Below are 245,761 nucleotides of genomic sequence, written 5' to 3'. Positions count from 1 at the left end.
CTGCGCAAGATGGCGGCTATACACAGGCTGTTATGTGGATAATTCCTAAAACGTGGGTCAGAGCAAGATCGCGGTTATACATAGGCTCCTATGGAGAAACCTGGCACAGGGGTGACATAGGAATTAAGGTGACAGCCTAAGGCTAATTGCGCGAGATGGCGGCCGTGTACAACTTCCTAGTGCTAGGGACCACGAAGAAAGATCGTCGCTATACATTGCTTATATGAGACTAAATTTAAGATGGACCTGGAGCTAAAGGCGATACATTTTTCTTATAGGCCTAACTCTACATAGCTGCCTCAGAGGCTCACAACTCATAACTTATGTCCTACTATGCAAGATAACTGCTATACTGTATTCGCATAGGCCTTAACTAGATGGCTGCCTCAGGGGCTCACAACTTGTAACTTTTGACCAATTAGTTTGATCAGTTTATCATTCGAGAGATGAGACAAGGGCTACTATGCAAGATGACTGGTATACTGTATTCGTATAGGGTCGCCTCAGGGGCTCACAACTTGTAATTTATAACCTATTAGTTTGATCAGCCAGACATTCGAGAAATGAGGCAAGGGTTATTATGCAAGATAACTGCTATACTCTATTCGTGTAGACCAGATGGCGACTGCTCTTATGAAGAAAGCTAGCTCAGGAGGCCTACTGCACAAGTTGGCGGTTATACACAGGCTCTTATGAAGAAAGGTAGCTTAGAGGCTACTCCACAAAATGGCGGTTATACATAGGCTGTTATGACTTCCTCCTCCTTTTTCCTCTTCTATCAAGGCGTATCTCTATCGGACAAGTTTAAACATGCATTACTATAACGACGCGATCTTATGCTTAGGGCTAGAAAGAGCACGTGCTATTATTCTGTTTTTAACCCGCAGAGATGACGTCATCATCTCTATATATAAAATAAGTGTTTTGTCTGTACATTGCTCAGAATTTGAAAATAATGGTATTTCTGTATCGGTCATGTCCATAGTAACAAGAAAATGCACTTTTTGCTTTTCCGTAATTTCTGTCTGTCTGTCTGTATGTATGTACACGCATCACGAGAAAACGGTTGAAGAGAATTTAATGAAAATCGGTATGTGAAGTCGGGGGATGGGCCTCTACAATCTAGGCTATACATCATTTTACTCACGCCGAGTCAAATGGTAGTTTAGGGGAAGACCTAAAATTGAATTATCAACTATTTATGTTATTAGTGGTCTAATGAAAATCGGTATGTGAAGTCGGGGGATGAGCCTCTACAATCTAGGCTATAAATCATTTTACTCACGCTGAGTGAAATGGTAGTTTAGGGGAAGGCCTAAAATTGAATTCTCAACTATTTATGTTATTAGTGGTCATATTTTAAAGAAAAAGGGTATGCAAAGTTGGGGAATAAGTTGCTACAATCTAGGCTATCAATAATTGTATTCACGCTGAGAAAAATGGTAGTTTAGGGGAAGGCCTAAAATTTAATTCTCAAGTATTGTTATTAGTAGTCCTATCTTGATGAAAATCGGTATGTAAAGTCAGGAAATAAGTTGCTATAGTCTAGGCTGTAAATTATTTTATTCACGCTGAGTGAAATGGTAGTTTAGTGGAAGGCCTAAAATGTAATTCTCAAATATTTCTTATTAGAGGTGTAGTCGATGAATGCTACATAACTGTTATATAGTATTAAATTTCCTATTATTCATGTCTTATACATTGTTACCGTACTGGCTATGATCACAAAGATATTCATGAATTAGGAATTTTGTTACTAAGTCCATATCAGCACCGATTGTAACGAGAAAACGGGTAAACAGTATTTAATGAAAATCGGTGTGTAAATTTGGAGAATAAGAAACTACAGTTTACGGTATAAAATATTTTACAAATCACAGAGTTGAAAGAAAACTAAACGTGAAGGCCTACAATATAGAAAGCTCATAAGATTGATCAACAATACCATTACTGTACATTGACCATTGTTTGTCGTGATGTGCTTTGTGTCTTCTGTTGCCGCTCATCACCGGTAGATAGGATTACTGCTGCGTACAGAGTATTTTTTATTTGATTTACGTCGCACCGACATAGATAGGTTTTATGGCGACAATGGGATAGGAAAAGGCTAGGAGTGCCTTAGGCCTTAATTAAGGTACAGGCCCAGCATTTGACTGGTGTGAAAGTGGGAAACCACAGAATACCATCTTCAGCACTGCCGGCAATGGGGTTCGAATCCACTATCTCTCGGATGCAAGCTCACAGCTGCGCACCGCTAACCCCACAGTCAACTCGCCCAGTCGTACAGAGTGTAACAGCCTGCCTGAATATTGATGGGAAGTAGCTGGGGAGTTAGATAACTTTCGTCTTTAGCATGCCATTCCCCTGGTTTATAAATTTTCTGACACTACTGGTACGTAACGCACTGGATCATCATAGCATTCGGGCTATTCAATCCCTACTCTGAGGCACTGATTGGAATGAACAGTGTGCATATTTAACGGAATAATGGCAGATGAGTGTTCATGGCAATCTGCAACCTGGTCATCCTAGCTCTGGAACTCTGGACTATTAGACTGGCACCGCAATCTAACCGCTGCATTGTTCGTTAAAAGTGATAAAACGTGCGGCTTTCCATTTGATCGAGTATTTAATATGATAGCATTGCTTTTAATCGCTACATTCATACTTACGTTTTTGTAATGACCTTTGTTGATTTCAGTTAGGAAAACCACAAAGTCAGTCTTTGTGAGAATCCCGTAGCGAAGCACGGGTAAATCAGCTAGTAGTTATATATGTTTAGCCTTGTTCGTTTTCTCAAGGCTTAATAGGTGTAAGGTGTAAGGAGGCAAAGGAATGCAATAAGTACAAGATTTTGAATGCAATAAAGTTTTTTTTTTTGCTAGTTGCTTTACGTCGCACCGACACAGATAGGTCTTACGGCGACGATGGGACAGGAAAGGGCTAGGAGTGGGAAGGAAGCGGCCGTGGCCTTAATTAAGGTACAGCCCCAGCATTTGCCTGGTGTGAAAATGGGAAACCACGGAAAACCATTTTCAGGGCTGCCGACAGTGGGGTTCGAACCTACTATCTCCCGAATACTGGATACTGGCCGCACTTAAGCGGCAGCAGCTATCGAGCTCGGTAAGTATTTATTTGCAATGTACTACAACAGTTTTCGTTTTACTGCTGACAAGGTTGCTATGCTTTTTAACAACTTTCTGCGAAGAGGTAGCATGCTTCCGAAATTGTAATACCTCCTGAAACATTGAAATTAAACAAAACACTTAGAAATATATTATACGGGATTGAGCTAACCTCAATAACTTCAAGGAGGAGGACGAGGAGGAGGAACGTAGCTGACCTGTGAGGTGGAGGAGAAGGAACACTGCAATGTCCGGTCGGAGGAGGAGGAGCGGGAGGAAGCTGTTTCACCAAGACAATTTACAATTAGCACACACTAGAAGTGATTGTAGAACTTGATGAAACTTGTTGGCTATCAGTGTTGAGAACAGAAAAACTTATAACGAAAACATTATAAAATTAATCTCTCTGTTGATAGAGTCGCACTCTTATGCAATCCGCACGCACACATATAATTGCAAATGTCGTATATATCCATCCGATATACTTCTTCTTACTTCTTCTTAATCACTGCATATAAAATTATTTTACTACTTTGCAGGGGATACACTTGTCCTGAGGATATAAATTTTGTGGGATTCGAACACATGCAACAGAAAAAACCTGTATAGATTTCGAACTCTGATTTAGCTACAATAGCTTCAAACCCTGTTCTCTTATCGCAAACACGAAAAGTGAAATGAAAGAGAACGCTAGTGCTATAAGAAATAAACTGCTTACATTTAAGCCCCTAGCAGTCGAACAAGTTATCGCATAAACATGTAACATGAAATATTGGTTCGGAAACATATTATTTCAATCTGTTGGCATGCAGCTCATGCGGAAAAATGAAATTAAACAGAACGCCTGGTGCTATAAGAAAAACACTGCTTACATTTAAGCCCCTAGCAGTCGAACAAGTTATCGCATAAACATGTAACATGAAATATCGGTTCGGAAACATATTGTTTTAATCTAATGGCATGGGTTATAAGCATGTAGCTCATGCGGAAAGTGAAATTAAACAGAACGCTAGTGATGTAAGAAAATACGCTGCTTACATTTAAGTCCCTAGCAGTCGAAGAAATAATCGGATAAACATGTAACTTCGAATTTCAGTTCGGAAACACATTATTTCAATCTGCTCGCCCTTTTTGACAGCTGTCATCTTGACGGACGCTAACCATAATTTTTAAGGGCAATAGAGCATCGCGAACCTCACTGCTGCCATTTTCACGGTGCTAAACCACATTGCTGCCTTCTTATGCACGTCGTGGTCCTGAATTTTAAACAACAGAACATCGCTAACCTCACTGCTGCTACATTGATGGTGTTAAACCTCACTGTTACCACCTTTAGCACGTAGTAGCGGGCATTTTGAAAAATTCCACATAATCTTAACTCGGTACAATATTCCTCTGTAAGCCACGACATGCAGTCGACGCACATTGCTGTGTCATTAGTAATTTAACGCTTATTTCTGGTCGCGAGCCAGCTAGCTCGCTGCATGCATATATTTACTTTGAATGTTCTGTGTGTGTTAAATGCAGATCTGTTTTCTTTTCCCTTCAATATTTTGTGTAGCATGAATTTTTTTTTGGCTCTGAACACAAAGTTTTAATCTCTACGTGAAGTCAACATTACAGAAGGTAACTGAAAGTCTCTAGAGTTCAAATCTATAAGCATGAAATGTTAAAATCAGAATTTCGGTGTTCCAGACACTAAAAACTATCAAACAGATTCTGATTTCTGTTAAGAAAATGCAACTAATTGCACCACTAATAGGTCAGGGATTTTATTCTTTATTAGGTAATTCTGATAAGACGTGACCCCTGAGATCCAATCCCTATTATTTGTAGCATACATTTCTTCGGCTCTGAACACAAAACCATTTACCAATAGAGATTATTTTGCTACACCTAACATAGTAGAAGCGTTCTTGATGACAACAGTCGATGAGGGTGTTGCTGCTGTTAAAAATGTACCAACTTAAGCTAACTCCTTCTAGGACGAGGGCGTGGTGATGTCATGGAGGAGGAGGAGACGTTTTGCCCTTTAGCCCTAGGAGGAGTAGGAGGAGGCGGAGGAAGAGTCCTCTCATCCCTTTGCCCTTCTGATAGGACGTAACCCCTGTGACCCATTCCCAATCATGTGTGTAGCACGATTATTTTTTTGGTTCAGCATTTTTGCAATCATCTTGCATAGTAGCTGTCTCCTGCACAAGCTACTTGCTTGTAACCCATGCCAACATTTTGAAATAATGTGTTTCCGAACTGAAATTTCAAGTTATATGTTTAGCCGATAATTTGTCTTACTGCTAGGAACTTAAATGTAAGCAGTGTATTTTCTTACATCACTAGCGTTCTGTTTAATTTCACTTTCCGCATGAGCTACATGCTTATAACCCATGCCAATAGATTAAAACAATATGTCTCCTACCCGATATTTCATGTTACATGTTTATGCGATAACTTGTTCGACTGCAAGGGGCTTAAATGTAAGCAGTTTATTTCTTATAGCACTAGGCGTTCTATTTAATTTCACTGTCCGCATGAGCTACATGCCAACAGATTGAAATAATATGTTTCCGAACAGATATTTCATGTTACAAGTTTATGCGATAACGTGTTCGACTGCAAAGGGCTTAAATGTAAGCAGTTTATTTCTTATAGCACTAGCGTTCTGTTTAATTTCACTTTCCGTGTTTGCGATAAGAGAACATGGTTTGAAGCTATTGTAGCTAAATCAGAGTTCGAAATCTATACAGAATTGTTTTTGTTGCATGTGTTCGAATCCCACAAAATTTACCTCCTTAGGACAAATGTATCCCCTGCAAAGTAGTAAAATCATTTTATCTGCAGTTATTAAGAAGTATGTCGGATGGATGAATACAACATTTGCAAATCTATGTGTGCGCGCGGATTTTATAAAAGTGCGATTGTATCAACAGAGAGATTAATCTTATAATATTTTCGTTATAAGTTTTTCTGTTCTAAACAATGACAGCCAACAAGTTTCATCTTGTTCTACAACCAATTCTAGTGTGTGCTACTTGTAACTTGTCTTGACGAAACAGCTCCTGCTCCTCCTCCTCCTCCGACCGGACATTGCTGCGTTCCTTCTCCTCCGCCTCACAGGTCAGCTACATTCCTCATATTCGTCCTCCTCCATGTAGTTACTGAGGTTAGCTCAATCCCGTATAATATATTTCTAAATGTTTTGTTTAATTTCAATGTTTCAGGAGGTATTACAATTTCGGAAGCATGCTACCTCTTCGCAGAAAGCTGTTAAGAAGCATAGCAACCTTGTCAGCAGTAAAACGAAAACTGTTGTAGTACATTGCAAATAAATACTTTATTGCATTCAAAATCTTGTACTTATTGCATTGCTTTGCCTCCTTACACCTACTCATTCTACCTATTAAGCCTTGAGAAAACGAGCAAGGCTAAGCATACCGGTATATAACTATGATGACGTCATCTCTGCGGATTAAAAACTGAATAATAGCACGTGCTCTTTCTAGGCCTAAGCGTAAGATCCGGTCGTTATAGTTATGCATGTTTAAACTTGTTCGATAGAGATATGCCTTGATAGAGGAGGAAGACATAACAGCCTATGTATAACCGCCATGTTGTGCAGTAGGCCTCCTGAGCTAGCTTTCTTCATAAGAGCAGTCGCCATCTGGTCTACACGAATAGAGTATAGCAGTTATCTTGCATAATAACCCTTGCCTCATTTCTCGAATTTCAGGCTGATCAAACTAATAGGTTATAAGTTACATGTTGTGAGCCCCTGAAGCAGCTCTGTAGACTTAGGCCTATAAGAACCATGTACCGCCATTAGCTCCTAGTCCATCTTTTTAAATTTAGTCTCATATAAGCAATGTATAGCGAAGATCTTGCTTCGGGGTCCCTAGCACTGGGAAGTTGCACGCGGGCGCCATCTTGCGCAATCAGCCTTAGGCCGTCACCTTAATTCCTATGTCACCCCTGTGCCAGGTTTCTCCATAGGAGCCTATGTATAACCGCGATCTTGCTCTGACCCACGTTCTAGGAGTTCGCCTCATAACAGCCTGCGCATCGCCGCCATATTGCGCAGTAGCCTCTAAGCTAGCTTTCTCCGTATAAGCCTGTTTATAGCCACCATCTTGTGCTATCGCCCATAGCCGTCTTATAAGAGCCTGTGTATAGCCGCCATCTTGCGCAAGCACCCCTAGTGCATCCCATAAGAACTTATGTATAGCAGCCACCTTGTGCAAGCCCCCCTAGGCCGTCTCATAAGAAGCTATGTATAGTCGCCATCTTGTAGAATTAGACAGCCGCCGCCATCTTGCGCAAGCGTCCCTAGGGAGTCTTGTAAGAGCCTATGTATAGCAGCCATCATCTAGCACAAGCACCCTTATGCCGTCTCATAAGGAGCTGTGTATAGCCCCATCTTGTAGAATTAGCTAGCCACCATCTTGCGAAAGCGTCCGTAGGGCGTGCCATAAGAGCCTCTGTATAGCAGCCATCTTGCGGCCACCATCTTGCGCAAGCACCCTAAAGCCGTCCCATAAGGAGCTGTGTATAGCCGCCATCTTGTGCATTTGGCGTCCGGATGGGCATCGGGCCGTAAAACTAAGGTTAGAATCCTCCATGTTGTTAGGCGTGTTCTCTTATGCTAATCTCCATTGCCCTACTACTCAAATAACGTTTCGAGAATACCCATGGTCCTACTACTCAATATAGCGTCAGGAAGGGCATCCGGCCGTAAAACTAAAGTTAGAGCCCTCCGTAAGGTTAGGCTTGTTGTCTTGTGTGTGTAGAAAGTAAGGTTAAGCCCATCTAAGCGGCTGTAATGTTAAGCTCACTCTCTTATGCGTCAGGAAGGGCATCCGGCTGTAAAACTGAGGTTAGGCCTTTCCATAATGTTATGCTTGCTGTCTTGCGCGTAAAAGTTAGGTTAAGCCTCTCCAAGATGGCGGATGTGAGGTTAAGCTCGCTCTCTTAGGCGTCAGGAAGGGCATCCGGTTGCAAAAATGAGGTTAGGCCCCTCCATGAGGTTAGGCTAGCTCTCTTACGCGTCAGAAGTTACGTTAAGGCCCTCCAAGATGGCAGATGTGAGGTTAAGCATGCAGTCTTAGCCAGAATAGCATTGACCTTGCCAGGTCAATGCGGGTGAGGCCTCTGCGGTGGGCCTGCGGTAGTGGTGGCTCTAGAAACATCCACTTATACTACTGACAAAATATGTTGACTATTAAACAGAAAACTTTTATCACTACTATGCTATATGTTTGTATTCGTCAAGACAAGTTACAATTAGTACACATAGAATTGATTGTAGAACAAGACAAAACATGTTGGCAATTAGTGTTTAGAACAGAAAAACTTATAACACAAAACATTATGAGATGAATCTCTCTGTTGATACAAGCGCACTTCTATGCATTCAGCGCGCACCCATAGAATTGCAAATGTATACCTCCATCCAACATACTTCTTCTTAATTATGTCAACTCACCGAAAACGCATAAATAACACCAAAAACTTCACATACAAATACACGTGCTCTTATGACAGAATCAGTAGTTCTCAGGTCAATCCGCTAGAGAGCTCTAATAGCTGTCCCTCGATATCTCGCTGAGTGTCGCATATTGCCTCCACTGTATTTGGCAATACCCATCGACTGCTGTTCTCTAAAGAAAATTCGAAATGAAAGAGGATAACACGTTTTCCGTAATAAATGCGTAAATAACGTGGCCGACAGCAGTTGTTAACTCGCTAAAAGTAAAGACTGAAGTAAACGATATGTTAATTTTAATGTTATATACGGAAATTAAGTAAGAATGTGATACACCTCAAGATATGGCAGAGTACATCACTGATTTCAGAGGATATCTCATATCTTCTCGCGTCTAGTTACGGCTATTTACATGTAAAATTTTCGCGAGGAGGTTATTTCTCTACATGCGTTTCAAATATGTTTTCATGATAGGCTACATATACATTTAGGTTAGGTGACGCTGTTTGAAGAAGATAGCTGAGGTGTTTACCACAGAAATCTCTAGAGTGATACCGTATTTCTCCGAATCCTTTTTTTTTTTTTTTTTTTTTTTTTTTTGCTTCTCAGGATCTCATGCGAAAACTCAAGGGTTGTTGCATTCGCGGCCTAACAGTAAGTTAATGGATACCACTGGCAACTACCGCGGTAACCACGCTGCTTCTTTTCACACGCGCACAGAACTCGTTGACAATGAACGACCGCCTCTTTACTACACATCAATAGCCGGGACAACCGGTTGTACAGTGCCTGTGTGTTTCTCAAATCTGCGGAATGGCATCATGCGACCCTTCGAATTCTTAGAAAAGCCATGGCTACTCAGTGGCAGTCATAACACGTCTATTGTAGGTTGACGCTTAGTAAAATTAAGGTTTATAGGCAGCAGTAATATTTTCGTGATGGATAGTCGTATTGTAAAGATACGTGGAAAAGGTATTCCCGGCAAATATTCAACGGGTTCTAGTCGATATTATGTTGCCAATTTTAAGTTAATGTTTATTAAACATCCGGAAATGTAGAATAATTGTGCAGCCGCAAGAAAATACGGCATAGGCCTAACTAAAGCTAATATTTGGCGTTAGCGTGAAGACAAAGAACTAAAAAAAATGCGTACTGCACAAAAAATGCATTCAGTGGTCCGCAACAAGGACGCTTTAAAGAAGTCGAAGATGAAATTGTGAGGTATGTGCACGAAAAATGCAAGGGCGGAATGGCCATACCGTGGCGCAATAAACTCGTTCGTTGACTTTCAACGTTCGCGATTAGGCCTATACATAGCTAGCCGCTGAATTTGGCCGATCCCGACAAGCGAGACGTGCGTGTAGCAGTAGCCGGTTATATCTGACGCTGCGTAAAAGTAACAGTTTTATAGACAACAAGAATAATTTCCTGATGGATCGTTGTATTGTAGAGACACATGGAATAGGTATTGCTGGAAAATTTTCAACGAGTTCTTTTCGGTATTATGATGCCAATGTTAAGTTAACGGTCCTTAAACCTGCGGAAATAAAGAATAATTGTGCAGCCGCGAAAAAAAAAAGAAATACGGCGTGACGAAAGTCAATTTTCGGCGTCTAAAAATATTCTGAAAAGCGTAGGCATACTATACAAAAAAGGCATTCAAATGATTTTACAGACTTCGTTTTGAACCTGATATAAATTTTTTGAAGGAAAAAGTGGGGTTCATCTTGGATTCGGAGAAATACGGTACTATTTTTTTTTCAGAATGAAATTAAACATATACTTTCGCGTAGTATCGGATTACAAAAAATAACAAACAAGTAAGCCGTAGTGGGGATATCATCCGCGGAAACGCAAGTTTTGAACAAACTGATTGCCATTTCATACCGATTTTAATGTGCATGAAGGGTTTTCCGACTTTTATACAAAATCGGATATAGCGACAACCCGCTATAGCGAGTAATTTATCGATATTATGAATTCTCGCTATAACGGACTTCTACTGTATATTAGGATATTTGTAAAGCTGATAAGTGTTTGAATTTCATACAAAGTATAATAATACAAAAGTAACCCACACGAACTCAAGCACAGCTCATGCTGGACGATTCAACAAACAACGCAAGATGACAGATTCATTCAAGAACATGTTTTATCCGTTATCTTGGACTGTAACAAGACTTAGTGTTGTGAGCATTTTAATGTGTTACATAAGGTGTTCAACACGAGTTTTAGGTCAACAGACATACTCAAGACTAGGAGCATATAACCAGCTACTTTGTAATATGTCAACGTCTGTCACACATTATCACTTAACAAGGCATAACACCAAATTGTAACTAATGTAAGGGTATAGTACAGCTGAGGATGACTTCGTAAAGAGTCGAAACCGGTACTGTAATTCTAAGAGTTACAATAAAATTTGTATTGATTAGGTGGATCTTTTCTTTCCTTTTCTATGATATATGGCTGTTCTTCGGCCAATGGTTGAAGCGTTAGGGAGCCCGGTGTACATTGATCACCCGTTGCTTTCTTCTGGCCTGCCACGGCTATCGTGTCCTTCAGGATTTAGAGCTTTCAAGACTGGAAACCAGGCTTTGTTTACCCATTCAGATTCCTCCTTAAGGTTGAAGCTGTTGGTGTGCTTTAGGATTTCAATGGCTTCCCTATGTAGCCGGGCGTGATAAGACACAGTAGTTGACAGTACTTTGATGTTGCTATACTGGCCTGCTAGCAGCTAGTGTTCAGCGACTGATGATCTATCTGTCTGTCCCAGCCAGCTATGTCTGTAATGTTCCTTCAGTCATGTGGTGATGCTGCGTTTGGTAGTGCCTATGTATACCTGGCCGCAGCTGCACGGGATCTTGTAAACACCTGCTGTGGAGAGAGGATGGCGCTTGTTATTGGCAGACCTAAGCAGTTCCTGGATTTTCTTCATCGGCCTGTATATGGTTTTAACCCCATGGGGCTCCAGTAGCCTCCCTATTCTGTCAGTTACTTTCTTGATATAAGGCAGAAAGGCTTTAGCTGCCGGCCGCTCCTTTTCTTTTTCTTCATTGTTGGACGTCTGGAATGGAGTGCTCGCTGAATATCTTTAGGGCTGTACCCATTAGTGAGTAGGGCCCTGTTGAGGTGGCCGAGTTCTTCGTTTAAGTGCTGAGGTTGACAAATTCTCCTAGCACGGTCGACTAGCGTCTTGATCACTCCATATTTTTGTCGTGGGTGGTGGTTGGACGTCTTCTGAAGATAGCGGTCTGTGTGGGTTGGCTTGTGGTATACTGTGTGTCCCAAGTTTAAATCGGCAGTCTTCATTACCAGAACATCGAGGAAAGGGAGCTTGCCCTTGTTTTCTGTCTCCATAGTGAACTGAATACTGGTGTTAATACTATTCAGATGCTGTAGAAACAGCTGTAATTGTTCCTTTCCGTGGCTCCAGATCACAAGGGTGTCATCTATGAAGCGCAGCCACACCTTAGGTTTCAGGGGTGCGGTCTCAAGTGCTGTTTCTTCGAACTTTTCCATAGAGAAATTTGCTATCACCAGACTCAGAGGACTGCCCATGGCAGCACCGTCCACTTGTTCATAGAAATTGCCATTTCACAGAAAATAGCTTGTCGTGAGGCAGTGGTTGAACAAGTTGGTAATGTCCTCGGGAAAAATCTGAGAAATGTGGTCCATGGCCACATTCACAGGTACCTTAGTGGTGAGACCACGTCAAAGCTGACAAGCAGGTCTTCGGCTTCTAGCTGGATGTTATTCAGTTTTTCTATGAAGTGGCCTGAGTCTCTGACGAACGACTGTGTGCCACCGATGTAAGGTTGTAGCAAGGTGGCCAGATGTTTAGCAATATCGTAGTTCGGTGATCCAATAGCACTCACGATGGGCCGTAGAGGTACGTTGTCCTTGTGTATCTTGGGTAAGCCGTATAGCCTCGGAGGTGGAGCTTCACTTCTGGAGGTTTCCCTCTTCACACTGTCTGGCAATGAACAGGCTTTAATAAGGCTGTTGGTGTTACGAAGAATCCGATTGGTTGGATCTTTCGGTAGTCTGTGGTAGGTTTCTGGGTCCAAAATCTCCAACATCTTCGCAGTGTAATCATTAGTAGCCATGATGACAGTGGCGTTCCCTTTTTCCGCAGGAAGAATGAGTACACTCTCGTCCATGTTCAGAGTTTTGATGGTCTTCCTCTCTTGAGCCGTGAGGTTGCCCTTCGGTCTTGGTGCCTTTCTCAGTATCTGTGAGGCTTCATTGTGGATTTCTTTTGCCTGGTCAGATGGTAAATTGCGAATAACAGCTTCGATATTCGCGACGATCTCCTCCACGGGAATCGAAGGAGGAGTAACCGCAAAGTTTCTTCCTTTAGCCAGTAGAGAGGTTTCTGCCTCTGACAGGCAATGGCTAGTCAGGTTGACGATTGTCCGGATCATGAACGTTATTCAGGTCCATGCACCAACTGCCGATAAAGATGATGAAGTAGAAGTATTCTATGACACCTTGGAGGAAGCTATGAAAATAACTAAGAATGGAGAAATAACATTGGTCTTGGGTGATTTTAACTCAAAAGTAGGGGCTGGCATTGAAGGCAGACATGGTCTTGGTGAACGTAACATAAGAGGAGAGAGACTTAATCAGTTCTGTATGGAGCACAATCTGTTTGTCTCTAACACATTCTTCAAACTTCCTCATCGGCGGCTTTACACATGGACATCACCCACCAATAACGACGAAAAGATCACAAGAAATCAAATTGATTTCATTTTGGTAAAGCAACAACTAAAGAAATATGTGACATCCGTTAAGATGTATCCCGGTGCTGATGTAAATAGTGACCACAATCCAGTTGTAATGGACCTTAAAATGATACATTTTAGAAAAATTAAAACAATTGTTAAACCATCCAAGCATATAGATATTAGGAAACTATTGGATCCCAAAGTAAGAACTGTTGGAACTGCACTGGAAAAGAAGATGGAATTAATAAGATACACTGAATCATCAGAGCTAGAATCCACATGGAATGCCATTAAAGATAGTTTGATTGAAATCCAGGAAACTGAAATTGGACACTGCAACAACATCAAAAGACAGAGCTGGATGACAGATGAAATTCTAGAACTTATGGATGAAAGGAGTAAACACAAAAATACAGATCACATTCAGTACAAAACTCTAAACAAAGCTGTACGCAGAAAGTGCAGAGAAGTCCGAGAATTATGGATGACAGACAGGTGTAAAGAAATTGAGATCCTTCAAGAGAAGCACAACTATTTTAACTTGCATAAGAAAGTGAAAGAACCTGGTGGTTTGCAACGGAGATGATATGGTCAAATTTTGAGAGATGCCAATTATGAAATCATCTTGGGTGTGGAAGGGAAACTCAAACGATGGAAGGATATATAGAAAATTTCTTCAAAGATGACAGAAATGATCCTCCACCTGACGAGAAAATAAATGAAAATAGCCCTGAAATAACAAAAATGAAGCTCTACATGCCGTAAAACCACAGTGTGTACGCTGAAGTTCTCAAAGTAATAACAGAACAGGAATCTACCAGCCTCAATATCTTAACATCATTATTCAATCAAATATATGTATCAGGAGAAATACCATCAGACTGGCTGAAATCAACCTTCATACCACTACCGAAGAAGCCTCACTCATCTCAGTGCGATGATTACTGTATGATAAGTTTGATGTCTTATGTGCTCAAAATATTCTTGTGAATCATTCACACTAGAATATACAAAAAATGTGAATCGCACATGGATCAGAATCAGTTCTGTTTCCAAAATGGCGTTGGTACACGTGAGGCACGCTTCTTGTTAAATGTGTTGTTACAGAGGTGTAGAGATATGAATGTTGATGTCAATGCATGTTTTATAGACTATAAGAAAGCTTTTGATTGTGTCAGGCACAATAAGCTGGTAGAGATTCTGAGATCAACAGGTATTGACTCCGGTGACTTGCGTATAATCAGTAACCTGTACTGGAATCAGTTTGCAAATGTCAAAACTGATCAAGGAACTTCAGAAACTGCTTTGATCAGCAAGGGCGCCCGCCAGGGTTGTGTACTGTCAGCTCTGTTGTTTTAACATTTACTCAGAGGCAATATTTAAAGAAACATTGCCAGACTATGGTGGGATCAAAATTAACAGGAAAATCAACATCAGATATGCAGATGATACTGTTGTCATAGCTGATGACATGCCTGCCCTCCAGTGCATGATAAACTCCTTAGTTCAGCACAGTGAAGAGTTTGGATTATATGTTAACCCCTCAAAGACGAAACTGATGGTGTTCACTAAGACAATTCGGACAAATCTCACAATAAAAGATAAAATAGTTGAGCAAGTGTTTTCTTTCAAATACCTGGGTACCATCTTGGATGACCAATGTAACTCCAAACAGGAGATAATATCTAGAATTGAGCAGGCCAGGAAACAATTCACTACCATGAAGAAATTCTTTGTGAGGTCAGATATCAGTCTCCAACTACGAATTTGTATGATCCGCTGCTATATATTTTCTATTCTCCTATATGGGTGTGAAAGCTGGACTCTGGATCCAATCACAGAAAGACGTATTGATGCCTTTGAAATGTTCCTGTATCGCCGTCTCTTGCGGATATCATGGGTAATGAAAATCTCAAATGCTGAGGTCTTTGGTCGGATGAAAAAGCAAAAAGAACTACTGCTCACCATAAAACAGAGGAAAACACAATACCTAGGACATATCATGAGAGGTGAGAGGTATCAATTACTACAGCTTATTATCGAAGGAAAGATACAGGGAAAGAGATCTGTTGGGAGAAGAAGAAATTCATGGATGAAAGACCTTCGAAGAAGGCACTGCTGTACTTCAGAAGTGGCATTTCATTCTGCGCTATCAAGATCAGAGCTAGTTACGTGGATCGCCAACCTCCGCTCGGAGACGGCGCCTTAAGAAGAAGAAGATGGAATGTACGTGAATGGTACGGGCTCGGTAACTCACTCTTTCCTGGGTTGCTGAGAAAAAGAATCAATCACCCTGATGACAGCCGACATCCAATGAGGATATGGTACAAGAAGAAGAAATAACATGGCAGACTCCCTTTGTTAAGCCATATGGTGATAATCAGCAGATGTAATCACAGGAAAATAAGACAATCAGAATGAGCTTCATACATCTGACGACAGATAGTACCTCAGTCAAAAAAGAAAAATCGCTGAAAATATGTCTAGCCCAGTCCCGTATATCAGTATCTAGCTCCAGGTAGCTACCTAGCGCTCACGTAGAGGTGGTAGTGTTCAAGTCAAAGTACCAGTGATTTTAGGCCCCCCCCCCAGGTAGTTTACCTCTAGTTTACCAGCAGATGGATGAACTGGCCCTAAATGGAGCAAAATGTTAGAAGTTAAATTATGATTACAATAAAAGAATGTAGAAATATAGTTTACTGTTACTAAATATACTTTATTTCTTTTCCTTTTGCAATAAATATTACATTTATGACAGCAACTATAATTTTACAAATTTCAAATTTGATACATATTCACACACACAAACACATGCACACACACACTCTCTCTCTCACTCACTCATGCACTCACTCTCATACTCACTTTTAAAACACATCTCACACAATGAAGTTACTATTAAATTCAGCATTCATTTCTGATTAATTTTATTCAATATCCTTTGAATTAAGTCATTCTGAGGCAACATACTAATATATCCTAGAAAATAGTTGATATCAGCAAGTACAAAAAGATATCAAACATGTCAGCCTTTGAAAATAAATCATCTTTATCATCATCATCATCATCATCATCATCATCATCATCATCATCATCAAGGATGCTATATCAGAGGATTAAAATAGTCACTGGATAGTGTTCTTTATAATATAATATTTTGTTAGTAAACACAAAGGGGTGCATTAAATATTTTAACTGCACCAAAGCAATGTTCCTGACTTCAGCAATTTATCAAACTAGATATCACATTTTCATCATCATATTTAATAATGGATAGACAATATCCCAAACAAGCTTCATGTTATAAATAAATTGGTTGAAATCTGAATATTCTGTTGAACAAAGAAGAAGGTAAAAATATGCTACATTATCTCCCTGGAATTTTAATAATGGTTTCAGAATTCTATCAAATCATCAAGGGATGAAGTATTAGCTTGCTTACTGGAAAGACCAAGGATTGATCCCCAGATGGAGTAGAAAATTAAGATTTACTGACAGGCCTAGCTGTTGGATGAACCTAATTCAAGACAATGGTGATGCTGTGAACTGTAGAATGATGCATTTTAGGAGAGATTAACATATCCGGGCATCGTACACAGGTTACAAGAGGACTTGATGGTTTATGTATTTTAAAACTTCTCATAGAAAGAACAACACTGCAGTAACTATCGGTGGATTAAATAGACATTGTTATATCTTCCATCAGCATTTTACTGGTATTACAGGAACAACACAAGCAAATACAGTAATAATTACCACGCCAAACACAGAATCTATGCCAAGCAGAAGTGACCGTGGAAGTGTAATGGGTAAAAATGGATACTTTGCATCCCTTTTACACATTATAAAATACATTACTGAGAGTCGTATAAAGTGCCAAGAGGTAAGGTAAGGGTTATTCTGCCCGAAGGCAGGTCCGAACCTCCGCAGAGGTGTTCCTGAGCCGGAGTTTACGTGCGGTAGGGTGGCCAGTTCCTTTCCACTCTTCCATTCCCTTACCCCCCGCCAACAGCGCGTGGCAACCCATCCAACTCCTGACCACGCCCAATGTTGCTTAACTTCGGAGATCTCACGGGATCTGGTGTTTCAACACGGCTACGGCCGTTGGCAAAGTGCCAAGAAAACAAACAAAAAAAATAATGCAACTCTTTGAACACATCTTTCAATAGGTGGATTATGGTAAATGATTTCATATACATTCACAGGTTATGAAGTATAGTACAGTATATACTACCAGTGCTTAAGATAACATATCAATATACTACATACTTTCCTTGGGCATCAACACTTGCCTGCACTCATGAATTAAAATGATCACAGAGGTGGTAAAAGTCATCTAGTGATAGGTGGTTTTATACCTCTTACACTTATGGCACCTGGCACTTGATGGGGTAGAGTAGTTAGCTCTATGGCTGGCTGCATTTGCCCCTGCACAGGAATTAACATGGTACTTGTTTTACCAGGAGAGTTGGCTGTGCGGTTAGGACAGAGCAGCTGTGAGCTTGCATCCGGGAGATAGTGGGTTCGAATCCCACTGTCGGCAGCCCATAAAATGGTTTTTTGTGGTTTCCCATTTTCACACCAGGCAAATGCTAGGGCTGTACCTTAATTAACGCCAGGACCGCTTCCTTCCCACTCCTAGCCCTTTCCTATCCCATCGTCACAATAAGACCTATCTATGTTGGTGCAACATAAAGCCAATTGTAAAAAAAATACTCATTTTTGTTGTAGGCTGAGTGAACCTCAGTTCCATGTGCACCTCCAAAAGTTGGAAATCTTGTTTCTTAAATTTTTTGACTTCCTGACAAGAAATAGAACCCAGGTCGTTCCAAGTGAACTGAGCATGTCTTTACTGCCTTGGTCAGGCAACTCCTAGAGAGAATAGTGCTGATTAGGAAAAGTAGGAAATAGGAAAAGTCCTTCCACTTTTAATTACTGCATTGATGGAGTTAAACTTCCTTATGGGGATCACTGTAAATACCTAGGTGTTAAAATAAGGAAAGATTTTTTTTTTTTGCTATTGGCTTTATGTCGCACCGACACAGATATGTCTTATGGCGATGATGGGACAGGAAAGGGCTGGGAGTGGGAAGGAAGCGGCCGTGGCCTTAATTAAGGTACAGCCCAGTGTGAAAATGGGAAACCAAGGAAAACCATCTTCAGGGCTGCCGACAGTGGGGTTCGAACCCACGATCTCCCGAATACTGGATACTGGCCGCACTTAAGCGATTGCAGCTATCAAACTCAGTGGAAAGATCTTCATTGGGGTAATCACATGAATGGGATTGTACATATAGGGTACAGATCTCTGCACATGGTTATCAGGATATTTAGGGGTTGTAGTAAGGATGAAAAGGGAGAGCCTCCATGGCTCAGGTGGCAGCGTGCCAGCCTCTCACCGCTGGATACCGTGGTTCAAATTCCGGTCACTCCATGTGAGATTTGTGCTGGACAAAGCGGAGGTGGGACAGGTTTTCCTCCGGATACTCCGGTTTTCATTCCAGCGAAACTCTACACTATCATTTCAATTAATCTGTCAGTCAGTAATCACTGGCCCAGAGGAGTGCGGCAGGCCTCGGCAGCCGGCACGATTCTTATCCTCACCACAAGTTGGGGGCTTTATTCATCCCATCCCTGACCTGGTCATTGACTGGAAAAGAGGTTGTAGGTTTTCATTCAGTAAGGGTGAATAGTAGAGGGCATATAAGTCTCTGGCAAGACCCCAACTAAAGTATGGTTCCAGTGTATGGGACCCTCACCAGGATTACTTGATTCCAGAACTGGAAAAAAATCCAAAGAAAGGCAGCTCAATTTGTTCTGGGCAATTTCCAACAGAAGAGTAGCATTATAAAAATGTTGCAAAGTTTGGGCTGAGAAGACGTAGAAGAAAGGAGACAAGCTGTTCGACTAAGTAGTATGTTCCGTGCTGTCAGTGGAGAGATGGCATGGAATAACATTAGTAGACGAATAAGTTGGAGTGGTGAGTTTTAAATTAGGAAAGGTCACAATATGAAGATAAAACTGGAATTCAAGAGGACAAATTGGGGAAAATATTTGATTATAGGAAGGGGAGTGAGGGTTTGGAATAATTTACCAAGGGAGATGTTTAATAAATTTCCAAATTCTTTGCAATCATTTAAAAAAAGACTAGGAAAACAACAGATAGAGAATCTGCATCCTGGGCGACTGCCGTAAATACAGATCAGTGGTGACTGATTGATTGATTGATTGATTGATTGATTGATTGATTGATTGATTGATTGATTAACTGTCACTGAAATGTTTAATAGTGGGTAGGTCTAGCAATCATGCCAGTCAAGTAAGTTGACAAAAATTCTGCGAAGTACATTAAATAGCATGAGCAACAATATAGCAGATTTTGTCTGTAGGAACAGTACAAATGTCTAAATGACTTCTTGTTGCAAGAAAAAAAAAAAAAAAAAAAACAACCTACAACCTGTTTTCCAGTCATTGACCGGGTCAGGGATGTAATGAATGAAACATATATAGGCTGTTATAGGCTTGTTGCAAGAATGGCAGCATAATTAATTGAACACTGTTCTGTATGTACTATCAGTTGCTGCGTTCTGCAGCTGTGCTAGGGAAATCATACCATCTCCCGTTGGAAGAGAGGGGCAGTTCATCTGCTTGCGTCAACACAACTATGCTCAGTTTGAAGGCACCGAGCATACAGTGTGCTGCTGGTTGTGAACACTCAGGCTATGCTTTCCATTTGGGCAATACCACACTGATACCATAGCATGAGTACAGTACAGTGTGCTCATCACCAGCTGTTTACCTTTCCACATCGCTAAAGATCCCAGCAACTAACAGTAGCTGATAATGGTCAATATTCCCTTCACGAGTACAAGTTTCAACCCACGAACTCGCACCGTGATTCCAGGGACTGGGTCTGTGTGCCATTGGTGAACACACTTTGGGCAATGCTGCTCTCAAGGTCTTAGTCACACTTGAGGACTATTTTCAATTGCACAAAGGTGACCCGATTTCATCGCTAAAAAGTATAGAGCAGGATTTGGAAGTAAGTTGGCCGCGGTCATTCAAAGGTACCGTCCCGGCATTCGCCTGGAATTGAGAATGGAAAACTGTGGACTCTTCTGAGTTCCTTGACACATCTGGATGCATTCCCGGATGCTCCGACGTAGATGTGGACGTAAATGACTGGTTGAAAAATGACTGTAATTCAGGGTAATGCATAATGACAGATGAATAAATTATTGCCTCTTGTTCCTCAGCAGGTAATGCCGAGAGTGATGGTGAATTTGAAAATGAAACCGACGCCCCATCAGAAGAAACAATGACTCATGGAGATGCAACAGCGGAGCTGGACAAACTGATGGGCTATTTAGAATCCCAGACCAAAACCACACCGGCAGAAATGTTGTTAGTAAAACGTCTTTGTGATCGTGCTGCGCGCAAACGCTATACAAATATAAAACATAAAATGCTCACACATTATTTTAGTGCATAAAACAGTCGTAAATGTAAGAAAAGTTCTTATATTTTTTGTACAATTGAAAAAAAGGTATTACTGTACAAGTTGCGTTAATCTATATATATAAAATAGCTTGTCCTGACTGAATGACTGACTGACTGACTGACTGATTCATCATCGCCGAGCCAAAACTACTGGACATAAAGAAATGAAATATTGGGGATATATTCATATTATGATGTAGGTGCTCGCTAAGAGAGGATTTTTGGATATTCCTTCGGTAAGGGGGTAAAAATGGGGGTGAAATTTTAAAATGAGTGTATCTATATCTCAAAACTCTAAAAGTTTACAGATGTAAAAATTGGTATTTAGAATCTTCTTTAAAAATAAGGAAACAAGTATTTTTTTTTTCAAAAAATACCAATATGAGGGATGAAAAAGGGTGAAAATGGGGGAAAATGGATTGCATGCCTGTAATCAGGATACCAGTACTTATATCTCAGAAACGGAAGATATTACAGACCTGAAAATTGGTACTTTTGATCTCTTTTAAAAATAAAGAAGCACATATTTTTTGTTTTTGTAAAATCCAATTAATGGGAGGGTGAAAAGGGGGTGAATTTTTAAAATGAGTGAATCTATATCTCCAAACTTTTAAAGTTTGCAGATGTAAAAATTGGTATTTAGAATCTTCATTAAAAATAAAGAAACACGTATTTCTTTGTTTTCGGAAAATCGCAATAGGAGGAGTGAAAAGGGGTGAAAAATGGGTTGAATGCCTTTCATGAGACTACTTATATTTCAGAACCTGAAGATATTACAGACCTGAAAATTGGTATTTTGGATCTACTTTAAAAGTAAAGAAACACGTATTTTTTCGTTTTTGGAAAATCCAAATATTGGGGGGTGAAAAGGGGGGCTGAATTTCTTAAAATGAGTGTGTCTACATCTTAAAACTTTAAAATTTACAGATGTAAAAATTGGTAGTTAGAATCTCCTCTAAAAATAAAGGAACACGTATTTTTTTGTTTCCTGTAAATCCTAATAGGAGGGGTGTAAAAGGGTGAAAAATGGGTTGAATGCCTTAATTGAGGATACACATATCTCAGAAACGAAAGATACTACAGAACTGATAATTTGCATATGGGATCTCCTTTAAAAATAAACATTTTTTTTTTTAGTGTTTGGAAAAGCCAATTAATGGTGGTTAAACAGGAGTGACAAATTGGGGTGAATTTTTTGAAAGACTATATCTACAGAATATCTTGGAAACTTAAAATGTTTCAGACGTAAAGAGTGGGTGTAAATCTCCTGTAAATGTAAAGAAATATAGGTGATTTGTTTTTGGAAACTCCACTTAAGGGGAACTCAAAAGGGGTGAAATTTTAAAATGAGAATGTTTACAGTATATCTAAAAAAACTTAACATGTTACAGAAGTGAAAAATGGTATTTTTTATCTCTATTAAACATAAAGAAACGTGTACTTTTAGTTTTCGGAAATACCACTTGGGTGGAGGGGGGGGGGGGTAAAAGTGACTGAAAATGGTGATGAATTCTTTTAATTAGGCTACTGATATCTCAAAAATGAAGATGTTACAGACGTGAAATTTGATATTTGCAATCTGCTTTAAAAGTAAAGAAACACGTATTCTCGGAAAATCCAATGAAGTGGGGGGGGGGGGGGTGGTGAAAAATTGAAAAATTAATTGACTGAATTGTATGAGAATACATACATCTAATAAAAACTCAAGTTGTTACAGACGTGAAAATTCTTATTTTGACCTCCTTTAAAAACAAAGAAGAACGCATTTTGGTGGGGAAACCATCTTGGAGGGTGGGAGTGTAAAGGAGTTGAATTCCTTTCATGAGGACACATAAATCGAAAACTGAAGAAGTTAGAGTCGTGATAATTGGTATTTAGAAGATCCTTTACTATTAAAGAAACAAGTATTATTTGCGGGAAAATTCACTTAAGGGGGGGGGGGGGGGGGATTATTGTGAAATGAAGTGGAAAAAAGTGAATTATTTTTATGGGGATACTTATATCTCAAAACTGAAGGTAATAGACGTGAACATTGGTGTTTGGAATCTCCCTTAAACATAAAGAAACAAGCATTCTTTTAATTTTTTGGTGGGGGCGGGTGGCGGTAAATAAACTTAACGGCGGCGGGGTGTAGAAGGAGGTGAGACCTATTGATTTTACTGTTATTAATGTACTTATAAGGATCCTCCGTTGCTCAGGCGGCAGCGCGCCGGCCTCTCACAGCTGGGTTCCGTGGTTCAAATCCTGGTCACTCCATGTGGCATTCGTGCTGGACAAAACGGAGGCGGGACAGGTTTTTCTCCGGATACTCCGGTTTTCCCTGTCATCAGCCATTCCAGCAACACATAATAATAATAATAATAATAATAATAATAATAATAATAATAATAATAATAATAATATTCCGGACCGTCGTCAAATGTGCGGACCGCGCTGGAAACGGCTCTTGGACGGGTAATGACTAAGAATGCAGTCCGGCCGCGGGTTCAGTGCCGCCAAGGCACCCAATATGACACCACGCCGGATCTCCTGAAGGATTTTATCCATATTAAAAATATTATAGGAAAAGATGGCAAAGATTTATGGACCCAACTGACCGGGAGGAATACCTGAGCCTAGCCCGGGAAGTACGAAATCGATTGCTGGAAAGGAAGATTTAAAAGTGGGAGGAAACGTGCCGTAAAATCATAGAAAACCAGTCAGATCGGGAATTTTGGTCGATTCTCGCAGAAAACGAGTCAGATCGCGAATTTTGGCGGATTACATATCTAATACAATAAGCATTCAATTATAAATTTCAGTATAATACCGTAGCGAAGCACGGGTATCTTGCTAGTATATTATATAACAGGTACTGTACTTGTTTTTTAGGTTTTCCGGATTATCCGGATTTTCAATAATCCGGTTCGGTTCCGGTCGCACTTAATCCAGATAAACAAGCTTCTTGTGTACTGTAATTTGGTGGATAGGCCCTATATTTTAATATTGTTGGTATGACTGACCATTTCATTATCCAATCAAGAGTTCAGTCCCGAGAAGGCCAGATATTTAAGCGTAATTTTACAATGTGGATTAAAAATACTTCTGTCTTTCCTTCTTATACCACTGAAGATATTCAAGATTGTATTGAGGCATTAGTTAACACATTGATGATGGGCCCCAAACAGATGCTGCTACCCCATATAGTGTCCAAGAAAGAAATGACACTGCTGCACTCGAAACTATTGTAACTAAAAAAATATTCAAGATATCAAGCTCAAACTTGAAATGTGTATTCACTAGGCTGCTTAGTAGTCCGTACGGTGTGATACCATTCAAGGCAGTACCGTTTGTGACTCCATTTAATAGTATTCAAAAACACAGTGTAGTAGGAATGTCCTGTTTGTACTTTTCATGTACTTATTGTATTCAAGTATGCAAGGATTTCTCTTTATGGTTACTCCCCATTTAGTGTTAGCCATTAATCATTAGAAATATCCAATTCACTGTCACTTGATACCTATGATAACCGGTCTGCACTTAATCGCAAATATCGGTATCCATCAGCAACTGAATGCACCGTGCCTTGTTGACATCTGTACTGGATTCCAAGCTCTACGTAGTTCTACATATCTGATATTATTTTGTTAAATACATTGAAGTTTAAAGAAGGACAGATGCAAAGATTGGGATAGTTTATTTTCCATGACTACACTGCTTGGAACTCATAATCTCACCCACAATAGGATGAAGGAAATACGAGGTGCATAAAAGCGAGAATTTTCGTAGCCCGTTTCCTACTCTCGGCTGAGAAACTATGAGAATTCTCAGGGCTTGTCATCCATGTGGCACATCAGATAATGAATCTGCATATACATGTTGAAATACTTGACAATTGTCTCTAGGTGCATGAGTAAGATCATCCACTCTATATGGGTCGTTTGTGCCACATAGGCTATGAAATATGCCGTGCACTCTGTCCCCGGTCACTATTACCTTTAGACTGTTTCAATTTTGTTGGATATCTATACAAGATGGGAGTTTAGAATCTGGTCAACCAGTATGGAAATATACAATTGCCCATGGTTTTGAAAATCAAAGCACTGCCACTGACATGCACTGCCTCCAATAAGAGCATCATACTCCTGAAGGCTTGCCAAGCAAATCCTCTGTAACAGCTTTAACTGTTAAAAGAAAATGGAAGCATCTTTTCCTTTCCATGGCATGGTTTTTCCTTGCACTAAACAGTTAATGGATTTTACTGAAACAAACATCCCCACTGGAGCTTAAGCACTGATAAGATACCATTAGGAGAGGCAAGAAGTCACATGAGTAATGGTTTAGGTAACTGAATCAAGCATGGATATGGTACAGGTATTACATGTAATAAATATCATTTTTGGTCCGTATTGATGATGTAGATTGAAATAATAACATTAAGTTATTTATTAGACCACCTAATCAATACAAAATCGTCTTGGATGATTTACATAAATTTGTTAGCTAATAGTGGGACATGTTTCGCCTTCTCTGAAGGCATCATCAGCCATAGTCTTAACCTTAAATTAAAAATAAGCGTCTAAATAACATGTAGTGATGAAATGAATTTTAAAATCTTGAAGAGATTTGAAGTAAAATAACATTAAAAATAACAATGATGGTTTGAAAATACAATGTGATGAGATACAATAGTGGAAGTATTAACAAAATTAACCTTAGAAGGCTGCTAAAATAAGTACAATGGAATAAAACAACAGATTGTTATACAACAAGTAGTAAGATTGCATAAAAGTAAAGTTGATAGTAATGGCGGTTATAATTAGACGATGGCGAAAAATCTTATGTAATCAAAGTAAAGAGGAGAGAGTAAAAGTCAAAGTTAGTCGAGAGATCCGAAGTTCATTATGATCTTGAAGATAAAGGATGAAAGTCAGATGCATATGGTGAAGTTGTAGAACACGTTGAGGATATGAAGTTGGTGAATAGAAGTTGAAGAACAGTTTCAAATAGGATCACTATGGACCATCTCAAAATTTGAAGTGATGTTCAAATGTTGTAAATTGTGAGTTTGTAGATATTCTAGTTGAAAAAGCATATACAAGTGGAATCTGTAAATGGAAGCAAGAAACGTAGAGTTAATTGTGTGAAAAGATATTTGAAAAATCTTGAAGTAGAATCGTATGCACTTACCACTTGACGGTGACAAAGATAGCTTGTAATATTATGAGTAAGAAGTATTTGCAACAGTAGACTTCTTGCTACGTGTGTTATAACTGAAGTTTTGTGTTGGAGGGGGATCTGTTTGCGTTGACGTAACTATTAGAGGGGGGCTGCTATTGGTGGGAGGGAAGGAAGAGAGTGTATTACTGCGCGTGTTGTAACGGTGTAAGGCTATTGGAGGGAGCGATGTTCCGGTGGGTGTGGCTATGGGTTTATTGGTTGTATTTGAATTAGAGGTACTAGCGGTGGGGGGAAGGGAGGGGGGTATATTAGCTGTAGGGGAGGTGGGAACTCTAATTGATGTGAGGTTGAAGATTTTTAAGAATTTGTTGGTGAGGGAAGTTGATTCTCGTAATAAAATAAGAATCTGTTCATACAAGGGGCTTTTTTTATCAATAGTGTCATTTAGATTTTTATCTTTATTAAAATGTTGGTCGAGGAAAATAAATAAGTTTTCATATTCTGTCATGAGTTTGCTTTTATCAACTCTTTTTAGGATATGGAGGTCTTGTTCTATTGTGGTGAATTTATGCCCGGTGTCCCTCATATGGTTGGCCATTGCGGAGAATTTGTTGTGTTTTTGGGCATTGTAATGCTCGGCGTATCTGGTAGAGAAGCTGCGGCCAGTTTGGCCAACATAAGAAAAATTACATGTAGAGCATTTCAATCTGTATATTCCTGATCCAGAGTAACTATTGTCTGTGATGTTGATAGAGTTGTGATTGAAGAATAAATTGCGATTAGTGTTTTTTGTTGTGTAGGCTATTTTTATTTCGTGCTTCATTAATGAACTGGTTATCGGGTAAATGCTATGGTTAGTGAACGTGAATTTAGCGTATTTTGGTTTGACGGGTTTTAATGGAGTTAAGTTGGTAGCTAGTTTTAGTTTGGTTTTATTGATGATTTTATCAATCATATTCGTGTTAAATCCATTGAATTTAGCTATTTCCTTGATGAATAGTAATTCTTTCTTTAAATTAGTAGAGGACATAGGGATCTTTAATGCTCTATATATTAAACTGTGATAAGTGGCTTTTTTATGTGAGTTGGGATGTAAAGAATCATTTTTTATGGTTGTTGGAGAAAAGGTGGGTTTTCTGTATATTTGGAAGTCGAATTTGTTCAATGCTCGTGTGATTTTGATATCTAAGAAGTTCAGAGAGTTATTGAACTCATCTTCTTTAGTGAATTTAATATTATTATCTAAGTTGTTGAGGAATGATAGTATGTTATTGCTGTTGTTGATTTGTTTATCAATGATAGCTATGGTATCATCAACATAGCGATGCCAAAGACAGAGTCCGTTGATGTTATTAATAATCTTACTATGTTCGAGATTATCTAAGTATATGTCGGCTAGTATTCCAGATAACGGGTCTCCCATCGCTAGACCTTCTTGTTTGTAAATTTTCTTATTGAAGGTAAAATAGTTGTTGTCTAAAACGAAATTAAGTAATTTTAACCATTCATCAATTTCGATTTTACTCAATGTGCTATGTTTCAACAGATTGTTTTTTATGATGTTAATAGTATTGTTGATAGGGATATTAGTATACATGTTGGTGATGTCAAAAGAACATAAAACGTGGTTTGGTTGTAGACTGAACTTATTTAGGGAATTACAGAGTTCGATCGAGTTCTTTATGGGGTTGGAGTTGTGAAATTTGAAGTGTTTTTTTAGGAATTTGTGTAGGAATTGAGAGGTTTTATAGGTAGGACTATTGATACTATTAATTATAGGTCGAATGGGGACATCTTTTTTATGAATTTTGGGCAGTGATCTGACTGTAGGTAATTTTGGGTTCATTACAGTTAATTTCTGATAATCTTGATCATTTAAAATGAAGTTAGAATTTTTCAGAAGGTTCTTTAAGTTACGCTGTATTTTGTTTGTAGGATCTTTGTTAATTAAGGTATAGGTATTGTCTGAAAAAAAGGTTTCAGTTTTATTGATGTAATCTTGTTTGTTCATTATTACTATGGTGTTGCCCTTATCTGCTTTTGTAATTACTACGTTGTTGCTATGGATTTTGGATTTCAGGTTTAGAATTTGTTTCGAGACATTGTGGTTATTATTAGATGTTATCTCATTAATCAAAGTTGGGAGTTTCTTTTTTACTTCATATCGTACGTCATTCTGTTTATCAATTGGGATTTGTTTATCGATATTAGTTTCGGTTTCAGCGATGGTAGTGATGATGTCTTCTGCCTTTTTGTGATTAGGCCAATTATGTTTGATGCCTTTATCTAATAGATTTAATTCTTGGTTAGAGAAGGTTGCATTAGATAGGTTGATTGTAGTGGGAATGTTAGTCAAATGGGAAGGGGACACTTTGTTGTTTGTATTTTGGTCAGGAGTTTTACATTTGTTTTCTTGAAGACTAAGTAATTTATGGTTTAGGGTTTTCTGTTTCTTGTCTAATACGTAAGATAGTTTGAGGTCAGTGTACCTTAAAAATGAGCTCCATTCAAGTGGGGGTAATTTCTGAGAGATGGTCAAATGAGTCCTATATAATTGTAAATTTAGTAAAGATTTCTTCTTGTATAATAGTTTAATTTCATTTTTCAACCATATGTTGTTTACTTTCTTTTGAGTGGCATTAGATTTTGAATAGGGATGACTTTTTCTTTGTAAAGATTTGAGAAATTTAGGTACCAACTCTAATTTCAAGCAATCTTTAAGAAACTTGATATCTCTAGAAATCTTGCCTATTTTAATTTTTAGGTTTAAGTACTTGTTAGGTTTTACTAATGCCTGGTTGGCATTGATATTACATGTAATAAATATCATTTTTGGTCCGTATTGATGATGTAGATTGAAATAATAACATTAAGTTATTTATTAGACCACCTAATCAATACAAAATCGTCTTGGATGATTTACATAAATTTGTTAGCTAATAGTGGGACATGTTTCGCCTTCTCTGAAGGCATCATCAGCCATAGTCTTAACCTTAAATTAAAAATAAGCGTCTAAATAACATGTAGTGATGAAATGAATTTTAAAATCTTGAAGAGATTTGAAGTAAAATAACATTAAAAATAACAATGATGGTTTGAAAATACAATGTGATGAGATACAATAGTGGAAGTATTAACAAAATTAACCTTAGAAGGCTGCTAAAATAAGTACAATGGTTAAAATTACTTAATTTCGTTTTAGACAACAACTATTTTACCTTCAATAAGAAAATTTACAAACAAGAAGGTCTAGCGATGGGAGACCCGTTATCTGGAATACTAGCCGACATATACTTAGATAATCTCGAACATAGTAAGATTATTAATAACATCAACGGACTCTGTCTTTGGCATCGCTATGTTGATGATACCATAGCTATCATTGATAAACAAATCAACAACAGCAATAACATACTATCATTCCTCAACAACTTAGATAATAATATTAAATTCACTAAAGAAGATGAGTTCAATAACTCTCTGAACTTCTTAGATATCAAAATCACACGAGCATTGAACAAATTCGACTTCCAAATATACAGAAAACCCACCTTTTCTCCAACAACCATAAAAAATGATTCTTTACATCCCAACTCACATAAAAAAGCCACTTATCACAGTTTAATATATAGAGCATTAAAGATCCCTATGTCCTCTACTAATTTAAAGAAAGAATTACTATTCATCAAGGAAATAGCTAAATTCAATGGATTTAACACGAATATGATTGATAAAATCATCAATAAAACCAAACTAAAACTAGCTACCAACTTAACTCCATTAAAACCCGTCAAACCAAAATACGCTAAATTCACGTTCACTAACCATAGCATTTACCCGATAACCAGTTCATTAATGAAGCACGAAATAAAAATAGCCTACACAACAAAAAACACTAATCGCAATTTATTCTTCAATCACAACTCTATCAACATCACAGACAATAGTTACTCTGGATCAGGAATATACAGATTGAAATGCTCTACATGTAATTTTTCTTATGTTGGCCAAACTGGCCGCAGCTTCTCTACCAGATACGCCGAGCATTACAATGCCCAAAAACACAACAAATTCTCCGCAATGGCCAACCATATGAGGGACACCGGGCATAAATTCACCACAATAGAACAAGACCTCCATATCCTAAAAAGAGTTGATAAAAGCAAACTCATGACAGAATATGAAAACTTATTTATTTTCCTCGACCAACATTTTAATAAAGATAAAAATCTAAATGACACTATTGATAAAAAAAGCCCCTTGTATGAACAGATTCTTATTTTATTACGAGAATCAACTTCCCTCACCAACAAATTCTTAAAAATCTTCAACCTCACATCAATTAGAGTTCCCACCTCCCCTACAGCTAATATACCCCCCTCCCTTCCCCCCACCGCTAGTACCTCTAATTCAAATACAACCAATAAACCCATAGCCACACCCACCGGAACATCGCTCCCTCCAATAGCCTTACACCGTTACAACACGCGCAGTAATACACTCTCTTCCTTCCCTCCCACCAATAGCAGCCCCCCTCTAATAGTTACGTCAACGCAAACAGATCCCCCTCCAACACAAAACTTCAGTTATAACACACGTAGCAAGAAGTCTACTGTTGCAAATACTTCTTACTCATAATATTACAAGCTATCTTTGTCACCGTCAAGTGGTAAGTGCATACGATTCTACTTCAAGATTTTTCAAATATCTTTTCACACAATTAACTCTACGTTTCTTGCTTCCATTTACAGATTCCACTTGTATATGCTTTTTCAACTAGAATATCTACAAACTCACAATTTACAACATTTGAACATCACTTCAAATTTTGAGATGGTCCATAGTGATCCTATTTGAAACTGTTCTTCAACTTCTATTCACCAACTTCATATCCTCAACGTGTTCTACAACTTCACCATATGCATCTGACTTTCATCCTTTATCTTCAAGATCATAATGAACTTCGGATCTCTCGACTAACTTTGACTTTTACTCTCTCCTCTTTACTTTGATTACATAAGATTTTTCGCCATCGTCTAATTATAACCGCCATTACTATCAACTTTACTTTTATGCAATCTTACTACTTGTTGTATAACAATCTGTTGTTTTATTCCATTGTACTTATTTTAGCAGCCTTCTAAGGTTAATTTTGTTAATACTTCCACTATTGTATCTCATCACATTGTATTTTCAAACCATCATTGTTATTTTTAATGTTATTTTACTTCAAATCTCTTCAAGATTTTAAAATTCATTTCATCACTACATGTTATTTAGACGCTTATTTTTAATTTAAGGTTAAGACTATGGCTGATGATGCCTTCAGAGAAGGCGAAACATGTCCCACTATTAGCTAACAAATTTATGTAAATCATCCAAGACGATTTTGTATTGATTAGGTGGTCTAATAAATAACTTAATGTTATTATTTCAATTATGGTACAGGTGGTCAAAATTGAAGACAGGCTGTGTATTAGCTTTTACAATTGAAATTATAGGTAGTAGTTAATGAGAAAACAGAAAGGAAGATCGACTAAAAAAAATAAAAATAAAATGAACAGGAGAAGCAATAGAAAGAGCTTCAAGCAATTTCAACAAGGTTATCAGTGAAGAAATTAAGGACCGTAAAAAGTGGGAAAATGAAAGATTTTCTACATTATACATCAGATAACCTGCAACTCTATGTTTACTACAATATCAGCCACATAAAAATATCAACAACCATATGCACATGTGTGCACCCACAAGGATGGTATAACATATCTATAGGACTATCAGAAATGTTTAGGATCAAATGTTTAGTATTTTTATTTCCATTTGCAAACACATTAAAAATTTCACAGCTCTGGGTATTGTTTCAGACTATTAATAAAAATTAGCTTAAAGCATTAATAGTATTGATGATCTACAAATTGAGGAGAGAAGCAAGTCTTTCTGTAGGTATACTTCATTTACAGTCAACCAATTAACAACGGAATGGATGGAATATGTACAAAATCTCTTCTTGGATCGCAGAAATGTGGATCATGGTGCTTGGGCAGACGATGGTGTGGATATCACACGTGTAGAAGTAGAATATGCCATAAGAACAGCAAAGAATGGGAAGGCTCCAGGCCCTGATGAGATGTATGCTGAGATACTGAAACTGCTTGAGAAAGAAAAATCCCTTTCATTATTAGTTGACCTATTCAATAGTATTCACCGTAGTGGAACCATTCCCCAAGACTGGCTCAAATCGACTTTCGTAATATTGCCTAAGAGAACCAATGCAAAATTCTGCAATGAATACAGAACAATTAGTTTGATGAACCATGTTCTGAAAGTATTCCTACAAGTCTTGCATGCAAGAATTTATTATAAATGTGAGGAGAATATCGGAACCTTGCAGTTTGGCTTCAGACATGGTTTTGGTACTAGAGAGGCATTCAGTCTGTAGGTATTAGTCCAACGGTGCCGAGATGTCAATGTTGATGTTTTTGCTTGTTTCATCGATTACGAAAAGGCCTTCGATACAGTCCGCCATGATGAACTTATGAACATTCTTTGAGAATTAGGACTTGATGGATGGGGCATTCATATTATTGGTAATCTCTACTGGAACCAGCCGGCCCCGTGGTGTAGGGGTAGCGTGCCTGCCTCTTACCCGGAGGCCCCGGGTTCGATTCCCGGCCAGGTCAGGGGTTTTTACCTGGACCTGAGGGTTGGTTCGAGGTCCACTCAACCTACATGATTAGAATTGAGGAGCTATCTGATGGTGAGATAGTGGCCCCGGTCTCGAAAGCCAAGAATAATGGCCGAGAGGATTCGTCGTGCTAACCACACGACACCTCGCAATCTGCAGGCCTTCGGGCTGAGCAGCGGTCGCTTGGTAGGCCAAGGCCCTTCAAGGGCTGTAGTGCCATGGGGTTTGGTTCTACTGGAACCAGTGTGCTGGCATAAGAGTTGATGGTTGTGTCTCGGAAGAAGTCTCAATTATGAAAGGAGTTCGCCAAGGCTGTATTCTTCCCCCCATGCTTTTCAACATCTATTCAGAAAAGATTTTTCGAGATGCCCTTTACAGAAAGACTCAAGGAATTGTGGTTAATGGTTTCATCATAAATAACATCAGGTACACCAATGACACTGTGCTACTTGCAACCAATCTCCAGGATCTACAGGAACTAAATGCTGTCACTGAAGCCAGCAGCGCAATGGGCTTGAAGCTTAATGTAAAGAAGACCAAGTGGATGGTTATAAGTAGGAAAGAAGATGGCATTCGAGGTAATCTCACAACAGCAAAGGAACAGATCGCGAGAGTGGCAACATTTGAATACCTGGGATGTCATATCAATGATGACTGGGACCTTACTCATGAGATCCGATGCAGAATTGAGCAGACCAGAACTTCTTTTCAGAGACTTAGAAAGCTTTTGACAAGTGGTGACCCTTCATTTCACTACGGACACGACTACTCTGGTGCTATGTTTTCAGCATTCTGTTATACGGCGTTGAGGCATGGACACTAACTGAGACCATGTGCAAGAAGTTGCAAGCATTTGAAATGTGGACGTACCGAAGGATGCTGAAGATACCTTGGAGAGCTAAAATGACCAATATAGACGTTTTGCACCATATGAACAAAGAACCAGAAATTCTCATTACCATCCAGAGAAGGAAGCTAGAATACTTTGGCCATATGATGCGGAACTATAAATACCACCTTCTGCAAGTAATACTCCAAGGGAAAATTAATGGAAAACGTGGTCCGGGGAGAAGTAGGACATCATGGCTCGGCAACCTGAGCCAGTAGTTTGGGGTGACAAAGCTTACTCCATTCAGAACAACTATGAACAAACAACAGATCATGCTACTGACTGCCAACGTTCTGCGAGGACATGGCACATGAAGAAGAATTAACAATGAAATATACAGCATACAGTATGTTCCTGAAGGATTAGGAACTCACTAACTACATATGATAAAATATAGGCAACATACTGTCTCTCACAACAAACTAGATTTTCATTTCTATTGTAAAACTGTTGCACTTGAAAAATAAATATTTTTTTCAACACACTGTATCCTTTGAAAAGAAATTGGACTAGTCTGTAATATGCTTGTAACTATGCTTCCTGAAATTTTCAAAGCTTTCTTTGCATGACAAAAATGCCCTCAGTCTCCTTATTAACTTTATGTACCTGCAGTCAGAATATGGATCACTAAACTTTTTAGTAAAAATCTTTTTCACTCCAGTGGTCCTTAATATATGAAAGATCTGGCTGATCCACATTTACTTTACATGGCACTTAAACATAAAATTATTTAATTATGCTACATAACTGCATTCTTACAACTTACAGGTAACACAAAAAGAACTGATAATGCTCCCTAAATACATATTAACAAAAAATATAGTACAGAACACTATAAAACGCAACACTAAAAGTCCAGCTCTATGGCTAAATGGTTAACGTGCTGGCCATTGGTCACAGGGGTCCTGGGTTCGATTCCTGGCAGGGCCGGGAATATTAACCATCATTCACACTACGGTGTGAACGTACATTTGATCTTAGCTGATCCTCCTTTATCGAACAGACTATGAAATAATGCAGGATATTGTCAAATCCTTCTCACCTTGGAGTATTCCATAATAACTTTTAAAAAATCACATCATTCTCTACTAATCTCTTCTCACAAAAAGTATATATTTCTTTTTAATCTTATAAAATATTGCAGAAAGTATTGAAGTCTTGATGTAAGAAAATTTTCTTACAACAAGACTTCTAGAATGAGTGCTTGTATATGATGTTCTATATGGTGTATTTTTTTGGTTGTGTGTTTTAATGATACGACACGATAAAGTATTTCGAGATTGATCTTTCATAAGACTTTTAGTGTTGTGAAATGAAATGAAATGGCATATGGCATTTAGTGTCGGGAGTGTCCAAGGACATGTTCGGCTCGCCAGGTGCAGATCTTTTGATTTGACGCCCGTAGGCGACCTGCACGTCATTATGAGGATGAAATTATGATGAAGACGACAAATACACCCAGCCCCGAGCCAGCAAAATTAAACAATGATGGTTAAAATTCCCGACCCTGCCAGGAATCGAACCCAGGACCCCTGTGACCAAAGGCCAGCATGCTAACCATTTAGCCATAGAGCCAGACTTTTAGTTTTGTGTTTTATAGTGTTCTGTACATTATTTTTTGTTTTCAAGGCTGAAGAAGGCCCAATGGGGCCAAACATCTAGCTGTTATGTAACTTTACTATGTTTACTTAAAGATATAATTGTATTGACCAAGGTGGAATACTTATATATTTTTCTTTAAATAGTCAGACATGGTGGTTAGTTGGTTCAAGTCACACTGGTCGAAAAAATTCTCCATTACAATGTTGGCGCAGGGTAGGAGCCAAAAGCCTGGATTCAATTCCAAACATATCTGCAGTGTTCATACGGAATGTGGGCAAATGATGCTGTTGATGGCAATCCATCCATTGGATGAGGACGTAATGCCTTGAGCACACCCTGTCCCCTTCAAAAGTGGAAATAATTTATTAAGGGAGAATGATTTATTTCATCAGTGAGTTGAAACATTATTTCGATCGCCAGGAGGGTGAGATTTTACACTCCCGTGCTAGCGTGAACAAGCCGCCTGCAAACCGGTTTTCCCAACGTACCAAGAGAACGAGGAAGCAGGGTTAAATTCCTGTTAGGTGTCCTTCAGACACATGTGTGTGGGTGCCACGTGATCGGGCGGGCAGCGTGATTATAATCGATCAATAATTGCAAGGTCGTGTGACGTGAAACTAGGGCAGCCAATAAAAATGACAACCTTCACAGGAATGCAACAGATCCACCAATCAGATATAATCAAGAGGCAAACCTCCGTCTTAAGACAGTGAATTTATGGTAATTCCAAAGGAAATTTTATAGAGGGTTTTTACTTCTAAACACTTGATTTGAGCGTTACTCTGAAGGCAGCTACAGTCGAGACTGGACGTCGTTTGCTTTACTGGGAGACTTTGCATTAGAGAAGGCACTGAGGACTGAATAAACTTCAATTCAGGCATTTGAAAAACTCTACGATTTAGGCTGTAGGATTGTATTTTGCGACGTTAATCTTCTCTGAAGGCTGTGACTTCAATCCACTTGTGACTGATGAATTGGATTCTGGTACGTGGCCATCGAACTTAGTCCTCCCATGTCTGAATTGCCGTTTATTTCAAAGGAAAATGAGTACTGTAACGATGGAGGATTTACACAGACTCCTAGACAGAGTAGTGTCAGACTTACAAAATAATTTAAAACGGGAAATGAATGAGAACCAAACTAAATTAGAGCAAAAACTTAGTGAAAATAGTAAGTTATGTCGTTAGAGCAAAAACTTAGTGAAAATAGTGAGTTATTAAAACAGGAACTTAAGGATGAACTTACCGAAAATCAGAATAAGTTAAAACAGGAACTTAAGGATGAACTTACCGAAAATCAGAACAAGTTAAAACGGGAACTCAAAGACACTATTGAGGACATTCAAATCAAGACAGAAGAAAATATTGAAAAGTTGCACATGGACGTTAAATTATTTAACGGGAAGTTAGCTTCAGTTCAAAGTGAATTGGTATCCGTGAAGCAAAATTTTTCGAATTTAAAGGGAGAAATCCAGGCCGGAATCGATAACTCCATGTCAGCTATGTCCAACGAATTTAGTGAAAGGCTAGCTAAAGTACAAACTGGAATATTGCACGGATTAGGCAAGTATAAGGACGAGGTGCAAGATAAATTTCAAGCAATTGAGGAGAAAATCGATAATAATGCCCAGGACTTAACAGCAACCAAAGCCGTGTGGGCTAGAAAATTCACACAAATTTTTGAAACCGTGAAAAAAGTAGAAAAGGGCGTTATTGCTGAAATAAAGGTAGCCCAAGTCACCAACTCAGAGCGACTTGAATATTTTTACGAAACGATTGAGGAGACACAACAGAGTTTAAAAACTATGAAAACCTCAATAGATAAAGAAATAGGAGAGGTCAAAGCTAGTTCGGAATCATATAAACAAGAACTACATAATGGAATCCAGGAACTCACTAAAGAGTTACAGTTGCTTAAGTTGCAGGGCGAAAGCCATAATATTGTGACCAACACTTTGTTAGAGAGGCAAGGTAAATGAGAGAAGAAGGTGTCCGGAGAAATCCTATCTTCAACTCCGAAGCATGACGACCGAATGACTACCAATAACCATGTAAATGTCACCAATCCAGCTCCAGGATATAATAGCGGAGGAGCAAGTCAGCTTAATACGTCAGGTCAAACGCAGATAGTAAACATAATTCGAATGCAGGAAGACCATCCAAAAAAATTTAATAACGTGAAAAGGGTAACTCCCAGGAGCTTCATTAATGAACTACAGGAATATTTTCGTGACAATAAGATCCCTGAAGAGCGCCAACTGCGAGTGACGGAAAGATATCTGGAGAATTCTGTATTGACGTGGTTTACAGCGTTCCGATATTCGTTCGACGATTTTGAAGGATTCAAGAGGGCTTTCTTAGAAAAATATTGGAACACAGACATTCAACATAACCTCAAGACAGAGTTGTATGCTAAGAGGTATGCCCTATCCACACCAACACGATTTTCTGAATTTTTCTCCATCCAGCTACGTAAATTACGGGAGCTAGACACGCCTCCAACGGAAGCTGAGTTAATAAAAGTTATTACCAGGCAACTTCCAGCAGAGACGCAACGAATTATGATCGCTTCAAATGTACAAACAGCAATTCAAGCTGAGGCCATATTACAACAACTTGACATGACATCTAGAGAACCACAGAGGCGAAATCCCAGTCAAGAACAACAAGTGTTCCAAGCCAATGTCACCAGACCTGAAGAAAGGAACATTGTTAACCAAGGGAGAAATTGGGGTAGAAATGTTGAAGGAAGACCACCTAGAGACCGATCTCCGAGACCAGGATGCCGAGATGACGAAGAATGGAATTATTCCAGACGTAATGTCCGAAGAAGACCATACGAGAACAACCGGGACAGATGGAGAAGAGAGCCAGAGAATAGAAGACCTGAGAGACGGAAGAGAAACTGGAGGGAGGAAGAGAGAGAGAAGTATCTGCGTGAACTCCAGCAGTCCAGCCAAGAGCGTAAGAAATGGCATCGGGCTATACATGATCAGGACATTAACCCTGATATTGTTGGAGCGGAGAGCTTGGAGTACCAGAGAACAAAGCAAAGGGAAGATAAAGGACATCCTGAAGATGATGGGTACAATCAAGGTGCCATAAAAAAAAACCCTGAATTAGTAGGAGATAGTCTCGACACTAACCCTTATATTAATGGTGAAACGCAGGAATGGATTGTTGTTCAGATAGATTCCTGGATGACAAGATCAAATGACCTACTGGAAGAAAATCTGGAGTCGAACACAAACTACCTATAATTTTGGCCAGGGTATGTGGCTTAAGAGTGAAATGTTTAATTGATACTGGATCTACAATTAGTGTCATCTCAATTTCTTTCCTAAATGATTTAAAGGACAGACATGATATCCCGATTATACCAGTATCTCACATTAAAATAAAAGGAATTATCCCGGATAAGACTGTGGCATGCAAACTACAGACACTGTTGGACGTTGAAATCAGAAATACTAAATTTCAGAACGTATTCTTGGCTATGTCAAATATAAAATTTAACATCATTCTAGGAGTTGACTTTTTGACATCTTACAATGCCAATATTGATCTAAATTCCAACCAGATTCTTTTTCGATTGGATGAAACATTTGAAACGGCCATGGTTAATCCAGCAGATATAGCTGATCAGAGCGTGTTTCACATTAATAACGCCTCGACATCGTGGGAATCCGAAGACCAGGAGGCCACAGAAGAGGTAAACCAGGCCCTGGATAATATCATAGAAGAGGGCGATGATGCAACACACTCATATGTCCTCATAAACTCTAAGGTTAATCAAGCTTTAGGAACGGAAGAAGAGAGAGGCCGACTCCAAGAGTTATTGTTAAAGTATAAATCACTGTTTGATGATAAACCAGGCCAGATCCCCGACTTTAAATATTCTCTATTAGCCACAGATTGGACTCCATTTAAAAGGAAGCCTTATCCGATCCCTGAGAAATTTCACTCTCGTGTAGGAAAAATTATTGCAGAAATGGAGAGAGACGGGATTATCATGAAGTCCAGTACACCATTCATAAGTGCTCTAGTGGTGGTACATAAACCAGATGGATCTCTCAGAATATGTTTGGATGCACGTGATGTTAACCGCAAACTGATACCAGAAAGAGACCAGGCGCCAGCAATTAAAGATGTCCTTAGAAAATTCCGTGGCATGAACTTGTTCACATCAGTGGATTTTACCTCATCGTATTACCACATTCTTCTGGAAGAAAAGTCAAGATTATTGACTGGATTTATGTTTGACCAGCAAACATACGTTTTTAGAAAGTTGCCCTTCGGCATTTGTAACGCCGCAGCCGCTCTCATACGTGCCTTAGACAGATGCCTTACAGATGAAGTCAAGAGTTTTACTACTAAATATATTGACGATCTGCTTCTGGCGAGTGAAACATTCGAAGAACATCTTGTTAAACTAGAAAAGCTATTGAGCAATCTTTCAAAATCTGGGTTCCACATAAATCTGAAGTAATTGCGCTTCTGCCAGTCTGAAATATTATTTTTAGGCCATATTATTGATGGAAAAGGGATAAGGCCTAACCCTGTAAAAATCGAAGCTATTAGCAACTTCCCAAGGCCGATCCGTGTCAAACAAGTACGGCAGTTCCTAGGCATGGCCAACTTCTTTGCGAGCCATTGTCCAAACTATACCCCAACAGTAGCTCCACTTCAAGATCTGTTGAAAAAAGGTAACAGATGGAAATGGAATGAAGAGTGTGACCTGGCATTTACCAAGACCAAAGAGATGCTGTTGAATTACGTTAAGCTAGGATATCCTGATTTCGAAAAACCCTTTATACTACAAACGGATGCATCTGGAGTCGGAATTGGGGCTGTGTTGTTCCAGGAGGACGGAGAGAAGCCAGAAAATAGAACTTACCTAGCCTTCGTTAGTCGGAAATTATGAAATCATGAAAAGCATTATTCCGTAACTGAGATAGAAATGTTATCCATTGTGTTTGCATTAAAATACTGGCAGAAAATCATCTACGGATTTCCGATCATTATTAGAACAGATCATAAAGCTCTAACCTTCATGCTAAAGGCTACTATGGCATCAGAACGGGTATTTCGATGGACAATGTTTGTGCAACAATTCAACATCCAATTGGAGTATTGTTCTGGAAAAAGTAATTTACTGGCCGACTGTCTGAGCCGTAATCCTAATGAGGAAGTACTGGAAGTTAACCAACTTGAACTAGTTCCCGAGGATCATGAATTTTTAAGAAAACTCATGTACATACGGCAAGCTCAAAAACGAGACAGTGACTTAAGACCTATGAGGCTAAAATTAAACCTAGAGATCCTGGATACAGTAGAATAAGAAGAAGAGCATCCCGATACCAGTATTTAGATAACATTCTATTTAAATTTGTGGATCCGGCAAAATCGAAATTGAGAATTGTCGTACCTTCAAAATTATGTGAACCTTTAAATTGGCATGCTCATCGAATTACCGGACATGGCGGTATCGAAAAAACACTGGCTACCATACAAGAGAAATTTACATGGGACAAACAAAGATCAATAGTGAGGAACATGGTTCGAACCTGTGACACATGCCAGAGAGTAAAGCCAAGCTCCCATTTATTGCAACATAATCCTATTCCAATCATACCTTCCAAGCCTAAACAGCTGTACGCAATGGATTTGTTCGGTCCGGTCCCTACATCAAAGAGAGGTAACCGACATGTTGTCGTCACCATTGATGTATTCTCAAAATACGTGACTTTATACCCAATTCAAAAGGCCAACTCAAAATCTGTTATTCGGCGAATCACCCGTAATTTAATTCCGCATATGGGCAAGCCTAAAGCACTTCTCACTGACCACGGATCGCAGTTCACATCTGCAGAATTTCGTGAAGCCATGGAACAGCTTGGGATTAAACACATATTGAACTCGATCCGACATCCATCTAGCAACCCGGCAGAGAGAGTGATGCAGGAACTATCTAAATTCTGCAGAATATTTTGTGGAGATGCGCACTGGCTATGGATCGATGTTCTACCCATTATGATGGAATGTTTAAACAATACAGTACACGAGGCTACGTCACAGATTCCTGTTACTCTTCACTTCGACCGACAACCGCACCGACCTTGGGACGATATTGATCAATGCCCTGGTAATCTGAAGCCTACGCTGGAAGAAAACATTCAGAAAGCCGCCACTTCATTGCGCGAGCAAGCTGAACGGAGGCAACGCAGAGTGAAGGATAAGAAGTTTCGCCAACTTCTCAGACTCAATGAATATGTTCTTTTGAAAAAGCCAGCTACTTCTGAAACAACTAGGAAATTTTATGCCAAATTTGCACCTCTTTTTATCGGTCCTTACAAAATTATAAAGGTTTATGGGAATAATGCTTACAGAATCCAGAGTCTAGATAAAAATTATGAAGGTATTCATAACGCCCAGAATTTAAAAAGTTATTACTCTTCTAAACCTGTAGATGATGGTCATATCAATGTCATAATGGAAGAGGAAACACCGCGGGATATAAGTGAGGATCCAACCTACCGCCATGCCTCAACCCAAGTAAATTTACAAGATGAGATCTGTGAAGAATGCTGTGAGATGCAAGGAAAGGTAATGGATCAACTTCGACTGCTTGGTGCTGCACTTGAAGCAGATAACGCGAGGCTTCGTGCCGGAACGGAACCCTACATCAAGGTTAAAACTGAGTGACACATGATTACCACTTAAATTTTCAGGGAACATGTTAATTGGAGATTTCCTGTAATAATGATTCCATCTGCTGATCAAATCATTATTTAACCAAGGGAGAATATGTCCCCTTCAAAAGTGGAAATAATTTATTAAGGGAGAATGATTTATTTCATCAGTGAGTTGAAACATTATTTCGATCGCCAGGAGGGTGAGATTTTACACTCCCGTGCTAGCGTGAACAAGCCGCCTGCGAACCGGTTTTCCCAACCTACCAAGAGAACGAGGAAGCAGGGTTAAATTCCTGTTAGGTGTCCTTCAGACACATGTGTGTGGGTGCCACGTGATCGGGCGGGCAGCGTGATTATAATCGATCAATAATTGCAAGGTCGTGTGACGTGAAACTAGGGCAGCCAATAAAAAAGACAACCTTCACAGGAATGCAACAGATCCACCAATCAGATATAATCAAGAGGCAAACCTCCGTCTTAAGACAGTGAATTTATGGTAATTCCAAAGGAAATTTTATAGAGGGTTTTTACTTCTAAACACTTGATTTGAGCGTTACTCTGAAGGCAGCAACGGTCGAGACTGGACGTTGTTTGCTTTACTGGGAGACTTTGCATTAGAGAAGGCACTGAGGACTGAATAAACTGCAATTCAGGCATTTGAAAAACTTCTCTACGATTTATTTATGACTGTCATAAGATAAGTGTCCATCTCCAAATTATTAAACATCGCGTGTGTATCCTGGACTATTGCTAAGACTTTTATTAGTTTCAGCTTTTCTACGAGAACTCAGAAGAAGGAAGGTCGTTGGTTTGAGCTCGCTTCAAGATGGCTATCCCTTTCTGAGATGAATCCTACTGTTTCCTGTGCACCTTCATCTCCTCCATGAGTCACTAATTATGTAAGGCGTCGGACATGGGCAAGACTTTGTTCGATGGAAGGTGATGTGACCACGTACTAGGTCATCAGCCAGAATCCAGTTAACACCAGCCACATGAGTATTCTTTAAGAATTCATCTTTCTATCTTTCTGTAAAATGTCTGTAAAACGTAGCCTTACCTTATTCATTTAGATTTTCTATTAGTTTAGCAGTAGTTTGACTTTTCATTCTTCTTTCCTCGGTGGGAGGTAGTTTGTGCTCTGGAATGAATGTGTATTCGGTTCTATTAGTTAGAGATAAGAGTGAATGTCATCGAGAGAGACCTCAACTGTCCTAAAAATTTAAGACGGCAGGAGAAATAAAAGTAAATGACCTCCGCGTTAATCTTGAATGATTTTGAAATAGTTTGAAAATTAATTGAGACAGATTAGGACTAGTGTTTTTCTAAGTGTCAAATTTCATTCTACGATTATACGACATTTCTGTGGACTTTAGTTCGTTTAGAGTCATCTGAATAATTTCGTATGATAGCTTTGCAAGTGTGATTAGGCACGGTCAATAAATATAATAATAATAATAATGAGTAAAAATAATTAAACCTAATTACGGGCTAAAATTTGAATAAGGTCATGGGTTTAATGTTGGTTTGTTCTTGGAAAGAATTATCGTGTGCTCACTTTATGTAAAGTAGGCCTGGAACATGGCATCCTCCGGACGGAGTAATGATGAATTATACGTATATTTTACTGTGCTATTAATTTGATTATGACTTGCAGATGGACATTATATTTTGTGTGATAATTTATGCATCCATTAGAGTCATTTTTGGAAGAAATGTGTCACTGGACATGATTTCTTCGAGCTAGAGTGCAGATTAATCGAGAGCCACGATATAGTAGGAGAATAAGAATAAATGCTGCAACTCATGTACCGTAAGTGCGTATTCTAATATTTTGACCTGTGCCGTAGGTATTTTACTTGCTTATTTTGAATGATTTCTGTTTAAGGGATTCCCTTGAACATCGTTGTATAATTAATTTCTGCATAAAAGTGATAACCTCAACTCTATCACGTCCTAGATCAATACCTGGAATATACATGATATTGTCATCTAGAGAATGATTTCCCTAATTTGGAATAAATCCAAAATTTAATAATAATGGGTTAGTGTTCGTGTAAATAATATTGTAATATTGTCGTGTACCTATGTGTGAATGTGTGATGTGTGATTTGATTATATTCTGTGTTTTGTGAATTTTCTTGAATGGTTTTATGATGATGTTCTCCACTGAACAAGGGGAGTGTGTATGCGAAGATCTTCAAAAGGCAGAAGTATTCAGTCAACAGTATGTAAAGATTGTTGGTTAGAAGGATAATGTCTAGACAGAGGAGGTGACTAATACTAAAGAAGTATTAAAATTTACCTATGACAACAATGACATTTTCAGTAAGATACAATAGTTGAAAACTAGAAAAGCAGCTGGAACTGATAAGGTTTCGGGGGATATACTAAAGACAATGGGTTGGAATATAGTACCATATCTGAAGTACTTATTTCATTATTGTTTGCATGAAGAAGTTATACCAAACGAATCGAGAGTTGCTATAGTAGCCCCTGTGTATAAAGGAAAGGGTGATAGACATAAAGCAGAAAATTACAGGCCAGTCAGTTTGACATGCACTGCATGTAAACTTTGGGGAAGCATTCTTTCTGATTATATTAGACATGTTTGCAAAATTAATAACTGGTTTGATAGAAGGAAGTTTGGGTTTAGGAAAGGTTACGAGGATGGTTTGAAATGTTCTTGGAATCACCACTAGATGTCGGTGCTAGAGCAACGAGATTCCCGCGCAATAATCGCACATCCTTTGTGAGTGAACACGTGGCGCGTCAGTGCTCTAGCTGCAGCAGTGTGGTAGTGACGACTCTTTGTTGTTGTTCCTGCGTAAGTGATTTGTGACAATGGAGAAAACAGAGATTCGAGCAGTGATTAAATACTTTGTAAAGAAAGGTATGAAAGAAAAGGAAATTCATGCCGACTTTCAGAACACACTGGGGGACTCTGCTCCTTCATTTTCAACTGTTGCCAAGTGGACCAGCGAGTTTATATTTGGTCGGGAGAGCTTGGATGATGATCTGCGTAGTGGACGGCCAAAAAGTGTTACGACCCCAGAATGTATCGCAAAAGTGCATAAAATGGTCATGGAGGATCGTCGACTGAAAGTGCGGGAGATTGCTGAAGCTGTAGGGATGTCTTCTGAAAGGGTATATTATATTTTAACTGAAGAATTGGGTATGAAAAAATTATCCGCAAGATGGGTGCCGCAGCTCTTGACATTGGACAATAAACGCACCAGATTGGAAATGTCCCAACAATGTCTGGCCTGTTTTCAGTGCAACCAACAACATTTTTTGTGCCAGTTTGTGACTACAGATGAAACTTGGATCCACTACTATACCCCAGAGACAAAACAGCAGTCAAAGCAGTGGAAACATGCTGATTCACCACCACCAAAGAAAGCAAAGGCAGTGCGTTCGGCCAGAAAGATCATGGCCTCAGTTTTCTGGGATGCAAAAGGCATTCTGCTGATAGAATTATCTTCCTACTGGCCAAACAATTGCGGGGCAATACTATGCAAACCTCCTAGACCAACTACAGGAAAAGATACGTAAAACAAGGCCTGGTTTGGCAAGGTAAAAGGTCATCTTTCATCAGGACAACGCTCTACCACACACAAGTGTTATTGCCATGGCAAAACTTCATGAACTGGGGTATGAATTGTTGCCACATCCACCTTATTCACCTGATTTGGCACCATCAGACTTTCATCTATTCCCCAAGCTGAAAATTTTCCTCGATGGACGGAGATTTTTTACAAGGGAAGAACTGACAGCCGAATTGGAGAGGTATTTTGCAGACCTGGAGGAATCTCATTTTCGAGATGGGATCAAGGCATTGGAACATCGCTGGACCAAATGCATTAGTCTACAGGGAGACTATGTTGAAAAATAAAAGCAGTTGCACCGAGGTAAGATACTTAATTCTAGTATATTCCGAGAACTTTTCAAACCACCTACGTATTCCACTGAAGGTCAACTTGTAGGATTTCAGCAAGATACAGCAGATATCCTGGATTCAGGAGGTCAAATGGACAAAACTGAATACAAAACTTATATGACGTAGTGTATCTGAGATATGTGTGTAGCACGTTTATGTGCTTGAGGGTGCGAAGAATCTTGCTACTTATAACAGCCTAATTTTCCGTGCCTTCGACATCCCTATGTCTAAAAAAGATTTAAATAATGAATTAAACACCATCCGTAACATCGCTAAATTCAATGGCTATAACAACTCCTTCATAAACCGTATCATCAACAAATTCAAACACCGTCCTAAAACTACTTTATCTAAAGACAAAACCAAACCCACTGCATTTTCCACTTTCACTTTCACTCAAGAAGCTTATAAAATAACTAATGTTCTTAAAAAACATAACATAACAAATTTCTTTTAGAACCAATAACAGAAATTTTGATATATTACACAACTTTAAATAACTAAATAAATCTAATGCTTTTTCAAAATCTGGAGTATACAGATTTAAATGTAACAACTGCAGCTCCTCGTACATCGGTCAAACTGGCCGCAACTTCAACATCAGATACTCCGAACATATCAACGCCATTAAATACAACAGATTCTCCGCCATAGGACAACACATACATGACTCCAAGCACAATTTCACCAATATTGAAAAAGACATGAAAATACTTAAAATCAGTAACAAAGGCCCCCTCTTAAACACTACTGAAAATTGTTTTATTCACCTTGACCAATACTTCAATCCCAATTTCAACTTAAACGACATTTCTGAAAAACCGAACATCCTATTTGACTTCCTAATTCTTCTCAAAAATTCTAAATTTCAAAACCTGAATTCAATTTTCCATGCCTTACAAAGTTCCTACCCACATTTTATACCTCCAGTAACCCACCCTAAACTACCCCTCCTTCATCCCTATCTTATCCTCTCTCACCACCTTTCAACTTTAAACCCTTTTAATCTTTTCTTATCCACTAACCTTCTTTCTTTATTAATTTATCCTATTTTTCTTTTCACCCCCAAAAAAAAAAGCACTACATTGCCACCTTCATTTTGGGCCCTCACTTTCAAATTTAAATTCATGCCTTGCATCCGCCAACTTTGACTACTTAAATCACGACCTGAATTTTTTTTTATATTCAAGAAATAGCGCACTGTGCATACACGTTTTCATTTGTTTCCGGTATTGCGCTTTTTACCATTTTTTTTCTATTCACTACTGTTTTTTCACGTCAACTGTTCTAAAAATATTCAAGATCATAATTACGTATTCAATTATATTGAATCGTATTATAAGAATATATATAGGTACATTTTCGTGAATTAAGCAAATACCTGATCATTAATCTATCCTTCAATCTCCATCAGCGTATGAAACTACAGCACTTGACGTTGTAAACACCGCGCCGATCTTCTGGAGCTTGCAAGTTACTTTGGTTGAGCTGCTCGTCTTCGGCTTCTTCATGTCTTTAGATCTTCATATTTGGATTGTGTTGTGACTTTGTGCCTGACGGTGTATGCAGTCTGGCTCATTTAACTGTTCTCTGCTTTTCGTGAACATTGTGAGACAGTGCCAAACATTGCGTGTGCAGTGCTGATGCTCAGAAGATTACGCATTACTTCTTTAAAGTGACTTACATTCCACTTCGTCTAAATTTTACAGTGCCTACCCCCGTCATTTTTATATCGCCTCTTCAACTAATATTGTGTGGACTTGACCTTTAACTTCTTTCTTACTTATGCATTGTTTTTTGAGTTATAATCGGCTGATGATGACCCAGACTGGGGTCGAAACCGGTACCATTTCCACTTTTAATTAAATAAAAATGTAATCTCTACATCTCTTATTTACTTGTATTGAATAGGTTGAACTACCATATTTATTATTTCAATTTAACTGTGATACTTTTCAATACGGAACAATGAAATTTTTATCTTTAAATGCATCGGCATGTGTCGTCCACTGTTGCAGTGTGATTGGTCCCTCCTCGTCCACGTCATCTTCTTTCTCACTGTCGGCTGTAGATGCGCATGCCGCTACAATGTCTTCTTCCGACATAGTGCCATAGCCGCCATCATTGTTGTCTTTCAGCCACTCACTGATGTCTTCCTTATCAACATCTGAGCACCCACTTATTGTTCCTATCATTTGCAGAAGTTCGTCTGCAGTCACTTGCACCAAATCATTGCTTGCCATTTCATTTGTAACACAACTAGCAGGCCACATTTTTTCCATGACTTTTGCAATGCAATCCCAAGCGTCAGCAACCATGTAAATAACGTCTCCGATGCTGGTTGATTTCAACAAATCAATTATTTTACCAATGAGTTCTTTTCGGTGAAGTCTTTTGATGTTTTCAAGGACTCCCTGGTCCATAGGCTGCAACAGTGGGGTTACGTTTGGTGGAAGAAATTTCACTTTAATTCCTCCACTCACGAGTTCTTCTCCTGGATGAGACAGAGCATTGTCGATCAATTAAATTTCTTTTTCTGGTAAACTATTTTGTTTCAGGAATTTTCGAACTTGAGGAACAAAGTTATAAAAAAAAAAAAACCAGTTCTTAAACAAAAGTCTGTCCACCCATGCACTTTTTTGTGATCGATCAACCACTGGCATTGAATTGTGGCTCACATATTTTAGCGTTCGGGGATTCTTTGATTTCCCTACAACGACAAGGGGAAGCTTACGATTCCCTGATGCATTGCTGCAAGCCATAGCAGTTATCCTAACTTTGCTTTTCTTATACCCCTTAGCCGAATCTTCAAGCTTTGATGCTAATGTTTTGCTCGGAAGCATCCGGTAAAAAAGCCCAATTTCGTTGTCGTACGTACAACATTGTAACTGGTGTAAAACCTTCAATTATTGTGTTTAATATAATTTAATTATAGTTTATTTAATGCTAAATTATCTTTTATTAAATGTTAAATATGATTAATATATGATTTCCCTGTAAATATGTAGTTTAGAATTGTATAACCTCAAATAGGTATTGTGAACCTCAAAATCTATAGAGTCGAAAGCGGTAGAAAAATCCATAATGTTCGTATGTTTGAATTATTGTACTATAATTTGGTATATATGAAGGGTTCTGGAAACTTACTGTAAGGTTTTAGTATCCAGATACATGTAGAGACATTACGAATGTTGTAGATATTTCCATGTACATTTGTAAATAGTAGAGGAAAGTTCGAGTACCCATTCGACTAGCTGGTCGATCAATGTTTCGAGTGTGTTCCATTAGAGTGCTGTAAGAACTCTTCCAGAAGTCGATCATTCTAGATGGTTGATCGAATCGTATAAATATCGAGCTGTCAGTCAGTGAGACAGTCAGAGTATTGGACTTGAGTGAGTGAGGCGGGGAATTCAAGAGAGTGCACGAGTCGGTGTTGTTGATATCTGTACTAGTCAGAATCGACTTCAGGGTACTCCGCTATTGAGTGTTGTATATAGTGTTGTTTGCGACTGTGTATAATTGTGTGTTGTGACGTACAGTGTAAATAAAGTAATTTATATAAGGAAGTGGATGTGTTCTCGTGTGATATTTATTTATGCAAAATAAAATCGCATAGCAGAATGACATCGCCAGCATTATAAATTTGATTGGGTGTCAATTCCTCAGACGAAACAAATTGTTTGAAGTGCGTTTTAAATTTTTCAGCACCAGCAACATCACTAGACAAGCTCTCTCCAGTCACAGTAAGTTGACGAATACTGTGTCGGTTTTTCCAACGCTCTATCCACCCCTGGCTAGCAGTGAAATTTAGGTCAGGATTCGGTAACATTTTGTTTAAGCTCAAAGGTTTCTGGGCCAAGACTGGCCCAGATATAGGCAAACCACGTTCTTGCTGAACACTGCACCACGTGAATCACCACGTGTCATTGAACGTTTCATTCTTTGCTATTTTTTGCTGTTCCTCTGCCTTCCAAGCTGTCTTTACATATCATTTTACAACAAAAATCTTCAATATCTTTTCTTTGCTTCTTCCAGTCGGACACTGTTGAAGTCCCAACTCCCAATTCACCGGCTATTTTCTTCAATGTTTCTCCTTTATCAATTTGATTAATAGCATCCAACATTTTATCCATTGAAACCACAACCTTCTTTCGCTTTGATGTCATTTTAAACTTGTACAATACACTGAATTACACTCCCAAACACTTTGATAAGAAACAAAAACAATCAGGTTGAAACACACACGATAAACTTAATGACCCGTGCCATTTGAAAATTGTAGGAAAAGTTAAGAGATAGAGGGAGGTGTAGTGACGTGTAGGGATCAAGGTCAACGCTCTCGCCCGGCGCTATTTATAACTGGTGAGGCATAACGCGTCAGCACCGTGTGGCACACTACTATATCTTTCTTAACCTCAACAGGTAGCATTTTACACTAGGCCTACATATTACAGTACCATAATTCATTGTACAATTTACGCAGGAACTGTACATTGAATCCAACTAAAAAGCGAATATTTGGCGTGCTTATAGTTATGTTCTTGCTATCATAGTTAAATTTATTATCTAATGTGAACATTAAATTTTTTTTAAATATCTTAAATCTGACCTGGATAATCCGGAGATCCAGATAAACAAGAGCTGGATAAACAAGGTTTTACTGTATGTGATAATGAAAATTATCATATGCTAAGCAAAGAGATGAACAGCCATACACATCATCACAGATTTCAGGGAGCACCTGATTAGTGATACTGTTTTATGAAGAGGCATGGACTTCCCATGCACACTTTAATAAAGAATGCACATAAAACACCAGCTAAATACGAAATGTAAACAGTGGACTTCAACAGGCTTGTGATCAATGCACGAGAAAGAAATCAGTTTGAACTCAATCATATTGGAAATATAGATGAAGATCCTCTCACTTTCAATATACTATCGAACAGAACTGAATATAATAAAGGCAAAAAGTCAATCACAATTTATTAACATTTATCGGTTGACTGACAGATCAACACTGACATTGTACTTTGCTCCAACTGGTGATATGTTGGGTTGAGCTTGACAGCTGATTCAGGTTGTCATTACGATAAAATTACACACTGTTGTGCTCCAACTATGTTCAATTTCTCCAAGGAAAAAACAAACTCTTGTTTAATTTCAAAGGGAAATAATGTACAATGTAACTGTTTTCTTCATGTATGTCTGTGTACAGTAAACAACATAGTGCCCACCTCAGCCCGACATCTCATTTAGGTTATCTTGATGACAAAATTGCACACTACTGCGTTCTAAGAATGCTCGAGTTAACTTCCGGAAAGATTAAAGGAACTTCCACGGATATATAGTATTAGGTTGAATTTCAAAAAGAAATAACATTGTGAGCACTCTTTAAAGTATGCTTGTGTACGGAAACAACATGGTGTAAACATCCTCCTCTTTTCCCCTTATCTATTTCCTGCCAGGTTGGGGCATTTATGGCAGTTCTCCACCTTCCTCTCTCCTTCCACCATTCCTCCGCCATCCTTTTGACCCAGTCTAGGGTTCTTCTTCCTCTTCATGCGCTCCTCTTTAACAAATCAATCCACCTTGTTCTAGGTCTCCCTCTCGCTCTCTTACCCTCGAACATCTCAATCATCTGTTTTGGTATTCTTTCCTCCTACATCCTCTTTACATGTCCAAACTGAAACATGAATTACAGGGATATTTCTATGTTTGGACTCTACTCATTAACAGTATCAAAATTTGTGTCAGTTATACTGTAAACTTTTTTTTTCCTAGTTGCTTTACGTCGCACCGACACAGATAGGTCTTATGGTGACGATGGGACAGGAAAGGGCTAGGAGTGGGAAGGAAGCGGCCATGGCCTTAATTAAGGTACAGCCCCAGCATTCGCCTGGTGTGAAAATGGGAAACCACGGAAAACCATCTTCAGGGCTGCCGATAGTGGGGTTCGAACCTATTATCTCCTGAATACTGGATACTGCCCGCACTTAAGCGACTGCAGCTATCGAGCTCGGTCTTTTCATATTCCATGGCCTACTCTAAAGCTATGTTCCAATATTCATACCTTATCAGTTGAACTGTATACACATGTCCCATTATTGAGAAACTTGAAAATGACGCACTAGAGAGCAAATTTAATGGCTCCCTGTCATCTGTGCATGCGCTCTGTGTGTGAACGGAGAGGAAGTACTGATTCTTCGCTCGCTGCTAGAGTCAGACATAACAGTTCTTGTCTAAAGGAACGTGTCCACCAGGATGAAGATGCCAATTCCCATCTCGGGAAACAATATTATGGATTGTTGGTGAACATCTCTGATAGTACATATATCACACCCTCACACTATATTATGATCATTATTATTTCAGTTGTATATTTTGGTCTTAATATTTTAAGCTGGAAGGTCCCCGTATAAGATATGAGTAATTTGTTTCGTACAAACGGATGGGAAAACAGTGCTAATTACAACTCGGAAAGTTTGCGCGAGTCATGTGGACATCCCAGAGTCCGATGAGGTGACCTTGTTATTGTCTTGTGTCACAGAAGTGGTTCGGGGCGTGGTCTTGGAATGACAAGGCGATCTTCTATCCGTTATTGGAGTTATTGGATAGCCAACATCAATCTAGATGTATCATGTGAGAGGAAGGGGGAAACTGAGGTTTATTTAAGCATGTGATAACATTGCGGAGAGGACTTGACTTCAAACTTTGGTGGAGCAGACTGGACTTCAAACTTTGGTAGCAAAAGGAGATGAAACTTTGGTGGAACGTGGTCCGATAATGTTTGTGGAGTGTGGTAATAGCCTACAACTGTGGAGTGCTTAGGCACTTGGCATTGTATCACTTGTGGTGGCTTGGTATTATATGTTGGTGAAAGCTATGGGGTACTGTATCTCAGACTTTCCATAATTTATGTTCTAGAACAGCAAGTACGTGTTGCTCGAGTGAATGCATCTTTCTTTTTAACAATTGGCTTTACGTCGCACGAACACAGATAGGTCTTATGGCGACGGTGGGATAGGACAGGGCTAGGAGTGGAATGAAGCGGCCATGGTCTTAATTAAGGTACAGTCCCAGCATTTGCCTGGTGTGAAAATGGGGAAACCAAGGAAAACCATCTTCAGGACTGCCGACAGTGGGATTCAAACCCACTACCTTCCGAATACTGAATACTGGCCGCACTTAAGTGACTGCAGCTATCGAGCTTGGTGAATGTATCTTTAAACCAAGTGTTAGAGTCAGTGAACACAGTATTATAAGGTACAGCATCTGTGTCCAGATACACAGACACAGTGAAGTGTATTCATCCATATACGTATGCTTTGTAATTAACTTTCAATGAACTAATTCCAAATGGTAGCTTGGTCCTTGTTCTGTTTTCCCCGCTGTTTTTGTTGTTGTTGTTGTTGTTGTAAACATGGAGTCTTCCAGCAGTATTTTGGAGTGTATTTAATGTATATTTTGGTGTGCTGATGAGGTGCCCATGCACAGAAGTTATTTAGAATATAGTTAGTTGTTTTAGAATCGGTGAAATTATTGATGAGCCTTGGTGCAGTTCCTACCTATTTAGTTGTTTTCAGATAGTTAGGTAAGGCCTGAAACGGACGTACCAGTATGTAGCTTTATGTACACGCCCTGGGAGAGAGAATTATCATGCTCTATCAAAATTCGAGGGATCCATTCAGGTGAACTCTGGAGCTCATACTATGGACATTTTGATTAATTATTTTAATTAATTTAATTTATTTTAGTAATTTATTCAGTTATTTATTGATATATTTTGAATTAGATTACAAATAACACGTGAGGCGATTATTTTATTTTATTTATGTTTGATTATTTTAATCATATTGCAATGGATGTGAACTTTACAGGACTAGCCCACACGAACAGTGTATTTATTTTTTGTGCTGCACATAACTAATACATCTAGAACCTGCTTCACCAATGTACGTACAGTAAGTGATAATTTTACCATGACTGGACTCGAACTGTAAGTAAAATTCTATTAGACTTCTACCTCATCAGACATCATACTTTGAAGTTCTCTGTATTATTACAAATTATTATGACAAATCTTCATGGGACCTGAAAAACTGTGTATTCTGTGGCATCAATAAATTTATATTTACTGGACAGCTTTCTACATTCAGCTTCTATTTCTCGATCACATGACTAAGTGTTATTGTGTGTGATTTAAAATTTCTAATAAAATAACTACACTACTGAAATATTCTTTTAATAAACATTAATAATTATTGCCATTGTCCCGCTGTTGGGTGCGAATTGAAATAGATTAAAAATAATAAAGATATGAATAAAATAAAATACTTAATCACCTCATGCTTGTGCATCATTAGTTATCAAATGATCATATATGAATAAATAAAATAAATTAATAAAAAGTAATTTAACAAAATGTCTGTAATATGGGTGCCAGTGTTCACCTAAATGGAGCCCTCGAATTTTAATAGAGCATGTTAATTCTCTCTCCCAGAGCGTGTACATTCACTGTAACCGCGCTAAGCGATTCCCACGTAAAACTATAGGTCAGACAACAATCGGGACTCATGGTGACCCGAAGCGATATGAATGTAAGATGAAAAAGACTTCCTTCGGGTCACCGGTGGGCTGATCAAAATTAGCAGTATGCCTCGATCCTTTACTTCAATTGGAACACTATGTTGCCATTAGTGAACGGAAATTCATAACTAGGGCGTAGTTACTTACTTCGCAATTTTGGGAAGTTCGCACCGACGGATAAGAGTAACATGTTTCGGAGCACATGGTGACCCAAATCGCACGGAACATGTTAACTAGTAAGATTGTAGAGTAGTTATTCTAACAATTTGTTTCCTGATTGCATTATCGTCGTGAAATCTTTGTGAGTAAACATTATTTCCTTTGTCTAAAATATGTACCTACTTTTATTCATATAATACCCTATTTTACTTCTGTTGATATTTCTATATTACTTCAAATTTCTTGTAAGGACTGTCAGTGTGAGTGTGAACTAAGGAAGGTGAAGGAAGAGAGAGCGAGTTTGAGGGAGATAATTAGACTTGTAGTGGAGGAGAGGAATGAAGATGGGTCTGTCTCAATGAATGTATAGGGTAGGGTAGGTAGGGAAGAGGGAAGAGATGGAAGGGGAGATGTTGTGGAAGACAGGTGGACTAATGTCTTGAGGTCAAGGACAATGAGGTTTAAGTGTTTTCCCTCAGGAAGTAGGCCCAGGAGAGGTATCAGTGAGGAATCAGTATAAGTCACTGTACGTAAATCAGCAGAGAGAAGATGGAGATCAGGGAGGTGTTACACAGAAGGGGCAATCTAGAGTAGAGGACAGGAAGAGGGAGTTGGAAAAGAGTAGTGAGAGGGAGAAAAGGGAGGAGGAAGTGAGTTCCATAGGCCTTAAGGGAAGTAAAGAGAGACCAGGAGTGGAGGGGATCTAATGAGGGTGGAGTTGAGGCTCTGGTCATGGGTGACTAAATTGTCAGGCATGTGGGGAAAGTATGTGGAGGAAAGGGAACCAGGGTAGTGTTATCCAGGAATTAGGTTAAGGCAGATGTTGAGGAAAACAGAAGGGAGGAAGGAGGGTAAGGAAAAGGTCGTAATTTTCCATGGTATCAATAACATAAAGCAAGCAGGAATTGGTACTAACATAGTTGGAAATGTTTGGGATCTGGTTATGGCAGCAAAGAATAAGTTTAAGGAAGCAGAGATTGTTATCAGTGGGATACTGAATGGAGGGTAATTGGGGATATAAATGAGATTATGAAATGGGTATGTGGGAAAGAGGGAGTGCGATTTGTAGATCCTAATGGGTGGGTAGAAGACAGGGATCTACACTCAGATGGCTTTCGCTTGAACCACAATTGTACATGTAAGTTAGGCGGTTTGTTTGGAATAGTTATGGGGAGGTACAATCAGGCAAACAGGGTGGACCAGGAAGCGGTGATGACAGTATAGGAAGCATGAAGTCAAGGATGACAAAACTGTTAGTGTTAAACTCTAGAAGTATTGTAAAGAAAGGAAAAGAATTAAGTAATCCGATAGATATATATTTACCAGATATTGTAATAGGAATTGAATCATGGCTGGGAAGTGATATTATGGATGCAGGATTTTTCTCAAGGAACTGGAGTGTTTTTTGTAGATACAGGTTAGGAACGACAGAAGTGGGAGTATTTATAATGGTGAAAGAAGAATTCGTAAGCTACGAAAAAGTTAAGGATGAGAAATATGAAATTCTAGGTATAAGACTCATCTCTAAACACAACAATCAACTTGATATTTTTGGGGTGTACAGACCTGGCAAGGCTGATGCTGAGGCAGAATTATCTGATAAGATAATCATCTATGAGGGGAAAAACAGAAAGGAACGTTTTGTAGAACTTGCCAAATGTTAATTACAAAGGGAATGCAAATGACAGAAAGCATGACAAACAAATGGTGAATAGGTTATTGTGGAAAAGACAGTTGAATCAAAAAGTGATAGAACCAACTTTTTTTTTGCTAGGGGCTTTACGTCGCACCGACACAGATAGGTCTTGTGGTGACGATGGGATAGGAAAGGCCTAGGAGTTGGAAGGAAGCGGCCGTGGCCTTACTTAAGGTACAGCCCCAGCATTTGCCTGGTGTGAAAATGGGAAACCACGGAAACCATCTTCAGGGCTGCCGATAGTGGGATTCGAACCTACTATCTCCCGGATGCAAGCTCACAGCCGCGCGCCTCTACGCGCACGGCCAACTCGCCCGATAGAACCAACTAGAGGGGAAAATATTATTGATATGGTGCTGATAAAATCAAATGTGCTCTATAGGGAAACTGAAGTGATAGATGGTATAAGTGATCATGAAAGTGTCTTTGTCAGAGTTAAAAGAGTTAGAAAGGAATGTTGTAAACATACATCACCATTATAGACCATTATGCCTGTCAGCATTCAGTCTGCAAGCGTCTGTGAATTTACTGAACGTCGCCACAATCTTCCAACTGCAACCAGTGCTGTGGCCACATTCAGTTATCTTATTTTTAAATCATTAGAAACTGAGTCTAACCATCGTCGTCTTGGTCTCCCTTTACTTCTCTTACCCTCCATAACAGAGTCCATCATTCTCCTAGGTAACCTATCCTCCTCCATTCGCCTCACATGACCCCACCATCGAAGTTGGTTTATCCGTACAGCTTCATCCATTGAGTTCATTCCTAACTTAGCCTCTATCTCCTCATTCTGAGTACTCTCCTGTCATTGTTCCCACCTGTTTGTACCAGCAATCACGCTCGCTACTTTCATGTCTGTTACTTCTAACTTATGAATAAGATATCCTGAGTCCTCCCAGCTTTCATTCCCAAAAAGCAAAGTTGGTCTGAAAACAGACCGATGTAAAGATAGTTTTGTTTGGGAACTGACTTTCTTCTTACAGTTGATTGCAATTGTGTGCTCACTGCATTACCTTTACTGCACCTTGATTCAATCTCACTTACTATATTACCATCCTGGGAGAATACACATCCTAAATACTTTAAATTATCTACCTGTTCCAGCTTTGTATCACCAATCTGTCATTCAATTCTCTTGGATTTCTTACCTACTGACATAAACTTAGTCTTCAAAAAGCTAATTTTCATACCATACTCATTCAAGTTCCAAGATATTAGACTGCAGGCATTTGGCACAATCTGCCATTAAGATTAAGTTGTCAGCATAGGCCAGACTGCTTACTACATTTCCACCTAACTGAATCCCTCCCTGCCACATTATACCTTTCAGCAGATGATCCATGTAAACGACGAACAAAGGGGAAAGATTACAGCCTTGTCTAACCCCTGTAAGTACTTTGAACCAAGAACTTATTCTACCACTGATTCTCACTGCAGCCCAATTGTCAACACAATTGCCTTTGATTGATATTAATAATCTACCCATAATCCCATAGTCCCCCAGTACAGCGAACATATTTTCCCTCGCACTCTGTCATTTGCCTTCTCTAGATCTATGAAACAAACATCACAGTCTATTCCTCTCATAGCATTTTTCAATTACTTGACGCATACAGAAAATCTGATTCTGACAGCCCCTCTGTGGTCTGAAACCACACTGGTTTTCATCCAATTTCGTCTCAACAACTGATCGCACCCTCCCTTCCAAGATGTAAGTGAATACATTGCCAGGTATACTTATCAATGAGATACCTCGATAATTGTTGCAAACCTTCCTGTTCCCTTGCTTATAGATAGGTACAATTACTGCTCTTGTCCAATCTGAAGGTACCTTACCAACACTCCATGGTAATCCTATCACTCTATGAAGCCATTTCATCCCTGCCTTCCCACTATACTTCATTTCAGGTCTAATTTCATCTATTCCTGCTGCTTTATGACAATGGAGTTTATTTACCATCCTTTCCACTTCCTCAAGCGTAATTTCACCAAGATCATTTTCCTCCTCCCCGGGAACTCAGTTGTTTGTTACACCACCAGGAAGATTTCCTTTTAACGTTGAGAAGATTTTCAAAATATTCCTTTCACCTGTCCAGTGATTTCCTGGAATCTATTATGAGTTCACCTGAATTACCTAAAACACTGTTCATTTCCTTTTTACCTTCCTTCCTAAGATTCTTTATTACTGTCCAGAAAGGTTTCCCTGCTGCTTGACCTAGCCTTTCCAGGTTATTACCAAAATCTTCCCACGACTTCTTTTTGGATTCAACAACTATTTGTTTCTCTCTGTTTCTTTCATCTACGTACAATTCCCTGTCTGTGTCAGCCTTTGTTTGGAGCCATTTCTGATAAGCCTTCTTTTTACGTTTACAAGCTGCTCTCATGTAATCATTCCATCACAATGTTCACTTTTTCCCATCTTTACACACAGTTGATCCTAGGCATTCCCTTGCTGTTTCTACTACAGCATCCCTGTATGCCACCCATTCTCTTTTTGTATCCTGAACTTGCTTACTGTCCACTACTCGGAACTTCTCACTAGTCATATCCATGTACTTCTGTCTAATTTCCTTGTCCTGGAGATTTTCTACCCTTATTCGTTTGCAGACAGATTTCACTTTCTCTATCCTAGGCCTAGAGATACTTAGTTCATTACAGATCAGATAGTGGTCTGTATCATTGAAAAATCCCCAGAAAACCTGTACATTCCTAACGGATTTCCTGAATTTGAAGTCAGTTAAGATATAGTATATTATGGACCTGGTACCCCTACCCCCCTACGTGTAGCAGTAAATAGCCTTATGCTTGAAGAATGTATTCATAACTGCTAAACCCATACTAGCACAGAAGTCCAGCAAAAGCTTGCCATTCTTACTAGCTTCCATATCTTCCCCACATTTACCAATCACCCTTTTGTATCCTTCAGTTCTATTTCCAACTCTCGCATTGAAATCGCCCATTAGCACTATCCTATCCTTGGTGTTCACCCTGACTACGATGTCACTCAATACTTCATAAAACTTGTCAACTTCATCGTCATCTGCACCCTCACATGGTGAATACACTGAAACAATTCTCCCCCTAATTCCTGCAACTGTCAAATCTACCCACATCATTCGGTCATTTACATGCCTAACAGAAACTTTGTTGCAGAAACTATGTTGCGTGCAATGAAATGGAAATGGCGTATGGCTTTTAGTGCCGGGAGTGTCCGAGGACAAGTTCGGTTCGCCAAATGCAGGTCTTTTGATTTAACGCCCGTAGGTGACCTGCTCATTGTGATAAAGATGAAATGATGATGAAGACGACACATACACCCAGCCCCGGTGTCAGCAGAATTAATCAATCACCGTTTAAATTCCCGATCCCGCCCGGAATCGAACCCAGGACCCCTCTGACCAAAGGCCAGCATGCTAACCATTTAGCCATGGATTGTGGCAATAGTATTCCCACACTCTGGCCTTCCCTTTTAACACCTGTAGAGTACACTTTATAATCTCTGACAAAATCAATGTCAAAGCTAGTGAATAGCATGAAGTTCTCACTGATGATCCTGGACTCACACAACATTCATTTACAGAGATAATACTGGTCTCCTAACCACATTTCATTTACCTCCATAAGAACAGCAGCACCATGGACTGTGCTGTGTTCCGACTAGAAAATCAAAGGTGCCTGCTATGAAACTGTATATTTTTGGCTACTTGTTGACGCAAGTGCGATAACAGGTATAACTTGAAAACAAAATTCTCTCACCCATGGGTAACTAATGCACATATTGAGCTTGAATAATAATTATTATTTTATGATTATTATTATTATTATTATTTTACAATTATTATTATTATTGTATGTATAGCTGTGAGGTGTTACATCCATTTGGTATTAGTAGTATTATTATTATTATTATTAATAATACATCATGTGTACATGCGACATGATCGCGTTGTTTTTAAGGTTATGTCATGAAACAGGCACTGTATATAAACATTTATATCAGTTCAGTTAATATAAATACCTGTAAATTAATATTATAATTTATTCCTACCTGTATATATAAATTGTAATCCATAATTGTGAACCACAGCTGTTAGTCCAGTGGGATAACATGTCAACTGGTTTGAAGTGGCGTAATCTGTGAATTGAAACAAGTGAATATGTCGTGTAATCCAAGAGAACCTGAAGTTTAGAGTATATCATAATATAAAAAAATATAATTGATAGTTTTAATTGATTTTGTGTGTTTGACCTACCAGTGCGCGTAGACTGTGAATATGACCACTAAGGAATTATATACCAAGGGTGCTAGAATATGCATCCAGCATCCGGAGGTGTGGGAGGGAGCAGAGGTGCTGGAGGACTATCGGAGTGGCAGTTTAAAGGTTATATCAGAAGAAGGCGAGGTACTGTTCTGGTGGCCATTAACCCATACAATGAGCTGCCCATATACAGCAGTAACACTGTGTGGGTGTACCGTGGTCAGGAATGGGAGACTTGGAACCCATATTTTTGCTGTGGCAGAGGAAGCCTATACAATTGTGAAAAGAAACTAGGATTACTGTACATCCAGGTGTTTGTTTCGAACAGTACCACACAAAGGTTAACTACGAAGCCAATGACTTAAAGCAATAGGTATTTTTAATTTCGTGTGGCTATTTCTAGCCGGGTGCAGCCCTTGTAAGGCAGACCCCCCGATGAGGGTGGGCGGTATCTGCCATGTGTAGGTAACTGCATGTTATTGTGGTGGAGGAGAGTGTTATGTGTGGTGTGTGAGTTGCGGGGATGTTGGAGACAGTACAAACAGCCAGCCCCCAAGCCACTGGAATTAACCAACGAAGGTTAAAATCCCCGACCCGGCCGGGAATGGAACCCGGGACCCTCTGAACCGAAGACCAGTACGCTGACCATTCAGCCAACGAGTCAGACAAGCAATAGGTATGAGAGATATCCAAAAGAAATATCACAAATAAAAGTTAATAATTCATTCTGGAAGTGAATAAAACAACTGTGTAAACATTTCTAAATTGTGCACCTTCTAACTACAACCAACTGAAAAAAAAATTCATATCACTGTTATTTTTTCATGCTATAGATGGTACAAAACACGTTTCTACGGTAATTTTTAAGAGGAACCCTGTACCTAAAGATAAAATTCAACAAAAAAATTGTTCTTCACGTTCAAGAAAAGGGTGGGTGGGCGAGTGGATGAAAATAGAATGAAGGTGTGAATGGAGAAAGTGTGGACTGTATGTCCTAGTGGCCTCCTAAAAAAGTCAGGCCTTCTTGTGTGACCAGTTCAAAACACAAGGAACAGAAACAACCAAGAGGATATGAATTCTCAATTGACAATCATACTAGGGGGACTCAAAAGTCAGTTGCAGCCACAGGATATAAGAATTACCAAGCTATTTAAACACTTCATGCATGGGGAATGGACAAAATGGATGGATACACTAAATCACGATCAAACACCAATAGGAAGGATGAAGAGACCAACTATCATGCAAGTGGGTGAGAAATCATTTAAGAAATGTGTTATTAGCAATGATCTTAACAGTACTGAAGGCAATGCACTTTCTAGACTCAGAAAGTGATAGTGGATGTAAACATTCGGACAACAACAATTATGACTGATAATGAAAATTACTATATTGAGGACTGTGATATTTTGTACATTCAAAGACAAAGGTAAGGTTATCCACCTGTTCAATATACTTACAATGTGTTACCATTAAAATATCACATTCTTATTATTCCATTTAGTGGGTACCGGTTTCGGCATTATTTAATGCCATCATCAGACCATGATTTAAGCAAGCAAGGACACTTAATAAAATACATATATATGTACATAGATAACTAGCACTAATAGTCGCGTTACATCATAAAACATTTGACCACACAATATCTCTAAAAAAATTAAAATTCTGGAATTCTGGATTTAAGATTTTAAAAAAGGTTTTTTAAATGTACAATTCAGTGTGTTCTTATCACCCAATAATGTTAACTAATGATTTCTATATATAGAAATAGCTGCCAAGTTATGTATGATCTTTTTTGATTGTCTATACAGTTAAATGACGATTATTCCATTGCTCTTGAACACCATATAGAGTCCTTGTAAACGTTCTATCATGTAAGATTGAAGCCTATATGCATAATTATCACATTTTAGAGTATTACTGTACAGTATAAAATAGAGAGAAGACCATTATATATTCAATGTAAATAAAAAGTAGTTCCTCTTGGTAAAACTCAGATACCCATTGTAAGCTGGTCAGATGTTTAGAGCAGGTGGACAGCTTATTCTTAGGGTGGCGTGTACCATCTTGGAGTAAATTACTACGGAAGTAGCGTTTACTAAAGAAGTCCATACTATAGAAGTAAATTACTATGGGAGTTATTTACTCCGGAAGTAACGCCGGAGAGTTGCAGTACAATTTACTCTTTTAGTTACTACTATCGAAGTAGTGTTCGTTACTCGAGGAGTAGGGTTGTGTTTGTGTATCTTCTTTAAAGAAATCTAAATGGATAGGGTTATGAGCGATAGGAAACAGGGAAAAACGTAAGCGAAAAAGATAAATGCTTGTTAATAGAGATAATGACGATCTATGTAAAGGATATAGGGTGTAAGAAACACAACATAAAGATGCTGAATAAGAAATTCATGGAAAGTCGTGACAGAAGAATTCAATGCTTCGAGTGACGGAAAACGCAGTGAAGAACAAGTTAAGATTCTGTAGGACTTAAAAGCGAAGGTGGAAGCAAAGCAGAAAGTCATGGACACGCGGGAAAAATTAAAACTGATGGTGGTTTCTTCATACAGATCGCCTACATCCACAGCGAAATTTTCCCATTTTCACACCAGGCAAATGCTGGGTTTGTAGGCCCTAGCTTAAGGCCACGGCCGCTTCCCAATCCCTAGGTCTTTCCTGCCCTATCATTGCCATAAGACCTATCTGTGCCGGTGCGACGTTAAGCAAATTGAAAAAAAAAAAAAAGAGAAGATAAATACCTCTTCCGAATTCTGAAAAGTTCACCGTTGTCACCGAGAGGGCAAAAAATGGGAATATGCGCGCAGTCACAGTCAATTGCACCCACGATGTGTGGAAACCTGCCAAGGTGAAGAATATCCTTTTATTTTCCGAACAATCATCATCATTTGCAGGCGTACCTCCCTCTTAGCCTCAACTAGTGCTTTAACCACGCGATGAATGATACGGCCAGCAGTTGGGCGGTAAACGTTAATTAGATCACCGGCAACTGTACTGAAATGCTCCGGTACGAAACACTCGTAGGGCACACAGCAACTGTAATTTGAGATATACAACAAAATTAAGACAAGAATTCAGCTGTAAGTGATCTCCAAGTAGATTTAGAAGGAAAGTAAAGGATTCCTTCCTAAGACCAAAAACGATCCTGAAACTCTCCGTGTGCACATTATACGGCTCTCGCCTTTCACGCACTGTAGGCCTACGCACTATTACATTTCCCATCGTTTTCTGCGTCGAGATCGTCAATATAATCTAAGTAATTCATAAACACGTTTGACACGTCTTTCCTCTCATATACAGCACGATATTATCATTAGTCAACAAGTCTAAACCTAGGTTACTCCATGCATGACGTGAGAGTAAATTCTAACCTATGTTCGTACGTTATTTACTTCTTTAGTAATATACTACAAGATGGTGCTCTTCAACATTTTACTCTTGTAGTAATTTAGTCCAGGAGTATCTGAAAGGACTAAAATACTACGGAAGTAACTTACTCTCGTATGGAAGTCGCCGAATGCTGACTTCAAGAGTACTTTACTACGGAAGTAGAACTTACTCTTGGTTGGTGCACGCCACCCTTAGTGTAATTCTTGTTGGAATCTTACTGATATGTCTTAACTTAATAGGTCATATAATAATAGAGGCTAATATTTCAGTAATGTGTTCAAATGTAGGTGGGTTGAGGCCGAAGATTGACTTTTCATGAAACACGATGTTTTCCGATGGTCAAACGTAACCTTAGGGGATCTTAATTCAATCGGACCTAAAAGAAAATAATACCTGTATAAGGATGACATACACGGATCAAGAAGGGTGTTAGGCGATTTTTTTAAAAGAACAGAAACTCACCTCCAGCACCACACTATCGACGGAAAGTTAAAAAGGACTGGCGAGCACTACTGCCGAGCGATGTGTCAGACAACAAGCTGCATGCATCAACGGGGAAACGGGGCGTGCCTTGTAGAGGGAAGGGGAGGTGAGGAGACCTGAACAGGAGAGTAGGGGTCGGGAGGGCGTGGATTTCGGTATGGATAATATGCCAGCGTGTTGCGAACTGTTTTGTATATTGGTTGATCTTTTGGAATTTTAAGCTTGCCAATTACTGAAATGAGTAAATCAAATAAAATAATAGGTTTTTCAGAAAGTTCATTACGATTAAAGTTTGGGTTGTAGTACTTGTCCAAAAGAATGAAGCATTGCTCTGTTAGATCTAACAGAGGCCCCTTTTTCAATATTTCAACGATGTCCAAATCGTTGTTGATGCCGTAAAAGTTATGTTTGTATTCGTGCGTATGCTGTCCTATTGCTGAGAATCTTATGTATTTAATGGCATTTATATGTTCGTTGTATCTGACTTTGAAAGATCTACCAGTTTGCCCAATATAAACACTGGGACAATCATTACAGTGGAATCTGTACACTCCTGATTTATCGAAAGGATTAGGGCAGTTGACCCGGCTAGAATTATGGAATGTATCAAGGTTTCTATTGTTAGTTTTGAAGGCAATTTTTGTGTTTTTCTTTTTGAATATGTTAGTAACACGGTAAATATCAGGGTTAAATGTGAAGGTTGCAAATGCAACTGGTTTCATTTTTTCTTTCTGTAAATTGGTCTTGGGTCGATGTTTAAACTTACGTATTATACGTTCTATGAAACCATGATTAAAACCATTGTGGATTGCAATGTTACGTATAATATTAAGTTCTTTGTTCAGTTCTGCTTTTGACATTGGAACATTATAGGCACGATGTACTAGACTATTACAGGTAGCCCGCTTATGGCAAGGGGGGTGTAGGGAGTCTTGCTATATGGTTAAAGCTGTATGCGTTGGTTTTCTGTAGATTTTATATTTAAAAGCAAGCGGGAGTCTGGTGATAGTTAGGTCTAAGAAATTGAGGGCCTTATTAATTTCGGACTCTATTGTGAACTTAATATCGCCGTCAATGTCATTGAGATGTGCTAGGATGGTAGCTGCATCGGTGTCACGTTGATCCATGATAATGAACGTATCATCTACAAACCTAGACCATAAGACTATGTTGTTAAACTTCTTGTCTTTTTCTATTTTAGAGTACTCTAAGTAATCAAGGTATATATTGGCCAGAATGCCTGATGCCGGCGAACCCATGGCCAATCCGTCCTGTTTGTATATTATCTTATTGAATATGAAATAATTGTTACTAGTTAATAGTTTCATTATGGGCATGAAATCTGCTATTTCAAGTTGGCTGAGCTGACTATGAGAACGTAAGTGTATTTTAATTTAGTATTTTAATTTAGTGACAGTAGTAAGTGATATTTTGTGTCTCTGCTCAAAGTGTAACGTTTCTTGATAAAATTTTGGTTGAGAAATAAATAATATATTTCTTAAATTTCCATCCAAAAATCAAGGTGTGTCTTATGGTCTGAAAAATAAGGTAGCTGCAAGGAAATACTGACTTATCAGTAGTAAAACTAGGAGAATATATGAACTCCTGTTTTGGAAATATGAGTTGATTTCTCCAAAATTATAATTATGAGCTAACTGAATGCACAATTACATCCAGAATTTTCTGCTATCTTCTTGTATTTTAATTTAGTGACAGTAGAACATGCAAATATATTGATGCTTTTTACATTTTTGCAGGTGTTCCAACTAATTCCAGTGTAATAATTGAGTACTGGCTGAACACGTCATTGTGTCCAAGTTTTTGGGTTTTGTGTGTCTCTCTTCTTTTACAAGTACTGTTAATTCAGGTGAAACAGAATTATATCTTCTCAGTCCACCAAAGTATTCATGGCTACTTTGTAATGTGTCCTCTTGCATTCACCAGGTTCCCCTACTATCTTGTTTCAGGATTTACCTTCAGGATTGGCTGCCTCCATGATCAATGAACAGTGGTTCAGCATTAAAATGCATTTTGGTTGCCTTTGGTACTAGAACACTGGATTTGGTGTGAATCCTTTGTATGCTCTACAAGAGTCATCAACTGCCGAGTTCCAGTATTAACATTTAATACTGGTCAACTATATTGCCTGTATACTTGACCGCTCCATGTTGAGTCTTCTTGTGTTTCAAGAGGTCCCCCTTCTGACGGTAACGCTTTTCACACAAGTCGCAGGAATGAGGTTTTTCTCCTGTATGTATACGTTTATGTTCTGTTAGGACATGTGATCGTCTGAAGGCCATACCACAAACATCACATTTGAAGGGCCGTTCCCCAGTATGTATCTTGCGGTGCTGACTGAACACATGCTGGGTCATGAAGCATTTCTCGCAGAAGTCACACTTATATGGTCGTCCTCCGCTATGTTTGCGCACGTGACTGTCACGGTCACCCTTAATTTTAAAACCACGACCACACAGGTGGCAGGAAAAGGGCCGTTCGTCTGAATGTACTCTCTTGTGCGTGTTGAGTCCCGAGCTCTGACTAAAACCCTTACCGCATGTATTACAGAGGTATGGCTTCTCACCTGTGTGCATGCGTACATGTTTGATCAACACACTTTCTACAGGAAAACATTTCTGACAATATTCACATTGATACGGTCTTGGTTTCTCACTCTTCTCTTTCTCCTTGGGAGGATAGTGGATTTTCCTATGATCTGAAATTTTGGAGTATGTATCAAATTTTTCATCGCAATAGATACACTCAAATGGTTTCCCATACGTGTGTAAGCGATGGCGATGCAGTGCCATTGCAGGATAGGTGATGAACACTTTGGGGCAATAATTACATAGATACATTTTAGCAATCCTGAAATCATCTGAGCTATCTTCCTCACTTCTATGGCCAGCCTTATGTGAAGATAGCTGTCTATATGATTCAAAGCACAATGCACAAAACCTACATTCATATGGAGTGTCAGTATTATGCTGTTCCCTGTGTGAAGTAAGTGAAGACGGAGAAATGAAATATTTCTCACAAAACTCACATGTAAACAATTTTGAAATAATAACCTGTTCATATGTCTTCTCAGTTTGATCCACATGACTTCTCAGGTGCTCCTCAGCCACCTGAGGACTAATAAATACCTCCATACAAACTACACACTTATATGCTGTCTCTGGGGCACAAGATGACTTGTGTACAAGCAGATGTTTCTTGAGTGCTGTTTTCTTTACAAAACATTTCCCACAATGATCACACTGGAATGGCTTGGAGTCGACATGAGACATACTGTGCGATCTTAGAGATGGTTTATCATGAAACCTCTTGTGGCAAACATTGCATTCAAAAGGACGTTCTCCCGTGTGCAAACGTTGATGTGCTTCCAGTAGGCTTTTCTTAACAAATGTTTTGTTGCATTCACTGCAAGAAAAGGGCTTCTCACAGTTGTGGACAAATTTCCAGTGGCTATAGTGTCTCTTTTCATCTGGAAAGGTTTTGGCACAAGGCTGGCAATAGAGGGGTGTGACCCCTTGATGAAACTGTTCATGAAAGAGTAATCGCTCTTGAGTCCGGAAACTTTTCTTGCAAACACTACATCTGAATGCACGAGGCAGATTGACGAAACATGAGTGGGTCTTAAACTGAGTCTCACTATGTAGCTCACATCCACACAATGAACATACATAAAGGCTACCCTCCAACTGTTCATCTTGTGCCAGATGTTCTTGGATATGATATTCAAACTGTACCCTGTCTGGAAAACATGTCCGGCACACACTACAAGGGAACATGTTGGACTCTGCATGCAGAGAGGAATGTTCCAAACACTCTGCCAGAGTTGGAAAAACTTGTTCGCAGAGAACGCAGCTGTACATCACCTTACACTTCCCGGCCACTCCTTCTTCTTCACTGCTATCTTCGATGTCCGTAGCATTCAGGTCCTGACAATCCACCACAGCCACAGCATCCCACCAGTGTTCGCTGGGAGATAGTTCCTGCTTGCACCCATTCAGCAAACCAGTTATCATTCTGTTGTCCTCTAACAATGTATCGTCAAATGTATCATCAGCTTGTATCACCATGCTACCTTCATAGCAGAGAGGACAGCAGTATTTATCTTTATCCTGATTGTCACCACAGCTAGATTTATCAGGGTTGTTCAAGTATGGTGTCCATGACCTGCAAACAGAAATTACCCATATGCAGAAGATAAACTGATAAGAAGTCATAGTTTATCATGAAGGTCAGAACAATATATATTGTTTGGATTAAAATGCTACTGACCATTAAATTATGAAATGTATTGACTTTACAAACATAACATTTATAAGCTTAATGATGGAGTCTGTTTCACACCTTTTCCTTCCTAAACAAATGAAACGTCCTTTACTTATTGTTCACAAGAATGACCTGTTAAATTATTCCATAGCAAAGAAAAGCATTTTCTGAAAAAATAAAAAGTTTACAGTTCTAAAATGGAGCCAGCTAAGGATCAAAGAGCAATCGTGAAAATACAGTAATATTTTGGATCAACAACTGAAAATGAAACGATCACAACTTGAAAGAAGTAATCAATACAATATTATATGTTCTGTTTAAAGGAGAATCAACATTATCAGTAGCTGCCTCTGTGGATCAGTGGTAGAGTGTCAGCCTCCGGATCCCAAGGTAGCGGGTTCAAACCCGGCAGAGGTAGACGGATTTTTGAAGGGCGGAAAAAAGTCCATTCGACACTCCATGTCTTGCGATGTCGGCATGTAAAAGATCTCTGGTGACACATTTGGTGTTTAATCAACAAAATTAATTAAATCTCAGCCACAGACACCCAAGAAAGTTTCCATTTACTCAGTCTGCCAACTAGTGGGCCTAGAGTAAAACAGAACATCAAAATTTACGAGCAGACAGCCAGATGATGTCAAATTGAAATGTCTGCACATGGTAGCTGAGGCCATACGATTATTATTATTATTATTATTATTATTATTATTATTATTATTATTATTATTATTATTATTATTATTATTATTATTATTATTATTATTATAAGTTTTCTGGGACTATACTAATTTCAACCCAATAGAACAATTAAAAATCAAGCGTCAAATTCAGTGATGTGTTTATTTTTAAAATCTGACAAGTACTTTTGAAGATACTAGGTGCATCAAATATAAACCAGAATTTAAAATGAATGGCTCTGGTAGCAAACTGAAATGGGTGGGGCTTTGAGAGGATGTTGGTGGGGATGCCCACAGTAGGGTCTTGATGTGTTACAAACCACACAGCGACCGCTCACTTCAGTACGCCATGAGTGAGCAAGAGGTACACAAGTCCGTTGTGCAGCGCATCATCAAGTTTCTGGCGAAAAAAGGCACCAAAACTTCAGATATTTTGAGAAGGATCCGTGCACAATTTGGGGACGCAACCCTTGCAAAGACCCAGGAGTACGAATGGCACAAACGATTTTTGACAGGACTGGAAGAAGTGGAAAATGAGCCCAACCAAAGACAAACGCAGACAAGCATCACTGCAGACAACATTCATGCTGTACATGACCTTATTGAAGAAGATCGGTGCATAAAAATTTATGAAATTGCTTTTCTTGTAGCAATAAGCTTTGGAAGTGTTCAAGCCATCATCAATGATGAATTCAACCTTCGGAAATTGTCTGCCTTGTGGGTCTCTCGTCTTCTCACCGAGGAAAAAAACAAAAGAAACCCGCCAGGATGTTTGTCGAGGCATTTGAATCGCTACGAGGAGGAAGGCTATGATATTTTGTGTCTCACTGTGACTTCTGATGAAACTTGGGTTCATCATTACACCCCAGAGTCAAAACAAGCAACAATGGAGTGGCGGAAATGAGGTACTGCTGGCCCACTTAAGGCCAAAACACGCCTCTCTGCTGCAAAGGTCTTTGCAACTGTTTTTTGGGACTATGTGGGCATTTTTCTTATGGATTTCTATCGTGAACGAAGGACAGTTAATGCAGCCTTTTACTGCCCTCTTTTGGTCGAGACAAAAGCTGGATATCGCAACAAACGTTGCCAGGAACCGATCTTATGCACGACGATGCGCGCGCGCACACAAACACACACTCTCTCTCTCTCTCTCTCTCTCTGCTGTTGTAAGACAGGAAAAACTGGAGGAAATGCACTGGACACCTCTAGAACACTCTTCTTGTTGTCTCTTTGTGACTACCACTTGTTTAGACCACTGAAAGAAGAACTGAGAGGAAAGCAATTTCAAGACAATGCAGCAATAGAGAAGTATGTGCGCAACTGGCTGCTTATACGTGTTTTTTTTTTTTTTGAGGACGGCATAAAAGTTGCCAATTTGGTGGCAAAAAGGTGTGTCAAATTTCGAAGGCTATGTAGAGAAATGAGGTGTTTGTTGTGTATTTGTTGGTGGATTCAATAAAACTGTAAAAAATAATTCCAGTTTATATTTGATTCACCTATTATTAAAGGGTTCAACACTAAATTTACCCAACAGAACAATTAAGAATTGAGCAAAAAAATTCAGTGATTTGCTTGGTTTTCAAATCAGAAGAGTACTTTTGAAGATATTTAAGTGTTTCATATGTGTAGGCATTAGACAAAAAGAGATGTGCCACTCGCCTTGATGTCGGGCACGTAGTTCTCGTACTGACTCGTGCCTTGTTGATAAACACACATATCTCGCCATTATATCGAGAAGACCAGATAACAGAGAGAAATTGTAATAATTTAAATGCTTTATTGTCCTTCTCATGAGTACATAATACTTGAAAGGAAATAAACAACTTCAAAATCAAATGAATGACATGGTCATTAGAAAAAATTGATGCAAATTTAATGGACAACATTACTGTTGAGCTCTTTGGTCCTCCTTAAAGCCAACATGTAAGATCGATGTACATTAGCAATATGGAATGGTCGGGTTGGGAATAAACTACTGTTTGTATGATATCATTCACCTCTGTTCAGACAAAAAGTTCAGGTATTTTTATTTTTAGGACCAGTTTCATTCTGCCTCATTTCAACCACTTGCATCATGCAGGGAAATGTGCAGTTGCTCAAAAAGTTGTTGAGTGTATGGTATTATTTAAGTCTCTTCAGGCATATCCACACTTGTGTTAAACTACCTTACTTGGTTTTTTTTTTTTTTAAATATATATTTGTTCCTGGCATCGACCTCTAAAGATCTTTTGCCACTACTTGCACCATATGATATGAACCTGCGTGTAAGTGGAATTGCGGAAGTGTAGAGAGTTTAATGTGAGGAAAGGAACATTAAGGACGACACAAACACCCAGTCCCCAGGCCAGGGATATTAATCACTTACAATTAAAAAACCCTGACGCGGCCAGGAATCGAACCCGGGGCCGCCGAGCGACAGGCGGATGCGCTGCCCCTACACCGCGGGGCTGGACACATTGCTTGGTATACATGTTCCTGAAAAATCTAAAAATAAAAAATAAAATAAAAACATATTCAAATAAACTGAGTGAGATGGTTTAACACAAGCATAGATGTTCTGAGAGAGATAAAATACCATGCTCTCAATAATTTTTCTGAGGAAGTGTAGAAATTCCTTCTGGTGGTTGTGCTTGTGGTTGTTAATTTAAGGGTGAAACATGAAGGTTACCGGTTGTTCGTAACAATAATGTATGTTGAAGGTGGAAAAAAGGTCGGGCCCCTTGAAAACTAAAGATATTGATAAGAAAGGGAAGAGCCATGCACAGCAGAAAAACGGATGACGATCTATACAACCCACGTTTTACACTTTGTGAGCTATAGAGGGTGAAGTAAGGAATACAGTTTCTGTGAAAGGATTTATTTTAAATGATTATTGTAGATACGCTTTTTGACGTCCTAATTTGCCATATGTATTTTATACCTGTATGCCATACCGGCCCAATTCGACTACTGCCAAAGGTGAAATCTGAACACGTACATTTAACATATAGGAAAGGCTCCTGAAATGTGTGTGTGTAGTACTGTACTGTTGCTCCTGGAAATGGAAATGGAAAGGTGATGCTTGTACATATGTCAAGTGGAACATCTTCGAGGAGAACAGGTAATACGAAAGTTACTGTACCTTCCGTAAAGTATGGACTGATCACGAAGTCCCCCAGTATCCCACACCACACATGTACCACTGCTTCTGGTGTTCCACCAGCCTCAGCCAGTGCGGGTTCTCCATAGCCCAGTAGTGCCTCGGGTTCACGTTGCCATGACTGCTGAACATGGCTTCGTTGGTGAAAAGAACCCGGAGGAATTGTCTATTGTCTTGCACTTGCAGAAGAAAAGACTGACAAAATACCACCCTCATTTCATAATCACGATCATGCAGTTGCTGGTGAAGTGACATGGGTAAGGATAGTACTTGTGCTGCTGCAAAATACGAACGACACTTGGCTGGCTTATTCCTGTACCCCTCAAAATGTCCCTTGTGCTCATCTGTGGATTGTGCACAACTGCTGTAAGAACATCTATTGTCATTGATTCACCTGTTGCTTGTTTGTTTCTGTTTCTCTTACGAGGTATTCAGTTCCCATCAGGTAACAATTTCCTACACAATCTCCGAAGGGAAGATTGTGATGGACACTGTTGCAACGGATACCTCTCTGAGTATCACGTTACCACTGACATCGCATTTCTTTTAGATTCGCCATAAATAAGAAGCAAGTTGTATTTTTCCTCACTGCTGTAGTACATTTCCCTCCACTTCAGCCGTAGTCTGTTTAGAACATAATTGTACAATGGTGGCATGTGTGGAATTCCATCTCTTATGTCTATAAGCATCCCCCCCACACTCCACCTGATCCTGTATCCTAGTGGAAATATCTGAAACCACCTTACTGCACAGGATAAATAATAAGTACTGTACTCTTTCAATACTGGCAAACCTGAGAAAATTGAATTAATTTACACATTCAAATTTAAAATGGAACACAACTCGCCCATTTAGTTTCTTGTGGACGCCTCTTCTAATTTTATTCTTACGAGTGTCACTGACCATCAAACATTTTGACAATGCTCAGTACTATCACAATATGCTATGTACGGAATACGTTCGGTATATGTGCGTATCAACAAAGCATAAGTCGTGCAGGAGGACAATACACTGGACATCACAGCGAGTGGTACATCGCTTTCTAATACCCACACATAAGAAACCCTTTAATATCTCCACAACTATTCGTCTGATTTGAAAAGTAAGCAAATCACTGAATGTGTTGCTTGATTCTTAATTGTTCCATTGGTGAATTTAGTTTAGTCCAATTTAAAAAAGAAAGTTGCTCGGTTTCTCAGTAATTACGGATGTGATTGAGAGGAATAGGACAGTATTTTATGAGCCCCTTAAACTTGAAAACAGATTGTCTATAACTTTAGCGGATCAGAAGATATTTGAGGTGGACAACTTAGCTGAATCATCCTGTATATTGTGCAAAAAATCTTTGAAATTTGTAGAAATGTTTCATCCCTTAGTAACTGACAAATAATGTGATCGCAATGGAAATCCTTACATGCATATGAATACAAAGAAAACGAACAAATACAGTCCGATGGTGCTAAAATTTAGTCTGCCACTGACAATTTGTAATTTATATTCCACCTAGTCAATACTTATTACAATATTTTTATTGTTGGCTAAGTACTATAGGTACATGTTTTGAGAACCTATTGTTCTCTTCTTTAGCGGCTCTACAATCTACCAAGTATTTCTAGGACTTGTTGATCTCATTACTTTATCTTTCCTTACAATTAACTCACAAACTGTTTATCATTCTAAATAAAATGTTACTAAGGCTAAGAAACAAACTATTGTTAATTCCTACGGCATGGGGTCTGGGTGTATGTGTTATATTCATCATCATTTCATCCTCATCACGACGCGCAGGTCACCTACGGGTGTCGAATAGAAAGACCTGCACCTGGTGAGCCGAACCCGTCCTGGGATATCCCGGCACTAAAAGCCATACGACATTTCATTTCATATGTCAATCTAAATTTAAAATTATTGAAAATTATTTTATGGTCTTTCTGTTCCAATTTTTAGGCTAAATGTAATAACAGATTTGTCAATTATCTATTATAAATTGTTTAGCCTGAAAACCAACAGTCTTGTAAAATGTTGTATCAACTCCAATTGAAGTGTCTATGAATGTTTTTGCAACACCTGTTGAACATTCCTCTAATCCCAGGAGGGTATCGGTAGACATTGGTCTAGCCGTATGTTACATCATCGCAGGGACAAGCTACACAGTACAACAACACTGTTAAACATCAGCATTCAAACCAGTCTATCACAGCTAAGGTGGGTTAACAATTAAATAACAATTCATTCTAAAACCTGACATGACAAAATATCTATGAAAGAATTTTTTTGTTGGCTGCAAGACACAAAATATAATATTAATTTCCCTTATGTTTAAACTGGAACATAATGTAATAAAAATTGCACATGAAGTGATGTAGTACAGTATACAGTAGAATCTCGTTAATCCAAACTAATTGGAACCGGAGTCTGTTCGGATTATGAAATTTTCGGATTAACCGGAAAATATTTTCTAATAATAATGTTATTGTTTTTACGTCCCGCTAACTACTTTTACGGTTTCCGGTGCTGGGATTTTCACCCGCAGGAGTTCTTTCACGTGCCAGTAAATCTACTTACACGAGGCTGACGTATTTGAGCACCTTCAAATACCACCGGACTGAGCCAGGATCGAACCTGCCAGTTGGGGTCTAAGGCCAGCGCCTCAACCGTCTGAGGAAAATAGTTTCTACAATACAGTACAGCACATACTGTAATTTGAAATGTCCATAGAAATAGCAGTACGCTACGTCGAGCAACACTCCACTGCTACGCCCACTGATGTGATGTTTATGAGACGCTGGTTTAACACTGCATCTTCGAGTAGGTTCCAATCACTACGGCAAATAAATTAACAGACGTTGTAATGACAAACGACCGGTGATTAATGGCATATGATGTGTAATTATGTTTACAGTCAGTTATTCTAGTAAAATATGACTAACAAAATGCAAGTAAGTCTTAATTCTATAATATGTTCTATCATTTCAATAGGGAGAACTTTTAAAAAATTTGAATAGTTCAGTTTGGATTAACCGGACTTTCGGGTTAAAGGGGTTCGGATTAACGGGACTCTCTATTGTATACAGTAAAATCATTGATGAGAGTAGCCAACTAGAAGTTTTAAATCACAGTCCAGTTGTAAGAACGAATACCAGCACTTTATATATACTTTCTGATAGGCTTTTCTCTGGTACTAAGGTTCTTCTACAATGACAATTTGTTTTCAACTAAACCATATGAATAAATTCTGCTTCATAACATATTTGATGCTATTATTGGAAACTTGCCCATATAATGTATGTATCCAGAGAGAACTTCAAGTCGTACTAGTTTTAGCTGATGAAGGTGCAACCCACAGTCGTCCTTTCTTATTAGCAGCATACATTTTCATTGTCTCTAGTTTTCACTTTTGATTTCAGTATCTGTTGTGAATAAAATTCCTAGTTTGTGCATACAAGGTGGACTACGTTTTTATGAATTTCTGGAACCTTATAGGAAATTAGAGAAGCCGTTGTATTAATTACGCCTTTATTACATTTTGATAAATTCTTAGCTGCTTTCTTCAATGGTGCAACATATATTGGATGTTCTCCACATCTTCCGTTCATGACTGGCCTTCTTGAAAAGATTTATTATTATTATTATTATTATTATTATTATTATTATTATTATTATGTCAAAGGTTGAAGCTTAGAAATCCAGAAGGAAGTGGTCGCGATCTGTGAGATACTTACCATCCTGGTATTTGCGGAGTTAAGTACAGCAAAGGGTGGAATGCAAACCCACCTGTTCCCGGATATAAAATATACTGAAAGATTTTTGTAGGTTGTACGATAAATCAATGACAATATATAAATAAACTAGCAAGATACCCATGCTTCGCAACGGTATTATACTGAAATTTATAATTGAATGCTTAACATTTTGTATATAATCCGCCAATATTCTCAATATGACGGCAAAGTTCCTCCCATTTTTCAATCTTTCTTCCAGCAATCGATTTCGTACTTTCCGAGCTAACTCCAGGTATAGATAAGAAATGTGTTTTTCCACCATTCAATACACAATTTATTTTAATAGATTAAGCTAGTACCGGTTTCGGCTCTTTAACGGCCATCATCAGCTAGTACATGTTTTGTTTTAGCCATTAGACAATACACAAGTTGTTATTGTATTAGGCATCCGGATGTCTAATGGGGGATGGAAATGTATATAATAGCATATAATTAAAATATCAGTCAGTGGTCAGGTTAAAAAGTTACAAATAGAGCATGAGTATGTAAAACATATTAAAAACACACAGGTCACAATATATAACATTTAAAAAGTTTCAACACATTAAAATGGTACGTATAGGTAGACACTTGTTAAAATTTTCAATTTATGTTATATGGATTCCATTCTTCTGTCCTCTGTGCAGATCCTTCTAAGTAATGTTGATTTTAGTTGCGTAGGGTAATCTTCGAGGACATTTTGAAACTAGTGTACTTCTTATTGATGTGGGCCTTTGTCATGACGAAATTTTGTTATGTTATATATCCCAACTTGTGATATACTATGGCAAGTTTCAATACAGCAAACAGCAGGTCTCGAGCATGTATTTAGAAGTAGTCGGTGGTAACACTTCTCTCGTCTATGTTTGTTCTTGTAGTCTGTAAAGATAAAGTGATATAAGTATGCCGGTAGTGTGTGCATGAAGGAATGCCTAGTGTGTGTATGGAAAGAGTACTTACTATAGTTGTTGTGGAAGTCTTGTGCTGATGTGTTTGAAGGCTTGTTGTGTTCTACTGCGAGTGAGTCTGGGGCTCATATTAGCTGTGGAGGGGAATGTAGGTGGAGGGGAAGAAGGAGTGGCCGTTGGAGAAGTAGGGGCGGGGTCAGGCTTGTGATTCGTTGGTTTGTTAGAGCGTGTGTTTACAATTTTGAGATAATCATTCTTTAATATCGGAATGGCTTTGTCAAAAATAATGCTGGTTTTTTCATTAATATCATTAATGTTATGATTGGGGTTGGCGTATTGGTCTAAAGAAATGTAGAAATCTTCGGTTCTGTTGAGCAGGGGGCCCTTGGAGTTTATATTTAGTATCGTCATGTCGTTATTGATGTTTGTGAAACTATGCTTGGATTCTTCTACATGTTGGCCTATTGATGAGAAATGGTTATGTTTTACTGCATTTATATGTTCATTATAGCGGATGGTGAAGTTTCTGCCTGTACGTCCTATGTAACTTATGTCACAGTTGTTACATTTGATACGGTAGACACCTGATTGGTTGTATTTATTGTTATTATTGACTGTTTTAGTGTTATGTATAATGTTGGTACTATTGTGTGTGGTTTTGAATACTGTTTTTATGTTGTGCTTCTTGAAAATATTAGTTATAGTATATATGTGGGTGTTGTTGAAGGTAAATAGAGCATAGTCTTTTTTGGGTTTGGCTGTTTTTGCAAATTTAGTTTTAGGTTGTGATTTTATTTTGTGAATGATTTTGTTGACCATTTCTTTGCTGTATCCATTGTGTTTAGCTATGTCGTGGATTAACTTCAATTCATTATTTTGGTCTTCTGTTGTCATTGGGATGTTAAAGGCTCTATAAATCATACTATAATAGGCTGCTCTTTTATGTGTATTGGGATGAATGGAGTCATTTTTTATGGTATTTGAGGTGTGTGTGGGTTTCCTGTAGATCTTGTAAGATAAGTGGTTGTCGTGTCTGGTTATTGTTAAGTCTAGGTAATTTAGTGCACGGTTATTTTCGGTTTCTTTGGTGAATTTAATTTGGGGATCTAGAGTGTTAAGCTTATCTAGTATAGTTTGTGTGTCAGTGGATCTATTATCTAAAACTACGAAGACATCGTCAACAAATCTGCACCAAAAATGTATATTCTCTATTTCTTTGATTGACGTGTATTCTAGGTTATCTATGTATATTTCTGCTAATATTCCGGAGGCAGGAGACCCCATAGGTAGGCCTTGTTGTTGATAAATGGTATCGTGAAATCTGAAATAGTTATTGTTTATGGCGAATTCAAGTAAGTTTATGAATTCGTTTATTTCTAAGGTGCTCAAGTTGCTATTGTTATTTAGGTTAGATTCTATTATTTTGATTGTTTGTTTAACAGGAATGTTAGGGTACATATTTATTATGTCAAATGAAGCAAGGGTATGGTGTTGCTCGATCTTTAGCTCTTTGGTTCTGTTACAAAAATCTATTGAGTTTAGTATTGTTTTGTTTGCTAAAAATGTATAGTGCTTTTTTAAGAATTTTTGGATGAATTGCGATAATTTGTAGGTTGGACTGGCTCTATAGTTTATAATAGGTCTCATAGGTACGTCTTCTTTATGTATTTTTGGGTAGGCTTTCGCGGTCGGTAATTGGGGGTTCATTGTTATGAGTTTAGCAGATTCAGTTTCGGTGAGAAGAAAATGTGTGTTTTTAAGTAAAATTTTTAAATTCCTTTGTATGTTGTTGGTTGGATCTCGGCGTTTAATAGAAAAAGTATTGTCTTGGAAACATTTTTTAGTCTTTGTTATGTATTCATTTTTATCCATAATGACCGTAGTGTTGCCTTTGTCGGCCTTCGTTACTAGTAGATTGTTCTGTTTTATTTTATTTTTAAGTTTGTTTAAGTTCGATCTATTTGTGGTATTCATGTTTGGGTTATTATTGTGGACGCTATTGATGTATTGCGGGATCTTTCTACTGATTTCGTGTCTTACTTCGTCTCGTATGTCGTATGGGATCTTTTGTAAAGCAAGTTCTGTTTCGGTAATGGTAGTTATAATATTCTGGTAGGATGATGCATTACCCCAGTTGTGTTTGGGTCCCCTGTTCAATATATCCGTTTCTACGTCGTCAAATACGGTTTGCGTAAGATTTTTTATAGGCGGATGGAATTTATGTTGGGAATTCTTGTTAGGAAGAGAGGGATCTTTGTTTTGGATTATGGTTAGTGGCTTTGGTTTACTTTGTTGTTGTTTCAGTGTTTCCAGTTTTTTGTTTAGTGTGTTTTGTTTCTTTATGGCTAAGTCTTCTATTTTTTCTCTGGAAATTCGTTGAAAGTAATTCCAATAGCTGTGTGGGAGTTCATGGGATGCTTTCAGGTGTGTTGAGTAAAGTTCATTATTAAGGTGTTGTTTCTTCCGATATAGGAATTTTATTTCTTCTTTTAACCAAATTTCATTAGTCTTGTTTTGTGTTTTGCGTGTCTGAGCGGTTCGTCTGTGTTTATTATTGTATTTCTGGAGAAATTTCGGTGTTAAGTTGTTTGAAAGGCATTCCTTCAAAAAGGCAATGCTTTTGGTTGTGTTCATTAGTTTAATTTTCAAGTTCTGATATTTAAATGCCTTACGTTTTGCCTGGTTGGCTTCCGTATTATTATTTATAAATTTCATTTTCCGTATTGACAGACTCAAAGTATAGATAAGAAATGTGTTTTTCCACCATTCAATACACAATTTATTTTAATAGATTAAGCTAGTACCGGTTTCGGCTCTTTAACGGCCATCATCAGCTAGTACATGTTTTGTTTTAGCCATTAGACAATACACAAGTTGTTATTGTATTAGGCATCCGGATGTCTAATGGGGGATGGAAATGTATATAATAGCATATAATTAAAATATAAGTGGTCAGGTTAAAAAGTTACAAATAGAGCATGAGTATGTAAAACATATTAAAAACACACAGGTCACAATATATAACATTTAAAAAGTTTCAACACATTAAAATGGTACGTATAGGTAGACACTTATTACAAGTTGTCCATTTCATGACCGTATCGATGTTTAATCAAGAAGTAAGTGGTTATTTATACTTACTTCTTTCTTAGGTAGACACTTGTTAAAATTTTCAATTTATGTTATATGGATTCCATTCTTCTGTCCTCTGTGCAGATCCTTCTAAGTAATGTTGATTTTAGTTGCGTAGGGTAATCTTCGAGGACATTTTGAAACTAGTGTACGTTTTATTGATGTGGGCCTTTGTCATGATGAAATTTTGTTATGTTATATATCCCAACTTGTGATACACTATGGCAAGTTTCAATACAGCAAACAGCAGGTCTCGAGCATGTATTTAGAAGTAGTCGGTGGTAACACTTCTCTCGTCTATGTTTGTTCTTGTAGTCTGTAAAGATAAAGTGATATAAGTATGCCGGTAGTGTGTGCATTCCCCTCCACAGCTAATATGAGCCCCAGACTCACTCGCAGTAGAACACAACAAGCCTTCAAACACATCAGCACAAGACTTCCACAACAACTATAGTAAGTACTCTTTCCATACACACACTAGGCATTCCTTCATGCACACACTACTGGCATACTTATATCACTTTATCTTTACAGACTACAAGAACAAACATAGACGAGAGAAGTGTTACCACCGACTACTTCTAAATACATGCTCGAGACCTGCTGTTTGCTGTATTGAAACTTGCCATAGTATATCACAAGTTGGGATATATAACATAACAAAATTTCATCATGACAAAGGCCCACATCAATAAGAAGTACACTAGTTTCAAAATGTCCTCGAAGATTACCCTACGCAACTAAAATCAACATTACTTAGAAGGATCTGCACAGAGGACAGAAGAATGGAATCCATATAACATAAATTGAAAATTTTAACAAGTGTCTACCTATACGTACCATTTTAATGTGTTGAAACTTTTTAAATGTTATATATTGTGACCTGTGTGTTTTTAATATGTTTTACATACTCATGCTCTATTTGTAACTTTTTAACCTGACCACTGATATTTTAATTATATGCTATTATATACATTTCCATCCCCCATTAGACATCCGGATACCTAATACAATAACAACTTGTGTATTGTCTAATGGCTAAAACAAAACATGTACTAGCTGATGATGGCCGTTAAAGAGCCGAAACCGGTACTAGCTTAATCTATTAAAATAAACTGTGTATTGAATGGTGGAAAAACACATTTCTTATCTATACTTTGAGTCTGTCAATACGGAAAATGAAATTTATAAATAATAATACTAACTCCAGGTATTCCGCCCAATCAGTTGGGTCCCTAAATCTTTGCCATCTATACCTATAAGCATTTTTATTACGGATCAAACCCTTGGAGATCCAGCGTGGTGTCGTGTTGGGTGCGTTGGCAGTTCTGAACCCGGGGCCGGACTGCACCGTAGTCATTACCCGGCCAGGATCCGTTTCCAGCACGGTCCGCACATTTTAACGATGGTCCAGAACATTATTATTATTATTATTATTATTATTATTATTATTATTAGGGTGGGTGATATTAGTTGAGTTTAAGTTGTTGTTGTTATTAATATTATTATTATTATTATTATTATTATTATTATTATTATTATTATTATTATTATTGATGTTCTGGACCCCGCAGCAAGATGCAAGACAGCTACTTGGCAGTAAAATACATCTGCTGCCACTGTCATTGCTGACAATGTGACCAGCACCATTGTTGCGCGTAGGCATGTGTGCGGGAATTCTGGCGATACGAATGATATACTTCTGTGCATTATTGACCTTATTATAGAGGTGAACAATTGCATGGTCAATATCATTCTTATTGTTTATTTCAAATGTGTTTAAATTTTTATTTATATGCCAGGAGAATCTATTGTATTCTAACTTTAAGTTCCCCAAAGGAAAAGATGGCTCTTGAAAACGAACCCAGGAAAGATTAAAAATGATCGGTTTATGATCAGAATCAAGTACATTATGAACAGTAATAAAATCAATTGGTCTAGACTCTTTTTTCACCCCACTGCCCCCCCACAAAAAAAGGTGTTTAAAGGAGATTCCAAAATACCAATGTTCACGTTTGTTACCTTCAGTTTTGAGATATAAGTATCCCCATAAAAAGAATTCACTTTTTTCACTTCCTTTCACACTCCGCCCCCCTCTTAAGAAAATTTTCCAGAAAAAATACTTGTTTCTTTATTAGTAAAGGATCTTCTAAATACCAATTATCATGACTGTAACATCTTCAGTTTTTGAGATATGTGTCCTCATAAAAGGAATTCAACTCCTTTTCAACCCCTCCCCACCCCAAGATGATTTTCCCCCCCAAAATGTGTTTTTCTTTGTTTTCAAAGGAGATCCAAATACCAATTTTCATGTCTGTAATAAATTTTAGTTTTTATTACATGTAAGTATCCTCATAATACAATTAAATCCCCCCCCCCCCGCCCCTTCATTGGATATTCCAAAATCTTTTGCTATTTGTTTTACGTCGCACCGACACAGAAAGGTCTTAAGGCGACGATGGAATAGAAAAGACCTAGGGATGGGAAGGAAGCGGCCGTGGCCTTAATTAAGGTACAGCCCCAGCATTTGCCTGATGTGAAAATGGGAAACCACGGAAAACCATCTTCAGGGTTGCCGACAGTGGGGTTCGAACCCACTATCTCCCGATTACTGGATACTGACCGTACTTAAGCGACTGCAGCTATCGAGCTCGGTATATTCCGAAATCAAAGGAATACATGTTTCTTTACTTTTAAAGCAGATTCAAAATACCAATTTTCACGTCTGCAACAACTTTCATTTTTGAGATAATACTATCTTCATACAAATAATTCAACTAATTTTTCAATCCCGCCCAAGTGGATTTCCGAAAACAAAAAATACCTATTTCTTTATTTTTAAAGGAGAGTCCAAATACCAAATTTCATGTCTGTAACATCTTCAGTTTATGAGATATCAGTATCCTAATAAAAATAATTCAACCCCATTTTCAGTCTTTTCAAGTGGTTTTTCCTAAAATAAAAAATACATATTTCTTTACTTTTAATAGAAATAAAAAATACCATTATTCACTTCTGTAACATGTTAAGTTTCTGAGATATACTGTAGACATGCTCATTTTAAAATTTCACCCCCTGTTTAAGTGGAGTTTCCAAAAACAAATCACCTATGCTTTTTTACTCTTACAGGAGATTCCAAATACCAATTTTTACGTGTGTAACAGTTTACGTTTCTGAGATATATTGTATGTAGGTGGATCAAAAGGTTAGTTGCACTAACGTGCCGCAGCAGCGCGCTGTGTGTCGCAAATGTGGGCACAGCAGAGAAAGGGACAGACACAGCCCACACGTCTGTTAGGCAGGTCGCTGTTGTGTCTCGTCTAGTATTGTGTGAATAGCGGCCAAATGCAATAGCGCGTCAACTGGACGTTCACTCCAAATACGAGATGCGTGCGACAATCTGATTCCTATGGGCCAAAAGGAAGAATTGCATGGACATTCATTGTGAAATTAGTGCTGTGTATGGGGAGCGGGCCATTTCCCGGCAAGGTACCGTAAAGTGGTGTCAGCAATTCGAAGCCGGACGCACGGATATCACGGACAACCATCGCGAAGGCAGGCCCGCAACGTCCAGGACCCGTGCAAAAGCCAACAGTGTGAATGCGATCATTAGACAGAACTGGCACATTAAACTGAGAGAAATCGCGATGCAGCTGAACATAGATTCACAATTAAGTATTTATTTATTTTCCAACATCTTATGTTAATTTTAAGGACACTTCCTCTAAAGCATTACTTTGTCAATTTTATATATTTTTCATCTAAACAGTGTTATGTGGCTGAAGATGTTGATAATATACGAAACATGTACCACTTTTGACCATTAAAAATTGCCTTAAGCAATCATTGTATCGACTAGGTGGAAAATAAATAAATACTTAATTGTGAATCTATTGAAGTGCGATACGGACCATGAAGCTGATTTTATGCAGCTGAACATGTCGTATGGCAGTGTGTTCGCCACTGTTCACGAGGACCTTGGATATCGTAAGCTGTGTCAAAGATTGGTCCCACGTCTTCTCACCGATGAGCACAAGGGACAACGTTTCCAATCCTCCCTGGCATTTTTGCAACGCTATGCCGCAGACGGCAACGGGTTTCTGTGGCGAATCGTCACAGGCGACGAAACGTGGGTCCACCACTTCACCCCCGAAACGAAGCGAACATCAATGGAATGGGTGCACCCCTCATCACCACAACGAAAGAAGGCCAAGGTTCAACCTTCAGCCGGTAAGGTTATGTCAACAGTGTTCTTTGACATGGAGGATTTGTTGCACGTGGAATTCATGCCGAAAGGAACGACGATCAATGCGGCGTCGTATTGTCAAACATTGCACCGGTCGCGTAAAGCGATTAAAGAGAAGCGCCAGGGAAAATGGAGCACCGGTGTGATTTTGTTGCACGATAATGCAACACCTTACAAGGCCCGCCAAACGAGAGAACTGCTGCAGCGTTTCAAGTGGGAGGTCTGGCAACATCCACCCTACAGTCCCGACCTGGCGCCATGTGACTTTCATCTGTTCGGTAAGCTCAAAACTGAGCTCGTTGGTCGATGTTTCCAGACCGATGAGGAGCTGAAGGCCGCTGTCTCCGAGTTGTTGCAGAACGCTGGAGGAAATTTCTAAACCGGCATCGACAAGTTGGTTGTGCGTTCGCAGAAATGTTTGGAGTCTCTTGGAAACTATGTGGAAAAGTGACGTTACAGTGTATGTCGTTATAGCCGTGTTGCTGTTGTATAGGTGGTGTAATAAATGGCCATAACTGGGAAGTGCAACTTCTGATCTGCCCTCGTAGATATAGTCTTTCTAAAAATTCACTCCATTTGTCACTCCTGTTTATTCCCCATTAATTGGATTTTCCAAACACAAAAAACAAAATACGTGTTTCTTTATTTTTAAAGGAGATTCCAAATACCAATTTTCAGGTCTGTAATATGTTCAGTTTCTGAGATATAAGTATCCTCATTAAAGGCATTCAAGCCCTTTTTCACCCTTTCTCACCCCTCCCAGTGGAATTTTTCAAAAACAAAAAAATATGTTTTTATTTTTAAAGGAAAACCTTTTAAAGTTTTGTTATATAGATACACTCCTTTTTAAAATTCACCCTCCTTTTCACCCCCTTAGCGATGGAATATCCAAAAACCCTCCCTTAGCGAACACCTACATTGTAATATAAATGTTTCCTCAAAATTTCATTTCTTTATGTCCAGTAGTTTTGACTCGGCGATGATGAATGAGTCAGTCAGTCAGTCAGTCAGTCAGTCAGTCAGTCAGTCAGTCAGTCAGTCAGTCAGTCGGGACATGTTCTTTTACGATTATATATATATATATGTCGCATTAGGCGGGGATGAAAAATACTATAGCAAATATAAATGACAAAAAGAAAATAAATAAATATACAGCAAGAAATTGAACAAAAGAACAAAGCCTTGAAAGTAAATAATTTACTATCAGTTATTGCAACATATCGTAGGAGGCCTATTTATAATTTAGTGTACATTTCCCGATTGATAAGAGCTTCAATGTATAAAAAATGAGGGCCAATAACACCTAACCGTGTCAACGATATTAAAGCATTATAAGTGTTCTGTACAGTGCACGGTGTCTCCTACATAATGCATTTACATAACACGTCACGGCTTACTCATGCTTCGACAACATATGAATAAATGTGCTTCTCTCTATTCGTGACAGATACATTTCCCAATATAAAAGAACAGTTGGTCTGTTCTCCAGTAACACTATTATCCCCATGCCAATTAGGTGTGTTCTGCGAAGGAACTGCACCAACCCGCAATTTCTTCTTCAGAGGCAAATCCAACATTTCATTCCGCTCCTTTCCGTTCCGTTCCGTTCGTAGTCCTCTGTACAAGATGTGCAGAGCAAACTCGACCAGTACTAGCATTGATGTTATCTTTTCGTTTGCATCATAATAATAATAATAATAATAATAATAATAATAATAATAATAATAATAATAATAATAATAATAATGTTATTTGCTTTACGTCCCACTAACTACTTTTTAAGGTCTTCGGAGACACCGAGGTGCCGGAATTTAGTCCCGCAGGAGTTCTTTTACGTGCCAGTAAATCTACCGACACGGGGCTGTTGTATTTGAGCACCTTCAAATACCACCGGACTGAGCCAGGATCGAACCTGCCAAGTTGGGGTTAGAAGGCCAGCGCCTTAACCATCTGAGCCACTCAGCCCGGCATCATCATAAAATCCACTGCCTTTGAACATCCCCATTCTTAGGAAAACTGTGGTAAATAACTTCAGAATTTCTACAGATTTGCAGTCAGAAACGGCACAGTTACTGTGGTTACCCATTTTTAAAACCTCATTAGTTTACTTTAAAATTAATCAATCCGCTGCATCACAAAGCACACTCTCTTAGCAGGCGACAATGGCTTGCCCACGCAATGACGTCAGAGTCAAGGGAGCCTCCTGGTGACTGCAGCGAGTACTGCGATATCAGCCTACCTGATAGTATTCTAGTTAACTTCCTCTAATCCATTGTTTTAAGGACGTTTTACAATCTTTCTTGAATCTATAAGTCAAAGAAAAGAAAAAACACTCTTATCGCTTGACTCTAGATTGAGAAAACTTGATATGAGGTACATAAATGAGTTAAGAGTATGCTGCTTGGCTCTTACGTATAACTACATTGACCTTGAGCTTTGATAGTTGTTCATGGAGTCATGCGAGCCAGTTGAACATAAACTTTGTGTTTCAAACTTAAAATAGAACCAAATTTAGAAATCGCCACACTTGATAACATGAAAGGAAAATGCTGTTCTATTATAACAAACAAACTTACTTTGTGGCTCTCACAGATGCTGTTTGATATGCATTGTGTCTTTATCCGCTTGCCTTTCAATTCAAAACTTGTATGACCTTGTTGCAGAGTGACGGCTGAGACGGGGAAGACGAGCGGGCGGAGGGGAAGCGCGCTCCTGTTCGTTGTTCAGGGCAGGGCGGGAAGAATGAAGTGGGGAATGGAGGGGAAGGCTTGAATCTAGTTATTCTATGTTGCTAATTTTCTTTTTTCTTCTCCATGCATTTTCTTACTAATTTAAATAATATGTTATCAACATTCAGTGGTTCATTCAAATTTAATTCGCTATTCCTTTTTTTGTGCCAAGTAAATGCATATTCTGTCTTAAATGTCCATCAATTTTCCTTTCTTGATTATATGTAAAATCTTCATATCTTTTCCTACGTCTGTAAATCTGTGATTGTATTCCTGTATTCTTAAAAATCTTAAATTATCACCTTCTAGAACCTCCACTACTTTAACTAATATGACTCCCTTCATGTCCGTCCCCACAAATCTCCCACAACCCAACATGACTCCCTCCCTATCCAACCACGCAAATCTCTTCCTACCAACAACACATAAACTTAACGCCCCGCCTACCCCCTCCCCTCCACCATATGCTCCTCCGCCAATCTCACATCGATACAATACTAGAAGTACAAGTGTCAGTCATTCAACGCTACCATAGCAACTGATTAACACCATAACAGTCAAAGAAATAAATGAACATACACATAACGTTGTTTTTCTTCAACTAACCTTTTCATAACTGATTTACATCTTTAGAGATGAAAGGGTAAGTGTTTATACATTCTCCATGTTTTCTTTTTCAACACCCACATTCCCTTCAAAAATACTTTTCCTAAGCATTCACTCTCCTCTTGTTACAGACTTCACACCAAAAAGCTCTATCAACGTCAATATACCTTCGACTTTCGCTCCTTCAAGTAAGATAAATACCACTATAGACAGCCGAATACCTTTCCTTGCTCCCACAACTACTTAAAGAAGACTGTTATCTTGTCGTGACACATTCGACTTTCACTCCTTCAAGCCAGTTAAATAAGACTATAGACAGCTGAACAGCTACCTACTTAAGAAGACTGTTGTCTTATCTTAAATTACGAAATGAACATCTTTAACAGTCTATCAGCTTTATTTTTTCTTATCATCCAATAGGAGTATTCAAGAAAACACATTTCTATTTCATTATAAAGATTGAGCTGTTTATTGCTCTACCCTCAACAGGTTTTGGGCGCATTGACTCAGCGCTCGGGAAAGTGTAATCTTGTGAACTTGTGACATACAGCTTAATACTACGATTTTAACCAAGGACATATGTTAGACAAACACCTACATTGATATCCTCTTTTTATGATTTGTAAGAACAATCAGGATCCTGATTATTTACCATACAGGTTTGAGTTTGAGGCTGATGATGCCCTTAATATGGGCGAAACATGTCCCTGGTAACATTTTATAATAAGATTTAATCCCTAATTTACTAGATCTCTTTGTATTGAATATGTGGATATTAAAAATAACACTTGTTACATACTTAGTATTTACGTACATTTCAATATGGACCTAACATGAGAATTAAAACGTGTTATTGTGGGTTCATCCGATTCATTTCAGGAGGGATATCTATGGTGCTTTCTCTCATTTGTTTCCTGACTTGGTGAATGATCCGTTCAAATTTTATAATTTTTTCTGAATGAGATATGAAAGTTTTGTGAAGCTTAATGACCTGGTTGGGAAGGAAGTTGAAAAGCAAAACACTAATTACCGAAAGGCCATACAACCAGAGCTTCGGCTAGCAATATTTTTAAGGGAAGTTGAGACAAATACTACTTTTAATGCAAATTAGTATTTATTACACCACACAAATTAATTTCAATAAAAATGGTTTTATTTTAACATACATATTATAATTACAATGATATTAACATAATTACAATGAACAGACATTTAAGAAAATGGTATAAAAGAAAAAGAAAATAACTACTAACTGCTGAGTTTAAAAAGAAGTGTTTAGTTACTCAGGAGGTTGTTGCTGTTGTTCATAATAGCGTTGGGGAAAGAAGGACAATTGCTTTATGTGTTGATCTTGCAAATTGCCGGTTTCTGTGTAAGTACTAGAGGTCGAAGATTGGAATGATTCGCAGGAAGGTGAAAGATGCACAATTGGCTGGAGTTTGCGCAGAAGAAGTTGAGCGACCTCGACTTCAAAACTCAAGTTCTCATTTAAGTTCAACTGTTCAATTTGTGGCAGCAAACTTTTGAAAAATAATTGATCTGGGTCGATATTGTCCCCAGCAGCCAGCGATAATTTTTCTAATTGTTCTAAATATCGCCTGTCTATCTCATCTTTAGAAGTAGTTTGCTTCCGCTTCTTCCCCCTTGACGTGGTAGTTTCAGCAGTGGACCTTGAATTTCCTGGTCTGAATTGTAGCTGTAGGTCACCTGAGGTATCACAACTGGCATGGATTTCTGTAGCAGTCGCACAGTTATTGCTTGCTATTTGCGAATTTCTAATTCCATGGGCAGTTCCAATCGCCACTGTCTCTTCGCTTTCGGTTTCATCTGGAACGTTTACTTTGTTTTTCCTCATTCGAAAGCTTTCATCCAAAAATGACATCACAGAGAAGAATGGCCAACTGACTTGTGCCCCGTCTGCCTCAGACCCTGAAATTGCCGTCTTTAGCTTACATCGCTCCCTCATGAAATTGCTTCTTAGATTTTGCCATTTTTTTTCGCCTCCACATCTGGAACAATGATATCAATAATCAATAAAGATAAACATAAAGCAATATCTAAAAATAAATAATTTTTTTAATTTGGTTATTATTTTATTATATTATGTATTGTATTAATTTCAGTTAACATTTTAGTTGTTTTTTAATATTTTAATGGCTACTACTAGCTTTATTACTTTATATTTGTTATATTTGGCAACTGGCAACTGCTACACCTTTCGTGTGGTGGTGAGTACTGTTCATGGCATTGTTCCGGATCTCAATGAAGCAATATGGAACATTTTACAACCGATAAGTATGGCTGTACCAACGTCTCAGGACTGTTTCAGGGTTGCAGAATCATTTAGTGAAATGTGTCAAAATTCCTAAAACTGCATTGGCAGCATAGATGGGAAACATTGTGCCATTCAATGTCCTCCATAAGAAGGTTCTCGGTACTTCAATTACAAACATTTTCACTCACGTGTTTTAATGGACATCGCTGAAGCAAAGAGTAACTTTATAATGATCGATGTTGGAGGTTATGGCTGAAATAATGACAGCAGCATTTTCAATGAGCTGTCTATGGGAAAGGCATTTGTACACAACAAACTACATATCCCTAGACTTCAAGAAATACTTGGAACAAATGTGACAATCCCATCTTATTTAGTTCGTGACGAGGTCTTTCCGCTTCGTTTCAATTTAATGAGACCTTACGCAAGAAGACAACTGGATTTTTCGAAACGCATATTTAACCACAGGCTTTCCGTTGCACGTCGTACTGTTGAATGTGCTTTCGGTATACTAGCAGAAATGTTTGGTATTTTCCAGAAACCAATTGCAACTGATGTAGGATCGACAGAGGCGTCGATTCAAAGTGCTTGTGTTTTACATAACTATATTTGACAATATGAAGGGGATAATGTGTTCGAAACTCGATTTCTTGAAGATATGAGAGAAGTGAACAAGCTTCCTGCTATCCCTCCAACTTCCAATCAAAGATGTACTTGTGAAGCCATGAAAATCAGGGAATCATTGACAAATTATTTCATCTCGCCAGCAGGATCTGTGCCTTGGCAAAATGACCGCATTGGTTGCTAAATTGTGTCAGAATGTTTAATCTACATTTTATTTTTCCAGTTTAAAAACACTAAAAACACTGACGTGAATTATGAAAGGTATTGTTCAAAATAATATTTGAAATAAAGGGTATTATTAAAAATTATTTTTTTTACCAGAAGTTTTCAGCTGATCTCCTATTTCCTTCCAAATGGCAGCTATCATATCCCTGTTGTGATGATTTGGGTGCGTCACATTGTAAAGCTCCTTTCGTTCTCTCACTAGTTCAATTAGTTTCTTGCAATCCATTTTTCCAGATTCATGCGCAAAACAAAAGAAGGAAAAAACGCTAAATAACTACACTGCTCAGAATGTGACTCGTGTTGTTAAAGCAATGAGACTGGACTGGACTGACGCATCAAAATCAAGACTGGTTTGGTTCCCCTTCCACTTGACGGGATTGGTTTAACCTTGACATGACTGAGACAGGGTCTGTGTGAATGAAATATAGCTGTGGTAGCCTAAAACAAAGGGAGATTTCCATGTTGGATTTTCCTGTTGACGGACTAAATGTGACTGGACAGGCTTGACGTGGCTGGACGTGTTTGGTGCGAAACCAGCCTTAGAGGCTGGACTACAGTAACCTTTTGGAGCTCAGTCTTCTGGGATGTAAATGAACAGAGCAAACATGCTCTTGTACAAGTGTACTTATTTAAAGTTATATTGCTCATCCCTTCTAAATTATCACATAGATAATTTTCTCTAATTTTGTACCTGATTTTTTTACTTTAAGTCATTGTTGTTGTGGGAGCTGACGAGCTCATCATTACACTGTTGTTGTTCATTCGGATTATCTATCAAATTTTAAAATCAAAAAAAGAAGGAAAGAAATAAAATTTCAAAATTTAGTACTTTAACTTATGCTCTGGTCATTTCCTTGTCCGCCCATTCACCCTAGCACCTTCTTACCCATCTCTGTTCCACAAAATTTCCGTAACAATTATTATTATCTCTTCTGTATTCAATTTCAGTACCTTGTTTTTAAAATATTTTCTTTAATTCTTGCGAGAACCCGTTATGAAATGTGAGCACAGCTATGTGTTTCTCTCCTTTATGTTCCTTACGTAAGGTTGAATTAGATTTATTGATTTTTAATTCTATTTTTATTATTAGCGTCGCATCAACACAGAGAGGTCTTATGGTGATGTTTTATTCTATTGACGTAATGTCCAGCTCCATGGCTAAATGGTTAGCATGCTGGCCTTTGGTCACAGGGGTCCCAGGTTCGATTCCCGGCAGGGTCGGGAATTTAAACCATGATTGGTTAATTCCCCTGGCATGGGGGCTAGGTGTATGTATCGTCTTCATCATCATTTCATCCTCATCACAATGCGCAGGTCGCCTACGGGAGTCAATTCTAAAGACCTGCACCAGGCGAGACGAAGTCCTCGGACACATCCTGGCATTAAAGGCCATACGCCATTTCATTTCAATTCTTAGAATACCCGTTATTTTCTGCAATTTCATAGATTATCTTCATTATTTACTTTTTTCTTTCCAAAATCCTGCTTTTCTTAAGGGGACCCTAATTGTCTTGCTATCAAACTGTAAAAGGTCGCCTCTTTATGCTAACCAGGGTAGTTCGAATCACTTCTGATAATTGTGTTGGTTTGTGTTTCCTTTCTAAAGATCTTGTACTAAGAATTATTGTTGCTTCTTTTAATCTCAATATAAATTATAAGTTACCAGTGATAGACTAGTCTGAAGTCAATACAGACCAAATAAATTAAACCATTATGGTTTAAGTAATAAACTCTGGTACTAAAATTTGTCGTATTTCCTTTCACTTTTACAACATTATGTAGTTTTTTTGGCACTGAATCAGCCAATTTTTTCAGGAATTTTCTTCCTGTTAGTGTTTCAATGTTACACTAACTCAGACTTTAGCAGCAAAGGAATACCAAAAAGAGCTAGAATAGAGATAGAAGCAACAGTGACAATAAGGTACAGCATCATTTGCCTGGTGTCGTATCGCTGCCACAGGTGGGGCACCAAGCCGTATAGTACTAAAAACAAGAGGGTTTGAAGATGGTAATTTATGGGAGTTAGGTAAGGTGGCTGTTAAGAGTTGAAACTCGTATGATTTCCTATATATGTGTATATTAAACAGACGATGTACAAACAATATGCAATAATAATTTAGTCACTTAGTGTGCATACGAGAGCTAGCCTTCTTTGAAACGGCTACTCTAAGAAGTGCACAGTGGATTCTAAGCAGAGAGACCACCGAATGCTAAGTGATGGTAAACAGAGTATCGTGGAGTCTCACAGAGCCCCTCGGGCTTCAAGTTGCCAACTACAACAAACCCAGAAGAACAAGGGCTGAAATCGAGAATTGAAGTATGGACGATGAATACCGAATGCTACCAACACCTTCCAACTCCATCTACTATGACTTGTCTAAGTAGTGACACTACTTCTAGAAACCGATAGGCCTCCCCTGACGTGGACTGAAGGCAAGACCGACGAAGGCAAAGACCAAAGCAAAAAGACGTTGTTCCCTAGTTTAACATTAGTATTTTAAGGAACTAGCTATTGATATGAATAATACCCCTACTCTGAGAACCCAGCCGTAGCTTGCTTCCTACTGGCTTTCATCTCCCTGCTGGTGGACACCCCCACCCATGCTAAGTGAGCACCAGGGGCTCTGAACTTTGGAGCGTGGGTTGGCGACCACAGGGCCCTTAGCTGAGTCTTGGCACTGCTTCCACTTACTTGTGCCAGGCTCCTAGCTTTCATCTATCCTGTCCGACCTCCCTTGGTCAACTCTTTTTCTTTTCTGATCCCGACGGTATTAGAGTATACAAGGCCTACGGAGTCTTTCATTTTCACGCACTTTGCCATTACCTTCATTTTTCGAAGTGTCGGATCCCTTCCATTTTTACTCTCTGATTAGTGTTATATAGAGGATGGTTGCCCAGTTGTACTTACTCTTAAAACAATAATCACCTCCACCACCACCACCATGCTAAGTGAAACTTCCTGTCTTCATAATTATTACTTCCCTTCTTCATAAATATGACTTCCCTTCCTTGTTAATACTTTAATTGGGTCAGTACCGAGCTCGATAGCTGCAGTCGCTTAAGTGCGGCCAGTATCCAGTATTCGGGAGATAGTAGGTTCAAACCCCACTGTCGGCAGCCCTGAAAATGGTTTTCCGTGGTTTCCCATTTTCACACCAGGCAAATGCTGGGGCTGTACCTTAATTAAGGCCACGGCCGCTTCCTTCCAACTCCCAGCCCTTCCCTATCCCATCGTCGCCATAAGACCTATCTGTGTCGGTGCGACGTAAAGCAACTAGCAAATTGGGTCAGCCCACTACTTCTAAGTTATGGAACCCTTAAACTACCCCTATACTCATTACTTTCAAAACACTCCTATCTAAACGTGAACATACCCATTCACTTATCTCCACAGGACCTCTGCGACCTTGGATAGCTCTGTTTACTCATTATCTAATCTCTTGTGAAACTTTTTTCCCCAACCCATGGCTTTATGTAGCATATGCCTATGGATTGAGCTCCAGAATAATCATTCCATACTATGTACTGCTTATATTACGTGGCGCTACTTTAAACATAGGTTTGTGTTCCCAGACACGACACTGGTGTGTGTATGGAAAATTACAGAAAACCGTTTCCAGTGCTGCGGACAGTGGGTTTTGAACCCACCATCTGCCGAATGCAAACTAATTTCATTTTAAATGTTGACGCGAATCTTCTGTAGTCTTTACCCTTAACCAATATATGAATATTGTTAATCTTATATTGGTAAACAGGAATTGAGGTACATTGTTTATAGTTCATTGTCTGACACTGAACAACACGAAACACTCAGTTTCGCAACTTATCAAGTGACTACATTTGAAATATCATTTCGTATATACAACCCAGAGGATGACGCTTCCGTCATGGAGAATCTTATTTTGTTATTTGTTACTTGTAATAGTAAAATCAGGCTGCTGCGTTAAATGTAATAATGAAATTTGCATTTAACAGGTTTTTAATTCATCTTCAGTATTTTGATAGTTTTTTTTCTCTAGTACAGCACAAAACTTCCACATCAACATATGCTGACAGTGTGCTCGAATAGGATAACCTTGGTACTGATATACAGTATTCCTTTATTCTTCACAGACTGACTGTCGAGCAGACAGTTAGCATTCCAGAGGAATCAGAAGACATCCTAAACTCTAATACATACAAAGGACCCCCTGAGAATGCCTTTTACAGTGAGGGGGGTAGCGATGGTGATGAGTACAAAACACTGACTGGATCAAAATGTATCTTGTTTTGACATCAGCATCAAAAACAAGAAAGAGCAGTGGTCCTAATTGTGTTCCTCCTGGATGTCTCCATGAACAATGCATGGCAACTTTACTGAATGACCCAAAAGAGCAAAGAGGAGAATCTTGACCTGCTCGGTTTCACACGGTACATAGTTAGGATATATATTATATCTTGTGATACTTCACACCCGAACACAGGAAGACCAACTATGAAAGTATACTCACACGTGTCGAAAGAAGTATGTTTTGATGGAATATACCACTATCTCAAAACAAGGAAAAGCAAGTGTGGTGCATGCAATGCAGTAAAGCGGCCAGGAAACAGTGCAAAAATATGTAATGTTGGCTGCCATATTCTTTGCTTCGAGGCATTTCACTCACATTAAAATAGACTGCACTATGAAATAAAAAATAATTTTTTTGCTTGTAGTTTAACATTGCACTAACACATTCTATGCTTTCGGCAATTTAAGGACGGGAAAAGGTTAGGATTGGCCTAAATTAAAGTACAACTCCAGTATTTGCCAGGTGTGAAAATGGGAAACCACGGCAAATCACATTCAGTAGAATAAACAACAGGTAAATCATTATGGATGCGTAGCTGGTGGCACCATCTGAACTGAACTTTGCTGTGACATCACTGAGAGGATTCTCAGGTGTAGCAAGCCTTTAAATTACCACAAGTTTTATGTTGATGTTAGCTAACACCAAAGTTCTTATGACATTTGTTTCAGTTATTTGATCATATCTGTGCACTGTGCTATTGTGAAGTCAGTGGTCATTACGCTGTTATATTCCCAAGTTGTGATTGGTTTCGCTTTTTGTAATGAACATCTCTCATAATAACTGTGCCGTTTTGACCTGGCAAGAGCCACTCACAAGATATATTTCACACATTTCCTAAAAATGAGGAAATTAAAAGGGAAGGGTTATGAAATGTATACAAAAAACAACATAAATGTTGATAGTGAATGCGTATATTCCATTTATTTCCTTCCTGAGGATTATGAAAAAGATGTAAAGAATGAACTTTTAGGGTTGCCACTGAAAAAGAAGTTGAAACTGGGTGCCATTCCTTCTCAACAGATACCTAACAGGCATGGAGAAGAGCTACCTACAGAAGAGGTGGGTCTAAAAAAATATATATATATTTATTTTACACTTTATGGCCTTCACTGGACCACATTAGTCAATTAAACAATGGATTTTTCAAAAATTTTCTCTCAGCCCAGAACTTCATTCTCTTGGATCTTGATTTTCTCTCCTCGTCTGAAATCACTCTTCCCATGGTTTGTCTGTTGATCTTGGTCTGTAGTCTGGTGTGTCTGTTTTTGAGAGTCTGTGGTCTTGTTTTTTAAATCCTCTACTGTGATTTGTAGTTCCTTCATATCTTTTTTGATTTCTGTAATCTGTTTTGTGTTGAGTGTTGCCTTAACATTACTCTTACAGTTCCACAATTTTTTCTATTATTATCCTGCTGATTCTATTTTAAAGTGTTCTAATTAGGTGAGCAAAGAATGAGATTCATTTTTTTCTGATAGTGCTCATTACCAATTCTATTTCTTTTTAGACTGTTTCATTAGACTTTTTTTTTTTTTTTTTTTTTTTTTTTTTTTTTGCAAGTTGCTTTACGTAGCACCGACACAGATAGGTTTTTTGGCAATGATGGAACAGGGAAGGGCTAGGAGTGGGAAGGAAGCAGCCGTGGCCTTAATTAAGGTACAGCCACAGCATTTGCCTGGTGTGAAATGGGAAACCACGGAAAACCATTTTCAGGGCTGCTGACAGTGGGGTTCGAACCCACAATCTCCCGAAGACTGGATACTTACCGCACTTAAGCGACTGCAGCTATCGAGCTCAGTCATTAGAAACTAGTCTCTAGTGTCCATTTTCTTGGTATTTTTTGTTTATACATGTTCTGATTATTTTTCTTTCTATTTTGAGTATCCTGTCTATTGCTGCAGTATTAGTTGTTTTGAAAATGGTTTCACTAGCGTATGTTATTTCTGGTTGTATGACTGTTTTGTAATGTTTTAATTTTGTGGCTATTGAGAGGTCTTTTTTTGTTGTATATGTTCTTGGTGACATACTGAGCTTTGGTTAATTTGTTTATTCTATTATGCCATGTTTGCTTTCCGTTAAGGTTGTATGTTATAATTTCACCTAAGTATTTAAATTTGTCTACAATTTTGATTTCCTATTCTCCTACTTCGATTTTCTTTGCGAGTGGTGGGTCAGTTAACATTATTTCTGTTTTCTCAAATGATATATTGAGGCCAATTTTTTGTGCTATTTCCTGTAGTGATTTAATTTGTTGTCGAGTTTCCTGAACACTGTTAGACAGGAGAGCAAGGTCATCAGCAAATCCCAGGGAATTTAAGGTTATGTTGTCTTTTGGTTTTCCAATTTTGATAGTTTTTGGGTTATCCTTAAACCATTCCCTCATTACATATTCCAATAGCAGTGGTGACAAACAATCTCCTTATCTTACACCAGTTTTTATGAGGAATGGCTTAGAAAATTCCACTCTGAACTTGACTTTTGATTGTGTGTTGGTTAAGGTGAGTTCAATCAGTTTGATTAGTTTCAAGTGCAGTCCAAAATTTCTTAACATTTTCAATATTGAAGGTCTATGAATACAGTCATATGCCTTCTTAAAGTCTACAAACGTTATTGCGAGGGGTTTCTTTTGTTTTCTCTAATATGCCATAACCAGGGGTAGAAGAAAATAGATAATAATTCAGTAGCCAGCCCCTTTTTATCAGGAGCCAGCACATTTTTCACAAATGTACATTATGGAGACCACAGGTTATACTAGGATAAAGCTACGTATTATTTTTGATATGTGACCTTAAGTAGTATAGTCTCAGTTCATTTAAGAATGGGAATTTATATTTTAAGAGATACTAACCGAAATAATCACCAGTCACCTTCAAGGTCAGCATCTTTTAAAATTACACTACATTTGCCTGTTTGATTTCCCACCTGTAACATTCAACTTGTTAAACAATGCAAACAAACATTCAAAATCAGTGTAGGGTCTGTTTTTCTTTACAGTATGATAAGATGCCATGAACAATGCATTCATATGCTGTAACATATTGTACCAGGAACACCGCTATGGAAGTGAAGTTCGAAGTATGTTTATTGAACTTCGCGTGAGGCGGAAGATAGGCAGCCCGCCAAACTCAATGACGTACTCAGCGAGTGACGTAGCCGCCTCGAGTGAGCTCTACATGACCATATATGGTCATGTCCCAGCCCAGCTGCGAAAGTCTATTTTGCGTTAAAATATTGTTATTTTGACACTGCCATCGTAAAGACCATTATAATGGACGCAACCTGTCAAATTCTTAGGAAAATCCATTGTGTACTTTAAGAGTTATAGGGGTAGATAATACCCATGTTCTAGATACTTCCCCACAATCTGGTATAAAAGGAGGACGACCCGGATTACAAATTCAGTATATGTCACTCCACCGTCTCTGCAGCACGGGTGACGGGAGGAGCGCTGTGAGTGCAGACTGAACTTATAGTTGGATAAGTCTTTGAAACTCAAGTGTTGGAACTTTGTTATTTTCTTCAAGTGCCGCATTAGGACTTGTGCTCCGGTGACTATTGAAGGAACTTAGAATTCTCGTGAGTGTCGTGACTTCTGCAAGTACCGCGTTTGAATTTGTATTTCGAACTTGTACTTTCGTGGACCGTTTTCAGGAACATAGAAATTCTCCAAGTGTGTAAGTTGGACTTGTGTTCTACAACAAAGCTGTGTCAATGTAAACTTTTGTGTGAATGGTATGATTTTTCTTCCAAGTACCACAATGAACTTATGTTTTATGACAAACTGTGGAACTTGGGGTATTTTTAAACATTGTGTTCGATTGTGAAAACACGAAATACTTACCGAGTTCTGCATCAGGGCTTGCTTAGGCTCGTGTCAACATAGTAGACTGTGACAACTCAGAGTACACATGCCATGTTCCGAGGGAACATAGAACTTTCCAGTGTTATAAGTGAACTCACAATTTATGGAGTTAGACTTTTCCAAAGTACAATTTTTCTTTAATGATTACTTACTTTGCTTATCGATGGAATAAGACATTTTCTGAGTGCTATTTCATTTACTAAGCTTATTGCAAATGTGCCAATGTGTTCCGAACCTTCATAAACTGTGCATTGAGAACTGTGGTGACTATAACTGGTAACCCTATAGAACATTCTAGTTTACCATGCCTGTGTTAGTAAGCTCACGTCATGAACTTGACATTTTACACATTAATTTTACCAATACAAGGTCAAATATTTAGTTCAATTATCCTGTTTTTCAAGTGATGATTTAGGAACATTTTCAATTCAATGAAGTGTCTGAATCAAGGATTTGGTAACACTTGTCATATTTCATTGTACGAGTAGATGCAATCATTTAAAGGTCATATCTATTTAACAGTGCTACAAATAAATGGAGTGCCGTACGGGGAACTTGCATGTGAATCACGTCTCAAAGATCGAACCCCGGAATGTGTGCATCTGGAGAATCGAGGACTCTTAATTCCAGAACTTCGAGAAATTCTAGAACTTCACATCCAGGCGGGCGTGGTTCCTACCCAGGCCGTATCCAGCACCATCCTAGGGCCCGGAGTTACCAACCGGACACGACATTTCAATTCTACTGTATGAAGGTGATATTAATTTGTTTTCAATGATCAATAAACTCAGATTATCGAAAAAAAATCTCTAAGTTCGATGAACTATACCCCTCTCTGTACCAACTCCAATGTTTTTAAGCCACACCCTAAGATATAGTCCATGCTCATTAGATTAGTGTCAAGCGCCTCAAAGATAAACATTTTTTTCCTGGTACAATATTAGCATTCATTTTCTTGACACACTTCACTAAAAGTGCACATTCGGGATTTTTCATGAAACTTTCAGCCTCATGCCGGCCCCGCGGTGTAGTGTAGCATGCCTGCCTCTTACCCGGAGGCACCAGGTTCGATTTCCGGCCAGGTTAGAGATTTTGACCAGGATCTGAGGGCTGGTTCGAGGTCCACTCAGCCTACATGATTACAATTGAGGAGCTGTCTGACGGTGAGGTGGTGGCCCCGGTCAAGAAAGCCAAGGATAACGGCCGAGAGGATTCGTCGTGCTGACTGCACGACACCTCATAATCTGCAGGCCTCCGGGCTGAGCAGCGGTCGCTTGGTAGGCCAAGGCCCTTTGGGGCTGTTACACCATTTGTTTCAGCCTCCTGACACTTCAAGTGAGGATAGGATTTTTCGTATGTTTTAAACGTTTCCAGTTTAAATGGTCCTGAAAATTCGGATACAACTTTAGAATGTTTGTCGGCAATACTACGAAAGTTACTGCATAATTTACACTTCGCAATTCCTTCTTCATAGCACAGCCGCGGTAGTCATTCAAGCTACGATTCTCTGCACTGTGTATCATTCACATACTTCTCTGAATTAGTAACATTCAGCTTGCTTAACAATGTAACCAAACCTTCAAAATCAGTGTAGGGTCTGTTATTTTTTTCAATATGATAAGATGTCATGAACAATGCATTCATATGCTGTAACATATTAGCATTCATTTTCTTTACGCACTTCGCTGAAAGTGCTGAAATTTCCGTTTACCTGAAAATTGAAATTTCGGCGTATTTTTTATGTTTGAACACCATAAATTTCACGCTGGTCATTGTTGTCCTGAACTCTACATTCGGCACTTCCATCAAGTGTTTTCTCACATTCACTCACTTCTGTATCATTTTGTGTTACATTTACGGGCCCTACTTACGAAGAAATCTGAAAGAGTACACTGTTTTTTACCCACATCAGTCAATTTGTGCGGTTTTGTTGGTTTCATTTTGCCGATTTTCTCAAGTGTAACACAGAAACGTAAAATACACCAGCGTTAAATGACTTTCGAGTTCGCGGGCTTCGATATCTGATGCTACGTTGCCAATTTTCCATGAACGCACAGGAATAAAAACAACCATATTTATAAAGTGCAAACCATTCAATACCAAGATGCTGTAATTAAATTAAAAGTATAAATATTGTTCGGTGAAAATACAAAAATTGATAAACACATCATTCCGTATGTTCTAATCTATCAGCACTGCTTTGGCGGCAATAGTTGGGGAACGGCTAGTCACGAGAAGGATGGTGGTAATGTAGTGTTCGTGGAATTATTTAACGTAGTAGTTCTCTGCATTTCTCCACAACTCTGGTCTGATCTTTGTACTTGGCTACCGATAGCTGATGATCTGTAATGGAACTCGATGTATGATATGTCCACATGAAAGGATACTTGTTTGACGGGTTACAACGATATCTCCCATGTCCGCTAGGCAGCTCCCGCACAGAACTGAAACGTCCAGTTCCAAGGTACGAGCAATTACAGATTTCAAGACTCTGCCAAAAGCACAGAAAAATGTTTATTGCACATATCAGAATATAATTATGAGCTACAGAAAAAAACGTGAAACACCACACGACTTGTTACTTTGTAAAGTGATGGAAACATACATGTAAGGGAACTCCGGATTTCAAAAAATACATTTTCAAAACCAAATTTGAAAATTCAGGTGCCAGGTAAAAATTTTCAGGCGCCATGGCGACTGGGCGCCCAGTATTTTTCGACTCCTGGCCATAACTAATTTGAATGTGATGATTTGTTCTGCACAGCTTCTCCAAGGTCCTCCTTAGTATTCACCTAATTCTTGCTCTAATTGTTCTTTAATTCTGCCATACAGGATTGTAGCAAATATTTTGTATGTACATTTCAAGATAGATATACCTCTGTAGTTATCTGGATTCCTCTTATCTCCTTTTTTGTTAAGCGGGTGGATGATAGCTGTTGTCCAGTGTTCGGGAAAATGTTCTGTTGTCCATATTTTCGATAGAGCCACGTGTAGGGAGATTCGAACTGTGCCACTGGCATATTTCCATATTTCTGCAAAAACTTTATCTTCTCCGCATGCCTTGTAGTTTTTCATCTCCTCGATTGCTGCTTCCACCTCTTGGAATGTTGGGGGGTTTAAGTATTCAGTTCAGTTCAAGTTCTTTGGGCTCTTCACAGTTCAAAAGTTTATTGAATGCTTTTTCCATAATTTTGGCATTTTCCTTATTACTATGCACCATTTTTCCATCTTCACTTTTCAACATTAATGTAGGGGGGTTGAATTTCTTTAGCTGTCTACTGAAGATTTTATAGTAATCTCTATAATTTGTTTTATGGTAGTTTTCTTCTATTGAGGTGATTGTATCTTTCGGAAATAGTCTCTTAATTTTTCTAATAGTTTGGGTGATTTTTTTCCCCTATATTTTGAGGTTGATGGCATTTACTTTTGTTTTATGAGTTTAAAATTTTAACCTTGACTGCTGCCTTTCTTCATGGCATTTGTCACATTCTGGTGTCCACCACACACGTCTTTTCTGTGAATTTAATGGGGCTAAATTTTCAGCCTGTTGTTTGGGAATTGGTATAAGTTCTTCTAAATCATCTGTTAATCTTATGATCTGTGTGACTTCTTGATATTTGTCATTTCTGATTAATTGGTGTGGATCGTAATTCCTTTTTCCTTTATTGTTTTTTTTTATTTCTTCTTCTTTAATGGTGTGAATTTAATTTTGACTATGTAGTGGTCTGAACTGGTGTCTGTTCCTCTCAGCACTTCAACATTGTAAATTTCTCTACGAAAGGATTTGTTCATACACACATGATCTAGCTGCCATCCCCTTTTCTCCAGTGAGGCTGTTTCCAAATTTTAAGTTTGTTTGGTCTCCTTTTGAAGTTTGTGGATTTGGAAATGAGGTTGGGTTCTCTGCATAATTCAACAAGTCTTTGACCATTCTTATTTGTAAATTTGTGTGGAGCCCATTTTCCAATTATATTACAGTACTGTTTTTCCTTTCCCGGTTGGGCATTGAAATCCCCTAATAGAATCTTAATATTGTTTTTATTTATTTGATTTATTGTATGTTCTAGCAGATCCCAAAAATTTTCCACTTCTTTCCTGGTCTTTGTTAGAAATTTTTTCTCATTTGTGGGGACATGGGCATTTATGATATTATAAATTTTATTTGTTGTTTTTAAAGTTAAAATTGCAATTCTTGGTGAGATGGCTTGAAAGTCCACGATAGAGTCTATGATGTTAATATTTACTATAAATCCTCTTCCGAATTGCGGGCATAGTTTCATAGTCTTTTGTCCAGGCTTTCCGTTGTAAATTCTGTATCCTTGAGATTCAAATGGTTCTTCCATTGTATTTCTCATCTCTTGGAGCCCCATTATAAAAATTTTCTGTTTATTCAATTAATCAGTAAAACTTTTAAGTTTTCCTGTTTTCAATAGAGAATTAATATTGTGTGTTGCAATGTAGTTGATTTGGTTATGCTTGATCCTGTTCTTGTCTTCTGATGTATGTTTGGGTGATTGCAAATGCTCTGACTTGTTGCTGTCTTTCAGGTCGCTATCCACCAAATCCAATGTAGCCTTCTTCTGCTTTTTTGCTGGGTAGAATGGTGGAATTCTTTTTCTAAAAGACCTTTCCATAATTGACTTTCGAAGGTAGTCAGCCTTGAGTGGAGCAAGCTCCGATTTACAACTACGATTGTTAACCACAGAGGAATTCCGATTTAGTTCACCTTCTGGAAATCTCCAATTTCCCAGAGGCAACCCAGCTGAACCAAGGGGAGGTGCGAACCGAATTAATTACGGAATTAATAATTGTTACGGGGTTTCTGTGGCTCACAGAGGATTAGGAAGCACCTGGGTTGAATGGCTGGACAAGGAATTACTTAGGGCAACTTTTAATATAATAAGTTTGGAAATTTTCTTTCTTTCTTTCTTTCTTTTTTCTTTTTTTTTTCCTTGATAGAAAATCTGAATGAATAACAAACAATAGAACCAGTTATTAATGAGCTCATCAGGTCTCAACAATATTATAGACTTAGAAGTCCTGAAAACAGGTACAAAATTTAGAGATAGTTTAACAAGTTGTTTGTTTACATACAGAGGAGCATTATTGCTCCGGGCAGGTACAAAAATTTTACAAGAGCAAGGTTTGCTCCTAGAGTTTACATTACACATGAGTCCGAACTCCAAATTACCATAGTATAGCCTCGCAGACGCAATAAAAATTCCACTTCACATTAAACTGTTCATGCGCAGTTAACCCAATGTGGGCTTACTCATTACTCAACAGTTACATTAGTCACTGTAACCAAAGAGAACTCACACAAGGCAATATTTAAACTCTGAAATAAGTAAACAGGGGCATAACTGCCCATACTGCATGGCCTTAATGGTAAAAAGAAAAGGTTTCACATAACTGGCCACAAACAAAAGGCAAGGAAGTTTACAAATTCAAGTCCATTGGCATAGATGGCCTTAGAGAAGGCGCACAGTTTAAATACCCAGGGAAGCTGTACCCCTGGTATAATAATAAGAAGAACAACAACAATAATAATAATAATAATAATAATAATAATAATAATAATAATAATAATAATAATAATAAAATCCTATCTCCAAAGACCACTCCTTATAGAAATTGTTAATACCCTAAGTGTTCTTATGGCCCAATAATAATAATAATAATAATAATAATAATAATAATAATAATAATAATAATAATAATAATAATAATAATAATAACGGAGGATAATCCTATACTATAGTGTGTGACTAAAGGAGGAACATTTAACGCTGAGACAAGATTTACAAAATCTTGAAGTTTCAAAAACTTTAGTCACCCAATGCAAGGTTGAATGGGAAACAACAGAGGGTCATCACTCTTTGTTCCCTTACACTACATATTTCCCAATAGGGAACAGAACCAGAGTCCTCAGACTTAGACGAAAATTCTACATTGAAACCACCAATTTACAAAATTACATTAAAAGAAAAGAGGTTGAAACCTTCCCCTCAAACTACCTGCAGGAGCTATCACATGTCTAGGTAAATTCTGTCGCTGGATCTTCCTCACATAGGCCTCGCCCCTGCCTCTCTAGGTCAAGTCGCACTCTCAAGTACTGAAGCAATTCAAACATGATGGCCCTAAAATGCCCTGCTTTTATGGTTTCATAAGGTGAAGCTTCCAGAAACTTTCACTGATAGGCTGGATTCCTGTACATATCCCCAGTTTTAATTGGCTAGAGAACATATTTCCGAGGGTCTGATAGGTAGATTACAATCGAGGAGGAATCAGCTGAAGTGTTGATAACTTCAGTACACTAAAAAAAAAAAACAATCCTCAGAACCAGGCTTACCAACTAAAAAATAAACACCCCTCTATCAAGTAGTTACAAATCATTGGTCTAGCCATCTAACGGTAGATGATAAATCTTTGAAAAAAATAAAATTCAGGAAATTAAATTGTCAAAAATTACCAGTGTTTCACCCAGAGTGCGGCATGGGCTCATCAGTTAGATACCACACCTTTTCCAAGACACTGGCCGGCTAGCACGCCGGTAGAGACACCACTGCAAGCTATACATGTGTTAAGCACAATGCAGTGCCGACGTACTAGGGAAGAATTGCATCTCCATTTGCAATATTGCCCTCTTGGTAACAATGGGCGAATCACTGGTGATTTTTGACGATTGAATTTCCTGAATTTTATTTTCAGCTATCTCGATCGGAAGCCATATAAATCTTTGGAAGTTTACAAGTTCAAGTCCACTAGCATAGATAGCATAAATACCCCAGGAAGGTGTACACCTGGTATAATAATAATAATAATAATAATAATAATAATAATAATAATAATAATAATAATAATAATAATAATGTATTTCCAAAGACCACTAATTAAAGGCATAAACAAGAAAGAATTTGATGGTGCAATGAGAAGGTTATGAACCAAGACACAAGACATCACTCCTAATACACTGAAATATCTTGCGGTGTTAATTACATTGCCTCCCATAAGTCTAACCCCTCGTCTACGTTGTGAGAGGTGGGCAACAGCATGAAGTAGGGGATTGCCTGGAGGAGTGAGGTACAGCGGGGACTGTGTGTCCCCCTGGACAGCTACGGTACCTGTGAAGGCCCTTCAAGAACGCTGAAAAGTGACAGCTAACAGGGCACTGGTGAAGTCCTCAATGGCAGATGCGGTGGAAAAGGAGACCTTTGAATCAGCAAATCTGGCGGACGAGGCAACCATCTTCCCATGGGGTTAAAGAAATTGGGAGAAACCACTGCTTTGTGGTAAAGAGGGATCTTCAAAAGCTAAGGGAGACAACCCCTACAAAAAAAAGCAGGCTTGGAGGCTCAGGTGGCAGCTCCACCACCATGCCCGGGTGCTGTGGGCTAATAACTTGCGTATTTTAAATCCAATTATTAAAGAAAGTGAAGTGAAACATAACCAGATGGATACCTTGATCACGAACTTTGACCCAAAACGGAAAATGAGAATTGGTTGTTGGATTGTTAGAACTTTGACAGAAGAAGGTAAACTAAAACAGGTTGAGAAAGAGATGCAAAATTATGGGTTGGAAATTCTTGGCTTAAGTGAGGTGAGGTGGTGCGATTTTGGAGAGATTACGACGCAAGATAGGAACACATTTATTTAATCTGGACAGTCTGGGGAGGATGCGGAACAAAGAAATGGAGTGGGTATATTGCTATGTAGGACATCCAAGAACAGTTTAATTGGATGGATCCCCATCTAAGACAGAATGATGACAGCTAGATTTCAAGGTAAACTTCAAAATGTAACAATCGTAGTTTGTTATGCACTAACAGAAGTATCTGATGCCGACATGGAGGATCATTTTATCAGCAGTTGAATGAAACTATGAAGAATAAATATAAAAGAGATATTGCTATTATTATGGGTGATATGAATGCCAAGATTGGGTCAAATAATGAAGGACTAGAGCATGTGATAGGGAAACACTTATTAAATGAAATGAATTATAATGGAGAGAGATTTGTAAATTTGTGTGCCAGCCAGGAAATGGTCATTGGAGGGACATTCTTTCCTCACAAAAGGTGTCATAAAGTTACATGGGTATCACCATTCACAAAATAGAAAATCAGATCAACCATGTAGCTATTAGTAAGAAATTTAGAAGATCATTGACATACGTGAGGAACAGAAGAGGAGCAGATGTTGGTAGTGACCATCATCTAGTAGTAGCTGTGTTTAAAGTGAAAATAAAAGCAGCATCGAAGAAGTTTGCAACTAGGAAAAAAGAGATTCAACATGCAAAGGTTAAACAATGAAAATAGCAGGAAAGAATTTAGTTTGGAGTTGAAAAATATTAAGAACACTTATATAAACATGTGAAAAAGTAATTGGTTATCGGAGCTAACAATAGAAAGAGTGGATGTCTTGAGGAAACATAAGACTTAATTGAAAAACTAAAAGAGGCAAAAGCTATAGTAAATCAAAGCAGAACAAGACAGCAGAAGTCAGAAGCCCAAAGGAAATATTCAGAAATCGACAAAATGGTTAAAAGGAGTGTAAGAAGAGATAAAAGAAGATGGATTGACCAGCAGGCACAAATTGCAGAGGAAGCTAAGAAGAAGGGTGATATGAAACAACTCTATAATACACAGTTCAAAAAAATTAGGGGAACATGTTCTGTAACGTCTGGTATGTGAACATTACTTTGGTAGATGGGGTTCCAATGTTTGTACAGCATACCTTGAGACCTTAGCTATTCAGGGTATGTCAAATCGAAGTTATACTCCATCTGTGGGCATAGCCGTGCATTAAAATGTCAGGTGTCCCCTCAAAACAAAGTGAATAGCGGTGTGTCCGTGTGTCGTTGCGAGGTACACAGACTACTGCGGTCCTTTGAGCATGTCTGTAAACCAGCACATCTCATGAGACATCTTAACGAGGTTCAAGTCACAGGGGCAATCACTTCGATCCAGGAAGGATGGACTTTTCGTCGTGTTGCTGTGGATCTCAATGTCTCTCCGTCAGTTATTCAACGCTTGTGGAATCGCTACAATGAGACAGGCCAGTTTACAAGGAAAGTTGGACAAGGTCGTAAAACGCATGACAACCCCACAGGATGACTGATATCTGGCCACCTGTGCATCGCGGCATTGTTCAGTAACTGCCAGAGAACTGCAACAAGACTTCAAGAGGGTCACTGGAGTCATGGTGTCTGACCAGACAGTAAGGAACAGGTTAAGAGAAGTGTCCTTCCGACCCAGACCTCCTGCTCAAGTGCCCCGTTTAACGCAGCAACATCGCGCAGCTCGCCTTCTGTTTGCCCGTACCCATGTCAACTGGCAATTTCGCCAATAGAGATCTGTGTTGTTCACAGACGAGTTCAGATTTCCCCTGACACAGCGTGATGGACATCAAAATGTATGGAAACGCCGTGGTGAGCAGTACATGCCAAATGTTGTCCAGGAAGGCGACCGATTCGGACAAGGTTCTGTGATGATATGGGGTGGCATCAGTATCGATGGCCTTATGGATCTTGTCGTCGTCCACGGTAATCTTACCACTGCGGGGTACATCGAGCAGATACTGCTACAGCATGTGTTGGTTGCCGCATACGGTGTTGGCCCTGAATTCGTATTCATGCACGTCAATGCCAGGGCAAATGTAGCGCGCATCACCAGAGCTGTCTTGCAAGAACTGGACATTCAAGAGACGGAATGGCCAGCAGTGAGTCCCGACCTTAATCCCATCGAGCATGTGCGGGATAGGCTTGTCAGAGGTGTTCATGGGCGTCCTGTTTCACCACAGACTCTCCAAGACCTTGAACAGCTTCTCATTGAAGAATGCGACCTGATACCGCAAAGTGACCTCCGTCAACTTATACGGAGCATGCCACGTACGTGCCAAGCTGTGATAAATGCTCGTGGAGGACATGCACCGTACTGAAGCTCTCCAACCGTAATAAAAATTCACCCTGGCAGACTGTTATCACTTTATTTTTGCCCCTATTTGGACATTTCCGTTTGTATTCTGAAAATGAACGCAAATCCGTCAATGTTCTTCTGTATGGTTCAACGGAAAAGAATAAAGGTTCAGTTGGTATTGTACCTGGATGTGAGTTATTGTTTTGTGGAGCATGGCATACGTTCAAAAATATGTTCCCCTAATTTTTTTTGAAATGTGTATTACAAGGAAGTTATCAAGAGGAGGTTATAGGAAGAGTAAACCAGTGAGGGATAAGCAAGAAAATATATTATCACAAGAAGAACAATTGAGAAGATGGCAAGAGTAATCAAAATCGTCTTTCAACCTACTAGGTCGTGTTACATACATTCAGTACGTATTGAAGAGATGTTAAGTACAGAACAAAAATGGTCAACCGGACACCAGTGGGATCCAAACCTACAACCTCCCGATTTTGCATTGGTTGCTCTACCAAGTGAGCTGGGTGGCCTATGTCAAGAATATAAGCTACAGGGTCTGGCACTACTGCCATCACACTGTAGAGTGCATGCAAATTGAGCATTGAGAGCCAAGTTAATGAATATTGAATTTTCACGACCGCATTGTAATCAAAATCAACTTTCAATCCATTAGGTCGTGTTACATATATTTAGTACGTATTGAAGAGATACTAAGTACAGAACAAAAATGGCCAACCAGACACTAGTGGAATCCGAACCCACAACCTCCAACTCCTTGGCCATTCTTTACGGAAAAATGGAAAGAAAAGGAAAAATAAAATAACTTATTATGTGCAAAAAAAATTAAAGGAAAGAAATATTATCTAGGATACTACACAAAGATCATACGAAAATTATTATACTACCGCATTAATATCCCATGCAAGCAAAGTTCTGCTCTACATAATAAATCAGCGCCTAAAACCATTCCTGCAACCTCAGATATCCACAGAACAAACAGGCTTTGTTGCAGGTAAAGGAACACAAGAGTCTATCCTTAACATGAGACAGATAATTGAGAAATGTTGCGAGTTTTGTGTCCCTGCCTTTATTTGCTTCCTGAACTACAAAAAGGCCTTTGATTGTGTTATGTGGGACAAGTTGTGGCAGGTGCTAAAGGAATTTGGCGTTCCACTGCACTTAATATCGTTACTGAAAAGCCTGTATAAAAACCACGCAGCAACTATAAAGGTGGATGGTGATCTCTCAGGCATTTTCAATGTGACAAATGGAGTAAGGCAAGGTTGTATATTATCACCTCAACTCTACAACATCCATGCAGAGTGTGTCATCAAAAGAGCTCTCAAGGGCTGGAATGGTGGAATCTCGATTGGTGGCAGAAAAATTAATAACCTGCGCTTTGCAGATGACACTTCCCTCATCGCTGGTAGTGAAGAGGAACTTCATGACCTGCTTACAAGGGTGAAGAACACTAGTCTTCAGTATGGTCTAGAGATAAACATCAAAAAGACCAAACTAATGGTAGTTGATCAGCGAGGTCAAATCCAACTTACGGGATGCCTAAAGGACCTGGATCATCATTGTATACTTGGGGTCTGTCATCAATGACACGGGAAGCTGTGATAAAGAGGTAAAAAGACAGGTCGTGCTGCAATGGTTAAAATTTCTAAGATCTGGCAGAACCGGGCAATATCAAAAGCCACGAAGATGCGCTTGGTAGAATCACTAGTGTTCTCCATCTTTTTGTACGGCTGTGAGACCTGGACCGTGAATGCTAAAGACAAAAAGCGCATTGATGCCTTTGAGATGTGGTGTTGGTGGAGAATGCTACGTGTACCCTGGACAGAAATAAGAACTAATGTTTCCATTCTGGACGAACTCTGCATCAAGAAACGCCTATCTTCCCGTGTGAATGAGCGTTACCTCCAGTTCCTTGGCCACATTTTAAGATGAGACGGAGAGAACTTGGAAAAGGTAATTTTACAAGGCAAAATTGAAGGCAGTAGACGACGAGGAAGAACAGCAAGCAGATGGATAGATCAGGCGAAGAAGATCACTGGGCTACCACTTCAGATCATATTAACGAAATGATGCAACATGGAAATGATGGAGTTATGAGGTCACGACGCTCAGTAATGAGCAAAATGACTATTGATGATGACACTACAACAGTACTTAGTCGTACTATATTTTTATCCTACAACACCAAAACAGGATAAAAACTGCCGTTAATTACTGAATACCAAAAGGAATAGACAAGAATTACACAATTCTAAACTGCAGTTAAGCCTAATTACAACAACAGAGTATTTTTCAGAAATTCTTGTCTGCAACGTGCCTGCTCACACAGTGAGACACCTTCTGCAGTAGCTTTGCGCCAGAGAAAACGGTTTTGTGCAGTTGTTGCCCACATGTTAGCATTTATGTTGGTGCTATTCAAAGTCTTCTTAAGCTGGTCATTATAACGTTTCAAAGGAGCACCTTGAGGCCTTTTGCCATGACCAATCTCAGTGTAGAGAAGTTGTTTAGACAGTCTGCTATCATTCGTACACTGGATGTGACCAACCCATCTAAGCCAATGAGTGATGATAAAGGCTTCTATGCTGTTTATATGCTCCTCATCAAGTACTGCGGCATGGCTTATGCAGTCATCCCATTTGATGTTCATGATGGATCTTTCTGCTGATGGAAGCGTTCCAGTTTCTTTATGTCATGACGATAAAGTGTCCAGGTTTCACATTCATATAGTAATGTTGTTATGACTACAGCTTCGTACACCATTGGTTTGGCATATATTTAGCTCAGGGATAGTACCACCTGGTGCCGGCTGTGCAAGTACTTTAGTCTTATGGATGTTGATGGTCAGACCAAATCGTTCATAAGCTTCCTTAAAACAGTTGATGGATGTTTGAAGCTCCTCAGCTGTATGGGCAGGTGTTGCATTGTCATCATCATATTCAAGCTCCATTATCAGAGTATTATGAGTCAATCTCTGAGAACGGAGCCTGATTTGGTTGAACAGTCCGCTATCATGCCGAAACTTAATTTCCACACCTACAGGGTTGATAGTATAAGTCTCGTGAAGCATGGCTGCCAAGTATAAAGCGAAAAAAGGTGGGGCAAGCACGCAGCCTTGCTTAAGCCCATCTGTGATAAATTCTTCTGATAGCTAGGTGAAGAACTCGTCCAAACATTCCATCATGGAGAGCCTAGATTTAAGCCTACAAAATGGTCAGGACAGCCAAAGCACCATATTACCATCCATATAGCTTCTCTAGGAATAGAATTAAAGGCTTTTCCAGATCGTAAAATATTAAAAGAAGCAGGATTTGATGTTCCCTACATTTCTCTACGATTTGTCTAGCACAAAAGATCATGTCAGTGGTACCTCTTGAGGCACGAAACCCACACTGAGACTCTGACACTGATAATTGCCACAGATACCTCGATCACCTTTCTTGAAAATGGTTAGTATGGTGGCATTTTTCATGTCGGCAGGCAGCTTTTGTGTTGCCCAAGTTACTAGAATTAGGGAGAAAATCCTGGTCTTCAAAGACAGTCCTCCACTTTGAATAAGTTCCACAGGAATGTTATCAGGTCTGGGAGATTTTCTTGGTTTCATACTTTTGAGGGCTTTGGTGAATTCCACAGTTGCAGAGGATGTTGTGGCACATGTTGGAGGAAGTCTTTGGCAGCAGTTGAGCTTAGGTTTAGATTTAAAAGTAGGCTGAACTGTTCTTTCTGTTCTTTCCAGAGTCTTTTAATATGTCTTGACTGTCTGTAAGGATGGTGTTATTATCAACAGCTTTCAGCGCACCTGATGAAGAGTGAGAGGGTCCAAAAAGTTCCTTTAGATTTTCATAGAAATTCCAAAGATCTCTGGTATCGGACAAAGTCTGGAGTTTCTTGGCTTTCTGTTGCCACCACTCATTTTTCATGACTTATATCAGCCTGACATTTCATCTTAAGCTCTTGGAAACATGCTTTCTTCACTACAGAGAAAGAGTCTTGTGTAAGGGATAAGTAGGCTTCCCTTTTTTAATAATTAGTTTCAGAATGTTTTCATTATTAACATCAAACCAGTCATTTCTCTTCCTTTTCTCATAGCCAATTGTTTTTTTTTTTTTTTTTTTTTCCCTGCCGAATCTCTGATGATAGTTATGAAGTGTAGCCCACTCCAGCTCCACATTCTTGGTATTGATTGGATTGAAGTTAGTTGCTCTGTTATGGCGTTTTGGAATTGTTTGGCAACAGTTTCATTTTGAAGTTTGGAGGTATTAAATTTCTTCCTTGGAGGGTTTGTGAAACGAGTATGTGGTTTCTGGCGCACCAAAATTCTGAGTCGGCTGATAAGAAGTTTATGGTCCGTCCAACAGTCATCAATGTTTCTAGCTGTCTTTGTGATGAGGACGTCTTTCTTGTTGCGTTGTCGAGATACGACATACTCAGTAAGGTGCCAGTGTTTTGAACGTGGGTGCATCCATATAGTCTTGTATATGGTTGGTAAACGGAATTGTGTGTTGGTAAACGGAATTGTGCATTACTCAATAGCCGATTATCTCTACCCACTCTAGCACTGAAGTCACCAAGTAATAATAAATTATCCATGGCGGGCACTTTAGAAAGTATTGTATTCAGTTGATGGTAGAATTGATTCTTGGAATTTTCAGAGCTGTCCAAAGTAAGCAGAGATGAGTGATGAATTTATCTCCAGTGTGTGGTATGCGGAGGGTCACAAGTCTTTCATTAACCGCAGTAGGTCTTAACCTAAGCATGTTTACCAGTTTAGTTTTCACTGCAAATCCAAGACCATGAATTCAATGTTCACTTTCATTTTTCCCTTTCCAGAAGATGGTATAGCCTGAACTAGTTTCAGTAAGTTTTACCTCATTCAGCAATCTAGTTCCACTCAATGCAGCAACGTCGATGTCGACCGCAAAATTGGGGTGTCCCTCTGGGTGTGGTTTCCCAGCCAGGATCTGAGTGTGGCTACTGATGTTTAGCCCACATTTTTTAGGGCCTTCCCCATTCGGACAGCAGCGATCCTAAATAGGCCTGCCCCGACACAGATGCAGGACTAGATCCCAGAGTAGCCACTAAGTCTCAGGAAAGGCGGCCATCACACATCTGCCTCCAACATGCAGGTCCAGACTAGAAGCTCCCAATTTCACCCTAAATTTGTTTCCACCATCCTTATCCCATTGCCGATGCACTTTGTAGGAGTAGCAGGAGAAAATGCCACACGCATGACTTTGTTTAAGGACCTCAACTTGCAGGAAGTAGGCCCACACACTATGATTTCAGAGCCTTTCACCACGGTACATATAGTATGAGCAAGCTCCAAAACTGCAACGGACTGCCGCAGACTTCAAATTAGTTGAGTAGCGCCTTTACAGCCAGTCCGTCTGGCTTTCCGCCTCCACAGCCGCTGGGAAACCATAACAATGGAAAAGGATCCTCTTCTGCCTGTTTTGCCATTGGGCACAGTAACCTGTGTTAGGGCCGTCCATATTTATGTCCCATAGAGAGAGAGAGTGCCTCAGTATTTTAAAGCCCCTACGAATTGGGCTACATGTTGATCCACAGATCCAAAGATCATCCCTATGGGAACCCCCTAGCGGCCAGCCCGGGGACGTGCTCGGAAGGGGGCAGGTTTCTCTGATTACTCATTGGGAGTTAACCCCAGCCACAATGGTTGAGGTTATTTGCAGAGCAGCAGGTATAGATAATATAGATCCAGAAATACTAAAAGTGGAAGAGGCCACCATTAACTTGCTCCTACCATTATTTGCGAAAATATGGAAAGAAGAGAGAATTCCATCTGATTGGAAAGAGGGCTTGATTGTAAAACTTCCCAAACACCACATTGTGTAAGAATTGGAGAGGAATAACACTACTGAGCATACCAAGCAAAATTATCTCTAGAATAATTCTAAACAGAGTAAAGGATTCAACTGAGCAGCATCTTCGAAAAGAACAAGCTGGTATCTATAGACAGTGCAGCTGTGTTGATCTAATAAATATGCTAAGAATAATTCTAGAGCAAAGTAATGAATGGCAGGCCACAATACTGTACTTGATATTCATAGATTTTGAAAGAGCATTTGATTCAGTAAATAGGACTGTAATGTGAAATATGGAGTACCACATAAGATATTGAAACTCATGAAGGAAATGTATGAAGGGTACGGATACAAAGTAGTACACAAGGGAAAGCTCACAGATTATGTGAATGTCACAGTGGAGTTCATCAGGGATGCATTCCTTCACCAACAATTTTTTTTAGTGGTGCTCGATAATGTCATGAGAAAAATATTGGGTAGAAGGAAAAGAGGAATACAATGGGGAATGGGGAAAAAACTGGTAGATTTAGAATTTGCAGATGATGTTTGTCTTTTGTCTTCAAGAATTAGCGATATGAAACACAAGTTGGAAGGAGTACAGAAAGAAGCAGAGGCTGCAGGACTCAATATAAAAGTTGTTGAAACCAAGGAAATGAGAGTAAATGCTAAAATTGATGAAAGAATGTATGTGGCAGGAGAAGACATTGAAGATTTTAAAACATTTACCTACTTGGGAAGTGTAGTGACAAGAGGAGGAGAGGCAGAAGTGAGCCAGAATAAGGAAAGCAAATGGAGCCTATATGCAGCTGTATGCAGTGTGGAAGAATAACAACATTTCAACATTTCAACATACATACATACATACATACATACATACATACATACATACATACATACATTACATACATTATCATTAAAGACTGTTATGCCTTTCAGCATTCAGTCTGCAAGCCTCTGTGAATTTAATAAACGTCGCCACAATCGTCTATTTGCAACTAGTGCTGTGGCCTCATTTAGTTCTATACCTCTTATCTTTAAATCATTATAAACTGAGTCTAACCATCGTCATCTTGGTCTCCCTCTACTTCTCTTACCCTCCATAACAGAGTCCATTATTCTCCTAGGCAACCTATCCTCCTCCATTCGCCTCACATGACCCCACCACCGAAGCCAGTTTATGCGTACAGCTTCATCCATCGAGTTCATTCCTAAATTAGCCTTTATCTCCTCATTCTGAGTACCCTCCTGCCATTGTTCCCACCACAACGTTTCAAGGAAGATGAAAATAAAAATTTTCAATACAAATGTTAAATCAGTCTTTCTATATGCTTCGAAGGTTAGACATTTATAAACCTTTGCTTATGATGCATCATAAACATCAGATGGCCTGAAATGATATCCAATAACGAGTTATGGAGAGCAACAAACCAAGTTCCAGTCGCAGTGGAAATCAAGAGAAGGAAATGGAAATGGATAGGTCATACTTTGAGAAAGACAGCGGGATGTATAGAACATGCAGCATTGGCATGGAATCCGCAAGGTACACGGAGGAGAGGTTGTCCTAGCAAGACCTGGAGGAGGACTGTAGAGGTGAAGGCCCTTGAAGTAGGTAAGACTTGGAAGGAAGTTTAAGCATTGTCAATGGAGACATTTCATGGATGCCCAATGTTCCAGTGGGAACAAGAGGAATTAAGGTCAATGTAAGGTACATTACATTTACATAAAAATCAGTTGCCCTCACACTTGGTTCCCTAGAACAGTGTAGATTTCCACAAGATGCTTGTAATGACTGGATATCAATTATATCTGAAGGACTACAAAGGATTGGTTGAACACAGTAACTAACTTTGAAGCAATAGTTTGTAGTTTCCATGGACCTGAAACCATTTCAAAGTGTAAAGGTGTGATTAAATACTGCAGCTTGTTTCAGCCAGTGATAACATCATTAATCGGTCTTAGACATTTATTTGAATTAGCAACATAAAAATGAAAGTCCCTGCGATGCAAAAATATGCTGAAAAGAACCAGCTGTGACCTGCTTCATCCGCAGCAAAATTAATGTAATTTTGGAGATTCCTTCCATTGAAATTAGTGCAATTAGTCTTTTCCTTTATGTTCTACAGAGCAGTTCAGAAAAATGTACACACTTGGAGCAAAATGACATATCTCTGAAATTGTTTTCTCAACAGATGATGAAGGTCACGTGAATGGCGCGACAATGTTGGCACGCGTTTTCCAGCAGATAACAGTACAGCAATGAATGAAGTAAGATTGTCGTTTGAGCAACGCTAGGCCGTATTGAAGTGGTACTGGAAGTACGAAAACATGATGCAACAATTGCATAATGTGTACGGAACACAGCCATCAACATGTACAACAATTTATCGTATTCGGGATAAATTTGAAGCCGATGGTACTGTTCAGGATGTGCATAAGAGAAGGTCTGGCCAACAAAAAACATCAATAAGTCCAGTTTCCAGCGCTGCTGCAATATTTTACTAGGTCACCTAAAAAAATCTCTGAATCGGGGTGCACGTGAAAGCAGGTTAAGCGAATCAACCATATGACGAATTCTGAAGGCTGCTAAGTGGAAAGTGAACATTTCAAGATCGCTGCATGCTACGAACAAGGACGACCCAGATAGATGGATTACTGCAAGTGGTTTGAAGGCATGCTTCACGAGGATGAACGGTTTGCAGAGATGGTTATCTGGTCTGGTGAGGCACAATTCAAACTGAATGGTACTGTAAACCGCCACAACTTTGTGTACTGGGCACTGTAACTGGTGAGGTGTATCTTCCTATGCTGCAAATATTGATCTTACCTGCCATCCAAGAGGTGTTTGGAAATGAAAGATTTTACCTACAACAAGATGGTGCTCCACCTCACTACCACAGAGATATCAGAGCCTACTTGGATGAAAATCTACCTGGATGATGGATAGTTCAAAGAGGAGATGCTGAGTACCCACCACAGTCTCCAGACCTTACACCTCTTGACTTCTACCTATAGGAAACCTTGAAAAATGAAGTTTATCGACAGAAGCCACCTAGACTGAACGAGCTACGAGAAACCATCAAGGCGTCCTGTGCGGCTATCACAACGGCAACACAGACAGCCATAGTTCAGTCAGCAGTCTCGACATTGTTTGGCTGCTACCGGGGGGGGGGTTCACTTTGAACACACAAAATAACTTTCCCCCCGTGCAAGAATTGTAATGGTATGTCATTTTGTTCCATTAATATTGACTATCAAAGAATGTCTACATTTTTCTGGACCCCTCTCTGTTATTATATGTATGTATTGCATAACTGCAAATTTTATCTGTGTCTAATTTAATCCCATAAAGTGTGTATTATTATGCAAGATAGAGCTACTGCTATGTCTCATTGTTCATAATATAGCGCACTTGTGTCCTCGCAGTGACGTCACCCGCCTTGCAGCCAATAGGTACTGCTCCCCATAAATCTCACTGTATGGACCTGCCTGAGTCTTCGTTTCAAATCATTCTGACCTGCTGTCATAAACTCACACACACTTCCTTGTTGTTCTTTGATACATGTGTATAATATCAGCATTAATCTCTTCTGGCATGTTCTTACATGTCAAGCGCTCTTATTTAAACCTCCATAGTATGATCGTCTTGTCAATGTAGAGGAAGTCTATTGTTGTATTTTATTCTTTTCCCAGTTTTTCAAATATCCACAGTACTAGCAGAAATAATAAGAATGCAGTCAATTCTCGCATTTTCAGTTTAATTGGAGTGTTTAGAATATAAGTTCAATTCATTTGCATCTGACAGGAAAACATACATGAGAAGGCCTAAAAATGCTGAATATGATTCCAATTATACTAAGAAGAGACATTTGGAGAAGGAAACATTATGGTTTGGGAATGCTTTTCCCATAACAGTGTAGACTCCATATTTTGGATTAAAGGTGTGATGACAAAAGAGATTAGAGACTTTCTAAATGATACCATACCACCATATGCAAGGGAAAACATGCCAGCCAACTGGCGTTTTCAGCAGGATAACAATCCGAAGCCCGCTGTGGGTGGGGGTAGTAGAATAACACCCACAGTATCCCCTGCCTGTCGTAAGAGTCAACTAAAAAGGGCCCTAGAAGCCCTTAACTTGGGAGCGTGGGTTGGCGACCATGGGGCCCTCAGCTGAGTCCTGGCACTGCTTCCACTTAGTTGTGCCCATCTATCCTATCCGACCTACCTTGGTCAACTCTTGTTCCTTTCTGACCCCGACGGTATTAGAGCACTTAAGGCCTAGGAAGTCTTTCATTGTCATGCCCTTAGATATTCCTTAGACATTTATTTGTATTAGAAATGTAAAAATGAACGTCCCTGCGATGCAAAAATATGCTGGAAAGAAGAATCAGCTGTGAGCTGCTTCATATGCAGCAAAATTAATTTAATTTTGGAGATTCCTTCCACTGAAATAAGTGCAATTAGTCTTTTCCCCTATGTTCTACAGAGGGGTTCAGAAAAATGTACACACTCTGTCTTTCTTTGGCCGATACCTTCATTTTTTGAAGTGTTGGATACCTTCCATTTTTTCCCTCTGATAAGTGTTATATAGAGGATGGTTGCCTAGTTGTACTTCCTCTTAAAACAATAACCACCACCACCCCTAACAATCTGAAGCACTCCTCCAAATTGGTAACGAAATGCTTTGAATCACAATTCTGAACTTGGATTTCCCACATAATCAATACTTGATTTATTTCTGATGTATTTACATTACAAATACATTTTGCAGTACCAGTTTTGATCTCTATTAGAGGCCATCTTCAGCTGCTGAAAAACCTTATTTGATAAAAACAACATATACAATAATATTAAAACCACTACTTACTTCTAAGAGTATATAATACAGTTTATAATAAACTTGCATCAGATTAGAGTTATAAAGTTTCAGGTCTAAAATTATGTCTAAAAGTTCATTTGCACTGTTCTTGAATACATTAGATCTATTCTATTGAATACTGTTCATAGTCAACACTTACCCTGAACAAGTAGCATCTCAGCGGCATATCGGATAACTTCCACTCCATCCACCACAGCTTTTAACAACACGCTAGCATCCAGCACGCATCGGGCACCAACATGGCGTGCCACTACAGCTCTACTTCACAGACAGAACTGAAGATGACTCGTCCTAGCCATGGCACTCCAACTCAGTCGTAGTGTATTTTCATATTTGATCCCTCCACTATGGATTACACCAAATGTAACTCCGTTCTATTTTACTGGGCCAGCATCACAAACCAAAACTTCGTCCCGATGTTCTTCATGTTTTCAATTACGACAATACCTCCGTTTAAAGTCTCATCACCTTTCACACGCTGGTATTATTTTCACATAGCATTCAAAGTTATCAAGAAGTAACAAAATTCAATTTAAGAGAGTGATTCCAACCCAGCAACACGTTCCCTGAAAATACCATTATCAACAAATAACAGCCATTATTGCTGCCATTCAAATGCACCGCATACTACTACTTAACGACCTTTCTTTTCAACTACACCGAAATTATGCCTAAACAATACGACACCCAATCAAGTTTCCTTCCATGCCAGCCAAATTCACCGCTGCTTATGGAGACATATCCACGAACACGGGACTTCAACCAGACAGTTTCAGTATGACTACTCTCTGATAGAGCCTCATTTGGCATTCTCTAAAAACATTGGAATATTATTCCTGGCATTCCAGATAATTAAGAACTGAGGTCAAACCACTGCTGCATATTACTGTGTAGTTGCCTTCCCAATACTGTGATCACAAACCAACAGCAAAAATTAATGTTACGCATATGGTGCCAGACATTTTGTATCCTTCCTCCCCAAACTGCTCCCGTGTAAATATGTTATTACAAGCTTTGTAATTTCCCAACTTTTCAATAGAGTAACGTTAATAATACTGTGTAGCTGCCCTGTCAATACTGCGATCATCAACCAATGGCAGAAATTATTGTTATGCACATTGGTACCAGACGTTGTATACTTTCTCCCCAAACTGCTTCCATGCAAATATAATTATAGGCTTTGTAATTTTCCAAACTTTCTAATAGAGTAGCGTCAACGATTCATGTCAAACCACCACTGCTGGACACTGCTGAAATGCTCTGTGGTTTTATGCACTGGTACCGACTACTTGTATCTTTTACCTTAGACTGCCCCCATGTAAATATGTTAATATAATCCTTTTCAACTCCATATTATTAATGAACATTGTTTTTCTCATTGAAATTTTAGTAACATTTTCCTAACATTTCTGTTAGTGTAATGTCAATATTTCATAAGGACCACTGCGCCTGGACAATGTTAAGTACCCTGTGGTCTTACCTATTGGTGCCAGTCACTTATCTTTCCCATAGACTGCCCCCATGTAAATAGTTATTACTGAACATTGTTTTTCTCATTGATTATCCCTAATGTAATGTCAATATTATTCCTTAGTATTTATAATTTAATTACAAATCAGGTACCTGATTTATGCCTTGAGGTAGTACTGTGATTGATGATGCCTTCAATGATAAGACGAAACATGTCTCATATGGAAATAAAGATAAATTCCTATTGTTTTAAAAAAAAAATATGTATGGAATAGGTGATATTATAAACTAATTAGCATCCTACATACTGTTCAGCTGCCAAGGTAACAAAGCTGCTGGTGTTTCTTGGCAGAGGTTGTGATTTTTATAAGCAAAATAAGTGCGTGCTCATTAGCTCCTATTTAGTAGTAGCATAATAAAGGTGACTTCAAAATTAGTAGAATATGAAGGAACAAGATGACTAACAAAATTAGAAGAAAGTGAAGGAACAATCACTCGAAAAATGAGGGTAAACAATCAAAAAAGAGGGGGTTGGAAGCCTAGGCCTCAAATGCTTTAATATGTGATTGCCTACAACATCCTGAGTACCTAAAAATTATCATTTTATCAAAAATAACATTATACTAACCAACTGTCGTCGTTAGTTGAAATGTGTTCTGTCTCTTTCTGCTGCCAGTCATCTCCAATAGATAGTATCTCTGCTGCCATTATCCAAAAGCTAACCCATCAACTATGGGTATGACAGCTCATACTGCATATACAGTATTACCCCGCATTTACGTTCCAGGGTTTTACGTTTTCCCGTCTTTTACAACATTTTTTGTTGGTCCCCTGAGACTTCCTATGCTCACAATATATTAAAATACTCAAATTTATGTTTGCGACATTTTATGCTTCCCACCATTTACAGGCCGTTCGAGAGGAAAAAATTCGAGGTAAAATGGCGTCGCAACTAACCTGAAACACTTTGAGTAACCATGGCATGACAACCAAATCAAACAACCATGGTCTATAATAACTTTTACTTGTATCTTTTACCTTAGACTGCCCCCATGTAAATATGTTAATATTATCCTTTTCAACTCCATATTATCAATGAACATTGTTTTTCTCATTGAAATTTTAGTAACATTTTCCTAACATTTCTGTTAGTGTAATGTCAATATTTCATAAGGACCACTGCGCCTGGACAATGTTAAGTACCCTGTGGTCTTACCTATTGGTGCCAGAGGTTGTGATTTTTATAAGCAAAATAAGTGCATGCTCATTAGCTCCTATTTAGTAGTAGCATAATAAAGGTGACTTCAAAATTAGTAGAATATGAAGGAACAAGATGACTAACAAAATTAGTAGAAAGTGAAGGAACAATCACTCGAAAAATGAGGGTAAACAATCAAAAAAGAGGGGGTTGGAACAGTACTGAACTTCCGCTTAACCAACGCAGTGCTTTCTTTGATATCAGGTGTTTTCCAAAACGTCCTAAACCTTATTTTCAAATCCACAACGAGTTGAACTAACTCTCTAAATCTCACATACACACAAACTTTCCACCATAATCGTATGACTTTTGAATGCAAGTAAACAAACATACAATAGAAATCAAAAACATGTATAATACCACACATACAGTATCTGAGTAATAGCAAAATGCAGAGCCCACAAAAACCACAAAGGAGAAGAAGAAGGAGATATCAGGTGTTTGCTTTATTGCTAAGTACAGTATAAGCCACAAGAAGGAGACGTTATCAAGTGATTCAGTGTTTTTCTTGCCCGAATTCGTTATTTCACAGTTATTGTTTTACACTTGCGTTTGTTGTTGGAGTTGTTAAAGTTATTGTTACTGATTCATCACATTTATTTTTGTTATTTGTTACGTTTTTTGTTCTTGTTATGTGAGTCAAGCGCTCAAAGTGAATTGTCGCGATCTTCCTTTCCCGTAGTGTGTATTCATTAATCCTTCTTTGTTGTTGCTTTATTGTTTTCCTGCTAATAATGGTAAAAAAGAAGGAAAGAAAAACTTTCACTATGGATGAGAAAGTTCGAATATTAAAAAAGGTTGATTTGTACCGCAGCACGCAAATCGCAGCTTCCTGTACCCACACTGAATACAATTGTGAAAAACAGAGGAAGCATTACATCAAGTCCTTCAGAATGCGGACCAAACTCGAAGAAAAAGAAGTATGCATCATACTGCAAATACGAAAAGAAAAAAAAAAAATTGTAAAAAGTTGGTTTGAAACTTCAAGAGCCGCAGGCATTCTAGCTGACGGTGTGCTCTTAAGGGAAAAGACGCTTAAAGTGGCAAACATTCTTGGCATTGAAAATTTCAGCGCGTCCAATGGCTGGATCGACCAATTTAGGAAAAGGTATAACCTAATCTATAAAATTGTTTGTGGGGAATCTAATACAATTAGTGATAAAACTGTGGAAGAATGGATGGACAGAAGATTGCAGGAGCTGACCAAGGATTACGAACCCAGGAACTTTTTTAACCTAGATGAAACTGGACTGTTTTTCAGTGTTTTGCCCAGCAAGACTTTGGCATTCAAAGGAGATAAATGCCATGGTGGGAAACAGAGCAAGATGAGGCTCACGGTGATTTTGCGAGCCAATGCTGAGAGAAGCTCTGAGAAGCTCCACCCCTATGTGATAGGGAAATCTAAAAAGCCTCGTTGCTTCAAGAATGTGTGATCATTACCTACTGCCTACGATGCCAATCATAAAGCTTGGATGACCTCAGATCTTTTCCGACAGCAGTTAATTGCTCTGGATTTTAAAATGGGTGCACAAAATAGGAAGATCCTTCTTTTCATCGACCATTATCCTGCACATCCCGTGGATGTTAATTTGAGGAATGTGCAATTAGAATTTCTGCCTGCTAACTGCACAAGCAAGCTACAACCTATGGATTAGGGGTTATTCACTCACTTTATAGGAAGAACCTGGTGCAGTAAATTTTATTCCTTATGGATGCTCGAAAGAATCCATCATCATTTAAAGTTTCAATCCTGGATGCGCTTCACTTCATTGCAAAGTCTTGGAAAGCCGTGAAGCAGACTACCATCTGAAATTGTTTCTTGAAAGCAGGATTTTTCAAGAATCATCCCGAATCTCAGCTGCCAGAAGAAGAAGAAGAAGAAGAAGAAGAAGAAGAAGAAGAAGAAGAAGAAGAAGAAGAAGAAGAAGACGACGACGACCTGCTACCTGATGTATGGAGAATGTTGCAGTCAAGACTGCACTACTGAAGATTTTCTTCAGGTAGATGATTCTGTGATCACTGCAGAGGAAAGAAGTGTGGAGGAGTTGGTCGCTGAGCAAACAGCAGCCGAGTCTCCCACCAGTGACAGTAATGAAGCAGAGGAAGATGGTGAAGTGATGCCTACCAGTGCTGATGCAAGTGCAGTAGTGAATGTCTTACGCAGGTATCTGTCATCTGTAGAGGGAGGTGAAAATAATTTTCATAACCTTTATGAGCTTGAAAAACAAATAGAGGTCATAAGAAATAAGAAGTGTAAACAGAGATCGATTCTGGGCTATATTGGTAGGAAGCAGCGACTGTGTAGTTTTCCATCTGGAATAAATGTGTGTTAATGTTGTAAATACAGGTACAATAGTAGCAATTATATTGTTTCATTCAGAGAAAAGATTGCATCTTAGATAAATCTATAGCCATTCTAAGAAAGTAACTACTGTATATTGTAAGAATATACTGTATTATACAAATTTTTAACCACCTACCGGTAACCTTCTCCTGGGCAAAGGATGAACAGAATTACAAAGGCAGTGTAGTCAACAGTTACTACAGTACAGTAATTAACTTACATGGACCTTTATTTGAGATAAGTACAATAAATCTATTGAGATTGAAATACTCTATAAATTAATAATATGCATTTGTGTAACATTTACCTCCTTTTCCAGAGCATTTTTATATATACCAGTAAAAGTTGTTTCATACGATTTACACTTCCCCCCTATTACACCAGTATTTCTTGGTCCCTTGAAAAGAGTAAAAGAGGGGTAATTCACAAATTTATTTTATACTGTATTAGTTTTGGCAGACTGAAGAACCTAACCTAGATACGATATTGTGATATCAAGAAGAATTCTCCCAAAAATTGCATGTAATACATTAATAAATATGGCAGATTAAGGTTCTGTTTCATTTCCACAACTGATCAACTAATCCTTTTTTTTTTTTTTTTTTTTTGCATAGAAAACTAAAGGAATTTATTTAGGCCTAAAATGAGACCACTATACTTACATGAAATAACTGCTGTCAAACAAGGCTTGCAATTTACCTTGTGCCAGTAGTGATGTCTCAGCGAAGGAATGGCACAAGTAAAGCTTATCCACACATTCGCAGCATAATTGCTTGGGCAATCTATCTGTGCGACGCACCTAAAAAAAAAGAGGCAGATGTGAGGTAACATGAACTCAATACTCTGATTCTGTAAAGGATTACTTATCTGTTTCTCATCTCATTATAGTCACAGTCAAATAAGAAAGATGCAGATACCACATTTTCTGGCCTCTAAAATACGCTATAGTTCCAGTCATTGAGACACGACTTTATATAACCCTGAAGTATCAATACCATTCAATTTATATGTTCTAAAAATTGCCAAAATATTCATGAAATCTTGATGCAAAAAGTGTTATAATATATAATTACTTTATTTCTATATTATGTAACACATTTTCATGAGATTCAAATATGTAACATCTCGATTACACCCATATCTATATATATAAAATAAGAGTTTTGTCTGTACATTGCTCACAATATGAAAAGAATGGTATTTCTGTATCAGTCATGTCCACAGTGACAAGGAAATGCATTTTTAACTTTCCCGTAATTTCTGTCTGTCTGTCTGTCTATCTGTATGTACACGTATCACGAGAAAACGGCTGAAGATAATTTAACGAAAAACGGTATATAAAGTCGGGGGATGAGCCACTACAATCTAGGCTATAAATCATTTCATTCGAGCTGAGTGAAATGGTAGTTTAGGGGAAGGCCCAAAATGTAACTCCCAAATATTTACATTATTAGTGGTCCTATCGATAAATACAACATAACTAAAGTTATAGAGAATTAAATTTCCTATCATTTATGTCTTATACACTTTTACCATACCGCCTATGATAACACAGATATTCATGAATTTGTATTTTTGCTGCTAAGTCCATATCAACGCCGAGCCACGAGAAAATGGGTTAACAGAATTTAATAAAAATCGGTATATAGAGTCGGGGAATAAGATACAACAGTCTAAGCTATAAATATTTTATTCAGCCTGGATGAAATTGTAGTTTAGTACCTATGTTATTGGTCCTATCGAAAAGTACTATATAACAAAAGTTACACAGAATACAATTTCCAATCATTTATGTTTTATTCAGTTTTAGAGTACCGACTATGATAAGAGTGGTATGTTACAGTCAGAAGATAACTAAATGTGAAGGCCTACAATATAGAAAACGCATAATAGTGATCGACAATAACATTAAATTGACCATTATTTGTTGTGATGTTCTTTGTCTCTTATGGTGCCACTCATATCCGATAGATGGAATTGCTGCTGCGTACCGAGTATAACAGCCTGCCTGAATATTGGCGGGAAATAGGTGGGGAGATAGAAAACTTTCTTCTTTTAGCATGCCATTCCTCTGGTTTATACATTTTCTGATACTGCTGGTACGTAACACATTGGTACACAATAGTGTTCAAGCTATTCGATCCCTACTCTGACACGCTGTTTTGAATGAGCCGTGTGCACACTTAAGGCAGAGGCTCAGTAGTAGTAGTAGTAGTAGTAGTAGTAGTAGTAGTAGTAGTAGTACCTGGTGTAGAATAACAATTTAGGCCTATTCCAAATTACAGACCACAATTCACTAAATAACTCAAAATTCAACCCTGAAAAGAGCTGTTTCATAAGAAAAGCTTCTTCACTTTTATTTAATTCTACATTAATTTTATTCCAAATTCTCATCTGGCTTGGAGGAAAAATTTGCCTCCTAGTCAGATAGATTTTTCCGCCGCCAGTGTAGTGAATTGAGATTTTCTGACTCCTCGGGTAATCCTATTAAACAGATGAGTAAGAGGGCATAGTTTTTGCCCTGGGACTCTACACTATTCCTCCCTGCCCCACCTTCACTCAACTCCTGCCCCCCGCCCCCAAAATTAAAGAGTGTTCACGCCTCGCGACTGTCTGCGCCCTGGTCACTCCAGCTCTGGAACTTTGGACTGTTAGATCGGCAGCATAGCACTGTTTGTTAAAAGTGAGAATATGTGTGGTTATTAATTTGATCGAGTACTGCGTGTGATAGCATCGCTTTTAATCGTGACATTCCTACTGGCGTCATTGTACTGATCTATGTTGATTTCAGTTGGGAAAATAACTAAGACAGTCTTTCTGAGGATGTAAAAAGGTAGGTGGAGAGTGAGTGGATGCTATAATAATGAAAACTACCCTACTTGACTGTGACCGACGGTAGGCAAGAGGGCCTACCATTACAATGAAAATTCCCTAACCCAGTCTTCACACAAGAAAAGACTTTTGGTGACTTCCCCATCGTGTTTCTTGGGTAACGTTAAGAGCAATGCAATTTAATACAATCTTGCTCACAACATGTACACTACCTAACCTCGAATTCTGTATACAATGTAGAATTTCGTAGCGAAGCACGGGTACATCAGCTAGTAACATATAAACAATTCATAAATAAGGAATCAAATAAAGATAAAACGGGAACAATCACATTTTATATAACAAGGGCTATTCCATTAAAAAACATTATTTAACATATGATTTATGAAATGCTTTGACATTTCATTGTCCACTGTTAAAACACTCAGGTATTTTGTGGCAAAAAAACAAACATACACAATGCAGGTGTTTTGAAATTAAACACAGATAAGTTAAGTGTCTACAAGATTGCTTGAAAACAGTGTCCAAAGTTCGCAGAAACAGGCTCTTTATGCATATTTCACTCCAAGTAACTACATCCATTACAGAACAGCTGAACTGTATGACTCACTGTCCCAACCCTCATCATTCTCTGCAATGTCTTCAAAAACCTGTCTTAAATCATCATAGTGTGAAAATATTGTGTGGACTGCTCCTGAATGAAAGCTCCAACATGTAGTGCATGCTTGTGAAAGTCTGAATCCTTTGGATTCCAGAAGATGAGGATCTACTAACAAAATGAATGAAATGCAGTCAAATTATGAATGAAGAGCCTGAATGATTTTATTGTTTTGGAGCAATGGAGAAGAACAAGGTTTAACCTTTGTGCATAACAGTGTAGAAATATTGCCTTTGGGCAAACTTGTTTAACATAATGCTTAACATCCCCTTGCTTTCCTGCCAATGAGGAACACCCATCATATGTTTGATATACAACTTTATCAATTACTCCCCAATTTTGCAGAATATCGACAATTAATTCTGATAAGCCTGATGCAGTCTTATCAATCAAAACATCATAAAAGCCTATGAATCTTTCTCTAGGACCCTGCTTTGAGAAGAACAAGACTATTACACTAACTTGAGATCTGTTTGATACATCTAAGGTCTCATCTGCCTGAAAACCAATAAACTCACAAGAATCTAATTCTGTTTTGATTGTCTCCTGAATTATGGCAGTTACAGCCTCAATTAATTCATTCTGTATATTGCTTGACATGCCTTTAAAGCCCGATGTGGACTGGAGATGATCTTGAATTTACTGTTCCTGTTTTGAAAGACGAATCTAACAACTCTAGGTAATTGCCACTGCTAATCGAGTCTTCCCCTTCAAAATGACCTCGAAATCCAAGCTCCTGTTTCCCAAGAAAACACAGTGTCAGCAAGTCTTTCAACAACAAGCCGATTTTGTTTCACGACTTCGTTATGTTTAACGGCTTGAATTCTTGCACCTTCAGATGAAGAATGTTCTATACTCCCGCGCCCCAGTAAACGGAATCTCTCTTCATTCTGAGTATGTTTATTTGAATTTTGATGCTTCTCTGCTTTTCTAAGAAAGTATTTCGTAACAATTACACCACTTTAAAGTCCATTCCTTTTCACCACCAAACAAAACACACACACAACAAAAATAGCTACTTGTTTTCGGTACAGGCTGTTAACGACGAATATCGAGTATACCAAGAAAATTGAAACTTTATTGCTACTTCACTGTCAAAATACTTAATATCCAAATTAGGCATACATCTTTTGTTTTTGGCTTCAGACTTCTCTTCGTAAGTCCAAGATGAGAAAAGTTTACGTTTTAAAGAGTTCAAAAGACTCGTTAAATTCTCTATGGGGCCCACTTCACTCATTATTTCAATGCGAATTTCAATTGGATGATGTCAGTCTTGTTTTTACACAAATAACAGTCCATGGCTGAACTGTCACAAATAAAGCCAATTATGCACTGATTTCCTACTAATTCAAAAGAATAACACAATTTTAACAATACGGTACCTCACTGTCACTTTCGCGGGGAGAGTTTCTACACTCTCAAATAGCAGGGGAGGCACGCCTCTCTGGGGTCTAGACCTTGCGGAGAGAGGAGTGTGGGCGGTAACCTATCTTTCTTCCACCACTCCGCTCTAATCACCCAAGCTGACGGTAGGGAAACAAAGCAAAAAGTCTTGGGTGAGACAAGTTAGAGACTTGATTCCCTATCAGAAGAAGTAGTCTGCTGTCACCATCTAGTGTGACGAACAGAGAAGCACATCATCTGCTGTCATCATGTAGCACATATCAAATAGAGATTATTGTTGATTTAACACAATAACAACAGATAAATTTGTTACAATATTTATGTTTTTTTTTTTTATAGGGGCTTTACGTCGCACCGACACAGATAGGTCTTATGGCGACGATGGGATAGGAAAGGCCTAGGAGTTGGAAGGAAGCGGCCGTGGCCTTAATTAAGGTACAGCCCCAGCATTTGCCTGGTGTGAAAATGGGAAACCACGGAAAACCATCTTCAGGGCTGCCGATAGTGGGATTCGAACCTACTATCTCCCGGATGCAAGCTCACAGCCGCACGCCTCTATGCGCACGGCCAACTCGCCCGGTATATTTATGTTTAATTGTATCTCTTAGGGTAGGCACTGCCTCAAATGACTCCAAGTAGTTTCGCCACTGGTTGAAACCTTCCCCTCCAGCTATCCGCAGGAGCAATCACATGTTTATGAAAATTCTGCCATTACCTTGAGCTGCAGGGCCTTCCAAATGCCGCCTGTGCCCCTGCCTCTTGGTTCATATCAATACATCCTCCTCACACTGGATCAATTAAGACCACACAGCCCTAAAGCACCCAGCTTTTAGAGTATTTTTGAGGGGAAGCTTCAAGAACTCTTTACTGATAGGCTGGATTCCTGTATACACCTCCCATTTTAATTAGCTAGAGAAATTATTTAAAAGTTTCTGGAAGGTTGATTACTTTTGAAGAAGGAACCAGTAGAAGTGTTGACAACTCTGATACATGAACAAAACAATACTCAAAACCTAAGGTTTGCCAACAGCAAAAATAAACTTTCCTTTAAAAATTAATTATAGTTGATCCCACTAGTGGGGGCACTTAAACTGATGACAGAGACATCTAACAGTTGAAAACCAAAGTATCTTGTAATATACAAGTTCAAGTTGTTTACACAGATGGACTTATAGAAGGCGCGCAGATTAACTGGCCGGAGGTGTACCCCCGGTACACTGTGTACTGAAATTAAGTAAGACTGTGATTCACCTCAAAATACAGTGCAGAGTGGATGACTGATTTCGGAAGCTATAGTCCACATGAAACTAGAATAGGATCGACTTTTAAGAGAGCAAGATACTCCAGGTCACCACGTCATATTACTCAACGAAGGCCTCTTTGCGGCAAAGTCAATACCGTCCGTTAAGGATGTATTTTAAAGAATTCAACCCGATATTCAAAGTGATGCAAGTGTGTAACAGGACTAGTATAACTTGGAAACAATTCTCTAAACCCATGGGTAAATAGTGAAACTTTGTATCATACCATGCAGAACGATGGCTCAAATGGTTAACAACATGTAAAGTGATCGGAAGTTCCAAGTAATCACTGGAAGCAAGATAAGCAAGGACAGGAAGCTAAACAACGGATTGCCCCAAGGATCAGTTCTCTCACCATTATTGTTCAACTTATATCTCTCTGACCTTCCTGACACTTCATCCAAAAAATTCTGGTATGCCAACAACTTGGCTCTAGCTGTACAAGATCAGGTAATAGAGATGACTGAAGAAATTCTGACCAAAGACCTGTCTTTACTGGAAAACTACTTCAAAATCTAGACTTCAACCCAGTGTGAGTAAAACAGAAGTGTCTTGCTTCCATTTAAATCATCGTTTGGCAAATGTGAAACAGAATGTTAGTTTCAGAGGGAGAATTCTTCATCATAATTGGAACCCAAAATACCTTGGTGTCATCTTGGACCATACACCATCCTTCAAACAACACCTCCTGAAGTTAGCACAAAAGTTGAAGTCTCGAAATAACATCATCCATAAACTGTGTGCAACTACCTGGGGAGCTTCAGCAACCACCTTGCGATCTTCAGCCTTGGGTTTAGTGTATTCAAGTGCTGAGTATTGTGCACATGTTTGGTTGAACAGTCATCACACAAGGCTTGTTGACACCCAGCTTAATACCACAATGAGCATCATATCAGGCGCAATCACATCTACTCCAGTTCATTGGCTTCCACCGCTAACTGGTATTATGCCACCTGATCTACACCGATCTAATGCTCTTGTGAAGGAATTCCACAAGATCTCCAGGAATCCTAGTTTACCCGTGAATAGTGACCTGCTACTTTTGAATCTTAATAGACTAAAATCACACCATCCAAATCTGTGTAATGCTGCTGACATGGATGCTAAAGATTTTAAATCTCTTGATGAGTGGAAAGGTCTATGGGAAGCAGCAACAGATGTGTGCCTGCATACCTTCTTCTCAGGTCCCAGACTTCCAAGTGGATCCCACCTACCACACAAGACCTGGACTGCCCTGAACAGAATCAGAGCAAGACATGGCCAGTGCAGACACAATCTCCATAAGTGGAAAAAAGTACCAAATCCAGACTGTGACTGCGGAGTTCCACACCAGGGAATGTCAGGGAATGTAAGATTCAAGCCTTTCACAGTGATGAAGATGACTTCCTGCTGGTGACTCCAGATGCTGTATGATGGATTGAAAAACTTGATGTTCAATTGTGAAACACAAATTGCACAAATTACTTCGTTTCTCATCCGTAAATATATTACTGATATTGTCTGTATAAGCCATACACTAAATAAATATTGAGCTCGATTAGAGGGTATTATTATTATTATTATTACTACTTGCGAGGTGTGGCTATATGTGCTGGTATTTTGATTCATGAAATTGTTTACGTCTATTATTATTATTATTATTTATTATTACTACTATATACATAGTGAAGTATGACAGGTTGTCAGTACAGACTTTATTTGGTATAAATTGTGGTTGTATAATTTATTATTTGTGTGTTGTATGATCTGTCTTGTGTAACAGAACATGTGAGGTTATGTCACAATACTTCTGGTGTACGTTTACTAATACGACTTTATTTAATGTAAGAACATGTAATTACCAGTATCTAATTTATTATTACCTGTAAATAGGATGTAAAAATCCAATGTAATGTTGTACAACACAGGGTAAGAGTCGAGAACAACGCACCTTTGCCCTGATGACCCTCGAATTTTAGAGAATGTTCTATTCATTTGCATATAGCAAAAGCAGGCTCGCCATGTAAACAAAGAAGTGGAGAGGGAGCAAGCAAGAGGCCTGCCTCCTCCATCAAGTCAGTGCTTGTTCTACATCAGACATTAGAGATTTACTTCTTTGCCTGAGGTCCTAAGTCAACTAAAAGACATCATATTATGAGAAGATCATAACCATAATTTTTATTATATGTATTTTAATGTTATAATTATTCCTGCAACATTGTCTTTGTCTGGTATACATATGTTTTAGTTATCACATAATCTGTTTAATTTTTATTTGGCTGAAGATGGCCACTAAGTGGCTGAAACTAGTCTCAAGACTGATGTAATATAATTTACTTGATATATTGTATTGAAAAGGTGGACCCTCTTGTCAATTTATTTCTTACCATGATACAGAAGAATAGGAAGGACAAGTTCAGGAATGAAAAAGTCTGAGAGGACATGGGAATAGGAGACTTACTCCTACAGAGGATTCAGAAAGCAAGACTGAAGTGGTTTGACCATGTAAGAAGGATGAGTGCAAGCAGCACTGCAAGAAGAGAATATGAAGAGAAGTAAAAGGAAAAAGACCAGTGCACAGACCCAGAGGAAAATGGACACATCTGGTGAAGAAAGATGTCGAGGAAACAGGACATAATTGGGAGAAGCTTATGAGAGAACAGTGGTTCATGGACAGACAAAGATGGAGGGGACTCGTAAACCACATCCGGGCAACTAGAGATGATGATAATGCTGTCAAATGTTTTATTTTTCAGGTATTATATAAATGTTATTTAATCATAAATTAGTTTTGAATGACAGAAGAACCTAACAGTTATAGATTAACAAAGGTTTTTATCTGGCAAAAGAAGGCAGGTATTGGAAAATAGGATACATGTAGGCCTAGTTCAATAACGTTTGGTATACTGACATTGCCATGTTTTTATAGACTGGTATGTGTATATATATAGTCTATTTCTAACACTTCTAATGAACAAATTGCAGTGGATAGCATAACACATAACAGCTGTAAATCACAGTGAAAAAATACTTTGACAATGCATGTGGTTTAACGCAGCGAGAATTCATACGAACAAAGATTAAAAATTAGCGTCATGCAAACTTACTGCGGATTCGCTGTTTGTCAAAATGCTGCCCAAGATACGTGCCCCTTACAATTTCATACTTTGTAGATTCCCTTTCCCTACCCTTGATGCTCCACTGCTGTTCATTGCAGCAATGACTAGTTTCAAAGAACATCGACACCAGTGTAGAGAACTAGAACTCAAGTTCGCCTGGAGTCGGAACAATCAGCCAACCAGCGGAATATGCAAGGTTCTCAAACATCCAGACCAATCAAGACCACTGGGAGTCGGTCTTGGACCAATCTAGCTGACTACAGGTGATACGGAACACTGTTATTTCGGAAGAGGCTGTAGCTAGACCAATCCCGCTGGTGTACAGGTGATGCGGAACAGTGTTATTTCGGAAGAGAATGTTCAGGATATTGCTGACCAATCTCGCTGGAGTGCAGGCGACACAAAACACTGATCTTTCGGAACAGAATGTTCCGGCATACTGTTTATTTAAAGATCAGATCCGAGTCTGGAACAGTTCCAAAATAACCATTGTGATATTTTTCTTTTTGCCCATCTCTTTTACTAATGCTTTCTTTCCACTCCATCCCCATTACAACTGGAGAACACGTGTTGAAGCAGCTGTTAATCCCATTCTAGTTCAGCGTGGATTATAGTTTCAGTGTTCTTCCTAGAACCTTCTTAATGGGGGCACCGTCCAGCAGTTTTTACAGACAGCCCGGGTAAATTCACCTAGATATGTGCTAGTTACATAATATTAATATATAACACCAATATACTTCGTCCAGCTAACTCATTCCTGCTTGGCAGCATTTTGCCCCAGTGTGCTAAGTTCGGCTCATCAGTTGGTAAATAGCACACCTACCAGGAGACACATGACTAGTGCATACCATGGAGGCCATTGCATAGTCTACTTGGAGCCATCAGCACTGCCAATACACTTTGAGAGACTTAGTCTCATTTTCAAAATCTGATGCCTGCCTGGTCACTGTGTGCTCCGAATTAAGAAGTAAATACTGTAAAACAGATACTCCCATCTCATGCTACAAATGCGACAACGTGCAGCAGTCATGGCGGAAGTAATGGAAGTGCAAGCAAAAAGCGCTCTACAAAAACTAAGAAATATAGCTGAAATGGGAGTATATATGAAGGAGGACACCAAAGACAACATTCTGAACGCAATGAGTACTATAACAGAATATATAAAAGCAATAGAGGAAAAAGTGAAGCCAGGAAATAGCGTGGACATTTTCGAAGCAAACACAACAGTAGAGGTTAGAAAACATCACACTGATTTGGAAGGAGAAGAAGGGGACGAAAGCAGCAGCGCGAGACAGGTGGCACCATCTATAGACGCAACAACAGAAACACGAGGGGAAGACAACCAGGTAAAGGCGCCAACTACTGGAGAGATCAGCAATCCGGATGGTAAAGATACAGAGGGTATAGATCGTTCCCAGAAAACATTCGGGGAAACAAATAACATGAGGACATCTCTCGGCCGCATAAATGAAAGTGCAACCGAGAATCAGAATAGCACACCATCTGCCGATGACGAGGAAAACCACCAAGGAAGAATAAAACACGCAGCAAATCCTACATTTCCAATAACACAAGGCAAGAAACGTAATAACGCTATAGTCAAGCAGACGACAATAAATCTCGAGACAGTAAATGAGAAATTAGAAAACATAATGGAATTCCTGGAAAACAAGCTAGATCAAATAACTGAGCAAAAAATTAACCAAAGACTAAAAAGCAAAACTACAACAGAAATAAACCACATGGTCAGGACAGCACAAAATGCATTCGATGAAACAAGCACCAGTACACACGAAGAAAAGAATCAAAATTGCCAGAGAAAGACAATAAGGGAAACGAGAAACAAATGGAATAACATATCACCCTTAACCAACCAAAGACGAAATGATGACGGTGAACTAGAAGCGGCAGAAAAAATGGCATGGCTGCACGTAGGTCGGCTTAAACAGAGCACCCCGGCAACAAATATAAGAAAATTCTTGGAAAGGAATGGCATTATAGGACACATAGAATGTGAAGAACTTCATATACTGGGAGACAGAAAAGCTTTTAAGATCAGTTTCCCATATATCTATCTGGAAGATGCACAGAGCGCGGATTTCTGGCCACAGGGAATAAAAGTCAGAAGATTTCGCTTTCAGAGATATGATAGGAGACCAGCGGAAGAACGAGGGGTGGAACTTCAGTAAACATCTCACCCAATTGCCAAAGAAGAAGGAACCTCGGTCGAGCACGGAAATAAGTGGAATATAGAGGGAATAAGAAACGCAATACCCCACATATCACAGAAGACAATAGACGACACAGATGTTATGATACTGACAGAGACATTCCTCACGGAACCAATGGACTTGCAAGGTTACTATGGTACACACACGCTAGCAACCCCGACGGAAGGAAGACCAGCAGGGGGAGTCACAATCTTCATAAAAGGGAAACTGGGAGATATCAAACGAATCATCAAGGAGGAAAACATGGTCACAATAATCACATCAGAAATTACGATAATAGGAATTTATATTCAGCCAAATACACCTATAGAAAACATAATGGATAAAATATCTATAGCCATACAACAAACGAAAGCAGAAAGGAACGTTATACTTGCCGGAGATTTTAACTGCAGGATAGACAAAGAAAATACCAAAACTCGCATCCTTCTTGAGACACTGGAAGAAGAAGGCTTCAGAATGGCGAACAAAAAAGAAACACCAACCTACTTTGCACAGAACGATCATAGCGCCATCGACCTACTATTTTTTAGAGAGTACAACTACAATTGTGTAAACAAGAAGGCCTATGGAACTCATCGGCAGCACCAATAAGGAAACACATACTTATAATGACACGCCTACGCATGGAAATCCAACAAAAGAGGAAGGAAGCAAAAAGACCAAGTATATATACCAGAAAAATCCAGCGGGAAACAGTACAAGAAAGCGAGGAAAACATCGGGAAAGCGAGAAACCTAATAGAAGAAGATAGACTAGAAGAAGCCCTCGCAACAGCCACCAAAGTAATAACGAAAGCTATAATAGTAAAGGAAAGAAGACACGCACAAGCTTGGTTTGACCAAGAGTGTTACAAGGAAAGAAAAGCAACTCTAAAGGCCCTGAATGCAGCAAAATTATACAGACGCCCAGAAGACCTAACAGCATATGCAGAGAAAAGGAAAAAATATAAAGGACTAATAAAAAAGAAAAAAGAAGAATATACAGAGAAACAAGGAAGGAAACAAGCCAAGGAAACAAAATCAGACCCATACATAGCGCTGAAAAAGAAGACGTCAATCGCAGCAGGAGAAATTCATATGGAGAACTGGGAACATCATTTCTCGAACATACTGAATAAGGAACGGCTGAAGCAAGCATATGACATAGAAACAGCAGAACCCACACATGCTCTGGAGCCAATAACAACGTATGAAATTAGGAAAGCAATACAAGGAGGGAGAAACAAGAAATCCGCAGGACCAGACAAAATTTACATGGAACACTTAAAAGACTCACTTGGCGAGATGGAAGAACTGTGGAAAGACCTAATGAACAAATGTATACAGACTGGGAAAATACCAGAGGGATGGAACACAGCGACTCTAAAGATACTGTTCAAAGGAATAGGGAGCAGAACATCACTAGACTCATTTAGAGGAGTAGCACTAGAAAATGCATCCTTTAAAGTTTTCACGAAGATACTAAATGAAAGATTACTGGAAGCCTTCAGTGGGTACATTCCAGAAAATCAATTCGGTTTTATGAAAGGCAGGAGCACGGTCCAGGCAGTGAAATACCTAATAAATCAGGTAGAAGAAGCCTTAAGACACAAAGGAGGGAAATATCACGCAGTCTTTGTTAATTTCAAGAAGGCATTCGACTCAATCGACAGGCAAAAGCTAATCGAGAAAATTAAATTGACAATCAGCGAGAGAGACCCACTAGTGAGAATAATTGAAGCATGTCTACAGAGGAACATAATCCGAATAAACAACAACGCAGAAATTTCTGAAGACATAATACAGACGAACAGAGTTATGCAAGGGGATCCCATGAGTCCCACACTTTTCAACATTTATACAGCAGATGTGAACCACATAGTAGAGGAAGGATCAAAAGTAGAGCTGATCCTATACGCAGATGACATGCTGATCGGAACGAAAGAAAAGGAGGAGGTGCAAAGGGCAGTCTGCAGACTAGAGACCTGGGCGGAGGAAAACAGCCTACAGATAAATGAAGAAAAGACAGTACAAATGACCTTCAGAAAAGGTGGGAAATCAACGCCCAAAGACAACATAACATTACACCAAAAGCCATTACAAAAGGTACGAAATTACAAATATTTGAGAATAACACTACAGACAACGGCGGCGTCCTTTGGTATACATATTCAAGAAAGAACGGCAGCAGCAATCAGAGCCTCATACAGCATCCAAAACATTTCAAACCTAACAATCAGCACAGCGATGAGACTTTTCAAGACGACAGTAGCGCCAGTGATAACATATGGAATTGAGATCGTGTGGGTAAAGCTGAAGATTGGAGACCTGATGAGAATAGAAAGAATAAAAGCAATGTTCATGAAGAGGATTACCCGAGCTGGAAAGACAGCGCCATCCCGGATGGTATACGAAATGATGCGGGAGACGTATTTCATAGAAGATATACGATCACAATTCTACCTACAATCAACAGAAGCAAGCAGGGTACTAGTAAACATCAGGGAAAGGAAGAAAAGTGAAATCGACCTCGACTTCTACGCCTCACCAGCGATGACGGACGATAGATGGACTAGAGAGTGCAACACACAGCGCCACGTGATAACACAACTCCCCATACATGGGTTTCACCACAAGATATGCGTAAACTAGAAGTTCCATGAGCCAGAAGAAGATTGTAAGTGTACTTTGTGTAGACAGAAGTGTAGTAGATATCACATCATAACATGCACGAAAAGAACCAGGACAATTACAGACTATAGCAAAGACTGAAATGTGAAATTTATTTAATGCTCAAACTTGAGTGTACATTTCTCTATTAATTAACGTTTAGCTTGACTGTCATGCAGTGTCCTGTGCGAGCGGTGTCTGGATTAGCGTGAAATCACGCGCTAGCACTCGATTCCGCTGGACGTCACAAACTCATTGGCATTTCGCCCTGTGGGTAGGGGCGGCACAACAACACCCACGGTATCCCCAGCTTGCCGTAAGAGATGACTGAAAGGGGCCCCAAGGGCTCTTGGGAGCATGGATTGGTGATCACAGGGCCCTTAGCTAAGTCCTGGCATTGCTTCCATTTGCTTGTGCCAGGCTCCTCACTTTCACCTATGTTATCTGACCTCCCTTGGTCAACTCTTGTTCTTTTCAGATCCCAACGGTATTAGGTCACGAGGTCTACGGAATTGTTTATTTTTACACCCTTCATGGCCAATACCTTCATTTTTTGAAGTGACGGACCCCTTCCATTTTTACACTCATTAATGTTATTGGAGGATGGTTGCCTACTTGTACTTCCTTTTAAAACACCACACTCCACAGCAACCGAGGCCCGGAGTTACATGATTATGAACGAGCATTACAACACCTGAAGTTCAAAATACTCTGTTATGACTCGTTTGTGATAATAACACTACAATAGTTCAATTTTGCAGATAATATTTACTTGTCTGATATTATTGTTTATGCCTTGAAGGGAATTGTGCCAGTGGAAAACCTTCTGCTCCCCCCTTTCTTGTTTATATGACCTGGCCGTTTTCGTATTACGCTTGCAAGCTGTGTTTGTCAACTGTTTATCTTAATTTGTATGCGATTGAATGTATGTTTTATTTGGCTTCTATTCTTCCCTATTCATAATAAAGTGATTTTTGCTTTGTCCCGCATGGCTCCAGAGTAATTGGAAATGTCTTCTCGCTCTGGAGTGTTTGCTTTGTCCTCCCTCTCTTGCCTCCATGCCCTACGGCCAAGTCCGTCGCCCCTTGAGGCCGTCCAATGAAAGAGGAGTCACTTTAACATGTGACCTTGTCCGCTTACGGGCAGGCTGTCAGCTAATTATGCTCGGTGTCATTTCTTGGTCACGAGCTGAAAGCTGTACATTGTGGGCTGGTCCCGCAGTGGCTCGAACTGGGCAATCTCAGGTGTGTTGGTAAGAAAGTGAGACCTTTACGTTTCTCCTGTGCAATGCAGATGTTGGGAAGGGCTTGAGGTAGTTGAAAAGATTTTATTCGCTATGTGTAAATATTCTTTGTACGTGTGAAGCCCCTGTCAGGTTAATACTTTTAACAGCTGAGGCCTGGGTTCGATGAAACCCAAGCCTTGTTTAGATTCAAGCATTATGTATCTCTGTCTGCTTGAACTTATATTTTATTTAGCTATTTTAGCCCTTATTGAATTGGACGACAAATGAATGTAAATATGGTTAAACTGATCCTATATCGTACGTACATATTAACTTTCGAAGGCTTGTGATTAGCCTTGGTAAAAGACTATACGTTTCTCATATGTTTACTCTGTTGAATTAGCTTTTCTTATTACCTTTGCTGTGTTAATGGCGTGTTAATGCTGCTACGCTGTTAATGCTGTGTTGATGGATAATGCCAGATTTTTCTAGAATTATCGGGTTCCAACTTGTTATTGAACAGTTTAGGAAACCCTTCCGAGTAGAATACTGTGAATTATGATGGCTTATTTCATGAGGGCTGCACACCTCTGTTATGCATTACTACGTTAATCGGTTGGTTATGTAAGAGTACTTGTCAAATTGTATTACCTTGCAAGTGCTTGTTTTATCCTTCTTATTCTTATTAACACATATTGTTACGAAGTAAAGCAAGTTGTTCCTTCCATTAAAAGAAATTTTGGGCATTATAAACTTATTGTGCCTTTTCACTCCAGCTCCTAAAGCCCTCTGCTCCTTTCGAAAACAGCTACCGGATAAATTGCCGGTACAGGAATAGTTTGAAATTTCATCATATTCATTTTTTTACGTACTATTCCCCGCCCGGCTACTCGTTCCTACCACCCGGCTGACGAAAATTTCTGGGGAGAACACCAAGTTTATTCAGTTAAACCTTGTTGAAATGTTTCTGGAGGGGACAAGGAAAGAGAATGTGTTAAGCGAGAAAAAGAAGTATTGAATATACAAATAAAAACTGTCCAGAACGGGTATGACAACACTGGATTTTTTGTTCTTCCCCAATATTAATGCATTTTACTTCATGTATGAATGTATGAGTACAGTGAAAGATATAGGCTATCTGCCATTTCTAAAGATGAGATGAGAGTATTAAAAGACATGAAAAAAGACGAGAGAACAAGTACAAAAAACTTTCCCACTAGGGGCTTAATAAATAACAACAGTGTATTTAAAGGTGTGTAAAATATCAGACAATAAATATAAAAACATTTGCACTGGGGCCCATAAAAGTATCAGTGCATTATTGCAGATCACACTCTTTCTAAAAATGAAAATAAAATGAAAAAAGTCAACTGAAGTCTTATATTTCAGACCAGTGGGTTATTAAATGTTTTCTGGTTATTTGAAGGATAAACTCAGCCATGTGCAAGAAAATGACTTTGACTGTCACCTTGAATGCGACAACACTTCGATCGACTAGAGTCGAAACTCGAAGGAGCGAGTTTCAACATATGTGCCACCGTTGAAAGACGCAGATGCCTGTCCACTTCCTGGATTTTGTCTTCATTAATAGATGATTTCACGGCTTTTTTCAGTATCTATAACTGGGATAGCACAAAAAGATATGCACCACGCTACTCAACTTAACATGATTATGTTCCTAATTCATAGGTAGTCTATCATCCACCGAGCTCGATAGCTGCAGTCGCTTAAGTGCGGCCAGTGTCCAGTATTCACAATTAAGTATTTATTTATTTTCCACCTAGTCGATACAATGATTGCTTAAGGCAATTTTTAATGGTCAAAAGTGGTACATGTTTCGTATATTATCAACATCTTCAGCCACATAACACCGTTTAGATGAAAAATATATAAAATTGACAAAGTAATGCTTTAGAGGAAGTGACCTTAAAATTAACATCTTGTCAATCTTATGTTAATTTTAAGGTCACTTCCTCTAAAGCATTACTTTGTCAATTTTATATATTTTTCATCTAAACAGTGTTATGTGGCTGAAGATGTTGATAATATACGAAACATGTACCACTTTTGACCATTAAAAATTGCCTTAAGCAATCATTGTATCGACTAGGTGGAAAATAAATAAATACTTAATTGTGAATCTATTGAAGTGCGATACGGACCATGAAGCTGATTTTATGTAATCAGTATCCAGTATTCGAGAGATAGTAGGTTCGAACCCCACTGTCGGCAGCCCTGAAAATGGTTTTCCGTGGTTTCCCATTTTCACACCAGGCAAATGCTGGGGCTGTACCTTAATTAAGGCCACGGCCGCTTCCTTCCCACTCCTAGCCCTTTCCTGTCCCATCATCGCCGTAAGACCAATCTGTGTCGGTGCGACGTAAAACAACTAGCAAAAAAAAAAAAAAAAAACGTCTATCATCTGATGAATACTTCCTACCCTTCACTGTATCACTCAACACAGAACACATTGCTAACTTCTGAATGGAATGTGAAATTCTAGCACAAACAGGCTTACTGGATTATTCAGCAGTTTGAATGAAAACTGGAGAACAAACCTGAACTTTCCTGAGACTAACTGCTTGCTTCCCGAAGATGTAATTTACGCTCTAAAGTTCAGGAATTCAAGGCCATCTCCCGTTTTTGCGCAACTTTCCCCGACCTACCCCTGTGGCGATGGCTCTAATCTGTGTTGTAAATCACGTTCCTAACATAATGGATGAAAAAGAACATTTTCAGGGCTAGGAAAAATGTAATCGTACTAAGCGGTAAGCAAAATATTTTTAAATAGATTTATTGTGATGTGAATCGAGACTTTGAATTTGAGTTACGTGAGAATCGCCTTAATGAGGAAAGCATTAATGAGGTTTCATTGTATTTTCTTGCGTCTGGTTACTCTACTGGCACTTGAAATATGTCTTCATGACACATACAAGGACAAGTTATGTTAGGTGATGCTTTTTGAACAAGAAATCTGAATGTTTGCCACAGAAGCCATTGGAGTAATTTTATTCCGATTTTTCAGAATAAAATTGAACATACACATTCACGTCTCGGGATTAGAAAAATAACTTACGAGTAAGCCATAGTACGGAAATCTGCGAAAACGCAAGTTCTGAACAAACTGGTTGCCGTTACATACCGATTTTAATCTGTGTGGGTTTTTCCCAAAAAATCAGATATAACGACAATCTGCTATAACTAGTATATTTTTCGCCGTTATGAATTTTCGTTATAACTGACTTCTATTGTAGTCTCACTGTATACTACCAACAAGAAGTCAGCAAGATGCACTAAGCATCGCAATGCCCTTTACCAAGACTGCAATTCTTGATCAATAAATTCAGTTGAATTTTTTATCATGAAAACAGCTCACCAGACATAAAATTAGTCACCCCTAGGGAAATCATTACAAACATCATTTAATACCATGTAATTCCACCTCTGGACTTGATAGCCGCCTGGATTGGGTTATGTAGGTACGTCGCTTCCAGGACCACTGGTTGAAGATTTGATCATGCAATTCCACCTAGGATGCTGTTTTACTCAATGTTTCAACATGCGCCACAGATTTTCAATGGGGTTCAAGTCAAGTGATTTTGCAGGTCAATCGAAATGTAATAGGGTGGGGGAGTGTTCATAAAACCAGTCACATATGCTTCCAGCCCGATGAACTTTGCTGTTGTCATCTTGAAAATTCGGGGTATCAATAGCATACTCATCATGCAGATGTTGACTGAAAGGCAACACCTGATCATCCAGAATGTTTAAATAAACCTGCTGGTTCATGTTAGTGGTCACCTCAGTGAGCAGGCCCAATCCATGATACGAAAAACACCCCCAAAGCATCACAGACCCACCTCCGGCTTGAATCTGGCCTTCCACACATTCAGGATGAAATGCTTCATTTGGCCTTCAGTACATTCCACGTCATTGGAATACAAGCAAAAGTGTGATTCGTCAGACCACATTACGTTCCACCAGTCAGCTGCTGTCCACGTTTGATGATTTCTAGCCCATTGAAGACGCGCAGCTTTATGTGCCTGTGTGAGCAATGGCCTCTTGCAAGGTGACCGACTCCAAATGTTCATTGCATGCAGTTCCTGTCGCTACCAGGTTGGGATGGACCTTCTTTCACTGACTGCAGCAATTCCTGTCGGGTTTGGAAGCGATTTTGATTCACAAGCCATGAAATGCATCTCCAGTCCCTCTCAGTCAGGATCATTTTCCGACTGCAATTCTGACATCGTGTTTCCAGGCCACGTGTAGTGCACCACTGCTTCTAAACCTGTTGAACAGTTCGCTGTGAATCATCAACAAATCCAGCAACTCCACGCACTGTATGGCCATGGGCATGGCCAAACACAATTGCCCCTTTTCGCCACTCTGTCACATCCTTCCATCTATCCATGTTGACGTACACTGTCCACTTGAAACATCAATGTCTCACTGATACTACCACCTCATGCGGCTGAGCATGGGATTTGTTCACTCCGCCATCTCTACAGGCTTAACAATCCATCTGTGCGTGCACACTAGGGTAACTAATTTTTTGTCTGGTGAGCTTATGTTCCTTACTGAATATCATTTAATTTCTTCCAGATAGTGATCTGATGGGGAAAAAATGTCATTAGCAGAGGATGTGATTAAAATGAAATACCAGCCAGTACAGCCTATTAATAAGTAAGAGACATAATAGTTAGTACAATATATAATAGGAAAGTACACATGAAACCCACCAACCATCAGCAGTATCGCCACTACAATATTTTTCACCCATATCACATGAAACGATTACCACCATTCAGCCTTGCTATCCAGAACAAGCAGATTTGTTCAACCCCGAAAACGTGTGCCTCCTACAACAACTTGAGGAAGGCCTTCACTGCTAAGGGTTACCACATACTTGGATAACATGCAGAACCATGAACTCTGTCCTCAAACTTTCCAAGTAACCAACACCCTTCATAACCATATACCATACTGGTCTCCACAAAATCAAACACATTTTAAAACAAGCATTCAAACTAGTAATTTTCTTCCAAAAAGCCCCACAGTCAAATTCAGGTGCCCACCAAAGCTCAAAAAACAACCTCACTCAATATGAACCACACCTCCCTGATTTTTTTTTATTTTTTTATTTTATATATATATATATATATATATATATATATATATATATATATTTTTGCCCTGTGAACACAACCACAGCAAGATCTGCTATTAATGCTGGAGCTGTATCTTAATTAAGGCCACGGCTGCTTCCTTCCCATTCCTAGGCCTTTCCTCTCCCATCGTCACCATAAGACTTATCTGTGTCGGTGCGACATAAAACAAATAGCAAAAATATCTGCTATCAACCTATACCTGGCACCACTTTCATGAGCAGCAGCACCATCACCACTAACACCACCACCAAATCTTACCCTACACAATGTCGTTATGACCACACTTAATTCACCATCATCTACCAGTTTCAATGCAGACTTTGTCCAGCTTTCTGCATTGGCAACACTCTAGCCAAAAAAATATCTCACCACCACAGTACCTACAAAACCCATAACATGTGTTTTACTCTCCTCAGTCACATCTGGCTGCATCAAACTATATTTAATGATTGTTTCACAACTTCAGTCCTACGTCTAAACAAGCACCAAACATTAGATAACCGCTCCTTTTTTCCATTTTTTTCTGTCGCCTAACACCGACCTCACAACAGTGTCTGACAACGGCAATCACCACCATTCTTATTCTATCATCCACTGACAAAGGCTGCAGCTGAAAATTTTGGATCTCTGTGTCTTTTACTTATACTGTAACCATGTGTACTTACATAGTAAGTCACTTTTCTCTACCAGTTTCCTAAACATATACAGTATATATACAGTAAAGTATACTTCAGTAGGTTGCATGTAGAATGATTAGGAACTTTATTTCTATAAACCTCGAATAACTAACTACATATATAATACAGATCTGAACCCAAGAGGCACATTCACTAGCCAGAAGACTATTTAAAGTCACTAAGATTGTAACATGAACAGCAAGACTTACCGTTACAGGCAGACACTTGTTGATCATTGTTGCTAGACCGTCACCTTGTTGTTCTCTGGTATCAAAGATGTAGACAGCATCCTCAATAGTGTTAGCACATAGTCGACACAGCTGTTTACCAGTTCTGTAGTCCTCTGGGAACAAAAGCAAACAATTGTAATAGGGTACCCAAAGGAGGAGGATTCCACTGCCAGTAACAATAGAGTTGTACAACTCAGTTGGTAATATGTAAATTAGCTGTTAACTGCAATATACCCCTTGACATAGCAAGAAAAGATACAGAATGCTGCCTGAGGTATTGAAAATACCAAAATATACTCCCACAGTAATTATCATGAAATATGCAGTGAAGTATAGAGAGAGTTATTGTTACATTCAGGAGTTTACAGGAGACTGCCTCCCCAGGGAAAATTTGATCAACAAGAACGTGTTACAGTACACTGATCATGCATTAAAGAGAACAGGGTACTACAAAACTTCGGAACATGAGTTAAGTGTGAAGTTAGTGAAAATTTCTTTTCAATAACCAAGTGCAACCCACCAGCTGTGTTCAAGTGTTGAATTCCCCCTTACTCATCCATACATTAGCTGCTGAAAGTAAGAGAAATTATAAATTATATTTATGAATGCCATTGATATGACAATTCTTCTTCCATATAGCTAACAGTACTAAGAAAGTTTTTGTGGAGGGCAAGCGTTTATATTGTATCTCAAGTAAGGTAACTATCCTCCTTTCTTGTGTGATCTTTTTTTTTTTTTTGAATAAATGTTTGCTATGTCCAGCCGCTGTAAGAATTCCCCCTAATTTATTCTGTAATGTACGGTATATGGAGTGTATAGTACAAAGACTCAGTGCAGGATTATTGCACCTTTACTTATGAAGGCTCACAATTTATAAATATTTTGAGGAGTGTAGTTAGTAGATTTAGAAATAAAGATAAAATATGGGCACTTAACTACTGCTGCCATACTACCTGAGCAAATGTCATGGGATAGCAGAGCACTGATGTGCAGGTGTGTTGCCTGCTCACCACATGCCCCCTGTGCCAACGGCAGTTGTATAGGAGACCTTGTGAGCAGTGGCTGTGCATGTGACAGGTGTAACATGGAACGTCGTCGTGAGCTGACACCGTTCGAACGGGGTATGGTGGTTGGTGCCTGATGGATGGGAAGGGCGATTTCGGAAGAGGTGCAGGAATTCGGCTTCACACGATCAACCGTGTACAGGGTGTATCGTAAATAGTTGGTGTCACCATCCACAACAGACGAACGACCGGTCGTCCAGCCACCCTCGATGACCGTGACCGGTGACATGTGAGACGGATTGTCAATAGTGACAGACGGGCAACCGTGCAACAAATCACGGCTCAATTCAACAAAGGCCGTGCTAGACACGTCTCCCAGTGGACAATCCATAGGAACATGGGTTCTATGGGGTATGCGAGCCGGCACCGCACACGGGTACCACTGTTATCCCAACGTCATCGGGCACAACGACGCGCATTTGTGCCAGTCACCAGGGATGGACACTGGAACAATGGCGTAACATGATATGGTCGGACGAATCACGATTTCAACTGCACCATGCTGATGGGAGCACCGTGTATGGCGCAGACCATATGAAGCGATGGATCCCGCCTGCCTCGAAGGTGTGGTCCAGAGCGCTGGTGTATCTGTTATGGTCTGGGGTGCATTTTCCTGGTATGGAATGGGCCCCCTAGTTGTTCTGGAAGAGACTTTGAATGGTACGCGGTATGTTGAGCTGCTCGGAGACCATCTCCACCCATTTTTGGCCTTCCAGCGCCCAGACGGTTCTGCGGTGTTTCAAGATGATAATGCGCCACCACATCGCTCCCACGTTGCCCGGGAATGGTTCCAGGAACATTCAGCGGAGGTCCAACGACTGCCATGGCCACCCAGGAGCTCCGATATGAACCCTATCGAGCATATCTGGGATGTCCTGGAACGCAGGCTCCGTGCCATGGATCCTGCACCCACGAACAGACCAGCAATGGTGGCTGCTCTGCAAACGATTTGGTGTCAGCTGCGTCCAGAGGACTACCAGGGACTTGTCAACTCACTTCCATGGCATCTCACTGCAGTTCGCAGGGCCAGAGGAGGCCCCACACGCTATTAGGTGACTGTCCCATGACATTTGCTAAGTCAGTGTATTACCATAGAACTTGAATAGGTTGGTTAAGTACTACGCATTCGTGTATGCTATTTGGCATTCTAGTAATATGAAGGGAACCTACAAATCACACTGCAGACTGGTATTTTCGCATGGTCAATATATATCTGGTTTCACCTAAATAAAAAGTAAACGTGCAATTATATATCCTAATTTGTGCTCAGCCATCCAACCTGTAAAACATATCAATTTGTTACCAATTCCTGATCGCTCCGACCAATGATCTTTAGAGGAAGAAGCGATATCTCATGGCTCTAGTTCCTCTCCTGATTATAGATCATCCCTCTCTAATCCTGACTTCACTGAATCCCAGGAACAACAACTGATATCACAAGTTACATTAAGTGATCTTGTGACAGATTTAAAACTAACTGAAACACAAGTTGAGATTCTATCATCTCAACTTCAGGAATGGAACATTTTACAGCCTGGCACAAAAATAAAATCTTTCAGAAAATGGGAATACAATCTTTCAACCTTTACAGAAAATTAACAGTTACTTCAGTGTAATATTAATGGGCTAATGGTTGCATTTGGAAGAGATCATAATCCTGAAGAAAGATGGCTATTCACAGAATCATCAAAATTCAGTTTGATGATGATGCTTCTTCATACTGAGAACATCCATCTGCTCCAGTTGCCTACACTCTGTTAATATGAAAGAGACCTATGACAGTATGATGAATGTATCGAAGTATCCACATACGTTGAAAGTGCTCCATTATGAAGTAGCCACAAGAGCTCTGTCACTGACTGTAATTAAGTCTTCATCTTGAGTTTCCACAGGGCAGTCTGGCCAAGAAATAAGATGTTCAAGATCTTAAATTGTAGGACAGTCACAATCAGCATTCTGTGTACAACCCCATCTTTTTTGAGTGTAGCCTTAGTTATAGACTTTTCAGTTCTTATCTTGTTAATGGTCTTAAGTCAAGGTTGTGAAGTATGTGATCGAGTTCCTTCTGTTGAATGAATCAACGAATCAGCTCACATAGTGATTAGACAGTATGGGAACTAATCTTAAGTCCCTGAACTAACTACTCCAAAACATTAATGACAACTTTTTTCAGATCTAAATCATTGGTATGCTAAGAGGAATGCAGCCAGGGTTGTTAAAATGTCACTGTTTTCCATGTGAGTATTTTTTTTTCAAACCAGTGCTAAAATGGTCATTTTTTCCTTGTTCTTCTCGCATGTCTCTGTGAGCTATCGGCATCAGAAATGTGTTCTTGGATGCCATCCGCAGAGTGCAAATGAAACTATCAGGGCAGATAAGTTTGACGCCGATAGCTCGTCCTGACAAAGGCAAGGAAAAATCAAACATTCTGACCCGGATTCGAAAAAAATAAAACACGCAAAAAAGGTGCCGCAAAGGAATTTCGATATTTATACTCAAATGGTCCCCACCTATCGCTAAATCCACAAACAAATCTTGGTGGCGATACTTGCAACCAGTTAGAGTATATAATACACAATATTTCCACAAATGTTGACTTTCTGATGTGCCCTTCCAACAGTTAAAAATGTATAACTTATAGAATACTTGGCGTAAATCACTGAAATCAAGCAACGTATATCATATTAGATGCGAGAGCTCAGGAAGAAAAATGCATAGGTCTAGTAGCAAAATTTTAGGTTCTAGATGGAACTTTGCTGGCAAGATGTAGTGTTTACAGTGCACTATGACTTCTGGTATGGGCTAGAATAAAACTGTTACTTTCATTGACCTGTCTCAGTCTTATCCTTGGCTTTGACAATATGAAAGTGGCTGAAGTATGAGTGACGCTAGTAATGCCATTCCTTATGCAGCCAGTCCCTGCTATGAATGGTGTGAAAATGTCGCTCATAGGGTCGCTTGGTGCATGCTTTTCAGTGGGCTTGGCAGACTGATGTGCAATAGCAACTTCTGGCTCAGTGAGGAAAACAACGGGAAACTACCTCACTCCTCATTTCCCTAGTATGCCTCTTCAGTGACACCTAGGCCATCTATGACAGCTAATGGTGAACCTGTTGAGGATCCAACCAGCCTTCGGCTGAATACCTAACATACCTACAGATGGAACTTCATGATTTTTTAATGTGGTTCTAAACTTTTGACCGGTACTGTAATGGAAAAGCAATGGGAGTTTGGGAATGATATGGTGATGACATTCATTGACATTGAAAAGGCATATGACAGTGTCCCCAGGACAAAAGTTTGGGACAGTCTGGTAAAAAAAAAAAAAAAAAAGAAATTGGACAGGGATCAATAAAAATTATCATGGCAATGTACAAGGAATGTTGTAGTTGAGTGCAAACACAAGTTGGCAGGACAAGTTGGTTCAAAATCACTAGTGGACTGAGACAGGGAAGTGTTCTATCGCCAATCCTGTTTACAATAGTAATGGATGACATAATGAGAACAGCAAAAGCAACATATGGAGGAAGAGAAATGAACATGATGTTATTTGCAAATGATATTGTGATTTGGGGAGAAGAGGACATGAATGTTCAAGAACGGTTGGATGTGGTGAATGGGAAGATCGAAGAATGTGGATTGAAAATAAGTGTAGACAAGAGTAAAACTCCTGTTGTGACTAAAAGGGAGAAAGAAGGGAAAGGTCAGATTAGACTTGCAGACAAGCCCCTGGAAGTAGTGGAGACCTTCAAATAGCAGGGGAGTGAATTAATGGAGAATGCTCAACTGGATGCTGAAATTAGTAAGAGGATTCAAGCTGGAAGCAGTTTCTATCATAGTGTAAGAAACATATTATAGGACAAAGATGTGTCAATGGAAGCAAAGGAAACTATGTATAAGATATATTACGTACCCATAACAACTTACAGAGCAAAAACTTGGACAATGACAAAGAAGGATGAGAGTCGAATACAGGCAGCCGAAATGAAGTTCTTGAGGAGTATGATACAGAAGAGTAGAAGAGACAAAATAAGGAATGAGAAAATCTGGGAAGAAATTGGAGTGGAAAAAATGAATGATAGAACAGAGCTGACTAAGATGGTCTGGGCACATAAAGCGAATGAATGATGAAAGAATGCCAAAAAAAGGTGATGGAAATGCAAATGCAAGGAAGGAGAGGCCATGGACGACCACAGTTGAGATGGAAGGACACAATCCAATGCAGTATTATAGAAAGAAACATAGACTGGGACACAGTGTTGAAGGAGGAGTGGTGGAAAGACCGAAGAAAGTGGAGAGGAACCATATTTGCCCCTACCCAGCCACAGCTGGATAAAGGGAAATAATGATGATTTGTGAAGGCAATAAACATATTGGGAAGGGCAATCCTATAGTTTTGGACAAAATTTCAAATGCTGAGTGGGAAAAACTAAAGGAAGGCATCTTTATACGCCCACAGATATAAGATCCACTGGACAATGCTGTATTTGAGAGGACTCTCACTTCAGTTGGAACAATGGCTTACCTTGCCTTTAAATCAGAAATCAATTTTCTGGGAACTACAGAACAGAAAATTACAGAGATTAGTGAAAGACTTGTTCAGGACTTAAAAATTAATGGGAAACAGAAAGTCCCTTCAGATTCACTTTTTCCATTCCCACTTGGATTTCTTTCCATCGAACTCCAGAGACATCAGTGATGAGTATGGAGAAAAGTTTCACAAGGTCATTTTAGAAATAGAAGGGTAATAGGGAGGCAAATGAGCATCCAACATTCTTGCTGATCACCACTGGCAACTTGGTCACCGATATTTCGAAGCTACTGTTGATAAACTTAACCATAATAGGTATTTTATTTGATCCTGTATTGACTTGTCTGAATCTATTCAAGAAACTACTATAGTTTTATTTTGAGTCCACCTTGTCAATACATCTTATAATGACAGAGAAATATTAATTTAACATACATGTTTTTGGAAGATCATCCATTCCCTTTATCAGTGATGTCAGTTTCTTTAATAGATTTCGAAGCTATATTATTGGTGTAACTAATCCAGGAAGACTTTTAGAAAAAAAGTTAGATATTTTACTAAATTTTAAGCTTATTTTGGTTGTTTAATTTGGATTAACTCATTAATGCCCAAATTATTTTTTCTGCTTTCTGAAGAGATTTTTACTCAAAAATGTTTAAAAGTGTTAAAATACATCTTCTATTAGGAAACATTTAGGACAAGTGTCACAGATAAGATAAAGTAGGTTCAACTGTAGTGTATTTCTGTGTGAAAAATGCAGAACTGAATACAGAACTGAAATATAATTCACAGTACTACAAGCCAAGACAGTCAGGGATCTCACACAGTGTACACAGTGATAATATAAGGCGTAACTAGTTCACAAATGCAACACGAGCAAGCAGTCAACAATGCCTGTAAATGCCTGAGCGCACAGTGTCCTCATTTGAGGACACTCAGATTACAACAATAATTACTCAACAATGTAGAAAATACAAGCAAACAATGGGTGTACAACAAACTAGAGGCTTTGACTGCAATGTTCTAGCAATATAGAAGTCACAAACAGAAATCATTGAAAATAATGCTCTAATTTATGAGAATGTGCAAAACACTTCTTTACAGGCCAAGAGAAAACTTTGCTTATAATTTTTGATGCTGAGATAACTTAACCCTTTCCCACGGACTATCTTGACTCACTGTCTGGCAAAACCTAGAGTAATAATTTGCTTGTCAGGTATAGTTGTGGCGTACCTTCACTAAATAATTTATTCTGTAAAAACCACTTACGATATCCCTTTCAAATCTTGTAACAATGGAAAATACACTACAGTTATTCCAAAATGATACAATGAGATAACCTAATTACATACAGAACCCCCCTCCCCCCCCCCCAGCACCGCCACCGTTCGGAATGATACAACAAGAAGCATCCAATATGGTGCATAATATTAAATTGCTTGTTCTTAAAGTCAGTCTGAATTGCTCGACCTGATTGGGCTCTTATTTCCTTGGCAATGCAGAGAACGCAGGAATTCACCCTGAATCCCCCAATTTATTTCATTTTCGGGATCCGTCGGATGAAGATATTTAGATAGCAAATCATACTTCCTTTCGGACATACAAATTATAAACAATTTTTCACTGAATGGCATTAGAAGATAAATTGACATTAGTTGGAATATTACATAATTATGCAGAGGCCCATGGTCCGACACAGAATTAACTGGACGATTAAAATTGATAATAATGTTTTGTACAAGTAGGCCTAATATTTTAAAAGGAGGCGGTACTTGAATGAACATTTCCTGTCCTGTGCCGTATTTCGATTTCCCTCAGATTCATCTTCTGCTTCCCACACCATTTTTATGATCATACCTACAACTCCAAATTCACTACCATTGCATTCACAACATATTAATCTAATTTGTAACAAATATCTTCTGCATTCAACTGGTTATGTGCAGCCATGTTGCTGCAATGTGTTTACATTCAGTCAGCTGTCTGTTATATCTATGAAAACATATAAAAGAACACTTTATTTCAGGATTCTGCGCATAGCAGTTGTATCTAGGAAGCGTAGGGAATTCATTGGTTCCAAGAAGTTACATGTTTAGCAGACAGATGGCAAAGGATGTCTGTCTGAAAGTCAAGTACACTTTACTATGCAACCCGCAGGAGACAACGTGTGACTGAAGTACGCTTTACTAACACAACCCATGGGGAAGAGTTAACAGTTTACTCTATAATGACTGAAAGAAATCCCTAATATGTTCCAGTAACAACAATCGTGAAAGATCGAACACAGTTTCTCTTCTAACCAAAAAATAATGATGTACTCATACAAGGAAACTGGGCTTTAATGAGTTAAGTATGATTTGATTTAGACAGATGGAGTTACTGCAGAAACATATGTTACAATTAAGTATGAATATACAATGGAACTTAGAAAAATTTGACAAAATTTCAACAAATCCTCACAAGAAACTGTTATGTGATAGGGCAAACCAGGCTTCAAATTTCAAATCGGCACATGCTAATTAATAATACCAATATAAATGGTCCGTTATTTGGACATTATAAATTTCCCAGCTAACTCATTCCTGGTTGCCAGCGTTTCGCCCCTGTGTATTATAAATTTACTCATTCGGAACAAATATTTCAGATTCCCTATATGAATCAACATCTATATCATTTGATGGCCAAGCAGGCATCAATTTTTGATGGTGAGACTAAGTCTCTCATAGTGCATTGGCACTGCCGGTAGCTACAATTAGCCTACGCAGTGGCCTCCACGGTATTCACTAGCCAGCGTCTTGGTAGGTGTGCTAGGTACCAACTGATGAGCCCAGCCTAGCACACAGGGGCGAAACGCTGGCAACCGGGAATGAGTTAGCTGGGAAATTTATAATGTCCAATAACGGACCATTTATATTGGTATTATAAATTTACTCATTCGGAACAAATATTTCATATTCCCTATATGAATCAACATCTATATCATTCGATGACCAAGCAGGCATCAATTTTTGATGGTGAGACTAAGTCTCTCATAGTGCATTGGCACTGCCGGTAGCTACAATTAGCCTACGCAGTGGCCTCCACGGTATACACTAGCCAGCGTCTTGGTAGGTGTGCTAGGTACCAACTGATGAGCCCAGCCTAGCACACAGGGGCGAAACGCTGGCAACCAGGAATGAGTTAGCTGGGAAATTTATAATGTCCAATAACGGACCATTTATATTGGTATTATAAATTTACTCATTCGGAACAAATATTTCAGATTCCCTATATGAATCAACATCTATATCATAACATGCTAATTAACTTAAAATCACCTATTTTCATTCCCGTAAATAACAAAAAAGTTGAAATTTGTCATTCTCTGTAATCGATACCACCACAATTAGAGCAATATCCTCGAATAAAACAGACTAATTACTATTTCCAATCTTTTGCTCCACCAGCCAAATGACAAGTGAACTTAAGTTCAACCTTTAACTAACATTAGTGGCATAATTTACACAGTAATAACATGGGAGACTACTGACAAAAATGAGGGCTACTGGACTAATGTCAAGGCCATCAAATTAGGCGGGTGAAGAAAACTGCACTGTCGTCAGATATGAGAAAGGCGAAGCGACAGATGGTTGAGAGTCGCTTACCTCTGAGCACGGATTGGCAACGCTGAGCATGCAGCGCTGTCTAGTTGAAGCCACTCCACTCTGGCCCACCTTACCTGAGTCATTCCCTGTCATGCAGCTATTGTGCTCACACGATGAATGCGAGTAAAGATGGATAGTGAATGTGTTCGGCCTGGTGTTTCTTCAGGTCTATTAACTGAAGAGGACAAAGTAAGTGCGAGAAAGAAACAAAAACTCCTCTAAAGCATCGTCAGATGGAAAGGTTTAAGGAAGTGGATTTAGCCAGCCAAACAAAATCAGTAACAGTGAATGCATTGCAATATGTGTAGAAGTTGGCCGACATTTTTTTCAGACTGTGAATTTCAAGAAAAGCCAAGAAGTGATCACAGTAATGTGTAATGTTAGCCTTTGTTTGGTCCAGAGATGAGTTAATGAAGCAAAATATTCACCCAACCAAAAAGTATTTTTATCCAAGAAAAAACTATGTAAGGCAGAAAAAAAGTGTGTTAAGTGATTTTTAACTGTGATTTAGCTAGGCAAACTGTGTTAGAATTTTATGGCTGCAGTGAATTTCCTACAGTGGAAAAAGTACGTATAAAACTAAGAGAGAAATAATTCAGATTGACGCAGGTGTAACAGTCTATTATAACTTGGAAACAATATTCTTTAACCCATGAGTAAATAATGCAAATATTGATTATTATTATTATTATTATTATTATTATTATTATTATTATGTACATAGTTATGTCCGGACGTTATTTGGTATCAATCACGAACGTATTATTTGTGAGGTTATGCCATGAAACATATCATGTATATATACTAATATGAGTTTATTTCATGAAAGAACTCGTAATTAATACTGTACAATTTATAATTACCTGTATACATGATGTATAATCCAATGTAAGATTTTGCAACACACTGTAATATCCAGAATAACGTATCTTAGGCACTAGATAATTGTAGCAATTTCCTTGGTGTGGTTCAGTCGTGAGCGACTGCCAGTATAGTGAAGTATGTGAACTGCCGTGATTATCGGACTAGTGTGCTACAGTGCGGACTGTCGGCGAAGGAGAGACCGTGTAGCTGTGTGACGTGGGACCTTGTGTATGAGTGTAAAATTGTGTAGAGTGAGAACAAGTGAGAAACGAAGGGGGAGAGAGCGCGCGAACTGCGTAAGTGTGTGTTATGAGCAAAAGTTGTGTGTAGTCTTGTGTAGTTTAGTGCTATTGGAAAATCTTGAATTTATGAGAAGAACATGTTATGTCATATCCTCCTAGAACCCTGGCCAGGTAACATATATAAGGAGGCAGTCTTGTGAGTGAGAGTGAAGTTGTTTTGATGAGATTTATGTGGAAGTCGTATTAGTCATGTGGTTGAAGTCAAGTATGTGAATTGGCTTTGTGGGGTTGGTAGTTGATATTGTAATGGTCACAGCGTCTGCCATGCCAACTGGCAGTGGGCCTGGCCCGGCACCATATAGGCTCACCCCTTACGCTTCAGCTGCGCCAATCATAAGTAGCACTTAAGTGCTAGGCCAGCCCCACTCGCTTCTGCTCACGGTCCCGTAGCAGAGGAGTATAGAAATGACTCCACGATTAATCTGGAGTATTCCATCTTGCGATGTTCCTGGATCCATCCAGCATCTGGACGATTCTAGAAGGGCCAGCGCAGGTATATAAGAAAGGAACGACCTGCCTGAGTTAGTGAGAGTTAGACTGAGTTAGAAGTTGGTGTGGTTCAGTCGTGAGCGACTGCCAGTATACTGAAGTATGTGAACTGTCGTGATTATCGGACTAGTGTGCTACAGTGCGGACTGTCGGCGAAGGAGAGAGCGTGTAGCTGTGCGATGCGGGACCTTGTGTGTGAGTGTAAAACTGTGTAGTGTGAGAACAAGTGAGAAACGAAGGGAGAGAGAGCGCGTGAACTGCGTAAGTGTGTGTTATGAGCAAAAGTTGTGTGTAGTCTTGTGTAGTTTAGTGCCTAGCTAATAAATCTTAGTATTCAAGCTACCAGTCTAGTGTAAATTGATCCTACTACCCCGCCAACTCGTTACAATATGCATCTGTTCCAGTCTCTTTTTACTATTGGCTTTACGTCACTCCGACACAGATAGGTCTTATGGCGACAATGGGACAGGAAAGGGCTAGGACTTGGAAGGAAGCAGCCATGGCCTTAATAAAGGTACAGCCCCAGCATTTGCCCGGTGTGAAAATGGGAAACCACAAAAAACCATCTTCAGGGCTGCCGTCAGTGGAGTTCGAACCCACCATCTCCCAAATACTGGATACTGGCTGCACTTAAGCGACTGCAGCTATCAAACATGGTGTGTTGCAGTCTCTTACTCTTTCGTAGTAGTGTTTTGTTTCATGATGGCAGTTCATTAGTGCGTGTGCATAGAGGATGTAAATAGAATTTGTGTCATAATTTGTAAATAAACTATTGTACGCAACTGACTGCATTTTGTGTGCGTCTTTGTGAATTCATCAAGACACAGGTGAAGTGTATGTACAGTGCGACAAGTGTTTCACATTCAGGCTTCAAACACGAGGGCTAACCATGGAAGAAAATTTCTTCTAGAAACACAGAACATTGTCGTAGATCGAGCACGATTTTTGAGAAAAATGTATGACCTGAAACATGAACAATATCTGAGGCAACGTATTTATAAAATGGGACTTGGATGAATCAGCCGCACAGTAAACATTTCATTTAGCAACATTCAGGCAAGAGCGGTGGATTGAAGGTGCCCATCGGAAAATGTGAAAGACTGATTGTTTACATGCAGGTGGTATTAAAGGTTTTATACCATGGTGATGAGAAAATTATTGTGAAGTGGATCCAATTCACAATGTCTTAATTACTGGAATGATGCTTATTATCTAAAGGGGTTCAAAATCGCAGGTAACGTAGACTCGTGGTGTTTCTTACATGGTGGTACTAATCACAGGTAATGGAAACCCAGGGTATGTCACACACAATGGCACCACTCGCAGGTAGCACAAAGCCAAGACATTTCGCACATAAGGGCACCACCCACAAGCAACGCAGACCCATGGTGCTCCTCACCTAGATGTACTAATCGTGGGCGTCGGCATTCCCGTGGTGTTCCTCACTTGGTGGAACTATTCACAGGTTACGTATACTCATTGGGTCACTCACATAGTGGTACTAATCATAGGTAATGCAAACCTACGGTGCATTACACATTATAATAACACCCACAGGCTACACAATCCCATGGTGTTCCTCATATAATAATAATACTACTCTCTGGCAACGCAGACAAATGGTTTTCCTCAAATAGTGGCGCCACTATTACCGTGGTCTTTCTCACATAGTAGTACTGACCGCAGGCAACGTAGATCTATGGTGTTGTACATAAAGTGATACTACTCATAGGTAACACAGACCATACTAAACACAGTGGAACGGACTAGTGGAATATACATGATGATCTCTTTCACAAGCAATACTCAGATCCATAACGTTCCGCACAGAATGGTACTGCTGCTATATAACACATACCCTCGCAATGTGGTACTAGTCGCAAGTAACGTCGAACCATGGTGTTATGCACGTAATGGTACAAATCACAAGTAATCTCATGGTTCTAATGTCCTCATCCCTTGGTTGCCCCTTATAGTCATCTCTTACGACAGGCAGGAGATACTGTGGGTGTAGTCTACGTCTGCATCCCCTACCCACAGAGGGTAGAGAAAAGGAAAAAGAAGGGAAAAATGAAGTACCAGACAAAGAAAGACAGGGGCCACGAAGGGCGTGAAAATGAAAAACTCCCTAAGCCTCAAATGCTCGAATACCATCGGGGTCAGAAAAGAACAAGAGTTGACCAAGGGAGGTCGGAAAGGATGGATGAAAGTGAGGAGCCTGGAACAAGTAAGTGGAAGCAATGCCAGGACTCAACTAAGGGCCCCGTGGTCGCCAACCCACGCTCCGAAGTTGAAAGCCCCTGGGACCCCTATAGGTCGCCTCTTACGGATACCGTGGGTGTATTCTTTATCTGTGTCTCCCACCCACAGGAGGGGAAGTGGCTTATAGAAGACCTGCTATTAAGTCTGGAAGAACCTTCCGAAATAGTTATGGATAATGCTCCGTATCATTCAGACTTACTTGAGAAAGTACCCAATACAGCTGGAATAAGAAAGAAACTCAAGAGTGGTTGCTGAAGAGAAAATATACCTTTTAGTGAACAAGAAACTCAAGCTGAACTTTTGGAAAATTTTGCTCCCTTCGAAGTAGAAAAGAAGTACGAGCTTGATGAATTAGATCTCTCATGGAGCCATGAAATAGTAAGGTTGCCACCCAATTGACTTGGGCTCAAGTCAAGAGAGAACTGGCAGACAGGTATAAGAACTTCAAAATAAAAGATGTATAAAAACCTCACGTCAGAAGCCATCAACCGTGTGTCTGCAGCAGATTGGGAAAAGTGCTCCAATCATGCAGAAAATCTTCAAGGCGACAATTGGGCCAAGGAAATAGTAAGGGATGAAAGAATGGAGCCATTCATTATTAGTGTGAATGACAAATTTACAGATATTAAGATGAGTGAAAACAGTGACTAAGAAATCGCAGACTGCCTTGAAGCTAGAAACCAATTCTTAATACATTGTAACTGAATGTAAACTTATTTTTTACGTAGTTCTTTTTCTATATCACACAGACAAATATAGAGTATTCAATATTTAAAGTAATATTGTAAACCATACACAAATATTTTAATACAACTGATAAAGATTATTATGTAACTCAAAAGTATTTACCATCTTCTGTACTGCGCTGGAGCGTGCGACCCAAACAACTTCAGCTAGTGACATTTGTATGATCGCTTTCTAGGAAAACAGAAAGACTCACAGAAACATGTTCCAGATTTTTTTTAAAAAAAGTCACGATTTTCTACATTTTTTCCGCAGACAAAATTTTATTGGCTCAAAAAACAAAAACTTGGCCCCTTACTGAAATTTTCAATAAATGATTCTATGGATTTTAATTTACTTGTTGAGGTTTTTATTCTTAATAATGACTTGAAGTGGTTTATATGGAAAATAATTATACCACTGAAATCAGCAGTCTTTCCTGAAGCTTGTAGTATAATTTGTTTTCGAACATTGTCCGAAGTAACATCAGGAGCTTAGGAGATAACATACAGCCTCCAAAATGATGTGTTCAATAATTAATTAGACATTTCTTTGCCAGTTGCTACCTAACCTTGGCAACAGTGTAATTTCTCTGACCCAACTGATTTGGTGGTTGTGACTTTAGGCAAAGGAGTTACTGAATGTGTGGCTAAATTTCTATAAAACAGAACTCAGGGAAATAGAGTAGGTGATATGAATAAGCTTAAGATCCATCTTCTGTCAGAATAAACATAAAAAACAGAGTTGCATCATGAGATGTTTAAAATCCTTTAGATGGAATTTGTTTATACAACTGTCCAGTGTATCAGATACACCTCAAGTGAAGGAGATCCATCTCTTTAGTGGAAAACAAATTTTTTTCATCTGCACAGCAAGATCTGTCTTGCAAGTGACTTCGGTCTCATGCTTCTGCTGAAATTTGTTTCACAAGATGTATCTCATTTTTATTCATATAAACCATTATCTGAACCTGTAATGATTCCGCAAGGCAGTATTATCTGACCTTTATGGTTTCTTATACATAGGACAGCCATAAGTTTCATCAGTAGTTTCAATGTACTAAGTACTAAATAAAACTACACAAACCCATTAATATACATATATATTTTCAAAAAGCACAAAAAATGCTGCAGAATGAACATACTCTTATTCGATATGATCACCATTTGGCAGCGAAGATGTTGAAACCACCCATCAACAGCTGCACGAATTGTGTCCAGTGGAATTATTTTGACAGCTGACATGATTGGTATTTTTAACATCCCAATTTACGGTGCCGTTGTTGACATGCTATCGCCTCGAATTTCTGCCACAGAGAATAATCCAATGGATTGAGGTCCAGACTTCCACTAGACAAGTCAGCAGCAGCGATGAACTGTGGGACATTGGTTGCCAACTACTGTTGCATCGTTTTTGCTTTGTGTGCAGGAGCTCTATCCTGCTGAAAAATCCACGATTTCCCTTCAAATGGCTTTGAATTGATACGTGGTATCACGTTTTCCAACAATGTCTGGCAGACAGTTGCAGAAGTCTTTACTCTGTCTTCGCAAAAATGTACCTCCAATTCTCCCCACCAGGAAATCACCCACCATACCATGACAGAAGCAGTGTGATGTCCGCGCTGCACATATGGAACTTGCTCTCTTGCTTCCTTGGAGGACCTGCGTACATATGATCGATTGTTTTGCTTGCTAAACGGCTCTTCCAAAAGTGAATATTTTTTCATCTGTGAATAGGATGTCGCGATACTAGCTCTTCCCATACTTTGCTAACAAAACCTGGGATCGAACCCGGCATATCTCCTTTAATTTTTCAGTTAGTAAATGCCATGTGTATCTTTTATAAGAACCAATACGTAAATCATCCTTCAAAATATGTGACATAGTTCGTGGAGGTATATTCATCTCCCGAGACAAAATTGTTTGTTTACGCAAAGGATTATAAGCTATAAATTTCACTTTTGTTCCGTACTGAAGTGCAATTATAAGAAATAAATTGACCTTTTCAATACAATATATCAAGTAAATTATTATTTCGTATGGCAAAACAAGGATACATTATAAGTACATATAAATACATATTTCTTAAATAAGTATGTGATTTACAAGTCAGCATTCAAAACTTAATGTCCAGACTTTTCAGCCAGTCTTGGAACTAGTTTCAGCCACTTAGTGGCCATCTTCAGCCAAATAAAAATTAAACACATTATGTGTATACCAGACAAAGACTTGCAGGAATAATTATAACATTAAAATACATATATAACCAAATTATGGTTGTGACCTTGTCATAATATGATGTCTTTAAGTTGACTTGGGACCTCAAGCAAAGAAGTCAATCTGGAAATGATAGCCAGAATTAGGAATGAATAAACATACAGAAAAGAAATTAAAAAAGAGAAAAGTTATTTATGAGACCCACCTCTATAGTGAAATGTACAGTATATCTGATATCTGATGTAAAACAAGCTCTGACATACTGGAGGAAGCAGGCAGGCCATGTAAACAAAGGAGTGGATAGGGAACAAGCATTGATTTGCTGTAGATAGGGTGAGGTGAGGGAAAGAAGGAAGGGAAAGAAGGAAGGGAAAGGGAAGTGAGGAGGGTGGGAGGGGAGGTAGAGGCACAGGGATGAAAGAGAGAAGGGGTAGAAATAAAAATTAAACAGATCACGTGATAACTATACATATGTATACAAAATAACACAATTATTTTTTTTTTTTTAATAGCTGACATGATTGGAATTTTTAACATCGCAATATTGCAGTGCCGTTTTTGACATGCTATCGCCTCGTTTTGCTTGCTAAATGACTCTTCCCCAGTGAATATTTTTTCATCTGTGAATAGGATGTGCGATACTAACTCTACTCATACTTCGTTAACAAAGCCTGGGATCGAACCCGGCATATCTCCTTTAATTTTTCAGTTAGTAAATGCGCAACAATGAACAAGCATTGACTTGTTGTAGGAAGCAGGCAATGTAAACAAAGGAGTAGAAAGGGAGAGGAGGGAAAGGGGGGAGGGAAGGAGGGAAAGGGGGGAGGGAAGGAGGGAGAGGAGGGGTGAAAAAGAGAAGGGGACCAAATTTTTATTTTTTTTATTTTGGCTTTACGTTGCACCGACAGATAGGTCTTATGGCGATGATGGGATAGGAAAGGTCCAGGAATGGGATGGAAGCGGCCGTGGCCTTAATTAAGGTACAGCCCCAGCATTGAAAATGGGAAACCACGGTTGCCTGGTGTGAAAATGGGAAACCACGGAAAACCATCTTCAGGGCTGCCGACAGTGGGATTCGAACTCACTATCTCCCGGATGCAAGCTCACAGCTGCACGCCCCTAACCGCATGGCCAACTCGCCCGGTCAAATAAAAATTAAACAGATCATGGAATCACAGATAAGGCTTTCTGTAAATGATATTATATTGAACAGAGCAATAATTGAGTTACAGGATTGTGAGCAGCTCCAAAAAAGACCTTGACAAATTACTGTGTTGGAGTGAAAGCACCTCATGGGGATCACTGTAAGTACCTAGGTGGGGTATTCACATCAACAAGGTCGTAAATAAAAATAACAATTCTCTTCAGATCTACCATGACCTATCTTCAGCCTACAGCAAAACTACAGCCTCTTCCTGCGAAGGCTGGAAAAAAAGGACCACCACACGGCAGTTGTCCTCTTAATTGCTCTAAGCTTGTTGATAGTTTGGAAAGATAGCCACTCACTCCAATTCCCAGGACATCAAGATGATTTGGTGTAGTTAAGACAAATATCTGTAGCAGGCACATTCGCAGGGCTAAATGGTAGAAGTACTGCTTCTTTTGCAGCTTGATCAGCAAGTTTGTTGCCCAGAAGCCCTACATGGCTTGGAAGCGACACAAAGGTCTTTTGGGTGCCAGCATTGAACAACCTGGCTAGAAGGTCATGAATCGGCTGCAGCAATGGATGTTATGGGAAATATGTTTCAATAGACTGCAGAAAACATAACGAGTTGGTATATACATAAGAAAGTGGCCTTGTTCATGCCTCTGTGCAAACTCCAGAGCTTCTAAGATAGCATGGAGCTTTGCAGTATACAGGGTGCAACAACAAGGTATAGCCAACTTTCAGGTTACATTTCTCACACATAGAAGAAAATATGTTAAACGGATTTCAATGTTAGAACTCATTTTCTATAAGTCTACACCATACAATAATCATGGGAAACACACAGGAACAGAACGTACCAGCAAACCATATGGAACTCTTTCTCGCCAGAAATTTTCAAAATGCCCTCCGTTACCATTGATACATGCATCAACCTGCCACCATATTGAATCAGCACATCCCAGTCATATACGATGATGTTACATCACAACAAAAACAAGATGTTGAACATGAAGATAAATTCAAAGAACAAACAACCTATCAAGAAAGTAGTTATGACAACCACTTAGGAAAGCTGTAATTTGTACGATGGAAGTCATACTATTTTTAACTGTGAGAAATTACTCAAATGATCAGTAGAAGACAGATAGAAAATGTTCCGAGAAAAAGGGCAGTGTCATAACTGTTTGAATCCAGGACATATTGCAGAAAATTGTAGAACATTGAAGTGCAAGAATGTGGACTTTTACACAGCACACTTTTAGATACAGAGGAGCATGACGACGAACAAAAACAAAACACTGCAAACAACCAAGTGCACATAAACCTTTGTGTCAAATCTCAACATTCACCTGCTTCTTTCAGTGTGAGCTTGATGAAATAAATAACATTGAAAATACTATTGTCGATGGCTTTAACTGATGTGAAAGATGCTCATGGAAGAAGAACGATATGCTGAGGCTTACTGGATCCAGGATCTCAACTGAATCTAATAAAAGGAGGTCTGTATAAGAAGCCTGGTTTACTGAACATGGAGAGCAGCAAATAAATCAGAGTTAATTGCTCCAAAGTGGAAACAAAAAAATTACCAGAGTACACCTTGCTTTAAGGCAAGAAGAGCCAGTGTTTCTGATTTTTGCCATTTATAACAGAACGACTGCCACAGCTTGAGCTCAAGAAAGACAAGTTTATTATTCCAAAGAACATTCGCTTGGCACATCCCACATTCAGCAAGTCTGGAGACATAGACATACTGATTGGTGCTGAACTCTACAGGAAAATAGAAATGGGTCCACCCAAAAATGAAGCTGTAGGTCAACCAGCTCAGCAAAACACCCAATAAGGCTAGGTTATAGGCAGTGAAGTTTTAGAGAACAACAAGACTCAGCAACTGCATGCATAAAAATTAGCAATCAACAATTATCAGATCAGATGGAAATATTCTGGAAGCAAGAGTCAATTCTGGAAATTCAGCATTACATAACAAAGGAAAGAATATGAAAAATGGAAACTGTTTCAAGGAATAAACCAAGTACATTCATCATAAGTCTACCAATGAAGCCAGATGTCATCCTTGGAAAATCAAAAAATTATGCACCAAGGAGACTAGAATCATTAATCAAGAGATTAAACAGATAACCAGAACTCAAGACTGCTTACACAGATTTCATTGATGACTGTCAAAAACTAAGGCATATGAGCTTGACTGAAACAAGCCAAAATGAAGAAGTGATTAATTCATACTTCATACCCCATCAAGCAGTGGTACATCCAGATAGTGACACCACTAAAGTCAGAATGGTGCTTGATGGCTCAGCAAAGAAATTACTTGTTATGTTACTCAACAACAAGCTCATCATAGGACCTAATATGCAGTGAGATCATTTTCACATCGTACTTAGATTGGAGGCTAAGATAGAGGAAGGAGGGCAAGCGGGAGGCCCAGAGCAAGATGGACAGACTGTCAAGAAAAGAATAAGAAATAGAAGACTTGACTGGAATACAATTACTGAAGAGGAGTGGTGGGAAGAGAGGCAATGGTGGAGAAGTACTATCAACATCCCGACCTTGTAAGAGCTGGATCAGGGGAAATGAAAATTATGATTGACGACTTAGATTTTGCAGCCATAAGTATGTCATGACATCAGATGTGGAGAAGATGTTTCGGCAAATCCTCACCCACTCTGAAGATCCCGCACTGCAGAAAATTTTGTGGAAAGAGGAACCTTCAGCTACTGTGATGTTTTATCAATTAATCACAATAACAAACAGAATAGCATCAGGACCATACCATACCATACTGTACCATACCATACCATACCATACCATACCATACCATACCAAGAGATGTCTAAACAAATTGGGTGCTCCGCTAGATGGTATTACTACTGCAATTACAAAAACTAACCTGTCAACGACAGGTATACAACAGCTAACAGTAAACGTAATATAGAAACAAAATTAAAAGATGAAAATTAAACTTTTAGGAAAAATTCAATAGGCACTATACCTTTTACAACTTCTGGCTCTTCAACTTTAATAGTGCTTGCTGGCTCCATGGCACAGATGTATCTGATGTACAACGAGCAGTCACTATCTGTCAGTTTCTCCACTTGAAATTAATACAGTAGTTGTATTTTGAGAGGCAACTCCAGGGCATGTGACCAAATCCATAGAAACCTGCACACAATGAAGTAAAAGTTAGGATATTACCACTGGCATTATCGGATCTAAGATAATCTAAAATAAACAAAGCACACCTTCAAATTATAATCTTGAACATTCAATATGAAACAATCGCTATATAGAACACACTGTTTCAGGGCTCTAGCAAAAATCTAAGTGGATTTAGTTAACAAATCACCTCTACCACTAACTTTTGCAATTTTCTCTCATTTAGAGTGTTTCAAAATCACAGGTACAAATTGTAGTGAGGTATACAGAGCAATGAAACAAGGAAAAAAGTCATGATAAACATAGGTCCAGAAACCAACCATTTCAGAAACATGATTTAATCATGCTTAATATTGCAGGTACCAGGCTTCACATTGGATATCAACAGCATCATGTATTCGTAGCAGAATTTGAAGTAGTAATGGCACTTCACACAATAATGTGACCATCTGAAATGGATGTCAGCCATCTCTTTGATAGAAAATGTGTGAAGTACCTTGACAATTGCTTCAAATGGCTCTACAAACACAAGACATTGTTGACATCCAATGTGGAGCAAGGTGCCTGTGTCTGGAACATAGAGCATGAACAGCACTGTAAGAGTTGCAAATGTGTTTACATAATATCTCTGAAATGGTTAGTTTCCAGACATACACTAATGTCCAAAAGTTAAGCATAAGTTACGAGTAAGCAGGGCAACAGGAAATAGACTGCAAATCGCACGACATATGCACCTACCAACCATACATGTTCGCTCTGTATAAGAAAGGAGTGTTCCCTGCTTTGACCAGCGGCGTAACCACAAGGTAAACACAGCCAGTGCCTGCGCCCCATATTCCCTCAGTCGTGTTTGCCCTGTTATAGTGTGCGGAGTGTAGCCTCGTGGTGAACGTGACAACATAATGGCACAATGACGCCATTTGGACCCTGTTTTGCAGGGCAGAATACTCGGCCACCTGGAAGCAGGCCAGACATATACCAAAGTCGCCGTATCGTTGAATGTGCCACAAATGTCATTTCCAGGCTTTGGAGACGATTTTGAAACACAGGAGATGTTAGACGTAGGCCAGTACCACGTCGACCAAGGGTAACCACCCCACAGAAGGACCGATATCTGGCCTTAACCGCCCGACGAAATCGGAGTGCACCTGCAAGACAATTGTCGGCAGAGCTTGCAGCTGTCTCAGGGATTGCTGTTTTCCGGCAAACTGTGTACCGGAGGCTCAGAACAGCAGGACTGTTTGCCCGACGTCCAGCAGTGAGCGTCCCGCTCACTCCAGCACAGAGACAGGCCTGTTTACTGTGGAGCCGTCAACATCGAAACTGGACCACGAATGAATGGAGGCATGTGCTCTTCATAGATGAATCCCGCTTCAGTTTGCAGAACGATTCCCGTCACACATTAATCTGGAGAGAACCGGGTAGCCGATACAACCACAGGAACATCATTGAACGGGACCGGTATGGTGATGGTGGCATCATGGTGTGGAGTGGCATCATGCTGAATGGTAGTACGAACCTGTACATCTTCATGGGTGGTCCGAGGAACACTGTTAATGCTCGGAGATACAAGGATGAGGTACTGAGACCACATGTTTGGGTCTTCAGAGGTGCGGTTGGTCCAGACTTCCTCTTATTGGACTATAATGCCCGACTGCACCGCGCTGCTCTGGTAGATGAATTTCTGGCTGGGGAAGACATTTATCGCATAGAATGGCCAGCGAGGTCTGCGGATCCGAATCCTATAGAATATGCCTGGGATGCATTGGGGAGGCAAACTGCATCCTGTCAGCCTCCACAAAGAACCCTCCAAGACCTTCGCATTGCCCTTTCGGAGGAATGGGATTGACTGCCACAAGAGCTCTTGGACCATATGATAGAAAACATGCCACGTCGCTGCGAAGCATGTGTGGCTTTTAGGGGTAACCATACACCCTATTAACAGCATATTTTGTTCTGGAAGACACTGCCAAGTTCTGTTAGTTGTTGTCAAAGGTGTACCTTAGCTATCAGAACCTTTCAGATACTGTTTTTTTTTTTAACAAGTTGTGTGACATATGGTGTGCGAGTCAGCTTCCGTCTGTTCAGCAATCTGTCTGCCATTCCTATCAGGTGGTATGACCTCGTTTAGTGATTATGCTTAACTTTTGGACACTAGCGTACATTTATTGGGATTTCTTCATGTTTCTATGTTGTTTACTCATCCCTGGAAGCTGTACTTATAATTGAATCACACTGTCTATACTGCATGTCTAAATAAAACAAGCTCCCACAATTACAAGATGTTAGAATCATTCTGTATTGACAGTTTTCACTTTTCAAAGGAACTTCAATGCGTCCTATTAATACATACACATCTCCATCATTAGATGGAGTAGTAATAGTCAAACATGTTTCAACTCCTTTGGGCCACCTCCAGTGAAAAAAGGTTAAAAAGTTATTTACATAATTGATGCTAAAAAAATGTGTTAAAACATAATAAGGAAAGAATGAAAAACAAAAGAGACATGACGGAACTAATTCAATATATACACAATTCCATCATTAGATGGAGTAATAACCAAATAGTTTGAGATCTCTTCAGTGAAAAAGGTTAAAGTTATTTAGATAATTGATGCTGAAAAATGTCTTAAAACCTAATGAAGAAAATTTTAACAAATGAAACATGACTGAAATGAACAATTTGTGTTTATGGTGAGATTGCGGACCTCTTAGTCAAAAACTTGCAGCGAGTTATAATTAAAAAAACAGGACAAAATCACGGTGCTAAAAATTCAAAGAGCCAGTCTGTCTCTGTTGAGTCACCATCACAAATAGTTAAGAGAGGAGCAAAATAACTTGAGAAATTAAGTTTCAGAGGATGTGACACATAGTGGAAAACCGCCAATGAAGTTCAAATTTTTTTAATAGTTACACTCTCGAAAGGGTGTTTGCTGAGCCAATAATAGACACGGTCAGTAAGAATGGGACCGTTAAATTTGAGAAGGTCAGGCTGTTTCGAGAGGACAACTACTCAATAAATTTGAATTTCACTGGCGGTTTCTACTATGTGTCACATACATTTTACCTGGCATCTCTTATCTTCTCTAACATAGCTTCTCAATTCTTCGCTACCCCCTGTCTATTTAAAAATAAGGCAGACACACCTAGCTAACATTGGACATGATCATTGAGAACGGGACCGCTAAAACTGAGATGGTCAGGCACAGTGATTTCGTCCTGGTTTTTAATTATAACACACTGCAAGTTTGTGACTAAGAGGTCCACAACCTCGCCATAATCACTTACTGTTTGTTTCCGTCATGTCTCATTATTGTTTTCATTCTTTTCTTCATTATATTTTCACATTTTTTCAGCATCAATTATGTAAATAACTTTAATCTTTTTCACTGAAGATGTCACAAACGAGTTGATCATTACTCCATCTAATGATGGAATCGTGTATATATTGAATTGTTTTAATTCCATCATGTCTCTTTTGTTTTTCATTCTTTCTTTCCTTAATTATGTTTTAACACATTTTTTAGCACCAATTACATAAATACTTTAACCTTTCTTCACTGAAGATGGCTCAAACGAGTTGAAACATGTTTGACTATTATTACTCCCTCTAATGATGGAGATGTATATGAACTGAATAGAGGACACATTAAATTTCCTTTGTAAAGTCAAACTCCCTCAAGTCATTAACATAGTCTTATTCAGTATACCCCAATCAAGTTGTTCTACTATGCCAAAAATACTGAAAACACCCTTTATCTCCAATGTGAGACCACCATATATCATGTTTTCAGTTAAATGTATCAGAAAAATAGATTAGCATACCTCAAAGATAACTGTAGTTTTGTCAAATTTACTACTAAATATATTAGATGCTTTGGATTATATAAATGTTTTATTTCCTACCACATATCGTATTTCATCATCCACCTCAATACAGCATGTGAATCTTACTTATATCTCAGTAATGGAAAGGAACAAACAAGTGTCAAATCAAGTACCGGTAATAGAAACATGATGAGATAGTGTTCCTATTCATATTCCTGTCTCTCTATAAATGACTTACTTGTATCTCCATTGATCTGCAGTGTTATATTTATTATAACTAAACAAACACTTTATATACAATTAACATGTAGTAACTTTAAATTATAACTATTTCACGTGTTAGCTTCAGAATGGCAAGAACAGCTACATGTCATAAAATAAAGTGTAATTGTCTTTTTGGTTTTGCATCACACTGACTCAGATAGGTTTTGTGGCGATGAGATTAAAGCGGGCTAGGAAAGGGAAAGAAGCAGCCATAGCCTTATTTAACCCTTTCAGTGCTACACCCAAGATATCTCGTGTGCGGCAGTATGTCACGTCCGTGATGCCCCCAAGATATCTCGTCAGCAACTTCAGCTAAATTTCTGAAAATGAAATCGATACCTTTGGAGTTTTCTTTGGTTTTCAAACTTGGGTGTCAGCAAGCTACATCTTTTAGGAACATAATGGGCCGTAAGTCAAAATGCAGCCTAAATTTTAATGCTATCTGCAGTTAAATATCTGAAATGATGTACTCAGCCTGATATGCAAACTAGGCTGGTAGTTCCAAAATGCACCAGTGTCCAAGGCTTGTAAAAATGTCTTCAAGTAGCGGACGGTGCATGCTTTCGGAGTTCGAACTTATAGAAGCTGTGGATACTCTTGAATCAGAAGATGAGTACTCACATATCAGTGATTGAATATGAAACATTTTATAGGAAAGAATATTTTTGGCTCTAATGGACAACCCTGATTATTTCTGTGCTTAATTTTTCAACAAAAATGTAAAAAAAAACTGGAATTCTTTTGCCAGGTCAGATTGCATTTATTATTACTTTTGCTCATGTTTCATATATTTCATGTATTTTTAAACATTATATTTTAAATATTCAGCACGAGGTGTTTTGATAGTCTCTCAACATATTGGCAGTGAAAGGTTAAGGTACAGTTCCAGTATTTTCCTGTGAAAATGGGAAAGCATGGAAAAGCATCTTCAGGGTTGCCAATAGGAGGGTGTTTAAAACACACATTTCCCAAAAGCAATTTGTCAAAGTGTAACTGTCTGACCATGACTGTACTGTATATCATCATCATCATCATCATAAATTCCCTTTATCCAGCTGTAGCCAGGTAGGGGCAAATATGGTTCCTCTCCACTTTCTTCGGTCTTTCCACCACTCCTCCTCCAACACTGTGTCCCAGTCCAGGTTTCTTTCTATAATGCTGCATTGGATGGTATCCTTCCATCTCAATCGTGGTCGTCCACAGCCTCTCCTTCCTTGGATTTGCATTTCCATCACCTTTTTTGGCATTCTTTCATCGCTCATTCACTTTATGTGCCCAAACCATCTTAGTCGGCTCTTCTCTATTCTTTCATTCATTTTTTCCACTCCAATTTCTTCCCGGATTTTCTCATTCCTTATTTTGTCTCTTCTACTCTTCTGTATCATACTCCTCAAGAACTTCATTTCGGCTGCCTGTATTCGACTCCCATCCTTCTTTGTCATTGTCCAAGTCTCTGCTCCGTAAGTTGTTATGGGTACATAATACATCTTGTACATAGTATCCTTTGCTTCCGTTGGCACATCTTTGTCCCATAACATGTTTCTTACACTATGATACAAACAACTTCCAGCTTGAATCCTTTTACTAATCTCAGCATCCAGTCGAGCATTCTCCATTAATTCACTCCCCAGGTATTTAAACGTTTCCACTACTTCCAAGGGCTTGTCTGCAAGTCTAATCTGAACTTTCCCTTCTTCCTCCCCTCTAATCATAACAAGAGTTTTGCTCTTTTCTACACTTATTTTCAATCCACATTCTTCGATCTTCCCATTCACGACATTCAACTGTTCTTGAACCTTCCTGTCGTCTTCTCCCCAAATCACAATATCATCTGCAAATAACATCATGTTCATTTCTCTTCCTCCATATGCTGCTTTTGCTGTTCTCATGATGTCATCCATTACTATTGTAAACAGGATTGGTGATAGAACACTTCCCTGTCTCAGCCCACTAGTTATTTTGAACCAACTTGTCCTGCCAACTTGTGTTTGCACGCAACTACAACATTCCTTATACAATGCCATGATCATTTTTATTAATCCAATTCCTGTCCCAAACTTTCGTCCTGGGGACACTGTTATATGCCTTTTCAATGTCAATGAATGTCATCACCATACATTGACATTGAAAAGGCATATGTACTGTATATATGATATGTAAATCCCATGTATCACTCACTGCCAGTAAAAATGTTGCTCAATAACCCATTATTTGCAGTAAAATTGAAAGGAAGTCATATCACACAAGAAACACACACATATAACTTATATCACTAAAGATAGCAAGTTAGGGAGGGGAATATGGACATATACAAGAAAAAATATAATGGCAGTAAAGTGTGGGCACCGGAAGGAGAGACAAGGGCAGCAACTTTCCAGTACTGAGATTAAGTTAGGGCTATTGCTGCAAAATCATTAAAGGAGGATGCCAAAACACTGAGAATTTTTTGGTATTTTCTACTGATAAATTTCATCTAAAAGAACATATTTCTGCAAAGAGTAAAGTACAATGTCTACACTGTATTCAGTACTAAAGCATACAAAGGAATTCTGACTATTAAAACAATCTATTAAAGAAACAATTTTAAATAGGTTTTTTTTTTCTTCTTTTGCTATTTGTTTTATGTCGCACCGACACAGATAGGTCTTATGGAGACGATGGGATAGGAAAGGACTAGGAATGGGAAGAAAGTAGCCATGGCCTTAATTAAGGTACAGTCAATACAGGATCCAATAAAATACTTGTTATGGTTAAGCTTATTAAAACAATGGAAATAGTTTCAAAATATTATATATATCCATCGCATTGTTCAAAACTTAAATAAAATTCTGATATTTTTTTGCATCGTTAATGACACCCTCATCATAACAGGACACAAGTCTCTATCTAGCTAGTACAATGATCTGTGATAAAAAGCTCTTCATAGCTTCTCTGATAATCATGAAAATGCCAGTCACTGAGGAATCACTTATATATTCAAGTAAAATGTACATACGGACCAACTGAAATGACGTTTTTAACCCTCAATTACTGAGGAATCAGAAGAGATGGAAGAAAATCAAGCCACAACCCAGCTTCTTTAAAATCTCACAACAGATCTTTCTATTGATCGTACAGAGCCCGTAGGCAAGAATTCAACAAATAAAACTCCTTGTATGTCTCATACAAACTACATTGTCACAGGTGAACAATATAGTGGAAATGGAAAGTGTTTTTGAAGACTTTATTTGTAAAGTATGATACAATGTTTTATTTGTAATGACCTAACCTGTATTGTGTAATATTTGTAACATATGTATTTGTAAATAGTAGATTTCAATTCTGCACTTACTGGAAGTATCTAGAAAATTGTTGAACAGGGTGTGTGCCTTTTGTGGGTTATGTTTCCTAGAAGGAATTTTCTAACTATTCTGGAAATGGAAAATTCGCGAACGTGTGTATTCGAGAATATTAGTTAAAGTTCGCGACAGGAGTAGGAATTGTGATTGGTGAACCTAGGAGGGGATGGGCGGACTCATGCATTCTGATTGGCTACTCCAAGGCCAGGGTTTTCTATATATAGAGAGCGAGGCAGCATTCGTAATAATTTGGTCTTGTCTTGGCCTGATCTGCCTTTAGTCTGTGTTGGTCTGCGTCGTGTGCGATGCCTTGCTTACGGGATGGCGCACCTTCGGGTAAGCACTTTTGAATTCCGTTCCGGCTAAAATTTCCGTAATGTGCGGTTGCAATTTCGTATAGGAGTCTGCCCTAGCCTAACCTAGATTCGCCAAATTAATTATTTACGACGCCTTAGCTTTTCTGCTGGGGTTCCCTGTTTGTTTTCGAGGCATTCCCATTTCTTATTTCACTAAATATGTACATTGTAGTTTAATTTATTTACCTTGGGGTTTGCCTCTGGTAGTTCAGAGTGACTTGATGTAGGCTATGCTAGAGTTTTGGAGAGTACGTTCACTTCACTGTAAATTGTAATTGCTTTTACGTTGCTTTTGACCTACTAAATTGCATTGTACAACTGCTTTGGTAACTAGATGTATAGTGATTTGAAATTTTGAATTTACAGAAAAGCATTATCAAAGAACCTCTACGTTATGTATATCACAGAGCTTATACTTCGTATGTTGCAACTTTAGTGGATTTCGTTTCGGAATGTATTTGTAAAATTTTCACTTGTAAATAATATTTTTCAAATTTAAGGATCACGGGGAATTATTTCGGAATCTGCAACCTAAGCCATATCCATGCCCTCAGTAGGTCGTACTTCCTTCCATTTTCCTGGTTCATTGTCCACTAGTTGGCCCTACTGATATTTCGTATTATGTTATTGTTGGCAGAGATCCGCGTAGGCCAGCTGATGTTTCTCTGAGTGTATAGTGTTTTCTGATAGTGTGTAGTTGCTCTTACTTCCCTCCTTTATTGTGTTTAGTACTTGTTTTGTGTAACCACCGTAGTAAAGGTTACATACATGATATGTGAAACCCAGTAAATTCCAGAAACCGGTAAATATGTTGCTTAAGAACGCATTATTTGATGGAGCAACACGAATAAACATATAAAAAGACATTTACACATACTGCCATCATCATATATGGGCTCTCTCCTCATAAGTCTCAATTCTTCCAAATCTTTGATGACCTCATGTCCTCTTCTCAGGTTTGTCAGGAAGGCCTGTATTCATACTCACTACAGGGGCCTCTCTTCAGAAATCTTCTTTGCTGATATGTAGGATAAGAGGAAAGATTTTCAGTTTTCCCCTATGGCTACATAGCCTGTTATTGTATTTTTCCTTGTATGTATTCCTATCTTCTTTCCTAGTTGTCTATCTCTGATTATTTATATTCGTACATTTTATTTCCATTTCTTGTATTCAACTGTGGGATTCTTTGCCCAGTCCATGGCTTTCTCCTTATCCTACACTTCACAAATCGAGACAGAATAATTCTCAAGACAGGCTCTCTCAATGACTGGGCATGACCACCGCTCTGATGAAGTTGGGAAACAGAAAAAGGCTTCTTGGTAGCTGAAAACAGATAGATCCATACAAATTGGGATTGACAAGGGGAGAGGACAGTGTATAAAGATATGGTGTTCAATAATGTACTTTTTTGTTTTCACAACTGTCCTTGTCAACCCTTTCTCTTGCACCCGCTACCCTTACTATCTTGCAGGCAGACTGAAGAGGACAGCAGAAGAATTTTTATATACTGTAGAGTAGTGAAGAACAAGTGATGTGATGAAAAAACCATAAAGACAACAGAAATGGACGATGGAACTTTGGTGCAAAATTAGGGAGAAATCAGGGAAGATACCGAACCAAGAATCATCACATGACTGGAGATTATACAGTCCTCACCTTCTGCCACTATTCTTCTATAATTATGTTTCTGGAAACCTTTACCTACTTTCAGCATCTTGGCCCAGGCTCTACTGCATGCACAGACTCCTCTTGATGTACACTATTGCATCATCCCATTCATTCAACTTGTTTCCTGTATGTTCTCTCTCTCTCCTCTCGCGCCTACCAATATGTCACACTTCCTTTTCGGGGGAACGGTATAAATCTTACTTCTACTCGTCTGTGATTCTGAGCTGGTTCAAGAGGAAAGACAGTCCTTTAGCCTTCGTCATCATGGTGCTTTCCAGCACTATCTTACACTGTAATGATTTTTATGTTGAATGAATCTTCAAAGGTAGGCGGAGATATATCTCTTTATTTTACTCTAACCTTTTGCAGCTGGTACCTCAACCTTAGGCTATTTTGAGTCTCACTGCTTCACCTATCTATCTGGCTTCACTTGATATGTTGGGGACACATGGTCCAGGCCAAATCCATGTATCTCTGAATTTCTATTCTTAAATTTTCATCCTCTTTCTTTGTCTTTATCAATTCTTTTTTTTTTTGCTATTTGTTTTACATTACACTGACACAGATAGGTCTTATTGCGACGATGGGATTGGAAAGACCTAGGAAGTGGAAGGAAGCGGCCGTGGCCTTATTTAAGGTACAGCCCCAGCATTTGCCTGGTGTGAAAATGGGAAACCACGGAAAACCATCTTCAGGGCTGCCGACAGTGGGCCTCGAACCTACTATCTCCCGATTACTGGATACTGGCCGCACTTAAGCAACTGCAGCTATCGAGCTCGGTATATCAATTCTTAACCCCATTATAAAGTTAATGTCAAGTTTATGAAGAATATCAAGAAAACATGTAAGGTCAACACGTGGAAATTGGAAGAAGTTCAAGTGAAGGAACAATACAAGATAAGAATCCAACAAAGCCTGCCAAAGAGTGAAGTTACTAAAATAGAGGGAAAGTGAAAGATTTTCAAAGAAATATTTGTGGGTGAAGCTAAAAACCTATGTAGAGTCACGAGTTTAATCAAGGGGGAAAAGGAAACACCGTGGTGAAATAATTAAGCCAACACAGCTGTGAAACAGAAACCAAAATAAAGAATGGACTCTCTTTCTTTCCTACTGTTATCCCAGCATACAGAGTCCGCTGTTTTGCTATACTTCCTCCATTTCGCTCTGTTGCTGACATCTTCATGTTTAAACCCAACGTCACACATCAGCCTGGATGTTATTGGTTTACCGTTTTAATGGTCTTCCACGTGATCGCAATCTACCCAGATCAAATTGGAGAGCTGTCAATGTATTTTTGCCTAGGTTTTGTTTTTCCCAGAGTTACTGTTATTGCCTGATGTATCTGTTTCATAGCAACTTTCCACATATCTTCTGGTGTTTGGTCAGGCTTCACAGAGAAGTTAGTTAAGGCAGTCATCAGTGCATTTCACTGGTGTTTTAGGTTGTTTGAATTTTTCAGAATATCAATGATAAGCAAGCAGTGTTGCAGACTAAGCAGTTACATGGAAACACTTTGGTGACTGTCACCAGCTTGAAATCTTGTTGTCAAACCATCCAATATATAATCGTTCTGTGTAACATTGCCTCCACTGGCCTTTTCTTGAAGTATGTGTTGGTCATAACCAGACCATGAGCCTCTGCACAATCAAATATGTGGCAATCATCATCGTTTTGGATGCCAAGTCCATACTGAGCCCATGACCTTTGAGTCATAAGCAGCCAGAGTCCTAAATTCATTACATGAGGCACCATATAAATTACAAGTCATGATGAGCCCTAGCTGCATTTTTTTATTTCTGTCCAGAGACGGCACATAGAGGACAGGTGGGGTGATTCTCATTCTTACACTACAGAAATTACACCACCCACAAGTGTAGAATGTCCAGGGATACGAAGTAATTTGGCGGAATTATTGGCAATGAAACTGCCGTGGTAAACATCAGGAAATCGTACGTGCTGTTTCATAGCAACTTTCCACATATCTTCTGGTGTTTGGTCAGGCTTCACAGAGAAGTTAGTTAAGGCGGTCATCAGTGCATTTCACTGCACATTCATTCTCTACCATTCGATTCGCTCTGGCCCAGTTCATGATGGATGATTGTGTTGTTGTTGGTTTCCATGGCACAAATGTAGGTTCATGTGATATGAGATCATGCTTGTGGAGCATATGGGTGCAGTAGTCCATCCACCCTAGAGTTAGGTGAGATGTATTATGACACTTAAGTCTCACCGGCCTGAAATCATATCGAAAGAGCTGCCGGAATTAGCTAAATAGCTCCAGAAAGAAAATTGTCGAAAGACCCGCCTGTTTGTTTAAACTCTGTTACATTGCCAAAATTTTGTGCCTAGCTTATGAGTTAATTTAATAACTCAAATTGGTTAAGAGAAACCCTTCATGCTCATCATCAACACAGCTACTAATCTAAGCAACTAGGTGTTATGCCATAATCAGTCATAAATACATTTTCTGTGAGGTGAAAACAGTATCAGTAAACTTTTGGCAGTAAATGCAGATGGTATAGTAGTGGGAGCAAATTTTATAAAAGCACGCCGCGCCATTTGCAATTCCTGCATTGTTTCCAGTGAATTTCAGGAGACTGCACGTCGTTCAGACTACCACTGTAAAGTTGTTGGGGAGACTAAGTCCCGAGAAGGGAAGGTAGTTTTGGCCAAAGGTGGCTATATAACGTCCTCTCCAAGTGGAGATAGATTAGCAGTCAAATTGACGGTATTCCAAAATGTGGAACAGTCATGGAAACTTTCGCCCAGGTAACAGACGGTCATTATAATGCCGAAATCCTGCATTTGAATTGGAAAATCATTGTATTACTTTACTGTGTGTGCGGATAGGTGATTTGACGGACGTGTTCGGTTCGCGAGGAAGAGAACGTGTGAAGGGCATTTATTTTTTTATGTCGTTATTTTCAGGTCACTGATATATAATAAAATAATGAAAGGAAGATTATGTTTTGTAAAGCCACAAGCTTTTAAGATGGCTAGATAAAGATAAGAGAGATTGGTGAGCCTGTGATGATGCAAGGTTACGCATGACTTCCAGGTATATAAACTACCTTGTTGAAAAATGCATTTGTTCATTTCATTATGTCAACATTTTATTTGTGTATCTATGACATAATTTGGTCACCTGTTCATTTCGTGAAAATGTCAGAGGAATACAACGAAAGCTCATTTTATTGTTTCTTGGATAATCAGGAGTGTGGTGAAACCAGCATGTGAAATATTGTACAGTAGTAGATTTGATGGCTGTAAAATGAATATAATGTCTCGAGCGACGTGTCATTTCCGTACGTTTATTTCCTATATTTGTTTGTTTGTCACAGTTAAGATATTAATTCATCATGAAATTCTGCTCAGTGTAAAGATCAAATTCCTGTAAGTGTAATCCGTGGTTTACCATTTAGAGCGAGTGCGTAGTAATGATGGAATGTTAGCTGTTGTGGAAAGTACACTGTCATGTGTTCAGCGCTTCAAATTTGTAAAGGGAAGGCATGAGGCTAAAATGGTGTGTGATTTGTGAAAGGGAAATGTTATTCCAAAGGTCTGTTAAAATCTGTGTAGAATTGATGAGAGGAAAATAACAATAAAATTTTTGTAAGTCAAGTTGTGAGTTTCAGTTTAGGAAATATTGTGTTGTCAAATTGAGATATGCGAAGAGAGATAGTTTGTCACAGATTGTTTTATGTATCACGTACAAGAGATACTCCATATTATTGTCATGTAGAGAATTTGTGGTAGCATGTGGTTCAAGTCTTGTAGAGACAGGAAGGAATGTGGATCAGGTTGTCGAAATCCTGTAGTGTTTTCTTTTTCTTTTTTTTCTTTTTTTTCTGCTATTGGCTTTACGTTGCACCGACACAGATAAGTCTTATGGTGATGATGGGACACGAAAGGGACAGGACTGGGAAGGAAGTGGCCGTGGCCTTAATTAAGGTACCGCCCCAGCATTTGCCTGGTGTGAAAATGGGAAATCACGGAAAACCATCTTCAAGGCTGCCGACAGTGGGATTCGAACCCACTATCCCCCGAATACTGGATACTGGCCGCACTTAAGCGACTGCACTATCGAGCTCGGTCCCTGTAGTGTTGAAGAGACTTTGTGCCGAATTTTCATTGTAGGGAACCCAAGGATTTATATTGTGTAATTAAATGATATGGAAATGGGGTCATTCCATAGTTAGGATCCCATGTGAAACTGTAGGACCGTGATGGATAAGAATATTTCAAGTGATGTTTTCAATTAAATCTCTTTGCATATTCTGCATTGGTCAAGAATTGTATTTCACATGAGTTGTCAACGAGGCAAGGTTTTTGTTTGATACAATTCAAGATAACATGTGTGGGGGTTTTTTTTTAGATAGCAAGGAGGAGTCTTCTTTTCCAGGTAAAAAAGCCACCTGTGGTTGTCGGCGATCAAACCAGTTCATTGCCAGAAAGAAATTGTAAATGAGATTTTTGTCATTTATAATAAATGTTTGGAATTAGACTTCATTATTTGAGAAGAGAATTGTTTAGTAGAGAACTTGTGAACCATTATCGAGGCGACAGAAATGATACGATGTTATGTTGTGAATAACCACTTTCAGTGGTGTCAAAATCATGAGAATCTATAGTGATGTTGCTTCATGTCAATCCATAGAGTTCATGATGGATGATTGTGTTGTTGTTGGTTTCCATGGCACAAATGTAGGTTCATGTGATATGAGATCATGCTTGTGGAGCATATGGGTGCAGTAGTCCATCCACCCTAGAGTTAGGTGAGATGTATTATGAGACTTGAGTCTCACCGGCCTGAAATCATATCGAAAGAGCTGCCGGAATTAGTCCAAGGGATAACCATAGGCATTATAAGCGACTGACATGGGTTGTTTTATTTTGCGTTGTGTGTAAATTTATGCAGATTATAGAGTTTAATGTTAGGATTATCCAATCCAGTTTCAGTGTTAGAATGTAAACTTGTAGAGTGACATCATGAAATAAATAAATGGTAATGATGGTTATGACAATGTATTTCGCTTTCTAGCTGCGGAACATGGAAACGATGAGCATAAACAATAGTGAATCAATATTTTTTTCAAAAGAATGTTTCTGGTAAACATGTCCAAGTGATAACAAAAAGTTAATTGAAACAATTAGGGAGTTTAAAGAAATCACTTCGTCCGGGATAGATAAATTTATTGTTAATTATGATTATGAGATTACTTCATTTATTAATTTATTAACTTCAGTGGAACCGTATTTTGAGAATTAGCTTAAAACCAAGTGACTAACTTGGAAATGTATTCTAGAAGTCTTAGTTTTATTTGCTGGGAAATTTCAACGAATTAATGTAATGATTAAGGGGACATGTCTGATGGCAAGGAACTTTTCTGCCACAAGTGTTTTGAGCGTTTGTTGTTATTTTGATTTTGTTTTGTTGAGCATCAGATGTGCTGGGAGATTTATTAATGTGGAAAACTTGGTCATCAACTATTTAACTTAATTGTGTTCAGACTTCAGCTTAGAAGTTTGGATGGTCATGAAGTCATAACCTCAATGACTTAGATTAGTGCCTTCTGCCAGTAAATCATCATTTTTCTTGCGATCATAATCCACAATGACTTTAATGAAAATCACAAAGTTAGATGTAGGTCCATGACAAAGTCGCAGGTTACATTGATTCAATTAAGGGTCCATGACGAACAACCACTTGGCACATACCGATTGAACTGCCTTAATTATACCAAGAATCCAGAGCTCGTGTTACGGGGGCTGGATCATCAAAAATCATTATGGTGGTACATGAAGCCTCACATGGAAACCCATCTTAGGGATCTCCAGACTATATTTCATTCTTAAAGTAAGACGGTGATTTCTGGTAAGAATGTCTCCAAAGCCAGCGTCTCTCATCATCATTGTTATTGTCTTTTTAAATGGATAGGACTGAGTTTATTTATTAGAGGTTGTGAAAGGTCACAACATGGTGTCAGATTTAGTCTCAATGTTAAATAAAACATCCATTTCTTTAAAGCTGAGTCATCTCATTGTATACATTAGTTTAAACTTACTGAAACCCGCCTCTTACCTAAGCAAGTGTCGAACAACATATAGAAGACCCAAGAGAAAGATCTCATGCCGATTTGCTGATAGGTAAGGAAGGTAGGTATCCTTTGAAGGGCCTTAAAGCGTTAAAAATCCACAGTCGCATCTCATATATCCTTCCCGCTGAAATCTAATATATCCATTTAAGTCTCCTCCAAGGATAATGGACTCATCCGGGGGAATTGCTCGAAGATGGTATCGAGACTCTTCCAGAATTCATCAGTCTCATCCTCTGTACAGGCAATTTGAGGAGCATAGCAAGATATAATATGAACAGTTATTGATGGTGAATCAGTCTTGATAGATATGAGCCTAACAACACTCTATTGACACTTATGATGTTGTGGTAGTGCTGGTCAATTACTACTGCCACATCATTCTAAGCAGTACTTGTACCATGACAGATGACTTTGTAGCCATCCTCATATTACTGCGCTTTTGAAACTCTACACTTGTTCTCCTGCATGCAGGCAATGCCGTCACATTTGTTATTCAGCATTTCTCCTAGCTGGGGTGATGTCAACCAGTCAACGTTCCTATGTTGAGTGTAGCAAATCTTGGTCTTACTTGTCGATGATAGGAAAAACTTAAAACGGTCCACCTTTTCAATACAAAAAGTTATATTTTATTTATAACATGTATTTGTACTTGGAACTAGTTTCGACGCTGTGTTTGCGTCATCATCAGCCAAAATGGGAAACAGGCAAGCATGTAGGCATTTATGTTACACAAGGCGTTACATTAAACAATACACATCTTACAAGGAGATAAAAACAGGGACGAATATAGGAAACAAATGAATCGTTGAGAAAACAAAAGTTATACAAATTAAAAATAACCTTAACCACACATCTTGCAGTGCGAAAGTGTTCTTCTTGAATGATTCCTGAATGTAAAACACACGCGCACACATTTCTGAGGAGCCAGCAGGCAGGACAAAGTAAAGTGAAACCTTAAGAGTTCTTCTGAGAAGAGTTCATCATTTTTCTATGTTCCGACTAACTAATGAAGTCTCCCTTGAGTTCCTGATAAACATATACAACAGGAAATTCTCCTTCACTCTCCACACTAGCTATAAAGAACAACGGTAAAATTTTAAATATTGCGCAGAGACGTGAAAGCATGATTTTGAACATGATATAACTCCTTCAGATAACCCAGTTTTTACACAAGGTGTTACATTAATTAATACACATCTTACGAGGAGATAAAAACAGGGACGAATGTGGAAACACATGCATCGTTGAGAAAGCAAAGTTATACATATTAAAAATAAGCTTAACCACACAACTTGCAGTGCGAAAATATTTGCCTTGAATGATTCCTGAATACAAAACGCACGCGCACACACTTCTAAAGAGCCAGCAGGCAGGAAAAAGTAAGGTGAAACCTTGAGAGTTCTTCTGAGAAGAGTTCATCATTCTTTCTATGATCTGACTAACTAATGAAGTCTCCCTTGAGTTCCTGATAAACATACACAACAGGAAAATTAAACAAAACACATCTTGCGATGTCGGACTAGGTTCTTTAACTTTCCTCGTCCATGGGAAGGTAACACTCACAAATTTTTCACGTCACTTGGGTGCAAGTGGCGTGCATCGGTTTAGAAGAACGCTCTAGCATGATCTGAATTTCGAAGAGACATAGCCATTGAACTCAGCATGGCTACGATAAAGAAGAGAAAAACAAAGTTCCTTGGACACGTACTGAGACATGATTCTCTTCTCCAAACAATCATCCAAGGTAAAGTACTGGGAAAGAGACCCAGAGGACAACCAAGGATGTCATACATCAGGAACTCCGTCGATGAACTGGCATGTGGTTCATATAGCAACATGAAGAGGCCAGCAGATCATCAGATGTGGCTAGGATGACCAACGATGCGATTGGAAATATCTTAACCGATGGTTCGCTTTGTCTGTCATCAAGGGCATTTTATACCTATTGCCAGGCTTACAGAGGCTGCTCCTAATCTGGAGTACAGATGCCCTTGACAGCTGCCTCTAACATGAGGAACAGACACTATCTTTTTTAATGTGTTTGGTCTGCAAGAGCTATTTCATTTTGCTCAAGTCCACTGCAAGTCAGTTAGAAGGCCTAGATAAAGAAAACGAAAACAGGGGTTAGAAATCTACAACCAAGAAATCCTCAGACTCCAAGAAACATACAGGGCCAAGAAACTTGCTGTTAAGAACATATTAAGACAAGAAACGGAAAAAGTTTGTAGACAGATTGGAAGAGGACAGTAGAGGAACTGCTATATAGTGCAGTGAAGAACAAGTGGTGTGATGAAGAGATCATAAAAGCAATAGAAATGGATGAATTCTGTATGAGATGAGGGAGAAATCAGAGAAGACACTGAACCAAGATTAACATGGCTGGAGATTGAGAAGGTGCTCAAGAGCAAAAGGAAAGGAAAGGCAATAGGTACAGAAAAAAAACTGAGCGTGGATATGCTGCAAGCAGCAGGAATTCTGGTAACCCAGTGGTTGTACAGATTGCACTGATAAATGTGGAAAATTGCTTGCAATGTACTTGAAGCAGGGGCTACTTTCGCCAAAGGCCTTAACAAACTGCTTTATGATTCCCAGTTTGATGTGTAGCGGTGGCAGAATAATTCTAAGACAGCTTTTGTAATATTTTTTACACCAGATCTCAAAACTTGTCTCTCAGGTCAGGAAGGTGTAGATCAGTGTTTGTCCCTAGCTCAGCTGTCCCATTCATATAAATAACAAGGGAATTTAGTGAAGCCTGCTAGTTGTCTTAACAGAATACCACACACCTTGAAGTCGCTACACACACCCCACCTGTGCTCATGATATATGATTTTGTCTAAAACAGTTTGCATGGTAATATAATTTTCTTTTCGTGAAATAGAATGTGCCCCAGGAATCGAAGCAAGAATGCTTCCACTATGAAGTAGTACAGCCTTTAAGCTTCTCTTAGAAGAATCCACAAACAATCTCCAATCTTCCGAATTGTAATCCCTCCCTAGCTGTTCTATCAATCCTGGAATGTCACGGCAGCAGGTCAGATTATCTTCTTTTTTGAAATACTTCCTGAACTACTAATAATGTTATCTGCTTTACGTGCCACTAACTACTTTTATGGCTTTTGGAGGCGCCAAGGTGCTTGAATTTTGTCCCACAGGAGTTCTTTTGCATGCCAGTAAATGTACCAACATGATGCTGATGTATTTGAGCACCTTCAAATACCACTGGACTGAGCCAGAATCAAACCTGCCAAATTGGGGTTAGAAGGTCAGCGCCTCAACTGTCTGAGCAACTCGACCCAGCCTGAACTACTAATCTATTTGTCTATACCAAAAGAATGTAGTTCCAAGTGCAAGAAGAATTTTTTGTTTCAATCGTGACCGTAGCAGTTCACTTTTTCCTTTTTTAGACCAAGGATCACTCAACTGTGACTGTTTAAACAATTGTGGACTTACTGCATCTGTGGCTGGTCAAAAATCCACATCAATTTGGTTGTCATCGGAATTTGAGGAACCTTCAAAGTCGGGTAAACTGGTAGGAGCTGAAGATATTCGGATTTCCGGTCCACGAGGAACAGGTCACATCGCCAACTTCAGGGTATATGATACTGTCCTAGTTTCTCTTACTGAATCCTGCTACTTCACACAGGTAAAAGTAACAGTCACTGCTATAGTCCTGGGGCTCGTGCCAAACCATCCCTATCCCAAATGGAAGGGCTTACGTTTCCCAATGCTCCACTGTCGCAGGTTTTCAAGGCACATTTTACAAATTACGCGGGGAGACCATGACTTGTCCAAGTCTCCTAATTTTACCTTAATACCATCCACACTTTAGCACACCTTGATCGGTTTAATAGAAATTTTATTGGCAGAATTTTCAATAAGATAAAAAACAAACCCACCACCACACTTAAAAAACAAAAGAAAGAGAATACTGATTTTGTCACCCTCACTTTCAACAGCAATAACCTATACCAAATCTCAAACATTTTTAAAAAACAGAACCTCAATGTCACCTTTAGAAATAACAACACGACTTCTAAACTTTTCTATAACACAAACACACTTTGAAATACAACAAACATATGCAATCAGGGGTCTACAAGTTGACATGTAACCAGTGCAACGCCAGTCATATTGGACAAACTGGGAGAAACTTTCAAATCCGCAACAAAGAACATTTTAATGCAGCTAAATACAAAAGATTTTCTGCTATGAGTGAACATCTAAACGATCACAGTCACTTATTCTCCACCATAGATAAAGATCTAGATATCCTACATATGACTAAAAAGAGAACTTTATCAAACATTTTAGAAAATATTTATGTAAACCTCGATCAAAAATCCAATCCCATCCATAATCTTAATGAAATCCAAGAAAAAAAACGAACATCCTGGTTGACACAATGATCGAGAAAGATCTTAAGCAAATCTCAATTAAGTCTGTCACAATACCCACCACTTGTCTTCCCATCCTTCCACTCACTCTCCCTCCCCTCACCCGCAGTTTCCCCCACCCAACAGAACATCAGAACAGTCAGCGTGGAGGTCAACACCGACCCAATCTGATCTATGGAAATTCTAAGTTCCCATGGAGGGAATTAGATATTTTTCCACCAATAGAGCATATCAAAAATCTGATCAAAAATTAGATGTTGGCATCTATATGAGCACAGGGCTGGAGGAAAGAGGAAGCGACTCTTCATATCATCTTTTGCTTCTACTTAATTTTTCATTCTCATACTCAGCTTTTCTTCACTTTTAGATCCTGGCTATACTTGTATTCTCCATGAAGAAATGTAATGGATTTTTCAAAACTTCGCTCCGTTTCCAGAAGCGTGACAAATAGAACAACATTTGACAGTCTTCACATTTTTTAAGTATTTCCTCCAGCCAACCAATAATTGTATTAAAAACACTTACAACTAAATTCGTCCAAGTTTGAAGCTATGAACATTTCAAGCACAGATTTCCATTGCATTTGTTGATTGTATTTTAAGGCTGAAGCTAGGTACATCCATGCTATGTACAGATCATTTATCAAATGGCAAACTTGTATTGAACAGGTGACTTTATGCAATTAAATTCTTTCAGAATTTTATCTTAGATATTTAAAATCAATACAGAACCGGAATGAAGTTCATTACTGTAACCAAGGAAGAATAGCATTCTGTAATCCATTTTTTGTGGTCTGAGGGTGTATCAGGAGCGGAAATTCATAGAAGACTTTCAGCACAATACGGTGACAATGTTTTGTCACAGCAAAGCGTTTACCAGTGGATTGAACAGTTCAAAAGGGGTCGCACGAGCAATAAGAATGAAGAAAGATCTGGGCGTCCATCTGCAGCCGTAACAGATGCCAATATTGAACAAGTACGTGATATGATCCTGAATAACAGACAAGTGACTGTTGATGAGGGCGCAAACCATATGCACATTAGCCATGGTTCCGATCAACAGGTGAAGAAAGCGGTGCATACGTGGCTTGCTGCGCAAAAACAAAAACTTTTTTTTTTCGCAGAGAGTATCAGAAAGCTTGTGAAACGGTGGACCATATGCATTGAAAAGCAGGATGACTATGTTTAAAAATGATATCAATAAAAGTGTGTACTTTTTGTAATAAATTATAAAAACTGATTGCAGATACTTATTGACTTGCCCTTGTACTGCAGAAAAAAAGGAAGGAAAAACATTACTCCTCTTGAGTCCACAAATATACTGAAAAGAAGGGATTGATGATGGGAGAGCATATTTGAAAATGGCACTATATGAAGATGTTGGAACTTTCCTAGTCCTTTTATATTTCCAAGTTTGTATCCATTTCCTCTTCTATTGCTCACTCTTCCAATGCAGGTCTGTAATTGTGTTTATCCTATTGTGTGTTCCTATTCATGTTCTGATCTTTCTACATGTCTCGTCACTTGTTTTCTGTCCCAACACTGTTACTCCAGACCTGCCTGTTGTGAAAATGGGAAACCCTGGGCAATCCCTCTCGGGCTGCCGACAGTGGAGTTTGAGCCTACTTTCTCACGAATGCAAGCTCACAGCTGCATGAGCCAAATCACATGGCCAACTCACTCAGTGGATGTAGATGTACTGGAAGTGATCAGGAGAGAGCCTATTTGAAAATTGTCCCTGCCACCATTTCTAATGCTCTCTCTTCCGATGCTGACCTATCTATGTAATAATAATACATACATACATTATCATTATAGACTGTTATGCCTTTCAGCATTCAGTCTGCAAGCCTCTGTGAATTTACTAAACGTCGCCACAATCGTCGATTTGCAACTAGTGTTGTGGCCTCATTTAGTTCTATACCTCTTATCTTTAAATCGTTAGAAACCGAGTCTAACCATCGTCGTCTTGGTCTACCTCTACTTCTCTTACCCTCCATAGCAGAGTCCATTATTCTCCTAGGTAACCTATCCTCCTCCATTCGCCTCACATGAATCCACCACCGAAGCCGGTTTATGCGTACAGCTTCATCCATCGAGTTCATTCCTAAATTAGCCTTTATCTCCTCATTCCGAGTACCCTCCTGCCATTGTTCCCACCTGTTTGCACCAGGAATCATTCTTGCTACTTTCATGTCTGTTACCTCTAACTTATGAATAAGATATCCTCAGTCCACCCAGCTTTCGCCCCCGTAAAGCAAAGGTGGTCTGAAAACAGACCGATGTAAAGATAGTTTCGTCTGGGAGCTGACTTCCTTCTTACAGAATACAGTCGATCGCAGCTGCGAGCTCACTGCATTAGCTTTACGCACCTTGATTCAATCTCACTTACTATATTACCATCCTGGGAGAACACACAACCTAAATACTTGAAATTATCGACCTGTTCTAGCTTTGTATCACCAATCTGACATTCAATTCTGTTGAATTTCTTACCTACTGACATCAATTTAGTCTTCGAGAGGCTAATTTTTATACCATACTCATTGCACCTATTTTCAAATTCCACGATATTAGACTGTAGGCTTTTGGCACAATCTGCCATTAAGACCAAGTAGTCAGCATAGGCCAGACTGCTTACTACATTTCCACCTAATAAAATCCCTCCCTGCCATTTTATACCTTTCAGCAGATGATCCATGTAAACTACAAACAGCAAAGGTGAAAGATTACAGCCTTGTCTAACCCCTGTAAGTACCCTGAACCAAGAACTCATTCTGCCATCAATTCTCACTGAAGCCCAATTGTCAACATAAATGCCTTTGTTTGCTTTTAATAATCTGCCTTTAATTCCATAGTCCCCCAGTATGGCGAACATCTTTTCCCTCGGTACCCTGTCATATGCTTTCTCTAGATCTACGAAACATAAACACAACTGCCTATTCCTCTCGTAGCATTTTTCAATTACCTGGCGCATACTGAAAATCTGATCCGGACAGCCTCTCTGTGGTCTGAAACCACACTGGTTTTCATCCAACTTCCTTTCAACGACTGATCGCACCCTCCCTTCCAAGATGCCAGTGAATACTTTGCCTGGTATACTAATCAGTGAGATACCTCGATAGTTGTTGCAATCCTTCCTGTTCCCTTGCTTATAGATAGGTGCAATTACTGCTTTTGCCCAATCTGAAGGTACCTTACCAACACTCCACGCTAATTTTACTACTCTATGAAGCCATTTCATCCCTGCCTTCCCACTATACTTCACCATTTCAGGTCTAATTTCATCTATTCCTGCTGCCTTATGACAATGGAGTTTATTTACCATCCTTTCCACTTCCTCAAGCATAATTTCACCAACATAATTTTCCTCTTCCCCTTGAGCTTTGCTGTTCACAACACTACCAGGATGATTTCCTTTTACATTGAGAAGATGTTCAAAATATTCCCTCCACCTCTCCAGTGATTCCCTGGGATCTATTATGAGTTCACCTGAATTACTCAAAACACTGTTCATTTCCTTTTTCCCTCCCTTCCTAAGATTCTTTATAACTGTCCAGAAAGGTTTCCCTGCTGCTTGACCTAGCCTTTCCAGGTTGTTACCAAAATCTTCCCATGACTTCTTTTTGGATTCAACAATTATTTGTTTCGCTCTGTTTCTTTCATCTACATACAACTCCCTATCTGCCTCGGCCCTTGTTTGGAGCCATTTCTTATAAGCCTTCTTTTTACGTTTACAAGCTGCTCTCACTTCATCATTCCACCAAGATGTTCGCCTTTTCCCATCTTTACACACAGTTGTTCCAAGGCATTCCCTGGCTGTTTCTACTACAGCATCCCTGTATGCTACCCATTCACTTTCTATATCCTGAACCTGCTTAGTGTCTACTGTTCGAAACTTCTCACTAATCATATCCATGTACTTCCATCTAATTTCCTCGTCCTGGAGATTTTCTACCCTTATTCGTTTGCAGACAGATTTCACTTTCTCTACCTTAGGCCTAGAGATACTTAGTTCACTACAGATCAGATAGTGGTCTGTATCATCGAAAAATCCCCGGAAAACTCGTACATTCCTAACAGATTTCCTGAATTCGAAGTCTGTTAAGATATAGTCTATTATGGATCTGGTACCCCTAGCCTCCCATGTGTAGCGGTGAATAGCCTTATGCTTGAAGAATGTATTCGTAACAGCTAAACCCATACTAGCACAGAAGTCCAGCAAACGCTTCCCATTCCCATTAGCTTCCATATCTTCCCCACATTTACCAATCACCCTTTCGTATCCTTCAGTTCTATTCCCAACTCTCACATTGAAATCGCCCATTAGCACTATTCTATCCTTGCTGTTTACCCTGACTACGATGTCACTCAATGCTTCATAAAACTTGTCAACTTCATCCTCATCTGCACCCTCACATGGTGAATACACGGACACAATTCTAGTCCTAATTCCTCCAACTGACAAATCTACCCACATCATTCGCTCATTTACGTGCCTAACAGAAACTATGTTCCGTGCAATGCTATTCCTGATAAAGAGCCCTACCCCAGACTCTGCCCTTCCCTTTCTAACACCCGTCAAGTACACTTGATAATCTCCTATCTCTTCCTCGTTATCTCCCCTTACCCGAATATCACTTACTCCTAGCACATCCAGATGCATCCTCTTTGCTGACTCAGCCAGTTCTACTTTCTTTCTTCCATAAGCCCCATTAATATTGATAGCTCCCCATCGAATTCCATTTCGTTCGCCAAGTTGTTTCCAAGGAGTCCCTCGCCTGTCAAATGGGAGTGGGACTCCGTTACTCCCATAGGTCCGAGGCTTGCTTAAAATGTTCTGAGCTCGGTCGATTCATGAAGCAGGATACTCCCCTACTTGCACAATAATAATAATAATAATAATAATAATAATAATAATAATAATAATTTAATAACAACAATAATTATTATTTTACATCCTACTAAATGTTTCAGTTTTCGAAGATGCCAAGGTGGCGGAATTTTGTCCAACAGGAATTTTACGTGCCACTAAATCTATCGATATGGGGCTGACATATTTGAACACCTTCAAATAGCACCAGCGTGAGCAGGGATCGCACCTGCAAACTTGAGCTCAGAAAGTCAGCGCCTTAACCACCCGAGCCACTCAGCCCGGCGCCTGTCTGTGTTTATCCTATTCATGTTCCTATGTGTCTATAAGGAAACTATGCTACAAAGCTGATCTTCTGGTATACTGTTAACTGAACTCTCAAAGAATTACTTTGATAGCTGTTTCAAACCTCCCAATACCCTTACTGGTATAATTTCTCGCCAACATATCTCTGCATGGTCCTGCTAATGTAGAATCTTTGTTTGTCACTTTGCTCAGTCCTATGTTTCAATAATATATATGCCACAAGTTATCATACCATCAATGATAAATACCTAACATTGTCTCTTTTTCTGGTCAACCACTTGGTTGGCAGCCATTGATTTTAAGGTGGTGTCTTCAAGAAGTGGCAACACCATCTTAACTGCTTTTCTCACACTCCTTCAGGAATGACATCTATGCCAAAACTACTAATTGAGATTATCTCTGCAGATATGGTATTGGAGGAAGATCACCATTGTCCATCAAACCACGCATATCTCCAGAGTGTAAAGATAATACTAGGTGGCTTAAGCAGTAGGCCAGCAATCTATTCCATACAATGCCAGAATAACTATGAGCTCAATCAATTTTCTGATCAAATATGTACACTGAAATTGATTTAGCCTACTCTAAAAAAGTATAGATTTTCAAATTATTGTTTCTTTATGACCAGCGCTTCCCAAAAATCATATCAAATTCACCTAATTTATCTAAAAAGCCATCATATTTTCCTTTTTCCTCCTTAATTATAATATATTAGTCTCAACAAGTTTCCCTGCTACATGGCCTAACATTTCCACAACCCACTTTCCTTACCTGAGGCCTAGTAATACTTAACAGTAGTTCACTTCAAATCATGCAGTGGTCATTTCTTACTTCAGCTAATCCCGCAAATTTCTGGGGTCGCTGGAGCCACCTAGGCACAGTTTGGTTTTGGCCAGGGGCTTAAGATTGAATACACTTCCCGACACCACGTGATTCCCGAGATGAAAATCTTCACCCAGAATTGACTAGGGCTCGATACTTTGACTTCCAGGTGGGATGCCAGCGGCTAAGCCACTAAACTAATCATGCTCCACTACGTAGTGGTCATTATCTTCCAAAAAGAAAAAAAGGTAAAATTCCCTCCATATCAACATATTACAGATTTCATTAATTCTACGTCAGTTTAGTTTATGGATCCGCGGCCCTTTACCACCTAAATATTGCAGTGGATATTGTTATTCTATAAGAAGGAATTTTCCATTACCCATACTAGCATAGAAACCCTGTAAGAGTTTTCAATTTTACACTCCCTATCTCTTCCACACCAACTTATTACTGCCTGCTCTTATTCCTATGTACTATTTGCAATTCTTCCTCTTATTCTTTATCTGTTTATCCTCCAGGGTCGGTTTTCCCCTCAGACTCAGCGAGGGATCCCACCTCTACCGCCCCAAGGGCAGTGTCCTGGAACTTCAAACTCTGGGTCGGGAGATACAACTGGGGAGGATGACCAGTACCTCACTCAGGCGGCCTCACCTGCAATGCTGAACAGGGGCCTTGCGGGGAGGATGGGAAGAATGGAAGGGATAGACAAGGAAAAGGGAAGGAAGTGGCCATGGCCTTAAGATAGGTACCATCCCGGCATTTTCCTGGAGGAGAAGTGGGAAAACACAGAAAACCACTTCCAGAATGTCTGAGGTGGGAATCGAACCCGGCCTCCGTGGGGTGGCAGCTAATCACACTAACCACTACATGCAATTCATTCATTAAAATACATTATTATCACTATACGATTTTGGTGCTAATCCTCACTATTGCATCACTCAAAGCAACTCATATGAGCATATATGGTTCATGACGGGCCTCCCAAGAAGACTGCAGTCTAGCCACACTGCCTGGAGATAATAGATTGCCATGCGATCAACATGACAGCATCCTCAGCCGTATTACTGGACTTTCATGATCAATCTGCTAGCTCTCATATCTGATAGTTCCTCAGTTTGTTCCATAAGGCCGAGCGAACCCTTACTCTCAGTCCTGAATTAGTTTTAAATGGACTAGTCAGGAATCAAACCCAGCGCCTCTGCATAACAGATCTGCAACTTCTCCTACAGATGAATGCATTAACATAATCCTAGTCCTAATTCCTGTAATTAAGAAATCTCCACACCACATGTAGCCTACATTACAGCCATATCAGAGACTATATTGCAGGCTATGTTTTTCTCAGCTGAACAATTCAACTCCATGAACGGCCCTATTCCCCACCACACTTAATAAAAACACCTTACCATCTTTTACCTTGTCCTCCTCTCACTTTCAATGAATATTGTTTGTTCCTAACATATTATGCCAATTCTACTTTCTGTCAAGTCCCATAAAAATTGATTGCATGCCATACAGTTATTTGCTCATTTTATGTCTGAGCAGGCCCTGGCCTGTCTTATAAAAATGTGGCTCTGTCATTCCTACCAGTAGCGGCAATTGGGAATTAGAAGTGGGGGAGCAAAAAAAATTGTAGACAACAAAAAGTTCCTGGGACTGAGAAATATAGCAGGCGTGGGGGGTAGATATCAAAATTGCCGGACTGAGTGGCTCAGACTGTTAAGGCGCTGACCTTCTGACCCCAACTTGGCAGGTTCGATCCTGGCTAAGTCCGGTGGTATTTGAAGGTGCTCAAATACGTCAGCTTCGTGTCGGTAGATTTACTGGCACGTAAAAGAATTCCTGCGGGACTAAATTCTGGCACCTGGGACGTAAAGCACATAACATTATTATTAGATATCAAAATTTTTATAAACAGTTATAAAACTGCAAGTTTCTGATGCTCTCTGAATGAATTTTGATAGAGACATAAAAGTTGAAAGTCTACCAATTTAAGTGTGGTAATAATAGTTTTTGACATACTTATTCAATAATACTATACAATGAAACTTTCACCAAAGGGACAATAAACACGCATCTATTACAATTAAATACAAGTACAGCACGAAAAAGGTCCCAATATTTACAGACGAGGCACCACACAACAAAAGAAGATGATGATGCTTGTTATTTATCGGGACCTAACATCTAGGTCATCGGCCCCAACAAACAAAGAAAAAGGTCCTATAAACAGTGGTCCCAAACCAAATATCTTTGGAGTTATGGTCCGCTACCACTACTATCAAATATCAGGATGTTCCAATAATTTACAGAGTGTCGTATGCAACAAAAGACAGAAATACGTTGCTATGTTGTTGGAGAATGTGCCACTGCAGGAAAAACTGCAAATGTGATTCATTCATGATATGGCAATGACCCATTTTCATTGTAGAGATAGGCGACACCTAACATGGGTATTCCCAAGCGATGGATTGGTCACGAAGGGCCAATACTGGCCTGCTCATTTGCCTGACCTTAACCCCTCAGATTTTTTACTTTAGGGACTTGTAAAGACCAAAGTGTATGCGATCCCCATAATTGATGTGGATACATTATAAGAACATGTGTTCAATGCTGGTGATGCACTCCAGCACCCCAGCCAGGTATGTTCCAACAAATACACAATTCTATGCGACGTAGGGTAGAAGGCTCCACTGCAATGGATGGCAGTCATATCGAGCACATGTTGTGAAGAGTAGATCAAAGACATAGTGATTATTGATGGTAGTGGTAGCAGACCATAACTCAAAAGATACAGGGTTTGCGACCGTTGTTTATAGGATCCCTTTTCCTTCATTTGTTGCATGCTGCCTCCTCTGTAAATATTGCAACCTTTTTCATATATATATATATATATATATATATAATTTCATGTCTATTTCTAGCCTGATGCAGCCCTTGTAAGGCAGACCCTTCGATGAGGGTGCCGCGTATAGGATACTGCGTGTTACTGTAATGGAGAATAGTGTTGTACGTGGTGAGTGAGTTGCAGGGATGTTTGGAGAGCACAAACACCCAGTCCCCAAGTGAGAGGAAATAACCATTTAAGGCTAAAATCTCCGACCCAGCTAGGAATCAAACCCGGGGTCCTCTGAACCCAAGAGCACTGCGCTGACCATTCAATCAAGGAGCTGAACAATATACAATTAAAAAGTAATTTACCATTTTACTATACACTAACAAAGTGACAGACACAATGACTGAGTGAGACTGCCATACTGAGGAACGTGTGCGGCAAGCGGGTAAATTATACCTGTCTCCATGACCTTGGTAAAAATATAGCCTACACCCTCCCCCCTCCCACTACCTTTCATCGCGGCACATGCTACACATTGCTGTGCGGGTCTCTGCTACTTGCTGCGGCTCGGTACAAATCAGTTAGCCACAACGAACAACATTTTGTGCGTATTTCCTCTAAGTATTTTTCTTAATAATTAAAGAATTAGCTGAAAAGACAACAGGGTTTGTACAAATTGCTAATAATTCCTAGCAGCGACAGAAAAGAGCCTCTCGAAGGGAGTGTGGCCCCGAAGATTGGCCTGGATGTGCAAAGACAGGTTAGAACTACTAAACTGCCTTTTTTCTTGCCGGGCGGACAGTATACGCAGCGGCCTTTTAAACTTCCCTGGCCGCTTCATTTTTTTTTTTTTTTCTTCTTCTACAATGGCTGGTAACAAAATCTCGGCCTCATCCTAGGTAGCAAAGACGTCATCCTCTTCCATACGTGAAATAATCACCGTTATAAGCAATGGAGTACGGCGTCTAAAACAATATTTTTGGTTATAAAAGTAAATGTATTTCTAGGGGCGGGTAGGTTTGTCCCTGGCAAGCGTATTGAACACATCTCTCTTTCACGATCATTTTAAGGTGAGATAGCAGCATTTAAAGTTACACTTTATGTAATAATCCTAGAGGCCCCGTTACTACATTTCTACCCGCTAAACAAATAACTTACCTCAAAATAACGATAAAATGGCAGAGGTTACGAAAAACGGTACCCAAAATTAAACTTCCAAAAATGCGACATTGGCTATTTTCAATTTTAATTTCGTCAGTCTCAACATTGAACAACAGAAAACATAGAACTACTCTTGCCCACTTCATACTGAAGAAGGGTTATGGAGAGATCTGACAGCTCATAGTTCAAAGGCTTAACATACCGGTCCACTAATTTCCATGAACAAAAAATGAAATGAGAAGAACCATCACCTTCAAATAAAATTAACGAATATAAAAACAACTACCTTCCACTGATTGATTACACTCTACACCTATTGAAAATTCAGCACACCTCTGTGACTTATTTACTTATTTATTCTTCTTCTTGTTCTTCCATTGAAATGTTGTGTTGGGCTCCTTGTGAGTTTTGCCCAGTCAATATTCTTACGAGAGAGATAAAATACCGTATAGATATGTGTATACATACAGATAAATAAACAAATGGGAGCACTGCATTATACCAAAGCCTGCTAGATACTAGAAGGCCTGGACAGAAAGCAGATTTCTTGCATTAAAAGCGGGGTTATAGTTTTCTCTTTTCCACCGCTAGGTTCGCGTTTATGTTCTGTTGTTTGGAGTGAATTCTATGATTACGTGTGTTACTGCAACATGTTTTATGAGACGAAATGACATACCGTATTAAAATTCATTTTATAAGGCAAGGCCTTATCTAACATGAAATATGAAGAGTTTTGTCGGGTTTTTTAAAATTTATTTGGTCTCACGATTTGCAATATGTGGATGGTTGCTGCGATGCATTTAACATTTGTTTAGTTATGTGCTTCCAAATTACCCTCAAGGTGGAGGTGGTGATTATTGTTTTAAGAGGAAGTACAACCACAGTCTAATATACACAGTCGCGAAGCTCCTTAGTAATGAAATGGCATCCTGTTGTCAGGCGGCACAACACTAGCGCTCGTAGCGGCCAGCAAGCTCTAACTGTTCGGAACAGATCTCTACCCAACAGCTGAATGCACTTTCCCACGTAAATTATAAACTGTAACCACCTCGACAACTATATTAATCGTGCATTTTAATAAAATACGTTGATACACTAGACTACCGCGTGGTAATAATACCGAAGGAAAACAACAATAGTTTATTTTCGAAGCAGCAGCTGATCATACCACTGTAGTTAAGGTCTTAGCCATTTTCGAAATCCTATTATTGAACTGAATTTGGTAATTTCACATAAATCATAAAAATAGTAGTGAACTATAAAACAATTCAAACAATATTCAAATATCTCAGGAACCTAAATGGCTGGATTTTGAGCTTTTTTGTTTTATGACACTGAAAACTTTCATTGCAAAATATCACAAGGTAATCTAATCTTAGTTTCACAAATAATTTCAACACTAATGACTTAGTACCTTCTCGGCATTAACGTGGAAAATCAAGTATTAACATTAGGGAATTAATAGTTTACTACATAGAAGTTAGTGAGCATACAGTCCATGTTCTCTCGGCTCCTCTGACAAACGTGCAAGTGGCTGGGCGGCTTATCAGCTTACATTTCGGAGATAGTGGGTTCGAACTCCACTGTCGCCAGCCCTGAAGATGGGTTTCCGTGGTTTCCCATTGTCAAAACAGTCTGTACCTTAATTAAGGCCATGGTTTCTTCCTTCTCGCTCCAAGCCCTTTCCTATCCCACTGTTGCCATAAGACCTATCTGAGGCGGTGCTACGTATGACTGTGTGTTGTGCTCCTTTGAGATGGGCTTTCGGTTCGAAGAAATCTGCGGAGATTCCATACTAATTTCTTTTTCTTTGCTGACATAAACTGGCTGTCTGCAAAATGATTGGAACATAACGTGATGTTATTGTACAAATAGTTCACATTTTTCTTCAATAAATCATCCCCCTACCATTTACAAGCAATTTTCTTGCCTTTCGTCCTTTCTTAATCCGTTTACCCTCCAGGGTCGGTTTTTCCTTCGGATTGAGTGAGGGATCCCACCTGTACAGCCTCTAGGGCAGTGTCCTGGAGCGTGAGACTTTGGTTCGGGGATACAACTGGGGAGGAGGGCCAGTAGCTCGCTCAGGCTGCCTCACCAGCTATGCTGAAGAGGGGCCTTGTGGGGGATGGAAAGATTGGGATAGAAAAGGGAGATGGAAGGAAGCGACCGTGGCCTTAACTTGCGTACCATCCCGGCATTTGTCTGGACAAGTGGGAAACCACGGAAAACGACTTCGAAGATGGTTGAGGTGGGAATCGAACTCCCTTCTACTCAGTTAACCCCTCGAGGATGAATGGACCCCGTTCCAGCCCTCGTACCACTTTTTCAAATTTCGTGGTAGAGCCGGGAATCAAACCCGTGCCTCCGGGTGGTGGTAGCTAATTACACTAACCACTACACAGAGGCGACAAGCAATTTTCTACACATTGAAAATCAAAACACCGCTACGTGTTAGAGGTTACGGTTGTGTTAAAACGTTATTTAGGTTCATATAATAGGATGGATTTCACTATGAGTTACATTCCTGAATCAGTGATGAACGAAATGCCTACTTATCTGAAGTTAAATTTCTGAATCTTCACAATATTGTTCTCTTATCCGAAAATGTAAACAGTAATTAAGGCTTTAATGTTCAGGATCTTTAGAAAGCCTAAAGAATGATAGCTCTGGTGTCTTCTTGTAACTGAGCAATTTATTGCGCCACACACACCTCCTTTCATACATACCATGTCAATTTAATAGTAAACCGATCATCTATAATGTAATTACCTCACGCAAGACCAACTACAATTACATCAGACCGTAATCCAGGAAAAACATGGCGGACATCGGTGGGCGACATGAGAGGTTGAGGGCAAGGTTATACGTGTTTATTCCGAGTCACCTAAAGAAAAGATCACAAGTCGAACGTCATGAAATGCAACTCATTAACTCGAAATATGAATAATTAAATACGATATATAGATGTCAACAAAGAACATTATTAACCTTACATGAAATACTATGACACCACTATTAACCACCGCCCATTATGTAAAACACGCAAACAAATTTCTCCAACAATATTTCAACCCTCCAAAATCCACCTGTATTGTTGAGTAGGTACAAGCGATATTTGTATGATACACTTGGCCATCTAAAGAACTCGTTACCTTATAACTCACCAGAATTGACGGCAAAATTGTATATTACATAAAAAAGAACATAATCCTCATATTCACTCACAGGAAAGGGGTTAGGTTTAGTTTACGCACGTTCATTGTAAAACGTAGAAAATTAATTACATCATTCTTGCACCACCGTTTAATTTCGTCTCTAAATCATAAATCTTGGTCATGATTTTCCGGATGTTTTTGGGACTGATTTAATTTTCTTTGTAGTAAGGTACGTTGGCTGATAGGGCAAATGCTAGGATAGGCATCATTAGTTTTAACTTCCGAAGTTCCCGCGGCACTCGAATTAGATCACCACCTTCTACGGGTATATAATGTTTTCCCTAACAATACATTTGATTTCAAAAGTGATAAAATGATTAATGTACACAGCATTATTAGGCCTATGATTCGGTTCGAAGTTTTCCTTACGAATGCTCTTAACCCAATTTTGCCTTAATATTAGGTCTTTTGGAAACGGGAACACTGAAACTCTTACTTACATCCAGGCACACAGCATATTAAACTATAAACATATTGCATAGGTAACTAAAAATGAAGAGAATACTTTCAGAGAACAACACGAGAATGAACGTTAACCTAATCACCGCCGATATTGTTGGAATAAATAAGCTCTTTGAGAACAAACAGCTTCTTACGGCACTGAAAGAGGATCTATAACCTTCTTAAGACCATAAATAAATATAATGTACGATTAATAATATTCAAATTTCCGTAAATATTTGGTAACAACACGACTTTCACAAATCAAAACAAACGCATGCTAACACTCCAGCTGCCGCCATTATGGACAGTTTCGATAGGTCGGTTAAGGTCTGAGATATTGTAGTTGGTCTTGCCTCACGCTTACCTCGCAAAACGTATACAACTTACACATCCCAGAAGACCGACAGCTTGCTGGCCACGTGGAGCGCTGCAGTAGCATGGATGAAAAAAATAAGCCGAGCTTCGCGACTGTCTATATTAGACAGTGGTACAACTAGGCAACCATCCTCTATATAACACTAATCAGAGGGAAAAACTGGAAGGGGCCCGACACTTCGAAAAATGAAAGTATCGGCCAAAGGAACACAAGGGCCACGAAGGGCGTGAAAATTAAAGACTCCCTAGCCATTGGAAACCTAACAGCTTCGGGGTCGGCAAAAAACTAGTGTTGTACGAGGAAGGTCGGACAGCATAGATGAAACTGAGGCGTCTAGCACAAGTAAGTGGAAGAAATGCCAGGACTCAGCTAAGGGCCCCGTAGTCACCAACCAACGCTCCAAATTTCAGAGTCACTGGGGCCAATTACCATCTAGTTTCTCTTTCCATTATGTAGGTTAAGATGGTTTATTGTCGCGTGCCTAACTGCACATCTGACACAGCGAAGAAATATACACAAATGTAAATTTTTATCTTTGCCCAATGATCCGAGTTTACGGGGGAAATGGAGGCTTGCTATTTCTCAACAGGGCAGCAGAAAAGGATATCTTTGGCCCACTAATGACAACTCTAGAATATGTAGCTTGCACTTTGTCGAATCAGATTACAGTGTAATTACTGTGAAGGGAATTCTGCTCCCCGGCATAGTGCCGACGCAAATTCGTCTTTTTCCTAAAAATGTATTAATACTTACAACGCGGGCGTTAGGATATCTCGGAAAATATATCCTTGTCCGAAAGCTAAAATTCCTGACCGCTATAAAGTTTAAAGAGACGTTTCAGTGCCGCAACTGTGATCAAGCACACATCACATACGTTATACCTACACTATTTTCTAGGCCTGTTCTTGATAATAAAGCAAAGAAAGTGACTAATGACTGTGAATTATTAAACAAATTCAAGAGCAAGCCTCTGAGCAGAAAAGTGTTGAAATTGTAGAAATAGGGGAAAATCGGGTGAGTACTTCTATTTAGGCCTATTTCCCTATTCTTTATTATTGTGTGATAAACAAGTGCAAAATGAAAGAAATCTATGAAGTGTAGAGTGTTCTAAGTTGTTTTATATACTTATATCTGATTCACACCGGGCATAATGATAACAAAAATGTATTATTTCGCGTTATTGTATGAATCTTCAATACAAGGATATAAAGAGAACATGAGAACAACAGAACATAAACGCGATCCACGCGGCCATTACCTGAACTACTTTGTTCACCAGAAATTTGTCGGCTTGTCCAGGCCTTCTATTATAGCGTAGGCAACGATTATACACACGACAAAAGATACAGGGGGGTTTGGAAAAAGAGGTGCCCATTATAGACTTGATTAGCTCATAGAGCGGTAACTGTATCCTATGCAAGGGATAAGTTTCATAGACAAGCGTCGGTAGATGCAGAGTGGGTTTCGGCCCTTGGGTTCCCTCCCTTAAGTGGCCACGGCTGGTCCGTGGTCCTACAGCTCTGCACTCTGACCGACCAACCGAGCAGAGGAGAGGTGGCCACGGCTCTACCGTGGCTCTACACCTCTGCATTTGGGAGACAGGACAGGGCTGGACCTCACGGCTGGCCCCAATCGTTGGCTGTCCTGAGAATGGTTCTCCGTGGTTTTTCATTCTCCTGAACTAAGTCTAATGCCGGAACAGTTCGTAGTATAGGCCACGGCCGCCCACCCCCTCATCTTCTCAGCACATCTCCTTCACCGTAACAAATTTCCCGGCCTGAGAGACGACGTCACCGTCCAAGAGGCCCGCCTCCCCCTTCAGGGGAGGAATGAAAATATTTTATTAGTAGTAGTATTAGCACAGAGGAGGTAGTAAGCAGCTCCAGTAACAAAATAGAAGAACTGAGAACGAAGAAAGAGTCACCACAAAAAAAAACGATCAAGTTATGTACACAAAAGAAGCCAGGAACATACCGACAACAGACAAATGAAAGAGCAATATGATATCAAGTTATAAAGTAATGTTGGAGTCATCAAGAAAAGTGGTAATTAATGAAATTGCAGTGGGTGACAAATTATAGAGTAAACAAGAAATACTGGTAGGCAATGAAAATTTCTGCTGGACAAGGCGGTGTCGAAAACGACGACGGGCTGAACGATGTAAAGGACATTGGAAAAAGAGATGATTAGCATCTCAATCAGGGTAACCACATTCAAAAAAGGGGTGAGATGTCACATGAAATCGATATTTTTAGAGTGGAGTAAGGACATGAGATTAAATCTTAGACGGATGATAGTAGTAGTATGTCGTCTAGAGTACTGGCCTATTATGAACAACGCTTGTAGGGGAATAAGAGGTTGCAGTTGGTAGTACGATCTACCTTTGTACTTGGCAGTATCATGCCATTCTGATTGCCATTCAGAGTGAGCCTTGTTTTCGACATGTATAATTTAATCAGTGGGGGGAATTGCGATAGAAGAAGCGGGAAGCGGAAAACGTGCTGCTTCTTTTGCATAAGAATCGGCTCGTTCGTTTCCAAAAAAAAATATGCGCTGGCACCCAGAAGAAAATGAGGTAGACGTTAGAGTGGTCGAGTGTATAAATGAGATGTTTTACGTTATATAGGAACCAATTATATGAGAAGGAGATGGAGGAGAGTGATTGTAATACATTTATAGAATAGGTGTAGATGGTTGCTTTTCCATATAATTATGTTGTGTAACATAAAGGAGAGCTTGGCGTTCGGCAAAAATGTTCAGCAGAATAAATGGAGAAGTGATTAGGTAGTCTAAATAGTTGGGCAAACTGAGGTTGAACAGCAAAAAAGCCGCTCCAACGCCAGTCGATGACTTAGAGACATCTGTGTATATATAGACAGTACATTTAAAGCGGGAGACACGTAATTTTTTGTGAAACTGTGCCTGTGTGCAGTGCTGATTTGCAACGCGGCAATAGTTAGAGGCAGTAGGGAGAATAATATAAGGGGCGGAGAGGACTCACAATTCTCTTTTTCGTAGGCCGGGTGACGCCTCACCTATAATTTCGCACCTCGCTGACCATAATAAAGCACATAGGCTGGCACCTGGCACCGAGATGGAGGTCGGCCTTCCGTCTACCTACACTTACCTCGTTTGTGATGTCCACCTCGACATTCTGGAAGAGGATATTCTCACTGCCCTTCGACCATCCGGAGTCCACTGCGCTTCCCGGCTTCTCGCCAACCCAGGACCTTCAGACGTAGTACTGCTCTATTTGGCCTCTTCAGCCGACCGGGACCACATCATTCATCATGGAGCACTGATCAACAATCGTCTTCATCGTGTGGTAGCTACGCCCCCAAACATCAAGCCACAGCTCCCCGAAAGTGACCAAGAAACGCCTGCATCAGTCACTTCGTTTCCAGCAACAACGCCTCCTTCATACCGCTCACCACCTCTACCTCCTCCTCCTCACTACACCACCCCTGTCATTACCATCATCACTACTACTACTACCACCACCACCACTTCTGCCCACACCTCCCATAACATTCCTCTCACAACTTCCGTAATGTCCCATCCTTTTCCCCTTATGACGTATCCTTCCCCGCTTCTCTTTCCCCTGCTCAAAATCCCGCTCAGCTCCAGCCGCCGACCGAGGAAACTACAGCACGTCGCCTATCATCGCCACCACCACCGCCAGAACTACACCCAACTTCAAGCTGCGTCGTCTGTGGGGTTGAGCCTGGCCTCCCTTCTGAACTCATCGCCCCTACCCTTCGCCAATCAGGACTCCCGGTGCAACGCGCCTCCCGAATCTTCAACACCGATGGACCTACATACCTGCTGCGGCTCCATCTACCGACGCCCGACGACGTTTACCGCCTCGTCCATCATGGCTTATACCTCTACGGACGTCACCACCGCGTTGAACATTCCCGCTCTCCTCCCCAATCCTTGAATCGACCACCCTCAACTCGTCGACGTCCCCGGCCTGCCCCTCCTCCTAAATCTTCTACTTCCAATCACCATTTTCCCCCACCTCCATCCAGTTCCTTTTTCCCCGCATCTGCTGCCCTCCGACAATCTTCGCCTCCTTACGTCACTTGCGCACTTTTCCTCCTTTTATCACCTCTTCGCTCTCCACTTTTTTCCTAGCACGACTCTTTAAATCTAGTTTCTCTGTATAGGTGTATGATTCACTTGTATTGTACTTAATTCATAATCTCCTAATAAAGGCATATGTATCATTACACCTCACTTTGCCGTCCGCCTCTGTAGCGTAACGGTTAGTGTGATTAGCTGCCGTCCTCGGAGGCCCGGGTTCGATTCCCGGTACTGCCAGGAATTTAAGAATGGCAGGGAGGTTGGTATGTGGTTGAAATAGTACAGGCAGCTCACCTCCAATGGGGATGTGCCTGAAAAGAGCTGCACCACCTCGAGTTTACTACTTTACCTCACTTTGCAAGAGCCCTCTACCTCCCATATTTTTTCACGTCACCTTTTTCCAACTCCCACTTTCCACACATCTCCTCCACCCCGCCCAAGCTCTCGGCCAGAGGGAAAGCGTAACCCTTCAGGTGGCCCGCCCCACCTCATCCGGGTGGGGAATGAAAACTTTTCGCACGCGCACTAATATAAGGACGATGAAAAACCATCCATAAGAAAAAATAATATGGCAATGAAGGCATGCGAAAAAGAGCATCGCGATATCCATGTAAATAACTATACGCGTGATACAGTGCCGGCATTTTTTGAAGACGGTGACGGGGAAGAGCGGAAAGTTCGAACGATAGTTGTAATTTTGGTATGTGGGGAGTAGCGATGACGGCAAATTTATTGAAGAGGTACTTTGTAGTTAACATAAGTCGTCGTATTTTAGAGAGGGATTGCCAGCTTCCACAAGTAATGCCTTAGTAGGCGTTGTGTGAAGAGCACCGAGACAGATGCGGAGAGAGATGAATTGTATAGTATTTCGATGTGCTAAAGTAGTATTAGATGCCATATCTAGGGCATGGGCACCATAATCCATGTAGGAACGGAGGGTGGTCTTATATAAAGAAAGACTGGTCTCCGGGTCCGCTCCCCAAGTTCTGCGTGTAACAGTTGGAGGACATTTAAATAAGAAGTAGCTTTATTACGTAAATCTCTATATATAAAATACGAGTTTTGTCTGTACATTGCTCAGAATTTAAAAAGGGTGGTATTTCTGTATCAGCCATGTCCACAGCAACAAGGAAATCCACTTTTTATTTTTCCGTAATGTCTGTCTGTCTGTCTGTCTGTCTGTCTGTCTGTCTGTCTGTCTGTCTGTCTGTCTGTCTGTCTGTCTGTCTGTCTGTCTGTCTGTCTGTCTGTCTGTCTGTCTGTCTGTCTGTCTGTCTGTACATGCATAACGAGAAAAGAGCTGAAGAGAATTTAATGAAAATCGGTATGCAAAGTCGGAGAATAAGTTGCTACAATCTAGGCCAGAAGTAATTTAAATCACGCTGAGTGAAATGGTAGTTTAGGGGAGGCTTAATATTACAATATTGAAACCTTAAAAAATTGATCAACAATAACATTACAATGACCATTGTTTGTTGTGATATGCTTTTTGCCTTCTGTTGCCACTCATCTCCGGCAGATAGGAACACTGCTGCGTACCGAGGTTTTTAATTTGCTTTACGTCGCACCGACACAGATAAGACTTATGGGGACGATGGGATACCAAAAAGCTAGAGTGTAAAGGAAGCGGCCTTGGCCTTAATTAACTTACAGCCCCAGCATTTGCCTGGTGTGATAATAGGAAAGCGTCGTATACCATCTTCAGAACTGCCAACAGTGGAGTTCGAATCCATTATCTCCCGGATGCAAGCTCATAGCAGCTGCCCCTAAACACATGGCCAACATGCCCGGTTGTACCGAGGGTAGACCTGCCTGAATATTGGCGGGGAATAGCTGGGGAGTTTTAACTTTCTTCTTTAGCATTCCATTCCTCTGGTTCATAAATTTTCGGAAATTACTAGTACGTAAAACACTGGTTTGTCATAACATTCGAGCTATTCAATCACTACACTGATGCACTGATTGGAATGAAGAGTGTGCATTTTTAATGGAATAATGGCAGAGGAGTGTTCACGGCAGTCTGCGGCCTGGTCATTCCAGCTCTGGAAATTTGGACTTTCAATCAGCACCGTAGTACTGTTCATTAAAAGTGAGAAATGTGTGGTTTTTCATTTGATCAAGTATTTTATATGATAACATTGCTTTTAATCGCTACATTCATACTGACGTTTTTGTAATGACCTATGTTGAATTCAGTTAGGAAAACCACAAAGTAAATCTTTCTAGAATCCCTTAGCCAAGTACGGGTACATCAGCTGGTGTTAAATATGGTGAGCCCAGGTTAGTTTGCGGCCTAAATGTAGTCCAGGTTATTTATAATGGTTACAGATAGGGATAGAATACGTATAGAATAGAAGAGGTTTCCGGTCATATTTACGGCGCTGGGTGAAGTTCGTCGTTGAGCATTTGGATGTTGCAAGCTGAAGGCCATGGGAATCCAACCACGAGGTAGCCTCACTCACAAGTTGCGGCATCCGCTCGCGGAATGTATCTATGTTGATGTGAGACAGGTAAAGAACGATATCGTCAGCGTACGCTATTATGCGAGCAGAGCGCGTTACTAACCTGTCAAAATCGCTCAATTAATGAGTAAAAAGTATTCCGCTGGAAATATCTCCTTGCGATAAGCCATTTGACATCTGCTGACTAGAAATAGGATGTTGAGACGATTTTATTATAAGATTACGGTATAGAAATAACTGCTTTAAAAGGGAAATAAAACAAGGTGGAAAATTCTTAGCAGAAAGACAGTCCCATAACATAAGTAACGGAATAGAGTCATATGTGCCTTGAATATCAAGAAACGTAGCTATGGTACTGTGGCGACGTGCCTTGGCCAATATCAGTTCGAGTACAAAGGTGTTTATAGCATCTTGAGTGCTACAGCCTTAATCAAACGCATATTGATTTTTTGGGCCCAGGTTATAATATTCGAGCACCCAAAGAAATCTCTGGAGTAGTAATTTAAGATATGTATTTTTCATACACGAACTGAGAACAAACCGATGGTAACTGTGAAAATCAGAGGCTATCTTATAGTATTTAAGAATGACTTGCTTAAGGCTGTTCTCCACTGATTAACATTTAACAACAACATGTTAAAATGTTAAAAGTGTTAAATGTTAACTGGTGACACCATCAACATGTTAAATGTTGAATACTGTTTCATTTAACATTGTGTCCATACTTAATAATCATGTTAAACTTGACTTTCTTTGTCTTATATATATAGGTAGTTCACCACATCAGTATGCGGTAATACATTTAGATTGTGTCTAGTATTTTCAAACAAGTGTAATGGATTCAGATGAAGAGGGTTTAGCCTTTGTTATTGCCACTGTTGCTTCTTGTTATGATTTAGAAATGCGGTTTTATTAGATACATTACCTCCTCTGATCCTGCTCATTGCTTCAAAAGCAAACCTCTTTGAAGTATAAACTTCGTCCGCTCCCGCCCCCCGACTTCCGACTTTTCTGATTTTTTTCAATACTCGGCTGTACTGCAGTTGCGGGAATAATTATAGATAATTTAGAGTTCCTGGAAACTGTCGGCTTTCTTCACTTTATCTTTGTATTCCTTTGATGAGACATTGCATAAACAAGGCCTTTCTATTACCGGTATGTCATTAATTAAGTCCAAAATAATCTTGCTCCACTCCATTTCTGTTTATAAATTTTAATATTGTGCAGTGAGAACGACACGCGTGCGCGTACCGGTACCGTATTTGTAGCTTATAACAAAGAGAATGAATGTTGCGGAGTGTTGTAACTATAATCCTACTTCACGAGAAGCACGTCGTTTGCCTCGATTGGCTATCTGTTGACATGGAAACGGCAAGGAAGTTGCCGAAGCTGTGCCAACATCTCACGAACAACGAATTGACATGACATGTTTTCCACCTGGAGCGGAAAATACGCCAACATGTTAAAAGTGTTAACCTCAACATTCAGAGTTAACATGCAAAGTCAATTGGAAGAGACAATCACAATATATATGTCAAAAATTGTAACATGTTAAATTTAACATGTTGGTATTAAATGTTAGTCAGTGGAGACCGGTCTTTAGCTGTGGGAGGCATCAAGTGCAGCATACTGTAGGTAATGTAATCAGGGCCAGGTGCCGACTGAGGGGATGAAGGGATAACTGCTTCGAATTCATATAGTGTAATAGGTTGTAATAAAACGGTATAATAATGACTGGAATCGGCTTGTGAAAAGGTACAGGCAGGGACGACATAGTCCGGAGTGAGAGAATGAAGAAACTGCTCAAGCACATCAGTCGGGATTATCGCACTTGCGGCATGTTTAGAAACACGAGTCAGTGTTCGGACAGCATTCCAGAGATGCGTAATCGGTGTGGATGTTGGGGTGATGAAATAAAGCTCCTCCACGCTTCCCGTCGCTTGGCATTAATACTTGGCGGGAATAAGCAATATGATGTTTTAAAGCGAAATAGTTGTGAGGCGATAGGTTTTTTCGATAAAGGCGAAATAATCTTTCACGTTTCTGTATAATGTTGTGGCACTCATCATCCCACCAACGCAGACGACAAGGTTGCCGTGACTGAGCAGTGTGAACGACTTTTAAAGGGTGATATTGATATAGCGAAAGACGATCTATCGGAGTGAGTCATATGTTAACATATGAGAAGGCATAAAAGAAAGTTGAGTCGCGATAAAATGGTGGAAGTTCGCGTCAAAGATCTTAAGCGATCGTACAATAGGAATATTTCTGTTGTCAAACAGAGACGGGTTCGGTATACTGAGTCCGTACGTGATAATTATGTGAAAGTGATCGCTTGTAAAGGTATCCACCAAAGTATGCGAGGCTGTGAGTGGTGCCATAGAACTACGACGTAGAGTAAGATCTACCGCGCTGGGTGGGGAGCCTGGGGGAGTCGATATTGTAGGAGAGCCATCGTAGAGTATTATGAGATTATGTTGATACGACGCATCTAAGAGATGAGTACCTTTTGACGAGTCAGAGTCACTACCCCACACTGTATGGTGACAATTCATATCTCCGAGGATGAGGATCTTTGAGACATGATCAAATTGAGCGAAATAATTCGACCATTGTTTTTTCTGAAAGATAAATATCCGAGGGGGGCAATAGATATTGATAATGTTTATATCACGATAAAGTATAAAGATACTGAAGGTGGAAGGAAGTCGAGTAGTAATGTTTAATGGTTGATATGAACGAGGAGTGCCACACCACCAAATCCTCGTCCATCATTTCGTTCATTGTTATAACCTGGAACAGAAAAAAGATGAGTCGGCAAAAACCATGTTTCTTGTAAAGCTACAATCTGAGGGTGTGTTTGATGGATAAGTAATTTTAGTTCATGTTGTTTAGTTAGGATGCTCCTGGCGCTCCATTGCGTGAGGCTGATCATAAAAACATAGAGTATACACTGCTTTAGCATGAGAAGAACATGAGATACTTGATGATTATCTCCCAGAAGTTGGATTAATTGGGCAAGTTTATTGGTAATATCATGTCATAGATGTATACGTTGGCGTTGGGTATTGTCTAACAACGGTGGGTGTGACATACTTCCGGACACAGGACGAGCTCCGAAAACGGGGAGCACAGATGGGGCAGTTAAATGGGAAGTGGACGGCAATGAAATGGGTGGAGAAACTGGTGCTGGAGGAGCACGGATGACATTTAGATAACCATCTCGGCAATATTCTGGTACAGGTACAGGCCGAGGTTGATAGGTAACAATTTGAGAGAATTTGCGTTTTCTTGGTTGTTCGACTGGCATAGGAGATGTAGCCTGAGGTAGAGGGGGAAATTGTTGCTGATGCCGGTCATGAGAATAACTTGGGGGACGATGCTTAGACAAGACGTCATTAAAGGAGATATTCTCAGTGCTCATGATTTTCTTAATTTTGAGCTTGTGTTGTTGCTTGGGACAGGAGGAAGAACCAGTCAGATGGGGACCTTGACAGTGAACACGTTTAAAGAATGTTTCTAGACAGTCTTCAATAGAATGGGAAAGGGAGCAGTGACCACATCTGGTAGTATTTGCCCGACAATTCTTGTCTCTATGGCCATACCTTTGGCACTTGGGGCAAAGAATAGGAACAAGAATAAACAGTTCAACCTCCATATAAACACTGTATAGCGACACATGTTAAGGTAGCGCTGACCACGAAATACTACTTTCACAGAGCCCGTGGGTAGATATTCTGTACTACCTTGTTGCGTGGTTCGACGGTTAAGGCGTTTAACAGATTTAACTGGAATCGCAGATGTTAGGTTTTTAAGACTCTCAGATTCAGTAAGTGTTTTTTCAACATTACGGATGATACTCATAGGCATAATGTTGGAACTGGGTATGAATGCTTTAACTTGGAGAGTAGTGAGAAGAGGATTAGTTAAGAAAGCACTGGCTTGCACTGCATATGAAGATTCAATCTGAAGGCGATTACGTCCTTTGCGAGTAATGGATTTCGCACTTAAATTATTTTCGTGAAATTTGCGCCCCAAAGCCATCGGGTGCAAATGACTGATAGTTTGTGAATTGGCAGATTCCACATATACAATATATGGTCTATAGTGAATACTAGGATACGTTTCAGTCACAACAGGCGGAGTAGAAGCAGAGTGGGGTGGATCATTAGAACCTTCTATATTTTGAGAAGAAAAATTGGGTAATTGAGCGGAATCAAGATTTATATACTGTATTTATTTGCTTAACGTTGTGCTTACTAAAAAGAATCCAGGGAGTAAACACCACCCGTACTCAAAGGACGTCTAAACCTGATATGACGTCACTCATGGCACCACTTTATGACACGTCTCCCTTGTCCTGTGCATCTGTAGCTATTTGGTAGCGATACAGAATGGATATCCTTGGCGAACATCGTGCTTCTTTCAGTTGATTCTTTGACGTGCGGTAACACCTCAAACGCATTTACTTAATTGAAGTCACTCGCTACATGAAGGAATCCTTATGTTACCATCATTTGAAATCCTGTACCTGACACAACATTTAAAGAGCATAGGTCTAAGGCACACATTTTAATACAAGCCTCTGTTATTTTTTCGTTTTATAGAGCTAAGAATGGAATGACTCAACTGCATGAAGCACTCATATGACTCGAAGGAGAACGAGTGCAATTATGCCCAGCTAATGTGCTGATACTTAAACTTCGTAAGATGCACTATCCTGTTCTGCACTGCACAAATTCTGTTTTCTGCACCCGTCAGAATAGCTCATAAAATCGTTCGCGTAAAGGTGCGTCACTCTTCCTAACAATATTTTCTTTTAACGGATACGATTTATTTCTTTATTTTACTCTCGTCTTCACTTAGAGCATTAATGATCAATGAACATCTAACGGCACTGAAATGAACAAAGCTGTTCTGGGATTCATCACAAACGTGGCCCAAAATCTTTGAGCTCGTCATGACTAGACCTTGTGAACGGCTGGGTTTGTTCACTTACCAGCGTGAACACTACGAAGCTTGCGTCGGCCAACCAGTAACATCATCACAACGTGTTTAGATAGGCGACTGGAGACATAGGCAATATCGTCGGCTTGAACTGGGCTTGCTCTCTTTTCCAATTCTAATATAAAACAAACATGTAAAAGCTCGTATCATCGTAACTGTCAGTCTCCCAGCCAGGAGATTTAATTTGCCGCGATTAAAATCCACGATTCGGCCGGCAATCGAATCCGGGCCAAGTGAACCGAAGGCTTCAACGCTGATCATTCTGGCAAGGATTCGAACAAAACGAAATCATTATTGAGTTTCATTATTTATATCAGTTTTAGTATTCAACTTTCGCAGTAGAACAAAAATATAATTATTTAATGTCATTATTTCCATCAATTTTAATACGCAAGTTTTGTGGTTTTGAGTCTGATGATGGCAGTGACTATAGATTTCAGGATCAAGACCATGGAGGTCGTCTTCCCCTGGACTACTCAAAGTTATTGTAAGTTTTATTGATTTTTCTGACATGTAGATATTAAATAATTAATTTCAGTGCTTGGACTGACGATACATACCGTACAATTTGGAATCTCTAGATAAAGAAATAATATGTAGGAAATAATAATATTACATACGGCTATCTATATCCTTAAAGAGAGAATTTTGCTCATTGTACACATGGGATCCAAATAAGAAATCGGGGATAATTTAATATTTCTCTTTCCCATAATTTAAATGAAGGATACTGAAGGTCATGAGAGGCCCTACTTTCCACATGAAATTAAAGGAAATAAGAAGAAAGTCACGAGGTATATAGTGACTGAAAAAATGAAATGGGAGGACTTTTTCTCTTCCACTGATCATGTGACTCGAAATATTGCATTGAGTCAACAGCTTGCACGTCTTCCTTTAGATAGTTCCACCAGGACGAATAAAAATGCATAGTGTGACGAATTCTGCTGGTTGATACGTTCATACACCACGCGGCGCTGGTGTAGATAGAAGGAAATCAATTGTCTCCGAACATGTTATTCTAAATGACATCTGATGTGACTTAATTCGGAATTTGTCGTTTATATAAATGATTTTAAACCGTGTGTTAATTATTGTGGATGTTTACTGACCGATTACTGCGTTTATGTGCGATCTGTGTTTCGTTCAAATTAAGATATAGTGTCCCTTGTTTTGAAACTAATAAGTGAAAAACACATAGGAAATACTTTGCATTTAGTATTGATTTGATGACATTACTTCTGAAATTGTTTGGTCAGTATCATAACGAATATCACAAACGTCTATGTGTCCATAGAGTTAAGTCATCTTCCATTAATTGACCCCGAAATCAAAAACAGTTGCAATGATCAATTATAACCTTAAAAATCCATGTTCAACGTTAGTGTACATGCTACGTAATATAAACATATTAGAACTCTGCAGGCACCCATATGATTGTTACATACCGATATGGCATACACATTTAATTCCTATATAACTACTTAAAAATATATTAACATGCTTAGCTTAACGAATCTTGCCAGCACTTTACCGTATCAGTCAGTTAACTGGACACCTTTGGCATTTTCCGGGTATGTTTTGCAGGCGTACGAGCTTGCATTTATTTCCTTACTTCTTTTATTCGAAAAAAATAGCATCGTATCGTAATCGAAAATCAATTTTGATACTAAATCCTGAGCGATGTTCAGAAGTGCACCCAAATCCATGAGAAACAGTAATTGGATGCAATCTGTCCAGGCCTTCTTGAAATATTTCTCCCCATAAATCTTCTTGTACACTAAAATTCCTCACGAATTCCTCTATATGAGAAAACATAAATAATTAATTCGATGGGTAAATGGGATAGTTGGGTGAGGTACTATATTCTGGTAGATTTGTGAGGACTGAACACGGACTGCCTTTTGCCTCTGTATTAAATAAAATGGCGTATGGCTTTTAGTGCAGGGAGTGTCTGAGGAGAAGTTGGCTCACCAGATGAAGGTATTTTAATTCACTCTCGTAGGTGACCTGCGCGTCGTGATGAGAACGAAAAGACGACGTATACACTCAGACCCTTGCCAGCGAAATTAACATATTCTGGTTATTCCCTGCCGGAAATTGAACCCGGGACCCCTGTGACCAAAGGCCAGCACGCTAAGCATTTAGCGATGAAACCGGACACCTCTGTATTGTTTTTGCAGAGAACCAATGCATGCTGTAAAATCTGTCACTTTGCTTGCATGTTTAAGAATATAACCACAGAAATGATGAATAACAATCATTTTTGAACTGGTGAAAGGAATTATTTGTTCATCTTCCCAACTTGATAATAGTGACTTATCAAAGGTAAGTTTGCTGAATTTTTTCCTGGGCTGTACTTATGATTTTGGTATTCTCTTTGACAACAGCTTTTGCCATGGCTCTAATCTGACTTGAAAATTATGTTAAGGGTACTATCACTTAAAGGCAGGCCTTGAGAAATAGCCTTCGATCACGTTGAGAATAGAGTGGGATCTTTTGGGTGTGAAAAAGTACCGTTATTCATTTGAATGTTTATCGTAACCCCACTTGCAACCCGGGACATAGCAAAATGTAGGCAAATTCACATGCGTTAGTAAATTGATGCGTATACCAACGTATACGTCCTACTTCTCAAATGCTCAGTCTGTTTTCACTTTTCAGTTCACGAAAAGTTAACACCAGATATTTAGCGTATAAAACTACCGAAAAAGGACCACAAATTGTTTACACACTTTCACATTAAGCCGACAAAAAGCGCGCGTACTTGGTCATTTATCAACGGCGGCGCTAAGGTGGCGGAGAGTCCGGCTCCGTCTGTGTAACAACACGTTTAACATACTGCTCAAGGTTTGAATTGAAGTGGGAATTCATCTTTATTTATATCACGATCTTACATGATCAAAGTAAACTTCCCCGGAACCACCTAATATCAAGGGAATAAATGTCACACACATAGACAGCATACAACAGCACAGATTCACTTATCCCGGATGTACACAGACTGAACTATGTAACGAACAGCCGGAATTTTAAGAATTTTATATCACATCAATCAATTATTACATAATTTTAACTTATCTCATGTATCACTACAGTAATTGTATTTTTTAATGTGTTAAAATATGTTTTAGATGTTTTAGGAATATATATATTGTTTAATTTGTACTTAAGACTGATGATGGCACATAGATGCCGAAAATAGTACCATTTGACCATTTGACATGTGATTGAATCACAATAAATCGTCATTGTATTGAATAGGTGGACATTGAAAGAATTTAATTTTACTGTTTTCAGTCTGTGTACCGTAACCGAGATTCAAGGACAGTTGTCATGAAGGAAGGAGGCCAACGATGAGAGAAACATACTGTAACTCATACTTACATTCATCTTCATTATAATAGACTTCGGCATCCGGGAGATAGTGGGTTCAAATCCCACTGTCGGCAGCCCTGAAGATGGTTTTCCGTGGTTTCCCATTTTCACATCAGGCAAATGCTGGGGATATACCTTAATTTAAGCCGCTTCCTTCCAACCCCTAGGCCTTTCGTATCCCATCGTCGCCATAAACCTGTCTGTGTCGGGTGTGACATAAAGCCACTAGCAAAAAAAGAATGTTATGCCTTTCAGAGCTCATTCTGCAAGCCTCAGTTAATTTAAAACATCTCCACATTCCTCTATTTGTGGCCTTGTTTACTTCCATGCACCTTATAAATCATTACAGACTAACTGCACCGCACGAGTTGGCCGTGGGATTAGAGGCGCGCAACTGTGAGCTTGCATCTGGGAGACAGTGGGTGTGAATCACACTGTCGGCAACCCTGAAGATGGTTTTCGGTGGTTTCCCATTTTCACACCAGGAAAATGCTGGGGCTGTACATTAATTAAGACCATGGCTGCTTCCTTCCAACTCCTAGGCCATTCCTATCCCATCGTCGCCATAAGATCTATCTGTGTGTGACGTGAAGCCACTAGCAAAAAAAGCTAATCGTCTTTATCTTCCTCTACTTCTTTTGCTCCCCATGACAGAGACCATTATTCTACTGTGTAACCTATCCTCCATTCGCCTCACATGACCCACCATCGAAGTCAGTTTATCTAACTTATTCTCAACCATTGATTTCACCTTCCCTTCCAAAATGCCTGTGAAAATCTTACTGGGTATAATGATCCTAAACTTTCTTACTGTCTATTGCTTGGAACTTTTCTTAATTATATCCATGTTCTGTATATTTTTTTGGCGGGGAGTTTCTGTGCTCTATTTTCCTCCAGACCAGAGGTCACATTCTGTATGATATTGTTACCCTAGGTGTATAAATGCTTATAACACTACAGGTCAGATAGTGGTTATCAACAAACAAATTCTAAACATAATAACCAAAGGATCATCCATGCTCTAACATTTCTAGGCTCACTTCATGACTACGAAATAAATGCATGTCTTTTTTTAACACTTGTCTTTTGGGTTGGTGCACTGAACATTAATTCATATTCCTTGGTTTCTGTTACAAATGATCAAGTCAAGAAACGGATGAAGCGGTAAAAGGTCTCGCCAGTGCTGCAGAATTAAAATGAATAAAATTATGTAATGGTTCCACCTTTTCAATACATGTACGCTTAGTAATGTAAGGTTACATCACTAGTTGATCATAAACGGTACCGGTTTCGACCCAAATTCCAGGTCATAATCAGCCCATCACTTTAAAGCAGAAAAAACAATGCACAACACAGATTAATAACCAATAATGCATACTTTCTTCACCAGATGTAAGTTTGTGTGGAGCAGTATAACATATGTGACTGTGACACTGTGTTTTAAAAGTTTCTATAATCTTGAAGAGAAGCATAAATATCTCCAGGAAACAATCTAGGAATCGTTACCAGACGTAAGTTCGTGAGGAGGAGTGTAACCCCTGTGAATGTTAGCACTATTTTGTAAAGGTTTATAAAACTTGAAAAGGAAAAGAATAAATAGCTTGAGGATCAATCTTGTAATCGTTGCCAGACGTACGTTTGTGTAGAGTAGTATAATACGTGTGACTGTAGCACTAGGCATAATTTTACCTTCCGCAGCCAAGAATAAAACATTATAAGGAAGCGAAAATAATGCAATTCTTACTTGGTATTCCTCTTAGAGGAGAGATGTGTTCATCCATGGCCGGACTTAACTAAGGCCGTGACAGTGGAGATCCGACAACGTCGCTTGGAGTCAAGCATGTGACTTCTGTGTTCGTAATTTGTAAACAAGTCTAACGTGGTGTATCATTGTATTTTGTGTTGTGTGTGAATTAACTTTATGGCATTGTTTAAAATTCAGAGTATACTGAAGATATTTTATGTGTTAAAGTTTAAAGCATCAACCTACACGCTATTGGGTTTCCTGGAACGGCATTAATTTACGGCAAAGGTGAGCTTTCTCATGTTACAATATGTATAAGAGTGACAATTCACGTCCTTTTTAAAGCCATTCTGTGTTTGTATTTTTAAAATCGAGTAGTTTAAAAGAGTGGCATAATTGTGTTATTTTATTTTACGTTGCACAAGTATGACTAGTATGACATCCACGACTAAAGCTAGGCTTAATTTCAGATGCCAAGGCATTGCTGTGTTCCTTCGTGCTCCAGCAACTATGATTCTAATCAAGAAGGATACATTTCAGTGTTCAGATTTCCTAAGGATGATGCAGTGAAAGCTTCTTGGTTGAAATGTATCCCCAGAGATAACTGGAACCCTACTTCATCTAGTGTAGTCTGTGCGAAACACTTTCCTCCTGAAGATGTTGAAATATATGAGACGTACATTGATCACAATGGTGAAAGGAAAACAAGGAAAAAAGATAGGCCTACATTAAAGCCTGGTGCACTCCCTAGGATTTTCCCACACCTCCCCTATTATTTAACCAAACCCAGTGCACCAACAAGAAAAACTCCAGATGACAATTGTGATGCTGTGTTGATTTTATGAAATTTATTGTGAATATGGTTTCTGTCAGTGAGTGTCTGTGAGGACGAGAAGAAGGTGCACTGTTGTGTACCTCTCTGTATTTCGGATGACACTAAAAAGGTATGAAAATTGACGTTCCGTAGTTTCCCTTCCGAGTGCGGTTTAAGGGAGAAATGGAAGCAAACTATTTATAGGCAAGGTGATATAGTAGGATCTCTTTAGGTACCTAGCAAATATTATCATATTCTCATAAAACAGATTTCAGTGTATGCATATCAATTAAACTTCCTTCTGTTTTCATTGTGTATTCTGTTTACAAAGAGGAAAATGTCAAACGCAGGAAGCGTTCAGCTCCCAAAAATGATGTATTGCCACCAAAATTTAGTAAAAGTTCCGATTCAGATAACGATGAACATACCATATCTTCATACGTCAGCCACAAACGAAAATAGGAGTACAAGTCTCGGTTCTACATCAAGGAAAGTCTACGAGTATCTGTGTTAAATCTAAAAAATATACGGATGAGAAAATTAAAAACCAGATTACAGAAAACAATCAGTAAATTGAGAAGTAGGATACGGGTAATGAAATCAGAAAAAAAGTTTTATGGTATCTGAACTTGACCAAAAAGCAAAACAAATTGAAAAGCATCCTAAATTGGTCATTTAGGAGCTTTATTCCTGTTAGAACGACTTTAATTTTCTTCATCTTTCTTCGTCCGTTTACCCTCCAGGGTCGGTTTTTCCGTCGGACTCAGCGAGGGATCCCACCTCTACGGCCTCAAGGGTACCTAGTGTCCTCGAAGGCCTGACTTTGGGTCGGGGTACACAGCTGGGGAGGATAAACAGTACCTCGCCCAGGCAGCCTCACCTGCTATGCTGATCAGGGGCCTTGTGGTGGGTTGGGAAGAATGGAAAGGACAGGCAGGGAAGAGGGAAGGAAGCGGCCGTGGCCTTAAGTTAGGTACTATCCCGGCATTTGCCTGGAGGAGAAGTGGGAACCACAGAAAACCACTTCGACGATGGCTGAGGTGGGAATCGAACCCACCACTACTCAGTTGACCTCCCGAGGCTGAGTTGACCCCGTTCCAGCCGTCGTGCCAATTTTCAAATTTCGTGGCAGGGCCGGGAATCGAACCCGGACCTCCGGGGGGTGACAGCTAATCACACTAACCACTACACCGCAGAGGCGAACACAAATTTAATTTTACGGGAAATACGGTGAAACGACGCATAATATTTGCGTCCTCCGGCATAGGAAAGCACTTACCAGTTACAGACTTCTGTGAACCTTGCACTGCCTAACTCTACCGTACCAGAAGACGCTAAAAAATTACACAGGATTTTCTAATGGCGAAACGGGCATAACATCGCTCACCAAACAGCGGCTTCAATACGAATGTCAAAATATCAGATGTGCGGAAGAAAAGATTGGATCGCTGATAATTGGTGAAAGGGCGATTAAACCCAAAGTCATTTATGACCGCAATCTCGATCCGCTTATCGGATACTCTGAGGCACAATTAAAGGAATCGGTAAGAAGTGACAAACTCGTTATCAGATTTCTCTGCTTCTTTCGTGAATTACTTATTTTGTTTAAGCATATTGTAAGAAATACGTTGTAGAAATTAAGTCAAACAATTGCACCCGGTTCATCTTTGATCTCATATCTGTTTGTTGCCTTCTGAGATTACTAGTTTTAATTAATTTTATAGTTTTTCATATTCGAACGTGTTGCTATGAGCGGGCGAGACATAACAGTAAATAGAACTGCAGCGGCACTTGTCGGAAGTATCTCGAGGATGAGTCTAGTGTGCTGTATTTCCCCGCCTTGTGAATCTCGAAGGCAACGGTGCATTATACTGTGTTTTACTTCTTCCCTTCCTTCTCTTGTTTTCCATTCTCATACATAAAAATAGTGGGAAGGGTTCAACGAACGAGCAAAAGAATGAGTTTTTGTTATGTCGTGATTTAGGTAAGTATGGGGGTTTCGAATATAGTCGGAAAAAAAAACAAACTCTTCACATAAATACCAAAACTAATTAATTACGCAAACTAATATTGTGAAAATAACTTTCCAACATCCTTAACATCTAGACACGGTTGTGCTGTGCTCGCTGTGCTAGGAGTGTCGCTTTGCTTTCTAGAGCTCGCTATCACCTCGTGCCCGTTGAACTGTGTTTACAGAACTGTTCTTTCATTGTGACTGTATTGAGTAATAGTATTATATAGACACGTGCACATAAGGGATTAGTGTTACCTGTGAGTGGGGACGAGGGTCCCCGGAACTTATTGAGGATGGAGGAATCATCAGACTGTGGCCTAGGTACTCTATCTAACCATAATTCAGTTAGCTCAGCTATAGGTACCGCATTAAATGTGTGCTATTCAGACGGACCGTTAAGTGATGTAGACAAAATACCTTCTCAAATATCTACACTACGTAAATGTGGTCTCCCGGACGAGCGTCCTGATTACTGGAATGAAGAGGGCCTAAGTCTGGAGAAGCTATCAGTGTAAGTAAGTGCCAGTGAAAATTCTCATGAACATCGAACTAGCTGCCCGATTCCGCCAGCCCCATCTGTGCAGCCTGTGCAGTTGAATACGTCCCAGCATACAGTTAGCCAGCTTGCTCCAAGTCAACAGGTTCGAAGCAGCGGCTCAGCATGAGTCATACTTCTATAAATTAGATGATGAAGGTCCGTTCATAGTGTATGCTGAACATAAACCCGATGAGGCAGGTGTGCCAACTAAACATATCGGCCGGTTACATCCAATGTCCGTGGGAAAGTGTATTAGGGCCTTAATACCAGACATGCGTACTTCTATAATGAACATTACTACAAAGGGACGTAACAGGGTTCAAATAGAAATTTCTTCCGCTATCTGAGCAAACAGGCTTGCTCAGTTACAATCCCCCTCACTCAGTCTTTACATATCAAGGCATCTAACTGTGAAGACAGGTCTAATTCGTGCAGTAGATACGTCCTTCTCGAAGGAAGAATTCCTTTCAGAAATTCAGTCAGATAAGAAAATATTAGAAGTACATCGCTTTCACCGTAAACTTGTGCGAGATGGTCAGACTGTACTAGTGCCTCGGCAACTGTTGCGTGTTGTATTTGAAGGTTGCACTTTACCTCCTTACGTGTATATATTTAACACTCGGTGTGGTGTAGAACCGTACGCCCAGAATGTAATCCTTTGCTACCAATGTCATAAATACGGCCACGTAAATAAACAGTGTCGTAGCAAAGCACGCTGTGCATGCTGCGGCGACAGTCACATCACTGCAGATTGCCTTACTCCAGATCCGCTAAATGTATTTACTGCTCTGACCCTCATCGTGCAGATGATCGATCCTGTCCAGAATACGAACGACAGCGTAGGATTAAATATAATATGGCCCATTTAAATATCACCATTGAGCAAGCACTCGAAATGGAATCCACAAGCACATATGCTAATACTGTGATGCAAAATAACATTCCTCCAGCAAGTACATCTTATCACAAGGAATTTCCATCCCTTCCTCTCCCTGCACGTGGGCCACTTCCCACCAATAACCTATCCAACTCTTCTTTCCGTAGTACCTCTAAGATGTCCTCCCGTTTTACACCCAAACGTCCTTCCACCCCAAAGTCTAGAGTTCCAGTTCACAACCAGTGGAAAACATACTACAAAGGACAGCGTTCTCCTGCCAACTCCACTGGACCTATATACCCTACACAACAAGTTCAACCAAGTCAACAGCCTCAAACAACATCACAGGCTCTACCTACAATTCCACCGCTTGAAAATATTGTCCAGTTTATTTTGACGCTTAAAACATGGCCTCCTCGGAAATTGATCTCTCTCATATACGTGACGTTATTTCATTACTTTTGAATCAGAATAACCATGGATACCACACCTCAACTGAATAAAATAGTACAGTGGAACTGTCACTCAATACGAGCGCATAAACTTAGCCTTCAGACTCTACTGCGAGATTACTCCGTTTCAATGTGTGTAGTCAGTGATACTTGCCTGTAGGATACTACCCCCTTTCAGCTTCCAGGCTACAATTTTATAAGAAGTGATCTTGGTGTTGGTTATGGAGGGGTTGGAATTCTCCTCCAGAAGAACATCATTTATGATCAAGTAACTCTTAATCTTCGAGGGTCTAAATTGGAAAAATGTGTCATCAAGGTTAACTACAGGGGTTCACCGTTAACTATTGTTTCCATATACCGATCACCTAACCAACTGGTATCTGTACACGAACTGCGTCGACTCTTTTCCCAACTTTCACAGCCTGTTCTTATCTTCGGAGACTTCAACTCACACCACTTGATAGGGGAAGTTCTTCTACTGACTCACATGGAATACAACTCATGGTTGTAGCTGAAGAAGAAAACTTAGTGCTACTGAATGATGGGTCCCCTACCCGAATTTCCCGACCTAATCAAGCTCCTTCGGCAGTAGATGTTACTTTTTCATCTCCTTCAATAGCACTCGACTTCTCCTGGCAGGTTCTACAGGACACTCTAGGATCTGACCACTTTCCAATATTATTAACATCGACTACTACATCAACCATTCATCATACCATCTACCCAACATATCGGTGGAAAATTCGACAAGCTGACTGGGCATGTTACAAGGAGGCAATAGATCTCATCCTGGAAGAATACCACGAAACGAATGACATTGTCAGAGACTACGAAACATTCTGCGATTCCATTAATCGAGCAGCCTACCTTACAGTTCCACAAAACAGACCATAAGCATACAGCAAACGACCTCCAACTCCCTGGTGGGATAACGAATGTCAAGCTGCGCTGCATGGCAGGCGTGTGGCACTCCAACATTATAAACAGGATGCTTCTGAAGCTAACTTCCTCACCGTACAACAAACCCAAGCGAAAGCAAAACGCTCATTCAAGCTTAAAAAAGCGTCAGGGTTGGCGCCAATATTGTACTTCTCTCAACTCATCTATCTCTCATGCTACGATGTGGCGGAATATTCGTCGTTTCCGAAACTCACAGAACTGCCCTCAGTTTACATCTACATGTACGATACCAATAAAAGAGGACATCCTGAGAAAAATGGCCCCTCCTTCAGCTCATATAGGTTATTTACCACACAATGGCCATGAAGATAATTTCCATCCACTACTTCATCCATTTGAATTTCAAGAAATTAAAGCCTTGAAAACGAGTAATAATACTTCCCCAGGCCCAGATAACATCCATTACCCAATGTTACTCAACATTTCTAGTGATGGACATGAGAAACTACTTAAACTGATGAACAGGATGTGGTTTCAAAGAGTGCATCCTCCTTCATTTAAACTTATTCGTCTGGTACCATTATTGAAGAATGGGAAAAATCCATGACTGTCTTCATCCTATCGCTCACTGTCCTTGATATCCTGCTTGTACAAGACTATGGAAAGGATGATTAAGCATCGATTAGAATGGTATGTAGAACATCACAAGCTGCTACCACCTCAACAAATGGGTTTTCGACGTGGGAAAGGTACAACAGATACGCTTGTACATCTAATTACAGACATCCAACTTGGTCTGAGCGATAACAATTACGTTGTGGCATTGTACACTGATATGTCTTCTGCGTATGACAGCATGCTTATTTCCATCTTAGAAGACAAATTACGCTTCCTACATCTCCCAGAGGACTTTATTGGGAACCTCAGTTGCCTTCTACAAGATAGACATATCATCATGTTTCACAATGGCACGACAATTGGTCCTCGAATGACATCCCAAGGTCTTCCACAAGGCTCTATCTTGGCTCCGTTGCTTTTTAACATATAAACAGCAGACCTCACATCTATATTTTCTCCTGAGATTCAAGTTATTCAGTATGCTGATGATATTTGCATTTATACAGAAGCTGAATCCTTGGACAAGTGTCAAGAACAGATGACGGTTGCCATGAGGAGTTTCACTCCTTGGCTTTATAACCATGGATTAACGATATCTGCAGGAAAATCAGCAGTCTCTATCTACACTCGACATTCGAGACCCCCACTGGACACGATTCACCTGGGTTCGTACTTATTTCCCTACAAGGTGGTGGTGCCTTATCTAGGACTTCTCATCGATCACAAATTGACATGGTCTCCACATATTCATCATGTGCTCCGTGAATGTGATATTTCAGTCTATATCTTACGAGCCATTAGCGGCTCTTGGTGGGGCTGTGAGCCAAAAATTGCGCTGCAACTGTACAGAACTTTGATTCGACCTCTCCTGGATTATGGAAGTGGATGCTTTGCTACGGCTTCCAAAACATTGTTAACTAAACTAGACAAATGTCAGTACAAGGCCCTTAGACTCTGCATAGGAGCAATGCAGTCTACACCTACAAATGCTCTGCTACTTGAAACACTCGAACCTCCTCTTCATCTACGAAGGCAGTATCTAGCGTGGAAACATATTTTCAAACTTCTTTAATACAGGAAGTCTCCAATACTTCACAAGATATCCAAGCTGACTACCCTAGTACTGACTTCACGCTACTGGAGAAAGAAACGTCAACCGATCCCAGTGGATGAATTTACCAATCTCATTGGTTGCAGACGTATTATAAGCACTACAGATACCATCCCAGTTTTAACTGTTCTTTTGAAACTACTGTTAAGAAACTGGATATTCGACTAGAACCATCATTTGAGATCACTGTGAACTGTAACGATGTCAGCCTGAAACTTTACCTGGCAGAATGGCCACACGCCCGACACATCTACACAGATGGATCAAAGGACTGTAATACAGTGGGTAGCGCCTATATCGATATTCAATCCGGCAGTTGTGGTAAATTCAAGCTACCTCCGACAGCATCTATATTTACGGCTGAGCTTACAGCCATTTTGGGGGCCCTCGAATACGCTGCAAATCTTCCTGAGCGGCTGATTGTTTTGTTGTCTGACATCATCCTTGATTCTCGTACACGAGATTATTGCACAGGTACATCGACTTGAGACACAGGGGAAGAAAGTTTCATTTGTGTGGGTAAATGCCCATGTAGGAATCCCAGGTAATAAGCTAGCAGACAAAGCAGCACGATCTGCTGCCACTGAAGGCCAACAGACCTACACGATAGTTCCAGCATCGGATTACACCTCCTTGCTTTGTCGACGGCAATTGACGGCGTGGAACAACGAGTGGCATGATACCGCTAAACAACGCGGAAAACACTATGCCACTATCCATCCAGATATTCCAAACATTCTTTGGCACCATCGGCGTCCCTATTCGCGTCAATTCATCAGTGCAATCGCAAGAATGAAGTATCATCATGGTTTTTTTACCTCAGCATCTGCAAAAAATCCAATTACTACGATCTCCCTTCTGTTCATGTTCAGCTGATACAGTTGCCGATCTTAATCATATACCGTATTCTTTGGATGTCCACACCAATTTGTACGCAGTACTTGCCTACTTCAAAATTTATTGGCATTGGGATACCAATTACCCCCTATTCTTTCGTCAATTCTCCACAAAAGTGACCAGTCTGCTTACTTTGCGTTATATGCATTTCTTTCTGACATTGGACTGCGAATCTAAGTCCTTCACCTAGCATCGAACTTACCCTATCAGAACTACAACACTCCTAACTTCTGATCCACGGCCTAGTCACGCGTACCACTGGATGTCTTCATAGGCCTTATGATGAGAAGAGGAATCCATCTCTCCTGTCTCCGAGCAAAAAATAAATTAAAACATAAGTTCCTATAAAAATCCCTTCCATTCATAATTCACTGGCTGAGTGGGTTTCGACCCGAATGCCAAAACAAAACAAAGTATGAGTTTTTGGGGGGTTTATATGAATTGTACTAACATTTTCAGTAATCAATGTTGCATTTATTGTTTAATATATGTAAATTTCCATTAAAATGCGAACGGTGAAACGACAATACAAGCTAGCGCAATAAAAGGATTGCCAACGTACAAATACGGTAATTGCAATTTACTTTTCAAGTAATAGAAACGAGAAAAGCTCGTGATACAAATGTCCTTCCGAAATGCAATCATTATTTCGTATCACAATTAAGATTTTAACAAAGTAACAACTGTCATGAAGTTAATTACGAGGTAGTATCGTGGCAGGTGTTTATTTCCTTGCGTTGGCAGAGAAACAGGGGCCACTGTAGCTTCCATGACCTGTTTTCTTAGCGAACTTTATTATACAGGAGTGACGGATCTATTTCTCTTACATAATCCTTGGACGTAAACTTAACAGCGAGTCCGTAAAATTAAGGATTGCAAAGTCCACGCTCTTGCGGTTAATTTTACGTTAGGGTTCGGCCATAGTGCACTGCTTCCCGCTTCCTGCTTTATCGCGGGATAGAAAAGATAGTGAAAACTGATTGAGGTGGCCATAGTGCACCCGCCTACCTGCGTTAACCAGCTCAAACCGCTTCTGCCCGCTTTAACAGGAAATTATTACTATTTCTTTTCCCCGCTTGAACCGCTTACCGCCTAACATGCCCGGTTAGTCTGCAGTTTATCTTCCGACTGCGCCCGTTGTTCTCACTCTTTCTTTTATAAAATGGAAGCCGATAAAGACATTTTAATCTCCAAAGTATTTATGAAAAGTGTAGTTTGGGACAAAAGGTTGCAAGCCCATACCAACGTTGTTGACAAAGCATGGAAGGAAATAGCTGTTGAAATGGGTGTTGAAGACGCTAAGTGAGAAATAGACAGTACTTATTATTATTATTATTATTATTATTATTATTATTATTATTATTATTATTATTATTATTATTATTATTATTATTATTATTATTATTATTATTATTATTATTATTATTATTATTATTATTATTATTATTATCAACACAAATTAAGTCGTCATTGTTATATCAAACAACTACATTAGTAGTTAGGTACTAAACATTACTGCATTTCCCAGTAATGTGTTTTCAGATTTTCCTAATGGTTGAATAGTTTTGAACGGGACTTCAGATGATCAGCGAGTTATTAATAGTATAAAATTAAGTAAATTATCAATCGATAAACTAATGATTCTGTTTGTTTTCTCAGATGGGGTTCTGCGGAAAAAGGGGAATTATCTGAGAGACCAATTCGCCATAGAAATGGGAAAGTTCCCTCCCTGAGGTTCAGGGGATGCTGACGGTCATCCAGAATCCAAATGGCCATATTCTAAATCACTGATGTTTTAGTGGGCATCGTCAACCCAAGAACTACATCGAGCAACTTGAAAAACAGTAAAACTCCAGCTCATCAGGAAAATGAGCATTCTGAAATGGTTGCTCACACTGCTGCTGGGTGTGGAATTGAACTTACGGAGGGTGTTCGGGAAGTGGAAAAACAACACACAGCTCAGGAAACACAGCAGTATGAAACCATAGGCTTGCCAAAAAAGGAAGCGAGAAGAACTAAGTTCAAAGTATAACCAGAAAATGATACTGATTGAGGAAAAAAGACTTCTTTGTTGGAACGCGTCATACAAGAACGCAGATGTGACCGATGTGACGACAATGATGATGCATTGTTCTTTCGAAGCGTTTTGGCTTATGTAAGCAAAATACCGCAACATTTGAAACTGCGGCTCAGAAATAGAGCTCAGCAATTAGTTGACGAGTTCGTTTACCCGAATTCCCAGGATATTCCACACATTCCCAGCCCTAATTCCAGGCATGGTGATTCTTCATACTCAAATGAACAGACCGTTCAGACCGCATTTCATGGTGATGCATTTGAGACATTGCGCACTGTCTCAAACGAAACTGTTAGGTGAATTTGTGTTACATTAAAAAGTGTAATGCTAAACATTTTCATTAATATTTACTTCGTATTCATTCTCTAATAAAATTAGTTTTAAAAAAGTGGACTTTTACGGCTTCCGCCATTAATTTATCGTTGAAATTAAATGTTTTTTTATTTTATAAGACGATTTACGTCAAACCGACACAGATAGGTCTTATGGCGACGATGGGACAGGAAAGGTCTAGGAGTGGGAAGGAAGCGGACGTGGCCTTAAGCTACAGCCCCAGCATTTGCCTGCTGTGAAAGTGGTAGACCACGGAAGACCATTTTCAGGGCTGCCGACATTGGGGTTCGAACCCACTATCTCCCGAATACTGGATACTGGCCGCACTTAAGCGACTGCAGCTATCGAGCTCGGTAATTAAATGTTTATAGCCTAACAATTGTTATAAAATCCTGTTCAAAATTACCACACCATCTCATTTTCCCTTTTGTATAAAAAAAATCAAAACTAATAGTTCAAAACTACTTTTCTCAAAGTTACCATAAGACGTTCTTCTGGAAGAATTTTCTGTTGGTGAAAGTTCCACCGTCCTTTTCTTATCCGGTATTCGATTTTGTTCAAGATGTAGTCTGTCCATCCATTCGGAAATATTCGTAAAATTTTTGGGTGAGCTTTCAGTTAAGGTAACAAAGTATGGTATTCCCCTTCTTTAAGGCGAGTTCTGTTCATTTCGTACCGGGCGAGTTGGCCATGCGGTTAGGGGCGCGTGGCTGTGAGCTTGCATCCAAGAGATGGTGGATTCGAATCCCACTGTCGGCAGCCCTGAGGATTGTTTTCCGTGGTTTCCCATTTTCACACCAAGAAAATGCTGGAGTTGTACCTTAATTAAGGCCACGGCAGCTTCCTTCCAACTCCTAGGCCTTTCCTATCCCATCATCGCCATAAAACCTATTTGTGTCGGTGTAACGTAAAGCCACTAGCAAAAACATGTTCATTTCGTGGCGTTTTTAATTCTTTCTTGTTTAATTGTATTATAAATAATATCTGTTGTCAACAACATACTCATTAGATCCTCGCGTGACACCTCTATCTTGCCTGCTGACAGATGCTTCCGGCCTTCACGAGCGGTGCACTATAACCACGACCAGCTAGAATCGCGCGGATTCGCCTCGCTGCTTGCAACTGTCGAGGTTTACGCGATAAAGCGTGAAGCGGGAAGCGGTGCACTATGTACGTGCCCTTAGATTTAAGAACCAGCCAATCAGAACAGACGTAAACATTGTATTTTGTGCGCTATATAATGACTTCTTTCGACGAAACACTTGTAATTCTCTTTCAAAATAATCTTTGTGTGTATGTATGATAAAAGGAAAAAGAATTACAAAGACGCTGTGCCGAAAGAAGATACGTGGAAATAAACATGCTATAGCATTGAAATCTGACGGTAAATGGCGGGAGACAAGCTCGCAGCGCTGACGACCGAGCGAGAGACAATTCCTGCCATAGATAAAACAGTGTCCCTGTATATTTCTTAACATTATGATAGCCTACTATTTGCGATAAAGATATAATCCAAACATCTCATCGGAGTGTGATAGCTAGGCGCTTTGATGTCGGTAAAGGAGACCTTACATTTATTTTTATTAGGAAATGGGAATCAAATCGTAAAATAGCGTCAGGCATTTCAGATTTCATCCACATGTGCAAAACGAACTGATGAGGGACATTTCTTACAGAAGATTACCGAAATCGCTCTGAGATAATCTTCTTTGATTTGAGCGATGAACCCATTTTCCGCACCGTTGTTTAGTTCGCCTTCTCATGCACACAGCTCCCAGGAGCAAACCAAGAGATGTTTGAAGTTATATGAAGTCCGCTACCACGTTGTTTGATTCCATCGAGGTACCTATTAAAATATAAAACTGCGAGATTGTCTAAAACCTGACTTCCTTGCTAAATAACATGGCAGTGTTTTGATTGGATGCTGTGTACTCTTTACGTTCATGCATTGTGAATAATACAAATTTTACGGTTACGTTACGTCCTTAAGTTTACGATTAAGGTTGCATTGTGAACGGTGTCTTACGTTTGCTTTGGAATGGAGCGCCCGTACCCAATAACAATTCAGGAACTCCTATTATCCGCACACTTTATCTTGGTGCATTTGCTTGCTTGCTTGCTTGCTTGCTTGCTTGCTGATGCTTATGGGCTGTGTCTACGACATTTCACCCAGTCAATACTCTCTTACTCATGTAAACACACTAGTATAAATGAAAACTTCAGTTCAATAATTGATGCTTGAGCTTGCCAGTAGAAAAACACAAAACACTGAACTGCACTATATCACATAACAACCATATTTTGCTAGAGTAGACTGTTGTCATACGGGAAACTTCCAATCTTGCAATCACACTGCGTCTAAAGCTTCACCCACACGAAGAATCCAAAATAGCACTCACAAGTAATACACTAATGATATGAGGAATCACTCTAATAGAACCTTCAAAAGCATGACCAATTCTCACCCTATATTACAGACAGAATTATAACACGATATTGGCTTCATCTAGAAACAAATTTAGCACTCGAATAATCTCGACTGTAGGATTACAGAGCAAACAAGAAACATTGGTAGGAAAAACCTGCTTGAGTCGCTTGAGTTTATTCATAAGTTTTTTACGGGGGTTAGCATATAAAGAACATTCAAATAAAATGTGGTTGGAGTCGCCGTTACGGATATTTGTACCACACAAACAGTTTGTATCCTGCGTTAAATGGAAACGGGATCGATATTGTGGTGTAAGGGCATGATTAAACCGTAACCGAATGATGTTAATAATATGTCGTCTAGTATAAGATCCTCGTATAAACCAAGGTTTAACTAAAAGTGTTGGTTGTAAATGATAATAGAAGTTACCTTTGACTTGTGCAGTCTGGCGGTAGAAATTCTGCCAGTCTTGGCGCCCCTCCTGTCGGATAACAACTACATAATCAGAAGCTGGAACTATATTGTTAGTATTCGGAACAGGAAGACGAGAAGCTTGTTTTGCAAGACAATCTGCTTTTTCATTACCGTCGATACCCACATGACCTGGTACCCATACTAAAGTTATGGAAATACCGACGTTGTCAAGCATATAAAGGAGACTCTTGACATTGTATATATACCAATTATAGGATAACTCATACGAAACCAAAGATTGTAATGCACTCAGCGAATCCGTATAGATTGTAGCTCGCGTATATCCCTGTCGCTGAACAAAAAGTAAAGCTTGCTGTATGGCGAATAACTCCGCCGTAAAAATCGAAAAGTCACTAGGCAAACCATATTGTTCTTTAACATTTAGAGAAGGTATATAATAAGCGGAACCAACTCCATTAATGTTCTTTGCCCCATCTGTAAAAATGTTTATGCTTCGTGGAATATGAGAAAATTTCACTCTTTTAACAGGACATATCTCGGTCCCTTGCAGACAAGGAACGTTAGTAGAGCCGTTACGCAGAGGCCAAATTATTTGAGGCTTAAAATAAGAAACCTGATAGGGTAAGGTATAGGGTAGTAAAGTAACACTGTGTATTAAGGTACACTGTTTCGACTTCAATGTATTAAAAGCATGAAACAGTACGGGCAATCTGCGTAAACCCTGGCGCCGAACGGAATAATACTCCGAGAGTAACTGTAACTTCGGAATTAAAGGATGACTTGTTAAAGAAAACTTTTTAAGTAAATATTTCGTCGCAAGTATTTTTCTACGTACTTGTAAGGGAGCTTCGCAGGCTTCAACTAAAAGTGCATTGGTAGGTGTGGACTTTAAAGCTCCAATACAGGAGCGTATTGCTTTATATTGACAAGCGTTAAGAATATTCAAGTTAGTAGAAGATGCTACGTCAAAAATATGTGATCCGTAGTCCAATATCGTCCTAATAGTGGTTTTGTACAAAGATAGCACCACAACGGGATCTGCCACCCATTGCCTGCGGGTTACGGCCTGTATTACCTGAATATACCGTTCACTCTTCGAACGCAAATATAAAAAATGATGTTTCCATGTAAGTTTTTGATCGATAAATAACCCAAGATATTTATGGTGACTAACCACTGGTATTTCATGCTGATCAAAAGCAAGTGGCGATCGGTCATAGGTTCGGTGATGTGTAAATATCATTGCTCGACATTTCGCTATGGAAAGATTTAACCATTGGGCCTCTAACCATGTTCTAGCTTCATGAAGCGTGAAACTAATATGTTGTCTACAGAGCTGTAGATCTTCATGTGTACAATAAAGCAAAAAATCGTCAGCATACGCCTGCAGTCGAGCATGACGTAAAATGACCGCTTCAAAATCTTTCATAAAAAGAGCGAAAAGAATACCACTCAGAATATCGCCCTGTGGTAACCCATTACTTACCTGCCGGGGCTGGATTGTACAAGGTGTCAATTTAAATCGGAGTGTTCGATAAGTCAGAAGTTGTCTGAGAATGCTAATAAATCCCTCAGGAATCTTAAGAGTTGCAAGTTTTTCCCATAATATGTTCAAAGGTACGGAATCATAAGCCCGTTGAATATCAAGAAAAACCGCTATAGTACTATGTTTTCTATGACGAGCTAATAGTAAATCGATAACAAAACTATTAAATGCATCAGATGTACTGCGTCCCTTAAAAAAGGCATATTGATATCGAGGCGTCAAGTTATAGTATTCTAATACCCATAGGATTCTTCGAAGTAAGATCTTTAGAAAGACTTTACGGAGGCACGAACCGAGGACTATACCGCGATAATTACTTACCTCAGTGGGTAACTGCTTATTTTTAAGAATGGGAATTAGGAAAAATTCATTCCAACTAACCGGTGTACTGTGATTGCGAAAAATATCATTACACCTATTTAATAATGCCTTCTTTGCTCTAATAGGTAATAATTGGAGCGCTTGATATGATACATTATCTGGACCTGGGGAAGAATTTGAGCATGATTGGAGTACTGCCTCTAATTCCTGATAATCGCAGGGTTGTAGCAATACGGAAAAACGTGCGTCTAGTGGGTCTTGGGAATGAACATACTGTGGCACAACAAAATCTGGCGTCTCTCTAACAAGAAAATCTGATAATACTTGACCTGGGATTGTCTTGGCAGGGGAGTGCTGCGTAACTCTTATGATTGCCCTGATGGCATTCCACAAGTCTGCAATTGGAACCTGACGCGTGAAGGACGATATAAACTCCCTCCAAGCGACACGATGTTTTTGATGGAAAATTCGGCGGGTTTGTGCCATGTGTCGTTTGAGCCGGAAGTAATTTTCAGGTGTTGCGTGCTGCCTATATTGTCGAAAAAGTACTTTGCGGGTTTGAATCAGCAAATGACATTCGTCGTCCCACCACATAACATGCACAGGTTTCCTATAAGATAAAGGGGGTGAAGCGCTGATAGGGTGGTGAAGGTTAATATAAGCTGTTAAAATGTGCAGTAAAGTTTGATATGAAAAAGTATTTTCCGGTATTTTTTGTAACGCATCTTCAATGTAAGCGGTATATATTTGTGGTTTAAATCTCCTCAAAGATCGAATCATGTTATGTTGAAATGTGTGGTGCGGTGGAGAAAAGGGTCTGCCTACACCATAAGAAATAACAATAGGGAAATGATCACTGGAAAAAGTATCACTCAAAGTATGCCATGTAGTGGTAGTCACCATATTTCGCTTACACAATGTTAAATCTACTGCGCTAGGAGGGGCAGAAGGCGCAGTCAAACGCGTAGGAGAGCCATCATTCAAAATAGCAAAAGCATGGTTATTTACTTCATTAAGGAACTGTGTACCTCGAAGTGTATCCAAATTTCCTCCCCACAGTGTGTGATGAAGATTAAAGTCCCCAAAGATAAAAACATATGGTTCGGTAGTAAATTGTTGAAAGAATTGGTTCCATTGTCTCTCAGTAATGGAAAATTCAGGAGGACAGTAGATATTCACAAGTAAAAAATGCATATAATATAATCCTATAACATATGTATGGGGTACGGCCTGAATATTCGAATGGATGCGATATGTCACGGACGAGTGGACCAAAAAGGCAACCCCACCGTAACCGGGTCCGTCATTACGTAAAACTTTGTAATTAGGATACTTAATGCGAGTCTCTAGATTAAACCAAGTTTCTTGTATAGCTAAAAAGTGAGGTACTCTTTCCTGTATTAATTTAAATAGCTCATGACGCTTGTTCATGAGACTTCTAGCGTTCCATTGAGTGATTCTGATCATAGAATTGAATAAAACTACAAATCCTGTCCCTTAACTGGAATACATTATGAGCTAACGCGGGGTGATCACCCAATAATTGTACCAATTGCTGAATAGATTGATAAAGACCACTTTGAAGATATTCTCTTTGCCTATGAAATGACGAAAGCGGTTGCGCCATTGAGGCGCTACTCGTGGCTACAGGTTCGTCCAAAGGTGCCCCCATGCGACGGCTTGCGCCTTCGTAAACAGGTGTAACTCTTGAAGCTGCCATCTCCATGCGGGGAATCTCTCGAACCAAATTTTGATAACCTTCCTTATCATGTCCTGGGGCTGGTACTGGCCTCGGTGATTTTAAAATTACTTGTGTGAATTTTCTCTTACGGGGATTCGACAATCAATCAATCAATCAATCAATCAATACTGATCTGCATTTAGGGCAGTCACCCAGGTGGCAGATTCCCTATCTGTTGCTTTCCTAGCCTTTTCCGAAATGATTTCAAAGAAATTGGAAATTTATTGAACATCTCCCTTGGTAAGTTATTCCAATCCCTAACTCCCCTTCCTATAAATGAATATTTGCCCCAGTTTGTCCTCTTGAATTCCAACTTTATCTTCATATTGTGATCTTTCCTACTTTTATAGACGCCATTCAAACCTATTCGTCTACTAATGTAATTCCACGCCATCTCTCCGCTGACAGCTCGGAACATACCACTTAGTCGAGCAGCTCTTCTTCTTTCTCTCAATTCTTCCCAACCCAAACATTGCAACATTTTTGTAACGCTACTCTTTTGTCGGAAATCACCCAGAACAAATCGAGCTGCTTTTCTTTGGATTTTTTCCAGTTCTTGAATCAGGTAATCCTGGTGAGGGTCCCATACACTGGAACCATACTCTAGTTGGGGTCTTACCAGAGACTTGTATGCACTCTCCTTTACATCCTTACTACAACCCCTAAACACCCTCATAACCATGTGCAGAGATCGGTACCCCTCCCCAGTTAAAGGGGGAAAATTTTGGGAATTGTCCACTAGATTATATTCACTAGGTTGGACTTTTTGTACAGCGTCCTTGAAAGATAAGTTCTGATGGCTCATGATCTTTTTAATGTGGACTTGCTGTTGGTGAGTTGGACAGTCAACATCGCCAGTTGAATGGGTGCCGCGACAATGCACGCATTGCAGGAAAGTTTCCGTACAGTTCGCCGTAGTATGATGCAATGCACATTTCCCACACCTGGGACTTGTTGCTCTGCAATGCTTATCAACGTGACCGTACCGTTGGTTTTTTTTACAGATGATAGGAGCAAAAACATATGGCTCCACCTCTAAATGCACCTGATATAATGACACAGACTGTGGAAGTTTCTGCGCACGAAAAACCACTTTTATAGGTCCAGTAGGGACATACTGTGTGCTTTCTTCGTTAACAATTCTACGGTTCAAACGCTTTACAGATTTTATAGTAGCAGGAGACTTTAAGTGCTTTAATATAGCATCCTCTGTCAAGGTCTTCTCTACTCCCCTGATAACTCCTACCCGCAATACATTAGAGCTAGGTATGTATGCCCGTAACTTAAGCTCAACTAATATAGGGTGTTTCAAAAATGAATTTGCCTGTACGGCATAAACAAATTCTATTTGTACCCTATTTCGTCCCTTGCGGGCCACTGATTTTATGCCTGGAATATTTTTCTCATAGAAAATTCTACCCAGGGTCATAGGATGCATGTTACCGACATTGTCTGTTGCTGTGGACTCCACAAAAATAATGAAAGGTCCATAATGAGTACTAGGATAAAGTTCCTGCGACTCAGTCTTCGAAATCGAAGCATCAGTCTCTTTATTCACCACCTCATTGGGTGTAATCGATGTACTCACTGTACTACTATTCTCACTTAGACTCTCATCCTCATCCTGGTCCATTTGAACTGTCTCTTCCCTAGCAACTGTGAGGGTTGAAGGATCAGGAGACTCCTCACCACCACTTTGCTCCCCCATAACGTACGTATTACACTCGTAGAATCACTACTCTATACCGTCCACGCTACCTCCTCACAGCGACTGTCAACTCAACTGCACACGAGCACTGCTAAGAGGGAACTGCTTGGTGTATTTGTGTACGGGGGTGAGGAGTAAGGAGGGAGCTGTCCCGGTATCGATAGTGCTACCAACTGAATGAAAATGAAATCTGAATTGAATCGAGAATATGATCGATCGATATGATATTTCTAAACCGTTATCATCTTAAGCCAACAACTGTGTCACATACACATTATATAACATTATAAAACATTTCTCGATGCGAATCTTGTTCCTAGCATGAATTCTATACTTTGGCTTTGTTGTGTAAACAACAACAGTACTAGTACGTAAAGTGTACGCCAGATGTCGCACAACGATGCTCAAGCGATTCATAGTTTGTGTTTCAAAGGTTGCCAGTACGAATCTCGAAGATCGCCGAGGTCGACCGATTCAGCACTAGGGTGTAAATGCACCAAGATAAAGTGTGCGGATAATACCCCTTATACGGTGACCCGGTGTTGTTTGTTTTGTAGAGGTCGCTGAGACGAAAGTCACTCTAGCGTGAATATTAGTACACCTTTTGCCCCTGTGATTTTCATATATCTCCTAGTATTGTATACATAATTTAATCACTCTCAGTTGTCTAGGTGCTACGTCTTCTTCTATTTCAAGTGCTTTGAAACCATTTTGTGAGTCAACTGCACGATCTACTTCACTCAGTCTTAAAGTACTTATCCATCAGAGCAAATTGCGAACTGCATTGGTGTCCTACATTATCGGAATTTTGTGCGAGTGTAGAACTATTACAAATCTAATAAAGTATCGTGTCTGGGTGAAATGTTGTTGTTGTTGTTGTTTGAGTCATCAGTCCATAGACTGGTTTGATGCACCTCTCCATGCCACCCTATCCTGTGCTAACCTTTTCATTTCTACGTAACCATTGCATCCTACATCTGCTCTAATCTGCTTGTCATATTCATACCTTGGTCTACCCCTACCGTTCTTACCACCTACACTTCCTTCAAAAACCAACTGAACACGTCCTGGGTGTCTTAAGATGTGTCCTATCATTCTATCTCTTCTTCTCGTCAAATTTAGCCAAATCGATCTCCTCTCACCAATTCGATTCAGTATCTCTTCATTCGTGATTCGATCTATCCATCTCACCTTCAGCGTTCTTCTGTAACACCACATTTCAAAAGCTTATATTCTCCTTCTTTCTGAGCTAGTTCTCGTCCATGTTTCACTTCCATACAATGCCACGCTCCACACGAAAGTCTTCAAAAACATCTTTCTAATTCCGATATCAATGTTTGAAGTGAGCAAATTTCTTTTCTTAAGAAAGCTCTTCCTTGCTTGTGCTAGTCTGCTTTTTATGTCCTTCTTACTTCTGCCATCGTTTGTTATTTTACTACCAAAGTAACAATAGTCATCTACTTCCTTTAAGACTTCGTTTCCTAATCTAATATTTCCTACATCACCTGCCTTCGTTCGAGTGCACTCCATTACTTTTGTTTTGGACTTATTTATTTCCATCTTGTACTCCTTACCCGAGACTTCATCCATACCATTCAGCAACTTCTCGAGATCTTCTGCAGTCTCAGATAAAATAACAATATCATCGGCAAATCTCAAGGTTTTGATTTCCTCTCCTTGGACTGTGATTCCCTTTCCAAATTTCTCTTTGATTTCCTTTACTGCCTGTTCTATGTAAACATTGAAAAGGAGATGGGACAAACTGCAGCCTTGCCTCACTCCTTTCTGGATTGCTGCTTCTTTTTCAAAGCCCTCGATTCTTATCACTGCAGACTGATTTTTATACAGATTGTAGATAATTCTTCGTTCTCGGTATCTGATCCCTATCATCTTCAGAATCATAAATAGCTTGGTCCAATCAACATTATCGAATGCCTTTTCTAGATCTACGAATGCCATGTACGTGGGCTTGTCCTTCTTGGTTCGATCCTCTAAGATCAGACGTAAAGTCAGGATAGCTTCACGTGTTCCTACATTTCTTCTGAAGCCAAATTGATTTTCTCCCAACTCAGCTTCAACTTGTTTTTTCATTCTGTAAATAATACGTGTTAAAATTTTACAGGCATGGGATACTAAAGTAATGGTGCGGTAGTTTTCACACCTGTCAGCACCGGCTTTCTTGGGAATAGGTATAACAACATTCTGCCGAAAATCGGATGGCACTTCTCCTGTCTCATACATCTTGCACACTAAATGAAATAACCTTGCCATGCTGGTTTCTCCTAAGGCAGTCAGTAATTCAGAGAGAATATCATCAATTCCAGGTGCCTTGTTCCTATTTAGGTCCCTCACAGCTCTGTCAAACTCTGACCTCAAAATTGGGTCTCCCATTTCATCAGCATCAACAGCCTCTTCATGTTCCAGAACCAAATTATCTACATCTTTACCTTGATACAACTGTTGACATGCTCCTGCCATCTTTCTGCTTTGTCTTCTTTCCCTAGAAGTGGCTTTCCATCTGAGCTCTTAAGATTCATGCACCTAGATTTCTTTTCTTCAAAGGTTTCCTTGATTTTCCTGTATGCAGCATCTACCTCTCCCAGGACCATACAGCCTTCGACATCCTTGCACTTCTCCTTCAGCCATTCTTCCTTAGCTACCTTGCACTTTCTATCCACTTGATTCTTTAATCGCCTATATTCTTTTCTGCCCTCTTCATTTCTAGCATTCTTGTATTTTCGTCGTTCGTCAATCAGGTCTAGTATCTCCTGAGTTATCCACTGATTCTTAGTTTATCTTTTCTTCCTTCCTAACATTTCTTCCAGCCCTACTGACTTCATTTTTCATGACTCTCCACTCTTCCTCTATAGTGTTTCCTTCAGCCTTTTCATTTAGTCCTTGTGCAACATGTTCCTTGAAACAATCCCTCACACTCTTTTCTTTCAACTTGCCTAGATCCCATCCTTTTGCATTCTTTCCTTTCTTCAATTTCTTCAACTTCAGATGGCATTTCATGACCAACAAGTTGTGGTCAGAGTCCACGTCTGCTCCTGGGAAAGTTTTGCAATCCAACACCTGATTTCTGAATCTCTGCCTAATCATAATGAAGTCTATTTGATACCTTCCAGTGTCTCCAGGTCTCATCCACGTATACAGCCGTCGTTTGTGGTGTTTGAACCAAGTATTGGCAAGGACTATACTCCGCACGGCCTTACTTCTAAATTGAAGTTTCGCAAAACAAATTAGCATCGCCTTCCCTCTGTTGCCAGGGCGCTACGCCTGCGAGAACAGCTGATGCAATATGACCGCGGTAAACAGCCCTTTGAAATTGTAATACAGTACTCAGAAAAACGAATGAATATGGATTGAAAACAAATTCACAAGAACTACACTTTCTAACAATATCTGGCACTATAAGAGAATATATTATTAACAATAAAAGAGAATGAGAAAGTAACACATCATTAACGGCTAATGGCTGGCACAGAAAAGAGGTTATGGCCTACAAAGGGAACACTCTACTGATCTCAGAGTCACTGGAACCCTCCAACAATATGAAAAACACACTAAATATTGAAGGAAAATGCAAAAGATCGCGAACCGTACCGAATATCAAACACGCTGAGCGAGATAGGTTAACCACGTGGCGAATGTAAATATTAGAGTTGGCAACTAAGTATCGAGATCGTGCTCTGCCGATATAAATCGATATGATTGGTAGCTTGGGATTGGTTGGATGTCTATGCTTCAGCGCATGGGTAGTCTCGTCCGCGACATCGTCCTGTACGCTTCGTTGTGTTCGAGGTTCCGTGTTCGGTGTCTGACATTTCTAGAACTTACTCGTGCGTTCCGGTGCTAGCTTGCGTGTGATTGTGCAGTGGTGGCATGAGTTCTGATAGTGGAGGTACTCGGGACTTTCATCCCGCGTCCAATAGTAATGTTGAACGAGAAGAAGTAGTGAAAATGGATACAATCGTGGATGTTAATTCTACTCCTACCCCTTCGTTGCAAACTGCGACTCAATGCAATCCTAACCCTCCCCCTCCTGCTCAACCTCCTAATACTAGTGCATGTAATTTATACCCATTAAACCACCCAGGACCATATCTTGTTTTTGTTTCATCCAAACAAGGCAATAATATTAGCAATCTACACCCTATGGCTATAGGGCGTCTACTCCATGAAAGGAAATTTCCTATTAAATCCATCCAGTATAAAGGCCGTAACAGGATTCAGGTAAACTTTCACTCTCCTCATCATGCTAATGACTTTCTGCAGAATAAGTTCCTTGAGACACAAAAGTTGCATGCCTTTATTCCTCACTCAAATATCTTCCGCGTAGGCATTATACGCGGTGTTGAGAAAGATCTAACTGAATCCGATATTCTTACTTTACTTCAGAGTGACGTCAAAGTTCATTCTGTTCATCGCCTACGCCGTAAATCCCTCCAAGATGGTCAGACAGTATATCTACCTACTGGCTCCATCAAGATTGTTTTTTGCTCCAAAACTTTGCCCAAATATGTTTCAATCTATCATGTAATGTTAGAAGTCACTCCCTTTATATTTTACCCCATTATTTGTTCCAAATGCCAGCGTTATGGACACACCCTCCGCAATTGCCAGTCCACTAACTTTCGCTGTCGCAACTGTGGTATGAACCATTCTACCTCTGACTGCCTTGCTAATGTCAAGTTATGTGTGCATTGCAATCAGGAACACGAAACGGGTTCATCAGACTGTGCTGTTCATCAGAAGCAAGTGGAAATCAAAAAACTTATGTGCACTGATAACATTTCTTTCTCAGAAGCTTCTGCTCGACTATTTCCACCTACTTATTCGGAGTATCATAACGTTCACCAATTTCCTCCCCTACCCTCTCAACATCCTTCTCCATTACCAGACGCCCCTCGCAAACGCAAATTCACACAAGTGGTTGTTAAGGATTTGCCACCTAAACCTTCTCCCGGCTATGATAGAGCTGCATATCTCCAGCTAGTGCAATCCACTACATCCTCGCACCCCTCTCAATCTCTGAGTTCTCAATACCCCATTCAACCCAGTCAGCACACTCCCTCAACATCGAGCCCGTCAATGCCTCTGCAACCCGCACAGCATCCGCAAACAGGTACTACACTTCCTCAGCGAGAACATGTTCATCAGTGTGTTCTCCACATTCTCATGCAGCTTACTCAACTACTTGGCGATCACCCCACTATCTTACCAGTTCTTAGTCAACTTCGCGAAAGTTTACACCTTATCTTTAATAATGGTAGTACGCATCCTTCCATGGAATGCTAGGAGCCTACAAAATAAACACTATTGATGTTCATATCAACACAATGTCGCCCCTCTTCCTCTTTTGTTTACGCTTTCACTGACACTTTACCCTCCCTACATCCCCCATATACGTTGCTCAGATATTTCTTTCCATCTGTCCAAAGTTCTACACTCTCACATATATCCACCCCTCCGTCGTTCCCCTGCCCTCTCCTGTTTGTCCCTTATATGTTGGCCTGGTGTGTATGTATTGTAGAAGTTGCTGAGACGGCCACTCTAGCGTGAAGATTAGTATACCTTGTGTCCCTGTGCTTTTCCTATAACTCCTAGTCTTGTATAAGTAATTCCTCACTCTTAATTGTCTCGGCGATACATCTTTTCTTGATCTACTTTCCGCGCTTTGAACCCATTTTGTGAGTCTGCTGTATGGTCTACTTCCCTCAATCTTCAAGTACTTCGTCCTTCGAAAACATTGTCAACTCCATTGGTGTACTACTTTATTGAAAAAGTGTGCGTGTGTCGATTTAGTACAAATATCATACGGTATAGTGTCTGGGTGAAATAACGAGCCCAAATAACCTTCACGAACAGAACTTCAGCGCATAACCACCAGGCAGAGCCAAAATCTGCTAAAACGTCAATTTAGAAGTAGAGCCGTACGGAGTATAAATTATGATCAGTGCAGAATTCAACCAGCCGACTTCCTCTTTCGTTCCTTTGTCCCAATCCAAATTCTCCTACTGTACTACCTTCTCTTCCTTGGCCTACCACTTCATTCCAGTCTCCCATCACAATTAGATTCTCATCGCCTTTTACATATTGTATTAAATCTTCTATCTCCTCGTATATTCTTTCAATTTCTTCATCATTCGCTGAACTAGTAGGCATATAGACCTGCACTATTGTGGTGGGCATTGGTTTTGTGTCTATCTTGACGACAATAATTCTTTCACTATGCTGGTCGTAGTAGCTTACCCGCTGCCCTATTTTCTTATTCATTATTAAACTAACTCCTGCATTTCCCCTGTTTGATTTCGTGTTGATAATTCGATAGTCGCCTGACCAAAAATCCTGTTCTTCCTGCCAACGTACTTCACTTATACCAACTACATCTAACTTTAGACTATCCATCTCCCTTTTCAGATTCTCTAACCTACCACAACGATTCAAACTTCTAACATTCCACGCTCCGACTCGCAGAATGTCACTATCCATCTTCCTGATGATCGCCCCCTCTCGTGTAGTCCCCACCCGGAGATCCGAATGGGGGACTAGTTTACCTCCGGAATATTTTACCCGGGAGGAAGCCATCATCAGTGCATCATTCATACAGAGAGAGCTGCATGTCCTCGGAGGTAGTTTATAGTTTCCCGTTGCTTTCAGCCGTGTAGCAGTATCAACACTGCTAAGCCATGTTGAGTATTATTACAAGGCCGTACCAGTCAATCATCTAGACTGCCGCCCTTGCAACTACCGAAAGGCTGCTACCCCCCTTCGATGAAATAACGAGCCAAAATCAACTTCAAGAACAACAACAATTCAGGAACCCTTAGAATAATTACATAGTTCGTGAACTACCAGTTCAAAGCTCTTGAACTAGCAATATTGTTCCTGTTCCGTACAATGTGTCGTTCTATTGAACTGTATAGTTCATTTGCGAACTACCTTTCTCGACTGAATGACATATACTAGTGATGGGTCGAACTAGCTCTTTTGAGGGAGCTAGCTCATTCGCTCCCGCTCCTAACTGAGAGTCGTTCAAAAGAGTCGACTCTTGGGAGCGGGAAGGTAGGAGCGAGCCAGGAAGTCAAAGGCCGCTCTCCGCTCCAGGTTCGTTCGTTCATTCGTTCATCCGGTTTAGGGCAGACGGCTCTTTATGACTTCCGGTCGCTCTTCATGACTTCCGGTCGCTCTTCATGACTTCCGGTCGCTCTGTATGACTTCCGGGAACGAACGATATAGCGCAAATAGTTCATATTTTCCACAACAGATGGCAGCACAACGTCTAGTTCAGAAAGCTTCTCTTGAAATAAAACAAATAAACAAATACACTCCTGGCAACATTGGCAAATAATCTAACGATAAAGCTTTATATACAGTAACGAAGAAATGTTTAACAAATATGCAGTATTAATGGATAACATCTAATATTACTTTGCCCATGTTCCTTTCTTCTTAAAATGATGCTTTTCAAGACTGAATGCACCGTGACGAGACGTATGTTCTTGATATTGGCAATACTTACACGTTAATAAATAATTGTTTAAGAATGTAATGGGATGTAAGTTACTATAGTATACACTAAGCCATGAGTTTTTTATTCATAAGCGCCCAAAATAGCGAGATTTTACATCTTCTAGATTAATCATGACTCCCGTCTTTATTTGAAGGAGCGAGATAGTTCACCTTTTACACAACACATGGCAATACAATGTACAGTTTGGTACGCTACTCTTGGAATAAAACAAATGTACATTGCTGCCAAAATTCGCAATTAATCCGATGATAAAGTTTTATACACAGTAACGAAGAAACGTGTCACAAATATACAGTGTTGATTGATGACATCTAATATTACTTTGCCTAACTTCCATTCTCCTTAAAATGATGTCTTTCAAGATTGAATGCACCGTACGGACGTATGTTCGAGATATTGGCAATACTTCCGTTCCACCCCGCCAATCCAGATAAGCATAAGAAGAATATTCCTGTGCACGTAGTTTACATTTCACTCAAAAGATATCAGAATATCCTCTTTCGACTGGAGCTGCAGAAATTTTTTCACTTGACACTCCGCGTTGGGACAACAGATTCTTTCATTCATTAATGCAGCGTAGGAAACATAGCTGATTAAACGCGATCTTTAACGAAAATAATGGAAACTACTATCAGCACAAATGTACATATAACCAAGTATACTACAGTACGCATAGCATTTTGCCTATTTTTCGTGTACAGTATGGTCACACTCTCTTCTATTTTTTTTTTTTCAAGAACGATTAAACCGTATGAGTCGTATATGTTCAATATATTGGCATTCCTTACACTATCTAAACTTACTTCTTCTTCTTCTTCCGCTTCGACCACTTTTCCCACACTTGTGGGTTCGCGGGTGCGAACTGTTCCGCAAATGTGGATTTGGCCCTGTTTTATAATAAGTAATAATGTTACTGGCTTTACGTCCCACCAACTACATTTACGGTTTTCGGAGACGCCGAGGTGCCAGAATTTAGCCCCGCAGGGGTTCTTTTACGTGACAGTAAATCTACCGACACAAGGCTGACGTATTTGAGCACCTTCAAATACCACCGGACTGAGCCAGGATCGAACCTGCCAAGTTGGTGTCAGTAGGCCAGCGCCTCAACCGTTTGAGTCACTCAGCCCGGCTGGCCCTGTTTTATGACCGGATGTCCTTCCTGACGCTAACCTTATGCGGAGGGATGTAATCAATATTGCGTGTTTCTATGGTGGTTGGTATTGTGGTGTGTTGTCTGAATATGAAGAGGAAAGTGTTGGGACAAACACAAATACCCAGTTCCCGAGCCAGAAGAATTACATTCCCGACTTGGCCGAGAATCCAATCCGGGACCCTCTGCAGCGAGGGCCTCAATGCTGACCATCCAGCTAAGGAGTCGGACTTCTTACACGTCAATAAATAATTATTTGAAAATGTACTGCGGTATACACGTTGGTATGAGTTATTTAGCCTATATTTTAAAGCCAAAACTAGTGTTATTTTCTATTTGCCTTAATTCGATTTAAAACTACGGTATATTATTTTATCCACTGTACCGTAAAACCGAAAGATTTTGGCAATATGTTAATTCATAACTACGAACTCATTTAAGAAACAGATGAGGATTTATCAGAGTATTTCTTAATTATTTCAGACAGAATAAAACTACGCCGTTTCTACTTGCCGAGTGGTATATTCAGTATTCTGGATAGCGACTGTTTGTTCGTGCTTAGTTGAGGTTAGTTAACCCGAACTTCGTGTCGTTTATTTGCTCCTAACCTACTGGATCTATACTAGGCCCTAAATCCTTCATAGATTATGAGTGCATACAGGAAGTGAAGAGGTAAGTATTGCTCAATAACATGTTGTTTATTTCATTTCATTGTTTCGTTACGTTGCAAGTTGCCAGAACTATGGCACAAAAACGTACCTAACAAACAGCCCACAACCACTGCACTCAGAACACTGACTGAATGCGGGAAGAGGCTACACTG

General features: G+C 39.5%; 1 protein-coding gene across 2 annotated transcripts; it reads right to left on the bottom strand.

Annotated features, from left to right (window-relative positions):
• Positions 1-65,909: 65,909 nt before the first annotated feature.
• LOC136868721 (zinc finger protein 665) lies at positions 65,910-197,146 on the bottom strand. Of its 2 annotated transcripts, XM_067144795.2 has the most exons (5): positions 197,019-197,146; positions 166,624-166,793; positions 146,351-146,484; positions 125,559-125,695; positions 65,910-68,574 (listed from the first exon to the last, which is right to left on the bottom strand). In XM_067144795.2, exons 2-5 carry the CDS (start codon positions 166,670-166,672, stop codon positions 66,516-66,518), a joined length of 2,379 nt encoding a protein of 792 aa, XP_067000896.1. In that variant the 5' UTR covers positions 166,673-166,793; positions 197,019-197,146; the 3' UTR covers positions 65,910-66,515. The 2 variants fall into 2 exon arrangements, with proteins under 2 accessions (XP_067000896.1, XP_067000897.1); XM_067144796.2 differs by lacking the exons at positions 146,351-146,484; positions 197,019-197,146 and having other exon boundaries at positions 166,624-166,692.
• Positions 197,147-245,761: the final 48,615 nt, after the last annotated feature.

This window comes from Anabrus simplex, chromosome 1, assembly GCF_040414725.1.
Source record: "Anabrus simplex isolate iqAnaSimp1 chromosome 1, ASM4041472v1, whole genome shotgun sequence".
NCBI lineage: Eukaryota > Metazoa > Arthropoda > Insecta > Orthoptera > Tettigoniidae > Anabrus > Anabrus simplex.
This window is presented reverse-complemented; position numbering and strand designations above follow the sequence as displayed.

Excerpts from the sequence above, each read along its gene's own strand:
- LOC136868721 (XM_067144795.2), bottom strand. The coding sequence starts at position 166,672 with ATGGAGCCAGCAAGCACTATTAAAGTTGAAGAGCCAGAAGTTGTAAAA. Across the intron at positions 125,696-146,350 it reads ACAAGTGTCTGCCTGTAACG|GTGCGTCGCACAGATAGATT; the intron begins GTAAGTCTTGCT and ends CTTTTTTTTTAG. Across the intron at positions 68,575-125,558 it reads TTTGACAGCAGTTATTTCAT|GTCATGGACACCATACTTGA; the intron begins GTAAGTATAGTG and ends TTCTGTTTGCAG.